The following is a 250,572-nucleotide window of genomic DNA, read 5'->3' on the forward strand; positions in this document are numbered from 1 at the left end:
TGGGAAGCTTGTTCTTCCACCATGTGCTCTAAAAGAGGCCAGGTGTTGTGCGGGTAGTACTGGGACTGACCTGGCGGTATGTAGATATTCACTAATGGGGTTGTTAGCTTAATTGCCATGTTGTTTTGGGGAGCCGTATTATTCAACAACTGCTCCCATGTCCAACCCAGATCTTCTTTGAACTACTAAACTACTCACTGCTCTTCCCTTATCTTTAATGTTTCGAGCAGGTTCAAGCCATGCTTTGTAGCCTCAGAGTAAATTCTCATTATTTGTGAGCCATGTTTCTTGGAAGGCGATGACGCCAAAATTGTGTAGAAATTCCATTAGATCCTCACCCTGCTGACAGGCCCTCCAACCGGCAATATTCCATAAAAGGAATTCAACTGGCCAACCAGCAGAAGCCTACTTATGACTGTTAAAATACACTTGCAAAGGGAAACAGTCTGGCATCAGGTCCCCCATCCGTGTCAATGGGGTCACGGTATCATCCCATTTTATCTGACCTTGCTGGCTGGCTAGTATATTGTATGTCTCCCACTTCAAGACGGATCAATTCATCCTTCAGTGGACTTAATATACTTACCTTTTATCTTATTGGATGAATAATAGATGACTTAGGAGGTTCTGGCTCATTGGGCAGCATGTCACAACCCAGCTCCCCATCATCCATGTACCACATTGCTTGCCCATTTGCACTACATAAATCAACGTAGTTTTTAAGCATGGGCGCAACATGTTCACATTTAGTTTGGTTCATACCCAAGACATTATCATGGCTCCTTTTCATTGAATTACTTATTGGAGCCCCATCTTGCCTCCCATTACCTGCAACCACAGCTAACGACAACTTCCCCCTCTCCACATCTCTACTTACTTTTCAGGACTGTATTCCGCTTAAATAATTTCTCAGTAGATCTAGCCTTTCCAAGATCTCTGCCTGTGCAAAATCTGGCAAGGCCCTGAAAGAATTCAGGGGGATTTTCTCCTCTGGGATAAATAGTCTGGCACTTTGAGACTCAGTTTGCTGTATTTCGGGCGCAGGGGCTACTTTATGCCAAATTGGACCCTGATTCCCTACTTGAGTAGAGGGTAAATTGGGCACATAGAGCCAGTTCAAATCAATAAAGTTATCAGTATTATCTATAGTTACCAACTCATTATCTTTAGATTTCCGATCTGAAACACCATGTAGAGAAGCTGGAAGTTGATTTTCAAAGAATCTTACTAAAACTAGATTGTTTACTAACAAGCCCTCTTTCGCTCTCTATATCAAGCTAACTATGCCCCAATCTCTAAATGTAACAACCACATGTGCTCATCATAATACAAATATTCTATGTGCTCAATATCATTGGGATACAAAATTCCTGGAAGAACCCAACTTACAAGCTGTAGGAGATGTAAAACACGGGACGACTGATGAAGAAAACCCCTAGGTTTGGGACAGTTCACAAACACCAGCTTTTGGGGAATCACCACCAGATGCCGGGCAATTCTTAGTCTTGAGTCTCACAGGGGCTCTAAGGGTAAGAAACAGCACCCAAATTGAGGGGAAAGACAACATCTTTCGACATTCCCCGAGTTTTACAGAGAACATCTTCCCTGGGGTCTTGCTTCAGTTCTGAATCCTGCATGCTGCTCACGTTGCTCTGAGCTGGATCAATTACATCGGTTCTCTGATGAGAGCCATCTTGGTCCTCTGATAAGAGCAATTTTAATCAACTCTGTATTCCTTTTCCTTTTTCACACCCTCCTTCAGGGATGACTTGCTGGAATCAGTTTTTGCAGCTATATCCAACAAATCAAACAACCTCTGGACAACAGCACCAAACGTTTTTCTCCTTTTTTAGCTTTTTATTCGTTTTGCTTTTCTTCTGTTTCTTATGGGCCTCTTTTTTGCACTGCTTTATTATCTGCTTTAAGATGACTGAGGATTTAATTAACGTCTCAACTGACAGGTCATTTTGGTCTCTTCTGTTATCACTTCCTTTTTCCCCTGGCCCCTCTCCTGCAGTCTGAAATGATCGGTTAGAGTTGTTAGCAGCACATTGCATTCTGCTAAAACGTTTTTAATGAGGACTAGTTCATTAACTATCATTAAAAACTGTCCTTCCATTTGGTGGTCACCTTCTTCAGTTTCTTCTGTTTGCACTGGGGCGGGGGGGTGCGCAAGTGAACAGGAGAGTTTTTAATATGTTCTCTGCTACTCTACATAGCCAAGCAATGGATACGAGAGACCACTGAGTGAAAACAGAGAAGCCTATAGTGACTTTAGGGGTCCTGCATGGTCTGTTTCTGAACTCTAATACTCTATACAGAGATCAATTTTCATAACACAAAAAAAATCAAGAGCCCAAATGTTGGTTTCCAAATGTTGGAATCTCTTGCTTGCACAAGCTGGTTTTCCAAAGGACTTTCTTGCATTTTTCAGCCCAAACCTTGATGTATCCCTCCAAAGTATCTTATGAAATCAAAACTAGTATTTATTGACCAACCCCCACCTTATTATCGACAGAGAATAACACCCCACCTCTCTGTGCCCCCTCCTTCCTCCCACATAATAGTTCTTGGTCAGAGCCCTATCACTTCCCACCTTGATTTTCTCTTTCACCAATTTTATAGTCCTTGCAATATGCAGGCAGGTTGGCTGGGCTCCTGTGCCGGAGCAAGGGCCACTTTCCACAGGGTAGAAGTTTCACCTGTGGAATTTCTGGCTGCAGAGAGCACACCCTCACAGCAATCTTGCTGGGGAACATTATTCTTTTCTCTGTTAGGGTCAGGGTTGTATCTTGCGGGGTTCTAGCCTGGTGGCAACTGGCCATCACCTCACAAATGTCAACACCAAGAAACAGCATGTGACCTGCCCCCCTTCCCTCCCTTGCAGTGTCCGGCAACGAGTCAGAGCTGACAGATTATCCAGATGACTTTGAGGACTCGGAAGAGGGGGGCCTGGAGGAAGCAGCAGGTGCCCTTGAGCATGCCATCCAGGTGGTGCAGGACGGCAAGCCCTGCCCTCCCCTCCCCTCCGGGGGGCCTGCAGCAGTGCAGAGGTGAGGCAGCCTTGTTTGGCTCCATTCCACCCCCCCCCCAACTTGGCCTCTTTCCCTACACGCCTTCCTCGTGGCCCAGAGGACTCCCTCAACCCTACTTCTTTCCCCACAGCCACACCAGCCCCCCTTCCCTGCAAGAGCCCCCAGATTGTTCACTCACTCTTCCCAGGTGGCTGCTTCTGCTTGCTTCACCCCGGCCCACCACCCCTCTGCCCCCTCCGCAGCATCAAACCCTCCAAGCGCTCGCATGCACGCGGCCTCCAGGAAGCACATACAGCACCTCTGTCGCCCCTTCAGATGGATGGCCAAAGGCAGATGCCAAGCCCCGTTCGCCCCTTCAGCAGCACACGAGCAGAACAGCCAGCCACAGATCAAGGACATTAATATTTGGAATGGTGTCGTCCACAGGCAACGAGGGCTCTTGCGGAAGTGACGGCGGCAGCTTCGCCTTCAGGGACTTGCAGTCCCCGTTTGAGCAGGGGTCGTGTTCAGACGATTCGGAGCATTTGGCCGCTTGTTACCAGCTCCTGGACCTGGACAGTAGTGAGGGGGAAGTGGGATGTAACACAAGAGCAGCTTGAGGGATCCCGCTCAGGAAATTCAGAGGCCTTGGCTAGCTCATGCTAGCACTTGCAAGTGGTCAAGGGAACGGCTGCTCGCTGCTCTGGCCAAAATCGCACCATCCATCTGTGCACAGCAAGAGCATCTCAGGGTGAAGAGGCTCCGCGGCGAAGGGGAGAGGGTTGCACGCCCATGCCTGCCTGCTGTGTAGCCTAGTGATTAAGGCTGGAACTGGGTTCAGATTCTTAGACAGCCTAGCCCCTCAACCTCCTTCCCTCTGTAAAACAGAGCTAATTACTGGGCTGTCACGAGAGGGAGGTTGTGGTGTCAATATACTAGAATTGCTAGCGATAATTATAACCTGTTACACCTCGTGGGACATCTTCTGTGCACCCCACACACATGCTTCTGGCATATCCCCCCTCCCTTTTCCACTTGCCCCTGTGCTGCCTGCCGCTGGGCAACCCAAGGCAAGAACCCAGGCCTGGACAGGCTGCGGTTGGATGGTTCACCTGCCAGCGTCGTCTAGAGGGACCCAGTACAACTGACAAGATGTAGATGAACCTGCAGGAGGGTAGGAGATTATGTGATAGGCTACTGCCTTTGGCAGAACTGGTGCTATTCACACGTCTCCTGCTGAATTTCATCTTCAATAGGAACAGCCCCAAACCATCCATTCTGGTCTGGCCTTAAAGCAGCAATGAAGCCCCCTGGGCCAAGGACCCCCTCCCCCTGCCACACTGTAATCTTTTCTAAGGGGAAAGACATCAAGTGCTTCAAGGGGGGCCCATGCCTGACCCACACACCCATCCCTTGGCCTGGAACAAGGAAAGAAAAGTCCAGAACCCAGAATGGAAAAGGCTTTATTTGTCAGAGACGGAACCCTGGGTAGGGCTTTGTGCCAACATTCCAGGGGGCTCAACCGCTGCTCTGTTTGGCTGCCAGCCTCTTGTCTCTCTCTTCAGCAATGGTGAGGCGGATTCCCTTTCCACGAGGCAGGGAGATCCAAGGCTTATTACCCTAGAGTAAGAAGAGGAGAGGTCATAACCTGAGGCCACAGTGCTGCTCCCCCAATTTCACCAAAGAGTGCCCTTGAACCCGCTCTCACTCTGGGCGAGGCCCAGCCACAGAATGCCAGCATACAAGAAAGCCACAGTTGGACTGCAATCCTATAGTTACCTGGGAGGAGATCCTACAAACTCAATAGGGCTGAGTAAACATGTGTAAGATTGCACTGCTACTTTATTATGTGGTGATTACAATGCTACAATGTAGTCAAGTCTTGTTTTTCTGTTTTATTTCTTTTAAAACTTTAATTAAAAAAAGAGAGAGAACAGCACTTTGCGGAGCTCTCCCCTTGCCAGGTAGGTAGCTGGGATTGCATCCACTTGGCATAAAGAGGTTTGTGAACTGGGCAGATTCCTGCCACAGAGCAAGTCAGAGATGGCCATTCTGCAGGGAGTGTGCCACTCAGTTTTGACAATGAATTCCTAAAGGCAGCTGTGGCAACTGCTCCCGTGGAATAGCCCAAGGGCTTCTGCCTTCTCTCCCACACTCGCATCTTTCAGGATGCTCCCTCTTACCTTGCCAATAACAAAGATGTTGGACAGCCTGGTAGCAAAGCTGTTGCCATTGGCATCCTTCACGTGGACCACATCAAAAGAGCCAGGATGTCTCTCCCGGTTGGTGATCACACCAATACGACCCAAGTTGGCCCCACCAGTCACCATGCACAAGTTGCCTGTGGTGGGGAGGGGGAAAAAAGATCAGAAACTGATCTGCACATAATTTAATCCTGCTAGCCTAAGCAAAACTCAAACCCAACCAGCATAACCACCAGCAGCTGCACGGTGCTTTGGGGGTTGCTTCAAGCACTGCCCCCCGCAGCTAGCTTCAAGCACCACCACCCTGCCCCCCAGATTTCCTCTGCTAAAGCTACTTGCTGCCCACTGCTCAACTGCCAAAGCATTCTGGTAGTCACAAAGGGCACAAGATTCTCAGTCAGGAACCCCCCCCCCCCCCCCAACAGACACTCTGAGATACCAACAACAGTCCCTGGAAAAGGTTTCTCAGGAGATACAGATAGCTTGATGACCCCCACTCTTAAAGTTGTTTAAAGCAAACCTGTGTCAAACTTGATGAAGTCTGTTATCTTGCCCGTCTCCAGGTCAATCTGTATGGTGTCGTTGACTTTGATGAGGGGATCTGGGTAGCGGATTGTCCGGGCATCGTGAGTGACCAGGTGGGGGATTCCTTTGGTACCCACGAAGATCTTCCTAACCTTGCACAGCTTGTACTGGGAAGATAAAGAGGGAGAATTGCAGACTTCACCTTGGGCAGGAGAGTTCCCCCTGCTGGGCTCCCAGCATCACTGTGCGACAAAGGGACAGCTGGAGGTCTTTCCCCACTGTCAGTGCAGGAGGGCCAACCAGGCGGCAAACCCGAGAGCCAAGTTGGGGCTGATGACACCAAATTATTTAGGGTGGTTAAAACAAAAAGGGATTGTGTGGAGTTCCAAAAGGATCTCTCCAAACTGGGAGAACGGGCATCCAAATGGCATATGCGGTTCAATGTAAGCAAGTGTGAAGTGATGCACGCTGGGGCAAAAAATCCCAACTTCAAGTATTTATTATTTATTATTATTATTGCATTTATACCCCGGCTTTTTTCCTCTTGCAAGGAACCCAAGGCGGCTTACATTATCCTCCTCCTCTCCATTTCATCCTCACAACAACAACCCTGTGAGGTGGGTTGGGCTGAGAGTCTGTGACTGGCCCAAAGTCACCCAGTGAGCTTCCATGGCCGAGTGGGGACTAGAACCTGGATCTCCCGACTCCCAGGCCAGATCTGAGCTAGCGGTGGCTAACCAAGAAAGAGATCTTAGGGTTGTGGTGGACAGCTCGATGAAAAGTAGACAAAGTGTGTGGCTGCTGTAAAAAAAAAAAAAAAAAGGCAAACTCCATGTTAGGAATAATTAAAAAGGCATTGAGACTAAAACCGCCAGTATCATACTGCCTTTATACAAATCTGTAATGCAACCATACTTAGAATACTGGGCACAGTTTGGGTCACACACTTAAAAAAAAAAAAAAGATATTGTAGAGCTGGAAAAAAGTGCAGAAAGGAGCAACTAAAATGATCAAGGGGCTGCTGGAGCATCTCCCCTATGAGGGAAGGTTACAATAGCTGGGATTATTTAGCTTGGAAAAAAGGAGGGTCAGGGGAGACATGATAGAGGTCTACAAAATTATGTATGGTGTGGAGAATGTGGATAGGGAGACATTTTTCTCCCTCTCTCAAAATACTAGAACCTGGGGTCATGCCATGAAGCTGACTGGTAGGAGATTTAAGACAGATAAAAAGGACTTCTTCACATAGTGCATAGTTGAACTACGGAATTCACTACCACAAGATGTACTAATGGCCACGACTTTGGATGGATTTAAATGGGGGTTGGATATATTCCTGGAGGAGAAGGTTATCAATGGGTACTAGTCCTGATGGCTCTGTGCTACCTCCAGTATCAGAGGCAGTATTATTATATACACCAGCTGCTGGGGAACACGGGTGGGAGGCTGCTGTTGCACTTGTGTCCTGCTTGAGAGTTCCCAGTCGACAGCTGGTTGGCCACTGTGTGCTGGACTAGATGAACCCTTGGTCTGATCCAGCATGACCCTTCTTATGTTCTAGAGCCATACACTTAGTTTTGGAAGAGGTTTAAATAAAAATGTTTCCACAACAAGTAGTTGCAATTCCAGAACCTCGAAAAAATGCTATTTTATTTATTTATTTATTTATTTATTTCTATACCGCCCAATAGCCAAAGCTCTCTGGGCGGTTCACAAAAACTAAAACCAAACTTTGGAGGAATATCAAAACCAAATTTTGGAGGAATATCAACAATCCTCAGCACAAGCCAAGACCTAAAATATCTTCTGTAGGCTCATCTCTCGAGATACAGAGCTACAGAGACAAACCAAACCTTCCCTGCTGTCGTATTATTATTTATTATTAAATTTATTAATCGCCCATCTGGCTGGTCACCCAGCCACTCTGGGCGATGTACAACATACAATAAAACAGTTTAAAACAATAAAATTCTACAATAAAAACATTTTCTAAAATACCCTAACCCACCCCAAATGCCTGCCTGAACAACGACGTTTTTAATGCACGATGGAAGCTCATTAAAGAGGGGGCATGATGGAGTTCCCTAGGGAGGGAGTTCCACAGAGTGGGGGCCACCACAGAAAAGGCCCTCTCCCTCGTCCCCACCAGTCTAGCTGTCCTGGCTGATGGGACAGAGAGAAGGCCATCCGTAGCTGATCTTGTTAAGCGGCCTGTCTTCGTTAGTGAAGAGGAGCAACCCTCACAGATTCCCTTCCCTCAGCATTCAGAATGGAGAACCAAGGGCATGGGCCCAATGCAACAAGACCAGGTTTCAGAATATAAAATTTTTGGCAGCACTGCATTCCATCTCACGACCAAGGGATCCCATAGAATCATAGAATAGTAGGGTTGGAAGGGGCCTACAAACCATTAAGTCCAACCCCCTGCTCAATGCAGGAATCCAAGTCAGAGCACCCTCGACAAATGGCTGTCCAGCCTCATCTTGGAATGCCTCCAGTGTGGGGGAGCCCACCACCTCCCTAGGTAATTGGTTCCATCGTCGTATTGCTCTAACAGTCAGGACATTTTTCCTGATGCTCAGCCGGAATCTGGCTTCCTGTCACTTGAACCCATTATTCCGTGTCCTGCATTCTGGGATGATTGAGAAGAGATGCTGGCTGTCCTCTCTGTGACAACCTTTCAAGTACTTAAAGAGCGCTATCATATCTGCCCTCAGTCTTCTCTTCTCAAGGCTAAACATGCCCAGTTCTTTCAGTCTCTCCTCACAGGGCTTTGTTTCCTGTCCCCTGATCATCTTTGTTGCCCTCCTCTGAACCCTCTCCAGCTTGTCTGCATCATTCTTAAAGTGTGGTGCCCCGAACTGGATACAGTACTCCAGGTGAGGCCTAACCAGTGCTGAGTAGAGGGGGACTAGTACTTCCCAGGATTTGGAAGCTATGCTTCTATTAATGCAGCCCATGCATGATCCCCAAGCTCTGGTGGGCCAAGGGGGTGCTTACCTTTGCCTCTTCTGGGGTGATTCGGTGAACAGCAAATCGTCCTTTGGTGTCGTATACAAGGCGGAAGTGCTCACCTGTCTTCTCAATGCTGATTACATCTGACAAGAAGAATGCACCAGTCAGAATCGGCCAGCCAAAGGCACCCTGTGAATGCTCACCCCTGGCTTCAGAGAGAGGAAGCAGGCAGCAATAATGGCTTTCACCCTGCCCACCTTCAGAATGCCAGAGGAGGATAGCATCAAATACAGCACACCTCAAAAACAGAGGGAACATTGCTTCATGCTAAACAACCCAGGGACAGAAAGTCCCACATGCAGCACAAGTGACAGGACAGCATGCACAACAACCCAGGGTTCTACAAAAGAATCTTTTAAAAAAAAACCCCTGGGTTGTTGTGATGCGCTAACCAGGTCACCGTGAACATATTCCTGAGATCAGCAGGTATCCTAACAAGATGAGGAAAGGTTCTTTTTCCTACTGGGCTGCCACTTTAGGGATCAAAATATTGTTCTCCATACTGAGTGCCCAGAAATTTGTCTTTACTCACCCATAAAGCCAGCAGGGTAGGTGATATCTGTGCGAACTTTGCCATCAATCTTGATAAACCGCTGCATGCAGATCTTCTTGACCTCATCACCGGTCAGGGCATATTTTAGCCTGTTCCTGAGGAAGATGATGAGGGGGAGGCATTCCCTCAGTTTGTGGGGACCTGTTGATGGACGGGGTGCCTAAAAACCCAAAGACCATGGGTGGTCAGGAGCAAGCCCATTATTTTCCAGCGAAGCCACCCCACAGAAGCAAGGCCTGTGTAAAGCTGGACCCTTTCACAACGATCCTGCTTAAAGAAAACAGGCAGTGGCATCTCCCTACTTGGCCCCAATCAACAAGTTTCAAGCACAGATGCAGGGTGTTTACAGATGTTTTCAAGTTTGAACTCTGCTGTCCACAATATGGCACCTGCAGGCACCATGGCATGCACCCATGCCACTTGCGAGGCTCTCTGGCCCCTAGCCCTTTCCGAGTCAGTGGCAGTTTTAAAAAAAACATTTTTACTGGGCAGCTGGGCATGCTGAGATCCCCCACTGCCTACACCACAAACTCGGAAAATGCAGCTCATCTTTGTATCTATAGATGCGTTTGTAATTGGTTGTGGTTTTATTGGAATCCTGTGTAAAAATCATGTATCTCCATGAGGATCCATGCCTTGGACCCATGTTCTTGTGCCATGGTTGCACTAAGAAGATCTGCAACTGGTACTGTGCAGGCCACATACACCAGTGTAAGCTTGAATATGATAGAGGTTTTGGAAGGACCCAATATAAAAATAATACAAGTTCAAGAATATCCATTTAGTTCTACTGGACCTGACTTTTACCCAGATGCCATGGAAAAGCACGGTGTGCATGTATCTTGGGGGTGTGCTTTCTCTTTCGCTATCCGGTGGGGAAGGAGGAAGTAGTAGGTGAGCAGCGGCGCCCACAGCACTTTCTCAACATTCTAACTATGCCCACGGACCCCAAAAGGTTGCCGACCTCCAAGTCCTCAAATGCAACTCCTTCTTCAGTATCAGCCCATGCTGGCTGCCAACCAGACACAACAAGAGTGAAGCACTCTACTCCCTCGCGTACACTGCATGCTTGCTCCAACTTCAGGCAAAGCAGCACCGTGAGCATAAGGATGCTTCGTCCTGGCCACGAACCCTTTTCGACTCTTGTCAATACAGCTGCTGCTTTAAATCCAGTTCTGTCACCCTTTGGCCAATAACGTGCCCCAACATCTTGCATGGTCAGCCCTACTCATTTCACAGACCACCAACATACATTTGGAGAACGCATCCCACATCATACACCCAGAGGGTGGAGGCAAGACACCAACTCCACAGAAGACTGATGCTGACAAAGTAGAATTCAAGGGAGCCGTTTATGAAGGAAACAAAGGTTAGACTGAAGTTGCTCCCTTAAGTGCTATACATACCAGGCAGATGCAACCTTTAAAGGAGACTGCAACCATGCCCCATGGTTTTACGAAAGAACTCAAGAGGCCAGCACTGCACCCACAGATGAAATCTTAATTGCAAACACAACTGTGCAACCCCTTGACAGAGCTCCCACTTGAAACGGGAGCGGATTTCCCCCCACATCTGCACTAGTTCCAATGAAGTTTTTACTCTGCTATCAAAAATATGAACACAATGGCTTGTAGCCCTCAAATATATGATTCAGAAGAGAGAAAGTTGTCATGCCTCAACGCCAGCTCCCAGCCAGATGGATTACTCTGACTGACTGGTTCAGAGCAGAATATGCAGGGGCTGTTGAGGGTGGGAAGCAAGTAACTGAATCACCAATCCCGGGCACCCATGAGTATCCACCAGGCTCACTGGGAACTTTCCAGAAGCGGGACACGGCACCAACCCATCAGTAATGTTCCCTTTTCAAAAGTGCTTTAAAATGCAACATGGAAGATACTTACAAAGACTCCCGTCAGTTTATCCAGCATCCAGTGCTTTGGAGCTGCCACACGCTTGAGGTGCTTCTTGGGTCCACGAGCCTAAGGAAAAGGTGCGACAGGACAAGGTAAAGCCTTATTCAAAGAAGACGGATATGTCCAATGGCAAAAACTATACTTGGCTAGATTGCCATTTTAAAAATCTCTTTGATCAATTAAAAAGGCTCCTGCATTAAATGAGGTTTAAAAAATGTATTGCTTTTAACACTTACAAAACTGTGGATGACAACCCACATTTCAGAAGATGCATTCCCCCCGCCCTCTCACACTTGGGAGGAATACCTCTTCTAAGGTAATGACAGCCACAAACCAAAGCATGCAGGCTTCCGGCTTCAAAACTATTGCAATTGCCCACTGACTGACCCCTGCAATTTAACTGCCTACGTCCAGCAGGGCGCTCCTTATGTCCTCAAATTTCCTGTCATAAGACCCTGCGAGGGGGCTGCATCCAGCTGCCTCCGGGAAGCCGCAAGCAGCGCATGAGGACAAAGCAAGGGAGCGGCGCCCGCGCTGGCGCCCCCAGCCGCCCCTATCGAGGCGCTGCCGCTGATCCTGGAGCTGGCCACGCAGCCCCAGGCCGCCGCGGCGCGCCCCCTTCCTCCTCCGCGCAGCAACGAACCGCGCAGGCGAGCTCGGCGCCGCAGAGGAGGCCCGCCTGGCTGAAGCGCCGGCCCCGGGCAGAGGGCGAAAAGCCCGGCTCGCCCCCGGCGCGTCATGCCGCCCGGCGCTCCCTCCCGCCCGGCCTCCACGTAGCCCGCGGGGCCAGGCCGCGGGCCCCGCCGGCCGCCGAGGGAGCGGGGCCCCGGCCGGCAGAGCCCCTCGCTGCCAACGCCACCATCCGGGGCGCCTCGCTTGGGGCACCCCGCGGATGGCGACGGATCCCCGGAGACGAAAGCCGAGAGCCGCGCTCACCATGGCTGCGCTCTGCCGGGAAAGGGCCGGCGCTTCCGCTCCGGGCCGGATATCCTGGCCGAGGGCCGCGCTACGGCGGCCTCGCGGGGCCAAGGCGCGGAGGCGAACAGCGCCGGCAGCCGGCCGGCGGCGCAAGCTTGCTGCGGGTCCAGGGTAGCCGCGCTGCCCCGGGAGGAAGACCGAGGGCCGCGCGGGGCCCCTGCCCCTGCCCTCGTCTCGGCTTCCGAGAGCAGCAGCGCGGGCTCACGTCCAGGAGACCTCCCCTGGCGAGGGACGGCACACGTGGATGCCCAAGGCAGGCTGGGCAGGCTGGAGGGAGGCGGCTGCCGCTGCGCGGGAGCCTCCCGCTGGGGTACGAGGCTGGCCGCGGCCGGGGCAGCAAGAACACCGCAGAGCTGCAAGAAGAGCCAGCAACGGGATCAGGGCAGAGGGAACAGCCTGCCTGCAGCACGCGAGGATCCTTGTTTGCAAAAAAATGCGGGGGGGGGGGCACCACAGGGGTGCGTGCGATTACTACGCATCCTGTGTTGCAAGTGGATAGGGAGAAACCCCTCTCCCCCATACTAGAGCTTGGAGTCATCCCATGAAACTGATTGGTGGGAGATTCAGGACAGGTGAAAGGGATCCTTCACGCAGCATGCCCCTTTTAACCCCCCCATCACTTGAAAGTGTGTGCCATTGATTCCAGCTGTGGCAATAGTTCCCCAACTCTGCTGTTCCCCAACAATTGGTATTCAGAAGCCTCTGATACTGGAGGGTAATACACAGTCATCATGACTAGAAACCACTGATAGCCTTATTCTCCTTAAAAAGTGGTACCCAGAAATGGACATAGTAGATCCAGATGAACTACAAAATACTTTCCATGATCTCAACACTATGCTTCTGTTGATGTAGCTTAAGACAGCATTAGGTTTTTTGCACCACACTGCTGGCACATGTTCAGCTTGGGATCAACACCAAGACACTTAGGGAGCAATCCTATGGCCGCTAGGATTCAGCGGCTAGACAGCCATAGGATATGTCGGTTTCTGAGAACCAACCTTGGAGCCCACGCTCCGAAGTCGGTTCCCTGAGAACCAACCTTCCTCCCGTCCTGCACTGCCTCACAGGCAGCTTGGAATGGCCCCGCGCTTGAAAGAGGAGCGTGGAGCGGTGAAAACGGCATTCCAAGGCAGGGAAGGCAGAAATGCTGGTACAACACATCCTATGTGTTGTCCAGCAGCTGCTTCCCCTGCTCTGCCTTCCCGCAGCTAGACAGCCGAAATCGGCTGTCTAGCCATAAATGCAGGGCGCCTGAAGCACGGAGGGGACAATCCCCTCCGCGCTTCTGCCCTGCATTGGATAGATGGTCGCCCCCAATTTTGGAGGCAGCTGCCTATCCCCGTGGGATTGCGCCCTCCAATGTTTTCCACTTGTCCTGCTGCTGAGCCAGATCCCTCATCCTATATTTGACAGTGTGTGTCTAAATGCAGGACCCACAGTTAGCATGTGGGCCAATACGGAAACATCCTGCTCAATGCAGTTTTTATTTATGCCTTCATACCCTACCTTTCTGTGATAAATCATACTCAAGGTATACTCATACCTCTCATACTCATCATACCTCTCTAAAAAGCAGTCTGTGGAGATGGGCATCAGTACACACCAGAATTTCTGAGGCTGGCCCTGGGTGCTTATATGCTCCTTGTAAGCCCAGAAGAAGACTTGGTCTTACCAGGGCTATGGGGACAGGCTTTGATCTTCCCATACTGACTATTTACTGCAAAATTTAAAACAAGTGTCTGGAATGGACATGTAGCTTGCTGTGGGAACTGAGGAATCCATGACCAAAAATAACATAGCTGCATCAAGAACAGCAGAGCCCTAGGAAGAGAGGAGACAGGTTGGGCGAAGCCCAAAAACGTACAGGCTAACATATAGACAGGCAGTGGGAGGCAGTCAAGGACCACACGCAGAACCAAGCAGCAAATATATCAAATACTTTATTTTCAAGGCAAACAGTTTTTAAAAGCAGCTTCCCTCCTGGTGTGGCTACAACCAATAGAAAAGGCACCTCCCCACCCCCAATCGTACAGGGCACTTCACACCTTCCATCAGTTGAGCAAGCTGTAACTATGGTCCCCCCAGGTTAAAAAAAACTTGGAAAACTAAGCACTGATGTGACACCAGGAAATGCTGCTGCCTCCCTCTTAGTTATATTGCAACAGGCCCCTCCCTCCCACCCACGGATCAGCTACTTTAGAAAAGTGGGCAAGAAACAACAGCAGCGGTGGGTCAGTCGGTGGTCACAGGGATCCAGAGGCAGCAGAGCTGGTGATTTCTCAAGAATTCCTGGGAGGTTTTCTTCCAGAATCCTCCAGCAGCAACTGACAGCTTGGTTCAGGAGAACCGGCAGGGGTGAAAACTGGAGCAGTCCTGTCCTGCTACACCACATACTTCAGGTTCCCTGTAAGCAGAGCAACTGTCACAGAGGCCTTTTTCATGTGGGAGAGGAGGATGGTTTTGTCCTCTCAGCCTCAGCTTAGTGTCTGAGCAAGAGGAACAGCAGCAGCCTCCCTCCCCAGATTGCAAGAGGGTGGAATGAGGCAACAGCTGCAAAGCAGGCTTTCTAGCAATGACATGCGTGTTACTCTGCACCCCCCAGCAGCCACAACATTTAAACGTGCTGGGGTGTGTGTGTAGAGACTCAGCACAGGATGACAAGCATACGTGTGTTTAAGTAGCACAATTTAAAAACTGCTCTGATGGGAAAACGCATGGCACCAAAAGGTTTTTTCAGCTGCATTCCTGTGGCAAGTCTAATGTGAACACCAGCCCTGTGTTTTTCCTCATCATACCTGGGGAGGAAATGGAAGTCTGGCAGGGAGGGGGCCAGAAGACTCACCTTTTACACAGTCGAGAATTTCTTGGATTCTCTGTGGCTCATTACGGTCTGGCCTGCAGCTTGGAGTGATTTCCAGGACGTAATCAGGGCCGTATTCTGTGAAGAACTGCAAAGGAAGAGGGGAAGGGCTCAGAAAAAGGAACATGGGAGAGGGGCAAGGCATATATGGGGGTCTTCGGGGAGAGGAGATGAATCCTGGCATCCTGAGTCCCCCAATCTTCCAGAGGAGTCTCTGATTTCCTGGACAAATGTCTCTCTCTCTCTCTCTCTCTGGGAAGAAACAATTCCTCTGGATGTTTCCTACTGGCGAGTCTTAGCCTCTCCCTGCCCATCATCTCTGCACCTCCCCCCATTTCCCCCTGCGCGCAGCCCTGTTTCCACCAAGCAGGATAACACCCTTGTGTTACTAGCCAAAGCAATCTCAGCATGCAGAAGGTTTCAATACAACATTGCCACCAACAAAGCACAATGCTTAAGAGGCTGTTCACTGCAAAAATGGACTTGCATTGCGCTTCGCACCTTTCATGGCCCAAGCCAACGCTGGGGCTTGAATCAGAACTGTGTCATGAGCATGCACACCCACTTTCATTCCACTGACCTGGTTCACGGGACCACTGTGGGTTGGTGGCTTGTTTATGCCCCGGTGCTGCCAGGCGCCATTTGCCTAATCAGCCACTTTGGTGCTGCTTGTGTCATCTCAACCCGGGCGGTGTGGCTTGCTGCAGGAGAAAGCAACCCTCAAATAACCCATGGGCCACTGTTGGGTTATTTCAAGATTGTTTCTCCCTCCAACAAGTCATGCCACCCCGGTCCAGATGACACGACAAGCTGTGCCTGGGCAGGTGATCAGGCAAATGGCAGCAAGCCACCATGACTTGTTTCACTCACAGTGATTATGTGAACTGACCCAGTGTCTCAATCTTCAGAGCAGACCATCTGCTGACAAGACGTTTTGCATTTTCCTTTCCACTTTGAAAATGGCAACATTGAGCTGGTATTCAAACGTGAAACGAAAACTATGTCCTGAATATACAAAACACATTTTGTTCCAAGATTTCAATGCTCAATGGAGGAATTGCATTGCAAAAACGAACAAAATACTGAATAGGCAAGTTAAATGAAAGGCCACATTTCACTTGGTCAATGATCACGCATTTTAATATTGCTTTATTGTCTCCAAAGCATTTCATGAACATTATCTTAGTAATCCTTAAAAATCATCTGGAAGGTAGCTCAGAATTATTATCCCTGTATTGCTGATTGAGGGGCTAAGGGGGACAGAAAGAGAGAGACACCCCCTCACAAATCCAGGGCTGAGGCAATATTTAAACTAGGCTTATCCATCACAGTGTTAGCCACTACACAACACCCGAAAGAAAAGACTCTGCGCTCGCTCAAAAGTAAATTTTGCCTTGGAGTTTTTGTCTTTAAAAGGTCATGTGCACATCGTGAAGGGCTCTTTGTGCAAACAGCAGCTTCCATTCCTCTCTCTTATTATTTGCAATCTGAGGAGGAGGAGGGCTGTCTTTTGAAACCCAGTGCAGCAGAGGCAGATTGTCTCAGGGCTGCGGGGAACAAGACAGTGCCACGCTGCACTGACAGTGTGTGACTGATACCAGAGCCCTCTCAACAACATGGTTCCGAATGGCCAGGCCTGGTTTTGGTTAAGTGGAATGGCTTAGCTCTTGTGCTCAAAGGCCTGTCATAGCCTTACCTCATGATCTGGAATCTCAGAGGATAATGTTCTGCCTAGAATGACCCCAGTCAAATATGTCCAGCAGCGAGCTGTGTTGGCAAGATGGTAGCCTCCTGTCTCCAGAAGCGAACAAGAGCCAAGTTTGGAGGAGGAAAGAAAGAAGAGAGAGTGATGGGTGTGAATGAAAGGAGCACATTGTGAGCATCTAAAGCCCTTTTGCATCATCCAAGCATTATCAATACACTCATTTCCACCCCTTGGGAACAAAGGCACAATAGTACTTTGCACCTGCTGTATTCTGCAGAACTAAGAAAATGACCAGTTCAATGGCACAAGAAAGCCAAACCTGCTGAAATGCAGTTATGCAACATCACCAACCAAAGAGCAAGGGTTCACAGGAGCAATATGGCCAAAACAACACTAGCAAGTGCATAATGGGGCCTGGCATCTGGTAACTCATGCAATCCTGATACGTTGGCTTGGACTTAAAAAATAATTAAATAAAGTTTTTAGCCCTTATAGTTAATGGTGAGAAACCTGAAAACATGTGCGCTCATGTCTGTCCAGAACTCACTCCATGTCATTTGGAAGTCCTGCTTTCTAGGCCCAAGAAGGTGTGTAGGGATGACCAGTGGTTATTCAGTAGTGGAGCGAAAGGCATTCAGCTTGCATATTTCAGGGCTGTTCCCTAAGTGAGGCCCCAGGGTTAAGCCTGGGGTCACATGTGCAGAAGAAGCTGGTCCTCTAGAATAGCCTTCCTCAACTCTGGGCTACAACTACCCTGGTGGCTGAGGATGATGGGTTTTGTAGTCCAACATATCTGGAGAGCACCAGGTTGGGAAAAGGCTGCTCTAAAGTCTGTGCTAAAACCCTCCCACCTCTCAAGGAATGGGCGACATTCTAGCAGGGACTTGTTCTACTCATCAAAATGAACGCGTGGAAGCTGTGTGTTCATTTGCCATTTTTCAGCCCAAAGCATCTCACAAACATGATAAAATAGTAACTGTAAGCGCGGTTTGAAAACAACCAGCTTGCTAAGAACAGCAGGATCAAAATTTCTGGGAGTCAAACAGCATCAAAAACATGTAAGAATAAAACCGCTTTGATGACCTTTCTGAAAGCTGGGAGATAAACGGCTAAAAAGCCTCACAAGGGAGGGAGTTGTAGAGCCTAACAGGGCTCTCCCCCCAGAAAATCAGAGCAGAACAGGCGGGCAGAACTATACAGGAGCAGGCGGTCCTTCATATATCTCCGCCTCAACCCGTATCAGGCTTTAAAAATCAACAACCAGCACTTTGAGCCGGCCTTGGAAACACATCAGCATCCAGTGCCAATTAAATGCCAACAGAGGGGCTTGCAGTTGAGGCTTCACCGTACCGTCGCCCTGTCTCATTCATGGAATTATAGGGGGGTCCTGACATTGTTGTCTTCCACCCATAGCCCTCCCATGGTTTTCCACCACTGCTTCCATCTTTTCTCTTACTGCAGATAATCCGTTAAGAAAGAAAAGGAGGAATAGCTACATGATGGCTGCTGACTAGTAGTGCTGGGAGCCTTCTGTCTGGAAGCAACTGGAGCCACAACAGAGCTTACAAAGGAGAACTTCCCGCTGGAGTGTGACTGATGCCTTCACAACTCCTCCACTCTTTTGCGAGTGTCTCAGCCAATCCCTCCCCCCGTCCTCGCTCACTCACCTCCTCCTAGGACGAGGGTCGGCAGCTCCCACTGCAGCACATAGCGCAGGCACTTGCCAATCCCCTCGGGGGTCATGTTGAACGAACACATGGGGTCACCGGCAATAGTGTCCGCTCCCAACTGGAGGACCACAGCATCGGGGCTGAATGCCACATAGACCTCCTTGAGCACCCTGCAGGGGACAGGGTGGTGAGAGGAAAGCCCCCCATTACCACGAGAGCAAGACAAGATGCTGTTCACAACGGAGCACCAGTTAAAAGATCACAAACGCACACCTCTTTACCCTTCTGAGCCCAGCATGGCATGCCAGTTTCCTGGCACCCTGATTGGCTCTATCTGGGAGCAGGAGAATTCTGGGCACAGCCTAGGACTCCTCTCAGGGATTGACTCATTGCACATGTGTTGCTCATGACGGGCTAGCTCTGTTCTTGGGGAGCAGAGTTCCTCTGTTCCTAAGGCTATTGAGCCAGCCTTAAATTCAAGTTCACTCAGAAACATGACAGTGGAAGCAAAAAGTGCCCTGGGAAAAGGCAAGGGGGAAGAAGAGACTGGGGAAAGGTTGCAACGTTTGGGGCTTTTTAGCTTGGAAAAAAGGCGAGTGAGGGGAGACATGACAGAGGAGTACAAAATGATGCCTGGAGTAGAGAATGTGGATAGGGAGGCATGTTTCTCCCTCTCTCATAATGCTAGAACCCAAAGGGGTCATCCCATGAAGCTGACTGGTGGGAGATCCAGGGCAGACAAAAGGAGGGGCTCCTTCACATAGCGCATAGTTAAAACTATGGAATTTGATACCCCAAGATGTAGTGATGGCCACCAACTTGGATGGCTTTAAAAGGGGATCAACAAATTCATGGAGGAGAAGGCCATCAATGGCTACTAGTTACTTTGGCTATATCCTGGAGGCGGTATGCCTCTGTATGTGGTTGCTGGGAAACACAAGCATGAGAGTTCTGTTGTGCTTGTGTCCTACTTGTGGGTTTCCCATTGAGGCATCTGTGGGAACACTGGGCTGAGCTGGAGAGGCCTTTGGTCTTTCCCAGCCCGGCTCCTCTTATGTTCTTATGAGGATGCAGCTGAGACGAGGCTGGTGAGCTGCAAAAACCTCTGCAGAAAAAAGTCTTTGTTCTGAAAGAGCTGCAGCCCAGTCCAACAGCGGGCTCCGAGCAGGGCTGCAGGACAGAGGCTTACGTCTCACAGATCTGGTAGTATCTCTCGTCCTGGATGCCATCCTGGATGGGCACGTTGACACTGTAGTGGCGTCCCTTCCCCAGCCCCACATCTGTCACGTCTCCTGTTCCTGAGCAGGATGCAAGAGAGAATGTAAGCAAACTTGCACTGAAAAGGATGCTTCATGCCTCGTGGATGCATGCAGGGCCGCTACTGGTTGCTCTGGAAGTGACCTGGGAGTTACCTTGCCTCAGGGTACCTGCCCGAAATCCCATGGAGCAAGGAGGGCTGGGCTGAGGCAGAATAGCAGCACAGGAGCCTAGAATGACACACTGAAAAGTGCTCACAGCAGCCTCTGGTCTAGATGCGTCTGAAAGTCTGGGGCTGCCAGGTCGAGTTTTTCACAGTCCTAGCGGCTGGTGCACCACATCCTGAGCACATCTGCCTAGACGAGCAGCTGAGCCCCAGCTTTGCCTGCAGAAGGTTCCAGGTTCAATTCCTGGCAGCACCTCCAGCTGAACAGATCGCAGGTGGCAGGTGAGGGGAAAAGCCTGGAGAGCACCTGCCAATCCCTGCAGCCAGCACTGAGCAACATGTCTGAGGACCAGGCACTCGTTACACGCATGAACCCAATTTGGCAAAACCAGCAGAGGCTGTTTTGGAGCTTTCCAAATATTTGTAGCACAAGGTGTGCAACATAAACCCAGGGGTGTAGCTTGGCAGGAGGAAGAAGAGATGGAATCTCAGAGAAGAAGATCCAAGAGCACAATGCATTTCAGAGATATAACTTTTGCATACATTTTAATACCAATCAGATAAATACCCATTGTTGATTTTTATTTGTAGCGTCCCTGAGGAGGAATAGCTTAGAAACATGCTGGGCTATCAAACCATGATTTTTGTGCACCTCTGGGTCTCCCTCTCTCTTCCCCCCACCTTTTTCCCCCCTTTACAGAAATCCAAAGATCAGCAGCCACACCACAGCTTTGGAAAGGACTCTGGTGAAAACTGGAGTGCTATATACAGATCCAAGGGAGAACATGGAATCAAATATGCAGATGCACAGCTTACAAATAAACAGACTCACAACTTCTATTGTCCCTTCTTGCAATCAAGAGTTGGTTGCAAGAAGGGACAGTGGAATGTACACAGAGAACGAGGAAGCTTCTATGTTCCAGCGTATTTCAGCCATGACAAGATGGAAGGCAACAGAGAACACCACGACACCTCGAGGATAGGGGTGGGCAGCTTGTGTTCCTCCAGATTCTTTGGCCTACAACTCCCGCCAGCACAGCTAATGGTGAGGGATGATGGGAGTTGTAGGCCAAAACATCTGGAGGGCCACAAACTGCTCACACCTGCTCTAGGGGTTCCTATGCTTGCTTTCTCTTGCACAGAACAGAGGTAGTCACAGAGTTGGTGGGAAAGGAGATTTTGGTTAGTGGTGGCACAAGAAACCATAGGCAGGCTTGAAGGAAGCAGAATTCAACACAGTAAACAGATCACTTGCCTGGGAAAAATCCTGGTGAAAACTTATGCAGAGACACCGTCATGACTTTGGAGGTGAAGCTAAAGGCATCTTCTACACCTGGGTGGGGCAAGACGGAGAGAGGTAGAAATGCAAGCTTCACAGCACACCTCTCTCTCTCTCTCATCAACTACTCATGTAAACCAGAATCAGGATCTGCTGGTAGATCTCTGGGTGACTTGCAGTAGGATCCTCAACAAGGATTTCTGACTCCTACTTGTTTAACAATAACAAGTCCTCTGAACAATCAGGCTGCTGAAACGAAGAAAACTTGGAAACCAGGAATGGATTTTTGTGTAAAGGGACTGTGAGCTCAGTTTTGGTACCAAAAACAAATTCCTGGGCAGAGATACACTCAGAGGTGTGCTATTCCTTAATGTCCACCCCATTTTCTAAGCCGCTATTTTGCACTTGGCTCTACCTGATAAATCTCAGGATTTTAAGGGGGGGGGGGGAGTCGATCCATCAAGCTTGAAGTCTGCCTAGCCATGGTGTGTACAATGGAAAGGAGCTAAGCAGGGACAAACACAGACCCCTGTCCATCTTTAGCCAAGACAGAGCCAGCCTCAACTCTGGCCTGAATCAGAGTGAATGAGTTTGGGGAGATCAAACTTGTGCCCCAATTTGAAAGAGCAGGAACTGGGGTGAATGTACAGCAAAGGAACAGAGGGGCTTGTCGGGGGTAGCTGCTGCCACACAACCTCCCAGAACCAGAGTTTCCATTCCAAAGCACTTGGATGACACCTCACTGCCCTTGTGCAACAACAGCTTTTGTGCTCAAGGCTCCCCTTGTGGCTGCAGCCCAGACACCCACCAGAGTCTGTGTGAGGGAACAACAGATGCCTCCCTCACTCAAGGTGGGGTGCAGTTTAATTTTAGGGGGACTGATTAACGCAACCATGACAAGACGAGGCATGGTTACCAGGGTGCCGGAAGGATCCTTACCATCCCCATGGTGGAGATCCAAGTCGATGTAGAGGACACGGTCAAACTTCCGTCGAAGCTGCAAGATACCCAGGACAGCATCGTTCAGGTAACAGAAGCCAGAAGCTTCATCTCTGCAAAGAAATATTCCTGGTGAAGTATGACATTTTGGAGGTTGCCAAATGATGCCTGCACTGTTAATGAATCCAGCCTCTCCCAGGAATGTCCTGCCCTCCACCGCTTTCGGCAGAGAGAAGGCAAATTTCATAGAGAAACATTTGGCATAAAGAAAAAGAGGAGGCACAAGGCAGGAAGTTGCCCTATGCCAGGGGTAGGGAACCCCTTTCAGCCCAAGGGCTGAACCCCACATCAGAGGAGCTCTCGGGGGCCACATTCCAGTGGTGGGCGGGGCCAGAGGCAAAGGGGCGGGGCCAGAGGCAAAGGGGCAGGGCAAAAGAGGCAGTGCCAAAATGCCACAAGCCCCAGCCTCTCTCCACTTCAAGCCCTTCCTGCCAGTCGCTCAGCCTTTGGAGAGGCTTTCAGCCCTTTACAATGGGGGAAAAATTCACAGAAGCTGGGAAACCACCAAATGATCAGTGATTAGGGAAAGGGGTGGGGTGGAAGGGGTGGGGTGGAAGGGGTGGGGTCCTTTCGGGAACCCTAGGAGGGCAGGATTTGGCCCCCGGCCTGAGGTTCCCCAGCCCTGTCTTATACAGATCAGAGGAATGAACCCGTCGCACATCAGCATATGGGGCAATAAAAGGGCTTAGAGGGCAACCCCCCCCCCCCCCCAAATCACCATTCTGGTAGCCAAGACAAACATTTTGGAGTGCAGAAATGGGTCACCTCAGCCAAAGGGCCCCCAGTCACACCTGCAGCAAGCTAGAACTGCATGCCCCCCTCCTGATGCACCCCCGTCAGCTGATTCTTGCTGTGCAACTCGGCCTCTCTACTCCTCCACTCCAACGTGAGCAGTAGCCTTCCCGGCCTCCCTGCTCACCGCAGCTGGTTCTCCTCTCCCTGCGAGCAGCCCTGACCCTATGACAGACCCCAGGCAGAGAAGCTGTGTCCTTACTTTTTTGCATGATGCCAGCCGCCGGGCCAGTTGATTGCTACCTTGCACTTGCCCTCCACCAGACACTGGGCTGCTGTGATGGTGGCCCCTCCCACGGCAGCTGCGTAGTCAAAAATCCCTTCTGTGGCTGGGCAGTCGTAACCTGAAGAGATCACAGGCAGAGGGGGGCTGTCAAGATGTGCAGAGGAGACCCGTGAGGCAAGGGGCTGCTCATGACTGGACAGGAGCCCCTCTCCACTCCCTGGCCAGGCAAGGTCTCTTAGTGCAGGGCTCCTCCAGGAAAATCCCTGGTTGCCATCTCCTCACCTAGTCCATATTCCCCAGATTCAGGATGGTCATCATCGCCATCCTCGCTGACCTTCTGGAGGTGCTGCAGGTAGGCGTCGGTATGGAAGCTCGCCATCTCCTCCATGGACGCCACTTTGGGCTTGACGACCCTAGGAAGACCAAGACACAGGGGCCGAGTCAGGCCCAGTGCTTGCAGAGTTGACAGCGCCACAGGAAGGAGAGACGCTGCCCTGGGGAGGGCGGAGTGGACAAGGCAGATCCTGGGAGGCGACTGGGGTGCGCTCCGTGACTGCTCTGAGAAGGCTGGTTGGCATCTCCTGGACCACGGAGGGCCACCTTTGGTCCTAGGGCAGCATGGCTCTGTTTTCAACCAAGGAAGCCTCCTTGCCTGTACCCCTACTTGCCAACATTTTGAGAGTCTTCTGATAAAAGCTGCCCTGAAAAAATAGAAGGTCTTAAAGAAAGTACATAAAAAGCAAAGTTATCCACACTGGTCCACAATAAATCCATAATTAGGCAATGCCTTTATTTGGACCAACCAAACTGCCACAAAAAACTGTGCAAGCTTTTGAGTTCTCCAGAACTCTTCATCAGACCAGGAAGTATAAAAGGCAGGGGATGGGGGAGAAATGGAGAAGTCCAAAGACCTGGCCAGGTGTTGTGGCTATAAAGTCTGCAGATCTGACACAGTCTCAAAACAGAGATCGCAGATGGAATGAACTAAGCCGCTGGGAGGCACAGCAGGTATCAGATTACACCTGGCACACGGAAGCGATGCTGACCCGTTTCTGCAAACCCAACAGGTCGGTCTCACTCAGCTCTGCCTCTAGCTCTGGGCGAAACATGCAGGTTCTGGGTAGGCAGAGTGCAGAAGTAAAGAGGAACACAACAGCCTTTCTGTTAGCAAAGATAGAGATTATTTTGTAAAAGGAAGTAGGTTCTCTCATCACAGAGTGGCCTACATATGACGAAATAATGAGTTGCGCCCAAGGGCTGCCTTCAGAACTCCCTCAGGAGCAAACAGAAAACTCAAGGAGGATTGAGCAAAAAAACGCAACTGGCAGAAGTATCCATGCCTTCCGAGGTCTCGGAACCACAAGGCTTGCGGCAAGCCCTGCTGATTCTGCCTACCTCATGTGATCCAGCAGCGCGTAGGCCTTGACCAAGGAATGTACCATGCTGGCCTGCAGGGGAGAGAAGCACAGACAGAGAACCTCAGCGGAATCCCATCAGCCTCAGAGTACTTCAGGGCTGGGCAACCTTTTCAGGCCAGCTGGCACATTCAGAATTTTGAGGAAATGTTATGGGTGCCAGAACAAAATGGCTGCCGGGCGTATGGCTGCTGTAGTGGGCACGGCCAGTCACAAAACACACATTTCATGGAAAGGCCGAGCTGGGGTTTGAGCCCCAAAACATAAACCCACTCCTTTGAACCCCCAGCGCTCTCATTCAGAATCACCCCAACACGTTTTCTCTCTCACCCGTCACTCCCAGCACTGAAGAGCCACACCCCTTGCCCATTTCTCTTCCGGCAGCACCTCCCAAACTCACTCTCTCTCACCCGAAGCATGCACAGAGGTGCTCCCCCAACGTCCCTTCGCCCCTCCCAGTGCTCTCTGCAGCCCAGCCCAGCACGGTCTCCCCACTGCGCTGCCGCCCTGCTGTGCTGCTGCCCGCCAGCTCTCCACTTCCTCCTCTCACGCTGCTGGGCCACCCTGGCCCTCGCCTGCTTGTGTCGCTGCCACCCGAGCCTCTGCCTTACCGGGCAGCAGCAAGGGGGTCCATCGCTTTCTTTTGGTGGGAGTGGATGGCTGAGGGCGGTGCAAACAGGAGCCCTGGCCTCCAGCCACCTGCTGTCTTCATAAGAATGCCTCTGGGTCCCTGTGGGTCCCGGGAAAAAAGTGCTTAGGAAAAAAACCACAGGTATCAGCGGGGCATTTTGTGAGGTGTCCATGGGCACAGTGGCAACCATGGGAGAGAACTTTGGCTATTGGGCAGTACAGAAATGTAATAAATAAATAAAACCGGGGCGCCATGTTGGCTGCCCCTGTAGCACTTGCTAGCTGTGCACACACACCTCTGGCAGTGCAAAGACACAATTCAGGCAGAGGCAGCCTGCTACCAACACAAAGACTAAAGGTAGTGAAAGCCTTGCCATAAACCTCCACTGGCCGTCAAAAGAGTGAACACCAAAGCATAAGAGTTCAGAGCCATCCAGGACCTGGTCCTGTGCCACGCAGAGCGAAGCTGATGCTGGTTTGAGCGCAGCAGTCCAGAGCGAGATGCACTTTACAGTCTTCAAATGAAATCGTAACTAACATATTATTCCCATTTGGGCAACAGCTCTGCAATAAATCATTCTTTAAAACAAAAAGTGGGTGGGGTGGGGGTTTACACCTTAATCTTCCAAAAAGTATATACTTAAGTTCAGAATTTAGGATAGACACTCTGTACTTTCCCCTTCACCCCCACCACATAAAGGGTTTCTTATCTTTGCAAATGGACTTATTGAGATGAAGAAACGACAAATACATTTGAGAATTTGTGAAAAGCCCACAAGTTCCCATTCCATAGATGGGGAGAGATTCAGTCTTGCTGCTAGGGAATAGCTGTGCTGCTTTTCACCCCTGTCACAAATATCGGGCTAGATGTACAATCCAGCACTGGAGAAGGAGCATACTGCTTTCAGGAAACTTAAAAGAGATGTTAAAAGGTTCACAAAACAGCAGCAGGCATTGATGGTATAGCAGGAGAACAATCTAAAGCACATGAAAAAGAACGGGGGGGCCCCCTCCCAAAACAGCACAGGTCCATGTGCGCATGTGAATGTGTGCCCTATCACTCATCCCCATTCATGTGACAGACAAGGTACCTATCCAGTACTCACATGTACTTCTGGAACCTGGCTCCAGATAGGGGCTACCCTGGCAACTAAAGTGCAGCCTCAAGGGAAGGTGTGTGGTGACCACTGCACTGTTTTCATTCTGACAGCCCTTCTAGCCTCTGGAAGTTTATAGGTGCCGTGTTTACAAACACTACAGGAACTCCCTGAAGCCATGTAAAGCTGGGCCCAAGCAACACGTCTGCATAATACAGGCTTCCCAAAATTTATGACCTTTCTTTGGGGTTGCTTCAGGCGATGCATTTTTCCCACGCGGAGGGCATCTCCGTGCAGGAGGCAGCGCAATCCAAACCCACTGCGCCTGACAAGTGCGCATGCGCGCGCGCACTGGGTCTGGGAAGCTGCTGTCATCTGTGGCTTCCCAGCGTGTGAACACACAAAGACAGACACCCACGCAGGATCCGCGCGTTAGGACTTCTGCACGGCCCCGTGGCCTTCCACGCAGCCGCACCCAAGGCGGGAAACGCGCAACGCGTGAGGCGGCCTGCCAACCGGCCTTTTCAAAGCGGGCGGCGACACTTCCCAGAGCGCTCCGTCCGCGGGGAACGCGACTGGCGCGCTGCGCCTTCGCCGCGGAGCCCGGGGGCGGAGGGGGGCCCCGCAGCAGCCGGGCCAGGCCCGAGGCCCGCCTGTGCCGGCTCGGGGCCGAGCCCGGGGCGGAGCCTCCCGCGCGAGCACGGCCGCGAGGACCAGCGCCCGCGGCGGGCCGCTGAAGCGGGCCCGGCTGCCCTGAGGGGGCGGCCCGCCGGAAGGCTGCCGCGGACTCCTCCGCCCGCGCAGCCCGCCGGCGCCTTTGCCTGTCCGCGCCGGCAGCGCCAGGCCCGCGAGGGAGGCCCGCCTGAGCGCCGCCCCGGCCCGCCCCGGCCCGGCCACGCACCCGCAGCGGCACCTTGCAGAGGGCGTCGCATCGCGCCACGTACTCGGCGCTGTGCACGTAGACCGGCGGGGGCGGCTGGGCCATCGGCGCCCGAGCGAGCCGCGCCTGCTGCGCGCCGCCCCGGCCTTCCGGCGAGCAGGGCGCCCGCCGCCGCCCGGGCGCTTCCGGGGACGGTTTCCTGCCGCGCGGCATGCCGGGAGGCGTAGTTCGATGGGCGGCCCCCGCGCTTCGTCACCCGGGGAGAGCCGGGCCACCCGCCCCTTGCAGGAAGCGGGGGCGGGGCTCAGCCCTCGGAAGGGCTTGGCTTTTAAGTGGGGCAGGGTGCCCCTGCGCACGTGCAGAGTAACTCCCGCACAATGGGCGGAAGCCACACCCAGCCGGTCTTTGCTTTTTGGCGACAGGCAGCAGCTTTGAGGAACTCCCTTGATTTGCAGCTGGAGGGGCCTTCCCCAGCCTGGCACCCTCCAGCTGTTAGACTACAGTTCCCATCGACCCCAGCCAGCCAGTAGCCCTGCTCGCTGGGGATGATGGGAGCTGAGGTCCAACACATCTGGAGGGCGCCAAGCTAGGAAAGGCTAGTTCAGATTTACCACTGTCCCCAACAGGATGTAGTCCAACACTGCTGGAGGGCAGCTCCCATCAAGGCCAATGGTCCTGCTGCCTGGGGATGATGGGACTTGCACTCCAATGCAGCTGAAGGATGCCAGGCTGTGGAAGGCAGGTTTAGAAAGGACTCAGAAAGGCAGGGGCACGTGGGGTGCGTGATTCGATTTTTCTGGAAGAGGAGAAGCAACAAGAACACAACTGTTCCCATACTCCAGCTTTATCAATCCATTCAACTCGCGAGTCCACATGGAGACGATGAAGCGCCACTGCTTGGCGTTTGGGCAGACGGGAGCAACGGCTTGCTCTGCTAGGCACCATTGCTGGCCACGTCTCCAGAGCCACGACTGCTGCTCTTCTGCCACCTCTTCTCAAGCACCGTTCATCCACCACTAACACACAGCACCCGCAATGGTAGATCACCGTTTGCTATCTGCAGAAGTAACACCCGGGGTCACAGAAAATCAGTGGTCCATCTTTACTCTCCACAAGCCTATTGAGAAGCTGTATATGACAAAAGCCAGACTAAAGTCAGCGCTGCAACCCAATGTTGCAGTGTGGAGTGATCTTGTGCAGGATTCCAGCTCCATTACCTCCCCTGCTTCCCCTTAGTTTTTCATTCCTCAGTCAGCATTCTGTGGCCACTGAGCATGTGCAGTCCTTCACTGGGCTATTTCGGATTCCCTCACCCTTAGGGTTTTTTCCTACTTCTGTAGACACTGAGGTTCCCTGAGCCTGCCAGTACCAACCTCTTGTGCATAGCTGGTTCTGTTTTGGATACATAAGGATCCACACTCAGAAAACCTATGTACCAGGTGGTCCAAAAGTAGTATACAGTTGTTTAGAATGTTGATGGGATGGGGAGAGAATGCGTGAGTAGAAGATGTGTGGGTGGAGTCAGAATGACAGTTGGGAAGAGGGAGTGGCAGGGAGTGACAGTTAAATCAGTTAAGCATAGAGAGTGAGGAGAGTGAGGCCCTTAAGTAGGTATACAGTTGTTTGTTTTTTTTACTGATATTGTGAATGATGGCCGCGAACTTGAGTCAAGAACAAAGAAAGTGGATTCTAAAGCAGTACTGGAAGACTAAAAATGCTGAGCGGGTGCACACAACGTGGCAAGAAGCATCTGACACTCCTCCACCAACACATCTGACAATTTATCATCTTAGAGATAAATCTGAAGCAAGAGGTGCAGTAGCTAATGCACCGAAATCTGGATGTCCTAGGACGTCTGACAGAGGAAAATGAGATGAGAGTCACTCTAACATTTGTGAACTGTCTGAAAAAGTCCACATGATGTGCGTCTAAGCAGCTATCCATACCTAGAATGTCCTTGCAATGCTTAATGTGTAAATTGAAACTGAAGCTATACCGTCCAAGACTGTTACATGGTCTTCTGGAGGACAACCCAATCGGTTGCAATTCTGTGAGATGATGCGTAACCAAATCTCTTAACGAACCAGACCTTGATAAGATCATCTGGTCAGATGAGGTTTCTTTCAAGTTGTCAGGCCACGTGAACAGGCATAATTGTGTGTACTGGGCAGATGAAAATCCTCATTTGACTATCACATCTCAACTGAAGCATTTATGGACATTGATGCAGACCGGAATTTGTGTCGTACTGTGTGTCACAGTGTTCTGGACAGGTTCGAGCAATGTTGCAACGTTGATGGAATACAGTTCGAGCGCTTACGAGATTAAACAGTGCTAAACAAATGTAAATGTAATGAACAGTGTAGTAAAATGCAAATAAACTATACTGTATACCTACTTTTGGGCCACTCTGTATTTATTAAGGAAGTGTGTACCTGGTCTTTCCACCAAAAATGGTGCTGAAGGCTTAGGGTTTGCCCTTAGTGCATAGAGTGATCACTACTGGAGTTCAGTGGCTTCCTAGTCTTTGTTCTCCTCCAGGCACCAGTGGTAAATAAAAACAACACCAAAGGCATAATGAAATGGAGATGTTTTATTCTAGGCTTTCAATCTTCAAAACATATTCAGTGATACAGTGTATCATTTTAAATAATTTTGTGGGGCAAACCACAATAATTTTGTGGTTTGCATTCAACATCACACACACACGTAAACCAAAAATAAAGGTCTGTTTCTAAAAGTTGCACCGCAGAAGAAAAAGAAACAAAAAGTGCAATTGACTATGTCGGTAAACTACCACAAAAGTGCATGGCAATACCCAGCCCGAATACAGTTCCATAAAATCAGCTGGAAACTCATTCCGTTGTTGCACACTAGCTCGGGACTTGGTGGGATCCCATCCCCTGCCTCCCCCACAAAAAAAAACTGGCATGAGTTAAGCAACACAAGTAGTTACCAAAGAGCAGCTCAGTGGCTTCAAACAAAAAAGGGATCCTGCTGCTAGCCAAGACTCGAGTGTGGCATCCTGTTGGCTTTCAGCAATCCAGCTTTCCCCTGGGGTGCCAAGGCTTCTCCTTTAAGGCAAGGAGCAGGACGCAAAACATTCCCAAAACTGCAACCTTGCCACTCCGCAAGTGGTTTCAAGCTACAGCATATGAAGCTTCCTTGCCTGCAGCAGGTGGACATTCAGTGGCCTCCTCCTCCTTCCCAGAAAGCCATCGTGACATTTTAAACATTGGGCAAGGACTCCCACACAGTCATGCTCCCTGCTTCCCATGCCCTTCCAAAGCAACCGGTCCTTTCCCCTGAGCCAGGAGGCCCTTCCCACCAACCCTCCTTGGAACGGGGCATCCGGGGAGTCCCTGGAGATAGGGTCTCAGAGCGGCTCGTCCACAGCCACCAGCGCCTCCTCCAAAAGCAGTCACAGAAGCCAGGCGCATGCTCCAAGCCTGGTAGCAGAGCTGCCTAGTTTCAGCCTCTTGATGGACTGAGGAAGAGAGCCTAGCAACAGCCCCCAGCAAGAAGACAGTCCAGCTCCCCCAGCGCTTCCCCCAAGAAGCACTTGCTGGCGGCGGCGTGCTGAAGAAGCCGCTGTCTTAACGAGGCCACTGCTCCTTTGGAAACTGCTTATGCCAGAGAGGTTCGCAGCCTCGTCTAGGCCAGACTGATGCCTGAACGGAGGTGGCTGAAGGCCCAGGCGCCTGGCTTGCCATGGCTCAGCCATCCGGTCTTTGCATCTGAGCAAGTGGGGAGACGTCCCCTGCAACGGGGCTGGTTCTACATTAAAAGCCAAGGTCATGTTAAAAGGCACTCAGGCTGTTACTCCTGGGGGGATTTCAGAGAAGGGGCCTGGGGGAAGACCTCTAGATCAGGCGGCGGCAGCTGCCCTGCTTTCATTAAAAGCACACAGATGCAGGCAAAACCCAGCACAATGGAGAGAAAACCCCGCCCAGTAATGAAGTCTGGAACTGCGTGCAGGAGGGTGCACCCACAAAAACAGGCACGTGGAGCAGGAGAAACCCTTGGGCCCTCTTTGCAGCTTTCCAGAACAGTGCAAATGGCACCCCGCCCCGCATGAGTCGGGGGATCCATTCCCAGGCGCCTCCACCTGAGAATTATGGCTCTTCCTCTGGGTGGGAAGGGAGTGGAGTGTGTGCGTGCAAAATTCCCGCCTGTGTGGAGACTGCTCCTTGTCCTCCCGCAATGCCTGGAAGACTCCCCCCTTTCCTGCCCATTTGCACCACAGCGCTCATTCCAGAGTGCAGTGGGCAAAACAGTTCAATCCCAAAGGGTTTGCTTAGGTGAGATGGTCCGAGTGGAGCTCCCCTGCTGACAAGGCGGCTTAAGGCTGGCCTTGTTCTGCTGAGAAACCCAGACCTGCTTACTGCATGGTGCAGCCACTGCTGGGGAGGAACTCCTGCACGTAGGTGATCACAGCTTTAGAGAGGTAGGTCATGGTGCCAAACCTGCCACTAGGGGCGCTGTCGTAGAGTAACATGCAAATGCCAGTGGCTGGGTCCCTCTCCAGCATGTTGTCATCAGCACCCAGGATTTTCTGTTTCCAGCAAAGAAAGAGAAGAGGGAGTTACTGCCAGAGTCCAGAATTTGGGGCTGATGCTTCCACTCCCACCATGCCCCCCACCAACATGTTACAACTCTGCTCTTCTACTAACAAAATCAGACTGCCCAGGTTTGCTTCATTTCTATGTTTCCTGGGGGCCGTGCAATCTGCTTTTGCAGCATCTGTACACTGAGTTCTCATTTTTGCTCTGGCCATCAATTAGGGCAAGAGGGCAAAAGATTTAAATCTGGGGAGGACTGTGCAGTTGGAACATTTCTTGATGCAGGCGCACTTCAGTCCCAGCCTCCCCACCCCAGCATCGCCTCCCCCCACTGGATCTCGCCACACCCTCGCCAAGCCAAGGGAGGCTCCCACACCTGCTCCTCATAGAACAAGTCGTTGGCAATGTGCACGATCTTCTCCACGGCAATGAGGCCGCCGACGCTGGGCACGTCCACATCCGTCAGCAGAGTCAGGACCAGGATGGCCTCCACAAAGAGCTGCCTGTACTCTGGCTGAGGGACCCTGTTGAGGACAGACTCCACATGGACCGCAAACTTGATCTCCCCTGGAGTCATCTATTACAGGAGAGGAAGGCCAATTATTCATCTGAGGTATTTATATCCTGCCCTTTTTGCCTGACAACAGGCATTCAACGTCGTTTACAATAAATGATAATTAAGACATCATAAAACATAGGATTCTTTTGTTTTAATGCACTGGTGACTTAGGAAGACTCGGCGGGGGTGGGGGATGATGCAAGAGTGTCCACCCCGCCACCCCACTCCTGGCCTTCAATGTTGTGCATAGAGGAAGAGAGGAGCATCCCAGGCAGTCCACCTGGCCTTGTGCACAACCTGGCCTCCTTCCTCCCAGAGCATCTGAAGAGTGTTTTCCATCATTGGCTTCAAGTGCCCTACCAGGGTGCCCGAGCCAGAGATACAGAGAGAGAGAGAGAGGCATGGGGTTTGGGGAAGCTGCCCCGTTTGCCCAAGGGTAGAGGCCAGAGAGAGCCCCCAACTCACAACAGAGACTGTGCAGCCCTTAAAAGAGGCCACAGAGAAACAGCTGAGCAAAAGCACCACGTTTACAAGGGCTTCTGAATGAGAGACTGTTGCACTGCTGGACCTTGCAGAAGCATCTGAGCAACACGGACAGCTCAGCATTGCAACCCAGATCAAGATCCCACGGAAGCAAAATGGATCGTAAGCATCTGCACCTTTCCAGCAGCTCACCACAGACTTGAAGGAGCTGCATGGCCACAGCTCCTGGTCCTGGTCGAGAAGTGGAGACTGGGTTCCACCAGCACCACGCGGAATGCAAGAGGGCTGGTGGCGACAATAATGCCACATGCGCGGGGGCACGCATGCGGCCTTATCCCAAAAGGGGTTCCTAAAAAGCTGCAGGAGCCTCACGCTGGCTGCTCGTCAGTGTTCCAGAGAGCAGCTCTCGGCACCTTTGGCAAGGTCAGTCCCATCCCAAGAGACCTGCAAGGGCAGCAGAGCCAAGAGCACCTCCCCAGCGTGCACCGAAGGCTATGGTCGGCCATTCCTCTGACAGCCAGCAGCAGAGCGAGAGCACCGCTCCCACACAAGGAGCACCTCGGCCGGCGGATGGCTTGGCGCCCTACAGGCGTGGCCGTCTTGGAAGAAAGGCCACCCTCCCTCACAGGGGAAGAGGACAGGCCTCAACCTTTACCTCTCTGGTTGTGGAAGAAGGAAGAAGGAAGCCTTCGACGGAGAGTCCATGGCACTGGAGAGCAAAACCAGAAAGGAGGACCGTTACCTTCAGACCGAACTTGAGGGCACAAGGACAGTGCGGTGGCCACTGCTGCATCTTCTAGCACAAGGTTTAAAATTTGCCTAAAGCTCAGGATTCACTGCCTAGGCTGACAAGGAGGAGGTCTGTGTGGCTTGGGAGCATGAATATCCCCATGTCCAGGGGGATATTGACGTTCAATATCACCTGACCTGCTCTGTCTCTCTCAAATGTTTACCGACCTATGTTAAAACCACCCACGCCCAGGAACTTTCTCACTTCCCCTCAGGATGTGCTCCCTGCTCCAGCCACTATCCTAGAGATCGTTTTTTTCATTGGTCCCAGGAAAACTGTCCTTTGTGTTGCAGCCAGTGACGTGTCTAGGCACCTTGCTCGCTCACGTGGCACAGTGCTCTGCAAGCCTCCCACGTCTGTCCTGCTTGAATGGCCACTATTATGACCGCAGTTCTAAAGTGGCAGTAAAGCCAGGCAGCCCGGCATCTGGGCGCAGAGAATGTCCAGCTCAGCTGCAAGGACCAGCCCCAGCTCCAGGGAGGCCTCGTCCGTTCTCACCTTCTGCAGGATCTTCCAGACCTTCTGGTAAAATCCCACCGGGACCCGGTTGAGGGCCCCATCCAGTCGCCGTCTCCGCTGCCACTGGCCTTGGCGCCCATCCTTGGCGACCCGGTCCTCCAGCGGGCTACGCAGAGCACCTCTCCCAGAAGCTACAGAATGCTTGGGCAACTGAGAAGAGAAGAATGCTTAGGCGGGGGCCAAGCACATGGCGGCACATCCCGGGAAGGCCAAGCGTCCATGCGCAGCCCTCCGAAGAAGGCAGAGAAGCCTACGGACACCGCACATGCTCTTTACCTGGGAAGGGTCCACGCTGCCCTCCAAGGAGTGCAAGCCAGCAGACTAGAAAACAGAAGGAAAGAGGCAGTGCCTATCAGAGCCTGCTCAACGGACCGGGTGACAGCAGAGGCAGAGAAAGCCGAGGGCCACTGGGCAGGGCTCCCAAGATGGTAGAATTAGAGCCAGTTTAGGACACGAAGCCACGGTTTGCCTTCTGCTAAAAGCAAAGCTGCGAGGAAGATTAGCAGACACTTAAAAGGCCAGTGCTGCGGGGGAGGATTGTGGAACGCGCTCAGATAACGTGGAGAAGTGGCCCTTTGAGGTGAGTGGTAGTGTGAACAATGCAGGGAAGTGTACTGGGAGAAGTCACGGGGCGCATGGGCGAGGCACATCAGCTGCCCACCTGTAGAAGGGGAACAGCAGTGGCTTCTCACAGGGCTGTCATGCAGCATTATAAGGTCTGGATTGTAAAACATGCTTGCTGAGTGTTAGAAATGCTGCCGTCTGTACAGCGCTTGGTCTGCTTCGAGGCAAGGGAGTTCTGCCCTCTTGGCCCTAGCATGAAAAGCCAAAGACCTGGCTTGCACCTGGGACCCCCACCCCCGAACAGACTCTCCTCCGACCTGCGGCTCCTACACTGGGGCCCTCTTCTTGTGGAAGCTGCAAGAGGCGAGGCCCAGCCCAGCCCCAGCCTCCTGAAGTGATGCCAGTGCCAAAGCACAGCAAGGAAGCCAAGGAGCCCCTCACATGGCAGGGTGGACAGAAAAGGGCTGGAGACCCACCGGGGGTTTCAGGCCCACTGTTCCATGCATTCCCTCCAGAGCAGGCTGGGAATCCCCATCTTCTGGCAATGAGAGTGGAGGTGAAAAAGTACCCAGGAAGGGGAGACGCTTCCTGCCACCCCTCCCTTCCCCTAGGGAACCTCGCTGCCTGAGCTAGAGGCCTGAGCGGCAGGAGGGCATGGGAAGCCTGACCCGGGGCCCCTTTCTGAGGCCCCGCCCCGCCCCTTATCCTTCCGTAGGCCCAGTTTAAGTCCTAAGAAAGGGCTCCTGTTCTCCTAATGGCTGGATAGATAGAAGAGACAAAGAAGGCACATTTGCAAAACGAGCGGCCCTTTTGACCGCTGTTGCAAAGGGACAGGAGCGCCTGGAAGGGGAATGCAAGCTCCCTGCTGCCCCAGCTCACTTGCCCGTGTGCTCATGCAGGCGTGGACACTGCCAAGGAGGGGCAGGAGAGGGGCGGAATCAGCTGATGCTTGAGGGGGGGGAGGGGGAGGGAATTTCACCTTAATCTCAGACACAGACTGCCTGCGTCTGTCCAGTTGCTGAAAGAGAAAAGAGGAGAGAGAGGAAATGAGGGCCAGCTATGGTGCAGAGGGCCCTGCCAGGGCTACAGGGGGCTTGTCAGACAACGCCTGTCATCTCGTGCTGGCGGCGATCAGGGGGAACCCAGACTGGCGCAGATGGCATGGGCTGAGCACGTGTGTGTTCCACCAGACTAATCAACCCATCCCATGACCCCTCAGAACACCTGAGATCTGGACGCTGGCTGGGCTGGGGAGACGCTGGTGCTACCCCATCCAGCCCCCAGAGTTTTCTGCCTGTACGTTGGCCATCACCCCATGCCGCCTATGCTGTTTTAGAGGGAAGCGGCTGCACTACATTACTGCCTGCTAACCCCGCGCCCTTCGAATCAGCAGCTCATGCTGTTGGCTCCCTGCCATTTGCAAAACAGCAAGTGGGGCAACACAGCTTATAGTATTACAAAAAGCCGCCCAACCCACCCACAAACAAGGAATAAAATGAGAGAGCGAGCAGGGGAGAAGGAAGTGAAGCCAAAAGTCCCCCAAACTGTGATCCCTTGGCTGCAGGAACGGTGCTGCAGAGCAGCCAGCCCCACCCCAAGGGGCAACCTTGGCAGCTGCAGTGCAGGATCAGCCCTACCTGCTTGATCTCACTCTTGAGCCTGACGATGCCGGCACGCTCTGTTTTTGTCGCCCCCACAGGACCGACTTCGCAGATGGAGACTGCTGGGGTCAGTGCTGAATCCATGGCACGCACTGCAGGGAGAGAGGCAGGCACTACCAGAACATCATCCACCATGCCTGAGAGATCCCAACCCACCTTCCTCTGCCTTGCGCTTCAAGAGGCCTTCCTTTTGAACATGCAGCAGCCCCACCCAGAGTAAGCACCAACGTCCAGGCCAAGTCTTCATTCCTGGGGTTTGGATTGGCAAAACCCAGTCTGGAGGCCCATTTCCAGAGAACAGAAGGCCAACTGCAGTTCATCGCATGGTCCCACCCAGAGCACATTCACACTTGTCAAAGTTACAACCAGATGAGAACTTCTCCAGCAACAACCCCACAAACAATTTGCAGCATCTAGCTGAAGGTGAGCTCTGAAACAGCCAGGGAAGTCTGCTCTCCACACATCTTACTTGGGGAGGTTCACAATAGGAAAAAGATTAACAGAGAGAGCATTGCAGAACATGCCTGAGCTGAACAGAGGGACATTCACTGCCTGACAGCAGAAGCTGGAATAAGGTGACCAAGCCAGGTAGGGCACTGCTGCTTAGGAGGGTAAATTGCTGGCACACAAGAAGAGCCCTGCTGGATCAGACCAAGGGTCCATCTAGTCCAGCATTCATTTCAACACACAGTGGCCAACCAACTTTTGAACAGGAAACCACAAGCAGGACAAGAGTGCAACAGCACCCCCCCACCCATGCTCCCCAGCAACTGGTGTGCATAGGCTCACTGCCTCTGGTACTGGAGGCAGCACGTAGCCATCAGGACTAGTAGCCATCGATAGCCTTCTCCAGGAATTTGTCCAACCCCCCTTTAAAGCCATCCAAATTGGTGGCCATCACCACATCCTGTGGTAGCAAATTCCATAGTTTGACTATGGACTGTGTGAAGGAGTCCTTCCTTCTATCTGTCCTGCATCTCCCACCAATCATCTTCATGGGAGGGCCCCGAGTTCTAGTATTTTGAGAGAGGGAGAAAAATGTCTCCCTATCCACATTCTCCGCACCATGCAGAATTTTGTACACCTCTATCATGTCTGCCCTTGCCCTCCTTTTTCCCAAGCTAAACAATCCCAGCTCTTGTAACCTGCCCTCATAGGGGAGATGCTTCAGCCCCTTGATCATTTTAGTTGCCCCTTTCTGCACTTTTTTCCAGCTCTACAATATCTTTTTTGAGGGGTTTGGTGACCAGAACTGGACACAGTATTCAGAGTGTGGTCGCACCACAGATTTGTATAGGGGCAGTATGATGTTGGCAGTTTTATTCTCAATCCCTTTCCTAATTATGCCTAACATGGATTTTGCCTTTTTTACAGTGGCCGCACACTGGGCTGACCATCTTCACTGAGCTGTCCACCACAACACCAAGATCTCTGGTCGGTCACTGCTAGCTCAGATCCCATCAAGCTGTACTTGAAGTTGGGATATTTTGCCCCAGCGTGCATCACTTTACACTTGCTTACACTGAACTGCATTTGCCCTCTAGATGCCCATTCTCCCAGTTCGGAGAGATCCTTTTGGAGCTCTTCACAATCCCTTTCTGTTTTAACCACTCTAAATAATTTGGTGTCATCCGCAAACTTGGCCACTTCACTGCTCACTAATTCCAGACCATTTATGAACAAGCTGAAAAGCATTGGTCCTAATACAGATCCCTGTGGAACCCTACTATTTACTTCCATCCATTGGGAGAATTTATTCCTCCACTCTGCTTTCTGTCCTTTATCCAGTTACTGATCCATCAGAGGACCTCTCCTCTTGTCCCATGACTGCCAAGTTTGCTCCAGAGTCTTTGATGAGGGACTGTGTCAAAAGCCTTTTGGAAGTCCAAGTAAACAAGTAGTAAGTAATGGCAAACATGGATGGCACAAACGGCCATCAATGGCTACTTGTCAGTCAGGAATCTGGCTGTCTGGGACTCCTCGTCCGGGTGGGCGGGCGTCACTGAAGACCCACTGCTGGGGAGGGACCGCAGGAGAGGGCTCTTGCCCTCGTGCCCTGCTGAGGGGCTCCTTGGAGGCACCAGCCTGACCACTGTCGCAAGCTGGACTGGATGGACCCTCGGCCTGCTTGAGCAGGGCCGTCTGGACGTTCTTAGGCGCGCCGAGGGGCGTTGTGGCAAAGGCCCCGTGGACTGGGCTGGCAAAGCCAAAGCCTCCCCATGCTCTGACTCGGCTTCCGTTCGTGCTGGGCCCAGAGGCAGCCCTTCCTGGCAAAACCCCTAGCGCAGCCCGGCTCACCGCTTCTCTCCACTCCAAATTCTTTGCCACTGAGGATGTGATGCAGAAGATTCTTCACATGGGATGGGCTGAGATTCATCAAACTCTCTGTAGCTTCCTCAGCTGAAGAGGAGAAAGAAGGTCACGGGCAATTCCCCGGGCCCCCTGCCCACTCACTTACAATCCGACACCACTGGAGGGACGAACCCCACAGAAGACTCCAGGGAGAGAGTCCCTCGGGCAGAGCACTCCCGGGGCCTTGTGCCTAGCACGGGCACCATGCCCTAGTGAATTGCCCCTGCGGCTCAGCACCACTCCCAACAGCTGGAGTCAATGCAGAGGGACAAGCTGCCTTCCCGGGAGCAGCAAACCTCGTGCACCGCTCCAGGGGCTGTTCGGAGCCACAACAGGCGAGAACAAGGAGGGCCATGTCAGACAGAGCCAGCTGGCGCCGCAGTGCAGAGGGGCGCTTGCCTGCAGGCCCACCTACCTGAGCAGCACAGTGACTGAGCCAGCTCTGTCGCCATCACCTGAATGATGAGCCCAATGCGCAGGCGGAACATCTCCGCAAAGAGGCCAGGCTGCGTCCGGATGTACATGGCCAGGTATACCATGATCTCCTGTGCGGAGAGGGGAACGGCTGGTCACGGATCTGGCCTCTGTGGGTTCCCAATCAGGAGGCAACACTGGCTTCAGCGCTCACCTGAGTCAGGATGGAAACGCTCATGTTCTTCTCGCTGGCTTCATCTATCAGGCAGGTGAGCTCCTCGTATGGCAGCGGTCTGTGGGGCAGCAGTGGGAGATATGAGGACGGCCATTTTGCACTATGTTCAGCCTTTGTGCCCACAAATCTGGTGCTCCAACTAAGATGGAACTGTCTGCCTCTCAGATCCAAACACAACACACAGATCCACAGCCTGCGGGGAACCCCGTAATCAGGGCGTTTTGCATTCTAGGGATGAGCAGAAGAGAGATCGGGAGCTCCTGCCCTGATATGAGGTTTGACTCCCAATTGTCTAGCAACGGCAACAACAAAGTCCCCCCCCGCCCCTGTGCCAACTTATGCTGCTGGAGCGAAGAAAGCAGAGTGTGCGTGGGGCAGCCAGGAGTGGATTGTGTGTGGGCGGTGAGAGAGCCCAGTCCTGGGCTCAGAACCCTTTAGTTCCACGTGTGTGTCTTTTGCACCAGGCTCTGGCTGGAGAATCCTAGGGTTCTCAGAGAAAGCAAAGTAGATGCCGCACGCCTACAGTCCGCCCGCCCCATCGTGGTGTATCAGTGCAGAATCCAGGACCAGGTCCTCTCCTCACAATCCTACCTTCCCCCGCTTGCCCTCTGCCCCCCAGATTCTTGCACATATAATTTTTTGAAAAAGATTTCTTGACAATCTTAATTTCACAACAAAATTACACAGAGTTTCTATACCATCCATTCTTTGCAAAGAATGTGGGTTTCCCGGGTGCTAGTCTGGACTCGTTTGTGCCACATCCACAAACACGACCTCCCCACCTCCATGCTGGTTTTGAGAGCTACATTAGGGAGAGGAGGAGGGTCTTTCTAGCTTCTGGGAGACACACAGAAGCCACCAGGATGGCCTCTGCTTGGCCCACACATGGGCCCTTCAGTCCCCTCCCCGAAAGGACATGGGAGAGGAGAAAGCACGCTCACTCCCCACCTGGGCCTCTCCACAGGCAAAGGCGACTGGCACACAGGATGACACACAGAGTGGTTCCCCATATGTGGCGTTCATCCTCTCCACAGAGCGGTTCATTCACAGATGCCCACCTGCCCCCCCAAACCAGCCCAGCTCTTGGCATGAGACGCGGGCGACGCGGGGAGCCCACACACACAGCCTCCAGATCGGCCCTGTGGGAGACTCACGCGGAGATGGTCTTCTCCCGAGGCTCTGGGGGAAGCCCCACGGTCAGCTGCTTCTGGTGCGACAGCAGGTCAGTGCAGGCCTGCCCAGGAGAGAGGATACCGTCAGGTGTGCAAGGCCGAGCCCGGGTCCCTTTGGCTAGTGCTCACTGGTTCTTCTGCTGCAGCCCTGATCACTGTCCTCACAGGAAGGGCCGGGCCATGGCTCAGGGGCGTGGCCCGCGCTTCGCATGCAGAGGATCTCAGGCTTGATCCCCAGCACCTCCAGGGAGGGCCGGAAAACCTGCCACCTGAAACCCGGAGGCGCTGATGGTGCTGGGCTGGACGGCCCAAGGGTCTGACTCAGCATAAGGCAGCTTCCTGGGTTCTTTTCACCACTCTTGCTCTGGAACCAGCCCCCAATTCAACCCCCGTCCAGGCAATTCCGAGCCCCCACGAACAACACACAGGAGGTGGCCACGTCTCAGTGGGGGAGCCTTTACCTCATCAAGGGCTTCCACCTTCTTCTTCAGGATCCCAGAGATGTAGCGGATTAAGGCCCACTGGCGCATCGCCCCAACTTTTCCGTAGAGCTCCACGAGGAGACTGCGGACGGTGGCACCTGGTTCACCATATATCTCTGTGTCCCAGTCCGGCCCCCTAAAAAGCAGAACCACCACCATGCCTGCTAGTTAGAGAAGGGGCTGCTCAGGTGCCTCCTGCTTCCGGCCTAGCTAAGATCTCTGGGCAACTGAGGGCCCCCAGGACTAGACTCCAGTTGAGCTGCCCGCTTCTCGTGTTCTCCTAGCTACCGCTTCCAGGAGGGCATCTGCCTTCTTTGACATTGGCACCACCATATTAGCCAGATAATGGAACTGACATTTGGATAATAGCCATCCTGAGCAATCCAAGATGGTGCCACCCATGAGACACATGGTGGCAGATTTGGCAGACGCTCTTGTAAACCTCGGTAGCTGGTGTGACCTTAAAAGCAGGGGAACCTATGGTCCTTCAGATGTTGTTGGACTGCAACTCCCACAATCCCTGACAGTTGGCTATACTGGCTGGTACTAATAGGAGTTGGAGTCCAACAACATCTGAGGGACCATAGGTGCCTCACACCTGCCTTAAAGAGGGGCAAGTGCACAAAAATCTCAGAACTGCAGATGTTTGGAGACTGGGTTTGCCTCTAGCAACCCCCATCCTCCATCTCAGTTTTGCTCCGAGACCTCTTGGGGGGATACAGCAGTTCCCCTGCCTTCCTCTTCTCCCTGAGGGACCAATGGCAGCCTGAATTCCAGAGCACTCAGAATTGGAAGGTGAGGCAGGGGTGCCAGCCTACTGACTGTGCCGTATTATGCAGACACCGGGAGACGTATCCGGCAAGCAGAGAAACTCCCGTGTCTCTCTGTGGACTCCCACAGAGGCTGCATCCAAAGAGCAAGAACCCCCACCCCCCACCCTCGTCTCTCCTACTTGAGATTGTAGAGCACATAGAGGTGGTTGGCCTGGTCCTGCAGAGTCTGACATTTGCGGAGCTCATCAGCCAGGGCCCGGCAGTCCACGTTGCCGTCCACATCCTTGGGGAGGTTCAACTCAGCATGGATGGTTGGCTTGTTAAGAAAAGGGGGATAGGCAGGCTTCAGCGAGGCCGCACCTGTGCCAAAGTCCCTGCGCACCTCTTCCCCAGAGCCCTACCCCACACGCCTTGTGTGGCTAAGGAGCCGCAGGGATGCAGACACAGGCCAAGGCTGCCACCTGGCTGAAGTCTGGAGAGCTTCCACGGAGAATCCACAGGCCTCAGCCAAGACCACGAGAGTTTTATGAAGCTAAGAGTTGCAAGGGCTTCCTGGCTAGAGGAGCTATCGCCCAGCCCAGCTCTCCACAGCAGACAGACAATCCTTCCACGCTGACCCACGTCCTTTTCTGCTTAGAGCAGGCACTCAGGAAGGGAGGGCACAGCCGGCAGTTCTGCTTATTAAGGCCAACTCACGTGAACAAATTCCAGAGAGTTTTGCACTGCAAGGCCTGGTGGTTACACTGTCACCTGGCAAGACCTGGCTCTCTCCAAGTATACTGCCTAGATTCCACATCATTTCAATGCTGCTACAGTCAAAGACACCTTCCCTCCCTGGCACATGGTGAAAGCACTGGGGAGACCAATATTCAGAGTTCCTTTAGAAGTGGGCAAGTTAACATGCCAGGGCATGCAGAAAGCCAGACATCCTGTACTGACTCTACCTGTTACCCCTGAACAAGGATCCCACCCCACGTGCTTTCCTATACAGAAAGCCCACCAGTATTCAGCAGTTTCTACGCCATGGGACTCCTCTACTCTGACAGCATGTCTCAGACAAGGCAGAGAGACCAGAAGTACAGTCCAGGAATCTCACCTTGGTCTCTGGCTTTTGTGCCGAGCCCAGCAAGTTAACAGACGGCTGAGAGTCCTGGAAAAGCTTGGATGGGATGTACATGTTGATATCTGCAAGACAGATGGATAACACTGGGTGCAGGAATCATGGCATGTTGAAGCTTGGCACTGCTCCGTCCTGGATTCACCGCTTGCTGGTCTGTACTGGGCCTCTGGGGCAGGAGGACTTCCAGGGATGGGCATGCAGCTGCTGCAGCATCCAAGACCCCCCTCTCTTCAGAGAGGCAGGCCTGTGGCATTCACCAAGGGGTGAGTTTTGTACCCTGTAGAGCTGCCAGGTCCAGACACAGAGGGGCATTCTGAAACATATTTAAACGCGAGAACACACAAGCCTGAAGACAGCAGGAGATGGGCAATGGTTCCCACTCACTCTCCACTTGCAGCTCTTTGGCCTTGGACATCAGAGACATGAGGTCCTGGGTGGTGTGCACCGCAGCACGGAAGCGATGGAGCCCCGCCTTCTGAGCAATGGGCGGGAGGCTGCTCTTAGGAGCCGTGCTCTGCAGAAGGTGGTCTAAGTACTGGGCCACTTCGTCGCAAATGTCGGCTGGAAGAGCAGCGGGAGAGAGAGAGAGAGCTGCATGTTACTTTGCACTCACAGGTCCCAGAGGGGAGGCCACCCCAAAGACACACAGCTTGTCTCACACACGCTTGCGCTGTCCTGGGCAACAGGCCCCGAACAGGACAGAGCAGCGGCAGGGCCTCCTCCACCCCGCCTTCAGCGCTGCACACCACTTGAAACGCGCTTTGCATGGAGGGCGTTTCCACACAGTGGGAAGGGGGCCCTGGTGCCCTGCAGAGGGTTCAGACTGCAACTCCCACCGGCCCCAGCCAGCATGGCCAATGGTCTGGGATCATGGAAGTGGTCGTCCAAAACACCCAGAGGGCGCCGGCTCCTGCTGTGCAGACTGTACGCAGCAGGGAGGTGGCGGAGCAGGAGGGAGAAACGCCATCCTCCGCTGGATGGGCAAACTGGCCGGCGCCCACAGCGGCTGGCCATGCAGACGCTTCTGTGCCTGGAACAGGAGGAGCATCTCGTTTCTGTCACAGGGCCGTAGATGTGGCTGCAGTCACTGCTTCCATCTGCTGGTGGAGGCAGAGGAAGGTGCGTGCAGGAAGCCACACAGTAGCAAGTCACCACAAGGCCCCTCACTGCTTGGCAGCACTTGCCCCCCAGTTCCCACACCAGCCACCACCCAGACCACGCTCGCGGCAGAGCGCGCTCACCTTGGTCTGAAGAAGGCTGCCAGTCCTCCAAAGTGAGGGGCACGTTGGCCATGGCCTGGAGGAGCCTTTCCATGCACGCTGGGGCCTGCATGGAGCAGCCCCTCCCAGGCGGGCCCAGCAGGCATTGCTGGTGCACGGCTCCAAGAACACCCATGCAATCTGTGGCTCGAGCAGGCACCCCGCTCAACGTCTGCACACAGCCGGCAGCCACAGGGGCATCGTGCAGCCTGGGTGAGCCACTCATACACCTCAACTCAAGGGGCGGGCTGAACACACACACACACACAGCAAACACACAAAACCCATTCCAGTGTTCTGAAGTGGCAGGAAGGGTGTGACCACAAGCCAGTTACAGAGACTGTTAATAGGATGCAGAGATGAAGAGTTAAGGAGAATGTTTAGGCGGGCAAGGAGGCGGGGGACTAGTCAGAAATGGCCAGTGACAGCTCCAGGAAAGAGACCAAGAACCCAGGATGGAGAAAGGAGAGAGGGATCTTTCCTTTTCGACTGGAGATCTAGCACATGGCTATAGAGAACATAAGGGAGACAGGATCTCTTCACTTCTTCACATAGCACATGGTTAGACTATGGAATGCACTCCCACAAGGTGTGGTGATGGCCCCAATTTGGATGGCTTTACAGGTGGATTCGACAAATTCTGGAGAAGAAGACTATCAGGGGCTACTAGTCCTGATGGCTCTGTGCTACCTCCAGTATCAGAGGCAGTGAGCCCTTGTACACCGGTTGCTGGGGAACATGGGCGGCAGGGGGCTGTTGCACTCATGTCCTGCTTGTGGGTTTCCTGTGGGCAGCTGGCTGGCCACTGTGTGAACAGAATGCTGGACTAGATGGACCCGTGGTCTGATCCAGCATCAGGACTCTTCTTACGCTCTCATTGGTGTAAGAAGAAATCCTCTTTCGAATTACATAAAACTCTTCCTCAGGCAGAATGGAAAGGGTGCTAGGGGGGAAAAAGACTTTAACCAGACAGTTGTGTTGGCCACGGAGCCCTAAGCTACGATAATCTGAAGCACATCTGTATTTGCTTGCATTTGTAAACATGGCTCACCACGTTACCAGAGGAAGTTGCTCTTTCCTATTCTGCCTAATGAAGTGTTCTGTGTAATTCACTCTTCTGCCAACAGCGGTCAGCCCTATGAGAGATGTTGCCTTATCCATCCCTGGGACAACCACGGCCACAGATATCCATCACGAGCATCTGCAGGGCAGCCAGGCGCGTTGCTCTCTGGCAGGTGGTTTGACCAAGGCCCCAGTTCAGCACATACTATCCACACACCCCGGGTGGGGGGCAGAGAGCACTCTTGGGAGCAAAGCACAAGCCTTCAGAGGTTTGCCACCAGCCTCCTGACCACGTCCCTGCCTCTCCCCTCTCTATTTTGGCCTCACAAGCTTTGTCACCTGCTCACTCCTCGGCAATGGCCTGCGGTAAGCTTTAAGCGCAGACAAGCCAAGGGTGCAAGAGCTACAGAGAGGTGGAACCTTTTTCAACTACAAAAACTATTAGCTGAACGGTGAGCAACTCATCCACCCCTGGGGAAAGATCCCCACTCCAAAAGGGGTTCGCACTGCTGCTGCTATAGGAGAGACAACTGCTTTTCTCGCTGCTCTGTTAGCTGCTAACATCACGATTTTCCCAGCTCTGCAGTTCGGTCTTGCTAACACCACCACGAACGTTAGAGAGGAGGGGGTTAATTAAGGGGTGAGCAGGAATAAGATGAGTGTTAAATGAAATGAGTGGGGCACAGATGAGGGCTGTGGCATTATGGGCTGGATTAAGGAATCCGGCATTCCTGACCACAGCATACTCCAAGTGCATGAAGGGGGGTGACCCATCTCCTTACCATCTTCTGCCAAATGAAAGCCATGCAGCCAGTCCTCAGGGTCTAACTCGCTGAAGCTGTCAAGGCTGAGCCCACAGTCATCAGCATAGAGCTTACCCTCCGGCCCAGCGTCCATGAAACTGAGGTGGGTGCGACACGAAGTGATGAGGAAGTCAGACAACCTACCCGTCTGGATCCTGCAGGAGTCAGAAGGGGCAGGGTGAGGAACCAAGAGCAGCTGGAATCCCACCCCCACCACTCTCCTCTGATTCACAAGGGCAAGAACAACCCAAGGAAGCCCAAGCAAAGGCCAGTCACCCGCATCTGGCAAACGCGTATTTCCAGAAGGCACAAAACTCCCACCCCACCCCCAGCTCTGTCCGGCCTCATTTAGCCCGTGGAGGGCTGGGTTGGGGGTTTGTCTGGCCCCCATGCCCCATGGGCGCCCTTCCCTGCATTGGAGGCTCACACTCCGGGATAAGCCCCTGCTGCTTACCTCGCCCCTCCAAAATACCCGTCCTGGAGCTTCCGCAGCGTAGCCAAGACAGCCGGATGGATGCTGGTCCCAGTTTCATCTTTTACCATGGAGAGAGAACACCACAAGAGAGGGCAACAGTTCCAGGGGGGAACATGCCCAGACAAGAGTTGCAGCTGTCACCTGCCTCCTTGGGAAGACCGAAAGCCTGACAAGAAACCTACCGAGCATCGTGTGCGAGATGGGGAAAGTGATGGTCGGGCGCCCCGTCATCCTCCAGCGGCTGCACAGATATGAAAGGTCCGTCCGCAGCATCTCCACCATCATATTGTTATCCAGAGCCAGGTAAAACTGCTGCTGGTCTACAAACTGCAGGTAAGGCAGCACAGACAGGTACGTTAGAAGAGTCCTGAAGCTGGATCAGACCAAGGGTCCATCTAGTCCAGCACTCTGTTCACACAGTGGCCAGCCAGCTGCCCACAGGAAACCCTCAAGCAGGACACAAGTGCAACGGCCCCTTCCCACCCATGTTCCCCAGCAACTGTTGTACAGTGTCTGATCCTCTGATCCTGGAGGTAGCATAGAGCATAGATTCCTTACACCCCAGGAATTTGTCGAACCCCCTTTTAAAACCATCCAAAGCAGTGGCCATCACTACATCGTGCGGTAGCAAATTCCATAGTTTAACCATGTGCTGTGTGAAAAAGTACTTCCTCTTATCCGTCCTGAAACTCCCAACCATCAGCTTCATGGGATGACCCCACTGGGTTCTAGTTTTACAAGAGAGGGAGAAAAATGTATCCGCATCCACTTTCTCCACACCATACATCATTTTGTACACCTCTATCATGTCTCCTCTTTCTCACCATTTTTTCTATGCTAAACAGTCCCAGACAGTGTACCTGTGAGAAGGCATTCCAGAAAGAGTGGGGTGGGACAGCACATAGGGGAAAAAGCCGGGGGTGGGGCAGCCAAGGAGTGATTAAGGAGGGTGGATCCATCCACCATTCTCATGCATGCATGCCTGTGCAATTGTCAGGCTAATCCAGGACACTGGCTGTGGTTTGTGAAATTGGAGCAACAGGAGGGAAAAGGTCTGATTGTGTCATACACACAGCTGATCTTACAAATGTTCTCTGTATCTCTTAAAGGCTTAACTGTTATGAAGGCTTTGTTATGCTGGCCTTGTGCAAGCTTGGTTATATGTGCAGAAGGGGAGGAACGGCTGGATTAGACCATTCCTCTGTTGTTCACCTGACCGAGCTCCAAGCCAAGGCTTTCATTTCAAAGTGCTGCAGCAGCAGCATCTTCCCTCCATGCCCTGCGCCAAGCCAGTACACCCTCAGAGGCTCCCGGATATATGTTCCCCACACAGAAGGGCCTTTTGCTGCTTCTCTCAACTTGTAGGAGCCCGTGGGAGATTGTGAACAGCCACCTGTGCTCCTGGGAATCATGACCCAAGGGCACCTCTTGCCACACCCACCTGTGGTGTGAAGGCGAAGATACTGTCCCTGATGTTGTAGAACTTGGAGGTCCCCAGGACGCCCATGTAGCGGAAGGGCCGCCCACTCAGGCGCATGTGCTTGTTACGACCTGCCGGGGACCAGAAGCAGAGAGCGGAGTGACCATCCCAATGGGGAAAGGGATGTGAAGGGACGGGTCAGAGTGGCTGCAGAAACCAACGCTTTGACTCAAGAGTCAGGCCAGAACCACTCTGCGTATTGCCCTCTCCTTGTAGAACTGGGGGTAAAGTCTAGGAGAGAGGGGGGAAACCCCAAACCCTGCCCCCCCTGCAGCATCCATAGGAGGCTGCCTTATACCGAGACAGACCCTGGGTCCATCTAGTGCAGCACTGTTGACACTGACTGGCCACAGCTGCTCTCCAGGGCTTCAGGCAGGGTTTTCCAGCCCCACCTGGAGAGGCTGCCAGGAATCGACTTGGGACCCTCTGCATGCAAAGTGGGGGCTCCACTGCTGAGCCATAGCCCTTCCTGTGACGTCCTGGCACACTCCTCAGGATGCTGGTGAAACACCCCCAGTGAAGGATCCTGGAACCAGCTGGGCTTCCCATCCATCTAACCCCAACAGATCCCATGGGGGAGGGGGCAGAGAGAGCTGCCTAGCAGGCAGCCCAGTGCTGGCCCTGTGAAAGCACATATAGCTTCCAGCCCAGAGGCCATCAACGTCTCATTAGGCCCAGCGGGGCTGCCTCCGGAAGGTCCTGATGCATCTCCTTTGGGTGGCTGCACTGAGGCCTCCCCACATCCCACCCCAGCTCACCTAGTCGGGCGTAGATGTGGCTGAGGATTCTTGCTGGCTGCACTCGGATGGGGTGGACATCCGCCACCGTCTCCACCTCAATGTCCTCCTTCTGCAAGAGGGCCTTGATGGCCTCGGTCTCAGCCAGGATGCAGACTGGCAGGGAGGAAGAGGGTGGGTCAGCAGCTGGGCGGGGCCCCCCAGGGGGCCCCCCACCCACCCCGCCTGCTCTCCACCCATCCCTTTCCAAACAGCATGGCTACTTTGCACAATCATTGGAACTGTGTCTGGGTCACTTGTATGAGGAAGAAAAGGTCCCAGGCAGGGGGGTGGGAGTCTGGGAGAAGCAGCACAGAAGACCAGAAGAATGGGAAGAACCCCACGAAGAATGCAAAGCCCGACGGGAGTGCAAGGCCCCACCAGTGATGCAGCTTGAAAGAGATGTGGGCAACTGGCAGAAGGCCTTGGCCTGAGAGTCCAAGTGAGGCAAGACAGGGAGGGAATGGAGCTCCATGCCTAATGCAAGCAAGTTCTTAAAAGCAGCATTTAGAAACTCCTCTTCTACCAAGGACACCCACAGAGCAATTACAGACTGAAAGAACTGGGCATGTTTAGCCTTGAGAAGACTGAGGGGAGACAGGATAGCGCTCTTCAAGTACTTGAAAGACTGTCACAGAGAGGAAGGCCAGGATCTCTTCTCAACCATCCCAGAGTAAAGGACACGGAATCATGGGCTCAAGTTACAGGAAGCCAGATTCCGGCTGAACATCAGGAAAAAATTTCCTGACTGCTAGAGCAATACGACTATGGAACCAGTTACCTAGGGAGGCGGTGGGCTCTCCCACACCGGAGGCATTCCAGACGAGGCTGGACAGCCACCTGTCAGGGATGCTCTGATCTGGATTCCTGCATTGAGCAGGGGGTTGGACTCAATGGCCTTGTAGGCCCCTTCCAACCCTACTGTTCTATGGTTCTATGATCCACACACCCTCGCATGAAGTGTCCATCTCTTCATGTCCACTGAGAGGTCCCAAGCTGTAAGGGAGACCCCACTGTCATGCCACGTGGGCAGCTCAGTCCCCTCCAATCCCAGCCACAGCATCTCTCAAAACACAGCAGGCCTCACTTACTCTGCACCACCACGTCAGGCTTTGGGACAGTTGAAAACCTGCGGTTCAGAGGGTCAATTTCCCCTGGAGCCAGAAATCCCTGAAAACAGAGGGTAGGGGCAAGTATAAATGTGTCTAATCCCCTTTTAGAGAGATCTACATTAATGCCCATCATGGCATCTTGTGGCCCAAATCCCACACATCAGCTCTGCACAGTGCAAAGAAAGTGCCCTGCCTTTGGTCTCTCTGGAATCACCCATCTCTCAGTTCCATTGGATGCCTCTGCTCTCGCAGAATGAACATGGGAGACTCCTGCTGGGCTTGTGCTGGCCCGCCAGGCCCGTCAGTTACCAGAGTGCCCCCTCAGCAAAGCTGATGTCTGCCAAGCTGGGCTGCTTTGGAAGAGACGGCATCATCGCACACCATGGCCTGCCTGGGTCCCACCTCAGCCGTGGGGCAACAGCCACCGAGCCCAAGGTCCTGCCCAAAGGCGAAGCTCCCCATCCACGAGCCCCCACAAGCAGAGAGCAGCCGCAGGCTGAAAGGCCCCTGCGGAGCAAGAGTTCTGACTGACTCAGGCAAGTGAACCAGAGAGCAAAGCAACTCGTAGGACAATGAAGTCAGACAGCAGAGCCTCACCTCTGCCATGAGGCAGCCCAGGATGTAAAGGGACTGGCCCCACATGAACGGCAGCTTGCCCAATGGCACCCGGTCAGCGGTGTGAGGGTGGCAGTACTCTTGGTCAACCTGGAAGGCAAGACCAAGGAAGTCAGGTGGTCTGGAGAGGCTGGGAAGGCCCAGGAAGGCAAGGAGCCCAGCGACCAGAGACAGACACAGACCAGGAGGGAATGGCTTTTCCAGCTATGTTCACGCTCAGTATCAGCCTGGCTCAGCAGCGCTAGATACACAGGGCAGGGGGAGAGAGAACTTAAAGGTAGGTTAATCTCTAGAATTTCTTCCTTAAGGTCACCGATACCCAGTCAGGAATTCTGTTTGGCTAGTTTTACTGCATTGCGGATTAACTACAGGATTACATGCTGTATTTACTTGCTTAAGGATGGCCACATCCAAACCAATAATGAAATTGTGGAAACCACAGGACTGGCCCCAGCATGAAGCAGAGGGGTTGGGGAGAAGCATGCCTCCATTTGGGGTTTCAAGCTCAGGTGCCAAATTGCCAGAGGCTGGCCCTGGGAAGCCACGTAAGGAAGCCATCCAAAATCACTTCGGTGCTTTCAAAGAACGCTTAAACCGCCAAAAGACATGTGGGCTGGTAACAGCATCTGAAAATCCCATTCTCGAATGTTGTGTGTTTAAAGATCTTCTCTGGCAATTTTTAGATATTCCCTGAATCCTTGGATTTCTTTGGAAATCATTTTGAGACCAGAAGGGAGCAAATGCAGCATCACGTCAGCCAATGACGAGAACATGGATGCGGCTGCAGGCCTGGGGCTCCACCAAGGTAGTTTAACCCAAAGTCCCATATTTTGCCTCTGTGAGGAAGCCCAGAGGCAGGAAACTGGTGCCTTCGCCCTTTTGTGCAGATCCCCCCCTTTGCCGCACTCATACTCTCCAGCCTAGCTGCCCACCTTCTCTGGAGGGACGCTGTACAGCTCCGGAACCAGCCAAACTCCGCTCCTGCCCTTGATGAGGACCCCTTCCAGGGCTTCTCGGTACTCCTGGACCTGGAGGGAGGGAGGGAGGGACGGACGGGGTGCTCAGCAAGGGCTAGCTTGCAAAATCGGGGCCCGCTCCAGCAGGTTGTTGCCTCCTCGGCATCGTTACCCTGAATCAGCAACTCCTCTCCATATGGGTAAAACATTCCAGGGTCACGCAGCCCCTGGCCCCTCACACCTTTTCCAGGTCAGTGTGTGTGCTGCAGACAACTCTGCAGGCCACTCACCTTTTCCTCTCAGAAACAGATTCGCAGATTTTTAGACAGTAGTTCACCCTGAGAGCAAGGAGTCAGGACCCTTGACACGCCTGGGGCCCTGCTCTTCTGTCTCCATTGACCTCTGCCTCCAACTTCAGCTCTGGCTGTGTGGAGCAGATCTTCCCTACCCTGGCGCTCTCCATGTGTGTGGGACTACAACTCCTATCATCCCCCAGCATTAATAGTCTTGAGGGGATGGGAGTTGTGCCCTCCAGGTGTGCTAGACTCTCAGGCCAGCGAGGGCCAGCGAAAGGCTGTCTCGGGCCATTGCTCAAGTGTCCCCAGCAGAAGGGCCAGGAGGAATGAACAACCCAGACCAGACAGCCCTCCCTGCGCAGGTGGCCATGCTATGGAAGCTGAGGCGTTCAGCCACCCCCACCCAGGACTGGGCAGGAGCTCCCAGAGGTGCCTCCTGAACCGCCTCCACCAGGCTTTCAGCTAGTGTGAGGGGCGGCAGCCGCCCCTTCCTCCCTTCCTTTCAACAATGCAGTCAGACACAGCTCCGGTCCTGCAGCCCCAATCCGGAGAGGAGAAGAGGCTGGGCAGACCAGCAGAGACCCCCCTTCTGCAGGAAGATGACAAGCCTTCCTGACACGGCTTCCCCCAGCCAGGCTCGACACAGAAGCCAGGAGAAAAGCCAGATGCTAACACATTGCAACCAAGTGCCTCCGTGACGTTCGGGAGAGTTCTTTTCTACAAGCACGTGGCAGTGGCTCGTGTGCCCGAAATGTCCGTTCTTCCCTTTCGCTGACACAGGAGGGAGGAGGCCTCTCTCCTGGAGACTGGCGTCCCTTTTGGCCATTCCCAGCGCAGACACCTCCGTGCTCCCGCTTGCTGCCACGTCCTCCCTCTCACACAGGTAGCCATGCCCTGGCTGGCCCCACCTGCTCCATGTTGCCGCTGAAGATCCCGTCAATGATGAAGTAAGTCCAGAAAAGGGGCCACTCGCACTCGATGTTCTCGAAGAGCTTCAGCTCCGCAGGCTCATAGTAGAGGCGGTTCGGGTCCTGCAGAGAGAATGCATGGTGGGTGGGGGGGCGGTCAAGGGAGCCACACCGGCAGCCTTGCCCCATCGGCAGAGGAGCAGCCCGTGGCCTTTTACAAATGTAGTCATGCATCAACAGGGAGGAAAATGCACAAAACGGACACACAAAATTCAAGGGGCGCATTGATTGACAACCACAAACAAAACCACATGAAACGAACTCCACACGTTCCCTCTCCCTCAGCTTTACCTTAAGCTTTCAGAATGACAGACCTGGAAGGGTGGCAGAGCTCCCACGCCACTCTTTTCTTTATAGAGTATTTGCAATTCCAGCACATGGCAAACTTCTCCCAAAGTGCCCTATATGAAGCCACTGCGTTCCCATGGCCTCCCTGTGCTTTTAGTATGGCAGGTAATTGTGACATAACCTAGGCATGCCAGATTTTTCTACGTGAGGAGGCAACTGGTGATAGATTTTGTCACTTTAGGGCAAGTAATATCTTTGCCTTTGCCAAAAGGTTGCCGGTCAGCTATGCTTGACTTCTAATAGTGATAATGAAGGTGCAGAGGCGTCTTGCACTGCTGCACATCACCCCCGGCCCGTGCACTTGATCATGCCAGTGCAGGAGTCCCATCTTCTACACCAAGCTGCCCAGCAAAAGCACGCCAGTTTCTGTGACCTATGGGGCATCTCAGAACAGGGCAACGCCACCTGGAAGGGTGGAAGAAAAGCCAGCCAGGTTGCGGCACCTGCTGGGATTTACCTCCTTGGGAGTTCTGTAGCCATCGCGGAGAAACCGGCAGCAACCATAGCGGCCCTGTGGAGGAAAGGAGTCACGTCAAGCGCTGCCCCCAAGGAAGCAGAGGGCACAGCTGCGAATTTGCCACCGAGGCCCCCGGAGTCGCTGCAAGGCCTGTGAAATGCATTGAGGATTCTGGTCCACAGCGCCAAGGGCACTCGCCTGCAGCTTGGTGATGATCTCCTGCTTGGTTTTCTCCACTACGGCACCATCTTCCACAGCAAAAGCCGGGTAAGAGATAACCGAGAGGAGGCTGGCATCAATCTCCTTGGAAGTCGAAGCCCTCGGCAGCATAGAATGGAGAATGGACTACCAAGAGAGAGAACGGCAACAGTCCATGAACACGATTCTATTCTATGATTCTATAACAAGCCATGTCGGCTAACAGAGGATGGCGCCTCCCTGCTTAGGCACTAAGCATCGTTGGGACTGTGGCACAGGATCAGAGCCTTCCTGTGCATCACGTGTAAGCTTGGGCAGGGTGACATGTACCAGTTTATTTACACAATAAACACTACCTAGGCTAATGGGCAGAAACAAGAACCATGAACCCCCCCTCTGTTCTCCAAGTCAAGAAGCCCCATCGGGGGACTCCCAATTTCTCAGCTGACCCCGAGATGGGAAACCACCGAGATTCGCAACCTCCCGAAGCAGAAAGCAAGGAAGGGGCTCCAGCCTCCTCACGCACAGCCCCCCTCCTTACCTGGCAGTGCTGCACTTCATCTGAGAGCACATGGATCACCGACTGGGGCCCCCCCTTGGCACCAAAGAGGTCCAGTTCATCCAAGGCTTCGAGGGCTGCCTGGAACAGGAGGGAGGGGAGAACACGCAGGTCAGCATCTCGAGGCAAGGCTCCCACACCAGCACGCCAGGCTGCTTGTCAGAAATGGTTCTTTAGAGCATCAGGTATGGTCATGGGAGGCACGTTCGACCCTTATCTCTTTTAGGCAGATTCACAGCAGAGCCATCAACAGCGGCCAGCCATGGTAGCTAAATGGAACCGCAATGTCCAGAGGCAGTGAGGCTGCAAACAATGGTGCTGGGAAGTGTTTCCCAGCGACAAGGGCTGCTGCCATGTTCACGCCCTGCTTGTGGAAATCATCTGGCTGCCCCTCGGCTGGAAGCAGGATGCTGGGCCAGAGAAGTCTTTGTGAGCCTATTTCTCCAGCCATTTGACCAGTGATAAATTGCACCATCAGCCCCATGCCATGCCGAGGGACTGCTCTTAAGGGCGCACCCTGGACTTTGCCACCCACCCAAACACTTAAATCCCTGCTGGTTTCTTTATCACTGGCTCATGACCACTCAAAACCAAGGGGTGTCGAACCTCTTTCAGCCAGCAGCTGAATTTGGAAAAGCCCTCGGGGGCCGCATTCCAGTGGTGGACAGGGCCAAGGGCAAGAGAGGCGGGGTCAGAAGTACAAAACCCCCAGCATGTTTTGGCTTAAAGCTCCTCCTGCCAGGAACTCAGCAGGAAGCAACTAAGCCTTCTTGAAGGCATTTCAACTTTTCAGAACGGGAGAAAACTGGTGCAAAGGCCAGGAGACCACCATGCAATGGGTGGTTCAGGGAAAGGGGGTGTGATCCCCTGGGGAACTCTGGAGGGCCAGACTGAGACCCCAGGACAGCTGCTTTGGGCCCAGGGGCCTCAGGCTCAGCACCTTCATCTCCAACAGACTGAAGAGCAAGGCAATGCCCTCACCTTTGCCATGCCGATGGAACTGGCGTTCAGCTCCGTGATTCCTTGGTTGGTCTTGTCGCCGCGCTCCCATATCCCAAAGTCCTGCCAAAAATGGATCAATGCGTCAGTGAAGCTGGAAGCAACAGGGTCCTTTCCCCAGCGAAGCCAGTGTCCGAAGGGCCACCCTGCAGCATCTTTTCCAAGCAGGAGAGAGAGAGCAGAGCAGCAGCACATAAGCACCGCTCACCAGCCCCTGAAGTACAGCCACCCTCGTGCTGTGCTGCTGCTTCTCCAAGCTGAAAAGTGGGGCACAGCCAGACTACATGGGCCACCATCCCGGCTATAAAAGGCCAGGACAGCCCCAGAGAAGTTGGCGGTGGGCAGCAACGGGAGGGCAAGCGGGTCATCTGGCTGCTTCACAGCTATTTGCCAGGCTAAACTATTGCATCTGCTCTGGAACCACCTGGAGACGGGGTGTCTTCACAGCGCAGTAGCAGAAGGCCGGCTGCTGCCATCAGACCGCACCTGCGGCTGCCCTGCCCTCTGCAACAGAGCTGGGAGGCTTTCCACATCCGCAGAGCATTGCCAAGCAACTCCATCGTGCAAGCAGCTTGCTGACTGAGCCAAACGGGACCCCAGCTCCTCCGTCCAAAGTACGTGTCTTTGCTTCTCAGGTTCAGCTTTTCATTTACCCCCAAATGGTGTGGAATTTAGGATTTCTGATGACCCACCCTGCAACATGGTGGAGAGGAGAGACGTGCAGCTCTGCCCCCACCCCCAGAATCACTGCTGAATGCACATGTACCCCTGACCTTCCTCACACTCCGAGTGTGTCCTTTCCAGATTTTCACAGCAAGGGATGGGGGCGGTTTCACTAGAATTTTGCTTTGGCTGAGAAAGCAAAGCTTAGACTCTCGGCACATCAAGATCTCACACCCAGCTAGATTTTTCCCTTGGCCAGGGAAAACCTGCAGGTGTGTGAATACCAGCAAGCCTGACTGCGGCTGTGAAGGAGCCATCTCTGGCAACTGGCATGCCACTGCCACCTCCCACCGTCTTCCCACTGCACCAACCCAAGCCACACACAGAAGGGAACTCACGGCAGTCTTGTAAGCAGCTTCGATGTAGAAGACAAGGTTCTGGATGAAACTGACTTCGTCCAGGCTGTGGATGATGTGGAGCCCTGAGAGGAAGGGAGTGAAGCGCATAATGCTCAGGCACACGGACAGGGACCCAGCTCCTCTTGCGCACCCTTCCTTTTTTTTTTTTTTTAATACTTTGTATTCTATTTTTTATCTTTATAAATAAAATAAACAGTACCAACAACCTAGTCATTATCTACAGTTTCCATCAATACAGTATTCTTAGGAGGCCACAGCAATAACGAAAAAGAAAAAAAAGAACAGAAGAAGGAAAAGGAAGAAAGCAAGAAAGAAAAAGAAAAAATAATAAAAGGTTACTTAAAAGGATTAAATTTAAACTGCATTACACACAAACTTCAAGTATCATTCTGCTTAAAAGTTATACTATAATATTGCCAATATTACAATTCAGTACAGCATAGATAATCAATCTGACATTTCAATATCATATCTTCAGTCTTATAGCAAGGGAGCAAGCCTACAATTCATTTCCAATAACCATATATTGCCCTTCAATTAACAAATAATAGTAAAGCTTAACAATTTAACCAGCCACGCCCTTCCAAGATGCCGCGGTGGGGAGGCTGCAGCTAAGGCAAGCTCCCGTCCCCACCTGAGGCCTCAGGGGAAGACAGCGCTCTGCTGAGCCACCTTTGATTCCAAGAGCAGGGAGCAGCCGCCTTACCTGAAGCCGTCATCTGGGCCAGCATGAGCAAGTAGAGGGAGGTGGCGTCCAGCTGCAGGTGGCCCCACTGGTCATCCCCCACCACTGTGGCACAGGTGCTGGTGTTGTACTTGGCATGCAGGCAATCCTTGGTGCTCTGGCTGTACTTGAAGGCCTCCACTTTGTCAACCTGGAAGAGCCCGCAGCAACGAGGGAGCGTGGGTGGCAACCTTTGGGGGCCCGTGGGCAGGTTTGGCATTTTGAGAAACTGTCCCAGGCACCACCACTAATGGCTGTGGGAGATAAAATGTTGGGAGGGCCTCCATTTTGGATTGTCACCTTTCTTCCCCCACCCAAGCCATGGTCTGACAGGCCATAGTCTTTCCCCCAGCTCTGTTAATGTCAATGAGCAAGTTCTCTGCCGAGGACCCTGTTGCCCCAAGGCCCTTTCATGGGGGACGGGATTTCCATCCCCCGCACAACCATTCTTCAGCAGGAACTTTGTCCCCAGCTCTACTGAAGCCAATGGTGCGATCTCGCTCCATTGACATTAGCAGATGTAGAGAAATGCTTGGTGATCGCAGCTGCACCAAACAGCCTTGGCGGGCACACTGCCGACCCCTGGTGGAGATGCCCCCGTCCAGGGCTGCCCTCAGTGGGGGTGGGAGGAGAGGGGCACGTTGCACAAGCCAGCATTGTGGCTGTGTGCAGAACCAAGGGCCCCGCTCACGCCGCTAGCTGGCTCAGCCTCCGGCGCAAGGAACGGTGCGTTCTGAGACCTTTGCTCTGGCAGGGTGATCTTTAGGGCCAAAATGGTGACAGAGCATTTGCTGTTGGACACTGCAGGGCTGCAGATTGAGGGAAAGAGGCACTGCCTCAAAGGGGTGTGGCTGAACACAGGCCACCATGGGGCAACACCTCCCACATCACTCCCTGTGAGCACCACTGGAGCAAGAGGGGCTGGGAAAGGCTCTCCTCACCTTAGTTAATGAAGTGACTTTCAGGCCACCTTTGAGGGCAGAAGCCCCTCAGGGCCGCAGGGGAATCCCAGGAGAGAGAGTGTTCCATGCCAGTCCTCTCTCACCGCAGCAGCGGATGGCGAAGCAGGCAGAGCGATCGGGGGAAGCTGACCGACAACGGCCTGTGCTTGGCCAAGCCCGGAGCCCTGGGAAGGGGAATCCCCAGTTCCATACCTGCCTCATCATGCACTGCAGGAGGCCTCGCATCAGCTTCACCACGCTCTGCAGAGAGGAAAGAGCGATGATCCCCTTGCAAACATTCCAGAGGGCAGCAGGACTCCTTGCTCAGCAAAGCCGGCCGGCCAGTGACCTTTCGCAAGGCCCCAGCGTGTAACCAGACCCGGTGCTCACGCTCTCTGTGGCATTTACTTGCTGGGGTGCAACAGCCCAGAGCAGGCAAGCCCCAGCCACCACAGGCAAAAGGGAAAATGCCCAGGTTGCTCAGCATCCTGGCCAGAGAACCAGGGTCTGTGTAGGGTTGCAAAGATGGCAAAAAACCCACACCCCAGCTTCTGTCCTGCACCCTGAACATCAGTTTGACATGCATTATCGCCGGTTAATATGTGCCCATCTCCATGCCATGACCTCCCCCACTAATACTTATTTATTAAATTTATATCCCACCTTTTCACAGCAAATAGTGCTCCATGTGGCTAGCGGCAATACAAGCCAAGCCAATAGTCCTGCATACCAAGCTGCAGTTAAAGCAAAGGAGCTGGCAAAGGGGTGGGCCAGGGGGTTTCTAGCCAGTTGGCAACCTTGGGCCCGTGGGAACCTTGCCTCCAAGCTGCTTGGTCATGGGGGCAAAATGAAGCAAGTGCTGCTCCCAGGGAGAGGATCTGATCACAGCACATATCAAGCAGCCCTGGCCTGCCTAGTGTGGATCCAATTTTACCCACCTGACCCTTGCAAATTAGCCAGAGAGATATGATTACCAGGGTCACATCAGGTCAGCCCCTGATGCAAGGAAGGAAAGAAGAAAACGCTGCAGTCCTAACCAGAGGGGGAAACACCTCTCCTTATTCCAGTGTGCTACAACTAAGGTACCAGGACAGAAAGCCAAGGATTTCATCACAAATCCATCTAGCTCTTTTGCTTTGCTCAACTGTTCCTGGGAAACTATTCAAGAACCAGACACCTCTCAAGGGCTGGTCACACACTCATTTCTTCCCTCCCTCCCCAAACCAGCAGCATGCAGTCACTGAGCACAGACTCATGCAGAGAAAGGGTGAACTAGGAAACAGACAGACATGCAGCTGCAGCAGCTCCTGTGATCAGAGTGGCCAAAAAAAGGGCTTTTGTCCTTTGAACGATGGGCTGTTTAAGTCTTTTTCAGGGAGAACCCAAGAAAACTGAGCATTCTTGGCCAGAGGTAGCTCTGCCAGTTCAAATCTCAAAACAGGCCAGAGGAACATAAGAAGAGCAGTGCTGGATCAGACCACAGGCCCTACTGAGTCCAGCATTCTTTCCACAGAGCGGCCAACCTGGCCATCACTGTATCTTGTGGCAGTGAATTCCATAGTTTAACTAAGAAATGCACAAGGAGACGTTGGAGAAGGGGAATTAATTGCACTTTTACCAACCCCTCAGCCATGAGACTTTTCCCCACAGCTAAATTGTTCTGTACATGCATGCTGCAAAGAGGGATCAAAGCAATATTCCTTCCACTTGCAGAACATCCCGAGCGCTTGCAGAAGGGCAGGACGCATGCAACTCATGCAATCCCTCTGCGGTCTGCCTGTACCTGCTCCAGTTCGTACGCCTTTGCTTTGTCCTCATCGCGGTCTGCATTCTTGCGGTAGGCCAGGCCCAAGCCCCACACTGCCAGGACACTGTAGACGTTATCTCGGACCCAGGCATCTCTGTGGTCGCAGCTGGCTGGAAGCAGCCCTGTCACTGGGTTCTGTGGAGCCCAGAAGAGAGAAAGAGGCATCGCAGCTTTTGGCTCTAGAACACTTCACAGCCAAGCAGGCAAGGTGAGAATTCCAGCTGACCACAGAGTGCCTACATTCCAGTGGTATCCGCAACCAGGGCTGGACCCACTGCAGGGGTTTTCCCACCTAAGGGATATTCCAGGCCCCTTGCCTGAATGTTCAGCTTCCATTAAAAAAAGGATGTTTCTAGCTCATTTACTTACAGAGGAAAAATGTGCAGACAGGATTCTACCCAATTGCTCAGTAAGATGTCAACCTGCTCTTGTATGGACATAAGAAGCTGCTTCGTACCGAGTCAGACCCTTGGTCCAATAAGTTTGCTCTGACTGCTCTGACCTGCTCTGACTGCCAGCAGCTCCCCAGGGATCCCGGCAGAGAAAGGTGTCCCCATCACCTGCTACTTAACTATTTCACTGGAGATGCTGCCGGGGATTGAACCTGGGACCTTCTGCATGCAAAACATCTGTTCTGCCACTGGGCTGTAGCCCTTCTTCCTTCCTCTTGTCCAATGAGTACAAAGGCGCTGGGAATATCTGGCAACTTGTGAAAAAAATACAATTAAATAACTTTCATCATACTTAGGTTTTGGATGTTCTGCTGTAGTTGCATTGCACTGCAGATCCTGCAATGAACAGGGGATTAAGCTAGAAGACCTCCAAGGTCCCTTCCGACGGTATGATTCTATGCATCACCCCATGCCACAGAGTTTCTCACAGTGGGCCTGCCCACAGCAAGGGAAGGGACCGTAGCTGAGTGGGGGAGCCCCCGCTCTGCATGCAGAAGGTCCCAGGTTTGAACCTCAGCATCTCCAAGTAGGGAGGAAGAACGCCTGCCTAAAGCCCTGGAGAACCATTGCTGCCCGTCAGTGTTGAGAATACTGGGCTAGGTAAACTAATGGTCCAACTCTGTATACAGCAGTTTCCGCTGTTCCCAAGTTAAGAGATTAGAGTCTCCTCGGTGCTATGGTACAAATGATGGTGGCTGGGGAAGCTTGGAGGGCCTCGGCCGGTGCCAGAGCAGACCACGGGGGGGGCCAAAGGAAATTAGGGCCACTGACTCCTTTCTGGTGGATGGCCTGGCGCTGGTTGCTGGGAACTTTGCGAAGAATGCTGGCTTAGGTGGGCCTCTTCTCTAATTCAGGAAGGCGCACTCAAGCAAGAGCACAGACTCGAGATCACTGAACACAGACCGTAAGAACAAGAACATGCAAAGAGCCCTGCAGGATCAGACCATGAGTCTAGTTCACACAGTGGCCAACCAGCTGTTGACCAGGAACCCACAAGCAGGACACGAGTGCAACAGTGCCCTCCCGCCCAGGTCCCCAGCAACTGGTGCACATAGGCTCACTTCCTCTGGAGGTAGCGGACCTCATTGGAGGTAGCATGCAGCCACCAGGACTAGTAGCCACTGATAGCCTCCTCCTCCAGGAATTTGTCTAACCCCCTTTTAAAGCCATCCAAATTGGCAGCCATCACTACATCTTATGGTAGCAAATTCCATCGTTCAAAGCTGTGCCTTTATGGTTAAGACAGCCTTCTTAACAGTTGAGGCACACAGCTGTAGCCTGAGACATGTGAGGGCAGCAGGCTGGGGAAGAGATCTGGAGATGAAGAATGCACGCTTGCTCTGTAAGCGAGGCAGGTCCGTGGGCCACAGAGATCCCAGTAACAAGAAGAAAAGGTAGACCAGGCAGGACTGCATCAGCCAGTCCCCGGACAAGGTGAAACAATAGTCTGGCTCCGGAGAAGGCCGCCTCCCAAGTTTGCGTGGAGATCCCCACAGAGGTCTGGAGAGCCGGGAGCGGGAGGAGTAGGTCTGCTGGCTGAGAAACCAGCATCCTTCCCAAGCCTGCAGTCAAAGCTTCAATTCTCTGGCTGCATCCATGGGGCACTCCGCTGGGAGGCACAGCAGCCTTAAGAGCAGCCGTTTTCTATGGGACTTCCCAATGCCCGCAGTGCCGATAATACAGGCCCCCGGGACACTAGGTGCGCCCAACTAGCAGCTGAAAATGCTATGCTAAAATCATGCCAGCAGCACCCTGGCCCCCTCCCATGCCCAGCTGCCAGGGTGCCCCTTCCCGAGCCAGACCCCCCTCCCTCAGCACTGTCACTCTGCAGAGGCCGATCATGACCCTTGCCGATCATGACATTTGGCCAGGAGGAGACACATGCCTCGCTCAGGACTGCCAGCAAGCCAAGCACATTGGTCATGAGGGCTGTACCGGGGCGGGGGGGAAGGGGTTGCTACCCTCCTGGCCGAAAACAGCAGCCTTGGCATTTCCTACAGAACTGCCCTGCCAGCCTCTCCTTTCTCTCGCTCTGGAGGGAGGCAGGGAAGGCCAGGACTCCACTTGGCCCGACTTCACCCCATTCATGAGATCTGGGGCACTGCCTGGCACATCTTCCTCTCAGAAAGGAAGCAAAGACTCCGCAGGCAGCAGGATGAACACACCAAGCCGCTCTTTAGGAGAGAGGCGGACATGGGGCCTTTGCCCAGTTGCACCTTGTGATCTCTCTTGCAGCAGGGCTGGCAGCCTTCTTTTGGGAGGCTGTTATATTCTTAAGAGCATGTGTATGCTGTAGCATTCTATAAAGTGAGAGAAAAGCAAGCTGCCATGTTTATATAAAGAAATCATACACACACTCATTGGTGCTTAATTGACAGGGGTATCAGTGAGAGCAGATGGCAGGACAAGATGGGTAAGGAGCTGCGAGAAATTCCCACAAAATACCTAAGTTGCTTTCTCAACATATTAAACCCTTAAGCAAGCTAATACCAATTTAAAAGTCTAAAACAATGAAGCAGTTAAAACAGTGTCCAACTATAGGGAATTTAATTAGCCCTCAAAAGCTTTGGTGAAAAGTCATGTTTTAAATAGGCACAGAAATAAAACCAACGTCTGTGCCAATCAGGCCTCCAAGGGGAGGGCATTCCACAGCCAGGGTGCCACAGCACAGAATGCTCTCTCTCAAGTCCCACTATAGCGTATGTCTCACTGGTGGACATAGAGGAGGACTCCTCCAACGGATCTCAGTCCTCGGGCAGGCATATATATGGGGAAGTGCTCCCTCAAATATAGCCACTTGGGGCGCAATCCTATCCAGATAAGTGGCCACCTCCGAACTCAGAGCAGGGCAGAAGCACGGAGGGGATCATTCGCTCCGCACTTCTCCTGCCTTGCATTTTTGGCTAGACAGCTGATTGCAGCTGTCTAGCCACGGGAGCAAGGAGTGGGGAAGGACGCCACTATACGACACATGGGACGTGTTGTACAGGCATTTCCATCCTCCCTGTGCCAGAACACTCCCAGCCACACCCCTTTTCAGCCGCTCCACACTCCTCTTGCGAGTGAGGAGGACGGGCTGTTCTGCACTGCCTCCAGGGCAGCACAGAAGCGTGGGGAGGTCGGTTCCTGGATAACACGATATCCTATGGCCGTCTAGCCACTGTCTAGCAGCCACAGGATTGCTCCCCTAGGGACTTAACTGCTTCTCCCAGAAGAAGTACATATGCTCCATATTTGGACTTTTACCCTTATTTGTTTCAACCTTTGTTCTATTAAATGTGTTGTGATGTGGGTGTGAAACTGCTACTTTTTTTCATTTGTAATTAAATCACTGCATTGAGCAGGGGGTTGGACTCGATGGTCTTATAGGCCCCTTGCAACCCTACTATTCTATGATTCATTTTATTTGTATTTTAGAATTTACTTTATGCCTTTAATTATTTTTTTCCAAGTTGCTTTAGGAGGGCTTTGCCCTAAAAGGTGACATGTAAATGCTTCAAATAAATACTTAAATAACATGCCTCCTCTAGGCTTGTAGCCAGAAATGCTGTGGTGAGGGGTCCTAAAAGTAAACTGGGAAGCCCATCGTAGGTCAGCAGCTGCATTTATTTATTATTTATTTATTTATTGCATTTATACCCCGCCTTTCTCCCTCTCGCAAGGAACTCAAGGCGGCTTACATTATCCTCCTCCTCACCGTTGTATCCTCACAACAACAACCCTGTGAGGTAGGTTGGGCTGAGAGTCTGTGACTGGCCCAAAGTCACCCAGTGAGCTTCCATGGCCAAGTGGGGACTAGAACCCGGATCTCCCGGCTCCCAGTCCGTCACTCTCACCACTACACAAGCAATACTTTATGCTAACCATGGGTTGTTGCTTTAGCCATGAGTTGTCCTGCAGACGAGCAAACCAACTGTGGCTTGTTTTCCCTATTTCTGGTTTGTTCCTTTCCTGCTGATTTGGCCAGCCTTCAGAGCAGTCTTATTTCAGGCTGCCCTTACCAGATGCCTCTGTTCAGGGTGGACAGCAGTGCAAACAAGCCAGGGATAAGCCACGATTCTGGATTCATGACAAGCCATGGTTTCAACAAGCCAGACTGTAAGCCAACAACTAACCATGGTTTCTATTTGTGGTTTGTAGCTGGTTAACAAGCCACTGCCAGAAGATCTTGGGGGGTAGATGCAGGCAGGAGGGACATGCGGGGCCTGCCTTTGGCCTGCTTCGAGCATCCCTGAGAACATAAACAGAGCCTGCCATTGCATCCCACCAAAGGCCTACCTAGTCTGACACCTTGTTTCCCTCAGTGGCGAACTAGGTGCGTCCACAAAGCCCATAAGCAGGTCCACGAGGCCTCCTCGGGCCACCCCTCCCACCAGGCAGAGTGAGGTGGCCACTCAGTCAGTGGATCTTGGGAGGAGAGGTGGAGCAACAGCAAGAAGCTGGAGGACAAAGCTGTGTGCCCCACGGCCTGCCCTGGGACCCCTAGGTTCCCCTGCTGCCCAGACGTGACGGAAAATGCTCCTGTCTGCGGTGCGGAAGTCAGATTCCACTCCCAGCCAGCCTCGCCAGCTTCTGTACACAGAATGAGGCGTACATGCCAACTTGTCGCGCTGCCTCGGGCAGCAAAGTATCCTGGGCCAGCCCTGCCTAGGGCAAGCGCCTGTGTTGCCTCTGCCCTGGAGGGGCAGCATCTGTGCTGGCGGCCATCCCGATGCCTTTGGTAGCGAAGAGGGCTTCCTTTGGCCTGTCCCGCGCGCAGCCCTTGTGTCGAGAGGCTTCCTTGGAAGAAAAGGAGGAAGGGAGCTGATGCAGCGGCGTCGGGTGGGCATTCGGGGTCTACCTCCGGCAGCACCGTTCTCTCTGTTCCTTGGTGCGCCTCTCCCCTCCAACCATGCCCTGGTACAGGCCTGGTTTCTCCTTTGGACAGTGGGGCTTTCTTTGGTGGCCCCCCCTCACCCCACCCACCATGCTGGAAAGGCCACACGGGCCTGGGTAAGAACACACCACTATCTTTGTTGTTGTGTGCAGAGAAAAAGAAAGAGGGAGCCCTGAAGCATCTAAGAGACTGTGCCAGCGTTGTGCAAAATCGGGAGTAAACGCCTAGCTGAGGGGAGCTCCCTTCGCGAGGTCGGTTGCACACAAGCCTCGGCTCTCCCAAGCTGGCGGCCCAGGCGCGGGGCTTGCAAGGCAGGGAACGAAGGCCTCAGTGCCAACTTCACAAGGGGCCAAATGCCAGGTTACGGGGGGAAAACCCCAGATGGTGCGGCGCGGCTCCCGAATCCTTTCAGGGGACGGGGCGCTTTCGAAGGGTGAAAACAGCTTGCAGAGCGAGGGCGGCTCGCTTTGCGTCGGAAAAAGCACGTCAGGACGCTCTAGCACGCGTCTGCCTTGGGACGCCGCCTGGTCCCATTCCCAGGGTTCAGCCCGGGCGGCGAGGCACGAGGTCGGCTGGGGCAGAAACGCCCCGGCGTGCAGCTGAGCGGGCGGGGCCGGCCGGCCTGCCGACCCGGGCTCGTCCCGTCCCCTCCCCGCCCGGCGACCGACGGCGCGCTCCGGCTGCTCGGGGGGCGCGCCGGGAGCCCGAGCCAGCCCCGCGGGAGCCGCGCCGGGGCCGCTTCCCGGGGCGCCGACAGCTGCCGCAGCCGGGCCCCGCCCCGCCCGCAGCGCGGCCCTCGGGGAGGCCTCGGCTGCGCCCGCGCCGCCCCGCGCACCTGGTGCCGGAGGATGGTCTGCTGCGCCAGCCGCGCGTAGCCGTCCAGCCGCACGCCGGAGTTGCTCCTGCTCCGCATCGCTCCCGCGGCGGCAGCTCCGGATCCCGCGGCGGCGGCGGCGGCGGCGGCGGCGGCCCAGTCCCCGCCCAGCTCCCGCCCAGCTGCGGCCCCGCCGCGGCTCCTGCCGGGGGAGGCGGAGGCGGAGGCGGAGGCGGGGCCGGCCGGCCGGGGGCGCCCTCGAGCGCCCCGCCGCCCACTCGCCTGCCCCTGTCGGCGGGGCGGGGCGGGGCGGGGCGGGGCGCCGGCGGAGAAGCGGCGATGGTCCGCCCGGGGCGGGGCGGGGCGGGGCGCGCGTTGCATTCCCCTCCCCCGCGGGCGGGGCCCCGGCAGCGGCGGCGCTCCTCCGCGCAGGGGCGCTTCCGCGCGGCGAGGAGCGCGGGCGGGCGGGTGGCCTGCCGGGGCCCGCGGGAGGCGGCTTCGGAGGGCCGCCTCGCGGGCTGCTCCCTCAGCCGCCGCGAGGCAGCGGAGAAGCGCCCCCGCCGGCGAGAGCGGGGAGCGGGCGCCGCTGCAAGGCCGAGGCAGGCCTGGGGCGGGTTGCGGGCGCCGCCTCTCCCGCGAAGGGGCTCCGGCGTGGGCCCAGAAGGAGCGCGGCTCCCGGGCACGGCGGGGCTTCTCCTCCCTTCCCTCGCGCCCGTGTCGTGATGGTGGCGATGACGACGACGACGATTAATTACAGTATGATGATAATTAATTACAAGCCGGGGAAGCTTCAGTACACAGGTACATTTTCAGGAGGCTGTTGGCCACGTCCGGTTTTCTTCTTCCTGAAGTACATGGGGAGAGTGTTCCAGAGGGCAGGCGCCCCTTCTGGGAAGGCCTTCTTTTGAGATTTCAGATCGGTCCCTTGAGACGTTTTCTCAGTATAAGATATGTAGGACGTAATCCCCGCTGATCTCTCGTTATACTGATGGAATGCGATTCACCCAACTCGCCCTTAACATAGGGCCACAGCTGTGGCCCTATAATATTTAGATACTGGTTTTTATTGTTGTATGCCGTATGGATGCGCGGAGCTGGATGCGTGCGCGCGCAAATGGTGACCCTGACTAGTCTTCGGCAGGCACGGTTTGCCCCCTTTTCATTGCGTTAAGGATTGTTGTTCATTATTCAGGGAGCTGTTTCTGTAAGTAGACCCCCCCATATACTAAATACACAGACACTGCTTTTTTATCTTTATATTTTAAAATAAACGTGTAACCCCTTTTGCATTTTCCTGGTGTACTAACGCATAGGAGCACACAATAAAAATGAGTTAAACTAGCAGCATCTAAAAATCAGAATAAAAACTCGATTGTGTTTGGAAATCTGAAAAAATGACATTCTTGCTGATATTAAAGGCTTTCTGGGGGTGAAAAAGAGCAAGAGCCAGTACACTTCATTGGAATTAGGGTGCGCTGTAATATCAGGCATGCCTCTAAAACCGAATATTGTTGTGTAGGGAAATAATCACCAGTGGCCATTAGAGACCTGTGTTTCAACTTGGTATTTAATAACTAAAATGCTGAGATGAAGCACCCATGATTATACTGCTGTCAGCATTCATCCTAAATGCTCGCACTGACTCATTTTATGCAATTGATACGGTGAAGCACTGGGCAGTTCAAAATTGTTCAGCTTGACTAGCAGCAGCCTACAGCAAGAAGCAAAAACCTCATTCCCTGATAGAACAAAAGAAGCCTTTTTGTGGTTTAGCCACTGCTCACACCCCAATCTAGGAATTACACATTATGGCTACAGGAAAAATACTTGTTAAATCAACATGCTAAAGTCCTCAGGACATTCTTTAGTTGGCCATGTTTGCCCTGGTCGGTACAAGGACAGCTGCTTAACATGGGAGTAAGAGAGAGAGTAACCTCGTTGGAAGAGGCAACCTCCTCCTGGCAAAACCAACTCCCAATTTACCATACTTTGGGTCGCCTAGTGCATGTAGCCACTAGACAGCAGTGCATGCACCTGGGGATCCCATGTGAGGGAGCATGTGGGAGCAAACTCCGCTGTAGTGGGAGTGAAGATGTAAGTGGCACCTCCAGAGATGCCTGTGAACTGAGGACACGGTAACTGGAGGTTGGTGCTCACACTGGGCGCCTGCAGTGCAATGCTACGCGGGGTTTGCTCTCCTCAGAGGGAAGCCCTCTGCGTTCAGGGGACGTGCCCCTGCTGGAAGTTGTGCCTGGCACAGGTGTCACTAGTGCAGGAGAGACATCAAATGCCCATGCCCCAGCTGGCAGAGGTTTCACCTAACATTAAAGAACAATTTAAGCCCCAGCCAGTTTAAAGTCTCAGGCTACAAGGGAGTTTTGAAATCAAGTGCACATTTGGGGCTCAAGTTATTTCATACGTTTTAAATACTTTATCATTTAGGCTTTCATGTAGGGCTTCTGCTGTTCTGTCTTGGTGCCCCTGTTGTGCCCTCCCCAGCAGTCCCTGCACATTGCTGGCTACAGGCCTTTCCATGGCCAGCACTTCCTGCAAAGACTGCAGATGCCACTCCATCCAGGCATAGGGGAGCAGCTGGACACGGGGTGCACGTGCGTGTGGGTGTGGGGTTCATCTTCTGTGTTTGTGGAACTGAATTAGTTCTTCTCTAAGCCAGCAGGAGAGAGAGTGGAAGGGGGAAAGGGTGAGTTAAACTATGGGCTTCACTTCCACAAGACCAGTGATGGCCACCAGTTTGAATGGCTTTAAAGGGGGATTGGACAAATTCATGGAGGAGGCTTTAAGTGGCTACTAGTCCTTGTATTGGCTATATGCTCCCTCCAGCATCAGGAGCAGTATGCCTATGTACACCAGTTGCTGGGGAACATGGACAGGAGGGTGCTGCTGCACTTGTGTCCTGCTTGGGGATTTCCTCCAGGTAGCTGGTTGGCCACTGTGGGAACAGGGTGCTGGAGCAGATGGACCTTGGTCTGATTGGGCTTCAGGGCTCTTCAGATGGTCTTCTGTGAGCAAGAGCTAGGCGGCGGCAGCTGGCAGGTGCTCCAGACACGCTGCAGCGGGTGATGGGTGCTTGCTTTCTCCCCCTGCTCCGAGTTGCTGTTGGGGGAGTCATCTCTCCAGGGCACTGGCCTAGATGGGCCCGTGCCAACTAGTCCTGGGAATCAGCACTATTTGCTTTACAGGGAACCAGTGTGGGACTCTGACCGGCCACAGGGCAGATTCAGCTTGTGGGAAATAACCCATGCATTGCTGGGCCGCTAAGGAGCTCTTTCCCCTGGGGCTCACATCTCTTTTCACAAGCTGCCCTCCTGGGGGTCACCTTCCTTTGCCACAAGACCCTCAGAGGCATTTTTCCACTAGCAGCCCAAGTCACAGCCTGGGCCCCTGGTGCATCTGACACCCAGCCGAGAGTGGGAGAACCGAGCCCTGGTCCGCCCGCAGTGATTTGGTCCTGCCCGTATGTCAAGAAGAGCCCAGAAGCAGCAGCTGCCCAGCTCAGGGGCGTAAGGAGCCCTTTTTCCACCATCCAAGCCTGGCACTCAGCTAGAGTCACCCCCTGGAGCAGCAGCAGCAGCCTGGCCAAAATCACCAGGTCAGGCTTGCCCCCTGACCCCCTCCAGACCCCTGGTGGGGCCTGAAGCAATGCCAGAGTGGAGCATCTGGGCATGGTGAAGAGACCAAGACAAGGGGTTGTGTGCGTGTGCACACGCACTGGGTGTCAGCAGCAGGGTTCTCTGGCGGCAGAAAGCACAAAGGGACCTAGGCACTGGCTCCCTTCCATCTCATCAGGGCTGGCAGTGTCCCTCAGTGCCTGGTGGGGAGAGGTGCCCAGTGCAATACATGTGAAGTCCCTGCAGCAGTGACAGAGGCATGTGCATAGCAAGACAGCGGAAGGCCTCAGGAGAGGAGAAAAAGCACAGAACGAAGGAAAGCCCCGCACGATCCCATTTGGTTTGACTCTTCATGATCTGACGTGGGGGTCTGCGCAGTGCCCATTCCTGGAAGGGAGAGAGACAGACAGCAGGGGCATGAGGGCGGACGCAGCCAGCCAGCCAGGCTGCCTTCCCCCCTCCCAGACAGACCTTCTACCCAAAGTCCGGTCAGGTTTGCCCCTTGACCCCCTGCAGTGCAGGGAAAGCGACTGTGGTTGTGCCAGCCCCCTCCCCAGGCCCTCTCTGCATTGCTCAGCGACCCCTCGGTGTTTGGGCACGAGAGAGAGGGAGAGAAGGCCTGGCCCCCTTCCCCCGCTTCTTTCAGTGGTGCCAGCTGTACTGACCTGCACGCCTGGGTGCTGCACTCCAGCCCTCGCAAGCAATGGGCTCCCAGGGGTTTGCTGCCCACCGTCCGCCAGAATGGAGTCGATGACCGCCTTCCTCTGCTCAGGAGCTGCAGCCACCTGGCAGAAATCCCCTCTGGCACAGCTGGGCTGTGGCGCTCCTGCCTGGCTAAGGCAAGGCCTCCAGCCTGGAATGCCGATGCCTGCTGGGAGGGAGGGGATGTGACAAAAGGGTCTCTGAGTTCTGGCAGCAGGCGTGAGCCTAGGTGTGCCAGGGTAGAGAAAGCCACACTACTTCATCCAGTCAGAGGCACTTTATTGTTCAATACATTCCAGAGCAGCTCTGATACTGTCCAATCCGAGGGCTGAGCCCTGGTGATCTGCCTGGCAGAGATCTGTACACCAGAAACATTGGAAGCTGCCCGAGTCAAACTCCCCCTTGGTCCATCTAGCCAGTATTGTCGCCACTGACTGGCAGCAGTGGCTCTCTGAGGTTTCAGGCAGTAGTTTTTCCTGCCCTACCTGGAGATACTGCCAGGGATCAAAGCAGGGGCCTTCTGCATGCAAAGCGGGGGCTCTGCTGCTGAGCGACAGAGAGTAACTGGTGTACAGATTTTCTCTGGCTTAGTGGTGGAGGCCATGGGCAATCAGCTGCCCTGACATCTCTGCCATCTGGGGGAAGGAGCCCCAACCAGGGAGGGTAGGCGGCATCCTGCTTTTGTGCCTTCATTCCCTGCTCCATAAAGAGAACCTTGGCCATTGGACAGTATGAAATGTAGTAAATAAAATGAACAACTAAGCAGGAGTGGGGAATGCGTGTCCTCCAAAGGTTCTTGGACTCCAGTTCCCATCATCCTTGACGATTGGCCATGCTGGCTAGGGCTGATGGGAGTTGGAGACAAACACATTGGAATGGCCGCACGTTCCCCACCCCTGCCAAAAGCCCACCCACGAGCATGCATCAGGCACTGCGCATGGGGCACAGTGCTGAGCACCAAGGCAGCTGCTCCAAGATGGATCTGGGCCTAGTTCAGGGAACCAGTGACTGGTATTGCAAAATGCCCGGCTATGAGTACCACTGGGCCTTGTGAGATGGGAACCAGTGGTGCAGCTAGCTAGTTTTTAGAACCTGGGCATAATGGTCTTATGTGAGGGTGGGGGCTTTAGATGGCCATGTGTAGCACACAACTAACATTTCTCTCCACTCCCAATTCTGTGCCTTACAACTGCTTCTAGAGTCTTGATATAGAATCACAGAATCATAGAATAGTAGGGTTGGAAGGGGCCTACAAGGCCATCGAGTCCAACCCCCTGCTCAATGTAGGAATCCAAGTCAGAGCATCCCTGACAAAATATGTTACACTGAAAAACACACAACTCTTTGCCAGGCCTGATCAATCTAATCTGTCTGTATGTCTATCTACGATACCCTGAGCATGTGGAGTTTTGCATTTTGAAGTCACGTAAAGCACAGCACCATCAAGGGTGCAGGAATGAAATGGGCTTCCTGCTGCTGCTCTGACACTAAATGCCTTCACCTGGCAGTCCCCAGGATGCCCACGCCAGCCCAGGTGCAGAGGCTGGCCTGTCTGCCACTGCCCCCATCACCTGCCCCTCTCTAGGTGGTCATTTGGGCCCCTGGACTTTGGTCCTGAGGTCCAGCCCCGGCAGCACCACTGTGGGCACCCCAGACTGCAGCCTGGCTGGCTCCAATTGCCAAAGGATGAAGCCAGCCCTGCGGCCTCCCTGGCTCCTTCTCCAGTGGGACGTTGGGCTTGCCCTGGGAGCCCCACGGGGCCACGTTCTGACAAGCCGGACTCACCTGCTGAGAACAGAGCAGCAGCAGCAGCAGCCCCCCCAGCCCCAGGGCTGCCCAGGTACCAGCGGAGAGCCCACGAGCCATGCCTCCTCCCTGCCTGCGGCGTGTCCTGCTCCCCCTGCGTCGGAGGCCTGCTGGCCACCTGGAGCCGGAGCCGGTGATCAAATATTTGAGAGACACCCGTCCCTTTTATCCAGGATCCTGCCACCCCCTGACTCCTCCCCTCCCCCTAAATCCACAGGGCTTCAGGTCAACGAGTCCACGGCCCCTGAGGCGCAACCACGCGCAGAGTGCTGCTCCCACAAGTTGCCTCTGGCTTCCTCCAAGGACACAGCCCGTGCCACAGCCACCTCTGGCAGAAGGAGGGAGGGATCCCGCCACCATGGGAGTGGTTTGGGCATGGGACACAGACAGGCAGGCAGGCGTGTCGGGAAGACACACACACTCGGCACGGTGAAGCGGAGCCCAAGCGGCGCTGGGAACACTGATGAGTGACGAGTCCAGGAAGAGGAGCCTCGCAGGTTTAAGAGGGGCCTCCTCATGGGTCTTCGAGGCTGAACTGCGGTCAAGAGCTCCGCTGCTCTGGATTGTTGTTCCAGGGCTGGTTCACACTGCCAAGACTTTGGCTGCCTCCACCCTGCCTCAGTTGTAGAAGTTTAGGATGGCGGGGGGGGGGGCGGGGGGAGACATTGTTGTCTTCCACTCACAGCCCTCCCAAGTTTTCCCACCAATAAACCTGTGTCTGAGCCGGACCGCTTTAGACTGGGGGGTGGGGGGGCTGGGAGGCATCCTCTGGTTGAATGTACCTCAATACAACAACATTCCATCTACGCATGTAGAAAACTACATTTATTTATTAATTACATTCATCTCCCACCGTTCTTCCATCGTGGAACTGAAGGTGGCTACCTGCGGTTCCAGGGGGCCTCCCCTCCAAGCACTGACCAGACCCCGGCCTGCTTAGCTTCAGCAAGGCGGCTGCCTCACGCACCTCCAGACCAGGCCCCGAATCAGGGAGAAGAGTCTTGGTGTAGCCTTCTTCCTCACATGCTAATATTCTATGTGTGGACAGTGTTTTGTATGGAGGATGTGTGCGCACCCCCACACACGCCACCCTGTGTCTGGGAACAGCCCAGGCACAGATTTACTGCCTTGTCTGCTGTTTGTGAGAACTGGCTGGGAGGATTCTTCCAGGCCAAGGGCTCTTTCACCACCAGTCAGAAGGTGCTGTGCAGCTATCCTGCCTTTCCTCCTTAATGGATTTTCTGCAGTAAGAAATACCCGGGGGGGGGGGGGGCTCCTCATCTGATGTTTGCGAGAACGAGTGAGGCTCCTGAAGCCCCCACCCACAGCAGCACACACTGCAGGGCGTTTCAGACACATCCTTCTCCTTGTCGGTCTCTGGTCATTCACCGCTCCGTGGGTTTTCCCATGGGCAGAACCTCCTGCTGTGTGAACCCGACCTTGAAGGGAGCCCAGGGCTGCTTGTGCTGGCAGGATATCGCAACACCTCTGCCGAAGGAATCCCACTCTTCGGGCCCACAGCAGCCGCTGTGTCTGTCCGGGAGTCAGATGCCAAAGAGCAGGCAGGCAGGCAGGAGCTGGGGAAGAGGGCCCCAGCGGGCTCTTCCTTCTGCCCGGCAGGACTCCTCAGGCCCACCTGAAAGGGCACCCGGCGCTGCCCTGTGGACCAAGCCAATGCTCGTTGCACCATTTCTGCTCTGAATGATTCAACGGACTTGGCTGAATGATTAACTGGTGCATTCCCCAGCGTCCAATCGACTCCGCACCTGGCTCTGCGCTCAGGTTTATTTACTCCTGCAAGCTGGCTGGAGCCCCGCCAAGTGCTCAGCTCCCACCGCCTCCTCCAAGGCAGCACAGCCTGGCAGGTGGCTGAGGAGGATCAAAGGCTCTGGAAACAGAAGAAGCCTGTCCTACCTGGATCCTCTGAAAGCCAGGCCCACCAGCTCACCTTGAGGCCCTGTCTCCATCCCCACTGCAGCCCCCCTGAGACTGCAAGCATGCTCCAAGAGGGAAGGTGGGACAGCATTTCTCCCAGAAGGATCTGGGATGGGGGGGAACATGCAGGAATGGCTGCTCCAGTCTGGGTCATGTAGTCCATTTAGTGTGAGATACACTGTAATGCCTACAGCCAAGTAATGCACCATGATGTAGGGGGGAAATCCTCAGGCAGAAAAGCCTGGCCGGTGATCAGCCCCCAGGCGATGCCTGCTGCTGCGAATTCTGACAGGTCAGGTTGCTGCATAATGGTTACCGAGGAATATGGAGGAAAGGACCTACAGGGGCTCAGAATGACTGCAGAAAGTTCCGTAATGGCAGTGGCCAAGTTCCACCCCACAGGGAAGTATGTTCCTTTCAAGCACTGTGTGACCCCAGAAGACCGGATTTTACACTCGGCTTTTCTTGCTTCGTGTGACCCTGACAGACCAAAGCCGGTTCCATGACAATCCGAGTGACACTCCGCTGTGCTTCTCATTCCGTTCTTGTGAAAATGCCCCTGCTGGTCACACCATTTGTTAAAGAAATGAGAAGGTGATGGCGGGGTGGCTGGGAAACGTTGGGAGGCTTCCCTGGAATGCGATTTTGGAGGAGGTGACGCCGCCTCCGCCGCCTCTCTCCCCCAGCCCCAGACCCCGCTACAGGGGTGGGGTGAGAGGGAAGGAAAACGAGAGAGGGAGGTTAGAGTTGTGCGCTGGAAGTCACTGCTGAGGGTGCAGGTATTGCTTTCCTGTGGCCACGGATTTACTGCTTCAAGGACAGCAGCAGGAGAGGGCCACTGCGCTTACATGCTGCTTATGGGCTTTCCAGGTTGGCATCTGGCCGGCCACTCTCCAGCTTAACTATGCCAGGATGCTGGCTGCTTATGGGCTTAATGCTATGCACTGGCCTCCACGTACACGCAGCCCGTGCATTTGTATACAGACCCAAACGTGACAAACCACAGCACTAGACGCCTCCGGCGATGTTTCTTTCCAGAAGCACCCCTGACATTTCTCACTGCTTGGTGACGTGGGGAACGCATAACGGGATTTTCAGAAGCTTCCTAGCTTTGCTTGAGGATTAGATGGGCATGAAGGAGCAACACAGCCATGGGCACACGAGGACTGCATGACCGCAACAGAGGGAGGGAGGGAGGGGGTTCCCATACAGAATGCCCCCCCACATAAGACCATGGTTCACCACCAGCTGTATCCCCTACCTGCAGAGATAGTCTGGCCTCAGTGATCCCCCAGCTGAGACACCACAATGCATGATTTAATTGTATTTATTACAATTCTATCCTGCCTTTTTTTTCTCTTGCAAGGAGCCGAAGGTGGCTTACATGGTCTTCCTCTCCCTTTTACCCTCACAACAACCCTGCAAAGTAGGTTCGGCCCAAACCCAGTGAGCTTCATGCCCAAGTGGGGACTAGAACCCAGATCTCCCAAGTCCCAGTCCAACACTCTAACCACTACACCACACTGGCTCTTCTACGTGGGGCTGCCTTTAAAGATGGTTTGGAAATAGCAGTTCCTCCAAAATAGGGCTGCTAGACTGCTTCCTGGGACTGGGCCTCATCAGCCTATTATGCCAGAGCTCCCACAACTGTACTGGCTCCCAGCCCATTTCTGGGCCCAATTCAAAGTGCTGGTCTCGACTTTTAAAGCTGCCCGTGGCCTGGGGCCAGCATGGCTGAAGAATGACCTTTCTCCTCATGTGCCTCCCCAAGCACCCATCCTCTGAATGCCTCCAGAGACACCCTTCTCCAGGCTCCCCCATCCTCTGAGGCACATCACATAGTTTCTGGGAACAGGCCTTTTCTGCGATGGCACAGGCTTTTCAACTTCTGTTGATTTGTTGTACTCAGATTATTTTGATATTTCATTTTTTGCAGCTTTTGGTTTATTTTTCTGTGCTGGTTATTTTACAGTGTTAAGATGTTATTGTGCCTGAAGGGCCGGGCAGAAATCTTCATAAAGACATATAAAACAGGTGCACACACCCCGTGCCATCATGCTCTTCCTGCAACACCAGGCAGAGCACTCGCAAGACGCTTGCCAGGCCCCAGGGATGGCTGAACTTGACCCAGCTGGGAGAGAAGGCCTGGCCCAGCCAGCCCAGAGGGCTGCCCAGGTCAGGGCTGTTGACATTCCAGCACCGCTTAGGAACTTTGCCCAGGCCACTGTCCACACCAGACATATGCTGGAACAGGAGACCTTCAACCTGCTGGCCCGCAGCAGCCAACAAGTTGCCCTTTGAAGCCAGCCAGCCTGAGAGCCAGTGCTGGGCCCCCAGGGCCTGCCCCATGCCTCCTCCCTCTTCCATGACCAGGCTGTGTGTCTCCCAGCTTCTTTTCCAGAGGATCAGACGCTGCCATAGAGACATGAGCTAAGATGAAGGGGCATCTCTCCACACCATTGCCTCTGCCCTCTGCCACCCTCACCATTCACGGAAACATCATCCGGTGGTTGCTCTTCCAAGAAAAGGGGCATTGGTCATGCAAGTGAACATTCTGGCCAACGTGGGCCACCCGTTCTCATGACAAACCTGAGTGAAGGATGCACTGCTTGAGGCCTCGTGTCCAAGGGTTCCTTCTTGCACCTTCAGACTGCCTGCCTGGCTCAAATGCTCTCTGCATCGCTCCTTCTCCCCACAGCTCTGTCCTCTGCCTCTTCCCCCTACCTGGTTTCTACACACCTCTCCTCACAGAGTTATCTCCAGCCTGTGCCAAGCAGCTCCAGGCCTCAAGGGAACTCCACCGTCACTCCCTCTCAGCAGGACAAACACAACACCAATAGCTCAAGGACAGGGCGGGGGGGGGGGGTCCTGCCGTTCAGCCTTGAGGTCCTTGATTTGCTTCAGAAACTGTAGGGGCAGGATGTGGGGTGCTGGGCTTCCCTCCCGCTCCCAGCCCTGAGTCTTTCCTTCCTCCCATCCTTCCCCAAATCAGAGGCTGACGTCCTCTTTAGCAAAAGAAACCAGATTTATTTACACATCTCATTTAAACACACCAGGTAATAAATAGAAAGATCCCCCAGCTTATTGGCAATTCATTCAGGTCTGGGAAGGCAACAGCGTGTGAAGGAAGGAAGATTGAGGCTGAAAAAGAAGTACCCAGAGACAAATGAGGAGGGGGATGATGCGGTGGCCCACCAGGAGCCATTTGCAGACATTGCCTTTAAAGTGCTTCAGATCGGAGGGGGAGGGGGATTGTGACACAGAAAAGTGCCCCCACCCCCTACCAAAAGCCCTCAGCCAACACAGGTGCCAGAAGGGGGCCTGGAGGATGGGACTGCAAAAGATCAGTCTACACAGGGACCACAACACAGCTGCCCCCCACCGCTGCCCCACACAACAGGCCAGGACGTGGAAGTGGCCATCCCTCCTGGACAGATCAGGCTGAGGGGGCCTTCGGCCAGCCCCTGATCCACCTGGACACGCAGCCCCTGACAGCACTCTAGTTCAGCTTAAAACACCCATTCTATTCTTTATTCCCAGGAACAGACTTAAAAACGTCCCAGTTCTGGGGAGCAGAGGGGCTCTTGCACCAAACATCTCCTGCCCACCCCTCTTCCCACAAAGCCATTTTTAAAAACCTTCAGCATTCCATTGGTTAACTTCTCCCAACATTGCAGGTGACAATTACAATGTGATTTTATTTGTGTAGTGAGACGGTACAAGGCAGCAAATCCAAGAGGAAGGAGAACAGAGCATGAAACAACCACTGTACAGCAGCAGTAGCAAGAATCCACCAGCTCAGACAGCCCAAAGATGGAGCAGCCTGCGCTGACCACAAGCCATGGTGCTGGTGGGAGAGAAGAGGTCCAACGGGGGCATCCCAGGAAGAGGCAGGTACTCTCTCAGCTCCTGAGTTTGCAGAAATCCTTTTTCATCCAAACAGATTAGAGGAAGTGGCCAAACTCCTGAGTCAAAGAGGAGGCATGGCCCGCCAACCCACCCACATGCAAGCAGCTGTTTCCTGCCCCCAGCCGTCATGGGGAGAAGGCACAGCTTTCCAGAAAGAAAGAAAGAAAGAAAGAAAGAAAGAAAGAGAAAGAAAGAGAAAGAAAGAAAGGGCACTATTCATTCAGGGCCTGAGACACAAGATGAGTCCCCTTGCCAGGGAGAGCCTCAGAATGAGTCCAAGGAGAGGAGGCGCAAGCAAAAGGCGCAGCAGCCCCCTCTCCATGGCAGAGCTGCCTATGCTTCCGTCAGACCCTCCCCTGCCCCCTCTCCTGCGGTTCTGGCAGGGTGAAAGCTCCCTGCCTGCCCTCTTTCTTTTAGGAACAGCAGAGGGAGGACAACTTGCCAACATGTGCCTAAAAACCCTTCCGTAGAACAGCCCAGCAGTTCTATGTCCATCATGTTGCCAGGGAGGGAGAGAATCAGGATCCAGGTGAAAAACAGCCACATCTATTAAAATCTGGACCATCACTTAGTGTGGCTGTTGGGAAAATGCAAACCAGTTCTACAGCACATGAAGATGTCATCCTCAGAAGGCTGGGGAGCAGAGTTGATGGCAGCTGGGGAGCAGAGTCGATGACGGCTGGGGTGCCCCATGATGGGGATTAGCACCTCCCTACATAAGACCCCCCCCCAATTTAGCGGCAGGTGCAGGACTTGGCAATCATGTCATCGTACACCTTGTAGAGGATGTTGCTGTTCTGTTCGATCATGAGGACACTGATAGGGCCGTATTCGTGGGGGACGCAGACAGGGCGGGGGACACTCTGGTCCACCAGCTCATTGATGAAGTTCTGAACAATGGCATGGTTGGGGGAGTTGAAGCCATAGCGCAGGACACGGGGGCAGCTGCCCTTACAGTACTGGGGCCGGTACCAGTTGGGAGCAATGATCCAGTGGTCCCAGCCCAGCTGGCGGAAGCTGACTCGGAAGGGGTGGAGGGTGCACTCATTCTGCTTGACGCGGTCTGTGCAGCTGTAGCTGGGGAGGTCCAGGGCAAGCTTGCCCACTTGCCGAGTTCTGCGGGTGTGAGCTGGCCTGCGACTGAAAGGTGCTCGCTCAGAGCTCAAGCCCCCCAGCTCAGCCTGGAGGCCTCTCCGGGTGTCATTGAGGTAGAGCAGCAAGAAGGGATCATTCAGCAATAGGGTGTCCTCCCAGCCAGGGTCCGGTGGCAAGCCCCAAAACTGCCCCAGAAAGGCACAGGCATGGCTCACACGGACCACCCAGCTCCTGTGGGCACCCCAGGCCCACAGCTGGAGATGCGCGGAGAGGTCCATCTCCACCCAGCTCTCCTGGGAAGAGGTAGTGGTGGCATTCCTCCTGTCAACGCGGGGGGGAGCCAGGCCAAGGGTGACCAGCGGTGCGGTTCTTCCCCTGGAGAGCAGCTCAGCTGAGCACAAGAACTGGCCGTGACTTGAGGACTGAGTCCGCGCATGGACCACCGTGGCCCTCACCAGGTGCTCCACCTGTGGCTTGATTTCCAGGCGGTAGTCGAGGTGCCAGACCAGCCAGGGACCTGCAGAAATAAACAGGGGGTCAGGCCCCGTTTCTGGATGAGAGAGAGGAAGAGGAGCATGACCTAGAGCGCCACTGTCAGGCTCCTGCGTCCCCATGCCCAGCCCTTTCTCTCTTCTTCTCCCCTCACCCCCCAGTTCTGCTTAACATCCAGCCTTGTGAAGAACTCTGGAGAATGTAGAAGATTGCTCACTATTGCGAGACATATTTTAGTCGATCCTAATCAAGGTGACTCTGCTGTGTTTTTTGTTGACCAACAGCACAGCTAGCTCCATTTTACACCTGGGTAAGGGGAGAGTGAGTTCCATGGCCAGAAGGGTTGATGGCAGCCACCAGCCCTGGGGCAGGGCGGGGGGGGCAGGTCAGGACCAAGAGCCCTGTAGAAAGGCAACAACGTGGAATATTCCATTTCCTACTCCCCACTGTAGACAGATTTACTTTCACTGAAAATTGGGAATGTGGTGCCTTCCAGACTGCCCAGCAATCGAGAACTGCTTTATAGTGTGGTCCGTTCAGCATGTTCATTCCCCTCCCCACACTCTGAGGTGGCCAGCGGGTTTTGTGAGTACTCCAACGTGTTTCCAAGTCACAGTTCAGCACCACCTGGGAAGTCCTCAGAAAGAAGCGTCACACCAGACATGGCACACGGGGCTGTGCATCTGCTCCCTGGCACAGACATGCAACATGGCCAAACCCACTCCACTAAGCATCAGCCTCCATTTCTTTATTTGCCTACTGTCCAATCCTATGTGTGTTTACTTGCAAGTAAAAGCCAGGGAGTTCAAGGACACTTCTTTCCCCGTAAGCATGCACATGATTATGTCTTCAGGCAGTCCACTTATTCTTGCTCTTTACAAGACCACTTTTTAAAACCATCTTGTGATGGAGAGGCAGGCTGTGGCTGCCAGACTACAAAAATCAAACTCACTGAACTAGCCAAAGTCTGAATCCCCATGGTTGCAGAACCCTAACCGTGGCCCAACTCCACCTGGAAGTATGAGGTGGGAGGGCAGGCCTACTTCTCTTTCAGCAGAGGAAATCGAGCTGCAGGCCCATATATACTGGCTGAACGACCCTTCATCTGCACTGGCCCCACTCACTCTGGAGTCCTGCTGCAGAAATCTCTTTTTCTCCACACTTGCTGCTGCAGCTAATCACCTAACAGCAACATCAATCCTTAATTGATATTGTGTGTACTAAAGCAAGAGAAAACAGCACAAGATACACAGGTCAGATTCACACATAATGCTAAGCCAGGATTTGTTTAGCCTACTTGTGGATTGTTTGAAAGTCTGAACACGCACCAAGCAACAAATCATGGTTTAGTTTTTTGGCAATAAACCCCCATTTGAAGCCATGGTTTGAAGTTGGTTTACGAAATCTGGCTTGCTTTTAATCCTGGCTTGTTTGCTGTTGTGCCTGAACCAGAATCCTGGCTTGCTCCTGTTTTTTTTTCTGTAGCCCACCCAAGCCTCTTGTCAGTCCACAGAGATGCAAGGTGAGACTGGCTGAAGGGACTGCTTCAAGAGCTGAACTGCTCTCACTTGCTTCTTTCCCAGACTCCTCACCCTCTTCGTTCTCCTTGGCAACACTCTTCTTTCTACACTCGACTCCTTCCTGAGCACAAGGCAGAGGTTGGTTTTGTTTTCCAAATGCCAAAGCATTTATTTGTCTCTGCAAAGTACAACAGAGACGCCCGTTTCACGGAAGGGAAACTTGTGGTGCTCAGAAAAATGACAAAGCTCCCCCACCCCCGCGAGAACACACAGGCAAAGCCCAAGTGCGCTACCCCGCCCCCCCCGGAACACAGGAAAATATGCATCTCACTCAGTCCCAAAGGTGATCAAGCCCGACCGCTCATTAGAAGGACAGATGCTGAAGCTCAAATATTTTGGCCACCTAATGCGAAGACAAAACTCTCTGGAAAAGACCCCGATGCTGGGAAAGACTGAAGGCAAAAGGAGAAGGGGACGGCAGAGGATGAGATGGCTAGATAGCATCACCGATGCAATGAATATGGACTTGAGCACATGCTGGGAGAGAGCGCAGGACATGCTATGGTCCATGGGGTCACGAAGAGTCGGACACGACTGAACAACAACAAATACATCTCACAATCCAGCTCTACAAAAAAATCACAACCACACAGACAGAGAACACATACACCCCAGAAAACACACACACATATAAACACACAACCCCACCCACCCACCAATACACAGGCAAAATAGGCCTTTACTGCTACTAGGGTATTTGCGATAACAGCTGGGTACTGGCAAAAGAGGGAGACAAAACAAGCCAGGACTTGGCCAAAAAACTGTGATTACTTTGCTTGTCTGCAAGACTGGCTCTGGCTTGTTCAACAAACCATAGTTAAAACCAATCTTGGCTTAGTGTTATGTGTAAACACAGCAGTCTGTCGTTGGAATGAGCTACTGTTTCAAGTGTTAAGACGCTCCTGAGTTGCACAAGACTCTTCACCCGAGGCTGCTAACCTAGGCCACAGAGAGGCTTCATCATGAACCAGCATCAAAGAGGGGCTAATGTCAGCAGTAAACTTACTCTCCCCTTCCCCCACCCCTGCTCCATTTTCCAGGAATTCCCTGTAGCAAGAGATTGGCTTGATTAGGAGAAAACACACACACACACACACACACACACACACACAGCATTATGACATCATCCTAAAGCTATGCAAGGCACTGCTTCATGCCTACAAGGAATTCTCTTCCTCCTGTGGAAACCTTAATCCAGGAGTGGAGGGCTCCAAATAGGATTCTGGAAGCCTCTCACTCGATTGCATGCTGCAGCCTCCTCCTTGACCAGATATGCCCCCTGCATTTGTCTGCTAGGCAAGCAGTGGGGGCCGCACATCATTGCCCCAGGTCTTCCGTTCTGAAGGTGGAAGAGGCCTGCAGCAGCTGCAGAAGGGGCTCCTACTACAGTTAGGGTCCCCTCCCCGCTCCCTGGAGTCACAAGGAGCTCCCTCCCTCCTGCTCTCTTCATAAGCACCGAGGAAAGCTTGCTGCTACTCTGTTAGCAAGCCCCCACCCGCCACCCCAGCAGCACAGAGCCTAATTCCCCTGAACCGCCACAGCTGTGGACTGGCAGGCAACCCCTGGAAGACGGGAAGGAGCGATGCAACCGGGGAGCGAGCGTGGCTGGGTGTGTTTCGGTCAGAGGGAGGCGGCGATCTGCAGCCAGGGCCGAGCCCATCTCGTCTCCGCCTGGAGAGGAGGTTTCCTGCCCAGCCCCCTTCTCCAACGCGCAGCAATCGCAGATACGGCTCGCCGTCGCCTCCCTCCTGGGCTGCCGGAGAAGGCGGAGGGAAACAGGACGCCCACGGGCAAGGCGCCGCAAGAGCGCCCAGGCCACAGCAGCGGAAGCGGCCCGCCTCCCCGGGGCGCCTGGAGACACGGAGCGGCGCGGCCGTGCCCGCCCGCCCGCCGCCTGGCTGGACCAGGGCGGGCGCGCCGGGCGCCTCCGAAGCGCCAGCGGAGCCAGGCGGATCCTGCAGGCGCGGGCCCTGCAACTCACCTGTCCCCGGCTGGCGCGCCTTGGCGCAGGGCTGGACCAGGCGGACCGCGCTGGTGCCGAGCTGCCGCTTCGCGCGGGGCTGGCCGTGCCGGTCAGCCGCGCGCCGGTACAAGTCCAGCATGTAGCGCAGCGGCGGCCCGCCGGCTGCCCTCCCGCGCCGGCCCTGGGGCCTGCCTCCGGGCGGGGCCTGGCTCCGGAGCACCTGGACGAGCGGCAGGGAGGGGGCTCCGGGGAGCGCGCCCGCTGCGGCGGGGGCCGCCGCGCCCTCCCCCAGCCGGAGCTGCAGCGGGAACAGCAGGGCCACGAGGAGCGCGGGGCGCCCTGGGCGGAAGGGGCTCAGGCCAGCCATGGCGGAGGGCGGGCCGGGGGCGCAGGCGGGAGCTGCGGGCCCCAGCGCCAAGGCGGGCGTCCTCTGCCCACGCAGCGAAAGGCGGGGCAGAGGGCGAGCCCAGGCCAGGCCAGGCCCCGGGCCACGCCGGCCCTCACGCCGCCGGCCTCATGCTGGGCTCTCCCAGGCAGCCGCTGCCCGGGGGTCGCGCGGGGCTGCCGCTCAGCTCACGCACGCCCTCCCGGGACCCGCCCGAAGGGGCCGGGCCGGGCCGGGCTGGGCCGGGCGGAGCCCCACGAGCCCGGCAGGGCCGGTTCACGGCCGGCTGGGCAGCCCCCTGTCCCAAGGCGGAGCCCGCGCTGGCGAGCGGCGCGCCCTCCCCTCCCGGGCCTCTGCCTGCTGGGGCGCGAAGGGAGCTGCCCCGCCCACCCCCTTTAAAGGCGGGCCTCCGCCGGAATTTAAAGAGGCAGCAGGCTGCGTCGCCTGGGGGAGGGAAGCGGGGGCGGAACGGGGGGTGGTGCGGGCTTTGCGCCTCTGCTCGGCCCGCAGCCCGGTGCCGCCGGCGCGGCCAGGCGTCGGCTCCTCCTAGCGGCAGCGGACTTTCGCCGCCAGAGGGAGCCCACGGTTCAGCAGCCGGCGCAGGAGCTGAGCTTCCCCGGGCGTTGGGCCCCTTCCCGAAACATCCAGCGAAGTGGACTCCAGCGCGTGAACCCTTCTGCCACGACACATCTGCCGGTCCGAGCACACATCATTGCAAGAGCCTTGTGGCGGTCCAGGTGCCTCGTCCTCCAGGTCCCATCATCCCTCACCATGGGCTACGCTGGCCAGGGCTGATGGGACAAAACCTCTGGAGGGCCACAAGTCCCCCCCCCCCCCCGCCATGAAGACTGAGCAATTTATTGTGGCATAATCTTCAAGGGCCGGGATTCGCTTCATCAAACACATGAAGGGTTGTCCTCACTTGGCTGCCTGGAGTAACACAGCCACCCCTCTGGAAGTTCTCGGCACCGAATGATGCCATGCCATGCATCTCTTTTCATGGTGTGGTCTTCAGATGAATTTCTACTTAGCTTACACATTTGGGGATAGGGAAGGTTGCTTTATCTTTACACCACTAATCAAAATGTCAATGTGCCTTGGAATAGAGCTCGAGAGTGTGCATGGGGGGTGGGGAGACCTTTATTTCTTGCAAGGCTATTTTTTTATATTCTTGAAACCTGAGCTGCTCTATGCTGAGTGTAATCCAATCATCTTAACCTTACTCAGCAATTTCCTTTGTCTCAGAGAGCACCCGTGCACAAAAAAAAACCGGATCTGTACACACATGACCACATCAAGTCCCAGTTGGAGTTTCTGAACCAGTTACAGGGGCCAGCCAGACCGCTTATTAGGTTGATCCCCAATGGGGCAGTTGGTTGAGGGCTTAATACAAGGTGGAGGCACCAAGTAAAGATCTTGAAAAAGGATCTGCTCCGAAGTCAGACTGAACCTGAACAGCACACCTGGCTTTGGAACAGCATCCCAAGAGATAAGTTCAGCAGGCCTGGAGAAATGGCCCTGCAATTGTTGCTGGACTGCAACTCATCAGAACAGAAGAGCCCTGCTGGGCCAGACCCAAGTCCTCTCGAATTGAGCGTTGTGTCCCATAACGGCCAACCAGATAAGAACATAGGAAAATAAGAGGAGCCCTGCTGGATCAGACCAAGGGTCCATCTGGTCCAGCATTCTGTTCATACAGTGGCCGACTAGCTGTCGACCAAGAACCCACAAGCAGGGCATGAGCGCAACAGCACCCCCCCACCCATGTTCCCCAGCAACTGGTGTACATAGGCTCACTGCCCCTGGTACTGGAGGCAGCACATAGCCATCAGGACTAGTAGCCATCGATAGCCTTCTCCTCCAGGAATTTGTCCAACCCCCTTTAAAAGCCATCCAAATTGGTGGCCATCACCACATCCTGTGGTAGCAAATTCCATAGTTTGACTATGGGCTGTGTGAAGGAGTCCTTCCTTCTATCTGTCCTGCATCTCCCACCAATCATCTTCATGGGAGGGCCCCGAGTTCTAGTATTTTGAGAGAGGGAGAAAAATGTCTCCCTATCCACATTCTCCGCACCATGCAGAATTTTGTACACCTCTATCATGTCTGCCCTTGCCCTCCTTTTTCCCAAGCTAAACAATCCCAGCTCTTGTAACCTGCCCTCATAGGGGAGATGCTTCAGCCCCTTGATCATTTTAGTTGCCCCTTTCTGCACTTTTTTCCAGCTCTACAATATCTTTTTTGAGGGGTTTGGTGACCAGAACTGGACACAGTATTCAGAGTGTGGTCACACCACAGATTTGTATAGGGGCAGTATGATGTTGGCAGTTTTATTCTCAATCCCTTTCCTAATTATGCCTAACATGGATTTTGCCTTTTTTACAGTGGCCGCACACTGGGCTGACCATCTTCACTGAGCTGTCCACCACAACACCAAGATCTCTGGTCGGTCACTGCTAGCTCAGATCCCATCAAGCTATACTTGAAGTTGGGATATTTTGCCCCAGCGTGCATCACTTTACACTTGCTTACACCGAACTGCATTTGCCCTCTAGATGCCCATTCTCCCAGTTCGGAGAGATCCTTTTGGAGCTCTTCACAATCCCTTTTTGCTTTAACCACCCTAAATAATTTGGTGTCATCTGCAAACTTGGCCACTTCACTGCTCACTCCTAACTCCAGATCATTTATGAACAGGTTGAAAAGCATTGGTCCTATGTGGGACCCCACTATTTATTCCCTCCACTGAGAGAATTTACCATTCCTACTCTCTGCTTTCTGTTCTTTAACTGGTAACTGATCCATAAGAGGACCTGTCCTCTTATTCCATGACTGCTATGTTTGCTCAGGAGTCTTTGGTGAGGGACTTTGTCAAAAGCCTTTTGGAAGTCCAGGTAAACAATGTTTACCAGATCATCCCTGTCTACACATTTATTGACACTTAATGCTGCTCGTTAACCGTGCCAGTGACCTCTTGGACTTGGTGCTACCTTTCCTAACTGGAGATATACATTTTAGCTGGGCTTCTATTATTGTAGTTTTGAGTAATCACCAAGCATTCTGAAGGGATTTAATCCTCTTGACTCACCCTTTTAACTTCCTTTTTACCAGTTCCCTCATTTTACAGTGATCCAGTATTCCATTTCTGGGCAAGATACTGGAGCGCGTGGTAGCCTCCCAACTCCAGGGATTCCTGGATGAGACAGATTATCTAGATCCATTTCAATCTGGCTTCAGACCCAATTATGGGACAGAAACAGCTTTGGTCGCTTTGATAGATGACCTATGCTGGGAACTAGACAAGGAGAGCATGTCCCTGTTGGTTCTGCTGGACCTCGCAGTGGCTTTCAGTACCATCGACCATGGTATCCTTCTGGGCTGCCTCATTGGGATGGGACTTGGAGGCACCGTTTTTGCAGTGGCTCCATTCCTTCTTGGAGGGGCGGACCCAGAAGGTAGTGCTGGGGGACTTATGTTCAACTCCCTGGCCATTGGCCTGTGGAGTTCCTCAGGAGTCTGTTTTGCCCCCCCCCCCGTGCTATTTAACATATACATGAAACCATTGGGAGAGGTTGTCCAGAGTTTTGGGGTTCACTGTCACCAGTATGCTGATGACACCCAACTCTAATTCCAAAGAAGCTGTTACAGTCATAGAATCATAGAATAGTAGGGTTGGAAGGGGCCTACAAGGCCATCGAGTCCAACCCCCTGCTCAATGCAGGAATCCAAGTCAGAGCATCCCTGACAAATGGCTGTCCAGCCTCGTCTTGAACGCCTCCAGTGTGGGAGAGCCCACCACCTCCCCAGGTAATTGGTTCCATTGTCGTATTGCTCTTACAGTCAGGAAGTTTTTCCTGATGTTCAGCCGGAATCTGGCTTCCTGTAACTTGAGCCCATTATTCCGTGTCCTGCACTCTGGGATGATCGAGAAGAGATCCTGGCCTTCTCTGTGACAACCTTTCAAGTACTTGAAGAGTGCTATCCTATCTCCCCTCAGTCTTCTCAAGGCTAATCAGGCCCAGTTCTTTCAGTTTCTCTCCATAGGGCTTTGTTTCCAGTCCCCTGATCATCTTTGTTGCCCTCCTCTGAACCCTCTCCAGTTTGTCTGCATCCTTCTTCAAGTGTCGTGCCCAGAACTGGACACAGTACTCCAGATGAGGCCTTACCAGTGCTGAGTAGAGGGGAACTAGTACTTCCCGGGATTTGGAAGCTCTGCTTCTATTAATGCAGCCCAAAAGAGCATTGGACTTTTTTGCAGCCACATCACATGGTTGGCTCATATTCAGCTTGTGATCAACAACAATTCCAAGATCCTTCTCGCTTGTAGTGTAGTGGTTGAGCCACGTATCCCCCATCTTGTCACTGTGCCTTTGGTTTCTTTTTCCTAGGTGCAGAACTTGGCATTTATCACTATTCAATGTCATTCTGTTGTTTTCTGCCCAGCGCTCCAGTCTATCCAGATCACTTTGAATTTTGTTTCTGTCTTCCAAAGTATTAGCTATCCCGCCCAAGTTTGTGTCATCTGCACATTTGATCAGCATTCCCTGCACCTCCTCCTCCAAGTCATTCATACAAATGTTGAAGAGCACTGGGCCCAGGACTGAGCCCTGCGGTACCCCACTCGTTACCTCTCCCCAGTTTGAGACGGTCCCATTGATAAGCACTCTTTGAGTCCGATTCTGTAGCCAACTGTGGATCCACCGGATCGTTGTTTCATCTAGCCCACTTTGAGCTAGTTTCCTCATCAGGATATCATGGGGCACTATGTTGAAAGCTTTGCTGAAGTCGGTGCTAAATCGGTGTCTGTCAGCAGTAATGGACTGGATGAGAGCAAATTGAAGCTTAATCCAGACAAGACAGAGGTGCTCCTGGTCAGTCGAAAGGTAGATCAGGAAATAGGGATTCAGCTTGTGCTGGATGGGGTTACATTCCCCCTGAAGACACAGGTTCACAGCTTGGGTGTACTTCTGGATTCAGCCCTGTTTCCTGGCGGTGGCCCGGAGTGCATTTGCACAGTTAAAGCTACTGTGCTAGCTGCACCCGTTCCTTGAGTTGTCTGACTTGGCCACATTGACACATGACTTATTTACATCCCATTTGGATTACTGTAACATGCTGTATGTGGGGGTGCCTCTGAAGAGTGTTCAGAAACTTCAGCTAGTTCAAAGAGCTGCTGCAGACTGTTGACTGGGGCTGGCTACAGGGAGCATTCAACTCCCCTGCTAAAACAGCTCCACTGCTCCCAGTCTGTTTCCGGGCACAATTCAAAGTGCTGGTAATGCCCTATAAAGCCCCATACAGCTTGGGTCCAGGTTATCTGAAACACTGTATTCTCCCCTATGAGCCTGCTCGTTCCCCAAGATCTTCAGGGGAGGCCCTTCTCATGATCCCGCCACCACCACAGGCTTGTCTGGTGGGAACACAGGAGAGGGTCTTCTCGGTGGCTGCCGCAAAGCTCTGGAACTCCCTTCTCAGGGAGGCAAGAGTGGCACCCTCCTTGGTAGGTTTCTGCAGGCGGGCAAAAACTTTGTTCTGGCAGGCCTTTGGGGATACATAGTCTGGACCTGTGAGAATATGATGGAGTGGTACTATTGTTTATATTATTGCTGTCTTTTTTAAATTCTGATATTTTATACAATTTTAATACTATTGATGATTTAATTATATTTTTAACTTTGTATATTTCTATTTATATGTTTTAACTGTACAAGTTTTTAATGTTGTAAAGCTGCCTTGAGTCCCAACATTGGGAAAAAGGTGGGATAATAATAGAGACATTTCCTCTTTTGGAGTCAAATGTGATGGTGTGTTGGACTTCCTGGGCAATTTTCCACTTAAATATATATTAAATCCAATAGCACTGTGATCACTGTTTCCAGTTGGTTCAACAACATTTACATCTCATCCTAGGTCCTGGGTGACACCACTTAGGAGTAAATCCAAGGTCGCCTCCCCTCTGGTCGGTTCCATGACCAGCTGTTCTAGGGCACAATCGTTTAGGGCATTGAGATTTAACCCAAACCGGATGCTTCCCAACTCCTGTCAGCTTTACCCCAGGGTTTAGTTTAAAAGCTGCTCTGCCACACTTTTTAAGTTTAGTGCCAGCAGTCTGGTTCCATTTTGGTTCAAGTGGAACCCATCCCTCTTGTACAGGCCTGGCTTGACCCAAAATGTTCCCCAGTGCCTAACGAATTTGAACCCTTCCTCCCAGCACCGCCGTCTCATCCACTCACTGAGACTCCTCAGCTTCGCCTGTCTAGCTGGCCCTGCGCGTGGAACAAGTAGCATCTCCAAGAAAGCCACCTTGGTGGCCCTGGATTTCAACCTCCTACCTAGCAACCTAAATTTGGCTTCCAGGACCTCACGATTACATTTCTCCACATCGCTGGTACCAACATGGACCACGACCACTGACTCCACCCCAGCACTATCTACTAGGCGATCTAGACAGCCGTCATATCCGCAGCAGTCGCACCAGGCAGGCAGTTCACACTATGGTCTACATGCCCAGCACAAACCCAGCTGTCCTTGTGTCTAATGATCAAATCTCCCACTACCACAAGGCCCCTCCCCCCTTGGCACATCCTCGGCATGAGAGGATATTTGTTCACCTTCCGGGGAATGGGTCCCTCCTAAGGGATCACTTCCCTATTCCTCAGACTGATGCCCTCCTTCCCTGAGACCCATGTTCTCCATGACAGCAGCGGAGCGGTCACCCTGGGAGTGGGACACAGCTAAGGGGTCCCTGAAGGCCTCATCCACCCCCCTCTCTGCCTCTCTTAGCTTCTCCAGGCCAGCAACCTGGGCCTCAAGGGAACGCACACCGAGCACACGCCTACAGCTTCCGTCCAGCAGGCAGAGAGTCGTGCATGTGGCGCTCACTGCGATAGACTGAGTAGCCCTCGCCCCCCTGCCGGCTTTCTGCCCTCATAACTGGTCTTTTATTTGGGTATGTTTTCCCTGGAAAACTGAGTGGTTTACTATGAGAAGTTGGGGAAATTATTTATAGTTAATTATTCACAGCTACTCACTCCGAGTATGGGGTAGGGAGGGAAGAGCCGACTGCCCTGACTTCCTCGCCCTGTGGCCAAACTCACAGTTTAGCGTGGAAAGCCCACCAGCAGGCCGGCGCGCAGCAGCACCCCCAGCAGCTGCAGAAAGGCGTGCTGCCTCGGATACCTGGCGGCACACAGCAGTGGGGCCACGGATAGCGTTCTCCTCCATGAAGTTGTCTACTCCCTTTTGCAGCTGTCCAAGTTGTTAGTCTCATGAGCCCAGAGTCCAGTAGCGACCAGGCTGAAGGGCCCCAGCGCCAACGGAGAAGGCCCCAGGCCAAGCACCACTGTGCAACCAGAGGCTCCGGGGCCTGGAGCAGCAACCGCGGCCCCGAGGCCTGGCTCCCGCACACTCGCCTTCTCAAGCGCCCTCACCTCAGGAGCCAGTGCAGGCCGCACCCTGGCGCATGCTCTTGGGGAGACAGCAGAGCACAAGGCTCACGGCCTCGAAGGCGTTCTGCCCTGCAGCCTGGAGAGCGCTCTGGGAGGGGGCCCCTGGACGGAAGCATGAACGCCCCTGCCTGGGCTCACAGCAGTTGCTTACCAGCACGGCATTTGGGCTCCTGCTTTGGCCCGGGATGTGGCCATGGCCATCACAACTTGCGGCAGCAAATTCCGGCATTTAATTATGTGCCATGTGGAGTATCTCCTTTTGTCTTTCCTCAACACCCCACTACTCGGTGTCATTAGGTGGCCCCATCGGGTTCTTGTCGCAGGAGAAAAACATCTCTGGATCCGCTTCCTCCGGGCCAGGCATCACCTGACGCCGCTCCGCCTCCCCCGCCTTGCCTTTTTTTCTAAACTGAAAACCCCAAGAGTTGTAACCTGCCCTCATACTGGAGTTGCTCAAGTCCCTTTTATCAGTTTGGTGACACTTTTCTGCATGCCCATCATCCCTGATCACTGGCCATGCTTGCTGGGTCTAATGGGAGTCCAAGAACATCTGGAAGGCTACAGGTTCCCCACCCTTGGGTCAAGGGATAGCTAGAGGCGGGGGGGGGTGGAATTTCTGACAATCACCATTTTCTAGCCCTGCTTGAGAAGCTGTGGGGTCTTAGTGCGCAAGCAGGCAGGTGCATGGAGGGCAGAGGGAGACACACACACACCCTTGGTGTGCTGGGAACAGGGCTCTTCCTGCTGCTGGCCCCAGTGTTTCCCTTGCTCCTGCCACATGAGATGGATTGGAGAGAGAACAAGGCAGGCATGTGTTGTTGGATCTTTGCACAGCTGCTGGCTTTTAGCTTGGTTACTACTTTGGTTTTGTTCTGTTTTAAACTTAAGGTTTTATACTATATTCTACTACATGATTGTATTTTGTGGTTTTACGTTTTGTCTTGTAAACCACCCAGGGAGGTTCAGCTAATGGGTGGTATAGAAATGAAATAAATCTCTACAGACACAGGCAAGAAAAGCGCCCTGCCTCACTCCCTTGCATCCCATTCTTTCTCAGATACCTTCTATAGTGCAGGACAGCAGAATACAGATCTCCAGGCAACCAGGCGAGGCATAACATTCCAAAATGCACTCATCCCAGAGTGCAGGACACGGAATAATGGGCTCAAGTGACAGGAAGCCAGATTCCGGCTGAACATCCGGAAAAACTTCCTGACTGTTAGAGCAATACGACAATGGAACCAATTCCTTAGGGAAGTGGTGGGCTCTCCCACACTGGAGGCGTTCAAGACGAGGCTGGACAGCCACCTGTCGGGGATGCTCTGACCTGGATTCCTGCATTGCGCAGGGGGTTGGACTCGATGGCCTTGTAGGCCCCTTCCAACCCTACTATTCTCTGATTCTATAAAAATGTTCCCCTGAAAGCAGGACTTCGCTGTCTCCATCTTGTGCTCAACATCCAACATATTCTGATCCACAAGGTATTTTTTTTTAAGGGTTAGGCAAACACTTCCCTTCCGGTGGACATCTGAGATGAGCTGCCCCTTTCCTTGGGCTGGGACTTGTTCGGCAGCATGTGCAGCACAAGGGATGATCCAGCCCTGGGGCTCCAGCCACGGGATGCTCATCTGTTTCGTAATTCAGGTGCCACCACTGAAAAGGCCCTCTCTCTTGTCCGCACCAGCCACACTTTGGTTGGAGAAGGGGACGAGGAAAGCCTAAGAAACAACACAGCTCCAGAGCCCGTCTCTGCTGTCTCCCTCTTGCCCCTTTGGCAGCACCAGTGCTTCGAGAGAAGGCCGGGCTGGGCCGCAGTGTGCTGCAGCCTGCCTACTCAGCCGCAGTGCTGCAGCTGACGCAACCCCGTCATGCCCATTTCTGCCTCTGGCGCTGGCTCTGCATTCTCTGGCGGGGAGTGTGAGTTGCCTCCCTGCACTTGGCGCCAAGATCTGAGGCGGGGGGCTGAGTGCACAAGCATGGAGCTCCCATTGCCGCAAGGGGCCCAGAGTCTGCCTCTCCAGGGGGAGGTGGCTGGATCTGGATCCAGGTCCCGGATGTCTGGCCTGTCTGCATCACCAGCAGCAAGCCTGAGTTTGGGGTGCAGGGCAGAAGAGGGCCTGAGCCAGCAGTGGCAGCCTCTTTCTGCAGGGCTCCCTCAGACTGGCTGTGTGGGGCCTGGGGCCAGGAGGAGGCAAGATGCCCAGGGAGCCACCACAGCTGCCTAGAAGCCTGAGGCTGCAGCTGGCCAAGTGCTTTGGGGCTGTCCGCGCAGGGCCTGCAGCCACCTTCCCCAACCTCCTGTCCTCCAGATGTGCTGGACTGCAATTCCCAGCCAGCATGGCCTTTGGCTTGTTAGTAGGAGAGTGGCAGTCCGAACACATCTGGAGGGCAGGAGGTTGGGGAAGGCGGGTCCGGAGAGGGGGGCTGCCAAGCCCCGTCTGCGCGTGTGCGCTTGCCTGTTGCACCTGCCATTGGCAAGGGAGGGATAATCACACAGCTCCCTCAGCAGAGCTTTGTTGTTGAGATCCAGTATATTCCGGACGTCAAAGAGCCGGATCCGGACTGGAGCAGGTTGATCTCTCCATTCAGCCTGTCTGGGCGACTTTGGGCAAGTCCTGCACAGTCCCTCTACCTCAAGTCTGTAAAGGGGGAATACGAACGACTGACTTGGTGAGGGGACCTGCGGAGGCTTTGCGCGCTGGGCCTGCTGGCTCACAGTAAGCAAGCGGAGGGTGGAGGCCTCGCCTTGGCACGCCTGGCTGGCTGCTTCTGCCTCCGGAGCCTGAAATCTGCCGGCTTGGGGGTGATGTGGTTAACGGCACCGACTGGGTGACTCACCTGCCAGGCCGTGCGCTCAGCTCGCATGGCCAAAAGCGGGCCGGCCACAGCCTGCTCGGCCACCGCCCAGCTCTGCCAATGACCCAGAAGCTTCGTGGATGCGACTCCTTGCCCCACCACGCCCAGACGCAGGGACAGCTCCGCCAGCTGGCCCCGGCTTGCTCTGCCGAGCACGCAGCCCACACCCGGAGGCTGTGAACAGGGGCCCGGGAGGAGGGAGTCACAGACACGCCCGCCACGACACAGAGGTGCTGTTGTGGCGCTTGGAGCACTCTTGGCAAAGGCGGCAGGGACAGTTGCACAACCAGGCGGGGGAGTTCGAGGCAAGGTGCGGAGTGTCCTTCCCTGAAACGAGTCCCGACAGCACAGCGGGGAGCGCAGGCCATGGCTGGCGGCCCCTGGGGGTGGGTAGGAGAGCCTGGCTGCTGGCTGGATCGGCAGCGGTTGTGTGGAAGCGGCAGTGCGAGCGCCCACAAAATCCAGGCGCCAGAGAATCCCCGGCTGCAGTTCCTTGTGGGCTTTCTTCTCTCTCTCTCTGTCTCTCTCCCTGCCTCTCGCTCCTCTTGCAAGTTTCCAGTTTTTATTATTGTGGAGAGACCTTTGCCAACATGCCAACGGCATCAGCAAAAGAAAAAAAGCCCGCCCTCTTCTGCGTGGGGGACCTTCCCGCGCACCAGTTGCTGCCTATCTGGCTCCCAGCCAAGTTTCTCTTCCAGCACAAGGAACAATCCAGGAGATTGCTTGAGCAAGCACGTCACACACACACTCTTACACATCCAAGAGTGATTTCACTTTTAAATCAGTTTTTAAAACCCTTTTTGACAGTTTTAAAGCAGGAATTAAAGGCTCTGCTATTCCAACAGGCCTTTCCTTTTTAGAACTCTCCTTCCTCTTTGTTGACTGTTTTATGCTGTGTTGTTTTTATTGTTGGATTTTTTTGTTAAATTGTTTTTAACTTTGTATGCCACCTACAGGATTTGTATACAGGCGGGTTATAAATTGCATACATAAAGAATAAATAATAATCATCCATCAATTAAAATAAACAGATTCACAGTCCAAACATCAGCTGAGAAAAACTCAGTAGCTTCAGCAAGGAGCCTTGTGGCATCTTAAAGATTAACACATTTATTATGGCAGAAGGTTTTGTGGACTACGCAGGTGACCATTTGCCAAGTGATAAGTTCCTGTAAGGTACATCTAACCATTTGGCAACCTGGCCACCTTCATTGGCCTGCTAAGTGATGAAGAGAATCTCACCCATTATTTCCCTGGTTTTCTGACCCAAGAAAGACAGGTCATGGTGGAGAGTTCTGACAAAATGTGGTCCACTGGAGATGGAAATGGCAACCCACTCCAGTACTCTTGCCAAGAAAACCCCATGGAACGTATCACAAGGCTAAAAGAGATGACACTGGAAGATGAGCCCCTCAGGTCGGAAGGTGTCCAGTATACTACTGGGGAAGAGCAGAGGGCATTTCCAAGTAGCGCCAGAAAGAGTGAAGCGGCTGGGCCAAAGCCGAAAGGACATTCAACTGTAGATGTGTCTGGTGGTGAAAAGAAAGTCCGATGCTGTAAAGAACAATATTGTTTAGGAACCTGGAATGTAAGATCAATGAATCAAGGCAAGCTGGAGGTGGTCAAACATGAGATGGCAAGATTGAACATCGACATCTTGGGAATCAGCGAACTAAAATGGACAAGCATGGGCGAATTTAATTCAGGTGACCATTATATCTACTACTGTGGGCAAAAATCCCTTAGAAGAAATGGAGTAGAATCATAGAATACTAGGGTTGGAAGGGGCCTACAAGGCCATCGAGTCCAACCCCTTGCTCAGTGCAGGAATCCAAGTCAGAGCATCCCTGACAGGTGGCTGTCCAGCCTCGTCTTGAATGCCTCCAGTGTGGGAGAGCCCACCACCTCCCTAGGGAATTGGTTCCATTGTCGTATTGCTCTAACAGTCAGGAAGTTTTTCCTGATGTTCAGCCGGAATCTGGCTTCCTGTCACTTGAGCCCTTTCTTCCGTGTCCTGCGCTCTGGGATGATCGAGAAGAGATGCTGGCCTTCTTCTCTGTGACAACCTTTCAAGTACTTGAAGAGTGCTATCCTATCTCCCCTCAGTCTTCTCTTCTCAAGGCTAAACAGCCCCAGTTCTTTCAGTCTCTCTTCTTTGTTTCCAGTCCCATGATGATCTTTGTTGCCCTCCTCTGAACCCTCTCCAGTTTGTCTGCATCCTTCTTCAAGTGTGGTGCCCAGAACTGGACACAGTACTCCAGATGAGGCCTTACCAGTGCTGAGTAGAGGGGAACTAGTACTTTCCGGGATTTGGAAGCGATGCTTCTATGAATGCAGCCCAAAAGAGCATTGGCCTTTTTTGCAGCTGCATCACATTGTTGGCTCATATTCAGCTTGTGATCGACAACAATTCCAAGATCCTTCTCGCTTGTAGTGTGGTTGAGCCACGTATCCCCCATCTTGTAACTGTGCCTTTGGTTTCTTTTTCCTAGGTGCAGAACTTGGCATTTATCCCTATTCAATGTCATTCTGTTGTTTTCTGCCCAGCACTCCAGTCTATCCAGATCACTTTGAATGTTGTTTCTGTCTTCCAAAGTATTAGCTATCCTGCCCAATTTGGTGTCATCTGCACATTTGATCAGCATTCATAGAATCATAGAATCATAGAATCATAGAATAGTAGGGTTGGAAGGGGCCTACAAGGCCATCGAGTCCAACCCCCTGCTCAATGCAGGAATCCAAGTCAGAGCATCCCTGACAAATGGCTGTCCAGCCTCGTCTTGAAGGCCTCCAGTGTGGGAGAGCCCACCACCTCCCCAGGTAATTGGTTCCATTGCCGTATTGCTCTGACACTCAGGAAGTTTTTCCTGATGTTCAGTCGGAATCTGGCTTCCTGTAACTTGAGCCCATTATTCCGTGTCCTGCACTCTGGGATAATCAAGAAGAGATCCTGGCCTTCTTCTCTGTGACAACCTTTCAAGTACTTGAAGAGCGCTATCATATCTCCCCTCAGTCTTCTCTTCTCAAGGCTAAACATGCCCAGTTCTTTCAGTCTCTCTTCATAGGGCTTTGTTTCCAGTCCCCTGATCATCTTTGTTGCCCTCCTTTGAACCCTCTCCAGCTTGTCTGCATCCTTCTTAAAGTGTGGTGCCCAGAACTGGACACAGTACTCCAGATGAGGCCTAACCAGTGCTGAGTAGAGGGGAACTAGTACTTCCCGGGATTTGGAAGCGATGCTTCTATGAATACAGCCCAAAATAGCATTTGCCTTTTTTGCAGCCACATCACATTGTTGGCTCATATTCAGCTTGTGATCCACGACAATTCCAAGATCCTTCTCGCTCGTAGTGTGGTTGAGCCACGTATCCCCCATCTTGTAACTGTGCATTTGGTTTCTTTTTCCTAGGTGCAGAACTTGGCATTTGTCCCTATTAAATGCCATTCTGTTGTTTTCTGCCCAGCACTCCAGTCTATCCAGATCACTTTGAATTTTGTTTCTGTCTTCCAAAGTATTAGCTATCCCTCCCAATTTTGTGTCATCTGCAAATTTGATCAGCATTCCCTGCACCTCCTCCTCCAAGTCATTAATAAAAATATTGAAGAGCACTGGGCCCAGGACTGAGCCCTGCGGTACCCCACTCGTTACCTCTCCCCAGCTTGAGAAGGTCCCATTGATAAGCACTCTTTGAGTCCGATTCTGTAGGCAACTGTGGATCCACATGATCGTTGTTTCATCTAGCCCACTTCGAGCTAGTTTGCTCATCAGGATATCATGGGGCACTTTGTCGAAAGCTTTGCTGAAGTCGAGGTATATGATGTCTACAGCATTCCCACGGTCTACAAGGGAGGTGACTTGATCAAAAAATGAGATCAGATTTGTCTGGCAGGACTTGTTTTTGACAAATCCATGTTGGCTTCGAGTAATCACTGCATTGTTGTCAAGGTGCTTCCAGATGGATTGCTTTATCATCTGCTCCAGAATTTTCCCAGGGATGGATGTCAGACTGACTGGTCTGTAGTTCCCAGGTTCCTCCTTTTTACCCTTTTTGAAGACAGGGACAACATTAGCCCTCCTCCAGTCATCTGGCACTTCCCCCGTCCTCCATGATTGCTCAAAGAGAATAGACAGCAGTTCTGAGAGTTCTTCTGCCAGTTCCTTTATGACTCTAGGATGCAGTTCATCTGGCCCTGGAGATTTGAACTCATTCAAAGTAACGAGGTGTTCCTTGACCATATGCCAATCGATCTCAAGCTGCAATCCTGCCCCTTCAGCCTGTACTTCGCCTTTGCAGGGGGGTCATAGACCCTCTTTTGGGAGAAGACTAAGCGAAAGTAGGCATTGAGCACCTCTGCCTTTTCTTGGTCATCTGTTATCATTTTGCCATCCTTATTTAATAGCTGAACCAACATTCTTTCCTCTGCCTTTTAATATGCACATAGCTGAAGAAAGCCTTTTTGTTGTTTTTAGCATCCCTCGCTAACCTCAGCTCGTTCTCAGCTTTAGCCTTCCTGACACCATCCCTGCAATTCTGTGCCACCTGCCTGTACTCTTCCTTTGTTACTTGGCCTTCTTTCCACTTCCTATATCTGTCCTTTTTTATTTTCAGGTCATCTCTAAGCTTTTTGTGAAGCCACACTGGCTTCTTCTGTTGTCTTCCACCTTTTCTTCTTGTTGGAATGGTTTGTAATTGTGCCTTGAGAATTTCCTTTTTTAAAAGCTCCCACCCATCTTAGAATCCTTTTCTCGTTAGAGTCGCTTGCCATGGGACCTTACTGATCATTGTTCTGGGTTTATTAAAATCAGCTTTCCTAAAATCCAGGGTACGTGTTTGACTACACGCGGCTTTTGCTTCCCTTAGAACCAAGAACTCAAGTACAACATGGTCGCTTTCCCCCAGAGTTCCTGTAACTGCTACTTTATCCACTAAGTCATCTCTGTTGGTTAGGATCAAGTCAAGGATGATCGATCCTCTAGTTCCTTCCTCTACTTTCTGTAGGAGGAAGTTATCCTCCACACAAGTCAGGAATTTTCTGGAGGGGCCATATTTTGCAGAATTTGTCTCCCAACAAATATCAGGGAAATTGAAGTCCCCCATTACTACTACATTGTGCTTCCTTGAAACATTGGCTATTTGCTTTTTGAAAGTTACATCTTCATCTTCTCCTTGATTGGGTGGCTGGTAGTAGACGCCGACCACCAGGTTCCTTTTATTCTTTGCTCCATTTATTTTGATCCAGATGCTCTCGATGGGGCTACCAAGCTCATCCTCCTGTATTTCTGTGCAGAGATATGTATTTTTCACATACAGTGCAATCCCACCTCCCTTTCTGTTCCTCCTGTTCTTTTTGAACAAGTTATATCCTTCAATTGCTGTATTCCAGTCATGAGAGTCATCCCACCATGTCTCAGTTATACCTATCAAGTCATAATTTCCCTCTTGTATTAAGAGTTCAAATTCGTTCTGTTGGTTTCCCATACTCTGGGCATTAGTATATAGACATCGAAGACCATGTGCTTCATAGTCTGGCTTTCTTCCTACATGGGTCTGAAGACTATTATTGGGCGCTATTAGAGCTGTTCTCTCCGTTGTAGCACTTATAGTCAACAAAAGGCAGTACTGGGGTACAATCTCAAAAACGACAGAATGATCTCAGTATGAATCCAAGGCAAATCATTCAACATCACAGTAATTCAAGTCTATGCCCCAACCACTGAGGCTGAAGAAGCTGAGGTTGATCGGTTCTATGAAGACCTACAACACCTTCTAGAACTAACACCAAAAAAAAAGTCCTTTTCATCATAGGGGATTGGAATGCTAAAGTAGGAAGTCAAGAAATCACCGGGATAACAGGCAAGCATGGCCTTGGTGTACAAAATGAAGCAGGACAAAGGCTAATAGAGTTCTGCCAAGAGAACACGCTGATCATCGCCAACACTCTTTTCCAACAGCACAAGAGGCGACTCTACACATGGACATCACCAGATGGTCAATATCGAAATCAGATTGATTATGTCCTTTGCAGCCAAAGATGGAGAAGCTCTATTCAGTCAGTCAAAACAAGACCTGGAGCTGAAAGTGGCTCAGATCATGAGCTGCTTCTTGCAAAATTTCGGCTTAAATTGAAGAACATAGGGAAAACCACTAAACCATTCAGGTATGACCTAAATCATATCCCTGATGAATACACAGTGGAGGTGAGGAATAGATTTAAGGGATTAGACCTGATAGACAGAGTGCCTGAGGAACTATAGACGGAGGTCCATAATATTGTTCAGGAGGCAGCAACTCAATCCCTCCCAAAGAAAAAGAAATGCAAGAAAGCAAAGTGGCTGTCTGATGAGGCTTTACAAGTAGCTGAGGAAAGAAGGGAAGCAAAAAGCAAGGGAGAAAGGGGAAGATATATCCAACTGAATGCAGAGTTCCAGAGAATAGCAAGGAGAGACAAGAAGGCCTTCTTAAATGAACAATGCAAAGAAATCGAGGAAAACAACAGAATGGGAAAGACTAGAGATCTCTTCAAGAAAATCGGAGATCTCAAGGGAACATTTTGTGCAAAGATGGGCATGATAAAGGACAAAGAAGGCAGGGACCTAACAGAAGCAGATGAGACTAAGAAGAGGTGGAAAGAATACACAGAAGAATTATACAGGAAAGATCTTAATGTCCCTGATAGCCATGATAGTGCACTCACTGAACTTGAGCCGGACATCCTTGAGAGTGAAGTCAAGTGGGCCTTAGGAAGCATTACTAACAACAAAGCTAGCGGAGATGACAGTATTCCAGCTGAGCTGTTTAAGATCCTAAAAGATGATGCTGTTAAAGTGCTGTGCTCAATATGCCAACAAATTTGGAACACTCAACAGCGGCCACAAGACTGGAAAAGGTCAGTTTACATTCCAATTCCAAAGAAGGGCAACGCCAAAGAGTGTTCAAACTACCGTACAATTGCACTCATTTCACATGCCAGCAAGGTGATGCTCAAAATCCTACAAGCTAGGTTTCAGCAGTATGTGAACCAAGAACTACCAGAAGTACAAGCGGGGTTTCGAAGAGGCAGAGGAACTAGAGATCAAATCGCCAACATTCGCTGGATCATGGAGAAAGCAAGAGAATTCCAGAAAAACGTCTATTTCTGCTTCATTGACTATGCTAAAGCCTTTGATTGTGTGGATCACAACAAACTGTGGCAAATTCTGAAAGAGATGGGAGTACCAGACCACCTTACCTGTCTCCTGAGAAACCTGTACGAGGGTCAAGCAGCAACAGTAAGAACCGGACATGGAACAACCGATTGGTTCGAAATTGGGAAAGGAGTATGACAAGGCTGAATATTGTTGCCCTGCTTATTTAATTTATATGCAGAGTACAACATGAGAAATGCCGGGTTGGATGAATCACAGGTCGGAATTAAGATTGCCGGGAGAATTATCAACAACCTCAGATATGCAGATGATACCACCCTAACGGCAGAAAGCAAAGAGGATCTAAAGAGCCTCTTGTTGAGGGTGAGAGTGGAGAGTGCAAAAGCTGGTTTGAAAGTCAACATTAAAAAAACGAAGATCATGGCATCTGGCCCCATCACTTCCTGGCATATAGAAGGGGAAGAAATGGAAGCAGTGGCAGATTTTACTTTCTTGGGCTCCAAGATCACCGCAGACGGTGACTGTAGCCATGAAATGAAAAGACGCTTGCTCCTTGGGAGGAAAGCTATGGCCAACCTAGACAGCATAGTAAGAAGCAGAGACATCACCTTGCCGACAAAGGTCCGCATAATCAAAGCTATGGTTTTCCCAGTAGCAACGTATGGCTGTGAGAGCTGGACTATAAGGAAGGCTGAGCGCCGAAGAATTGATGCTTTCAAACTGTGGTGCTGGAGAAGACTCTTACGAGTGCCCTGGACTGCAAGGAGGTCAAATCAGTCCATCCTAAAGGAAATCAACCCTGACTGCTCATTGGGAGGACAGATACTGAAGATGAAGCTCAAATATTTTGGCCACCTAATGCGAAGAGAAAACTCACTGGGAAAGACCCTGATGCTGGGAAAGACTGATGGCAAAAGAAGGGGATGGCAGAGGATGAGATGGCTGGATAGCATCACCGATGCAATGAATATGAACCTGAGCACACTCCAGGAGAGAGCGGAGGACAGGAAGGCCTGGCGTGCTATGGTCCATGGGGTCACGAAGAGTCGGACACGACTGAACAACTGAACAACAACAACAAGAAGACTTTCCACACCACTTGGCAGGATAAATAAATACACCCAACAGGCTCACCAAGGGTTGTAACATGCACACCATGATAAGCTTGCACCTAATTGGTCCCCTACATTCAACCAATGCTGCTTAGAAAACCAGGGCAGGGGGCTCAGGTAGGGACCACTCCGTCCATCTTGCTCAGCTGGGCAGCCCTCTCGTCTCCCTTCCATCTCACTGCTTCAGGCAATACGACTTTCACAGCACATTCAAGTTCAGAATGCATGTCACACTATTTTAGGAGACTAGCCATGAGAGCCTTTTGCGGCAAAGCAAGCAAAGAGTCCTGCAGCACCTTGAAGACTAATACATTGCAAGTTGAATTATCATAGGCAAAAACTACATGGAACGGGACAGTTATTGTCTGTTGTAAGAACCAAAGAGCTGTGCTGGATCAGACCAAGGGTGCACCTAGTCCAACTTTCTGTTCATACAGCAGCCCCGCAGGTGCCTGTGGGAGCCCCATAAGTAGCATATGAATGCAATGTACATGCAGAAGCACCCAGAAGGGTGTGCTACGCTTTCTCCGCCCTCTTCATGGAGCCAATGAGGTAAGCGCTTGCCAATCACAGCTCAGTAAAAAATGCAAGACATTAATCTTTCAGGCACCACAGAACTCTTGGTCTTCTTGGTTTCTTCTTTGTTTACATGGATAGCACACACCATTTCAAAGCTCAGAGCTTGTAAAAACGACATCAGTGGGCCAGAGGGCCTCTCAAAGCAGTGCAGATTTCAGAACCCCATTCTGCAATAGCAGGAACCCAGAACCTGACCAGAAATGTGTTTCAGGCACTAGGATTCAGCAGCAACTCCACATTCTAGGCCCGAGGAAGTGCTGGCACTGCAATCCAGCTCTATGGCTGACCATGAGTTCAAATCGGTCTCCTTTCTCTACTCCTGATGTCCAGGTTAATAGTTTCTGGCTGCACCACAGAAGCCAACCAAAGACAGGGGCAATCCTATGTCCAGAGCATCCCCCCCCACACACTTTCTACAGAGCTGCTGTTTCCCAGGATTGTGTTAATGATTGTCTGCTCCCTGTGCTGGAGGAATGGGGAGGGGGGTGTTCTTGGACCAATTATGCACCTTAGGCAACACTGCCACATTGGTTCACAGTGGGTGGGTGTGTGTTCTGAGAAAGCTTATTCCCCCCCCCCCAAGCTTGATTCTGGCAGTGCACATGCACCCATGGGCACTGAAGCTGGGCACAGAGTGGGTGTTTTCTCATCCCAAACCCACAAGTCAGCCTCAGACAGCTGCTCCCAGACAGCTTGTCCCATGGGACAAGGGTTATAAACCTGCCCGAGCTGCTGATTCTCGGTGTATCAGGGGGAGAAAGTCCAACTCCTTGGACCAAAGGGAATAATTCACAGGGGGGCTGGCAAAGCAGCCAGGTGGCAGGGTGGGGTACCTCAGGGCCCTGCTGCATCTGACCAAAGGTCCATCTAGACCAGCATTTTGCGACTTTGCACAGAGGCCTCCAGGACCAGAAGGCACGCAAGGAGGAGGGCTGAAGAGCATAACGGCAACAGCGCCCTCTGCTGACGCTCCACGGGGAGCAGGGATGCAGAGCTCCCCTGGGCGGAGGCTGCGCCTAGCCCTGATCCGGCCGCCACCTCCATCAGTGGGCCAAATCGCCTCTGGAAGCCAGCTAAGCCCCCCCTCATGGCAGTGAATCCCAGTTTCATCGAAGGCTAGTGATGCCATTTAATGACCACACGCGTCCCAAGAGATGGAGAATCATAGAATCATAGAATAGTAGGGTTGGAAGGGGCTTACAAGGCCATCGAGTCCAACCCCCTGCTCAATGCAGGAATCCAAGTCAGAGCATCCCTGACAGATGGCTGTCCAGCCTCATCTTGAACGCCTCCAGTGTGGGAGAGCCCACCACCTCCCAAGGGAATCGGTTCCATTGTCGTATTGCTCTAACAGTCAGGAAGTTTTTCCTGATGCTCAGCCGGAATCTGGCTTCCTGTCACTTGAGCCCATTATTCCGTGTCCTGCACTTTGGGATGATCGAGAAGAGATCCTGGCCTTCTTCTCTGTGACAACCTTTCAAGTACTTGAAGAGCGCTATCATATCTCCCCTCAGTCTTCTCTTCTCAAGGCTGAACATGCCCAGTTCTTTCAGTCTCTCTTCATAGGGCTTTGTTTCCAGTCTCCTGGTCATCTTCGTTGCCCTCCTCTGAACCCTCTCCAGTTTGTCTGCATCCTTCTTAAAGCATGGGGCCCAGAACTGGACACAGTACTCCAGGTGAGGCCTAACCAGTGCTGAGTAGAGGGGAACTAGTACTTCCCAGGATTTAGAAGCTATACTTCTATTAATGCAGCCCAAAAGAGCATTGGCCTTTTTTGCAGCCACATCACATTGTTGGCTCATATTTAGCTTGTGATCGACAACCATTCCAAGATCCTTCTCGCTTGTAGTGTTGTTGAGCCACGTATCCCCCATCTTGTAACTGTGAAGAAGCCTTCCTGCCCACCTTCTCCACACCAGCCGCTATTTCACAAGCCTCAAGCTTATTGCGTCCCACCTACTGACTGCCAGTGCCTTTTGCTAATCAAAAGGGCCCCACACATTTCAGCTTTTCCTCCTGTGGAAGTCGCTCCCCGCACCCCTGCCCCGCCCGATCCTTCAGGGCGCCCTTTCTGCACCTCATCCAGCTCTCTGCTATCGTTTTTGAGATGGGCAATCAGATCTGTAGCCAAACAGACTGGCCATCAACCCTGCAAGCTTCGACTCCTCCCCCCCCCGCAGCCTCCAAGTCCTCTGCCGCTTATTCCGCTGTCGCTCCCCGCGCCTCCCCGTCCATAGCCGCATCTCCACGCATCTGATCACAGCCCGCACAGCCCTAAAGACGACGCGAGAGCCTCACAGCCCCCCCTCTGCTCACCAGGAAGAGAGCCCCATTAGCCCCTTAGTGCAAAAAGACTGAAGGCAAAAGGAGAAGGGGACGGCAGAGGATGAGATGGCTGGATAGCATCACCGATGCAATGAATATGGACTTGAGCACGCTCCAGGAGAGAGCGCAGGACAGGAAGGCCTGGCGTGCTATGGTCCGTGGGGTCACGAAGAGTCGGACACGACTGAACAACAACAAGCAACTTCCTTCAGAGTAAACGTAAGTGGCAGACTGAAATGTAGATAGGCACAGGTGGCGAGGGCAAGGATGCGTGCGTCTCAGCTCGCCCCTGGCTCGCAGTTCTTAAGCAAGCTGGGCCCAGGCCAAGCAGCGCAGCGGCCCCCAGGTTCAGCCAGTCCTCTTAACACCCCCCCTCCCAGCTGCCTTCTCTCCTTCATAGTCAGGCGTCACTGCATTTAAAAAGGAGAACGTGGGCAAAAGAGGCTGCGTAAAGTACACCGAAAGCAGTTGCTCTTTCCCCTTTGAAAGCAGAATTGGAGCCCCCGCGGCCCGGGATTTATGGCAGTTTTCACTGGGCAGTGATTGTGCATACGGAGCCGGGCAGCGATAGCTACTCCGGAGCAATCTGAGAACGAAGGCGCATCATCTGGACACCGAGTGTTGAACCCTGGGGAAGAATCTTGTACGGGTTACCTCAAGCGGGGAGCGGGGGAAGCAACAAGGGAGGCCGTTTCACTGAACGTCGCGGGGCTTCCTTCCAGGCAACGATGCCTAGAATTGTGCCGCACGGCATCTGCGCCTGTGCAGAGTGCCTTTCACCACTACCGCCTCGGCCAGCTCCGAGCCGCCAATATTTGCTTTGCTGGAACGTAGCTGGTTCTCCCAGCAAAGCGGATATTGGCGGCTCGGAGCTGGCCGAGGCGGTAGTGGTGAAAGGCACTCTGCACAGGCGCAGATGCCGTGCGGCACATCGCTTTGCTGGAACGTAGCCGGTTCTCCCACCCCTTCATGGATCACTGCCTTGTTGTGGCGAAGGGGCTTGCGTAACTCAGTGAAGCCATAAGCTATGCCATGCAGGGCCACCCAAGACGGACAGGTCATGGCAGAGAGTTCTGACAAAATGTGGTCCACTGGAGAAGGAAATGGCAACCCACTCCAGTATTCTTGCCAAGAAAACCCCATGGAACGTATCACAAGGCTAAAAGATATGACGCCGGAAGATGAGCCCCTCAGGTCGGAAGGTGTCCAATATGCTACTGGGGAAGAGCAGAGGGTATTTCCAAGTAGCGCCAGAAAGAGTGAAGCAGCTGGGCCAAACCCGAAAGGACACTCAGCTGTGGATGTGTCTGGTGGTGAAAAGAAAATCCGATGCTGTAAAGAACAATATTGTTTAGGAACCTGGAATGTCAGATCAATGAATCAAGGTAAGCTGGAGGTGGTCAAACATGAGATGGCAAGATTGAACATCGACATCTTGGGAATCAGCGAACTAAAATGGACAGGCATGGGCGAATTTAATTCAGGTGACCATCATATCTACTATTGTGGGCAAGAATCCCTTAGAAGAAATGGAGTAGCACTCATAGTCAACAAAAGGGTGGGAAAAGCAGTACTGGGGTACAATCTTAAAAATGATAGAATGATCTCAGTATGAATCCAAGGCAAACCATTCAACATCACAGTAATTCAAGTCTATGCCCCAACCACTGAGGCCGAAGAAGCTGAGGTTGATCGGTTCTATGAAGACCTACAACACCTTCTAGAACTAACACCAAAAAAAGATGTCCTCTTCATCATAGGGGATTGGAATGCTAAAGTAGGAAGTCAAGAAATCACCGGGATAACAGGCAGGCATGGCCTTGGTGTACAAAATGAAGGACAAAAGCTAATAGAGTTTTGCCAAGAGAACATGCTGATCATAGCAAACACTCTTTTCCAACAGCACAAGAGGTGACTCTACACATGGACATCACCAGATGGTCAATATCGAAATCAGATTGATTATGTCCTTTGCAGCCAAAGATGGAGAAGCTCCATACAGTCAGTCAAAACAAGACCTGGAGCTGACTGTGGCTCAGATCATGAGCTGCTTCTTGCAAAATTTCGGCTTAAATTGAAGAACGTAGGGAAAACCACTAAACCGTTCAGGTATGACCTAAATCATATCCCTAATGAATATACAGTGGAGGTGAGGAACAGATTTCAGGGATTAGACCTGATAGACAGAGTGCCTGAGGAACTATGGACGGAGGTCCGTAACATTGTTCAGGAGGCAGCAACGAAATCCGTCCCAAAGAAAAAGAAATGCAAGAAAGCCAAGTGGCTGTCTGATGAGGCTTTACAAGTAGCTCACGAAAGAAGGGAAGCGAAAAGCAAAGGAGAAAGGGGAAGATATACCCAACTGAATGCAGAGTTCCAGAGAATAGCAAGGAGAGACAAGAAGGCCTTCTTAAATGAACAATGCAAAGAAATCGAGGAAAACAACAGAATGGGAAAGACTAGAGATCTCTTCAAGAAAATTGGAGATCTCAAGGGAACGTTTTGTGCAAAGACGGGCATGATAAAGGACAAAGAAGGCAGGGACCTAACAGAAGCAGATGAGATTAAGAAGAGGTGGCAAGAATACACAGAAGAACTATACAGGAAAGATCTGAATGTCCCTGATAGCCATGATAGTGCGGTCACTGAACTTGAGCCGGACATCCTAGAGAGTGAAGTCAAGTGGGCCTTAGGAAGCATTAGTAACAACAAAGCTAGCGGAGATGACAGTATTCCAGCCGAGCTATTTAAAATCCTAAAAGATGATGCTGTTAAAGTGCTGCATTCAATATGCCAACAAATCTGGAACACTCAACAGTGGCCACAAGACTGGAAAAGGTCAGTTTACATTCCAATTCCAAAGAAGGGCAACGCCAAAGAGTGTTCAAACTACCGCACAATTGCGCTCATTTCACATGCCAGCAAGGTGATGCTCAAAATCCTACAAGCTAGGCTTCAGCAGTATGTGAACCGAGAACTACCGGAAGTACAAGCTGGGTTTCGAAGAGGCAGAGGAACTAGAGATCAAATCGCCAACATTCGCTGCATCATGGAGAAAGCAAGAGAATTCCAGAAAAACGTCTATTTCTGCTTCATTGACTATGCTAAAGCCTTTGATTGTGTGGATCACAACAAACTGTGGCAAATTCTTAAAGTGATGGGAGTACCAGACCACCTTACCTGTCTCCTGAGAAACCTGTACGAGGGTCAAGAAGCAACAGTAAGAACCAGACATGGAACAACCAATTGGTTCAAAATTGGGAAAGGAGTACAAGGCTGCATATTGTCACCCTGCTTATTTAACTTATATGCAGAGTACATCATGAGAAATGCCGGGTTGGATGAATCAGAGGTCGGAATTAAGATTGCCGGGAGAATTATCAACAACCTCTGATATGCAGACGATACCACCCTAATGGCAGAAAGCGAAGAGGATCTCAAGAGCCTCTTGTTGAGGGTGAAAGAGGAGAGTGCAGAAGCTGGTTTGAAAGTCAACATTAAAAAAACTAAGATCATGGGGTCTGGCCCCATCACTTCCTGGCATATAGAAGGGGAAGAAATGGAAGCAGTGACAGATTTTACTTTCTTGGGCTCCAAGATCACCGCAGACGGTGACTGTAGCCATGAAATTAAAAGACGCTTGTTCCTTGGGAGGAAAGCTATGGCCAACCTAGACAGCATAGTAAGAAGCAGAGACATCACCTTGCTGACAAAGGTCCGTCTAATCAAAGCTATGGTTTTCCCAGTAGTAATGGTATGGCTGTGAGAGCTGGACTATAAGGAAGGCTGAGCGCCGAAGAATGGATGCTTTCGAACTGTGGTGCTGGAGAAGACTCTTACGAGTCCCCTGGACTGCAAGGAGGTCAAATCAGTCCATCCTAAAGGAAATCAACCCTGAGTGCTCATTGGAAGGACAGATACTGAAGCTGAAGCTCCAATATTTTGGCCACCTAATGCGAAGAGAAAACTCCCTGGAAAAGACCCTGATGCTGGGAAAGACTGAAGGCAAAAGGAGAAGGGGACGGCAGAGGATGAGATGGCTAGATAGCATCACGGATGCAATGAATATGGACTTGAGCACGCTCCAGGAGAGAGCGCAGGACAGGAAGGCCTGGCGTGCTATGGTCCATGGGGTCGCAAAGAGTCGGACACGACTGAACGACTGAACAACAACAAGCCGGTTCTCCCAAGCCACGCCTTGGTTCGCCCCTTCGCAGGACGCACCGCCAAACGCCACCCTTTCGCTTCCGATGAGGATTAACCCGGAGCCGCTGCGCGCGTCGCTCCCTTTCCCTACAGTGCGACGCTGTAGATGAAAACCACCAGGTCGGGATGGGTGGGGCCAACGCGGGCCCGATCCCTTCCTGCTCCCCAAACCCTGGAACTGCGGGGCCGGGCAGGGCTGCTGCGTGAAGTCTGGGAAAGGCTACGGACCGGAGTAGCCCTTTCGCCACTCTGCATCGGCCGGCCCGAAGGCCGCGGCCCTCACACGGACGAGGGTTCCGGCCCTCGCGTTGAGCGACAAAGCTGCTCGCTCCCGGATGCGTGGCTGAGCGGCCTAGAGGCGGACGGGCGCCGCCACGGGAAGGCCGACTTCCGAGGCCGCAGCCCGCCGTGTGGGCGCGCACGGCCAGCCCGGCTGCGCCTCTTCCCGGGCCGGGTTCGCCCGCCCCCGACACGCCCACCACGGGCGCCTCGGCCCGGCCCGGCCCGGCCCGCCCCTCCACACGCAGCCAGCCAGGCGGGCGGGCGCGCCCCGTCCCGTTGATGCCCAGCAGCCCGCGCCGCCGCCGCGGCCCGACCGGCAACTCCCTCGGGCGCCGCGGCCGCGCGTCACCGCTGGCGGGCTGCGGGATGGTGGCATGGAGCGGCCGCCGGGGCAGGCGCAGCGGCCCCAGCCCGACGCAGAGCCCGAGGCGCGGCTGGCGAGCCGGCTGCTGGTCCCCTTCCAGCACGTGCACGTGCAGCTGGCGGGCGGCGCGCCCTGGGGCTTCACCCTCAAGGGCGGGCTGGAGCACGGCGGGCCCCTCATCGTCTCCAAGGTGAGCCCCCTCCCGCCGCGGCGCTCCGTTGCAGCCGGGCCGGGCGCGGGACTTGGGCTGCGCCCTCGGCCCAGGGAGCTGCTCCGTCCGGCGCCGCGCCGCCCCGCGCCTTCCTCGGCGGAGCTGGGGCGATGGCGCGCCCCCGCTGCCTCCGAGGCTCCCGCGCCCCTCGGCCCTTTGTCTGCTTCGTCCCTTCCCGCCGCCGCCCCCGCTTCGCGCGCTCTCGAGCGGCCTTTCCGCGGCGCTTTGTTCGGCGCTGTGCGCGCCCCGCTCCAACCAGCGTCCGCCGTTTGTTAGCCTCGGGAAGTCTGTGCCTGTCCAGGAGCCAGCCGCAGGCGGCGGGTCTGGCCGGGGGGGGAGCGAGGCAGGGCGGCCTTGCCCAGGACTAGAGGCGCCTGTCCTGGGCGGCTGGGGGCGCGCGGGGCCGCGGGCACCTCTGCAGAAGCCCTTCCCCTGCCGGCAGGGCGCGCAGGGCTGGGCCAGGCAGGGCCGGCCGGGGGAGGGCGCCCTCGGCGCCAGGACCCTGTTCACAAGTCCAGCTCCTGGGCCTCTGGAGGGTCGCGGGGAGGGTCGCTGCGGAGGCGGCTCCGCTCTTCCACAATCCTTCTTCTGAACAGATTGGCAGTGGTGTGGGTAACCCAGCCATTGGGGTGGGGGGAAGGAGATAGGGTCTTGGCAGTCGCCCTTCATTACGGGCTGTACCACTCTGCTGTTTTTGCGGTAAACCTTACTCTCTAACTGCTCCTGGTGACCTGTGCCATTCCATGGGGTCTTCTGGGGTTGCTCCGGGCTTCAGTCCCACCCTCTGCTGGAGGGAGCAGGCATTCTGGGCCTGGTCCACTGAGGTGCCCTTTGGAGCAGCGTGGAGATCTGTGCCCTGTTTGTGGCCTTCCCGTGAGAGCGTAGGGCCAGCCGCTGTTGACTGCAGGACATTGGGCTAGATGGGCTGGCCCCGCAGGACTCCTGGTCCCATGAGCCAAGACACAATGTAGCTGTGGGGATGGAGCCAGCTGTGTTTGAGAGGAAGTTGGTGCAAGGGACTGAAAGTTGGCTTATGGCAGCCTCCCCCAACCTGGCGCCTTCTGGATAGCAGGAGTGCTGGGGGTTGTCGTCCATAACGTCTAGAGGGTACCAGGTTGGGGAAGGCCAGCTTCCCTCGTGTTGTTGAAATGAAAGCAGCCAGGTGTGATGCGTGGGTGATTGAGTATTGGGCTTGTCCAGCAGGAGCCCAGTGACCCGCCTGCCTGAGAAGCTGGCCTTCCCTCCCGGCCCCTTGGTGTTCTGCGGCACCGCTGGAGGCTTCTCCCTGTGGCCTCCACCTGGTGGGCTCACCTGGCTCCTGGGGGTGGGGGCAGCTCAGTAGGTGGCAGTAGCAAGGACCATCTAGGGGACGGGTCTCCTCTCAGCTCTGCTGCCCTTGTTGGAGAACTCCTGCTGGCTAAGAGACGAGGGCTCAAGGTGGCGATCCATCACCGGGCCACTCACAAAGTGCTTTGGCCCTCCTGTCTGTCTTGACCCTAGGAAATGGAAAGACCGGTGCTAGTAGCTAGCCAGTAGCTAGCCTTGGAAAGGGCCAGTGTTGATCCTGTCTAAAAATGTGGAAAACTTAGGGAGGGAAGAGGAATTTCCTGCAGACAGGGACGACCGTTCTCTCTCCACCCCCACACGTGTATCTCTTGAGAAGCCTGCATGGGGATGAAGAAGGAACCGTAAAGCTGAACCTCCACAAAAGTGGAGATGCAACAGGGGGAGTCCCATGTCGATGCCGCAACCCTACATCCTTTGCTGCTGGGCTTTGGTGGCTTTGTAGAGGGCTGACCTGCGGTGTGTTCCTTTCCTGCCTTGCTTTGGGGAGCCTCCGTCTCCCTGAACTTGGTTCCACAGGAGAGTCCTGGTGTTTTTCCTGCTAAAACTGCTTGTTTTCATGAAAGAGGCCTTCTGCTGTGCTTTGCCTTTTCCCTCTTCCCCTTCCAACTCCCTTAAAAACATTTCCTGAAGTGTTGGTTTACCCAGCTTGTGTTTGCTTTAAGCCTCCACAGAAACTCCTTCATGACCAGTGGGGAGGCCTGATAACCAGGCCTGACCATGCTGGATGGACTGGTCGTGTGCCAGGAGGCTGTTGCTTGCAGCAGTGCAAAAGTGCCAGCCAGTTTCCATAGAAGTCCTGTTGATGCATGCAAGGGAAGAGTCACTCCCAGACTCCTCCTCCACTTTGCCCTCTTCCCAAAATGCCTGAGGCCTTTCCTGCATCTCCTGGGTTCAGTGGCAGGCTGCCATCCTCCTCCACAGACTTTTCCTCTCTGAAAGTTACAGAAAGATCTGTGTAGAGTAATCCCATTTCTGTACAGTGCAAACCTGGGGGGCTTCCTTCACCAAGCACCATATTATATTTGGCTATGGCAATTCTTAGAGGGGTAACCTACCCTGTCTTGTGTGATGTAGATAAGAGCTCTCCTGCCTGCAAAACTTCCTGGCAAGCCTGCCTCAGCGGCTGAAGATCTAAAGTGGATAAAGCATTTCTGATTATTATCCGTTTTCTTACAGGCTGTTTTCCATGGAGATGGCAAAGGGGCCCAGTAGCCAAGAAGCTATGCCGTTTCTGCTGTGGGTGACCTGGGATGACTTATAGGTGTGTGTGCATGTGCACACACAACGAGGGCCCATAGCTCAGTGGACAGGGCACATGCTTTGCATGCAGGAGGCCCCAGGTTCAATCCCTGGCAGTCCTCTGGTAGGGCTGGGAAAACTCCTGCCTGAAACCCTGGAGAGCCACTGCTTCCCTCAGTGTTGCCAATACTGGGCCAGATGGACCAAGGGTCTGACTTGGTATAGGGCAGCTTCCAATGTTCATAAGGTCCTGGGTTCAGACCTTGGCATCTCAGCCTGCAGGGCTGGTGGAAAGACCCTTCTCCGCCTTAGACCTTGCAGAGGAGACAGTCCCGGGCCAGGTGGACCCAAGGACATACATAATCGTGACAGTGACCGTTTATGTTACTTAGCCCTCCTTTCATCTTTAAAATGATTTGGTTGCTTCTTTGGGTATCACACAGGGCCCTGATTGTACAATTAAAATGAAGGAGAATAAGTAAAATAACATGTGCTCATAAAGGACGAACTCAGAAGACTGGCTCTAAGGCAGCTTCCTAGTTTCAAACATTTGGGGGAGTGACTGTGACACAGCAGGCGCAGGACGTGCTTTGCATGCAGAACGTTCCAGGCTCAGCCGCCATCCGCTCCCATTAAAAGGGCCTCGAGGTGCAGGGCTGGGAAGCCCCTTCCCAGCCCAAGACCTTGGAGAGACCCGCCTGTCCACCTGGACAACCCAAGCTCACCTGAAGCTGCTCCAGCTGTTCAGATTGTCCCCGATGCCGCCGTCATCGAACAATCCACATGCACACAGGAGCAGGCCTCTCTTTTAGTGATTGTGAGTGCAGGATCAGCAGGGAGTAAGACTGAAATACATTGTTCTGGGTTTTTAAATAATTTGCTTTCCCTCAAGGAACAGCTCTCCCTCTCTTAGTGTACTTGCAGATTGCTAACCATGAGGCATCCACAAAAGCAGCTCTGAGAGAACTTGGGATGCATCTTGGGAGAGAATTGGGAACGCACTTTTCTCCTGCAGGCTGCCCCCAGTTATTGGCTGGCTTCCTCCAAGCTTTGGCTTGCTGTGTTTCTTGTCAGGGCTGTCCTGTCTCCTTGCCCCACTCTCCAAGATGTCAGTGGGAATGGGTCCACCTGAGGGGGATGAAGGGCTCGCCTGGACCCCCTGGAGTGCAGGCAAACACTGCAGCAGCGCTCCCCGGCCTCCAGATTTTTCTCCCTACCACTTACCCGCTGGGAAGCTACAGAGAGGCATCAGGGGAACCTGGAGGTGGCTACCGATGCCTTTCCCTGCCAGGAGATGCATCAGACCCAACGTGGGCCTTGGGGTGGGGGCCGCAGCCCCACCGATTCCCTCAGTCGCTTCCTGTTCAGTGTTGCTCATGTGCATTGGTGGAACATGGGCTTGGCTTGGAAAGCCGCCCCTCTGGGGGCGAAAGCTGAGCAGCCTCTGTCTCCAGCAGCTCCGTGCTTGCCACGCAGGCGGGCCTGGGGTGGGTGGCGCTGGGCCAAACTCCTCCGATTGTGCTCCCCCGTGGCTGGGTGCTGAGCAGGAATGGTCATTTGAGGGTGAATGATTAACTGCCCTTGTCCCTCTGCTGCCAGCAGTGGTGCTAGGCTCCGGGGGGAAGCAAGGCCACGCCCTGGATGGAGCGCCCTGCTTCCCCCGCGGCTGGACTAGGCCCTGCAGGAGGGAGGAGAGTTCAGGGCATGGAGGCTGGCAGGGAGCCTCCGTGGGATGCACCTGTGATTGGCCTCTCTTGTAAAGCGCATCTAGCATGCACTGTCTGTCCAGCCCTCCCTTGGAACCACTTCATTGTGTGAAGGCAAGAGGTGCCTGCATTGACTCCTGGAGAGACGGCCATATGCTCCAGCTGCAGGAATTCACTTTGAAGCCACAGCATTTAGGGCTGGAGCAGCAAGGTCCATTCTCCCCGCCTCCCCCCATGGCCATTGCATACTGAAGTAGCTGCATCAGCCAGCTCCCATGGCTGTTGTTTTTGTTTCCTGGACATTTGGAAATTGCCTGAGCACTCTTTTCTCCTGCAAGTGAGCAAAGCTTAACATGAGCAGAGTCAAAGCCCTGGGAGCAATTTTCCACCCTCGGTGTCAGCTTTGTCGCAAGTGAAATGGTGAGAAAGGGAAGCATCCCTGGCAGCTGGCTGAAGGTGTCCAGTGGCAGAGGGCTCTCCACCTCTCCAGGCAGCGGGTTCCATTGTATACATTCGCACACACACCCTTCACCCCCATACACACTCCATGCATACAGATGCAAGGTGCTCCAGGCACTGGCTCCCAGCAGAGATGGCTCCCCTCGCCTGTTCTGGGGGGCAGGTCTTCAGAGAGGCAGGGGGTCTTTGCTGGGCTGCATGGGGAGGCTTCATGGGGTGAAAACAGCCTGCTGGCTGTAGGTCCTGAGTAGCCATAACTAGGCAGGCACGGACCATGTCCGGAGAAATGAAGCACCGTGAGCCAGTCCCCAGTCTGTGTGCAGTCGCCATCTCTTCCTTGGCTTAACACAGATGTAGGCAGCCTGATGCCCTCTAGATGTCATTGGACTCCCACTCCCATCATTCCCAGCCAGCATGGGTGTTACAGTCCAGCAGCAACTGGAGGCCCCCTGCTCTGCTTAGCGCCACATCCCTGGCCCAGGGTTTGCTCTGAGAGCAACTCCTTCCTCCCGTGGGGTGTGACAGCAGGCCAGGCTGCTGAACCAGGGTGGCATCCTGGCATTGGGCCCCAAGGCCGGAGTTCTGAAAGAGCTCCGGTTCCTCCTGGTTTGCAGCAGCAGAACAAGTCCTGATCTCACGGATTGCCACGGTGTGTTTGGAAAAAGACACGGCCAGCCCCTGGCAAAGACTGGAGGAAGGCTTCCAAGAGGTCGCTCAAGCTCCCCCTTTCTCCACAGAGCTTATTGTCTGCACCCCGCAGTGTCCCAGTGCTTTTGGTTTCAGTTGCAAGGAGACTTCCACATTTTGTGCAAATGGGTTGCAAGTGCTTGGCTGATCATGTGGCTGGTGCAAATCTGAATTGTTTTCCTGTGTTTTTCACATGCCTGAGAGATGCGGTGTTGGGCTGGGCTGGTGGGGCAAGAGGCCAGGGTTTCAGGGGGGCTTGTGGTTCTCCTTGGGGTGCCAAGGGAGTCCCTCCCTGAGCTGGTGTGGCAGGCCAAGATGCCAGGGCCAGCAAGCATCTCCCTTTCCTCCCTGGCAAAGTCCGAGCGGGAACAAGGGCCTCTTTGTGCCATAATTAGCTGTCAGGCGGCACTCTCCCTTCTCTCTGCGCGCTCAGGACTAGCCCTGCCCTTTTCCTCCCCCGCTTTCTGGAAGTTGGGTCCTGTGGGCAGAACAAAATACTTGCTGCTGCTTCATTCTCCAAATGTCCTGGTGCAGCTTGGTTCTGCCCCGATTCTATTTGGGGGGAACCCTGACTGACACATGTCAGGTCCAGAGGGCAGGGTCTCCTCCACTTTCCCATCTCCTCTTTGGCTGGCTGCACCCAGAAGACCAGCTCTCCACGCTTCCTAGGAAGCCCTGTGCGTGCTTAATGTGGGCCCTGCGGGGGGTCGCCAGGCAGTTCTTCCCCCCTCCCCAGCCCACTCTGGCGTGGAGAGCAGTGGCTGCCAAGTAGCATTGTGGTCCAGAAAGTGGGGAGGGGGTGCCTCACTTCCTCCCACAGCATGGGGTCTGTGGGTTCTGTCCAGCTGCTTTTCCTGTGGGGGCCTGCATGTGTGTTCGTCTTCTGGGTTTGCAGTGAAGTGTAGCATAGCAGGAATGCAGCAGGGGAAGCTGGACAAGGCTGATAAATCCCTGAGACTATTGTTCTTTCTACGTGGAGCTTCACAGCCCCCATTATCTTAGGGATATCCTCCCCATCTGGACCTTGAATGGCCCAGGGCAGACCTCCTTCTTTGCCCTCCTCAGCAGTTCCAAACTCCGGGTTTTGTAGCCAGCATTGAATGCTGCAAACGAAATGCAGGCATGTTCGGGTCATCTCTTTTGAGCTCAGATTTCGGGGGGGGGGGGCTTGACCAAGCACCCATCGCTGCCAGTAGGGGTCTGTTGGCTGAGCGGGTCTCCATTCCTGATGCATTTGGCTTGCAACTCCTTTTCCTTTGTCTTTGCTGCCTGAAGGTCTCTCCCTGACTTGCGGTCCCGTCTGTCTGTTATGGGGAGGTTAAATATCTCTGTTGGCTCCCTGGGGGCCAGAGCTACTTTCTCTGGGTGGGAGTGTGTGAGAGTTTTGACAGCCCAGCAGTTCTGCCAACTCCTGATTACCCCGATGGGGGTGACCTGGCACTCCTTCAGGGGTGGCTTTTGTAGGAGTGGCGGCCTCTTCTGTGCCAAAGAACACAGAGACATCGGCAGCTGCCTGACCCCCCATCAGATCCCCCGGGTTCCTCTAGTTCAGTATTGCCAACACTGACTGGCAGCAGTGGCACTCCTTCCAGGGCTTCAGGCGGGGTTTTTCCCAGCCCCTACTGGAGTAACCTGGGGCTGAATCTGAGGCCTGCTGCAGGCAAAGCAGTCGCTCCACCGCTGATGCACAGCCCTCCCATGATTCATGGCTCCCCTCTGTGCTGCCCCCTGAGGCGCTTCTCTCTGGATCCTTGATTAGAGCTGTCTAGAGCAGGGAAGGCTGTGCTGTGCTTGGCTGGCACTTGACAGGGCGCCATGACCCGGCTGCCCCGAGGTGTGGTGGCGATGGCCCTCTGACGTGGATCGGGGTGTGGGACTGCCTCACGGAGGGCTCAAAATGCCCCGTCCCCCAAGTGCTCCCTTCTGATTCACGGCCCCCTTGGCATACTGCGAAGGGGAGCTCCTTGGTTCCCCTGCTCACTGGCTGTGACTCCGACAGGCCCAGTCTTCCCATCCCAGGCTTGAGCAGCTTTGCAATTGGGCAGTTCCACATCCCTTGTTTCAGGAGAGCAGAAGCCGTTTCCAAACTGATGTCCCTGGCCCTGCAATTCATTAGTGACTGAGTGATGTGCTTCCCAGACTGGCCAGGCAGGTGGGGTGTCTAGACGCGGCTCCACCTCTGCCTCCTCCTCCTGGCGTTCGGTGCCTCTGTTGCTGCTGCCTTGCCTGGGCTCAGTGCTGCGGGGTGGCTGAGCTGGCGCCTGGCCTCCTGCACCTGAGCGGTTGTCACTGGAGCACTCTGTGGGAGACCCAGGCACTGTTGTGGTGCCTCCACTCAGAGGGGCATTTTGGAGTTATGCAGCAGGCACTGGGACCTCTCGGAAACCAGTGGGAAAGTCTCCAGCCAGATGGGGACAGTGGGTGGATGGGGGGTGGAGAGAGAATCGGGCGCTTCGTGCCCCGTTCAGCATTCTGAGGATCTTGGCATTCTTCTGTCTTTTGTAAGGTGCTGGTGCTTATGACTGCGGAAAGAAGCAGGCCTGGCCCAGCACAGACTCTAACGCCATAGCTGGGCTGGGTTCAGCAAGGTGCTGCGAATTCCCTGCTCCTTGCCTCCTCCTCCAGACTGGAGAAGAAGAATAAATGATAAGAGGGCAATGGGTAGGTCCTGCATTTCAGAGGAGAGGAAGGGAGGCCTTTCTTCGCACAGCACAACTTCATTGTGGAATTTGCTGCTGCAAGACGCAGTGGCGGCCGCTTGCCTCAGAGGGGGCTAGCCGACTTCACGGAGGGTGGGTCCGTCGAGGACTGTTCACCGTGCAGGGCCACAGGGGGGGCCAGCAGTCAGAGACAGGGAGTGCCCCCAGGCGCCAGTGGGAGCAGCGCGCAGGGCTCCTGCCTCCCCACATCCTTTCTGTTGGCTTCCCGGAGGCATCCGGTTGGCCACTGCTGAAAGCCCAGTACTGGGCTAGGGAACCCTTTGCCTCAGGGCTGCGCTTGCATTCTTCCGTGGTGGATCTCTAGGCAGTGTATGCGGGCCTCCAAGGCCATCTCCCATCCAGGCCCTGACCAGCCCCGCTTCGCTTCAGCCAGGCTGCTGCTTCAGGTGCCTCAGGCCATGCCCTGGGGCCAGCCTACAGGCATTTGCTTACATGGCATAACTTTTTCCAGAGGGGCAGCAGCGGTGTGAGTCTGTTGTAACAAAAACAATGAAGAGTCTTGTGGCACCGTAAAGACTACCACATTTATTCTGGCATAAACCTTCATGGACACTGTCTGCTTGCACCAGATGCATGAGCAGAATGTATAAATGGATCACAACTGGGGTCATTTTAGCAGAACTTCTTTTTTTGGTCATGGAGGCTATGCAGCCTCCAACATTGTATTTATGTACGTGTCTGTGTGCGTGTGTTAGTGAGAGTGTCTTGCTATATGCACAGTTTTTATCTGGGAAGAAGCCCCCCAAATGACAATCTTCTCTTCTTGGGTCAACCAGAAGGTGGAAGCAGAATAGAGGAGTGAAGTGGGGGCAAGGCTGCGGGAACTGCCGCTAAGGCTCTTCCTTCATCTTGTGGTTACACGTGTGTGTGTGTGTGTGTGTGTGTGTGTTTGATCTTGGTCTGGCTGAACATGGGATTGCCTGAGTAGGTGGAGGAGACCGTTGTGTTTCTTGTGGCCCCTGCTCACCTGCTGGTTCATGCCTAACGACCTGCTCTCATGGAACACTTTGCACCCTGACTCATCTGCTGAGGCACCCCAGCAGGTGAGCTATGAGTGGGCTGTGGGTCATGCCCCAGCCTTCTGCAGCTGCATGTTGCAGGGGCCAGGATGTGTGCGTGTGGCCTGGAGCTCGGGGGTGGTGAGCAAGCCGCCTTCCAGGGCCCCTCTCTCTCAGAAGACCCTGAGAAGCTTCCAAGGGTCTCAGGAACCCTGCTGGGAACCCCCCCCCACGCTTGCCTGGCCAGGTCTTCAAAGACATGCCTGCCACAGCCTCCAACTCCAGAGCCTTGTGCAGTCCGGGCCAGCTGTTCTGCTCCTCCCCAGCAGACTCTCGTCCCCCTGGTATCTCCAGCTGGGAGCGGGCGCTCCTTGGCAGGGTGTGGTGTGGTGTGCCAGGCTCAAGGGCTGCCTCCCACATGCCGCCCTCCCCCCATCTGGATTCTATTTCCAAAAGGCAGCGGCTGTGATCCAGAGGATGCAGGTCCAGAGCAGAGGACAGAGGCAGAGCTGTTTGTTTTCTTTCTGATCCAAGCTCAGCCTCTGGCAGCACTGTGAGGGAATGTGCTGATTTTGTTCATAGTTGTGCTCTATGTGCTTGGTGTCCTAGCTGACTGGTGTGGGGAGGTCCAGGGCATGGGGGAAAGTGATGGGGGGCAGGTGGAGAAGAGGCTGGCAATGCATCCCTTTCCATCCCACCCTGCAGGGCAGCTCCAAACTTGCTGTTTTCCCCACACTCTGCAAATATGCTCTCTTAAGCTGTGCTGAAGGCTCCTCTGGCCCGTGAAGCAGAGCAGGACCCCATCACAGCTTGAGCGAGGATTCCTCCCTCCCTCCACGGCCAGCTTTTGATACATTCAGAGCAAGGTGATGGAATCCGACTCCTTGTTTTGCCCTCTCCTGCCCAAGGTGCCGGATCAGGATGATCTCAGAATATTGTAAACGTATCCAGACCTGTTTGAATTTGTAAAAGGTTCTTTGTTCCTCCTGGCATTATTGGGAGGGGGTGTTTGTATGGCTGAGACCTGCCCCAAACCTGGATCCTGCCGCCTTATCGCCTGTAGGATGTAGGTAGGGATCTCTTCCAGGGGTGGAAGAGATTTGGGACTTCTTAGTTCAGGATCTCAGCATGGCCCACAATTTGCTAACAAGGGTAAGGATGGGAATCATAGAATCATAGACTAGTAGGGTTGGAAGGGGCCTACAAGGCCATCGAGTCCAACCCCCTGCTCAGTGCAGACTGAGAAGAGAAGAGAAGGCTGAGGGGAGATATGATAGCGCTCTTCAAGTACTTGAAAGGTTGTCACAGAGAGGAAGGCCAGGTTCTCTTCTTGATCATCCCAGAGTGCAGGACACGGAATGATGGGCTCAAGTTACAGGAAGCCAGATTCTGGCTGAACATCAGGAAAAACTTCCTGACTGTTAGAGCAATACGACAATGGAACGGATTCCCTTGGGAGGTGGTGGGCTCTCCCACACTGGAGGCCTTCAAGACAAGGCTGGACAGCCATCTGTCAGGGATGCTCTGACTTGGATTCCTGCATTGAGCAGGGGGTTGGACTCAATGGCCTTGTAGGCCCCTTCCAACCCTACTATTCTATGATTCTGTGTAAAGCTGATCTCCCCTGCTACTGGAGCCTGCTTCAAAATCTGGAATGGGACTCCAGCAGCTAAGTGGGATGTTGAAGCTGATCCCACTTCCCTGCAAGGAAAACTGTTGGATATAGAGCAGAAGTGGTGTAGTTAAAGAACACTCATCAGTTCCACTCCAAATGGTTACAGTGACAGATCCCGCCTTCAGAACCCCACTGTGCCGAGCTGTATGCAATTAACAGCATTTAGATTTTTAAAAAAATCAAATTGAGGACACCACTCTCTGATTGAAAGGGTTCTTTGCTTTTCTACTAATCCGATAGTTCTAGAACAGGCTGTTTTAAAGGTGTTCTGAATCTGAATTTATTTCGAATGGCAGGCTCTCTTGCAGACATATCTGTTTAAACATATATTCCATCCTGTCCCGTAGGGTTCATGTGATTGGTCATCAGTTAAGACGTCGGCGTAACTTTTTGGTTGTTTTTCTCCGTTTTTCAAAGTTCTGTCCCGCAGATAGCGTTGCTCAAGCAGTGGAGCTGTGCGCTTTCCGCTGCAGCCTTTTGCCAAGTACTGAAGTTCCATGGCGGCTTTGGTGACACAGCAAAGAGATCGGGAGCATCAGGGGGCTGGCTCTACAGAGGAGGGTGCTCTTGTCTGTGCGTGCGTGTGGCAGGGGTGGGGTGGAATGGTTTCTGCCCATTCGAGAAGCTCCGTCCACATTTGCTCTCCCCGTGGCCGGCAGGGGTGTGACAGAGAGCTCAGATGTTAAATCCTGAATTGGCTTAGTGGCCATTGTACCTGGCAGCCAAACAGTAACCAGCCAAGGCTCCAGAAGCAAAGCTGTAGGTCCTCAGGCTAGCAGGCAATGTCTTACCTGGTTGAAGGTCTCCTGTTCTCTTCCTTGCCTTGGCAGGCCTTTTTGAGGATGGGCATCCCCAACCTTCTTCCTAAGGAGCTTCAATAGCATTTGACTTTTGTTTGGGACTTGCAGCCTGTTCTAATCCTTGAAAGATGGGTGGGTGTCTCTTCCCCCTCCTCCAATTCAGCTCTCTTGTTACCTGGAAAGGTGAGGACCGGTCCTGCCCTGGATTCTTGTCCGATCCTAGAGTGGTGTATTCTCTCCCTCTCTAGCTTTAAGACAGGGTCTTGGCTTTCTCACCTCCTCTGTAAGCCGGTCCTGGACAAGTTGTGCTTTGCTGCCTTTGGGGACGGATCTGGCCCATGGTGTGCTGCTCCAAGTATCCCTACACTGTGCTGCGCGTCTTTCTGAGTCTGCTTGGGATGGGTCGGGGGGGAGGGGGAACTATCCTGCCAACTCCTTTCCATGCTGGCCCCTGCTCTTTGGTTTGGGGTTCTCAGAAAGGGGCCCCCCGTCACCAAATTGCACTTAGCTTGTCACCACCACATGTGTATCGGGAAGGACTCAGTGGCGGCATTTCCCCTTGAAGTCCTTGCTTGCCCCAGTCATGGGGATGTCATGGCTGGATTCATGGGAACGTTAGGAGCACCCTGGAGCTCTCATTTGGGCCAGACCTTCGGGAGCCTGGGGCAGCCCGAGTGGCACAAACGCTGAGTGTTTCCAGCAGAGGAAGAGATGGTGGCTCCTCCACAGTGCCCTCGCTCTGTGCTTCATTTGTGCGGGGCGGGGGGGGGAGGAAAGGAGCGGGCTCCATGAAGGCCATCGGAGGTCCCCCCAGTCATCTGCAAGCCACAGAGCAAGACTGGAGGCTGGACCTGGAAGCACAAGGTGGCCTCCACGCAGGTTGATGTTGCCAAGAGGAGGAGCCTGGTCTTGAAGCATGACCTCTCTGGAGTGGGCCTGACCACGTGTCAAGTTGGTGGCCAAGCCATTCTCAGGCAGGAGGTGGGTGGAATTCCCACTTGTTTGGGGAGGGTTAAGTAACACCCCGCGGCCCATCGCTCACTTGCGGTCAGCCCGGGTGCAGGCTGCTGGGCGCGGCCTCCGTGCGGTAGCCATGCAAAGGCTTCGTGGGCTTCGGACCGCCCTGCTGGCATTTGGCAGCACAATGGGCCCTTGTCTTGGCCAGGCCACGGGGGGAGCGGCTGGGGGAGCGCCTTGCATCTGCTCTGCACCTCATGTGACACTGGTGGGGAAGGCCGGCTCAGCCCTGCTCTGCTTGCCGCTGCAGCCCCAGCTAGCCTTGGAGCCTCTCCTGGGCAGACTTGGCGCTGCTGGGCTCTTCAGCCTGGAGCCAGGAGGCGAAGGGCGTGTTGCGGCCTGAGGCTGGGTGAGTTCTTGGCCCTGCCGGCTCCTCAGGCCGTTCTTGGCCCTGCCTGTTTAGCCTTTCCAAGGGGTGCTGAGGTATCTGCGGAGGGGCCTTCCCTCTTTGACGTGCCCTAGGCCTGGCTGTCCCCTCGAGGCTGGCGGGGGGTTCAAAAGGACTTCTCAGAAGCAAGTGGAAGGAAGAATTCCAAGTTCAGGGCAACCCTTTTGTCCGCAGGGGGTTGAACTGTGTGTTGCCGGGGGGGCGAGGGGGGGACCTTTCCCCCTGTGAAGTGGGCTGGGATTGCTGCAGAGGCTGCTGGAGTGAGCAGTTCTGAGAAAGGAGGGCCTGTGGCTGTAGGGTGGAAAATAAAGAGAGCCCAGGACATGGCTGTGGTTGCTTCGGATATTTGTATTTTCATATAAGTCAGGATGCAAACGTGTTGAACGATTCTGCTGCAAACTGAGTTGCGGGCTAGGTGGGGACGTTGCAGCCCCCTGCCCTGTTGCCTGAGGAGGAGGCTGTGTAGAGCGTTGCAGCAAACTGGAGTGGGGCAGAGGGGCTGGGGGCTGTTGTTGTTTGCTATATTGCTACCTTGTGTTAAATGTCTGTTCTCTCAGCTGCTTCTTAATGGAAATAGGAGAATCTGTGGGGAAGCTGAGTTCTTCCTTTCTCTCTGCAAACACCTCTGTCCTCAGGTGAAGTAAGCTCCCAGCTGGAATGTGCCTCTCTGCCTTTTCTGGGGCCTCTGCAGCAATTACCACACATTTCTGGCCTAAAAAAAAGTGTCCAGAGGAAGGCAGGGTGTGTCCCTTTCATAGTAACCCCTGCCAGCGGGGCAGGCAGCTGGCTGGTTCGTTTTGTGCAGCTCTTCCTGCTTGGACAAGCGGTCCATGGTCACTGGGTGGATGGGATCCCATCTTCGATCATCCCTCAAGCCAGGGCCCATCCTGCTCTGATGCTTGTGGCTTTGTCCCCCCAGGTGGAAGATGGCGGCAAGGCAGCCTTGTCACAGAAGATGCGCTCTGGGGATGAGTTGGTGAACATCAACGGGACTCCGCTGTACGGCTCTCGGCAGGAGGCCCTCATCCTCATCAAGGGCTCCTACCGCACACTCAAGATGATCATCCGGAGGTGAGAGGCAGGAGCTAGGCCAGGGTGGAGCGGGGCTGCAGTGGCGGTCGGGGCTTTGCAAACAAATCCTGTCTGATCCAGGGGGTTCTCTTCATCCTGCACTGTCCCTTCCTCCTGTTTACATCAGAACAGTGGGCGCTGGTGGTGCAGTGATGCTCCTTTGAGGTGCTTGAGAGGCACTGGGATTGTAGCCACAGCTAGGCATGTACAAGAAATTCATTCAAGTTTGAGGAATTGTTGTTGATCACAAGCTGAATATGAACCAACAATGGGATGTGGCTGCAAAACAGGCAAATGCTCTTTTGGGCTGCATTCATAGAAGCATCGCTTCCAAATCCCGGGAAGTACTAGTTCCCCTCTACTCAGCACTGGTTAGGCCTCATCTGGAGTACTGTGTCCAGTTCTGGGCACCACACTTTAAGAAGGATGCAGACGAACTGGAGAGGGTTCAGAGGAGGGCAACAGAGATGATCAGGGGACTGGAAACAAAGCCCTACAAAGAGAGACTGAAAGAACTGGGCATTGAGAAGACTGTGGGGAGATGTGATAACACTCTTCAAGTTCCTGAAAGGTTGTCACAGAGAAGAAGGCCAGGATCTCTTCTTGACCATCCCAGAGTGCAGGACACGGAATAATGGGCTCAAGTGACAGGAAGCCAGATTCCGGCTGAACATCAGGAAAAACGTCCTGACTGTTAGAGCAACACGACAATGAAACCAATGACCTAGGGAGGTGGTGGGCTCTCCCACACTGGAGGCCTTCAAGATGAGGCTGGACAGCCATCTGTCAGGGATGCTCTGACTTGGATTCCTGCACTGAGCAGGGGGTTGGACTCGATGGCCTTGCAGGCCCCTTCCAACCCTGCTATTCTATGATTCTATGAATTGACCAAAATGCCCTCTTGCAACCCCGAACGCGAGTGTGATTCTTGGGGAAAGCTCTCATGTCCTCGAGTTTGCGATCGCATTTGCAAAATACATCCTGTTGAGGAAATGTGCACTTTGAAATGCATATTTTTCAAAAAGGACACCTTTTCATGCTTTAATTACTGGGAGAAGCGTGCATTTGGGTGTGTGGTTAAAGGAGTGTGCTTTTTCCAGTTTGAAAATGTGCCCTTTCCCTATTTCAGAACCCCCAACCATGCTCACATTGGCAAGTGAGAACAAGGTGAAATGCACATCTGCCGGGGCACCACAGCTAAAGAGGCAGGTGGGGCGGCAGGGCTCCTCCACAGAGCAGTCGTCATGCAGCTTTTCCAGGTCCTTATCAAACACCCGGGGCTCCTATAGCTGACTGCTGCTGCCGCCCTGTGGCAGGAATTGGGGCTGGCATGCCATTTTGTGGCAGGCCAAGGCCAAGCTGGGGAGAGCATGGAGGAGCATCATTTTCCTCCCACACAACTGAGTGAACTGGGATTGGTCAGAAGCAGCCTGCCTTTCACTCTCAATTCCATCCATCCTTGTCTTGTCCCCCTCCCACCCAAAGTCATACAATAACAATAATTTAGTTTAATATTTTGATGCTGCAGCCCACAACAATTCAATAAATGTGAGAAGCAAAACTGGTACAAGTGTTTCGTTTCTGGGACCAGCTGCAGTTGGCGGAAGAATGTGCAGACTTTGAGTTATGCAGAACATTTCCTCCCCAGGAAGAACAGAAGGAGGAACTAGTTTACAGCTATGGAGAGAGCAAATATTTTCCTGACTTTTCTCTATATGGACTAATGAGTAATTTGTAAATGCAGCATGGCTGGGACGAGGGAGGGAATATCCCTGCAAGGCTTCCCACCTGGAGGAAAGCACAGGGAGACGCGTAGCTAGTCTGTTCCTCCCCACTCTCCCTTGTTGTTGTTGTTCAGTCGTGTCCGACTCTTCGTGACCCCATGGACCATAGCACGCCAGGCCTTCCTGTCCTGCGCTCTCTCCCGGAGCGTGCTCAAGTTCATATTCATTGCATCCGTGATGCTATCTAGCCATCTCATCCTCTGCCGTCCCCTTCTCCTTTTGCCTTCAGTCTTTCCCAGCATCAGGGTCTTTTCCAGGGAGTTTTCTCTTCGCATTAGGTGGCCAAAATATTGGAGCTTCAGCTTCATTATCTGTCCTTCCAATGAGCACTCAGGGTTGATTTCCTTTAGGATGGACTGATTTGACCTCCTTGCAGTCCAGGGCACTCGTAAGAGTCTTCTCCAGCACCACAGTTCGAAAGCATCAATTCTTCGGCGCTCAGCCTTCCTTATAGTCCAGCTCTCACAGCCATACATTACTACTGGGAAAACCATAGCTTTGATTAGACGGACCTTTGTCGGCAAGGTGATGTCTCTGCTTCTTACTATGCTGTCTAGGTTGGCCATAGCTTTCCTCCCAAGGAGCAAGCGTCTTTTAATTTCATGGCTACAGTCACCGTCTGCGGTGATCTTAGAGCCCAAGAAAGTAAAATCTGTCACTGCTTCCATTTCTTCCCCTTCTATATGCCAGGAAGTGATGGGGCCAGATGCCATGATCTTAGTTTTTTTAATGTTGAGTTTCAAACCAGCTTTTAAACTCTCCTCTTTCACCCTCAACAAGAGGCTCTTTAGATCCTCCTTGCTGCATATACCTGGGTATGGCAAATGGTTGCCACAGGGCTTGAGTTGCTGCTCCAGCTAGCTTTGCAGTATGATGCTGTAACCCCCAGAAGGGGATGGAGGCTAGGTCCAGGTGGCCATTTGGGCCAGGGGCTGGTAAATCTAGGAGGAGCATTGATGCTCCGCTCTGTGGCCCCATGAAGTCCTGCCCAGTTTCCTTCTGGCAACTGCTGCTAGGAAGACTGAGGCTCCAATCCTTTACCCACATAGCTGAGAGTAAGCCCCATTGGACTCCATTGGTTTGACTTCTGAGTAGGCATGTATAGATTTGCACTGTTAATCCTTGTGTTCCCTGATGGGAATCCTAGGATGCCAAGCTCAGTGTGAGTCCTTGCACTGCATGCTTGTGTGGTGATGCCATAGCTATATGGAATATGTATTTATTTTTGAAGTAGCCCTCCCTCCCTTTCACTGAATTTGCATTGCTAAGGAGAGTTTCCAGCCATGAAAACCAAAGCAACACCGTAAGAGAGAGAAAGCAACAGTGTAAAAACAGAAACCGCTCAGCAGAAAAACACTCCCTAAAATGAGGGTCCACCACATAAAGACCATCTCCCTGGCCAGAACAGGAAAGTCTTAACCAATCAGAAAAAAGCAATAAGGCAGGTAGGGGGCAAAACGGCTCTCCTAGGGCTGGGCGGTCCGCAGTCTGGGTGCAGCCCCGGGTCTGGTGTGCAGAGCTGCCCCTTCTGATTGTGCCCCCGAGAGAAGGGCTGCAGGTTGGGTCCCCGTACTGGAGCAGAGTGGCAGCAGCCCAGCCCTGCTTTGCAGTTGATGGGGCCGTGCCATGTGCTGAGATGGCGATTGCACCCCCGCCCCCGATCCTTGTCTCAGGACAGGGCTGGCTGGCAAACCCTGTGTTATAGGGAAGTCCGATGCCTGCTTTTGTCAAAGGGGGAGCAGTTGCCTGCCTAGATGGCTGCAGGGATGCTCCTGGCCCTGGGCCTTGGTTGCCACCAGTCCCCCTGGCGTTGCCTCTCTCCTGCTTGACCCTCCACCCACATGCCCACTTGCCTTGGCCCCCAGTCCAGTGGCTTCCACCTCTGCAGAGCCGGCGATGATCTCACGCGGCCTGTGCGCGTCCTAGCCACTTCCTGAGCAGGGCTGAGCGGAGATGGCTGCAGCTGCTCCTGCAGGAGGAATTCTGGAGTTCCCCTGCCAGGCAAGAGCTCCCTCGGCCCTCGTGGGGTCTCCCCACCTCCAAACCCCCCTGGCAACTGGCCCCTCTGCCTCCCATGTGGAGGGTCCCCAGCCAGCAGGTGCTCTGTGCTGCCTGGGTCCACAGAGGTGTGGGATGTTTTCTTTCCCTGGCTGCCTGTGTCCCCGTGCCTTGTGGCGGGGAGGCTGCTGTTCAGAGAGCCAGGAAGCCCCATTCCCTGGGGGTCTCTCTGGTCTCTGATATTACCATGGCCTGCTCCATTATCTCCTTGGACATCGCTTCCTCACCACTTCCTGGCTGGGAGGAGATGAGGCTGGCGTCTGGCTCTGGGAGTGTCGGGGGAGCCGGAAACCCCTGGCTGCAAGGAGCCCTGCCCTGTTGTGTTGGGCTGGCTTGCAGGGTTCAGCCCCTCTCAACTGCCTCTTCCCCACAGCTCACAGCTCTGTGGGGCTGGAGCTCTGTGGGGCTCCTTGTCCTGCACACCGTGCCCACAGGTTTCCCCGCTGCCAGGTGACAGGTGAGTTTGGGGCCTTGGCCTCCTGCCCCTTGCCATGTCTCGTCCTTGGGGGGGGCATCCAGCGAACTCCTTTCTCCCCCCAGAGCTGGGTGTTGCAGGGCTGAAGGAAGGAGGAGCCCTCTGTCCTGGGCTGCGAGGTCTGGCACAGGCTTCCTTGTGCCATAGGACCCCTGGAGTGTGCAGGCTCGTGTGTGCAGCTCCTGCTGGTGCTGACTCTGGCAGGAGATTTTCAAGTGCCCTGTCTGGAGCGCCCATCGGCAGACAGGCTCTGTTCCCTTTTCAGCTGCCTTTGGTTCCTTGATGGCGTGAACCTGCAGGGTGCCAGAGGACTGGCAGGGGAGTGGTTGAATCCTGTGTCTGCCCTCCCTAGATCTGTGAATTCACTGCACTACCCCTTGTGGAGTGTGCTGGGCTGTGTCGTGCTGTGGCTGTGGCAGAGAGGGTGGGCTTGCACCTGCTCTGCTGACCAGCCCTCTGTGCCCTTCCTCCAGAGCAGGCTTGCCTGGCCGGTGTAGTGTAGCAGTTCACAGCGTGAGCTAAGAGCCGGGAAGTTCCCATCCAGATTTGCACGCCAACATGAGCTCGCTGGGTGGCCTTCGTTCAGCAACCAGCTGCTCGGTCATTGTGGTTTTGGGTTGCATGGATTGGTGACCTCATTGCCATGTGCTGAAGCCATGGCTGGGTGCTCGGGCCTTTCCACCCCCCTCCCCCAAACTCTGGTGGGAGTTTGGTCCCAGGGTTGATCCCCACCGCTTCCACTGGGGCCGGGAGAGACCCTGGCTGAAACCCCGGAGAGCTGCCGCCGCCAGCCTGTCTAGAGAGGTGATGCTGGCTTGGGTGGGGCGGCTGCCTTTGTCTCTCTGCCTTCTGCATCTCAGGCTCCCCGGGCTGTCCGAGCAGTGCTGGGGAGTGGCGGCTCTTCCTGGCCCGTCTCCTCACTCCTGTGGGAGCTGCAGGCTGGCTGCGTCGGAGGGCTGCCGCCACTGGAGGGCTGCCTGCCGGGCGGTTGCCTTCTCTTAGCTGTGCAGGGAGGGTGGCGCACGGGGGTGGAGCACCCCAAAGCTCCCAGCCTGACCCGCGAAACACGCGGCTTTTCAAAATGCGTTTGGGGGCAACCCCAAGCACATTTGGGCAGAAAAACATCCCACGACTCCCAGCGTTCCCCACCCAGCAGGCACAGGGTTGCGCCCTTCACAGCTTTGCATTTGGCTGCCACACCCGCAGAGGGTGCCATTTTCCTGTGTTTTTCATCCACGGCCAGGAGCGTTGCCTCGTATTTATTGATTGATCCTACAAGAAGTTCAGGGTGTGGTTCCTTCCCCTGCTCACTGTATCCTCACAAAGCCCCTGTGAGGTAGGCCAAGGGAACAGTGACTGGCCAAGGTCTCCCGGCAAGTTTCCAGGGTATTTGAACTAGGGCTGTGGTGAAATGCCTCCCCACCCCCAGTTCTCCACGCCCTTTGCAGGAGACAAATTGGGGTAGGGCATTTCCCCGGTGTGGGACTGGGGGCCAAAAATATTTATAGTGGTTCAGAGGAGGAGCCTGCAAAGTGATGAGAGCTTTGCACGCCTCGGCCAGCAGCAGCGGCTTTCTGCCCCCCCGCCCCGCGCCACCTTTCTGCTCTGTCTCTGTGTGTGTATTGGCGGGAGGGGGATGCAGCATGTAGCTGGTGAGCACAAGGGCTCTTCTAGCAGGGGGCTGGATGGTGGTCACCTGCCACTGTCCAGCCCCCCACCAGAAGGCCTCCGGCGCTTGCTGGCTACACACTACATTGCCCCGCACCCCACTCCAGGCACGCACGCCCAAGAAACGGGGGGAAAGCAGGCTCTGCTGCTGCACGTGGCCCTGTCCAGAGCAAAGGCACGCGCCCCATCTCCCGCTGCTGCAAATACCTTGTCCACCCTAAAAATCACCCCCCCCCCGTGTGTGCAGGGGGCAGATGCACCACTCCTCCACATATCACCAAAATGGGATGTGTTGGTAGATTGGGGACACCCCTATTTTGAACCCAGGTCTGCTCTGCCCCCTCCCCCTGGTTCTAGTCTGACACTCTGACCGCTGCATCACTCTTGCGTGATCCTGTGACCACTCCTGGAGCTGAGCTTTCTGTCCGTCCTTCCTTTCGTTCCCAACCTACCTACCTACCTGTTCAGCTGCAAAAACCATCCAGGCAAGGTGGGCGAGGATTGCTCAGCCTGCGGCTGGAGGAGAGGCCATGGGGCAGGTGCTTCGGGTCAGGCATTGGGTGTGGAAAGAGGCTGCAGGCACCTTTGAGCGGGTGGCGCAGGCTGGGTGGGGAAAGGAGCTGGGGAGAGGGCCCGGACTGGCTGTGGGGCCCAGAGCTGGCTTCATCTAGGCAGCCCCACGCTCCACCCCTCTGGGGGCAGCAAGAGGAGCCCTGCCCTATGGGGCTCCCAGGGGCACCCAAGTGCCGCCCCCCTCATCTCCTCCCCCTTCTGGCTGCCCGGCAGGAGGAACGTGCCAGTCATCAGGCCCCACTCATGGCACCTGGCCAAGCTCTCCGAGGTCCGGACTGAGGTGGCCACCATGCACCTTCCTGCTGATGCCTTCAGCCTTTCCTGGCACTCGGGATGTGACGCCAGGTGAGTACAGCTGGGGGTGGGGTTTCCCCTCCTCCCGGGAGGGCATGTCCTTGGCCCAGCCTCCAGCTTGCCCAGGCCCTCAGCCCCATGGAGCAGTGGGCTGGCTGGGTGGCAGGCACGTTGCTCTTGTGGGACTGCCCCCCAGTGGCCCGGCCAGTTGGACCCTTCCCGGCCTGTGGCATGTGGCCCACTCTGCAGTGTGTGTTGGAGGAGTGAGGGCTGCACTGCCTCTGCTCTTGTCTTTCCAAAGGCAGAAACGCTACTACCTGCCTTCCCCTGCCAGAGGGGCCAGACGGACTTGGGCCACCTGGTTTCCTACCTGCGTTTTATTTGTGTCCCTTGTGCTCTCCTGGGCTCAGGGTGGGTGGCAGAGTGTTGTTGGGCTTGGCTGGATTGGGGCAGCAATGAGTGTTGGCACCCAGTTTCCCTGCTTGACTTCTGGGGGCGCCTGCCTGGCTCTTGTCTGGGAACTCGGAAGGTGGGCTCTGCGTGGACGGGTTCTGCTGCTCTGCTCCGGCTGCCTTCCCCCCTGCCCAGCTGCCCCAAATGCATGGAGGCCCGGGCAGGGAGCTTCTCCTGGATGGCTGGCTTCTTCTTTCCCTTCGCAGAGCTCTTGCTGGCTGGGGCATAGCCGTCCCGCCCGCCGAGAGAGCTGGGCATGGGACATGGCGGTGGCGGCTTCACGGCGGGGCTCAGCCGCCTCCCCCGCCCAGCCTCTCCCCCGCCTGAGCGGCCTGTTTGGGCTGAGCTTTTGCGCGTCTCCCGTCAGGAAGGGAGGTGGCTCGGGAGCCGCTCTGGCTGCCAGCAGGGGAGGTAATGCATTCCAGATCTCCTGCCCAAGTGAAGGCGGGCGAGCTGCCAGCCCTCTCTGGGCTGGAGGGTGTGGCGTGGCAGGCAGGCGTGGGTCTGGGAGCCCCTGCCTTGCCTGAAAGGGGCTCCTCCCAACTCCAGACCATGTGGAGTGCTGGGGATTGCATCTACCCCCCCACACACACACACACTCCTGGATTTGAAATGGAGACAGCTGCCTTCTAAACAAAGGGCAGTCAAGGAAAAGGAGCCTTGAAATTAGCCCCCCCCCCCCAATCTTGTGAACAAGTGATGCTGATCCATCTTTCCCAGGAAGGGCCTGGGGCTTTGCAGTGTGTGCTCCCCCCCCCCCCCGATGAGCCACTGTGCCTGGACACTCCTGTAGGCGAGTGCGGCAAATGACGTTGTGAGGTGCTTGTGGGGGGTGCTCCCAAAGGGTGACCCTCGCAGCACTGAAGGGGGAGGTGCCGGCTGGCCCCCCTTCAGAAAGGGCATCCAATACCAAAAGTATCTCTAGCAGCCATGACTAGGCCACCTCTTGAACCTTGGTGTTCACCTGTGGAGGCTCGGGATTGCCTCCAGGTGACCAGCTGGGTTCCTGCAGCCACAGGTGGAGCAGGAGCTGAACATCTGACCCCTGAATGACAATGACTCAGCCGCTCGCATTGCTCCATGAAAGGCAGTCACAGGCCAGCCAGGAAAAGCCCAGTTCCTCGTGCTGATGCTAAGCAGAATGGGAGCGAACTCCAGGAGGGTCTGTGGCCCTTGAGCTGGCTGTGGGATCAGGGCAGTTGCCCGAGTTGCGTCACGCAACCCGTCACCACCTAGGAGGGAGACGTGTGGCGTGTCCCAGCAGGTTCCTGCTCCAGCCCCGAGGCCTGTCACCCCTGGCCTCAGTGTGGCTATGGGTTAGGGCACCGTCCCAGCTGCAACACTGCCCCACTGCTGGCAGGATCTCCTGGGGCAGGGTCTCCTGCAGGCGGGCCCTTCTGTCTTGTTTGGTCCCTGGGCAGAGCTGCCAAGAACTGCTCCCTCGTAGCAGGCATGGGCCCTCCCCTTTCCTAGATAGCGGGGACTGGTGCCTGGGGCACAGAGCAGCCACCTGCTGGGACCCCTCTTCCCATGGGCCGGAGCTCCCTCCTCCCTTGTTCCTGCCTGCTTCCCTTACCCACTGACCCCCAAAGGGAAGAAAGGAGCTGCGGAACAATCCTCATCCACCCCTGGGCCAGAGGGGAGTTTGCAGCCGGGCAGTAGTGGGCGGGAAGGGGGAGGTGGTCGGGAAACTGAGGCATGGCGGTCAAGGGGGGTGGGGTGGCAGTGCAGGTTTTGGAGGGGCGCACGGCAAGGCTAGGGGAGGGAGGGTTGCAGCGCAGCCAGGAGCTGGGTGGAGGCCGGCGTGGTGCTGCAGTGGCCTGGGTGCCTTCTGACGTGAGTGTTCCCGCTCCTTCTCCCCCAGTGACCTGCCCTTGCCGTGGACCCCCCTCTCGCGCCACTGCAGCAGCACCGACCAGAGCAGCTCCCTCGGGAGCATGGACAGTCTGGACCAGCCCAGCCAGGCATACTACGAGGGCAGTCTCTCCCCCATCGACCAGGCCATGTTCCAGAGCAAGCGCGACTCGGCCTACAGCTCCTTCTCAGCCAGCTCCAACGCCTCCGACTCTGCCCCGCGACCCGAGGAGAGCAGCTCCAGCGAATGCACGCGGCCGGGCCAGCCGCCGGACCCCCGCTACCTGCAGACAGGGAGAGAAGGCGGCGAGCCCGCCGGTGGAGTGAGCCTGCCCAGCCTCGACCCCAGGCCAGCCACTGGCGCCCCGGCAAGCCCTTTCCCCAGCTTGGCCCAAGCTGCGGCCACCCCTCCTCAGCCCCCCATCAGGCAGGACAGCCTGCGGGCCTGCAGCCCGGAGGCGCCGAGAGTGGACTCCCTGCACGCCAAGGGGCAGTGGACCTCAGACACGTCCCTGTGTGCCCGTGGCAGGGACCCCCCAGGGCCGTGCAGGCTGCCGGCCTCTGCAGACCATGCCAAGGAGTCTCTGTCCACTGACCAGTACTATCTGCTGAGCTCCCACACTGACCAGCAGCCAGCCATGGAGGGGGCAGCCCCCAGCAGTGAGTCCCTCTCGGCTGAGGACAGCGGGGCACATGCCTCGGAAGAGCCGCGCCCACGGGCAGGCAGCAAGGACCTTCAGGCCGAGCTAAGCTGCCAGGGGGCCTGGGAGGCAGGCTGGTCGGGGCCCTTGGCTCACCGGCACAGCGCCCCGGAGCACTTGCTGGCTGCCCAGCTGAAAGCACTGAATGTCGCCCCTGGCCAGGAGGGGCCCCACTGGACCGCCTCTCCGCTGCATGTGGAGCAGAACAGCCCCAGAGGTCCAGAGCCCTGGCGGAATCGGGACCACGACTTCCAGAGTGCTCCTGGCCAGGCGGAGGAGCTGGACCCTTGCCCAGCAGCTGGGGAGGGGCCCCAGAGCAGCTGTGCAGAGCTGGAGAGACCCCATAGCGCCTCGGCCGAGCTGGCGCCTTCGCTGCCCCCTTCCAGAGACGCTGGCCCTGGCCTCCGGGCCGCCCCCAGCCTAGGGTCCTTGGCGGAGGGCGGGCAGGGCCTCGGAGGGGGCCCAGCCGCCCGGAAGGGGCACCGCTCGGCCCAGGCTCGCCGGCGCAGTGACCGCTTTGCCACCAGCCTGCGGAATGAGATCCAGCGGCGGAAGGCCCAGCTGCAGACGGCCAAGGGCTCCGCCGTGCTCCTGCGTGGGGAGCAGCTGGTGCAGGAGCCCCCCCCCACCCCCTCTGCTCTGCCTGCCTCTTCCCCTCCGCCCCCCACAGGGGAGAGCAGGCCACACAGCCCAGCCCCCCTCAGAGAGGGCCCCCCTGAGCCCTGGGGCTCTGAGCTGAGCGTGTTTCGGGGGGAGAGTGCTTCACACAGCCCCAGCAGGATGGGGCCTCCAGCCCCACAGCCCGGGTGGGCAGCCTCTTTGCCGGAGCTTGGGCTGCCGCAGAGGGCCCTGCCGCCCGCGCCTGGGGGAGGGCGGGGGGGCCGCTGGCGGTGGTCGCCGGAGCACAAGCTGCAGCCGCATGATGGCAGCCCACGGGCGGTGGAGCCAGCGTCCCCCTCACAGCCCTCGGAGGACTCTGGCCTGCTGCCCTTTGCGGACAGGAGGAAGTTCTTTGAGGAGACCAGCCAGCCGCCATCCTCCAGGCACTTGCACTCCCACCGTGGCCGGCCTGGGGGGCTGCAGCCCCCACAGATGGAGGAGCCGAACGCCCTCGAGCCGCTGAGCTCCGAGCACAGAGACCGGCGCCACCACTCTGCAGACCAGGCCTGCAGGCCCCCGCCCTCGCCCCCCCCCTGCCAGGACCCCCACACAGACGGGCCTGGGATCCACAGGCTGCTGGCCCAGCACTGGGGGGACTGCAAGCGCTGGTGGCCCCCTCCCTGCTCGTGTGCCGCCCGAGAAGCCCGTGCCCACTGCTGCGGGGACAGGTGCCCCCCGTTGTGCCAGAGGAACATGCCGGTGTCCTCCAGCCACTGTGCCCGCCGCTGCCACCCTTGCCCCTGGAGCTGCTGCAGTGACTGCTGTTGCCCAGCCCAGCACCAGCTCTTGGAGGAGGGAAGCCCCTGGCAAGGGCGGATGCCGTTTCAGATGGTGAGAGACCTTCTGGGGGCGTGGTGGGCATGGAGAGCTCCTGTGTTGCTATCTGGGAGACCATGGGAAGCGCTGCCAGTCAGAGCAGATGCCCTGGCCTGGCCTAGACAGGCCACTGGGCTGGCCCTCGTGGAGAAGCTGGGGTGGTGGGGAGGCCTTTCTGCGGCTCCTGGGCCTCGGTGCTTTGGAATGGAGCCTTCCGCCGAGGGGACAAGCAGAGCTTGCGGGCTCCCCCAGGGCCCCTGGCTGGCTGGAAAGGGTAGCCCCGGGATCCCTCCAGCTGCACAGGGAGGAGAGTCCCAAAGCTGCAGCGTGAGCCAGTGTGCGCACTGCTGTGGGCTGTGACCACCAACGATCTTGCATATAGCAAATCGCTCTGACTACTGCAAGGCATGGCAGAGGGCAGCGCGTTTGCCTCGGCTCCAAGAAGGAGCAGCCAGCATTGCGGGACACACCTCCTGGGTCGGAGAGTTGCACACTGTTTCTGTTAGCGAGGGATTATGGATGAATTGTTCTGGTATTTTATGACCTGGCAGGAGGGGGCCTCGATATTTTTACACTGATGTTCCTTGAGCCATCTTTTATAAGGCAATGCCATGGATGACAATGGGGTGTTTATATTTTGTGTGTCGTTTTTGTCATGTTTTTGTTGTGAACCACTTTGAGTGTGATGTAGCGATATACAAATAATGTGGTTATTACAACACTCCACCTTTTACCCAAATGCACAAGGTGGCTTGCAAATATAGCAGTATGATAGAAAAGAGGGTATGAAACAACCTAAAATCATGATGAATTGCCAAAGGGAAGAGACACCAGCACAGCAACTTAAAACAGCAGCAGAATACATAACATCAGGCTCTTTAAAAAGCCCTCTTAAATGAAGGCCTAGAGGCAGGCAGTGAGACGGGCCAGTTGTGCTTCTCTTGGGGACCGTTTCAAATGATGGGTGCCACAGGTGAAAAGGCCCTGCCCTAGGTACCTTTCATGTGCTGGTGGGACCCAAAGGAAGGCCTCTGAAGTGAGGTGAGAGAGGGAGCTATTGCCCTTTGGCCCCAGCTAGGAGTTGCCCAGAGGCAGCTGGGTGGCTGCTGTGGGAAAGCGGGTGCTGGGCGTGGGAGGCCCACCCTGGTGTGCTTGAGCAGCTGGGCTCTTTCTATGTGTCTGTGAGCTCTGCTGCTCTTCCTGTGTCCAAAGGCGCAGCTGTCTGACTTGGGGTTCTCCTTCCCCTTTGCCCCACCCGAAATCCGTGGGAGGGCTTGGCCCCCTTGCCTCCAGCTCACCTGTTACACTGCCTACAGCACCCTGATCTTGGCAGTGGTGCAGCTGGCAATGGAGGAGATGCAGCTGTGCCAGGTGCAGACCGGGCTGCACTTTATGAGAGGTGTGGGAAGGGGCTGGTTCTAACGGTAGGCAGAAAGGCAGCAGCCTCTGGCCTGTGGGCCTCCCAGGAGGCCATGCGTTCTGGCCCCTCCCTCCTCTTCACTCTCTGCTCCTTTTGGCCAGGAGTCTCCGGTGGATGAGTGGGAGCCCCCAGCAATAATCAGGAAGAGCAGCCAGTCAGCAAGGTGAGCAGTGGGTGGGTGTGGTCAGGGGGTGGGCAGGACATGAGATGCTCGGCGGTGGTCCCTAGGGGTGGAAGGAGGAGTGTCAGGCTGGCAACGGAGGCCCCAGCCCACTGCATGCACCCCAGCACGTGTGGCGCTCCTGCACGCGACACCAGTTCTCCGCCCTCCATGCCCAGTGGCTGCGCTGCATCTGCCCTGCAGACAGCGAGAGGCTCCAGGGCCGGCCACCTGCAGAGGGAATTCTTGTGGATGGGAGGAGGAGGAGAGCATTGCTGCCCTCCTCTGTCGAGCTCTGGGCTTGCTGCAGAAAAGCTGCGCGGAGGGACATGATGCGTGCAGATGATTAGATGCCACTTGTTTGCGGTGTCGGCGGACCACTGGTGTCCAGGCACAAGCTGAGATCAAGGCCTTCATTTTGACGCCTCCTGCCGCTCATGGACAACCCCTGCAGCAGTGGGAGCTGAGTGTGTGAGCATCACAGGATCCCTGCATGGGATGCGGCACATGAACAAGCTAGGGAGGGAGCAGATCCATGCAGCCCACTTCCTGGCACCAAGGGTGTTTGCCATGGTTGTCCCAAATCAAGGAGCTGCAGAGGGCAAGGCAGCCTCTGGGCATCCCGGGTAGCTTTTTCTGGAACAATGGAGGCAGAACTCGTGTTAATACCCAGGCAATGCCTGGCTGGGCAGAAAGGCACGCTCTCCTGGACAACTGGCTGTTGAAGGTCCCACAAAGGCCACTCTGGGCCAGTGTAGTTGCCTCCTGCGTCGGACGTGCAAATGTCCGAGTTCTTCTCATCGCACTGCCAAGCCCCTCTTTGGTGCTGCTGCGGTGGGCTGGAAACGGTGCCTTTGTAGCGCAGCCGATGGGCTCGGAGGGACCCTCATGGAAAGAGGCTAAATATAACCATTAATCACTTAGCTACCCTTTGAAGAGCAGATTTCTTGTGGGAGAGAGACCAAAGCGCAGCACAAGCCAGCATCTCTCTTGGCTACAATTAATTGGCTGGCTTCTTTCACAGAGCTGGTGTTTGGTTTTAGTAGGCTGGGACCTTGCCAGAATTAATTGAGCCCAGTGGCGGAAGTTGGCAGTGTCTCCTCTCCATGGGTGGGGGCTCCATGGCGGTGTGTGCACAGCTCCTGGAGCAGGTGGCTTGGCTGGAGGGGCCTGGGGGTGTTGCTGCTGCTCTCGGACTGTGCCATCTTCAGCCTGCTCCTCCTGCTCTTCCTTCCAGCGAGCTGGTGCAGCGCAAGATGGGCTTTGCCAAGGTTGGCCCCTTCTGGACCTGCTGTGAGGACGTGGAGCCAGAGTGGCCCCCTTTCTGCCAAGCCAGGCCCACTCGCAACCTCTCTTGGGACTGCGGAAGGCCAGGGCACACTGCGGAGAGCCTGGCCTATGCGGGGGGGGCTGGTGAGCCTCGCAAGCACCCCCTGCGAGAACGGGCCTACTCGGAAAGCCGCCTCTGCATGGAGCGGGCCGGCACTTCTGGAAGAGAGAGGCGAGAAGCCCCACTGGCCAAGTTGCAGGAGACCGGGCTGGAGTCGCCGTGCACAGCCAAAAAGAAGGGCCCGCCCCCTCCACGGCCCCCTCCCCCAAACTGGGAGAAGCGCCAACCACGTCACACCCCCCACCACCAGATGCTTCTCCCCAAGACGGGGCTGCCCGCTCACCCAGGAGGCCCCTGGGCCCCTGGCCAGAGCAGCACTGAAGCGTCCCGGCAGCGGTCTCAGAGCCTGCCTCTCGAACAGCTGTGGAATGAGGCTGCCTGGCAGCAGCCCTGTGCCAGGGCCCAGGAAGAGCCTTCCCCGGCGGAGCAGGACAGCCTCCACTACTACTGCCACAGCGTGCCACGCTGCACCCCGGAGTGGCCAACTCCAGACACAAGTGAGAGGAGCGGGTCTTCCAGGCAAGTCCTGCTTTTGCATCCTGTGGCTTTGATCCCATGCAGTGGGGGGGAGGGGCAGGGAGGAAGGGACCCCTTTCTCTCTGTGCTGTGGAGCGAGTGGGAAAGATGGTGCCAGGAGAGGCTAGCTGGGCAGAATGGCAGGGATCAGGGCCAGGCCATCTGTGTTCACATGAGTCAAGAGACCTGATGGCTGAACAGGCAGGCTGGCCCTTCAAAGTGCTTCAGCTTGAACCATGCCAGGCCTCTTGCAAGGCACTGCGGTGGGTGGGAGGTAAAGTGGGGCAGGGAAGGGGGTCCTGGTGTTAACTTTCGTGGGAAAGAGCAAAAAGCTCAGGCTGAGTCACCTACCGTGGACCATTGGTGACTGTGTTTTTTTTTTTAATGGAAGGGCTGGGCTCTCCCTGGTTGTGAAAATGGGAGACTATTTTGTGTGTGTGTGTGTGTGTGTGTATGTGTGTATATATATATATATATGTATGTATGTATATTAGACGTTTCTGTCTGGCCTTTGAAAATGTATATATTTTTTCTACAAAAAAGGAAAAACCGAAACAATTAAGAAATTAAACAATAAAAAACCGTATATGCAATATCAAACAGATTGAGAACACATGAACAAAAATCTAATCTAAGAGCCAACCAGAAGAACAAAATCAATATTCCTGCTGGCAGCCTTAGTCTGTCTTTAACTGGAGCCCGGTTGGTTTTGTGCTTAAAGGCCGGCGAGTTCCCTGGAAGAGGAAGCAGCAGTGGAGAAGGAGCAGAACCACTCAGCCAGCAGGAGCCCAGAGCAGCCGCAGGCCTGCGCCCCCCATCTGCGTGAGTTGGGTTTTCTCGCTGTGCGTGCTGGCACTTTGGTCTCCCCAGCAGCTCTGCCACCTGCCACCTTCTCTCTCTCAGCCTCGGCCTCCAAGGAGCACGAGTCTGCGCAAGAGGGCGCCGAAGGAGAGAGCTGCCCCCCGAGCGTGGCCGGTGCCATGCCACCCCTCCGCCTGAACTCGGAAGAGCTGATGCGGGACGTGGTGGGGAGGGACCGCTCCCTGGCCGGTGTGCTGAGCCCCACCTTGGGACTGATGACGGCAGCCGAGGTGATGGGTGGCCTCTTCTCTCCGGGCGAGTGCCCTACATGGAAGGGGCAGGATTGGTCTCCACAGGCAGGTGGCGTGGAACTCCCCCAGAGGTAGGCACTGCTGGGTCAATGGGGTTTTACAAGCAAAGGCCACTGGCTCTGTTGGGATGTGGGAGGGGTGGGAATGTGGAGCCTCTTGGGATGGAGAATAGCAAGACCTCCAGGGATGTAGAAAGCCCCTTAGGCGGATGCGGCCCTTGGTCCCTCTAGCCCAGTGTTGTTGACAGTGACTGGCAGCAATGACTCACCAAGTTTCAGGCGGGGGTCTTCCCTTATCCTACCTGGAGATGCCAGGAATCGAACCTGGGACTTTCTGCATGCAAAGCAGGGGCTCTACTACTCAGCTATTGTTGTCCACCTAGAAATAAAGCAAGACTCTAGTCCTCATGGTTCCGAATACAGGGCTGAATTAAATAGGAAGCTGCCTTAGGCAGAGTCAGTACCCACAGGTGCTGAGGATAGAACCTGGGACCTTCCACATGCAAAGCAGGGGCTCTACCGCTGAGCCCTTCCTTGTGAGCAGCAGTACGGCCAGGCTAGGACTAAGCGGCCCCCCACCCCAGGTTCAAATCCCCATCAACCAGGAAGCTCACTGGGTGACCTTGGGCCAGTCACTTTCTCTCCACTTACTCTACCTCACAGGATTGTTGGGTGGACAAAGTGGTGCAGGAGAGCCGTGCATACCACCCTGGATAGGTGGGATCTAAATGCAAATAGATGACCTGACCACTTGTGGAGCTGTGCCACAAGCCAAAGAGATGGCGGCCGGGGGGGGGGGTGTCTTAGGACTGAGGGCTCCCGAGAGGCGTCTCAGCTGATGGGCCCCCTTTTGCTACCCGAGACTCCCTTCCGTGGGGATCCAGGTCATGTGGGTAGAATTGATTCTCATGATGCTGTCTGGATTTTTTTAATTAAAGATGTATTGGACACATAAAGTACAATACATAAAAGTTCTTAATCAATTGATGTTATCAGTTATTTCAATATGGTGTAGTGGTTAGAGTATTGGACTGGGACTGGGGCGATCCAGGTTCTAGTCCCCACTTGGCCATGACTTTGGGCCCGTCAGGCTAACCTACCTCACAGGGTTGTTGTGAGGATAAAGTGGAGAGGAGGAGGACCATGTAAATCACCTTCAGTTCCTTGCAAGAAGAAAAATGGTGAGATATTAATGTAATTAATAAATAAATAATGTCAACCATTGGAAACATTTTTACCATAAATGTTATATAAGATGGCTATAATGCAAAATATAAAACCTATAAGCCAATTGGTATCCGTTTTAAAGTATTTATGATCTCAAGAAAATTATCTCTTTAATTTACAAACAAAAAAATAAGACAAACATACACAACGTTGTCATCAGCAGATAAACTACGACAATGGCAATGACATACTGTAAGTTGTCGATAATCAGAAATCATAAAGTGGGGAAAGGTGGCCCATTATAATACCCTTTTAGAATTCTAAAGGCTTCCATTCTGCTTCAGATGTATTGACACCCAGCCTTCCTCGTCTCAGATACAGGCACAAGGGATTTTTTTCCAATTTTGCAAGATGCTGGAGTCCGATGTTCCATTCCCTTTCCTCTCCCAATAGTTTGTGTGGACTCATCTTGCTGCCAGCATCCTAGGTGAGAGAAGCATCTCTTTATCCTTTGTCCCGGTCCTCCCGTAATGCTCTCTGTCGATTTAGGCAGCAGACCCGGCCTGTGTCCCCGACCTGCGGGGGCGCCACCAGCCCTAACCCCAGCTCGGCCTACTACCACACGTCAGCAGGGAAGGCCGAGCTGCTGAACAAGATGAAGATGCTGCCGGAGTCAGCTGCTGCCAGTTCGGAGGAGGAGGAGCTCGGCCACGACCTGGCCCGGAAGAAGGTGAGGGCTGGCCTGCTGCCTCCACCTGGGCCACCACCGCCACAGTCTCCTAGAGCTTGAGCCATTGTGGGGCAGGGGAGAGGAGTTGGTAGCTGACTGGCCCCAGCTCTTGGGCTTGGGTTCAACCCCAACGTCTGGTGACATCTTCAGAGCTGGTCTGGAAAGTCCCCAGCAGAATCCCCAGCCAGGCCAGCACCTGGTCAGCCTGTTCGTCATCAGGACGGTTTGTACTCTTAAAAAACCCACCACCACCTGCAGTTCTGCACAAATGCAACCCAAACTCTTGTGCCATCAAACACTGGAACTTGCAAACGAATGCAGTGTGACTAGGCTTACATTCATTAGTTGGTATAATTTGCTTTTGCCAGCCATAGGGAAAGGCAAAAGGTATGAAGGGGACTGAAACTCCACCTGGACACCTGGGATTCCTGCTTGTCCTCCTCTCTCCCCAGGGTCCTGGGACTTCACCAAGCTTTGCTGTGAGGGCTAGAATCATGCTCTTCATTTAAACAAACAAATAAAATGTGAATGCCGAGATCCCCAGGATGCTGAGTTCTTTCCCCATTGCAGGAACTCCACAACCCTGGTCACAGTTGCCCATGATTGGCAGACTGCTGCCCTTTCCCTGTCTCTTTCTTTATGTTGCCCTGCTGGGTAAGTGAACGAGCAGGAGCAGAGTGATGGATTAAAACCTCTCGGGTACCTTTATGTTCCTTGGTGTTGCTAATGTACTTTTGCTCCCTCTTAGCTATTTGCAACTTCTGCTCTCTTCTGTGCCTGGTAAAAAAAAATTGGCACCTTGCTGGGGTGTGAGACACCCACTTCTGTTCTGCTTGGGGTCCCAAAAGGGTCTGTATAATTCTGAAGACCAAGGCATTGCTGTGTGCATGAGGGAAGGAGGGTGGGTGGGTGGGTGGGTGGCTGGATGGATGTTGCTTTGTGCTATGCCAATGTGTTTGTTTTGAAATCAAGTCTTTGCCAAACTGGGAACAGCCCAAAAAGAAACTCAATGAGAGAGGAAACAAGTTAGAATTCCCTGCTCTAATTTCATCACTGGTTTTTCTGACTTTGGCATTTAAAACATTAACATTACCTAGTGTAGTTTCCCATTGGTGGACATTTCTTGGGCTCTTTTGGCAACCTTCAGACCTGCTGTGAGGTTCCATCTCAGCCTGAAGAAAGATGAGCCTTGTGGATACTCAGAAGCTTAAGAACATAAGAAGAGCTGTGCAGGATCAGACCAAAGGCCTGTCCAGTCCAGCATTCTGTTCGCACAGTGGCCAACCAGCTGCCTGTGGGAAGTCCATAAGTAGGACATGAGTACAACAGCGCCCTCCTGCTCATGTTCCCCGCATACAGCCATTGATAGCCTTCTCCTCCTCCATGAAGTTGTCTAAAACCTTCTAGAGCCATCCAAATTGGTGGCCATCACTACATCTTGGGGTAGCACATTGCCTGGTTGCTCAAATTTCCCACCAGCCAGCTGGTCCAATGTTAAAAGAGACTCCTGGCCTGCTGTAGGAGTAAGGACCTGCCTGTGCTCCACACCCAAATCCATTTCAAACTACTCTTGCTTGTCATGGCTTCTCCCAGAAAATCCTGGGGAATGTAGTTTGGCTGAGAAGACTGTTAAAAAGCCCAAGTTCAGTTACTGAGTCACAGATCGTTGGGTGGCTCAGTTGGGAGGGAACAGGTGGTTGATGCAAATCCGAAACGAGGCCGAGGCGCCCCACACCCTTGAGCCGTCGCTAACGGGGCCCTGGCGGTGACCTTCCCGCTGTGCAGGTGCAGCTGATCGAGAGCATCAGCCGGAAGCTGGCGGTGCTGCAGGAGGCGCAGCGGGGCCTGCGAGAGGACATGAACGCCAACGTGGCGCTGGGCAAAGAAGTGGAGAGCCACGTCGAGCGGGTTTGCAAGCCCCACGAATTCGAGAAGTTCCGCCTCTTCATCGGAGACCTGGACAAAGTGGTCAACCTGCTGCTCTCTCTCTCGGGCAGGCTGGCCCGGGTGGAGAATGCCCTTGGGGGCCTGGACTCGGATGCCCCGGAGGAGGAGAAGGTGCGGAGTGGCTGGGGGAGGGGCATGTTCCAAAAGGGAGGTGGAGAGGCCAGGATGGAGAGGTGGTTGTTCACAGATGGGGTGTTTTGTGGGCTGTCCCTTTGCCCACACTTCTGAAGCCATAACGGTGGCTCTTGCTAAGGCTGCCATGACTGGTAGGCAGTGGCGGGGCAGTAAATATGGACGTGCAGTGCGCATCATGACAGTCCCCACAGCCACGCCCCCAAGGAGAGGCCAAACATGCAGGCTGCTCTGTTGATCCATATCAGCAAGCCAGTTCCGGCCGTTCTTGTCCCCACAGAAGCAGGTCTTTTGTGAAGCGAATGGGCTGTAGCTGCCCAGTCAGTAGCAGGCTGCCTGAAATACTGTTGGGGACAGCTCACAACGAAACATGGTTGCCGGGAGGACCCCACTCCTCCCCCCAGCTATGGTGAGGAGTGCAGCTAAGCTCAGCGTTTAATACTTTCACCTGTTGTGTAAAGGGCTGCAGATCTGCGCTTTCTGTCATGCAGAACGCGCGGGCCAAGCCACATGGTACGTTCTTCGTGCTTTGAAATGGGCTGCTTGAACGGCCCACTTTGTTTTCAAGAAAAAGCCGTGGCGTCTCCAGTCAGGGACTTGCTTGCAGTCCTGATCAGGGGGCTGCGCCCGTTCCTGCCAACAGCCTCTCCACTCCTCACTGCTCTTGGTCCCTGAAGGCGCTCTGTACTGCAGACAGCACCTTCGGGGGCAAACAGTAACGGGGCGGAGATTTCGGCAGGAAACTGGTGCGTGGCCCAGTCAGGGTCACAAGCACGCTCCTGATCAGGGCCCGCGGCTTTTCCAGCCATGGCTTTCTTTCAGAGTAAAAGCAGCCAGAGTAGAAGTTCAAGCAAGGCCCTTTTAAAGCGTGAATGACGGAGTTTGCCCCGGTCACCTTGGGGATGCTGGTTTGGTTTTGTTTTTTAAAAAGCGCGTGGAAACCGATTTAAGAATGGTTCGCCAGTGCTTTTGAGGCGGGGGCAGGGTGTAGGACTCCCCCAGCTGCTGGTGTGGGGCTAGGCTCATTCTGTGATGTGCAGCCCCCAGTTACAGGAGGGGCAGTCCCCTCCCCTCCTGCGCTGGCCCTTCTTGGGTAGTGTTGTTAGAAGGCTGGAGGGCGAGCGGCTCATGATTTGGCTCAGCTTGGGGAGAGGCAGGCAGGCAGGCAGGATGTGGGGGCTGGAGGTCTCATTAGGGGTCCCCCCTCCCGTTCCTCACCCGATGGGAGCGCTGTGCATGTGCCTTGGAATTTGGTCTGCAGCAGCTCCTTGGACGCCCCTGCTCTTGCGGGCGGGCCGTGTGCAGTCTGTGCCGTGCGCCAAGCCGTGACCTGCCTCCCCCTCTCTCCCCTCCCCTCCCCTCCCCTCCCCTCCCCTCCCCAAAGCTGGCCCTCCTGGAAAAGAAGCGGCAGCTGACGGTGCAGCTGGGGGACGCCAAGGAGCTGCAGGAGCACGTGGCCCAGCGGGAGCGCGTCGTCTTCGCCAGCGTGTCGCGCCGCCTGCCCAGCGAGCAGCTGCAGGACTACCAGCACTTCGTGCGCATGAAGTCGGCCCTGGCCATCCAGCAGCGGCAGCTGGACGACAAGCTCAAGCTGGGCGAGGAGCAGCTGCGCTGCCTGCGGGACAGCCTGCGCCGGGCGCCCGTGGAGCGCTAGTGGGCCCGCCCGGTGGCCGCAGGACAGCTTTTGCCAGGAGGCCTGGCCCGCCCTCCACATGCCGAAGCGGGCTGCGGGGGCTCCCTGGGGTTCGCAAGCCAGCTTCTCACTCTTCGGCCCTCGGGTGACAAGCGACCTTTGCCAAAGACTGCCGTGCCAGCCCGCTGCGCCCCGTCCTCCACCATGGCTGGGGAGGATGGGCTCACCAAAGTGCCCTTTGTCCGGAAGATGGTGCCCGCAGCTGGGGCCGGTCTGTGTCGGCTGCTGAGGAGGAGTGTGATGGGATTCCTGGAGCCTCGCTGGAATGGTGATGCAAGAGAAACTTCCTCCCCCGCCTCGCCTCCTTGCTCTAGAGGACTGGCTGAGCTAAGAGAACTTGCTGTCTTCTCCCCTCGTGGCCGGCCAGCCAGCAGAGGACTAAGGACAAGCACCCCGGCCCCTCTGAGCAGTGGCGTGATCCACAGGCGCTGTGGCTGACTTTGCAGCCTGGCCGTGGCAGCCCCTCCTCTGCTTGTGCACTTGGCACACCCTTGGGGCATCCCTTTCCTCCTGCTCTAGATTTATTTATTTTCCTCCCTTAGCTTAATAGTTTGTTTTCAACTTAAGTGAGCAAAGTGGTGTTGGGTGGTGGGACTTGTTGCCCTGGGCAGCAAAGGCGGCGCTTCAGGGGGCTGTGCCGGGCTGCCCAGCTGGTCCTCCACTTACCACGCACATAGCAACCGTGGAGGAGGCAGTGCCCTTTTCGTGCCTGCTGGGGGAGGCTCCTCTGTTCCCACAAAGGATGTGTTGGGGAGCGGCTCCAGATGCAAAAGCTGTGCGTGTGCCTCTTGCCCTGGCTCCTCTTCTGCCCATTCCATGGAGGCCTCTCTCAATGCCTTCATCTAAAGTAGCCCTTCCACGCTGAGGAACAGGAAAGCACTCTCCAACTTGTCCCATCAGAGTCGTTATCTGGGTAGTGCTTGAGGCTGCTCCAACCGTTAGTCATTTCCCACACTTCCGTGCAGGGGAAAAGTTTCAGGACTGTGCGCAGATCCTCCTCATGTGGCGATGGCGCACGTCTTGCTCTCTGATGGCCTGTGCGCCAGCCGGGAAGCTGCAGCCACAGTCCCCGAGGCGCTCTGACAAGAGCATTTTGCAGATCAGCTGCAGCGCCTTTGAGCCAGCATGGGCGCCTGCAGCCCCAGCAGCAAAACCCTTTTCCATCATGCAGCTGAGGGGTATCTGGGAAGGTTCCCACCACTGGCTCGGAGTGGGGCCTGTACCGTTCCCACAGAAATAGAGGGTGTGTGTGTGTGGGGGGGGTCCCGCTGTGCTCCAGAAAGTGCAGCCTGGCACGGGTCTCCACTGCAGGCACCAGTCAGGTGGGCTTCGCCTCCTTGTGGGGGGGGGGGCTGCTCTAGGCAAAATGATGGCTTTATCTAAGGGACATCAGGAGAGGGCACCCCGTGCATGCTTGGATGTAAACCCCATTTGCTGCCCCCTTTCTCCCCAGCCCTCATCCCATTGCTGCCTCCTCTCTGGCTTCTGCTTGCAAACTGGGCTGCTGCATTTAGGAGACCTTCCCTTCCTGCTTCCACGCCTGCATAGGCTTGCACAGACTGGGGCTGATCTCTCCCAGCAGTGAAGTGCCTCTATTGGGGGGCTGCTGGGGGCTTGCTGGGGGCTGGAGGAGTTGATGGCCTCTCCCGCTTTCTCCTCTTCTCTCTCTCTCCTCCCCACCCCCCAGCATATGTGGCCAGAGGAATGTGCTGGGATCCTGCCACAGATATTCCGGCCCCAACATCCTCTTCCTCTCCATTGTGTTTGGAACAATGCTGGAAGCCCGGGCTCCCTTGTTTAACCCCCTCTGCACTGTGCTGCCTGGAGCCACTTTCTGACCACAAATTCCCCTGCGAAAGGCTGGGAATTGGCTGCTGGAGGAAGGAGGGGTGTCTCCCAGCTGGCACAGTGGGGCGGGCCGTGGCTTGGCAGGATGGTCTGCCTCGTGCCCAGGGTCTGGCTGCTGTGGGGGACTGGAGGCAGTGGGGAGAGGAGCCATCAACTCTTGAGCCCCCACAGGGAGCCCTTCCAACCCTCCTCCCCACTGAGCTAGTTGCACCCCTGCCTGGGGGCTGCACTCTCAGCCCAGCCTCTGCTGCCCAGGGGGTGTGGGAAATGAGCCTCCTTGGTGTGTGTGGGGAAAATCGGCCTGTTGTGCTTGCAAGGGGTCTCCCCCTCTCCTTTGCTCTTCGTGGCAGAAATCGTCTGGGCTCCTGGCTAGCAGTTGAGAAGAAGCCGGACTTGAGTCCTCCCCCATTGCTACACTTACTGCATGAGGAGACACCCATCTTTGCTCCCTGCCCCCATCCAGCCCACCGGCTGGTGTTCCCTAGCATGGCAGTAGGTGTCCTTAACTAGGTGCTTCACCTTGCCCCCGCGCAGGGAGCTTTGTGTTACCTTTGCCAGGCAAGCCTCGGAAATGTCTAGCCAGACTTATCTGGTCCCGAGGCAGAAGGGGCATCTGCATGAAAACATGCAGCCCCCCAAACTTCCTTTCAGGGACCATCAAGGCAGGAAGTGCTCTCTCATCCCCCCACCCCTGCAGCAATGGGATGGTGGATTCTGGAACAGCTTCCAGCCCTAACTCGAAACATTCCTGGAATCTGCACTTGAATGAGCATAGAATCCGGTGGGAGCAGCTCTATTGTTTTCCAGCCGCAGGCATTCCAGGACCCCCCCCCCCTGCAATCGACACCCATGCTGTGCTCTGCGCAGCCTTCCTTAGGCAGAGAAACATGAGTGTGCTTTGCCATCCCTGCCGCCACCCCTGCACTCCCACTCCGGCCTGGTACCACCATCCCTGGTTTTCAGGGGGGGTCACAGCTTGTGGTTGTATGTTTTGCAAAGAGATGTGATGCCGCTGCCCTCAGCCCTGCAGGGAAAGTTGGATTCCGCATGATCTTTGAGTGAATTCAATGTCTGCCACATTGTAACATTTTGGGACAGTGCTTGGACATACTTGCTCTTGAAAATCGAACTTGGCCAATGTGTGCCGCTTTGCAGTTTGCTCTTGGCTTCCTGTGGGCAACGGCCTTAAACTGCTGTCTCTGAGGCTGGAAGCTGCTGGGGGCCAGGTTGCCCCTGTCTGAGCTGTGTCACCCCCATCCTTTGGGAGTCATCCATGGACCTCGTTGGGAGCTGCAGTCCCTTGCCACACAGCCCTCTTTCTGCTCTTCCAAAGCGACGGTCAGATCAGGAGCCAGCCCTGTTTGCCTTTTGGGGAATACGTGGCTGCATGGGCCTGCATCTGACCTTCCTCCACAGACAGGGCCTGAGGTGTGTCCTCTGCTAGGCAGGAGCTTCCTCTGACCTCCCAAACACCACTACCTCTCCCGAAAGCCCCCCTCCCAGCAGTAGTTGTTTGAGACAGTGCTTGCATGGGAGCCCTGCTCTCGACCAAAGCCCTAAGAAGGAAAACTCTTGGGATTGTGTATGTGCTGCATCAGTTTTGTGCCTGTTCCTTGGCTGTGTGCCCCCTACCCTGGGGATACAGAATACAAAATGGGTAAGGACAGATCTTCCTGTCTCTGGAGCCAGTTTCTGATGGGGTTGGAACATGCAGATGTTCACATGACACAGGTCTGTTCATCAGGCAGGAATGAGAAACTGATTGATGAAGAGTTCTGTGTAACTTGGAAATCTGCATACTTCAAATCCATCTCCCCCTGCCTGCCTTGTTCCACTTTTTTTTAATGGCACCACCAAGAAGAGATGGATTGCACCTCCCTGCATTTTCAAGTACAGGCCCGGTAAGCTTCTGCCTCCCCCTGCCCATCTTGCCATTCTAGGCTTGGCTGAGCATCCAGCCCTGGCCCAAGCCAGCCCCTCCTCTGTGCAAGTGGAGCCGAAGTGCCAACTCTCTACGTTGCTATGTTATTAAGTGCATGTATTGCCGGGTGTCATTTTGTGCTTCCTACACACTAAAGAAATCTATGGTTGCTGTCCGGCGTTTCCACAGCAAGATCTTTTCAGCTGTGTTTCTGAAGGTGTTGACTTCTGTTTTGGGACCGCCTCTGTCAGCTTGTGCCTTGGATGTGGGTGCAGTTGGGGGGTGGAAAGGGCCAGAATCACATGTTGCATTAAATGGTGCTAATGGTAACCAGCTTCTCCGGCTCCTGTGTGGTCGTTCATGCTGGAGAGTAAGAGCCAGAAGCCTGCAGCCACCCCTTTCAGCCTTCCGTGGCTCCTCGGCCAGGCCGGCTGTTCTGAGGCGCAGGCCGCGGTCTCGACTGCCACAGGAGGCAAAGCTGCCACGAGTGTGGGGGGCGGGGGGCTCTCCAGACGCAGCAGCGTCGTCGCCCTGCTTGCTTTCCAGGGGAAAGGCTCTGGCAGGCTCGCTGGCCGTCTCCGCGCCTCAGGAAGAGGCTGCCGGCAGGGGGCCCTGCAGTACAGCCAGCCAGGCCCCTGCCTCCGACGGCTGTTCGAGGGAGCCGGCTGGACTCACAAGACCGCGTCGCCCTCGGCATGGCGATGGCGGTTGCTGCATGATGAGCTGCTCCCTTGGAGCCTTCCGTGCGATGACTCATGGGGACAAACGTGTTCTGAAGGCAGAGCGCTCCCACGTGGCCCTGTCTGGTCTTGCAGTCCTGAGGGTGGAGGAGGAGGCTGTGGCATGAGTGGCCCACTTCACACATTTTTGACAAGCAGCTGACATAGTTGGCTGGGCCTGGGCTGTGGGGGGGGTGTCTCCCCCTGCCAATTGACCCACCACAGGAGCCCCCACCCAGTTTTACAGTCCCAAGGATGGGGGGTGGAGACAGTGGGGCCATTAAACTTTGTAGTCATGGGAAGGAATACTAATTGGCAAATGAGTGCATCTAATTTGTGTTTAATAATTCCAATTGCATAACTATTGGTATGGATGAACTTTACCACAGGGGCTTCTGTACCTTTAGGGGCTGTGTGGAAAAGGAAATCTCAAGAGGCGCCTTTTGTCACATTGCAAATACTGCTTCTCGGCACCCTGGAGACTTGCTGGTAGTTCCTCCTCCCCGCAACCACGGAAGAATGGGAACCCTGTTGAATGTCTGGCATCTGCACAACCTGGATGTGCATTCATGACTGCTAACACAAGGAGATAGCGAAATAGGGAGCTTCACGGTCCAGTTTTACACAACTGGGTCTGACATTCCACATTGCCAAAGGAAGGGAGACCTTGGAACATGCTCAGCCACTGAATCCAGGGCAAAACATACTCTTACCCTCTTGGATGGATTTTGGGGTTAGAGGAGAGAGCCTGTATGCTTCCAAGGAGATTCCCTTGCTTATTGTTGCAAGCCACCCAGGGCTTGGTAGGCGTGATAAAAAAAACTTTTAAGTGCAACAGTGTTTTTCACCTGTGACCCTAAGCAGACCTTTGAGCTTCTGGTTCTTTGTGTGCTGTAAACCTTGATAATTCGGGGCAGTGGAAGAGTGAATTTCAAAATCCAGCAGCCTTACGCCCAGGAAGAGGCGCTGCTTGTGAGCTTCATCCCCAGGAGTGCCCGCTGCGCACCTCCCTTAACTGCAGCCATGTTTGGGAGCTGGGCTGTCCGTGGAAGGAAGCAAACCACCCTCAAGTGCAACAGGACTACTCAGTAGGGTGGGGCTGGGTTTTCAAACATCCACCACGGCCCCACACCGGTGGGCCCTGCAGGGGCTTCCTAGCAAAGCAGCCCTCCATGAACAATAAACCCAGCAGGAGCAGCGCTTGACAAGCTCCCGCTCCCCCCCCCACTCTGCTGAAAGTGGAGTAGGTCTCGCGGGATGCGCCACCTCAGCAATGTTCACGGGTGCCAAGCGGTGCCACTGTCCCCCCAGCACACACTGTCCAGGGAGGATAGTGTTCCTGGACACTGGAATGCTTAAAATAAGGCCCCCATCCCATAGCCATCCACCTGCACCACAGGTTGCAAACCAACTGTTGTTGGCTGGGAGCAGCTTTAACTCCTTGCTGCCTGCCTCTAGTTTCCCTCTGCCCAGGGCTGCTACTGATGGTTGGTGACTGACAGGCTACCCCTGGGGTGGCCTGTTGGCTATGATTGTCAGCATTCCTGACCATTGGCCTGATGGGAGTTGAAGTCCAAAACATCTGGAGGGCACCAGGTTGGGATAGCTTGATGTGAAGCAATGGCCTGAGTTCCTACGATGACTTAAAAAGAGGTTAAAATCTAGCTAAATCACATCAGGGGCTAGAAAATTAATCTCAAAAAGGCATAAAGGGACTCTCCAAGCTGAACCCCACAAACTGGCACAGCACACCTGGAGCAATACTCCAAATCTCTTGACTGGAGGAGATGACACGGAAGCCCAGGTAAGAGTTTCTCACAAATAGATAATACCACAAGGTGTTGTGCATGGGGAGGTGGGAGGTAAATCACATGTCATGGTATCCCTATCCTTTGGACCATAGGAGGAGATGGTGGTGAAGGTAAGAGAGATGAATAATACTCTGGAGAAAAGTAGCTGTTTGCAATCTCCAGGACAGCAAAGTGAATCTTGAGCAACCATTTCTTATGATCAAAATCCATGCATCTTTTATTGTAACGACATAATCCTGGCCTGGAGAAGGATATAGCTGCCCACCTGTGAGAAACTCTCAGATGGCAAAAAAGTTTGTGTTGTTGAAAAGCCCCATCACAAGCAACAAGCCACCACAGCAAGGCGCTTAGTCCAGGTTTTAGGAGTCAAGTGTTGGGGGGGATATTAAAGGGGCTGCAGATGATCAATTATGTGTTTTATTTTACTTTTACCACCAATGAGGACCCACCACTTCCATTTTCTGCCTCAGGCACCAAAGTCTCTGCCCCTTTGATTTCAATGGGGTTTTTACCTAGTATACTGTCTAAATTTATATCGAGCTTGTTAATATAAAAACTGTCTTTGTTGTTGTTCAGTCGTTCAGTCGTGTCCGACTCTTCGTGACCCCATGGACCATAGCACGCCAGGCCTTCCTATCCTGTGCTCTCTCCCGGAGCATGCTCAAGTCCATATTCATTGCATCCGTGATGCTATCTAGCCATCTCATCCTCTGCCGTCCCCTTCTCCTTTTGCCTTCAATCTTTCCCAGCATCAGGGTCTTTTCCAGTGACTTTTCTCTTCGCATTAGGTGGCCAAAATATTTGAGCTTCAGCTTCAGTATCTGTCCTTCCAATGAGTGGTCAGGGTTGATTTCCTTTAGGATGGACTGATTTGACCTCCTTGCAGTCCAGGGGACTCGTAAGAGTCTTCTCCAGCACCACAGTTCGAAAGCATCAATTCTTCGGCGCTCAGCCTTCCTTATAGTCCAGCTCTCACAGCCATACCATTACTACTGGGAAAACCATAGCTTTGATTAGACGGACCTTTGTTGGCAAGGTGATGTCTCTGCTTCTTACTATGCTGTCTAGGTTTGCCATAGCTTTCCTCCCAAGGAGCAAGCGTCTTTTAATTTCATGGCTACAGTCACCGTCTGCGGTGATCTTGGAGCCCAAGAAAGTAAAATCTGTCACTGCTTCCATTTCTTCCCCTTCTATATGCCAGGAAGTGATGGGGCCAGATGCCATGATCTTCGTTTTTTTAATGTTGACTTTCAAACCAGCTTCTGCATTCTCCTCTTTCACCCTCAACAAGAGGCTCTTGAGATCCTCTTCGCTTTCTGCCATTAGGGTGGTATCGTCTGCATATCGGAGGTTGTTGATAATTCTCCCAGCAATCTTAATTCCGACCTCTGATTCATCCAACCCGGCATTTCTCATGATGTACTCTGCATATAAGTTAAATAAGCAGGGTGACAATATGCAGCCTTGTCGTACTCCTTTCCCAAGTTTGAACCACTCGGTTGTTCCATGTCTGGTTCTTACTGTTGCTTCTTGACCCTCGTACAGGTTTCTCAGGAGACAGGTAAGGTGGTCTGGTACTCCCATCACTTTAAGAATTTGCCACAGTTTGTTGTGATCCACACAATCAAAGGCTTTAGCGTAGTCAATGAAGCAGAAATAGACGTTTTTCTGGAATTCTCTTGCTTTCTCCATGATCCAGCGAATGTTGGCGATTTGATCTCTAGTTCCTCTGCCTCTTGGAAACCCCGCTTGTACTTCCGGTAGTTCTCGGTTCGCATACTGCTGAAGCCTAGCTTGTAGGATTTTGAGCATAACCTTGCTGGCATGTGAAATGAGCGCAATTGTGCGGTAGTTTGAACACTCTTTGGCGTTGCCCTTCTTTGGAATTGGAATGTAAACTGACCTTTTCCAGTCTTGCGGCCATTGTTGAGTGATCCAAATTTGTTGGCATATTGAATGCAGCACTTTAACAGCATCATCTTTTAGGATTTTGAATAGCTCAGCTGGAATACTGTCATCTCCACTAGCTTTGTTGTTAGTAATGCTTCCTAAGGCCCACTTGACTTCACTTTCTAGGATGTCCGGCTCAAGTTCAGTGACCGCACTATCATGGCTATCAGGGACATTAAGATCTTTCCTGTATAGTTCTTCTGTGTATTCTTTCCACCTCTTCTTAATCTCATCTGCTTCTGTTAGGTCCCTGCCTTCTTTGTCCTTGATCATGCCCGTCTTTGCACAAAATGTTCCCTTGATATCTCCGATTTTCTTGAAAAGATCTCTAGTCTTTCCCATTCTGTTGTTTTCCTCGATTTCTTTGCATTGTTCATTTAAGAAGCCCTTCTTGTCTCTCCTTGCTATTCTCTGGAACTCTGCATTCATTTGGATATATCTTCCCCTTTCTCCCTTGCTTTTCGCTTCCCTTCTTTCCTCAGTTACTTGTAAAGCCTCATCAGACAGCCACTTGGCTTTCTTGCATTTCTTTTTCTTTGGGATGGATTGAGTTGCTGCCTCCTGAACAATGTTACGGACCTCTGTCCATAGTTCCTCAGGCACTCTGTCTATCAGGTCTAATCCCTGAAATCTATTCCTCACCTCCACTGTGTATTCATAAGGGATATGATTTAGGTCATACCTGAATGGTTTAGTTGTTTTCCCTACGTTCTTCAATTTAAGCCGAAATTTTGCAACAAGAAGCTCATGATCTGAGCCACAGTCAGCTCCGGGTCTTGTTTAGCTTCTGTCTAGCTTCTCTCTACTTCTGTTTTCTGCCTACCAAGGAACTTGTTGTGTTTTGCCCAAGGATGGAGATGGTTTGGGATAACTGCTGGATTTTATATTTTTAGAAATGGGGGATCAACCATTATTCATTTGTTTCTTGTTCTCAGTAGCCCTTGGGAGGGTCCCGGGTACATATATGGTTTTAGATTGCACATCTCAGCAACATCTGAAAATCAGAAGTGGCCTTATATGGAGTGAGACCTTCAGTCCATCAAGCCCAGTATTGTAGACGCTGATTGGCAGCAATGTCTCTCCAGGCGTTCAGTCAGGAGTTTTTCCACCTCTACCTGAAGATGCCGGGGATTGAATCTCTGACCTTCTGCATACAAAGCAGGGACTCTACCCCTGAGCTGTGGCCCTTCCTTTCAGTGACAGAGCCTAACCTGAATGTTTACAGCATCCTGCTGCTTTCAGTCTTAAGGCTATAACCAAACACAAACTCCCTGGCCTTAATATTGGCCCCCCTTTTCCTCCCCCACCCCTGCCTTTTTGAGTGTGTGCTTTATCATCTTGCCTGATGAAGCGATGTGGAGATCTCAAATGCTTGCATAGTATTTTGTGACCTTTGAGTTGGCCCAATAAAGGTATTACAGTGATCTGCATTTTGCAAATGTTCTAATGGGGTTCCAGGTTGTGTAACTGGATCAGGGTGCACAGTAGGGTAATACCTTTATTAGGCCAACTCACGAGTGCCAAAGATGTGCAAGCTTTTGAGATCTCCACATCTCTTCATCAGACAAAATGTTACAAAAAACAGCAGGGGTGAGGGGAGGCTAACTTTATGTTGAAATCACAGTAAGAGTCTTAAGATGGAATGTAGGAGGAGGCTGCAGATTTTTACAGCAGGCACCACCTGGTGAAGTGATGGTTTCAGGTTGCACCTGGGACTGCCCCTAAGAGTGCCAGGATGAAGAAACAAACAATGGTTCGATCCTCTATTCCTGAAAATATACAATCCAAGTGTTACTCAAAGCTATTTCCATCCTTAGATGAAACACACAAGTTCCTTGATAGGTGGAAAACAGAAGCAGAGAGAAACTAGTCAGTTTTTATATTAACAAAGCTAGATCTATTTTTAGATGGTATACTAGGTTAAACCCCCTTCATAGATCACTGCCTTGTTGTGGCGAAGGGGCTTGCGTAACTCAGTGAAGCCATAAGCTATGCCGTGCAGGGCCACCCAAGACGGACAGGTCATGGCAGAGAGTTCTGACAAAATGTGGTCCACTGGAGAAGGAAATGGCAACCCACTCCAGTATTTTTGCCAAGAAAACCCCATGGAACGTATCACAAGGCTAAAAGATATGACGCCGTAAGATGAGCCCCTCAGGTCGGAAGGTGTCCAATATACTACTGGGGAAGAGCAGAGGGTATTTCCAAGTAGCGCCAGAAAGAGTGAAGCGGCTGGGCCAAACCCGAAAGGACACTCAGCTGTGGATGCGTCTGGTGGTGAAAAGAAAATCCGATGTTGTAAAGAACAATATTGTTTGGGAACCTGGAATGTCGGATCAATGAATCAAGGTAAGCTGGAGGTGGTCAAACATGAGATGGCAAGATTGAACATCGACATCTTGGGAATCAGCGAACTAAAATGGACAAGCGTGGGCGAATTTAAGTCAGGTGACCATTATATCTACTACTGTGGGCAAGAATCCCTCAGAAGAAATGGAGTAGCACTCATAGTCAACAGAACTGTGGGAAAAGCAGTACTGGGGTACAATCTCAAAAATGATAGAATGATCTCAGTATGAATCCAAGGCAAACCATTCAACATCACAGTAATTCAAGTCTATGCCCCAACCACTGATGCTGAAGAAGCTGAGGTTGATCGGTTCTATGAAGACCTACAACACCTTCTAGAACTAACACCAAAAAAAGATGTCCACTTCATCATAGGGGATTGGAATGCCAAAGTAGGAAGTCAAGAAATCACTGGGATAACAGGCAAGCATGGCCTTGGTGTACAAAATGAAGCAGGACAAAGGCTAATAGAGTTCTGCCAAGAGAGCACACTGATCATCGCAAACACTCTTTTCCAACAGCACAAGAGGCGACTCTACACATGGACATCACCAGATGGTCAATATCGAAATCAGATTGATTATGTCCTTTGCAGCCAAAGATGGAGAAGCTCTATACAGTCAGTCAAAACAAGACCTGGAGCTGACTGTGGCTCAGATCATGAGCTGCTTCTTGCAAAATTTCGGCTTAAATTGAAGAACGTAGGGAAAACCACTAAACCACTCAGGTATGACCTAAATCATATCCCTTATGAATATACAGTGGAGGTGAGGAATAGATTTACGGGATTAGACCTGATAGACAGAGTGCCTGAGGAACTATGGATGGAGGTCTGTCACATTGTTCAGAAGGCAGCAACTCAATCCATCCCAAAGAAAAAGAAATGCAAGAAAGCCAAGTGGCTGTCTGATGAGGCTTTACAAGTAGCTGAGGAAAGAAGGGAAGTGAAAAGCAAGGGAGAAAGGGGAAGATATATCCAACTGAATGCAGAGTTCCAGAGAATAGCAAGGAGAGACAAGAAGGCCTTCTTAAATGAACAATGCAAAGAAATTGAGGAAAACAATAGAATGGGAAAGACTAGAGATCTCTTCAAGAAAATCGGAGATCTCAAGGGAACGTTTTGTGCAAAGACGGGCATGATAAAGGGCAAAGAAGGCAGGGACCTAACAGAAGCAGACAAGATTAAGAAGAGGTGGCAAGAATACACAGAAGAACTATACAGGACAGATCTTAATGTCCCTGATAGCCAGGAGAGTGTGGTCACTGAACTTGAGCCAGACATCCTAGAGAGTGAAGTCAAGTGGGCCTTAGGAAGCATTAGTAACAACAAAGCTAGCGGAGATGACAGTATTCCAGCTGAGCTATTTAAGATCCTAAAAGATGATGCTGTTAATGTTGCACTCAATATGCCAACAAAAGATGATGGCTGCACTCAATATGCCAACAAATTTGGAACCCTCAACAGTGGCCACAAGACTGGAAAAGGTCAGTTTACATTCCAATTCCAAAGAAGGGCAATGCCAAAGAGTGTTCAAACTACCGTACTATTGTGCTCATTTCACATGCCAGCAAGGTTATGCTCAAAATCCTACAACCTAGGCTTCAGCAGCATGCGAACCGAGAACTACCAGAAGTACAAGCAGGGTTTCGAAGAGGCAGAGGAAGAAATAGAGATCAAATCACCAACATTTGCTGGATCATGGAGAAAGCAAGAGAATTCCAGAATAATGTCTATTTCTGCTTCATTGACTACGCGAAAGCCTTTGATTGTGTGGATCACAACAAACTGTGGCAAATTCTGAAAGAGATGGAAGTACTAGACCACCTTACCTGTCTCCTGAGAAACCTGTATGAGGGACAAGAAGCAACAGTAAGAACCGGACATGGAATAACTGATTGGTTCAAAATTGGGAAAGGAGTACGACAAGGCTGCATATTGTTGCCCTGCTTATTTAATTTATATGCAGAGTACATCATGAGAAACGCTGGGTTGGATGAATCACAGGTCGGAATTAAGATTGCTGGGAGAATTATCAACAACCTCAGATACGCAGACGATACCACCCTAATGGCAGAAAGCGAAGAGGATCTAAAGAGCCTCTTGTTGAGGGTGAAAGTGGAGAGTGCAAAAGCTGGCTTGAAACTCAACATTAAAAAAACGAAGATCATGGCATCTTGCCCCATCACTTCCTGGCATATGGAAGGGGAAGAAATGGAAGCAGTGACAGATTTTATTTTCTTGGGCTCCAAGATCACACCGCAGATGGTGACTGTAGCCATGAAATTAAAAGACGCTTGCTCCTTGGGAGGAAAGCTATGGCAAACCTAGACAGCATAGTAAGAAGCAGAGACATCACCTTGCTGACAAAGATTTGTATAGCCACAGCTATGGTTTTCCCAGTAGCAACGTATGGCTGTGAGAGCTGGACTATAAGGAAGGCTGAGCACCGAATAATTGATGCTTTCGAACTGTGGTGCTGGAGAAGACTCTTATGAGTCCCCTGGACTGCAAGGAGGTCACAGTCCCCTGTTTCCCGCCTCCCAGCTGAGCAGAGCAAGCTGCTGCAGCTGGTCCAGGGACTACAGAAGCAGGCAAGCTCCCAGAGAGCGAGCGAACAGAGTGAGCGGACAGGGGGAGCAAACAGGAGTTGGCCAGGGGAGTTTGGCAGGGGAGGTTAAGGGGGAGGCCCCTAACATTTTTTTTTATTTTTTTTATTTTTTTTTGTAACTAACTTTTTTCCTTTTATTTGTCTTGTAACACACACTTTCACACCAGTGGGACTCTGCTTTTAACCTCTACTGAGTAGAGGAGCAGGCACAGGCTAGTCTAGAACAATCACAGAGCTAGACACAAAAAGGGAAAAGAGGCTATGGAAGGACAAGACTCTCCAGTGGTGGTGACCTGCAAGGTGTGTGCCATGTTTGTTTTCTTGCCTGAGAACAACAAGGCCTACAACTGCAACAAGTGCAAGTTGATCACGCTGCTGGAGGAAAAAGTAAGTGGACTGGAGCGGCGACTGTCGACCCTCCGGGGAATAAGAGAACACGAAGAGTTCTTGGACAGAATGGGGGAACTGCAGCAGCAAAGGGAAGACCAAAAGCTTGAAGAGCAACAGCAAGATGAGGCAGTGGGAAATGCTGAGGTGAAGAAAAATGGAGTAGAGGATACTCCTTGGAAAAGGGTGACAGGAGAAGAAGAACTAGACGCCACTCTGCACCCGTGGAAGCAGTGGAGCTGTGGAACTGATTCCAGGTACTTGTGGATGAGACTGGAGGACAGCCTGCAGAGGAAGAATCACAGGGGAACCTGCATGAGAGTGAGCAAGAGGCTGAAGGTCAGTCAAACAGAGGCGATGAAACCCAGGCCTACAAGAAGAAGAAGAGAAGAGTGGTAGTAGTGGGAGACTCCTTGCTGTGTGGGATCGAGACCCAAGTATGTCGCGAAGACCCGTGGACTCGTCAGGTATGTTGTCTCCCGGGAGGACAGATTAGAGACGTGACTGAAAGGTTGCCTGCACTCATAAAGCCCACTGACAGGTATCCCTTCCTTCTCATCCATGTGGGAACAAATGATACCGCCAAGCGGATCTACGAAGAGATCATGTCAGACTTTGAAGCTTTGGGAATGAAACTCAAGAACTTTGGGGCCCAGATAGTTTTCTCATCCATCCTTCCAGTAGTTAGAAGAGGGATAGAAAGGGAACAAAAAATACTCCGGGTGAATGACTGGCTACGAAGGTGGTGCCGACGAGAGAGATTTGGATTCTGGGACCAGAGGCTATACTTCCAGAGTATACTATACTATACAGAGGCTAGACTATGAAGCACATGGTCTTCGATGTCTATATACTAATGCCCAGAGTATGGGAAACAAACAGAACGAACTTGAACTCTTAATACAGGAGGGAAATTATGACCTGATAGGTATAACTGAGACTTGGTGGGATGACTTTCATGACTGGAATACAGCAATGGAAGGATATAACTTGTTCAAAAAGAACAGGAGGAACAGAAAGGGAGGTGGGGTTGCACTGTATGTGAAAAATACATATCTCTGCACAGAAATACAGGAGGAGGAGCTTGGAAGCCCCATCGAGAGCATCTGGGTTGAAATAAATGGAGCAAAGAATAAAAGGAACCTGGTGGTCGGAGTCTACTACCGGCCACCCAATCAAGGAGAAGACAAGGATGAAACTTTTGAAAAGCAAATAGCCAATGTTTTAAGGAAGCATGATGTAGTAGTAATGGGGGACTTCAATTTCCCCGATATTTGTTGGGAGACAAATTCTGCAAAACATGGCCCCTCCAGGAAATTCCTGACTTGTGTGTCAGATAACTTCCTCCTACAGAAAGTAGAGGAAGGAACTAGAGGATCGGCTATCCTTGACTTGATCCTAACCAACAGAGATGACTTAGTGGATAAAGTAGCAGTTACAGGAACTCTGGGGGAAAGCGACCATGTTGTACTTGAGTTCTTGGTTCTAAGGGAAGCAAAAGCCAAGGGTAGTCAAACGCGTACCCTGTATTTTAGGAAAGCTGATTTTCATAAACTCAGAACAATGATCAGTAAGGTCCCATGGCAAGTGACGCTAACGAGAAAAGGAGTCCAAGATGGGTGGGAGCTTTTAAAAAAGGAAATTCTCAAGGCACAATCACAAACCATTCCAACAAGAAGAAAAGGTGGAAGACAACAGAAGAAGCCAATGTGGCTTCACAAAAAGCTTAGGGATGACCTGAACACAAAAAAGGACACATATAGGAAGTGGAAAGAAGGCCAAGTAACAAAGGAAGAGTACAGGCAGGTAGCACAGAATTGCAGGGATGGCGTCAGGAAGGCTAAAGCTGAGAATGAGCTGAGGTTAGCAAGGGATGCTAAAAACAACAAAAAGGCTTTCTTCAGCTGCGTGCATAGTAAAAGGCAGAGGAAAGAAATGTTGGTTCAGCTATTAAATAAGGATGGCAAAACGATAACAGATGACAAAGAAAAGGCAGAGGTGCTCAATTCCTACTTTGGCTCATTCTTCTCCCAAAAGAGGGTCTATGAGCCCCCTGGCAAAGGTGAAGTGCAGGCTGAAGGGGCAGGATTGCAGCTTGAGATCGATAGACATATGGTCAAGGAACATCTAATTACTTGGAATGAGTTCAAATCTCCAGGGCCAGATGAACTGCATCCTAGAGTAATAAAGGAACTGGCAGAAGAACTCTCAGAACCGCTGTCTATTCTCTTTGAGCAATCATGGAGGATGGGGGAAGTGCCAGATGACTAGAGGAGGGCTAATGTTGTCCCTATCTTCAAAAGGGGTAAAAAGGAGGAACCTGGGAACTACAGACCAGTCAGTCTGACATCAGTCCCTGGGAAAATTCTGGAGCAGATGATAAAGGAATCTATCTGGAAGCACCTTGACAACAATGCAGTGATTACTCGAAGCCAACATGGATTTGCCAAGAACAAGTCCTGCCAGACAAATCTGATCTCATTTTTTGATCAAGTAACCTCCCTTGTAGACCGTGGGAATGCTGTAGACATCATATAGCTCGACTTCAGCAAAGCTTTCAACAAAGTGCCCCATGATCTCCTGATGAGCAAACTAGCTCAAAGTGGGCTAGATGAAACAATGATACGGTGGATCCACAGTTGGCTACAGAATCGGACTCAAAGAGTGCTTCTCAATGGGACCTTCTCCAACTGGGGAGAGGTAACGAGTGGGGTACCGCAGGGCTCAGTCTGGGCCCAGTGCTCTTCAACATTTGTATGAATGACTTGGAGGAGGAGGTGCAGGGAACGCTGATCAAATTTGCAGATGACACAATATTGGGCGGGACACCTAATACTTTGGAAGACAGAAACAAAATTCAAAGTGATCTGGATAGACTGGAGCGCTGGGCAGAAAACAACAGAATGACATCGAATAGGGATAAATGCCAAGTTCTGCACCTAGGAAAAAGAAACCAAAGGCACAGTTACAAGATGGGGGATACGTGGCTCAACCACACTACAAGCGAGAAGGATCTTGGAATGGTTGTCCATCACAAGCTGAATATGAGCCAACAATGTGATGTGGCTGCAAAAAAGGCAAATGCCATTTTGGGCTGCATTCATAGAAGCATAGCTTCCAAATCCCGGGAAGTACTAGTTCCCCTCTACTCTGCACTGGTTAGGCCTCATCTGGAGTACTGTGTCCAGTTCTGGGCACCACACTTGAAGAAGGATGCAGACAAACTGGAGAGGGTTCAGAGGAGGGCAACAAAGATGATCAGGGGACTGGAAACAAAGCCCTATGAAGAGAGACTGAAAGAACGGGGCCTGTTTAGCCTTGAGAAGAGAAGACTGAGGGGAGACATAGCACTGTTCAAGTACTTGAAAGGTTGTCCCAGAGAGGAAGGCCAGGATCTCTTCTTGATCATCCCAGAGTGCAGGACACAGAATAATGGGCTCAAGTTACAGGAACCCCGATTCCGGCTGAACATCAGGAAAAACTTCCTGACTGTTACAGCAATAGGACAATGGAACCAATTACCTGGGGAGGTGGTGGGCTCTCCCACACTGGAGGTGTTCAAGGGGAGGCTGGACACCCATCTGTCAGGGATGCTCTGACTTGGATTCCTGCACTGAGCAGGGGGTTGGACTCGATGGCCTTGTAGGCCCCTTCCAACCCTACTATTCTATGATTCTATGACATCAGTCCATCCTAAAGGAAATCAACGCTGACTGCTCATTGGAAGGACAGATAGTGAAGCTGGAGCTCAAATATTTTGGCCACCTAATGCGAAGAGAAAACTCCCTGGAAAAGACCCTGATGCTGGGAAAGACTGAAGGCAAAAGGAGAAGGGGACGGCAGAGGATGAGATGGCTAGATGGCATCATGGATGCAATGAATATGAACTTGAGCACACTCCGGGAGAGAGCGGAGGACAGGAAGGCCTGGCGTGCTATCGTCCGTGGGGTCACGAAGAGTCGGACATGACTGAACGACTGGACAACAACTAGGTTAAACAAACAAAGGCAAACTGGCAAAAATTGGATGATTTACCTAGTCCTTTCAGGGAATGAATCCTCAGAGAGTAAAGTCCCAGTTTCAGCTGGTATAAAAAAAACCCCTCCTCCAGTGTAGGATCCTGCTGTTGAATAGCTAAGTTTGGTATTCTCTACGTTCCACAAAAGAAACATTCCAAAGCCCGTATTAAGGTAATGCCTTTATTCAGCCAACTCAAAGGTCACTAGAAATTGTGCAAACTTCCAAGATTTCCGGATCTCTTGCTCAGACAAGAGGGCCCCCTTGGCTGGCTGCATTGCCTCTGCATTTGACAGAGCTGCTGGTTCAGCCAGTTAATAATCCTCACAACTTCTGCTCAGCCCAGCCAAAAATGTTAACCGGGTGACAGGGAGGTTTTCCCCAGGGCAGACACAGGGCTTTTCAAGCTCCCTACCCAGAGCGAAGTGGGACTGGAGCCTCCACACTTCTGCCGCCTGTGGCTTTGCCAGGGCTCCAGTCCGGCCCTTGGCCCTGTGTGCACTCACCGATGGGAGGAAGGTCAGCATGGGTTGAACCTGAGGCACCTACCTAAGGTCGCCATCCCAACCTCAGCCTGCTTTTTAAATCCAGAATAACTCCCCTTGCTGCGTCTGATCTCAGCATCCTTAATGCGGACCAAGCCTTCGAAGTCGGCGTGAAACCGGCGTGTCTCTCCCGACCCCGTTGCTCTAGTCGCGCAAAAGGGGCGGGGGAGCAGAGATGTGACTGGCCGGTCCTCTAATGAACGAGGGCGATGGACGGGGGTCATCTTCTCCCACCCCGACACCGCGCCCTGCTGGTTGCTGATGCCGAGTGTAGACCCAGGAGGAGGAGGGGGGAGCTATCCAGGACGCGTTAATCCGGATTAAAGCGACCCCAGGGCCAAGGAAGGCTGCTCCTGGTCCTTCCCGCGCAGTTGATTGACTGGTTCAGCCGGGGGCGGGCGGGCGGGCGGGGAGGGGAACGAAAGGGGGCTGAGCGCGGGGGGAGGCGTCACTGCAGCGCCGGCAGGCGGGAGAGGGCGCGCTCCGGCTGCGCGGCGCCGGAGGGAGGCGAGCGAGCCCCGCGTGCGGCGGCCCCGGGGCTGCTGCGGGCGGGAGCGCTGCCTCCGCGCGGAGCGGCGCCGGGCGGACGGCGAGGCGGGCGCGCGCTCCCCGCGGCGCTGCGGGAGACGGAGACGCGGCGGAAGGCGAGGCGGCTCGCCTCAGCGCCGGCCCGCCAGCCGCGAGGTAGGTCGCCGGGGCGTCCCGAGGGCCAGCAGCGGGGCCGCCCTCCCGCCCGCGCGCCGGCCCGGTGCGGCTCCCGCGGGCCGCCGCTCCGCCCCCCCCCCGACAACCACCTGTTCGCCTGAGCAGCGAGGAAGCGGGGGGAGCCGCGTGCCGCGGTCTCTCCATAGAAACCTGCAGCAGCAGCCTCCCCCCGCCCCCGCAGATGCAAGGGGGCGGATGGGGACGAGAGCGGGCGAGCCCCCGGGTGGGAGGGACGGAAGCCGCCCGGCTCGGCCCGGCTCGGCCCGGCCCGGCTCGGCTCGGCGGTTACGGCGTGGGGGCGGAAAAGAGGAGCCCGCGCTCCGGGCGGCGCAGCGAGGCCCGCTCCTCCGCGTGGGCTGCCCCCCAGGTCGTGTGCCTTTTCCCTCGGGGAGGCGGGGGCGCGTCTCAAGGCCGCCCCCGCGCTTTCCCTCCGCGCGCAGGCGAGCCGCCGCCGCCGCCCCGCTTCGACGGCCGCCCTTGCCCGCCGGCTGAAGATGGCCGAGAAGCTGGCGCCCCCGCGGGAGCTGTTTCTGCGCAAGGGCCGCGAGTCGGTCTCCTCCCTCGACGTGGACCGGCTGGCCCCGGGCGAGGCGGCCGGCGAGGAGTCCTCGGACAGCGACGGCGAGCAGGAGGGCGGCTCCCACAAGCTCATCCGCAAAGTGTCCACCTCGGGCCAGATGAGGACTAAGGTGAGGGAGCAAGAGACGGGCGGACTGGGCCCTGGCCTTCCGGGCGGAGCCCTCCTCGGCCGCCGCTTGTGGGGAGGGGGCGCGCGGCTGGGCCGAGACTGCGTTCTGCCTGGGGGGATCCACCAGGGGCTGGACCCGCTGGCGGGCGGGGCCCCCAGAGCTGGTCCGGAAAACACCATCGCCCCGTCCTGGGAACCCGAGTTTCCGGGTGCTGCCCTGGCTGCCTGGCTCGGGGCGTAAAGGTGGTGGCCTTACATTTGTCCCTAGAGGTCTTGCTGCTGCCCAGGTGATGTGGGATTTGCTCTGTGGCCCTCTCTCTGGCAGCCACCCCTACAGACCCTGGCAGGTGCAGCCATGTGCCCCAGTAGGAGCTCAAGCCCTACACTGTGCCCATTGGGGACGATGCATATGTCGCCCTGAGCGCTCCCTGGAAGGGGTGTTGATAAGCTTTAGATAAGACTGAGTGGTGGTGATGGTGGTGGTGGGGTTGTCCTTGTTCCCAGGGTGCCCCAACTGGCCTTGTTAGGGGGGTGCTTGGCTTGATTCCAGTGGCCCTGCAACATAACCAGAGCCAGTCATGGTTGGAGGCAGGATAGTGGGCTAAGAGGCCCTTTGGTGGGCTTGGTCAGGTTGGCCTCTTGCTCTCTTGATGTGTTGAGCAGTGGTGCTGGGCCTTGACTCCCTGTCTCCCTACTGTTGCACCCTGCTTGGCTGTAAGATGTTTTGACTGTGCTTGGCAAAGGATTTGTTGCTATTCTGTAGCAGAGTCTCCCCTTCAGCAAGGACCTGGAACTTAGAGCTCAGCCCCCAAACGTTAATCTCTGCAAAGAGATGCTCAGTAGTCTTACAGGCCCTCTCCAACCCTGCTATTCTACAGTTCCAAGGAAGGACAGGCCCTGGAGGCTTTGTTGTTTCATGCTTTCTCGGCTATATTAACTTCTCGTCCTCCTCTACAAAGATTTTGAGTCACTTAAGTAAAATCAGCCATAAAATGTCTAGTAGTGTGCCTTGACTGGAAATAGCTCAAGATTTCACTCCTCCGATTTTATTGCTGCTGATCTAAAAAGCAAAAGCCTGTTCTGGTGAGTCCTTGGCCATCTGGGCTGGATCTGAGAGCTGGTTTTGACACAACGTGTTTCCTTCATAGAGGAACACGTGTGAATTGCATAAGTTGTGTTGGAGAGCTAAATCCAGGCGGGATTGTATAGGAATGATCCATGGGCAGAAGCTTCAGGTTCTGATCTGCTCCTGCTTGTGATCTGCCATATAGAATCCATATGGATACTGTGTTCCAAAGCAACACCTTTTGATAGTATTCCACCTGGAGTTTTCTCTTGAAAGCACAACTGCACAGGTGAGGGTTCAGTGGTCCTTGCTAAAAGAGGAAGACTGCAAGAGCCGTGTAAATCCTGGTGAAAGACGCAGGCAGCAGAGATATGACAGAGAGGAAAGCAGTCAGGCAGAGATGTTTTATTGTTTCTTGGAGACAATAGGGGGGGAAATAAATTCTGAGTCATTACAAAAATTAGCTGATGAGCGTTCTCTGAAATCCATCTCCAGATGATGGTTTGTAGCAACCTTGAGACAGGAGGGGTGATTGACAAATGATTCGATGTTTATGTGTGCAGAGGCGGCATCTGCAGATTCGCTCACTGGGTTGGCAATGAGTCCCACCCTCCAGGGCTCACGCTGGTCCCCAGCTGGGAGAGCGTCTCATCCTGGGCGTGATGGTGTGCCCTCTTTGTGTCCCTGGAGCGATGGCTGCAGCTGCTGAGGGTCTGAGGGTGCTGGCCTGGGCTGGATGGCCAGAGAGTGTCTGTGTGCAGATAGCAAGCGGGCTGTGCTGCTGCAGATGGACAAAGGAGAATTAAAAACTGGGCACTGCTCAGGCATGCTGCAGAGGAGTGGCACGGGACGAGCAATAGTACAAGATGCCGGGAAAGCTGGCCAAGAAAGAAGCACAGGGAACCGGAACATGCTGAGCTCTTCTTTTAATTTCCTAATGGCATTTTCAGGCTTGTCATTTTTGTGATCACGTTAGTAGCCTGCCAGAGCCACTTCCTTGAACAGGAAGAAGCAGGCTTGCTCCAGACTGCTGACAGGATACTTCTGGACCAGGGCTGGCTTCAGAGATTTTGCTGCCTGAGGTGAAGGACAAGACAGCACCTGCCCAGCCCAATTCCATGTACAGAAGCCAACCAGACCTCAGCTCTGGCCTGGATGGGATAGCATCCTCCATGCACCTGATGGCAGCAGGCTAACTTAGAGGGTGGAGAGCCAGCCATGTGGCACACACAACGGCATTCTTCAAGAGCTTGCCACCCCCAGCAGCTGCCACCTGAGGCAGCTGCCTCACTCTGCCTAATGGCAGAGCTGGCCCTGTTTGGGGTCTTGGGAGTAAGGGTGGCCACCTTTTTGCTCCCTAAGGAGCAAGGCTGTGAAGGGTCATTGGAGGGCTGCTTTGCTTCAGAATCAAAACCCAGATGAGCAGAAAAACCAGCTCAGATGGTCTTTCTTTTTGCCCCCAGACTATTTTACTCTCCTGTTTTTGTTTTTGTTTCAGTTTTTTTTCTCCCTGAATAACATCTTATTTTTCCAGTAAGGGAAGGGTTAAATCATACATTTAGCAGGAGAAGCAAATTCCAGCAGGTTCCAAACTGGGCACTCAAGGGAGGTTCCAGGCTGCTGCGTCTTCAGCGCTCCTCTTCCCCTGCCCCCTTTTAAGGGAAGTTGCTGTCCCTCTTGTTTGTGGATATAGCAAGGAAAGTGTGCTGGAAGTTTCCTGCCCAATTGGTTGCTTATTATGAAGTTAGTCCTTGAGCATTCTGGCCAATGAGTGCAAATCCACAGGGATAATTGACAAGGACCAATAACACAGAAAAACGGCTAAATTCCATTACACGTGTTTGGGTTCTTGCATCTAGACTTCAGTCGTTCTGCACTGATACCCTTTGCCCAGGCACCACAGAATGGCTCCATGACACTGAGGTTTAAAAAGCTTTGCACAGGGCCACCGGGACACGTCAGAGCAGAATCCATCCAAGTCGCGTGGCTGCCCTGTGGGGAAGTCTACGCAGATGTCATCCACAGGAAAGACCCTGCTGTGTGAGCGCCCCGGCTACAAAGGGTTTGGCAAAAACCTCTTTTCCAAAGCTTGCTGGGTGTGTGATGGACCTTCAGAACCGTAGTCCAGGTTCAGCATAGATCTGTGTGTGTGTGTGTGTGTGTGTGTGTGTGTGTGTGTGGTCAACAAATAATCATGATGTGTCAGGAGAGGGGATTGAAGACCCTTCCCCCTGCACAGCCTGCATTTACAACCATGGCCTAAACCAGGGGTGGGCAACTTGTGGCCCTCCATTTGTTTTGACCTACAACTCCTATCAGCCCTAGCCAGCATAGCCAATGGTGAGGGATGATGAGAATAGTAGGCCAAAACATCTGGAGGGCCACAAGTTGCCCATCTCTGGCCTAAACCCTGCAGGGTTTCAGAAGGACCCTCATTTTTGCCTTGGCAAAACGGCTAGAAAAATGGGCAAGTCATGAGAGCAGAGCAGAGCAGCTCCTGGGTGCAAGAGTCTTGGGAGCCTCTTGAGCTGCCCCCCTCTTGAGCCCCTTGCATTTAACATTTGCCTCCTGCAGCAGTGACTACTGGGATGGCATCTGCCTTGGGAGTGGGAGGTGCACCTCCTCCCTGTGAATTTGGGGCAGGGGTCTTTGCCCAGAAGAGGATTGGGGTGTCCTGGTCCAGGTGCCTGGATGCCAAGGGGACGGGTGCCTGGTTCAGCAAGTCATTAGGAACATTGTACTCTGGTGCTGTCTGTTTCCACCCCTGGCCATTGTGCTCAGAAGGACATCACTGGTCATGGCAGGTTGTGATGCTTCTTGGGTCAAGGGTGCCTGCTGATGGTCTGGGGCTGTGGATCCCATGGGCCTGTTGAGGCATGCTGGGTGGAACCAAGCATGACTGTGCAAAAGCTGCTGGAAGGATAGCAGAGCCATTCTCTTGTCAGCCATTTCAGTGGTCATGGTTTTGTGCTGTCAGGCCCAGCCTGAAGCAAGGACTTGGACACAAGGGGATTTGGATGGGTTGTGTGATATTTGGGGTGGGTGGGCAACTGTGTCTTATTACTCATTATTATATCCTTCCCCAACCTGGCACCCTCCAGATGGGTTGGATTACAGCTTCCATCATCCCCAGCCAGCATATGATCTCGCTGTATCTTGCATAAGAACATAGGAAGTGCCCTGTTAGATCAGGCCAAGATCCTGATCCTGACAGTGACAGTGACAGGGGAGTAGATGGTGATGATGGTGGCTGGCATTTAAGTATCTTGCCATACTACTCAAAATAACCTTGTAAGGTGTGTGTGCATGTGCATTGTCCCTGGGAAGCCTATAAGCTGGGCATGAAGGCAGCACCACCCCTCTTCGGTTCCAGCACCTGATATTTAGAGGTATAGTGCATCTGAATACAGAGCCTGTATTCCACTCTCATCACTGATAGTAATTGATAGAACCTGCCCTCCTAGAATCCTAGAACCATAGGATAGTCGGGTTGGAAGGGGCCTACAAGACCATCAAGTCCGACCCCCTGCTCAATGCAGGAATCCAAGTCAGAGCATCCCCGACAGGTGGCTATCCAGCCTCATCCTGAATGCCTTCAGTGTGGGAGAGCCCCCCACCTCCCTAGGGAATGGGTTCCTCCCTCTGTGAATTTAAGAACATAGAAGAGCTGGGCAGGATCAGACCAAGGTCCATCTAGTCCAGCATTCTGCTCCCACAGTGGCCAGCTAGATGCCTGTGGAAAACCCACAAGTAGGATGTGATTACAATAGCATCCTCCTGCTCATGGCTTGTTGTTTGGTTAATCACTGGCTTGTTTAGCACCTAAACATCCCAGCAGTTGGGGTTCAGATGACACACTAAGCAGCCTACAATGGAACTGCTCATTGCTTGTTGTTTAAAAGCAGAAGTGGCAGGTGTCTGGGAGGCAGCAAGCCCCCCTCTCCTGCTCAGGCGTGACAGCGCATGGGTTGTTGTGTTGTGCGAATTGGCCCACTGTCTCCTGGGTTTGCAACCAATGATACAGAACATCTTGCTCCCAATGAAGCATCTTTATTCTTTACTCAGAATATGTTGGGACTGGTAAAAACATTTCCAGTGCCCTTGGAGGCATCCTTTCCTGTCGATTTGTGCCACTCACTCTGTTTTGAGATTATGAGGCACCATGTTGGTAGCTCAATTGCAGCTGCGGCTGGCAAAGGCTTGGCTTTCTCACCAGCAAATGCTCCGCCGTTGGCCAGAACCATGGCTCGGGCTCCATCAGTTGCAGACCATTGGCAGGGCGCTTTCACCATGTCTTACAAGTCCACAATAAGTAGTACTTCCCTGACCTGAAAAGACCCAGCAGAGCCAAGGTGTGTATCGGGGGTGCCAGTGCCTTTGATGGGGCATGGCACGTAGTTCGGGAAGTGCTGCTCCCTTTCTCCACCCCTTCTGTGTTACTGTCCCTCCTTGGCCAACAGATACAGTTTCTGGCTGGCCAGTGTTTTCATTACCAGGATGACTGAGGGTGCTACCTGTGGTGTTGACAGCATGACCTGGCATCCTGCACCTGGCGTTACTGCACTAGCTCCCCATAGGAGACCACCGTTATGAGCAGAGAGCACTGCTGTGGTGAAAATTGTTTGTAGGCTATGTACACCAGTTGTTGGTGAACATGAGTAGGAGGGCGCTGTTGCACTTGTGTCCTGCTTGTGGGTTTCCCACAGGCACCTGGTTGACCACGGTGTGAACAGCATGCTGGACGAGATGGACCTTGGTCTGATCCAGCTGGGCTCTTCTGATGTTCTTATATCTGCATTCTTTAGCCAATTTCTCATTACACCATCCACCAAAAGGCTGACCCCAGACTTCTAGTTCATACTGTTAAAAACCTACTATATTCCCAATTTAGTAATCTTTTTCTAAACCAGGCTTCCCCAACCTGGTGCCTCCCAGATGTGTTGGCCTGCAAGTGGGATTGCCAGTGGCTGTGCTGGTAGGGAATGATGGGACTTGCAGTCTAACACACCTGGAGGACACTCAGTTGGGGAAGGCTGTTCTAAACCCAGAAGCCCCACAGCTGGCACCTTTCCTTGTGGAGGAGATGCTGCCTCTGGCTCTTTTTGGCATCTGTTCCAGCTGTGTTTTTTGTTGTTGTAATGGGGCAATCTCAACTGGACATGGTATTCCAACTGTGACTGCACCCTTGATGATGATGATGATTATTATTATTATTAAATTTATTAATCGCCCATCTGGCTGGTCACCCAGCCACTCTGGGCGATGTACAACACACCATAAAACAATTTAAAACAATAAAATTCTACCATAAATTTTTTTTAAAAATACCCTAACCCACCCCAAATGCCTGCCTGAACAACCATGTTTTTAATGCACGACGGAAGCTCATTAAAGAGGGGGCATGATGGAGTTCCCTAGGGAGGGAGTTCCACAGAGTGGGGGCCACCACAGAAAAGGCCCTCTCCCTCGTCCCCACCAGTCTAGCTGTCCTGGCTGATGGGACAGAGAGAAGGCCATCCGAGGCTGATCTTGTTAAGCGGCCTGTCTGGTGCTGCTGGAGGCGCTCCTTAAGATAGGCTGGGCCGGAACCATATAGGGTTTTAAAGGTCAAAACCAACACCTTGAATTTGGCCCGGAAAACAACTGGTAACCAGTGCAACTCCTTCAGCACTGGAGTGATGTGATCTCGCTGGCGGCTGCCTTTAATCAGGCGAGCCGCCGTGTTCTGTACCAGCTGCAGATTCCGAACCGTCTTCAAGGGTAACCCCACGTAGAGCGCATTACAGTAGTCTAAACGAGAGGAGACCAGGGCATGTACTACCGATGGGAGCAGATGGTCGGGAAGGAAGGGGTGCAGCCGCCGTATCAGATGGAGTTGATACAGCGCTGTCCGGCTCACAGCTGACACCTGAGCCTCCATGGACAGCTGGGAGTCCAAAATGACCCCCAGGCTGCAGACCTGGTCTTTCAAGGGTAGCCGTACCCCATTCAACACCAGGTCAACATCCTCCAGCCTCCTCTTGTCTCCCACCAAAAGTACCTCGGTCTTGTCAGGGTTCAACTTCAGCTTAATCCTCCCCATCCAGCCACTCACCGTCTCCAGACATTTGGACAGGGATTCTACAGCCAACCTTGGTGAAGATTTGAATGAGAGGTAGAGCTGCGTGTCATCCGCATATTGATGACACTGCACCCCAAACCTCCTGATGATAGCCCTCAGCGGCTTCACATAGATGTTAAATAGCATCGGGGAGAGGATGGAACCCTGTGGCACCCCACAAGTAAGTGGCCACGGGTCCGAAACCTCCTCTCCCACTGCTACCCTCTGGTACCTGCCGGAGAGGAAGGACCGGAACCACCGCAATACAGTGTCTCCAATGCCCAACTCCTCCAGGCAGTCCAGGAGGATACCGTGGTCAACGGTATCAAAAGCCGCTGAGAGGTCGAGGAGAACAAGGAAGGAGCATTCACCCCTATCCATAGCCCTCCTCATATCATCTACCAAGGCGACCAAGGCCGTTTCTGTCCCATGCCCAGGCCTGAAGCCCGACTGAAATGGGTCTAGATAGTCAGTTTCTTCCAAGTGTGCCTTCAACTGCACCGCCACCACCCGCTCAATCACCTTGCCCCAAAATGGCAGATTTGAGACTGGGCGAAAGTTGTTCAGAACTTGAGGATCCAAGGAGGGCTTCTTTAAGAGCGGTCTTATCACTGCCTCCTTGAGGGCTGATGGCATCACTCCCTCCTCAAGGGAGGCGTTCACCACCGCCTTGATCCCCTCACCCAGTCTCTCTCTGCAGCTCATAATGAGCCAAGATGGGCAAGGATCAAGTAAGCAGGTGGTCGGCCGTACCGATGAAAGCACCTTGTCCACTTCATCAGGAGGAAGAAGCTGGAACCGATCCCACAAAACCGGTTTGCCACAGGCCGCCTCTTGCTCACTAACTGTATCCACAGCGTGCAGAGTAACACACCTAATCTGATCAATTTTATCTGCAAAGTGCCTTGCCAAGGCCTCACAAGAGGCCTTAGAATGCTCCAGTGGTTCCGGAGCCACAGGACCGACCAGGCTCCGGACCACTTGGAACAGCCTCCTGGGACAGCACTCTGCAGACGCGATGGAGACAGCATAATATTCCTTTTTGATTGAGATAAAAGTGTCATGGCACCAACTGCTTTATTTTCAGTTCTTTTTTTTAATCCAAGATCACTTTTTTGTGTGCTGTTGTTATTGTTATTACTATTATTATCATTACTATAAGGCTACTAAGTAAGATTTTTGGTTGGTTAAACTGTTAAGCTTTATTATTACTATTATATTCTAACTGAAGGGCAATATATGGTTGCTGGGAATGAATGGTAGGCCTGCTTCCTTGCTCTAAGACTGATGATATGATATTGGAATGTAAGGTTGATTATCAAATTGTAATATTGCTAATGTTATAGGTATAGTTTCTAAATTAGAATGGGATCTGAAGCCCTGTGTATTGGAGTTTAAATTTAACCCTTTAAAACAGAAGTGGATTTTTTTTTCTTTTTCCTTTCTTCCCCCCCCCCCTTTCTTCTTCTTTTCAGTATTGTGTCCTCCTAAGAATATTGTACTGTTAGGAAATTGTAGTTATTGATCAGGTTGTTGGTATTGTTTATTTCATTTATAAAGACAAAAATAAATAAAAAGTATTCTCAAGATCACTTTTGTGAATAGTCACAGCCAATTGGTTCCTAATAGCATTTATGAATATATAGAATTAAGATTTCTTGCCCCAGTGAGCATTGCTGTACCCACTGCTGTTTTGTTACCCATTCACCCAGTTTGGTGAGCCCCTTTGGGGGGTTTTCAGTCTGCTTTGGGCTTCACCATCTGGAATACTCTGGTACTATCTACAAACTTGACCACCTCACTGCTCACTCCAGACTGCAGATAACTAATGATCAACTTAAATAACAGTGGTTCCAAATGCAGACCCTCAGGAGACTCCTCTGCTCACTTGCTTCCACTGAGAAAACTGCCATTTCCCCCCCTCTCCTCACTTCTCTTTTCTTTAACCAATTTCTGACCTCTGAGTCTACCTGAGGGCATTTCATGAGGGACTTGGTCAACAAGCATGTATTTACTGGTTTATGTAGCTAAGAGTGATCAGCAGACATTATACAGTTGGACTTCTGAAATGCTTTTGATGTTCTCAAAGAGTTTTAAAAGGGTTGTGAGGCAAAACTTCCCTTTCTGGAAGCCATGCTGACTCTTCCTCAGCAAGACCTGTTTTAGCTTTAACAATAATTTGCCCTAATTTACCTGGGATAGGCCTGTAATTTCCTGGCTTCCCCCAAAATTCTTTTTAAAATGGATGTTACTTTGCCATCCTCCAGTCCTCTGACAAGGAGGTTGATTTCACATTTCCATTCTTCTAAGGGTTTGGGTAAAAGCCATCTGGCCCTGTTGACCCGTAATTTGCCATTAGCTCTAAAACTTCCTCCTTTGCCCTCAATATTTGGCATAGACCATCCTGTGCCTTCCCACAAACAATATTCCAGATACGGATCTCTCCTCAACATCTTCCACCACAATGGCTGATGCAAAAAATTCAAAGCGCTCTGTCTCTGTCCTCCTGCAGTGTAAAAACAGCATTGTCTGTTCCAGCCTTAACTGGTCTTTTAGAATAATGTTCTTATACATGACTTTTGAGATGCTTTATGATTGCCCATATTGAACTAGTGAAAAGGATCAAAATTGTAGACATGCATAACATTTTTATTGGTTTGAGGACAACTAACTGATGGAAAGGTATAGAATCCATCCTGTTTTCCTTGGGGGAGACAGACGCTCATTCCGTCAGGCCTTCCAGGGTTTCTTCCTCAGGCTTCTTAGAGCCAGGACACCAGTTGCATGGCATTCATCTGGCTACTGCCTGGTCTAGGCAGTTCTTTTTTTAAAGTGTGTCTGTGTGTGAATGAATGACTTAAAAGTAGTTTTTGAAGAGTGGTTATTATGTATGATGATATCTGCTCCTTTGAAGGCCCCTAAAGGGCAGAAGGGAGCTAGCAGGGGTGTTGCTCTCTTTCGCAGGACAGCCCTCCAGCTCTCTGGGCTGGCCGGCCGGCTGGCCTCTTTGGGGGCGTCTGCAGCAGCAGTGCAGGATCAGAGCTGGAGGGGCCCTCTTGGGGCTCTGGGTTCAGCAGCAGCACATCCTTCAGAGTGTTGCTCGTGATGAGTCACCACTGCAGTCTCAAAAAGCAGCAAAAGAGAGAAGCGTTGTTGCTGGAACTCCCATCTTCCTGGGCTGCCACACATTGAACCATTTTGCTTGTGCTCTGGAGATGTCGGGGTTAACTCCGCTGCCGTGTGTGTGTGTGTGTGGGGGGGGGACAGTGCAGGTGGGTGGTGAGAGTGAGTCCCCTGTGCCTGTCCTCAGCTCTGCACCTAAGCCAGGTGAGCCAAGGAGATCCTCTCCTGCTGGCCCTGAGCACCTCCTCTGTTGCACTTTTGCTCACAGAGATGCAGTTGCGGCCAAAGCAAGGTTTGGAAGCCCTGCTCCTGTGGCACAAGGAGGAGCGTTCAGCCTCGCCCAAGCAGCGCAGAGTGCGTTCCTGGCTTGGGCCAGGGATTCCACCTCTGTGGCTGCTCCCAGCACCCTGGAGAGCGCTCCTGCAGCAGAGCGAGGCCCCTGCAGCCAGCCAGACTGTGGAAGCAGAGTAGGAGAACATGCGAGGAGCCCCCCTTCCCAGCTCCGTGTCCTGTTTTCTCCTGGCTGTTCCAGTAGATCAGAGCCATGCTGTGGGCTTGCCACACCTGTGTGAAATTAGGCTAGCCAGAGAGAGCAACTTGCTGGTGGGGTCTCTCTATGTGCGCGCGCGTGTGTGTGTGTGTGTGAGTGAGAGAGAGAGAGAGCGCAAGAGAGAGAGAGAGCAGGACCCAGGGAGCTTTGACTGAGCTGGGATTGTAACCCATGTTTCTTACATCCCAATGCAGCTCTCTGGCACCCGGGTTGCATTCTGTCGCTTACTCTGTGCAGAGGCAGGCTGATCATGGGCAGATCACAAATGCCTCTTCAAGATCAGTGTAGGCAAACTTGGCCTTTGTTTTAATTGTGAACTGCCAGAGAGCCTCGGCTATTGGGCAGGATAAAATGTAATAAATAAATAAATGAAAATGATACCAGCACTTCGCAGGCATGGCCTCACTCATCCTCACTACAGCCCTGTAAGGTTAGCCAATGGGGCATACCTGTACTAGAGGCTGAGAGGGCAAGGTGGACGACAGCTTGCTTGAGGCCACTCAGTGGGCTTGAGCTTGAACTGGACTTGAACAGCGGGATCCCCTACACAGGCTTTCAACCTCTCGGTGTCAGGGGAGGGGAACCTCAGGCACGGGAGCCAAATCTGGCCCTCCGGTGGTCCCAATCCCTGACTTTTCTGTGGCCCCCCCACCTCCTCACTCTAAAAGGCTGGAATGCCTCTCTGAAGGCCTCGTTCCTGGCAGGAAGAGCTCCCAGCTACAGTCTGCTGGTACTTGTTGTATTTTGGCCACACCTGTTCTTGCCCTTTTTAGCGTTTGATGTTGTCCTCGTGGATGAACGGCTGCATGGCTGCATCTCAAGTTGTAGTGGAGCAGCAGAAGAGGGGGAGCTGAGGAAGGGCAGTCCTCCGGGGGGGACAGGTGTGCTGCACAGGGGGGGAACAGGGCACGTGAAAGCAGGGCACAGGTGGGGGGAGGCTGGACTCTTTCCAGTCTGAGCTGTTGCCTGGGGAATGAGTGGTGGGCTAATAATAGGCAGCAATAGCACAACCTGGCAACTACCCGTTTCCTGTGCTTAATGAGTTTGGGCCTTCAAGGAGGCATCCTGCCCTCACTCCGGAGGGGAGGCCTCCCAGCCCCAGGGGCTGGCTTTGCAATGGAAAGTGGTGACCCAGTTAGAGGTGTCTCAGTTGGGAGTGGTGGGGGAGGGTGGTGCAGGGACAAGGGGAGGAGGGACTCTAATGAGGAATCCAAACGGAAAAGGATTCTGGAGCCAAATGCCTCCTCTCTCCACCCGCCCCCCTTCCTTATTTCAGCCAAGAAGTTCCCTGCCTTGCCACTCCCTCCAAGTACAGCCTGAAGACCAACTCCTCCCTTGGGGGCTCACCCAGTCTCTGAGACCAGCACATGGGTCCTCCTGATGTTACCTGCCATGTGTCAGTGGCGTTCACTGTGCCCAGAGAATTTTTCAAGGTTTTGGCTTCTGGGATTGGGATGTTGAGTGAATCTTGGGCTCCATTTCTTGAGGCAGCACAATCTTTGTGTCTTCTGCTGGCTGCAGCAAAAAAGGTGCAGCAGTCTGGACCCTTGAAACGTTAGCTGCCGACAAAGGAATGAGCGGAAGTATCAAGCATTTTGTGAATGCCCGTTTGCCAAGTATGACGATTTATGAACTTGGATCTACAATGCTGGAGCCTGATGCTATGGAGGTGTCGCCTCCACTGCTTCCCCATTCCTTTGTCCAAGGCAGGCGCAGGCATCTGAGATCCAGACCCCCCCCCCACAGTGCCCTGTTGTTTTGTGGTCACACACAGCACAACTTGCTGCTGCTGCTTGGAGGGGTGTGTGGGAGAGGAGGCCCTTGTGCATCGGATGCAAATGAACACCTCCTCCTTGCTCCCTGCTCTGAACCTCAGCAGCACGGGGCGGAGTGTGTCCTCCTGCCAAGTCCAAAGCGCGCCCACCTCATTCAGCTTCCTGGCGGGGAGGTGGGCTGGGGCTGCCTCGCAGGCAGGGGAACCAAGGAAGTAGGAGCAGAGCCTGGGAAACTGCACCGGGATCTGGATCTTGCCACACCCAAACCCGCAGCAAAGTTTGGCTATGGCAAGATTTGAGCCCTGCCGCCAGACCGAGGGGAGGCTTCCCTCTCACGCCTGTGGTGTGCAACAATGAAGCGTGAAGAGGCAGCCCCCCTCCTCTTCCTCCTCCAGATTTTACATCCCCTGAGCAGCTGCAATTAGCAGCAGCAGCCAAGGGCCTTGTTGTAATAGGCTTCATTGTACTGGTGAAAGGCTTGTAGGAAGCAGTTGATTATGCAGATGGAAGGAGCGAGCAAGGCTGGCGATAAATAAGGCTTACCAGGCATTTGGCTGCTTTGTGACAGGCCAGGGATGATGAACCACAGCATGTGGGTTTCTCCTGCTGCTTTCAAAAATCAGCTCTGTATTGTCATTTGAATAGGGGAGGGCGAGGAGGTGCCAGTCCCTTCCTCTCGCTCCCCCCCCCCGCCTCGGTTCATTGCATTTCTGGAGTGCTTTATCCCATGGACACTGTCTGACTACTTGGTGGAGTGTCCTGATGCCCAGCAAGGGAGTGGTGGGATAAAGAGGCTACCAGAAATCTTTGCTTCTGAGCTGCAAACTGGGAACAGAGCCAGGCCAGTGCATTTAGCTCGAAGTGTTTGTGAGTTTGCATAGCTCAGCCAGTTTAAGCCCACAATGGCCAGGATGGTTTCCCAAACTCCGTTTGCAGTTCATGGCTTTGATCTTAGGGGAGGCAGGATAATTTAGGCCTGCCAGTGATTCCATCCCAGTTTTATCTGCCCTTCAATGGTGGCAGGATGATTATGCTTGTTGTCTTATTATGCATCCTATTGCGTGTGGCTAATTTTGGTCATTGCGGGGGGGGGGGGGTGTTGGTATGACTTGTTGGTCCTGCTTTTTGTACACCACCCTGGTATCCATAAGCATAAAGGGTGGCTTAGAATTATTTAAGTTAATAAATAAATGCACATGTTTAAATAATCTGTCTGTACAGACCCTTATCCTCTTTGCTAAGGGCAATGGGGAAGTTGGGCCGCCTGTGATTCCTCTTGCACTCTCGCATTTAGCAAAGTGCTTGCTGCTTCCTCTCGCTGGCAGGAGCCCCGAGGGGATGGGCTGCCCCTACCATGTGCCGGTACAGAGGAGTGTAGATGTTGCCTGGTGAGGGGTGAAGCCATAAGCGTGAGTGGTGAGCGCCTTCCTGACTTCAAGAGAGAGTTCATAAGATGTGTCCATCTTGTGATTTACTTGTCCTGGTGCCTCAGTTGTGGCCCCTGGCATTAGGAGAGGCAGTTCTCCCCCATCCCAAGGCGTCCTTCACGATGAAAGACAGGCTGTTGTGTGGTGGCAAAGGGTGGGGGTGGCCACCCATTGCCGCTCCTCAGGGGTCACTCAGGCAGATGGCTTTGCTCAGGTCCAGGTTCTGACAAGGAAGGGATGTTTCCTTCCAGCCAGAGGGGCTGGTGCCCCTGAGCTTTGCTTGCCCACCTGCTGCTTCCATCGCTGTTGTTTGGCCTTCCATTCCCAGTCCTAGTTGGGGATGGGGAGTGATGGGGGGGACCTGGTGCATCAGGATGTTGCCATGGGATTAGCATTCACCATCTGAGGCCATCTCAATGATGCATGCATTTTTGACTGGTAATCCTCCGCGGATTGGCTGAGAGCTCCTGATGTCACCGCTGCATAGCAAACACTTGGAACAGGATCATTCCTGGTTTCTCTCTCCCTGCTCCCTTCCTTGCCAAAATCTATAGAACAAAACCCATCTTGCAGCGGGAGGGGTGTCAGCTTGGGAAGCAGGAGGTGCAGAATCTCATGCCAAGCTCTCGCCTAAGAATCAGCGGCAGCAGATGAACTAATGAGAGACTGCCATGCCCAGAACATGCAGCCCTCTCGGATTCGGGCATACAGGTCCTTGGGACCAGCTGAGCAGCCTCAAAAGGGAGATTATCTCCATTCAAGGAAGCCCTTGGAGCAAAAGGCTCAGTGCTTAGCAGGAAAGTGGGAATAGCCTCTTTTTCTGCAGCCACCCCGAAGAAACAGGCCCTTTTGACTTGTTGCATGCTAAAGAAAAGGGATTCAGAATAAGGTGGCAAACAAGGCAGGAGAATAAACAGTTTCCCTGGCGGTCTGGTGGGCTGCCCCAACAAAACGCTTTGACATGTGCATTTCGTCACAGCCCTTAAAGCCTGCCTTTCATACCTGAAGGTCCTAAATGAATCATTTTTCTGGCCTTGCTCCCAGAAAGCTAACCAGAACATTTACATGAGAATTCCAAAATGTAGCATAGTAACCCAGTTTTGAGATCCAGGGAGGCCGTGCAGGACAGGTGCAGTTGGCAGAAGCAGATACAGAACGGGCCGGGGAGGCACATGCAGTGTGTGTCAGCAGCCGCCATGCAGGGAGAAGGTAGCACTGGGGCCTGAAGGAATGGTCAGAGTGGCTTGCACTCCTCAGATCCTGCCCAGGCCCACTTCTGAGCTGAGAAATCAGATAAGGTAGCAACCTCTTAGGCTGCATGTGGCCTACGCAGGATTATTAGCATGATTGTTTATTTATATATTGCCATCAGTGTGCTTTGGGCTTTACAGTGCACAAGAGGATGGATCATTGCCCTGAGGAGCTTGCAGTCTACGATTCAGCACAGGGCAAACAACAGAGGAAGGGGAGAAAAGGGTTTAAACAGGGAAGGGAGAATATGTTATTTCTGTTACATGTGCTTAGGTTTAGTTATGGACCTGGGAGCTCAGCTAGGGGTTGTTCCAAAGGCTTCACGGAGAAGGTGGGTCTTGTGGGAGGGCTCTGGAGAAAGGCAGAGATGTGAAGGGATCTGTTTTACTAGCATCTTTCAGATGTGTGCTGGTAAAGACTTTGTCCCCCTCCCCCCTCCCGGTCCTACTGCTGCACAGGCTCTCTGAAATCAGAGAATGGCCCTATATAGCTCCAAATCTCTGAACTTACGACCTCCCCAGTCCCAGTATGGTGGTAGCACTACTAGGCCAGCCCGAGGGGCTATTTTTAGCTGTTCCTCCCTGATAAAGATCACACCCTTCTACCTCTCTTTGTTGCTGAAAGTGTTATGAATGACTCAGCCGTTGTGGCTTGCTTGTGATCGGTAAGCGAGAGCTTCCTTCTTGGGTTTGCATGCTGTTCTACTTCAGAGATGGAGGGAGCTTGCGGTGGGTGGTGGCCATTGCTGCTGGTGACTCGCATCGCTTGGACAACCTTCAGAGCAAGGCCTGGCACAGCTGAACTTGGGTTCAAGCACACATGATGTTTGGCTGCATGAGGACCTTTGTCCAAAACCCCCAAAGCATCTGCCATTTGAGGCAGAAGTTTGTATGCACAACTGTGTGTTCATCTCTTCCTCTGTGGGCTGTTCTGCTAATCAGAACAGGCACCTTTCAACTGCTTTTTGCTGGGAGGGGAGGAATGCAGGTACTAGCATCTTTTCCCCTGCCAGGCCCAAAACGCAGCTCAAAAGGGGCTGTGCTGATAAGCAAAACAGCCCACAGGAAAAGAGATGAACACACATACCCCTTCCCCTACATGAATTTTCACCCCAAATTGCAACTTCCTGCAGCTGCTTTGGCTAAAAAATAAATTAAAAAACATTCACCTGGTTGTCACGGGTGGTTTGACATTCATGCTAGCAAGGAAGGTGTGCAGACACCCTCCTTTTGTTCCCCCATTTTGCAACGATCATTTCAGACGCCACACAGCAGCACACACGCGGGGTGCCCCTCCTATGAGGGGCTCTGTGCCACACTTCTTCAAACAAAGTCCTGGCACCCTGGTTATCCTCCCACCCCCACCCCCTTTTGCATCTTTGGCAATTGCGAAACATGTCAGTGAGCCATAGAGCCCCACTTGGCCCTTTTCCCACTGGACGGCTGTCGTGCCGTCCTGTGCCTGAAATGTAGGGAGCCTCACGCTGTTGCTTCCTTGGCTTGGGAACAGCGGAAGCTGCCTTATCCTGAGTCAGACCCTTGGCCCATCTAGCCCAGTATTGCCAACACTGGCTGGCAGCAGCAGCAGCTCTCCAGGGTTTCAGGCAGGAATATTTCCAGCCTTATCTGGAGATGCTGCCAAGGACTGAACCTGGGACTCTCTGCATGCTACACAGGGGCTCGACCACTGACGGTCCCTCTGCGCAAAGCTGCATTGCTTGGGGGTGCAGCTATGCCACCGACTGAGCACCTCTTTCCTAAGGCGAGACATCCCTGTAGATAAAACAGGCACATCTTGTTTCAGAATACTGTAGCACTAACCTCTGTAGAAGAGACATCACATTTGTGGGGCTTTACTTAATTTTGCAATGCCGGTCTGATGATGGCCCGAGAGATGGAGGGGAGGAGAGACACATGGGGAGGGAGCGGAAGTCACAGAGCAGAACTGGAAATTGCACCCACATTTCCTGAATCGCAACAAAGACAGCCACAGTGTTTTTTGGGGGGTGGGGCTGCTGTTGAAGCGCCTTCCCTCCATTCAGTCCAAACATGCATTTTCCTCTGCCTGGTAGAGGTCTGGACAACTATCTTCCCAGCACTCAAAAAGTTCTGAAAAAGAGCAGTTTTTCACTTAAAAACAAAAACAAAACTTCCCTTTTATTAAAAAAAACACCAATAAGGCAATGGATGGGTTAAGAGAAGGACTCCCTACGCCTTTTTTTCAAGTGGGCAGCCCACCTGAAGCATGGGGGGGGGGGCAAGAGCAGCACTGAGCCAGCAGCTGATTTGCTGGTATGCATGCCAGTTGCCAGTCCTCGCCTCGGCTGGTGTCGCCCAGGGCGAGGGACGCAAACTGAGCTCTTGTCTTTGTGTGACCTCTGTCTTGGCTGTCAGTCAGCCTTCTCTCAAGTGGTGGATAAACCTCTGCCTCAGTTTCTAGTCTGTACTACCAAACCTTCGGAGAAGGGGGGTTCTGAAACACATACAAAACAGCTAGTTAAACTTGGATCCAAAGAGCTAGGACCCAGCACCACGACTTAGTTAACCTCTCCCTGCCTGTGCCAAATGAAAAAACTGGGGGTTTGTTCTTAAGCAGCAGCAGGGTGAGCCTTTCTAGCACAGGCAGGGTGGAAACGGGGGTGGGGTGGGTGAGTGTGATGCCATGCAAATGCCAGTGTGCCTTGCCTATGGGCTGGTGGTTGACTGAGTCAGTCCCTCAGTCCATCTAGGCCAGTATTGTTGACACTGACTGGCAGCAGCAGCTCTCGCCAGTTTCAGGCAGGAGTTTTCCCCACCCTACCTGGAGATGCTGCCAGGGACTGAACCTGGGACCTCTTGCATAATATCTGGGTCCGTCATTTCCAGTCAGAGAAAGAGCAGCCCTACGGGGGCAGGAAGGAGGCGTGGGCTCTGGCTCCTGCCACACCTTGCCCTGCCCCAGCCACGTGGAGCAGCCAGAGAGCCTGTTTTCTCCACCACCTTTGCTCACGCTAATTATGTGCCAGAACTGACACTCCGAGGGGGAAGGAAAGAAGGGAGGGAGGGAGGGAGTGGGGCCACAGCCTGGGTGAGAGGAGCTTGGCCAGCTCTCACCAGCAGCAGCAGCAGCAGGAAAGGCAGATCCCCAGAGCCTGGCCTGGAGCAAACCCCTAGCTTGCAGGTGCTGCTGTGCTGGGCAAGCCAAGGGCGGCTCCAGCCATGATGTGGCAGCAAGTGGGCATTTGCCACCTGACAGACAGGTGACACGCTGCCATGACTCCTGTTTCTGGGGCGCCTATGCTGTAAGACAGCCTTCCTCAACCTGGCACTCTCCAGATGTTTGGGACCATAACCCCCAGTCCAAAACATCTGGAGAGCACCAGTTTGGGGGAGACTGCCATAGGACAACAGTCTCCAGATGTTCAGAGGGCATTTTGCAGATTCTATACATGATGTTTTGTTGTTCTGTTGATTTTGAGTTTAAACGTGCACGTAATGGTGTGAAGGGCTGTCCTGAGCTGCCAGCCTCTGAGCTCTGTGTGCTGTTGAAGGTGACTGTTCCTTGCCAGCTGGTGCGGCCTCGCAAAGCGCCGGGGGAGGTGCTCTGTACAGGGAGCCTTTGCACCGGTAGGCCTGAGCCAAGCAAACGCGCAGCACACGCGGCAACTGCACTTGCCTCCTGCCAGGCCTACTCTGGGCAGGAGGGCTCGTGCGCCCCATCGTGGTGGGGCCAACCCAGGCCTTCTTTGGCCTACAGTCCTCATGTTTTACATGAGGAAGGTGGCTTTGCGCGGTGGCTGCGAGGAGAGGATCACCACGTTGCACACTGTGTGCGCACCAGACGCACCCCCAGGCCATGGCAGCGCAGCCCTTCCTGTTGGGGATCGTGGTGGGCGGCTGCCCAGAGGGCTACCGCCAAGCCGCGTCTCCTGCACCCCTTGCTGGCCCTCTGCACGCGAGCCTCCCGTTGGCTGGTGCTGCCCGGACACCCGCCCCCTTGAGTAAGAATGGCCACTGTCTTTCAGACACCCAGTCATGCTCCTGCTGTCAGGCCTCTTCCCATGCCAGGTTTGTAAGTCCAGGTGGCAGAAGAGAGACTGGAGAGCAACAACCCCTTGTGTCAAAGCCAGGCTGCTTCACTTACTGGCGCAACCTAAAAATACACTCTGCAGAGGCGCTGAGAGATTCGTGAGAGCCCACCTGTGTATGGGCGATGCAAGGAGGCCGGGAGGAGTGGCTGCCCGCCCTCCCTCTTCCTGCTTTTCCCTAAAGGTGTCTGGCCTGATGCCTTAGATGCTCTATGCCTGCTTCTGCAGGTCTGTCCACACACAGGTGGGCAACTGTGGCCCCAGCATACAGGTATATAGCAGCACAGGAAGCTGAGTCAAAGACCACAACCAGCCCAGTGTTGTCGACATTCTGACCGGCCGCAATGGCTCTCCAGAGTCTCGGGCAGGACACTTTCCATCCTTAACTGGAGATGCTGCCGGGTCTTGAGTCTGGGCCTTCCTGCAGGCAAAGCAGGGGCACTGCCACTGAGCTGCAGCCTCAAAGAGGCCGATTTGTGTGCATTCCCAGTTCCCTCTTCTCTTTATTCTTTGAGTAATGCTCGCAGCATTGTCGAGCTAAGGGATCTTTTATGGGGCATCAAGGGCCAGGCTAGTATCAAATGCTAGGCAGGATTGTCGAGCTAAGGGATCTTTTAAGGGGCATCAAGGGCCAGGCTAGTATCAAATGCTAGGCAGGAGACGAGAACGAGCCGCTCCCCAAATGCAGGTAGACAAGCACGCAGTGTCCCCTGTACGATGCCTTGAGCCTTTCGTTTGAGAAAGGCATCTAATGAGTGCAATTAATCATTGTCCTCATCAGCCACTGAGGCCTTTGAAGGGAGGCCGGGCACCTTGTGGAGGCACGCTCTTCCCCAGCCTCCCTGACTGCCGGTCTGTCTCTTTGCGCAAGGTAGGCTAGGTGTTGTCCTTGTGCTTGGGGCTGCCTAGGCTAGGCTAGCCAGAGCAGCCAGAGGCCGGCAGAGAAGCCAGAGGCAGGTGGCGGGGAGGGAGAGCCCCAGCCATCCACACTGTCGATGATGGCGCATGGCCTGCCTGGGTCCTGTTCAAGAGTGACAGGCTGGCTTCCCCAGCCTGGTGCCCTCCGGACGTGCTGGGCTACCATTTCCAGCATCCCCCAGCCAGCCAGCTGGACTACTGCCCTACAGCTGGGAGTTGTAGTCTGACACATCTGGAGGGCACCAGGTTGGGGAAGACTGGTGAACAGGATCCAGGGCATTTCAGGGGAGGTCCATTTGAATTTTAGTCTGCCTGTCTTCTCTCTGTCAGAGGCAGGGCCAGGGCCAGGTTGAGGGAGCTCTGGGTAAGGTGCCTCCCCCGCCCCATGCAAGTGCCATGTCGGCAGCCCCCTGCGCACCCCCCCAGCAAGGTTACTGGGCAACAGAGCCAAGGGGCGGTGCGGAAAGGGGCGGCAGCTCTCCCCCCCCCCCGTGCTGGTTGCTGCACCCTCAGCCATCTTTATTTCCCTGCAATGTCTCTGGCCCTGATGGGGCCCAGGGGGATTTGGGCAGCGAGCGTGGCTGTGGCTGCAGTTGCTCCGCGCAGTGCTTCTCCTTTCACTCTGGGCCCTAGACATACCCCCCCCAAAGGCGTGTGGGCGTCAGCCATGGTGGGCCTTCTGGGCCCCTGGCACTTGGCCAACCAGGCCTGGTCAGTAGCTCTCTGCCAGCCTCGCACTGGGAATAATGCTTTTTGTTCCAAGTCCCTGGGTGAGGCTCCACCTCCAGCTCTCTGGCCTGGAAATCCTCCCTCATATTCAGCATCGCCAGGTGTGGAGGGTGGTCCAGACGAGCTGGAGAGAAGGCCTGATCTCTGTTGATACAAAATAGATCCATCCAGGAGTTTCCCATGGCCAGGATGATAATGTGGATTACGGTGTCTCCGTACATTACAGCAGGGGCGCAGAGCCACAGGCCTGCAGGCCAAATCCAGCTCTCCTGGGCTCCCAATCCGCCACTCCGGGGTTCCCTGGAAGGGCACACCCCTTCCTCTGGCCCCACACCTTCTCCTTCGACCACCAATCATTTGGCGGTTTCCCAGCTTTTGTGCAGTTTTTTCCCCCTTCTAAAAGGGTGGAGTGCTTCTCCTAAAGCAGGAAGAGCTCTAAGCTACATTATCTTGTTCTTTTTGGCTCCACCTCGTTGCCTTTGGCCCTGCCCACCCCTGGAATGTGGCCCCTGGGAGCTTCTCCAAAATGGCATTTGGCCCTTGGGCTAGAAGAGGTCCCTTAGCCTTGCATTGCAGTCTGTTGGTCCAAAGAAGCACTTCCTCAGCAGTGCATAGTTAACATATGGAACTCCCTGCTACTAGATGTGGCTGTGGTGATGGTGGCTGGATTAGAGGTTCTCTTTTACAAGAGGGTGAGAGAGATTTATGGAGGAGAAAAAGTCAACAGAGCCCCCTCCATGTTCAGAGATATTATGGCTGATTTCTAGTTGCTGCAGTGGAGGGGAGAGGTAAATAGCGAGGGAGGGCTGTGGCACTCAGACCCCGCTTGGGTTTTCCGGAGGCATCTGGCTGGCCACTGTTGGAAGCAAAGTGCTGGACTTAGATGGGCCCAGCCTGGTCTGACCCAGCAGGGCTCTTCCAGTGTTCTGTTCTTAAGGGATTCCCAGCGGGGTGCCATCAGCCGTTTGCAGGCTTCTCTGAAGTCCGTAATGTGACACACCACAAATTGGCATGTCTGGTCCTATGAAGTGATCTGTCCATCAGCAGTGTTCTCAAGAACGAGAGGATGCCGCGACGACCAACAAAATCCCACATTGCTACCATCTGTGTGCGTCCTTTTGCTGTGCAGCAAATGCAGCACTCTGAATTAATTCTGGTTAAATATGTATTTATCATCTGTTGGTATTTGACACGATTATCATCCTCATTTAATTGGGGAAGACAGCTCAAATGGCATTGTGATTTGCCTCTTATTTACATACCAATCAAATGTTGCAGGCAGGCAGCAAGGAGGCGCAGAGTTCAAGGGGCAGCTCCTGTTGGGCAAACAAGCAGTGATCCTTTGCAGACCCGGCAGCAGCGAGCTGAGCAGATGGGAGCAGGGCAACCTGCTAGTGTGCCTGGCGGAAGCACAACCCCTTGGCCCTGGGCAGGGGCAGGAGCCGAGCCGTGTGGCTCCCGTCTCTGAAACTCACAGGGGGACCTTCCCATTCCTGAGGGGCGGTGAGTGAAGATAACGGCGACTGTGCTCTTCCGGAAGGAGGACGGGACTCGAGGGGGTGGGGGTGGAACTGCGCATGATGTGCACCTGTGTCTTCTACCTTGTGTGAGGGGTGTGTAGGTAAAACAACTGGAGAAGGGAGAGGTTTTCATTGGAAAAATGGGACAAGGGCAACCATTAAAGAAGTCCCACCCCTCCACCCAGTGCTGGACTTGCGTGTGTGTGTGGGAGTTAAAAAAGAATTCCAGAACAATTGAATTAGCATTTATTTATGTAGCATGTTGGGCTATGATTCTACACACACTTACCTGGGAGTAAATCCCATTGAATTCAATGAGGCTTCCTTCTGAGGAGACATGTACAGGACTGTACTGTCAGAGTGCTGAAAGTGCTTTGCAGATATTATCTCACTAATCTTCAAAACAGCCCTGTAAGGTAGATCACTGGTGTTATTTCCATACTGCAGCCAGGGGTGGGAGAGCTTGCAGAAAGCCACCGTCAAGTTCAAGACAGAGGTGAGATGTGAACCAGGGGCTGTCTGGCTCCCACTCAGTCTCTTAGCCAGCTCTGAAAGCCCGTTCCCGTGGATGGAGAGCAGGGTCACTTCCAGCTCGCGTTCATATCTCAAGCAGTGCTTCTGCCCAATGGCTTCCTGGTCATGGGCGCCTTGTGGGTTTAGCAGATCCTCCCTCTGGGCTGGAGGATCTCCCAGGTTCCTTCCAGCTTTTGAAGGATCAGGTTTTTCTGGTTAATGCTGCTGGCAGGTTTTTATCACTCTGCAATTGCCTCTTCAATAAAAGCTCACCTTTGTCCCCCTTCAGCCATGTCTAAAGGCCTAGCCGGCTAGGAGTGTGCGTAGCAATCCAAGGGCAGCGTGGCGGAAGAGGGAAGGAGCGCTGGCTCGCTAGCAGTACCTTGGCGCCTGTGGCTAGTTTCTGCTGCTGGGAGTCCCCCGGGGGTGATGGCAGGCTGGGGACAGGGCACCGAGGCTGTCGGGGAGGTTTGGGTAGAGTGGCGGGGGCATGCAGAGAAATGTCTCCCTCTGTGCAGGCAACCAGCTGTATGTTTGTGAAGAGAAGGTGAGCAAAGAGCCCGAGGGCAACAAGCTCCGGCTGCCTGCAGAGGATGCGTGCTCCACGTTCTTTTTTTAATTTATACACACATCTGGATTCCTCATCCCCTAAAAGCTTAGATTGCTTTTGTAGTCGTTGGGGGGCAGGGAGAGGGGTTACAGTAAATTCTTCCTCTTTTTCCCCAGTACAAGCTACCCCAGCCTTCTCCAACTTTTACCCTCCAGATGTTTCAGACTACAACTCCCATCTGCCCCAACCAGCATGGCCAGTGGTCAGGAATGCTGGGAGTTGTGGTCCAAAACATCTGGAGGGCACCAGGTTGTGGAAGGCTGAGCTAGCTTTATACATAAGACGTTTCATAAAGGCTTTAGAAATATTCCAGGCAATAGCAAGATCCTCAACCTGTCTTTAAAAAATAATAATAATAATAGGTATTTATCCTTCAAACTATTTACTGCCTGCTTATTGAGCAAGTAGTTGTTACATTTCCAGCTATTTCTAAACTAATTTTGGCTTGTGTCATATGCAACAGCTTTTACTAGTATATGTTCTGCAAAAGTAGCAGTACCTAACTTTGCATTAGAAATCAATCTTTTTCATTATTATTGATCACAAACAGGAGGGGTTGGATCCAGGAACTGCTTTCCATGGACAGAAAGGCCCTGCTCATGGAAGGTGCCTCTTCCTGATTTCTGGGGATCCCCGTTTCCCCTCCCCCTGCATCACAGCTCACCCCAGCAGGGTTCCCCAACCCTCTGTAGCATTTTCAGGGGGCTGCTGAAGTCCCAGTTGCATGTGCTAAATCTGTATCTGACCCAATACGTGAATAAGCACTCTGCCCCTAAAAATGGGATAGGATATGTGCTCCGCTATAAGGGATGAATGTAATACAATCCAGCCCTTAGCGCACAGACTGAGAAAACTCTGCCTGTGGGTTAGGTGAGGTTGGAGGGCACTTGGCTAGAAGGTTCAGCAGTAAAGGGACTGGGGCTTTTCTGGTCTTCTCTGCAGAAGAGTGTGAAAGAGGGGCTCCTCCTGAAGCAGACCAGCTCCTTCCAGAGGTGGAAGAGGAGGTACTTCAAGCTGCGAGGGCGGACGCTCTACTATGCCAAGGACTCCAAGGTAAGGGCTGCCTTTAGTACAGAAAGGGACCTGGAAGGCAGCCAGGCTGAGCCTGGGAGAAGGGCTCCTGTGTCTTCAGGAGATAATTTTGGTAGGTGCTGTATGAAGGCTGTAGTGAAGCTGCTCCTGCTAAAATTCTACTATTTTTGCAACTCTCAGAGGCAACAAAGGTATTAAATTTGGACACCCAGATTTACAGGGCATCAGGCCAAGGAGAGAGACAGGGAACTCAAAATGTGCCATCTCCTGTGGGTGCTGCAGTCACCAGCACATTAAAAAAAAAACCTCTTAAAAATATGCAGAAATCTGCTACAAAAAACTTGGCTCCTGCAGTTAGCAAGGCATTTAAGTTGGCTGGAGTCCACCATTTTCTTGATCTGTGTAACATTCTGCTTCAGAGCAGAAATGTTGAGACGTTAATGTATGAAAGGGCCTGGTTGAGCAGAAGAGGGGGCAGAGGCCTGCCAAGGGGTGGTTGGCTCAAACGTCAAGCAGACCAGGACGTGGCTCCGGCGTGCCATGCTTTGCCTTCTCCCCTCCTCCCTCCAGTCGCTGATCTTTGATGAAGTGGACTTGTCAGATGCAAGTGTAGCAGAAACCAGCACCAAGAACATTAACAACAGCTTCACGGTAGGTAAAGAATTGGCGCCTGGAATTGGCCACCTGGAATTGGCAGGTTTCCCGGTGGGGACGTCTAAGGCCTCCTAAAGATGGACTGTAGTCCCACAAAGTCTCTCTTTGCTTTCTTCATCCTGATAAGCCAGTTCTGGATGAAGGAGGCAAATTTGGGGAGGAACGTAGCTCAGTAGCAGAGCACCTGTTTTGTGTGCAGAAGTTCCCTGGTTCAATCTCTGCCATCCCCAGTTAAACAGTGTCTTGGGTAGCAGGTGATGGAGAAGGTATCCCATCACCTGCCTAAGACCCCAGAGAACTCTTCCTGGTCAACGTAGACAATCCTGGGTTGGATAGCCAAAGTCTGACCTGGAAGAAGGCAGCTTCCTGTGAAGATACCATTTTGCTTGAAGTGGAGGAAGTGGACAGAGAGGAGTTTTTCTCCATTTCTCATAATGCTTGCACTCCAGGGTCACCCAGTGAAATTGATTGGCGGGATATTCAGCCCAGACTGCTCCTCTTCACACTACGCATAATTCATTTGTGGAGCTTACTGCCACAGAAGAGGGAGATAACCGATAGCGCAGAGGCCTTTAAAAGCCATCAGTCCAATTTGTGGAGGAGGTGATGACATCAGTGCCCGTTGCTCAAGTTGGCTGGGTGGAACATCCAGATTCAGATGCAGGCTTACCCCTGAAAGTCATTGGATGGGGTGGCTGGTTGGTGGACACCATGCCTTGTTCGTGGGCTTCCAGGAGACATCTGGTTGACCAGTGTGGGAAATGGATTCTGGGCTAGATGGACCTTGGGTCTGATCCAGCTGCACGGCTCTTCTGCTCATCTTATTCTTCTCTCAGGTGATCACACCATTCCGAAAACTCATCCTGTGTGCAGAGAACCGGAAGGAGATGGAGGACTGGATCGGTGCCCTGAAGTCTGTCCAGAAATGGGAAATCAATGAGGTGGCAGAATGAGTGGTGCCCACTTCGGTGGTGGGTGGTGGTAGCGGTGCAGCCCTTGGCCTCGAGAGAGAGATGCGGAAGGGCTGGGCTGGGCTGGGCTGGGCTGGGGGAGAGACGGTGTCTTCAGAGGGCAGGGGGCCCAGCATTTCCACTCGCCGTTCTTACTCCCAGAACCACTGCTGGACATTCCACTGCTGTGCCACTAATATCAGTGCAGCTTTCCATGCTGTCAGCTGGGGATCAGGATGTGGAAGCCTCGAAGCCAGATCTAGCCCCTGGCTGGCAGCAGCTACAGCCCCTTCTCCCAGTTGCCAGTCCAGGGCAGCAGCGTGTGGAGGAGGAGGCTGCTGTGGCAGCAGGCCGAGCTGGCAGCCCAGTCTGGGGGACAGGCCGCCTTGAACTGGTCCTTCCGCAGACCTCGTTGCTGGCTACCAGGGCCAAAGCAGCCCCTCTAGTTGAGAGGGGAGGACCCTTCCACCAGAAAGGAAAGGCGTTCCCCTCTCGGCCTTTGTCCTGCCAAAGGAGAGAGGCCCTTGCCGCTCGGGGAGTCCTGAATCTGCCTGTGCCGTCACCGGCCTTGTCAACTCCCCCCTCTTTTCTGTGATGTTTCAGGCCTCACAGTTCAACATGGAGCACTTCTCTGGCATGCACAACTGGTACGCTTGCTCCCATGCCCGGCCCACCTTCTGCAACGTCTGCCGGGAAGCCCTCTCTGGAGTGACATCTCATGGCCTCTCCTGTGAAGGTACCTGGCTCCTGCCTGTCAACACTTTCTCCCCTGGGTAGACAAGTGGGAAATGGATTGAAGACGTGAGCCGAGGTGCAGGCTGCGGGGCAGTGGGATGGTGAATCTTTTGGCCTGGTTCTCTCATCCCCCCATGTGGCTTCTGTTCTTGCCTCCGGCATCGGTGGAAAGGCCACTCATGTGGAAAGCCAAGCCCCTTGCTTGCCAGCGGCGGTTCTCTGATCCTTGGGGAGCCTTTGCTAGTGCAGGATCGCACCTCGCCACCAGGAGCTGAGAGCAGGTCATCCCTCTTACCCAGCAGAGCTGCGTTTCTCACTCTCTTGTGTTCTCCTCCTCCCGTCTCGCGGACTCCTGCATGCCGTTTTTTGCCCCACCCAGTTTGCAAGTTCAAAGCCCACAAGCGCTGTGCTGTAAGAGCCACCAACAACTGCAAGTGGACCACGCTGGCCTCCATAGGAAATGACATCGCTGAAGACGAAGATGGGGTAATTCACCAGCCCCCCTCCTCGGAGGCACGTGCGCAGCTGCCAGAGTCTGGGTGCCCTGGCACAGCAGACCCCGCTGCGGGGGCCACGCTTGAGTCTGATGCTAGCAGCAGGGCAGTGTGGCCCTCCTGGGGCACCCCGCCACACCGCTCCGAGGCCTCCTGCGAAGGAGCGGCCAGGCCTGCAGGCACGCAAGCCCTGCTGCCCCCTGAGCGCTACCCTCTCTTCGCAGGTGGCCATGCCCCACCAGTGGCTGGAGGGCAACCTGCCCGTCAGCGCCCGCTGTGCCGTGTGCGACAAGACGTGTGGGAGCGTGCGGAGGCTGCAGGACTGGCGCTGCCTTTGGTGCAAGGCGATTGTAAGAGCCGCTCTTCCGCTCCCCTGCTCTCTTTTCTCCAGTGCTCCCACCTGCGGCCCTGACGGGATCATGGCTCCGGCCCTGCTTGTGGGGAAGGTGCTGGAATCTCCACCGCCTCCCGTGCCAGCAGGAAGGGCACTCTGGTGGATAGTGGCTTCCTTGGAGCATGCAGGGGAGAGTCTGGGCCTGGGTGCGGCACCAGCAGCTCACCCAGGAAGAGCATCTGCTCCCGTTCCAAGACCTGCGGAAGAGAAGGGGGCCATCTCGCACCCCCAGGCCCTGCACTGAGAGGGAAGGACGGCAGAGGCTGCAATGCGGCTGGGTGGGGGAGCAAGGGACAGGAGGGCCCAGGAGGAAACGGAGGGCAGTGGGTGTGCTCTGCTTTCCGGAGATAAATGTTCCCCTGCATTGCCTGAGCCTGCTACATGTTGACACAGCCTTTCCCAACCTGGTACACTCCAGGTCTGTTGGACAACAACTCCCATCACCCTCAGCCAACACACCTGGGAGACATCTGGTTGGGGAAGACTGCATAAAGAACACTTGGGTCCTCCTTTAGTGCACTTCAGTTCATTGGTAAGCAGGCCTCAAAGGAGATGGGAGGCCACAAAGTAGGAAAGCCAGCTTCTGTTGGCCTAACTCCAGTTGGCATGGGGGTAAGCAAGCTTGCCTGGATGTCTCCTCCTCCAGAAGGGAGAATGGTAGAATCTCAGGGCCACATAGGAAAAGGGAGGAGGGGGACTGAAGCGTTTGGCTGTTGGGGGACATTTGTGGAGCATTGACAGTGGCTGGTTGTTTGCCAAGGGACATTACGACGGGCTGAAAACCTTTCCCTTGCTTTGTGCATTTGCTGTTCTGCCTGGTGAAGAGGCCTGTGCAGCTGTGAAGTCTGCACACTCCAGCCAAAACTTGTCCAGGAGAAGACAGTGTTTGTGTCTGCTTTGTGTCTCATAGTATATCATAGACAGGCCATGGGAGATGTTTGCCATGCCAGCAGCCCAACAATCTCTAGGCCCAAATATGGGGCTGCCTCCAGTCCCAGGATCTGCCACCCCCCATGTGATTTGTGCCACCAGCTCCCTAGCAGGGCTGTTGTCTGTGCTGTGGGTGGGCCCAAGCAGGCCCTGTCCTTTCCTGTCCCTCCGCTTCTGGGAGCAGCAGCCTTTGTAACCTCTTCTGTCTCTCCTCTCGCGGTCAGGTCCACAGCTCCTGCAAGGAGCAGCTGGGCAAGAAGTGCCCCCTGGGGCAGTACAAGGTCTCCATCATCCCCCCCATCGCCCTCAACAGCATTGACTCAGACGGTAAGGAGTGAGGGCTGGGAAAGGTGGCCAGGGGCCTCATTCAGCGCTTAGCAGTCTCTTTTTTTTTGGGGGGGGTGTCTTCTGTGATTGTCTGCACCTCCAGTTTTCAAAAAAACTCTATGAAGGCTCTAAGCCAACATTCCCCAACCTGGTGCCCTCCACATGTGTTGGACTACAACTCCTAGCATCCCCCAGCCTGGCTTCCGTGCCTCTTTGGACCAGAGGTGCAGCCCCGCTCAGCCGCTCTGCTGTCTGTCCCTCTGAGGAGTCCTGATTGCACAGCCGTGATGGGAATGCTCGCCGTTTGCCTGGGCACTCTGTATTCTGGGGCTTCCATCGGCTCGCACAGAAAGCTCTGGCAGTGGACGGAGTCAGATCAGGCCTCGGCTGCCCAGTTTCAGCTGCGATGTCACTCAGCACGCCATCTAACTGGCACAGTCCCAGCCTCCCTGGGCAGCTTTTCCCGGGGGGAGGGGCTGAGAAGGAGCCCTTCCCCAGCCCCCTCATGGCCAAGGGGCTCCAGTGCCCTTGCAGCACAGGCTGGGCTGGGGCTCTGGAACCACTTGCCAAGCACAGCAGAGTCCATCTGGCCCTGCCGATAGAGGCATGTTCTCCTGGGCCTCTTGGCTTCTTTGATGTCTTTGCTGCTTCCGGAGCCCTCTGTGTGCACTGCGGGGCGGGGGGATGATACGGGACAGTGGGGGCTTGCCCTAAGAGGCCACGACAGGTGCTGCCTGCAGCAGGGATGAGTTTTGCTTTGAATCACAAAGCCTGACGATCGATTTGAAAAGAGAGCTTGTGGAGTGCGGGGAGGAAACGATGCGGTGGTTATGTCGGGGGGGGGGGAGCTCAAGGAGCTGAGAAGATCTGAGCTGCTGGTGTGGGGGGGCGGGGGGGGGCCTCCTCTGTGGGATGTTTGGTTCTGCCCCCAGCAGTGCAGAACCTGCCAGCTGGCTTTGGTCCGAGCTGAGCTGGGCATTCGGGGGGCTGGCAGAGACGCTCGGCCAGCTCTCGACCCACCATGATGGTGCCCGTCTTGGCTTCGCATTTTGCTCCTGGCCCGATCTCTTCAAAGCGCCTGCTGACCGCAGCCCGCTGAGCCTGGCCTGGCTGTCTTGCCACTCATGCTCTGGAGAGGATCCCCACGTCTCAGGGCAGCTTCCAAGCAGCCTGGCTGCTGCAAGCTTGTTCCTGGCTAGACCTGGGCTGCTGCTGCTCTTCACCTGCCTGAACTGGCCACCCCATTGCACCTCTCAGGACTGTGCATGCCAGAGAATTGTGCCCCTCTCAGTGTGGGTAGGGGCATCTTGGCAATGCCAGGGGAGGAAAAGAGGGCGAAGAGGGAGACGTGATCAGGGTGTACCAAATGACTCATTGCATGGAGAAAGTGGACAGGGAGAGCATCCTTCCCTTCTCTCTAGCACCCAGTGGGGCCACCCAGTGAAGCTGATGGGTGGGAGCTTCAGCCCAGACAGAAGAAAGCCCTCCTCCAGGACGCAGAGTCACAGCCAGTGTACTTGTATGTGGCATTTCTCACAATGCATTGTGCTCAGAGTGGTTCACAAAACAAATGTAATCACCATAATTATATTACAGTTCCTCTAAGACATATCAAAATGTTTTTGATAAAACATTCCAAGAGGCCAGATAACAATATCCAATAACAATAACAACATAGAATCATATTAGACAATTTGCTAAACAGTTCATGTTAAGAAACTTAACAATAAGATACTTCATCAACATCAGAGCCAAGAAAGGAAAGGAAAAACGCAAGGCACTTCAAGCAGCCCACCCTCAAACCACAGAAAGGGAGCCTCCTCCCACCAGGGTCCCCATCCTGAGCAAAGAAAGGAGCCCCTCATCCTCCTCTGGGCAACTTGCTCCGCTCTGTACAGTTATGGACTTCTCTGCTGTAGGAGGTAGTGATGGCCACTGGCGTAGATGGCTTCCCAGCAGCCACTAGCCATGATGGCCTTATGGAACCTCTTTGTACAGAGGCAGTCTATCCAAGAGCTGGATAATGGGGACAAACAACATTCCCTGTTTGTGGGCTCCCTGGAGGCATCTGCTGGCCACTGTGGAGGAACGTGCTGTTGGGCAGGAGGGACCTTGGCTTTGATCCACCAGCGCTTGGTGTACGTGTCTGAGCCCTCCTACCGACTGCTAGAGGAATGGTGGTTTCCAGCCCCGCTGCTCTTGCAGGAACCTCTTTTTCCCTCTGCTGCTCCAGGGTTCTGGAAGGCCACCTGCCCGTCCTCCTGCTCCAGCCCCCTCCTGGCCTTTGTCAACTCTAAGAGTGGGGACAACCAGGGGGTGAAATTCCTGCGCAAGTTCAAGCAGTTCCTCAACCCAGCACAAGTCTTCGACCTGATGAACGGAGGGCCGCACCTGGGGTGAGCCTCCCTTCAGGTCTCCTTGCTCCCCTCGCATGTTCATCACCCTGGGAGCAGAGAGGAGCTGTAGCTCAGTGGTAGAGCCCCTGCTTGCATGGATAAGGCCCCAGGTTCAGTCCCCAGTAGTATCTCCAGGTAGAGGTGGAAGAACCCCTGCCTGAAATCCTGGAGAGCCACTGCTGCCAGTCAGTGTAGGCAATACTGGGCTAGATGGACCCAGGGTCTGACTCAGTATAAGGCTGCTTCTTAAGTTCCTTGGGGAGAGGCCGTAGCTCAGCAGTGGAGCATCTGCTTTGTGTGGAGGAGGCCTGAGGTTCAACCCTCAGCAGCATCTCCAAGTAGGGCTTGGAAAGATGCCTGCTTGAAACCTTGGATTGATGCTGCTGTCTGCCAGTGTTGGCAGTACTGGGCTAGATGGACCCAGGTTAGGTTCAGTGTAAGGCAGCTGCTGATGTTCCATCGGCACTGCAGGTCACTGTCCCCCTTCCTGGCCACTGTTGTCCAGAGAACTCCTTCCACGTGCCTCTCAGATGCCAGTTCCTTGAGCTGGACCCCGGAGTGGGCCGTCTTCGAGGCTGGATGCAGTGGATCTGCCTTAGCGGGGGGGCTCCCACCAGAGGGCCTCCTCTCACAGCTTCAGATCTGCAGGACATCTGTGTGCCGAGAGCACTCCACGTGCCACACCCATGCCCTGTGCCGTGATGATGCACAACCGGAAGTAGCGTCCAAGCAGCAGCCCTCCGCAGATGCTCCTGTCTCTCCTGCCCAGCCTGCCCTTTGTCTTCCCACCAGGCTGCGGCTCTTCCAGAAGTTCTCCACTTTTCGGATCTTGGTGTGCGGGGGCGATGGCAGTGTGGGGTGGGTACTCTCCGAAATTGACTCGCTGGGCTTGCACAAGCAGGTGGGTATCAGCCCTTTCTGTTCCTCTCCCCTCCCCAAGCGTATTCTTTGCCCCTTTTCGGGCTGGAATTGGGTGGTGGCAGCCCCACACGCCGCCCTGGCCAGCAGTACAAGGGTGAGAAGGTCCCGAAGGCCAGAATGGGGAACCCTGAATTCCATGCTCAGGGGGGAATCCATCATGTGATTTGAGCAGGTTGTAAGGTTGAGTGAAACTTTGCCTCCATTTTCAGACTGTTCTCCCTTCTCTCTCTCTCTCTCTCTCTCTCTCTCATACCCTCTGGCACACACTCAGGAAGTAGGGAAGAGGAATAAAGAATCCATGCATGACACCAGGTTGCCATAACAACAGAGTCCGCTTCATCACAGTCCATGAAGGCTTATGCCATGATAAATTTGTTAGCCTTTAAGGTGCCGCAAGGCTCTGTTGTTTTTGCAGCAGCAGACTTGGTCGCCGTAATCTCCTGGTCCTTTGGTTCCCAAGGAGTCTGTGCTGCTTTTGTGCAGCACTGAGACCCGGAGTGTGGTGGTGGCGGTGGGTTGGGGTGGTGGCGGAAGAGTGGGGGCAAGGCTAGGGCAATGGTGTGGCCATGAGTACGGTACAAGGATGGGGAGGCTGCATTTCATGGATCTCGATGGAGTGTGGCAGTTTCCACCGAGCTCTAGCTGTGCCCAACGTGCTGACCGCCCCCTCTTGTTCCTGGCAGTGCCAGCTTGGGGTCCTGCCACTGGGGACTGGGAATGACCTCGCCCGGGTGCTGGGCTGGGGCAGCCTCTGCGACGATGACACGCAGTTGCTGCAGGTCCTGGAGAAGCTGGAGCGAGCCACCACCAAAATGCTGGACAGGTGAGTGCCATGCTGAAGCTGCCGCCAGGCCTGGCCAGGTCAAGAACGGACCTCGTGCTGGTGGCTGGGAGGCGCCTCCAGCCGCCTGCTCCCATGCTGACAAGTCTGAGAAGCTGCACAGCCCCCTCGTAGGTGACGGGGAGACAGTCCACCTCCGGGGATTTCATCTCCCCCTTTCCTACACGGAGGCCAGAGCTTTGCAGGGGGGGTGCAAGAGCCCCGTTTCAGCTCTGCAGGCCTGAAAGGCCTCAGTGGAGGACTTGCACCTGCCTCGGAGCTGCTGGGCACCCTTCCCCAGGGGCCGGGGCAGGCTGGCCATGCGGTGTGGCGTCCTCATCCCTGTGCACGTTCGGGCAGCGTCCGTGTCTGAGTGGTGTGTCCCCTTGACATCTTGTCTTCCCCTGCAGGTGGAGTGTTCTGACCTATGAGGCCCCCAAGCAGTCTCCGCCAGCCATAAAAGAAGAGGAGAACGAGGATTCCAGCCTACAGGTGAGGATGACGTTCGGTCACCCACAAGGCCAACTCTGAGCAGCAGAGGAACGTGGAAGGTGCCAAGGGTGCAGGGAATGTGTCTGCTGCTCTGGTTTTCTTCCTTTGGCGGAGCGGGGAGCAGCACAGCGCGTGCACTGGGCCTGTGGCCTGCTGCTCGGATGCCGTCACTGTACCTTTGTCACCTCTCTGTAGGCTCAGATTTCCCACTATGCTGACTCGGTGGCCTTCCATTTGGCAAAGATCCTGGAGTCCGACAAGCACTCAGTGGTGATTTCCTCAGCAAAGTAAGGGGCTCTGGCTATATCTTTGTGCATTGGTGCGTGCATAAAAATACCCTTGGTGAAGGAACTCAACAGCATCCTTAGGTGCAGGGGAGAACATTCCAGCACGTGGGCTGTCAGTGTGGCATGACAGGCAAACTACCGGCCTCGGCTCTGGGAGACCTGGATTTGAGCCTCACTGTGCCATGGACTTGTCATTATTTATTCATTTCATTTCTATACCGCCCAATAGCCAAAGCTGTCTGGGTGGTTCACAAACTCTGGGCAGTTGTCCTGTGGGCAGATCCTGACTGTAAGAACTTCCTGACTGTAAGAGCAATACGACAATGGAACCAATTCCCTAGGGAGGCGGTGGGCTCTCCCACACTGGAGGCCTTCAAGACGAGGCTGGACAGCCATCTGTCAGGGATGCTCTGACTTGGATTCCTGCATTGAGCAGGGGGTTGGACTCGATGGCCTTGTAGGCCCCTTCCAACCCTGCTATTCTATGATTCTGTGATTGCTCAGCCTCGGTGTCTCATCTCTAAAATGGGCATATTAGTGACTTAGTTCAGACCCTGGAAAGGTTGTTCAAGCGTCTTGTAGATGCAGGTGTGAGTAGGTTGCAGTTAGCTCCGCAGCCTTTTGCAAGTAGCTGATATATGGGCAGCTTTGGAAGACGGACAGCCGCAGCCTACTGTGTTCTCGGCCTTGTTGCAGAACTCCTTGATGGCCCGTCCATTCTCCTCCCTGTTGGAACAGATGGGACTTCATCTGCTTTTCACTTCTGGGCTATCTCACAGATTAAGATTATTCCACCCCCCGACTAAGGGGTGGAATGTAAATTGTATGTTTAAGATCCCATTGTGGGCAGTTTCCAACAATTAAAACTATATGCAGAAAGAGATAAAAATTAATACATGATAGAATATTTGCACTAGAAATAAGTGTGATATAGATGTTGTTGACGTTAAAAAATGTAAAGAAAGACTAGATATAGATATATGACATGACAGGGAGCGGGTGGAGAGCGTTGTGAATGTGCGTGTTGGTGGCTGCCAGCTCCCTTTTTAAGCCTGGGACATCAGGATGGATGGAAACGTTGGTGCTTCTGTGGCTCTTGTGGTGGCGTGTGGCTGGGCTCCAATCTCTCGCAGCTGGAGGGGCTTTCCAGGCCTGCACGTTGCACGTGTTTGTGGAAAGAACGAGGGGGTGGTTTCAGTGGGCTGTGGAGGGATGGGTCAGAAGATGCTCCTTCAACTTCCCTCCCTCTCAGGTTCCTGTGCGGGACGGTGAATGACTTTGTGGCTGACGTTGGCAAAGCCTACGAGCGGACAGCCGACAACAAGCAGGAGGCTGACACCATGGCTCGGAAGGCGAGTGGGAGCACAGCTCCGCTGATGGTGCGGCCAGCGTTCCGGGCCGACGGCAGGGCTGCAGAGGGGGCGATGGTTCCCTTCTGGGCACAAGAGTAGAGTCTCTGATGCTCTCGAGCTGCAGCATGTGGGGCCAGGGTGGCCTCTCGAGGAGGGCGCTTGTGACCCCTTATTTGTTCCTAACCTCAAAGGCCATGGATTGCTGGAATAAGGTCTCTCCGGCATGCCCCAGCCTCGCTCGCGCCCTCACGCTGGCCCTCCCTCCCTTCCTCCCTCCCTTCCTCCCTCTCTCCTCCCAGTGCGCCATGCTGAACGAGAAACTGGACTCGCTGGTTCGTGAGCTCAGTGCCGAGTCGCAGGCCATTGTGGTCCCTGAAGGCTCCTCTCTGGCCGCCTTGCCCAGCCCCGACGCCCCGGAGGGCAGACAAGAGGGACCTTCCCACCCCAACTCAGTGCCCCGGATCTTCAAGTCCAAGGAGCAGCTCATGCTGAGAGCCAACAGCCTGAAGAAGGCTCTGCGGCAGATCATTGAGCAGGCCGAGAAAGGTGACCAGCCAGGCTCCCGCAGGACCCTTGGCAGCTGCCCTCTGTGGGGCCAGGGCCTGGGTCCCTCTAGCCCAATGCTGTCGACACTGACTGGCTGCCGTGGCCCTCAGGGCTCCAGGCAGGAGTTTTCCCAGCCCTGCCTGGAGATGCTGCCTGGGGTTGACTGGGGACCTTCTGTGCGCAACGTGGGGGCTCTGCCGCTGAGCCAGGGGCCCTGCCCCCACCCCCGGCCTGGAAGTAATAGCCTGGAGAAGCCCGCAGTTGAGAGTGCTGGTGGAGGCCCTGCTGTTGGACGTTGGGCGGAGGTGACCTGGGAGGGGGCCTCCTCTGCTGTGGCACCGGATTCTGAGTGGCTTGCCTGGTGCCTGCCTTGCTGAGCCACATGTATCACACCAAGCCCACCGGATTTGGCCAGGCTGTTAATGCTACTTCTGGGGTTTTAGTCGGCTGTTGGTTTTAACTGTTGCCTTCAAGTTTTTATTGTAGGCATCAGTAGTTTCAGTCTCGATTTTTTTTAAAAAAAGTTTTATCTATGGATGGTGTCAGCTACCCTGAAGTCCACTGCAATTGCAAGGCAGAGTATACACTTTGCAAAAATAAATCCCTTGCCTGTTCGCTGCCTCCTTCCATACAGCTGTGGATGAGCAGAACAAACAGACCCAGGCCTACCGGAGTCTGTCTCTGGCCAGCAAGAAGGACAGCAACGAGGACTTTAACAAGGAGACGGAAAAGCTTAGTAAGGCTGCCGCTAGCGTGGCTCTGGGGGTCAGGGGAGAGGAGGGGAAAGTGCCAGAGAGGCCTCCGGGGCTGATGGGGGAGGAGTGGGCAGCCACAGAGCAGGCAGGCAGGCTTTGGGGCGATGTCTCCGTGGGAGGGAAGCCTCCCTGGGGGGTCTTGGTGACTGTCAGTGTCGGCCACCAGTGCAATACCAGATGCGGCGGTCTTGTCATCCCGTCCCCCCGTTGCCGATCCACAGTGGAACAGCCGGGGGGACACGCTCTGGGCATCACTTTTAGCAAAGTTTTGGGTTTCCAGGGTCTCCTCCAGCATCACCTGAAGTCAGCCCCTTGCCGACATGTCCTTTGGCCCAGTATCTTCCTTGGGTCCTTTTCTGCCCCGGGACCTGAGGACCAAGTAGGCGCTGCTGTCGCAGTCACACTGTGGCATCAGTTTGACAGCCCCAGGAATGGCCTAGTGAGGCGCCTACTTCCTCTGGATCAGAGCTGATCTGCTGCCAGCCAGTGCCTGGATGGGCCCGTATCTGGGTGCTCCGTTCGAACACTTTGGAGAAATGGCAGGATGACAACATGGTGCTTTCAGAGATGTGGATGACGGCTTTGCTGTGCAAATGGGGGCCCCTTCCCTGGTTACCTCTCCTCAGCTACTGTGGCAGAGTGTGGCTGGTGCCCGTGTGGCTTGTGGGGAGCGGGACCTGCAGCTGGGTGTCTCGAGACTTGACAGCTATCCGGCTTCCCCCCCTAGAGTCCCGTCGGGACACGGTCATCTCCACCACGTCCTCCATCATCCTGGACAGATCCGAGAGCTTCAGCACAGTCCACTTTACAGAGGACCCAGGAGCCGTGTGAGTCTGCACAGTGCCTTGGCCTCTCTGGGTGTGACCTGCCTCTGCCATGGCCACTTGGAAAAGGGGGGAGGGGGCGATGCACTTCACGGGGCTGGGGCGGGAGGTGGCGCAAGAGTGGTGAAGTTCTTTCACACGCCAGAGGAGCCATACAAATGGTAGATTAAAAGGAACTCTATGAACATGCTTATAGGACTTCTTATTAATAATCATTAATTAATTATTGATGATTGGTGATTAATATTATTAATCTTTTTTAAGCAAATATCTGTCCTGCCTTTCCATCTCATAGTTGCCCAAGGCAGCAAACAATGTAAATCTAAAAGAACAGTGAATGCAAATAAAAATGAACACATTAAAACGGATGCTCACACAATTAAATCAAGGCTAAAACACAGACAGGAAGGCAGATAAAACTTAGGTAAGACCAATCAGTTAAATAAATGCTTACTAGAATGTGTAGGTCTTAAGAAGGAGGTGAAAAACTCACCAAGAAGGGGCCAGAATGGATCTCCTGGAGCAGGACATTATTAGTAGTAATTTTAGGGAGTGAAGTTGCCCAGCCAAAGGAATCCTGTTTTATCCCATTCTGTTTGGTTTGCCTCTTAAACTGCTCCACATGGGTCACAATCAGCTTGCGATGTTTGCACAAGTTGGAGAACCCCTTGGAGCATGTGGGAGGCAGAGCAGGCCTGGGACACTTCAGCTCTGCACCTCATGTGGTCAGGAGCGCATGACTGGCCAGTCTCCCTTCTGGCTGGACTCTTGTAACAGATGGTCCTCAGCTGGGGTAGGAGGCCTTCAATGGTTTTCGCCCAGTTCTAGCAACCTTGAAGTGCCTGGCGTGTTCCATTGCCATCCTGCAATGGGATGGGTACACATGGATATGGAAACCAGTCAGCGCTGCAGGTAATTTTAGCGTGCCTTTGGAGACCTAGAAATGGCACCACCCGCAACCAATCAGATGTGGGCATGACTCTACTGTCATCCAGCCAAAAGCACTCTTCCGCCATACCCTGCCCCTGGAACTGGTGTTCAAAAGCCATTTGCTAGCTTTTTGTGGTGCTTGGAGGGTGTTTGAGATAACAAGACAGGCATTTTGTATTCTGACAGCATTTTGCTGGTTCTGCTTCATTGGTTGCTTCTGAACGATTTCCTTTCCCTCCATCTGCTGGTTTCAGACAATTCTCCGAAAGATGCGTCATGAACAATTATTTTGGCATCGGCCTGGATGCGAAGATCTCTCTGGAATTCAACAACAAGAGGGATGAACATCCCAAAAAATGCAGGTATGTGACAAATTCCTCACCACCTGCACAAAAACGGAGGACCAAGGCTTGTGGCACAGAGGTGCACTGCACACTGCTAGTTCATGAGGCTGCTCGTCCTGGCTTCCATCGAGGCCAGAAGCACCAGCTGGCACACACCTTGGCAGTGATGGCAGCAGGAAAAACAGAAATGCCACTTAAAAGCCATTTGGTGTGATCTCCCATCCTCCCACGTTCACACACAACATAATCACATTCGCAAACTGATTAAGAAACTTCTTCCCCTTTGCAACCATTTCCTCTGCAGCACTGCAAAATTTCCACTGACCCAGAATGTCGGTGGTTTTTGCAGTACGTCTGGCCCAAGGACTCCTGTTCTCTTCTTGTGGCACCGGCTCCGGATGGAGTGGGTTATGCTCGCTGTTGATGTGCACTGCAGATGGAGGCCCCTGCCTTCGGGCATGGGCATGGGTGGAGTCTCCAGTCAGAATGGGCAAGTGGGACAAGGTCTCGTGTTCCCTGACCGGTGGGGAGGAACTACTGTGGCAACCTTCCAGCACGCAAATGTGTCAGGGCACAACAAGCAGAGAAGGTGGAGCTGCTCACACTTTCCCCGCTCATCTTCAGATGCAAAATCTTGGTGCAGAGCCTGTGCTTTCACAGCAAGGGTGTCGAGGCCAAGGTCTGCACTCCATTTCGGAGACGCTCTCAGAGGCTGCGTTCCAGCGGGGGGTGGAGCCAAAGGCAAAAATGCAAAAAATACTGGCATGTTTTAGCTTAACACTCTGCCAGTAACTCAGCCTTGGGAGAGGCATTTCAACCTTTTAGCATGGGGGGAGGAACTGCACAGATGCTGGGCCAGGGGGGCAGGGGCCACCTTGGGAAACCTGGAGGGCCAGACTGGGACCTCAGGTGAGTAGGATGCAGCCTCTGGGGCTGAGCTGACCCACTGCTGCTTCAGAGTTGGCCTGGTCCAACGGAGCCTTGTGCGTTCTGACGCTCCAGCACACAGCTAGGGATGGATGCGGCAGTTCCGCCTCTCCGCAATGCCCTTCATTTAAGGGCTCTGCAAGTGCTCATTAAGTGAGCCTCCCAAGGGTGCCCTCAGGGAGCCAGGGAGTCCTGCTCCAGTGCCTGATCAGGCCACCCAGGGCCATCGCAGCAGGAGCTGTGCCTGGATAGCAATCTGGAACAAGCGCGCACCAGAAACGGAGCTGTAGGCTCCACGAGTCTTTGGGAGCTCTGGGAGAGAGCCTAATCGTGCTACTTAATTATCCTTAATTGCATGCCATCGAAAGGCTCTAATAAGGCATGAAGGAGACGGCTGATTGTTTTGGTCTCAAGGAGAGGCGATTATCCGGCTGCTCCACGGTGGGAGGGTGCAAAACCGTGGTTGGGACGAAGAAGGGCCGGCCAGGAGTAGGTTGCGTCCAACAGACTGGTCCTCAGTCTGGTCCGTTCTGCAGAATAATATCCAGGAAGGACCACACAGGCTAATGGTGCACACGCTGCGCATGGCCTGTGCACCTTGGATGTGGTTGGAAACAGGTGCTGCGTTGCTCTGGGAGGAAGAGGAGCTGTGAGTGTCTCTCCCTCTGTCCTCTTTGCAGCAGCCGCACAAAGAACATGATGTGGTATGGAGTTCTGGGAACGAAGGAGCTGCTCCAGAGGACCTACAAGAACCTGGAGCAACGGGTCCAGCTTGAGGTAGCTGCTAGCAAAAGCCTTTGGGCAGAGGGAATGAGGGATGAGTCACAAGCACCGGATCTCTCTTGATCTAAAGCAGTGCAGCTCCATTGCCCAAGCGTACAAATTTCTTTCTTTCTTAAAAGTAAGCTAGCAGGATAAGAGACAAGGAGCCTCTGCATGATTTGGGGAATCTCTGAGAGTGCCTGGGCCACCAGAGGTGGCCTCGGCAGTGTGGCGCTTGGGTCAGTCCTCGCTCTCTCTGCCTCTCAAAAAGTTGTGTGCTGTGCCACGAGAATATGTCAGGCGTGAGTGTGTCTACCCTTGCAGCCAAGGCCTTTGTGGTGCCAGCTTGGGGGCTCTGGGAGGGAGATGCCCTGGCTGCGGGTGCCCTAAGCTCCCTCTCTTGCTTCCTTCCAGTGTGATGGGGTGCCCATTTCCTTGCCCAGCCTGCAGGGCATTGCTGTGCTCAACATTCCGAGCTACGCAGGAGGCATCAACTTTTGGGGAGGCACCAAGGAGGATAATGTGAGTTTGCCTGGGGCTTCCTTTGGCCCGAGTCACTGCACCCTCTCTTTTTTTCTTGCTCCTTCTGCTGCTGCTTAAGGGCAATGGGACTCCCTTTTCTTATGCACCACACCTCCCTTTCATTTGTCTGGTGGGGGCAGGGGAGGATTGGAACCCCATGAGTGGGCTTTGGCCCTGTCTCTTCTGACTTCCTTAGTGGGACTGTTAAAGCATTTTAGTATTTTAGCTTCCTAGTCTTTTAGCTTTGGTGTTTTAAATCTGAATTTCAAATATATGCATTGCTGCTAGGTTTTATTCTGCTTGCATTGTTATATTGTGGTTTTAAGCTTTTATATTTTATATTGTTTTATCCTGCACTTTTGGGGTTTAATTTTCGTGAACCGCCCAGAGAGCTTCGGCTATTGGATGGTATAGAAGTGAAATGGATGGATGGATGGATGGATGGATGGGTGGGTGGGTGGGTGGGTGGGTGGGTGGATGGGGGAAATCTCTCAACACAGAGGGAGAACTCACATACGCACGACTTAGGGAAGCCCTTCCAGATCTCCGCTTGAGACATGTGTAAGTCTGTGCCTTTTCCCTTCCAGAATTTTGGGGCTCCCTCATTTGATGACAAGAAGCTCGAGGTGGTTGCCGTCTTTGGCAGCATCCAGATGGCGGTGTCACGGGTCATCAATTTGCAGCATCACCGTATCGCCCAGGTAAGGGCAGGGCCCAAATTTTGCCTGCCTGGCTTGAGCCTCCCAAAATCTGTCCATGAGATGGGGACCCGTTTCAACTCAGATGGGCTGAAGCTAAGGAAGGGTTGAGTTCTGTTTGTTTCTGGATGTCTTTCATCACCCCATTGGGTCTGCCCACCAGTGCCGGATGGTAAAGATCACGATTCGGGGAGATGAAGGAGTCCCGGTGCAGGTGGATGGGGAAGCCTGGATCCAGCCCCCAGGCATGATCAAAATCCAGCACAAGAACCGCGCTCAGATGCTGACAAGAGACCGGGTGAGACCCACGACCTGCTAACCTGGGGGTTTCTTCCATAGCATGAAAGCCTGTTTTCAGCTGAGTTGTTTATGGAGGATTGCTAGCATTAGCATGTTTGCAGACTGGCAGCAGCCCCCGGTAGCAGGGGTGGGGGGTTACAAACAGAACCATCATGGCCTCTTTGGCTGCCATCGGCTCAGCTGCTCTGAGGTCAGTGTGCAAAGAGTGAATGGGGGAAGAGAGGCTCCACAAGCAACTTAGGAAAATTGAGCTGGGCATCATAGGCTTTCAGATGGTGCGAATCAATGTTGGTGCGAATCAGTGGACTGGTGCTCTCCTGTGAGCCTCTCACCAATCTTCTGTGCTGTGCCCCAGAAGAGCCCTGGGGGAGGAGTGGGCTCTCTCCTGTGTTCATGCCTTCAGTTTCTTGGAGGTGAGTATTGCTGGAGGTGCAGAGGTGAGCCCCCTGGCTGTTGCTGTGCCTGCTCCTGGGGGAGACAGTCACAGCCACCATGTGTCCTTGCAGGCTTTTGAGAGCACCCTGAAATCGTGGGAGGACAAGCAGAAGGGGGAAGGCTACCGAGCCACATCCCGCCCCCGCCTCAGCTCCCAGCAGTCCATGGAGTACTTGACGGACGAAGAGTACAGCCAGATGCAGCAGCTGGCCCAAGCCACGGAAACCCTCATTGGCAGGTGCCAACGGTGCCCCCCCCCCCGTGGAGGGGCTTGAGAGGCCACCAAGGCTGCCTGCGGAAGCGCCCCAGCAGGGCTCCCGGGCCCCCTGCGCCGCAGCCCTGCTCAGGTGCCTGGCCAGCAGTGCCCCCTCGTGGCAGCTGGGGGGAAAGCAGGCCAGGGGACGCTCCCCGTGGCAAGGCACGAGCCAGCAGGCGCCAACGGACGGGACGTCCGGTTTCTGTTCATCTGTGGTCTTGCTGGGCACGGAGGGGCAGTGTTGCAGCGGAGCCTTCTGCCCTGCAGCCATCGGGGATGGCTCAGTGGAGAAGTCGCTTGTTCAGCAGAGGGGCAAAGTGGCCAGCTGCCAGAAAGCTCACTGCACTGCGGCAGTCAGGTTGCAGGGGACTTGACGGGCCCGTCCGCTGCTCCACTGCAGGATCCGTGAGGCTGCCAAGACACACAGAGCCATCGAACAGGAGCTGGCACACGCCGTGAACGGCAGCTCCCTGGCGCTGAGCGAGGCCCTGCCTGGCAAGAGCAGCAGTGGCGGCCTGGAGGTGAGAGGCGGCGCCGTCTTGGGACGGCTTCCAGGGTCGGGGTTCAGGGATGGCTGATGGAGCGGAACCTCGGGGCGTCCATGTTGTGAGGAAGCATCTCTGTGCTCCTTCGCTGTTGGATGATGTCCTGGGCAGTGGGAGCTCAGCCAGGAGGATCTCTGCAGGGGTGGCAGGCATTCCTTATCATGCACCGGTGGCCCTGAGTGGGTAGCTTTCGGGGAGCTGGCGTGCTGCAGGCTGTGCATGCCCAGGGAGCTGCCTTCTGCTGGCAGCAGCAGCTCTCTGGGGTTTCAAGCAGGACTTTTCCCTTCCCTACCTGGAGATGCTGCCAGGGATTGAACTTGGGACCTTTGGCACGCAGAGTGGGGCTTGGCCAATGAGCTACAGCCCTCCTTACAGACTCTGCTCAGTGGGGCACCGATGGGGCCTGGTGGGCTCACCACTGTCATGCTTCAGCCAAGCGCATCAGGCCACGAACACAACTAGCCAGGGCCTCTGCTGTACCTTGCCGGGGAAGGGTGCCTGCGCTGAGCAAGCTGTCTTTCAGGGCAGCTGGTCCGCTCGTATGACCGAGGAACCTGGAATGTTTAGAGCAGCCTGTGCTGGACTACAGCTGCCAGCGTCCCTAGCCAGCATGCCCAGTGCCATGCTGGCTGCTGATGGGAGCTGTGGCCCAGACATCTGAAGGGCAGCTGGCTGAGGAAGCCTGCTTCAGGAACAGCCCCCTGGCCTCCAGCCCGGGAGTCACGCGAGTTCCAGCAGCACGCCCTCCCCCTCCAGCACATAAGACCATCAGACGCTGCCATAGCCTGAGTCCGATCCCCGCTTGGCCCACCTAGCCCAGTGCCGGCAGCGCTGGCGCAGCGGCAGCTCTCCCACCAGGGTTCAGGCAGGATTCCTGCCTAGCCCTCCCTGGAGGCGCTGCCGGGGCGCATCCTCCTCTTGCTGCTACAGTCCCATTCCGCGAGGGCCGTGTCGTGATCCGGGAGGCCGGAGTGGGAGTGGGAGTGGAGGCCCTGCTACCCCATGAGCGCCGCTGGCCGGCAGCCTCTCCTCCTGCAGTCTCTTGCTGGTTCCAGCCACTGCTTAGGCAAGCTTTGTGCCATTGTTGCTAACAGCTTGTTTTCTCTTGGCTTCTCCCCCCTCTGGGTGTGTCTCTCTCGCCTGCCCGATCTCTTCAGTTTCTGAGCAGGAGCACAGCTGTGGAAGTGTCAGTTAGCGTGAAGGCCCTTTACACCGAAACCCGAGCTTTTTTGGAAGGCAAATTGGTGAGTGCAGGGCCAGGCTGGCACCGGTTCCCCTTCCGGCAGATGAAGGGCGGCTCAGGTGGCCCTTCCCCTCTCCTTCCGCTCCGCTGGGCAAGGCCAGTCTGTTCCCAGGCAGGAGCCGTGGTGGGATGGAGGGTGACTTGGCTTCCTCTGCTTTTCCCACGGAAGCCACGGGCTGCAGTAACGTGAGGGAGGGGCTTGCGGCGGAGGGTTAGGCTCCTCTGGAGGACACGTGTCAGGGAGGGGAGCAGAGCTTTAGTTTACCAGGCCCCATCTGTGCTCCGTCGGGACTTGAGAACCTGATGGCTCTCCCAATAGGTTGGGGGTGGGCAACCTTTTTGAAGTCAGGGGCCACATAGCAGCCATGGGTGGGGTCAGAGCCAAAAGTGGATGAGGGCATCCCTTTTCTCACTCTCTCTTTGCCAGCCCTTCCTCATCCATCCATCCATCCATCCATCCATCCATCCATCCAGCTATTCTTTCTCTCATGCATCCCCCCCCACGCGCGCACACCATCCATCACACACATGCACACACCCATTCATCCATCTTCCATTAGTTCCTTCTTCCATTCATTCCTTTTGTTGCTCTTGAAACACACAAGCAGCTGTTTCCGCATCCCTACCCCTGGCCCCCTTCTGCTGCTCCACGCACTTCTGTGTCTCTCTCAGGCAGAGTGAGAATGGGGCAGTCAGGTGCACACACAGAGGCCTGGCCAGAAGAGTGCCGGGGGGAGTGCCAAGAAGACCCTTTGACCTGGTGTGCACGTCACAGTGGCAAACCGTGGTTAATTCATAGAATCATAGAATAGTAGGGTTGGAAGGGGCCTACAAGGCCATCGAGTCCAACCCCCTGCTAATAGCAGGAATCCAAGTCAGAGCATCCCTGACAAATGGCTGTCCAGCCTCGTCTTAAAGGCCTCCAGTGTGGGAGAGCCCACCACCTCCCCAGGTAATTGGTTCCATTGCCGTATTGCTCTGACACTCAGGAAGTTTTTCCTGATGTTCAGCCGGAATCTGGCTTCCTGTAACTTGAGCCCATTATTCCGTGTCCTGCACTCTGGGATGATCAAGAAGAGATCCTGGCCTTCTTCTCTGTGACAACCTTTCAAGTACTTGAAGAATTAACCCATGATTTGCGGGGATGGGTGGGGTGTGCAAGATGTTCCTTGTTTCAATAAACAACCTATGAACACCCCATTTATAGGTTGTTAGTGTGATGTCAGAACCCAGACACTCTGGGTTCTTCATGGGTTAAACAACCCAGAGTTAAGCCAAGAATGGGGCATTTGTATGTTGTTTAAGGAAACTAGAAGTGGCTTGCATGCTCCATGCATCCCTGCAAATCCTGGGTTAATTAACCCAAGACTTGCCACTGTTACGTGCGAACAGGCCCTCTATCTGGCCCACTCTGTGGTGAGCAGGAAGACAGGCGATTCCGACCCTCTGGGCATGGCTGTGTTTTGTGGTGGGGGAAAATTGGAGGCAGCAGCGGGCATATGGGGAGAGCTTTTGGGGGCAGAGCAAGCATTGGCAGGGCACACAGGAGAACCCTGCAAGGGGTCGCACATGTCCTGTGGGCTGCACACCTGTGCCATAGATAGATGTCAGCCCGCTTCCTTTTCTCTTTCCTCTCACTGAGCTTCAGCATCATCAAAACTCTACAGGCCACCAGTGGTCTTCAGAGTGAGCACATGATCCACATGAGCTGCCCACCTGGGCAGCCGACAGCTGTGCCCCCACAGTGCCAGAATGCCCAGGTTTTGCAACATGGGAAGCTGCCTTCCGCTGGCTGCCCATGATGGGCCTTGGGCCGAAAGAGCCCCCCCCCCCCCGCCCACCGCTGCCTGATCCCTTAAGCGAGGGTGGAACCCGGGGCTTCTGCGAGCAAAGCAGTCGCCCCAGCCTGCCTTTTCGGCCGGGAGCAGCTCATTTTGCACGCACTCCCGGTCGGAGATGGGGAGCGTCCCTTCCCCGCGCCTGCCAGGCTCTGCCCACCGTGGTGCAGGCCTGGGCAAAGCACCCTTGCCCTTAGACATGGCGCCCGGCATCGTTTGGCCGCGAGTCCTGCACAGGAAGGCCCAGCTGTGTGCCGGGCCAAGTCCTGGGTCCTTCTGGCTCAGCAGGGCCTGCCCTGGCTGGCAGCAGTGGCTCTCCGGGGCTTTGGGAGCGGTCTTTGCCCACCCGACCCGGGGCTGCCGCCGGGGACGGAGCCTGGGAGCTTCTGCGTGCCAGGCAGGGGCTCCGCCACTGAGCCACGGCCCTTCCTCAGGACAGGGGGCTCCCCGGACTCCCCAAAGCCGCCACAGACCTCCTTTGCAACCACTCAGCCCGGACCCCAGGCCTTCGGGGGGATTTCTAATCCATCTCTCTGACAGCAGTTGGACTCCCCGCAGCAAGAGGAAGGTCTTCAGCACGCCCTGTGCGCTGTCAGCCGAGAACTGCAGAAGCTCTCCGATATCCACTGGATGGCGCCAGTCATCAACTCTGCTGAGGAGGTGGGCGCCCCGTGGAGGCAGGACCCTGCTCCCAAGCAGACGGGCGGGGAGAGATGCCGAGCCAGGGAGGGGGCTGCATTTCTCCCCACTGACGAGGGTTTCATTGGGAAAGTCACGAGAGGTGGTGAAATGTCGCCCTGCTTTCAAAGGAGGAAGGCGGGGGAGCCGGGTTTAAGGGCTGAAGGGAATGGAATAACAGGCCAGATGGCTTCGTCAACTCTGGGAAGTTTGCAGAGTCAGACGGAGGAGAGGGGCAAACTATACCTGCCCATCGCTGCTTTTATGTGGGATGACACAGGAACCTCGGAAGCTGCCTCAGACTGAGTCACAGCCCTGGCCCATCTAGCCCAGTATTGCTGACACTGACTGGCAGCAGCAGCTCTCTGGGTTTTCAGGCAGGATTTCTTCCAGCCCTTCCTGGAGATGCTGGGAATCAAACCTGGGGCCTTCTGCATGCCAAGCAGGGGCTGTACCACTGAGCTAGGGGCCCAGCCCTAGAAGGAAGGAGCCAAGCCTGTCAGAGGCAGGCAGCGAGCAAAGAATGGCTGAGGCTTCCTCCAGCTGCCCAGTTCTCCAAGCTGTCTGGCTCCTTCGCCACAGGGCATGAGCCAGGAGACCTCCGGGAGCAGCAACAAGGGCAGCCTGAAGTTGCGGATCAACCTTGCTAAGCCCAGGAAGGAGAAGGAGAAGCTCCAGAAGCAGAGGTCCAGCGGTGTCACCCCAGGTACGGGTTGCCCCAGGGCAGCCCTGCTGGCCCCGCCTTGCACAGGGAGGCCTCTGAGTGGGCTGGGAGCATCTGCGGCTTCTCTGCATGATAATAAAGGGGGGGGGAGCCCCAGATTGAAACGGCCTTCTGGACCATCAGTCACAGCAATTAGGGCACGGCTGCTCATTATCTCTCTGATCCCCACAGCCACTTGCCAAGGGCAGCTTCCTCTCTCACAAGGAAGTTGGGGAAAGGGGAGGCAGGGCCAGCTGAGGCGCCCAGCAGGCCAGAAGTGGCCCACGGGCTTCAGGTTCAACACCTATGCTGAAAACAGTAGGCAGCTTGGGTAACTCACGAATAGGGCAAATGCAAACTTCTGCCCATAAGAAGGAAGAGCCAAGACCCGCAAGTGCAGGCGGTGGTGCAGCTACAGATGGGCCACCCTTCTCCCTGCGCTCGCCGAGGCTGCACAGCACCACCTGGCGGCAGTGCCCCAGGCTCTGTGGCAGCAGACGCTGTGGCCATGGCTGTCGGGCCACGTGCAGCTGCAGCCTCTGCAGGGTTGCAAGGGAATGTGGGGCACCTCTGGGCCTTCCAGCTGATGCAGGGCACCTGCGGGGAAAATCGGTCCCCGAGCGAACACTTGTGTTGCGTTGCGTTGCGCCGCGCCGCGCCGTGAGGCCCTCGTGGATGGCAGGCAGCAGCGTGGTGCTGGGGGGGACAGGGCCAACCTCATCCCGCCAGGAAGCCCTAGATCAGCCTTCCCTAACCTGGTGCCCGCTGGATGTTTTGGCCTTCAACTTCCATCAGCCCAGCCAGCACGACGGTTGGTCAGGAATGCTGGGGTTGTAGGCCGAGACATCTGGAAGGCTGCCTCAGTCTCTCTGAGGACCCGGCCCTCTTCTAGTGTGCTTCATGGGAAGTGATTCCCCATGGCTAGAGGGCAGGAACAGGAAGTGCTGCTGCTCCCTCGTGGGGGGGAGTTTGTGTTCAGGGAACCCCCCATCTCGCTGCTGTCTGGGCATCCAGGTCCTGGCAGTGAAGGGCAGTGGGGAGGCTGCTGGCCTGGCTTCCTTGGCCAAGCAACGTGGGATGCCTGCACGTACCTCTGGGGCCCTGGGTGCCCGCCCTGCCGCCCCTCCCCGCCCTGCCTGCACTCCCCAGCCTGGCCACCCCTGCTGGCTACAGCTCTTCGCGCCCGCCGCCCGCATGGCTTCTGCTTGGTGCTGCTGCTTGTCCTCCCGGCCCTGAATTGACCGTCTCTTGATTGTTCCCTTTTTGCCAGTGGACAACTGGGGCCCTGAGGAAGTGGCGGCTTGGCTGGAGGCGCTTGATTTAGGGGAATACAAAGAGATTTTTATGCGCCACGACATCCAGGGCTCTGAGCTGATCTTGCTGGAGAGAAGAGACTTGAAGGTACTCACCTGGCTCCTGCTCCCTGGCCAGTCCGGCCCAGGCTCCCTGCTCAAAGGGGGGAAAGCGTGGCTGCCGGTTGCATGAAGGGGAGGGGCGTTTGCATGGTGCATGGCGTTGCCAAGCCATGCTGCTTGCGCAGGCGCTGTCTCTCGTGTGCCTACTCTGCTTTTTCCCTGCCGTGCAAGGGGGAGGAATTGGGAACCTGCATCATTGGGGCCGAACCCCTTTGCTTTGCCCCTCCTTGCCTGGCTTCCCTCACATCAGAGGGTCCTGCCGGCTGGCTTTCTTGCACCCACCGCTGCCATTCCTTCCCCTGGGTCAGTGCTCCTGTCGGAGTTCAGTGATACAAGAGCACCACCTGCTGACAGAGAAATAACCACGCAGTGTCCTCCAGCCCTTTAGTGGCACCCATTTCCCTCTAGTGCACTTTGGGCTAAGCCATGCAGGATGCAAGGTCAACGTGGACATGGAGACGTGTCTGTACCAGGACTATAACTGCTGAGCTGCCAGGAAAACACAGCTGGGCCTGTCGAAAGGTGGCCCTCTGCGGTTGTCCCCTGACTACCTTCTCCTCTCGCCTTCTCCCCTTGCAGGACCTTGGGATATCAAAAGTGGGCCATCTGAAGAGGATTCTCCAGGGCATTAAAGACACCACCAGCCAGCCCTAGGAAAGTTCCTCTCGACCCAAAGGGAAAACTGCATCTGGCATGCAAGACCCCTTTCTCTCGACCACCACAACCCATTGCCACTGGCAGCTCATTGCACCTGATTAGACTGCTGGGCATGGCCTGAACCAGGGCGCCCTGGGAATTTAATGCAAGGACAGTTTCCCATGCATCCCATGCCAAGAGTTTACATTTCCATGCCTGCCAAAGATTGTAGCTTCGCTGTTTTTGCCCCTCACCCTCCGGTCTCCTCCTCCATCTCTTTGTGGCAGTTCCTGTGCTTTGGGTTCATGTATGTGAATTTGGGCTTCACTTCAGGCAGTTCATTTCCACTCATCCCTGGGAAGACTCATCAGTGTCTGGTGTGGCCTCCTGCAATGGCTCATTTGTGTCATGCAATACCGTTCCCTTTGGGCCTGGATGGTTTCACTAGCCTGGGGGCAGTAGAAGAGGGGAGATGCCATTTCATGGAGGGAGACTGTGGTTACTTGAGGTCAAGTGGGGGCCAAGGCAAGACATGTTTTGCCACTCTTAGGACCACTTGACCCAAGTCCTTGGCTGCTCTGTTTTAATTTATTTATTTTTGAAGTTTTAATACATGGAGCTGTAGAGAAAAAGGTGAAAGCCTGTGGCCGGTTTCTGTGGAAACCAGCAGCAGTGTAGGGTACAGCTTCACGGGGTGGCTGGGAAACCCATGAGAGACGGTTGTGCCTTTAACAGCTGCATAGCACCTTCAGCTGTAACAGGCTTTTCCCGGTGTAGCCCGTTCGGCGGCTGTTAAGGGAACAGGCGTTTGCATGTGGGGAGAGGGTGCAAACGCGCAGGAAGGACAGTAGCACCCTTTGCCCTTGGGGGCTGCTCTGCACCCAGGGTGGCCTGCACTCTTTCCTCCCTGGCCTCTGAAGATTTGTGCCCATCTATTTGGTTGGGCACAAAGTGGGCAAACGGAGTGACATCTTGCACTTTTTTTTAATAAAAGTATTTTTCAGAAGCGATTGAGCCTGAATAATGAAAGCACTTGCCTGCAGCCATATCAATGATCCGAAATACTTCAGGATCTTTTTCTCCCCCTTTCCCTGTCCGAAATAGGTAAGATGTCGCTTTTCATGAGACTGACTTTGAGCCACTGTAAACGTGAACTTTCCGATCCTTCATCAGGCAGAAGGATTCCGTAACACGCAAAAGGGTCCATTAACTAACACAAAGTATTCCATCCGAAAACCACCCGTCCTAATTTTCTTTATTATGCTTTGGTGCTACCATGGCAACAGACGTCTACATAGTGGGATGAGGAGCTATTGCCATTGGAAAGCAGTGACTGTGCTGGAGCCCCTCCGCAGCAGAGGCGCCTTTGGGCAGGCTGGGTTTTGTGTCCTCCATCCTGAAGGCGCTGCCACGGCCGGCCTCTCCCCCTCCTCCTCCTCCACCCTGTTCCTGGATGACCCGCCCACAGGCCTCCTTGCCTAGAGGACCTTGTGCTCTGCCCTCTCTCGGGCAGGGCAGGAGAGCAGGGGAAGAAGGGCTTTCTTCTCTCTCCTCCTTCCCGAGGTGCGTACGGGGACGGCGCCTTTGCCACAATCCATCCATCCATCTTTTCTCCCTGCCTGTTGTAGAGCTTGCTGAGAATGTAAATAGTTTGGAAAGAAAGAGGAGATATTTATTTAAAGATGTAATATATATAAACACACACACACACACATATATATAAGAAGCTTAATTTATTTTTCTCCTGTGTTGCGCGAGTGCACTTTGAAATCCCCACGTGGGCCGGGAGGCCAGCTTGGCCCCCGCCGCGAGGCTGCAGAGACTGGCTCTGTGGAAGCCTCTGCCCTTCTGGCTCTTGTGAAATGCAGGTGCCTTTGGCTGGCTTGTGGTTGGCTTTGCTTCAGGGGTGGGAAGCCACGGGCTTTGTGACCACGTCACCAGCGCCACATGAGAAACACAGGTGGGCCAGGAACACCTGCTGAAGGCGTCGTCTTGCGCCAGCTGATGTTTCAACTGGGACCGGCTCCCTTGAGGACGGCGAAGGGCAGAGGGCTGCTTCTGACGACCGCTTGCTGGTGTTGCGCGTTTTCCACCTGCCTGGCCAGAGCGGCTGCCGGTGGGAATCACCCCGCTGCACTTGTCCCTTCTGCAACAGCTGGCGTTGGGCTCCCTCGCTCCCCCTGAAATTCCGCTCCAGGCGTACTGATGGCAGGAGCAGAGCATTTTCGAGAAGCATGGGGGGAAAGCAGCACATGACCGAGTCCTGGAGCAGCCGCAGCCTCAGGGCCTAGAGCTCCCTGTCCTGCCCCTCCTCTCCTGCTCAGTGCCTACGAGCAAGGCCACCAAAGGGACTGGGCTCCCTGGACCGTTCATGGGCCCAAGTGGCGTTTGGCTTCGTGCTGATCCCACCTTACATCCCTCCAGGCTCCCCATTCCGGAACACCAGCTGCCAGCGGAAGAGAAGCTGTTGCTGTAGCCAAGCACAACTCGGACAGCAGCAAAGTGGAGCAAATAACCTTCCACCCTGTGCATGCAGACGAGTGCACACAGGACAAGGGTGCACTCCATGCTCTGTACTGTGCGTACCGTTAGGGGAGGAGAGTGTGTGTGGCCATCGTGATCTGTCTCCCTGTGTTTACCAGTGATTGATTTATATTGTGAACGTAAGGGGGAAACTGGTGTGGGAGGGGGGAAGGGTGTATATAGTCTGCCCCACTCCCCTGCCCCTCTCCATGGAAAACTAGGTGTCTGGTTCAGACAGCACCCTTCATGAAGCAGGCTTGCTCAGGAGTTGGTGCCAGGGGCTAACAGCCAAAGAGGCAGCAATAGCAAGGGCTAGGTCCCCTTTGTACCCCCCGAGCAGGCCTGGAGTTCACAAAGCGGAGCTGCAAAGTCATGCCCTTAAAACGGATGAGCAGCAGCATCTTCCCTGGAGGTCAGGGGAGGACCCCTGAAGAGGAGCAAACATCTAGCCCTCATGGAAGCGATGCGTGGGGAGCCCTTGTTGGCCAAGGGCCAGGGTCATGGGGAGCGTCTGCCCCACTGCAGCATTTGTCTGGCCTTGCTGCTTTGGCCTCTGACCTGGCTAGCCATCCCATTTCACGCCCCCCCCACCATGGGGTGGGGGGTATGCTTTTCCCTTTAATTTAAAAAGCCAGATACAACGAAGCAGGGCAGAGGCTAAAATGAGCTTATGGCGCTTCTTTTGGAGACTCATTCTTTTGGAGACTCATTGATCTGCTCCTGTTTATTTACGACCTCTTTCCCGCCACTGTCAGCCTATTGGAAGCCTAAAGGCAGCAGTTAAGGGCTGTAGCCCCCCCCCGCCCCCGCTTTTCTATCACACCCCTTGCAATAGGGAGGGCTATGGACACAAATATCTACGCCTTCTTCAAGAAGTATGGCTGCCCCACCTTCTGCAAGAGGTTCTGCTGTCTTTAACAGCTGCATGACAGCCAGGAGTGACTAGGCACTAACTTCCATCTGATCAAGAGCTTTACCTGTTGGATAGCTGCTAATCTGGGGAAAAAGCAGCACTTCTGCCCCTGCAGATGGGCACACCTCCCCCATGAGACACCAGCTGAGCAGATCCCAGCGGTGGGAGGGAAAAGAGCCATTCAACTAACTCAGCCACTTGAGGTGGGGAGGAGTGGGAGAGGGGGCTGTTGTGACTGAGGAATGCTTCGAGGCAAAAGAATCTGAATTTAATCCCAGAATTCAGACACCATGTTTACAAAATAAACCTGGAAATGGATTTGATCTTTGAACCGTTCTCTGCCTTCTTTTCTACGCAATGCTCCGTCTTGCCTCCCCGAGGACCGGTGGCAAAGCCATAAGGGCTCCTGGCCGGAGATAAATGGCAGCCAGCTGCTGCGCCGGAAGGGAGCGTGGGTCCCAACGGCTGTTCTCCTACTGCCCAGCCAGGCTCAGCAGAGAAGTGCCCCCAGCCCTGCTGGGGCAGGGGGCAAGCTCAAAAGCCAGGCCAGCGGGGCCAGGTCGCCTGAGCAGGCAGGCAAGGCCAGTTGGTACAGCCCCATGGGGGGGGGGGGCAGGGCAAGTGGGAGAAGGCGAGGCAGCCAGGGGGAGTGGCAGGCAGAATCAGCGCCGCCCCGCTCCCTGGAACGCTGTCTGCTCTGACCAAGGGTGGCTTCCCCATGGCCGCCTGGCGCCTAGCATCCTCCAGAGGGCAAACTGGTGGCCTCCTGCATGCAAGCCAGGTGTCTGCTTGCCCTCCTCCAAGGGCCCTGGCGAGATGGAGCAGAGTGGGAGTCGGGGGTTCCACAGCCCAGCTCCTTCCTGCACCCAGGTAAGGCCACAATGACCACAAGGGGAGTACTTTTAAATTCTTTTATTGAAAGCTTTCTTTTCTTTGTCCATGCCATTCCCTCCCTACAACACTATAGTTGCTTTTACTTTTTTCTCCCACCCCCCTCCCTCTCTACCACCCACAACTAAAAAAGAAAGAGGGGGTAGACACAGGCCTCCCCGCTAAGCGGCATCTCTATTTACAGGGTATTTACAGTCCGGCTCCTCCGCCGCGTCTGGGCCGGGGGCTGCCTGCCGAGGCCCGGTGCCCTGCCCAGCCGGAGCTAGCTTCGCAGAGCTTCCTCAAGCTCCAGCATGTCCATGGGTGCCATCTTGGCCACTTCAAAGAAGACCCTGCAAGCAAGGCGGAGACACGGGGAGGGAGCTGTCATGCGTCAGCACACCACAGATGGGCTCCGGGCAGTGGGGGAGAAGGGGTGCCCAAAGAGGAGGAGGGTCAGGGCCCATTTCCTCCACAAGCACCTGCTACGTTTGGTTTGTTCTCAAGCTCTTCAGTTCACACAATTAAATCATATTAGAGCCATAAGGAAAATCAACAACCGTTCTAACATTCAAGTGTTGCCCTTAACAATTTTGTCTTTACAGAGCAAGAGCCTGCAGCTTAAAGATATTAGCTTCTGACAGGTTTCTACAAATCGGCCTCTTCCACGCACGCCACCCCCCAAACCCAACCATTCCCCTGCACCGGGGAGGGGGAAACCTCCACGGGACCTGCTGCAAACCCTCTTGCCACGATACCACTGAGCAGGGGGGTGTTTGAGCAAACCCCTGGCGGCCCAAGGGGAGAGAGACACCCTACCGGTGTGCGTATTTGCTGCGCACGGCCTTGAGCCGGTCGTCGTGATGGTAGGTCAGCAGGAAGTTGAGCCTCTTCACCAGAGGGGGAAGCTCCTGGGCTTCATAGCCGCTGTAATATTCTAGTGTGGGATTCTGCAATGGAGAAGGGACAAAGTGGCCCCACCTTGTCCTGCCAGGAATGGCATGATGGCCCACAGGCAGAGGTTCCCGAGCCCCTGCCCCACTCGATCCTGCCCCCTTCCGCTGCACTAACACCCTGGCCAGATTCCTGGTGCCAAGAGGAGGGTGCCTTGGTGGGGTTTCCCTACTCTGCTCGAAAAGGGGCTCCAACGCCAGCCACTCACCCAGGCACCGAGCTTCTTCATCTTCAGCGCCAGGAGGAGGCAGCTGGCCGCCAGCCGGGAGGCGCTCTCCTGCACAAAGTCGTACTCCTGCAGAGTCAGCTCACAGATGAAACGGGCCAGTGTCAGAGTCTCCATGGTGGCATGCGCACACTGCGGCGGGAAGGGGCAGGAAGACCTCCTGAGCAGGGGCCCCAGGCAGCACTCACAAGAAGAAAGGAACATTGCGCCAGGCCCACCTTTGGGCCAGTTACAAGTCTGCCCATGAAGCCATTCCACAGTACAGGATTTGGACAACATGCTAAGCTGCGGCTGCGGTTAACCTAAAACGGAGGTGGAAGCGTCCCCTCTCCGCCTTGCGGCTGTGCCAGAGGAGGAGCGCATGAGCCCCAGGCTCCCATGGGCTCCATTCCTGTCGTGATAAACCAGGGTTTATTGTGCTCTCCAAACACAGCCAACGAGGACTCACCAGGAATGGGCAGCTGCACTCTCCACCCTGCCTCAGCCCATATGCCCAGGGGGATGTGTGACACACAGCTCAGAATCCCAAGAAGCCTAGCTTTTATTGCGAGGCGAACATCCTCACGTTGCTAGCACTCAAGGCTTCAGAGCCAGGGCAGCACCTGGCCTCAGCGCCAAGCACAAAGTGTGCTTGTTTTGCCTCCTCCTATTCTGCTACTCAGAGGAAGGAGCAATCGCGCACTGACCTGCGGAGAAAACAATCTAGCCTTGTCTCCACCCCGCCGTCTTGTCTCCCCGCACCATGGAGCGTAGAATCTGGCACCCAGGGAAGCCCCAGGAGAAGGCAGGAGGGGTCGGCACCTGTCCGGGCCCAAGTGGCCACCCTCAAATGCAGGAGCAGGATGGAGAAGGCTCAAATGATTCCACCCTACCCACCCACCCTCCTGCCCCAGGACACCCTGCCCCTGCTGTTCACCTTGGCAAACCGACGGAGGAAGCGGTATGCAATGGGGATGTTGATGTCGAAGTGGAGCGTTTGCAAGATGCTCACTTCCATGGACAGCAGCTCCTCTCGCTTGTAGGCGTCGTCACAGATGTACAGGAAGTCATCGACACAGGGAGGGCAGCGCTCCTGAGAGACAGGGAGGCAAAGGCGAGGCTACTGGCTACCTCTTTGGGTCAATGACGTGGGCCCACAAGGAGCGTGGCCTGGCCGAGGCTGACCCCGGAAGGTGCCAACCTACCCAAAGGGGCTGATGCGAGGAAAGCCCCTGTCCTCGGGCATGCAGACCCAGGGGCCGGGAGTGTGGCAGCGCTCGGAGGCCCAGCCCACAGTCTGACCCAACAGGCAGAATTGTGCCAACCTCCGTTTTCCTTTTTGAAAGGGGTCTGGCGTTTGGCGATGGGGACAGAGGGAATTTGGCCTAGAGAGGCCTGGAAGCCTGAAGGTGCTGGCATGGGGGTTCAGAGCACGAGGCAGAGAGGCGACCTGTGCCGTGCCTCTGAAGAGCCCCCCGTGCTGAAACACAGAACCTCTTTCTCCACAGCAGGGGGAAAATGGCGCTCGAGGGCTGGCTGTGCAAGAGTCACTCGGCCCTACCTGCCCAAAGAACTGGACAGGGACTCGGGGAGGGCCCGTGTAACAGGGCGTGCCCAGGCCCCTGAGGTGGTGGAGGAAGCCACAGCAGGCAACCCAGCTTGGTAGCCACAGGCCTGGCAGTGCTGGCCAGGGGAGGGGTGCGGCCAGGGGAGGGGTGCGGCCAGGGGAGGGGTGCGGCCAGGGGAGGGGTGCGGCCCTGGTGCTCCCCCCATTGGCTTCAAGTCCCTCTTGGCCAGCCCCCCATCTGGTTCCGGGCCCAAGCACCCCTGCCTGCACTCACCTCAAACTTGGAAGCAATGAGGATGGCTGTGGAGCCAATGAGCTGCAGCTTGTCCCGCATGCTGGTCACCTTCACCAGGTAGTGATCCATCAGCTTGACCGCCAAGTAAAGCGTCTCATGGGTGAGCTCGAAGTTCTCCTGCAGGAGCCCAGGAGGCAAGAGCAGAGTCAGACCCTTGGCCCCTCCAGCCCAAGCTTGCCTGCTCCAAAGGGCAGCGCCTCGTGAGGGTCACGGGTGGGATGGGTCTTTCCCAGCCTTGCTGCCAAGGTCCCATGCACTGGAGGGGCCAGTTCAAGGCGCTGAGCCTGGGAGCTTCTGGGCGGGCCCTGCTCCAGGCAGCCGTCCCGTAAGAGAGGAGCCGTGGCCAAGGAAGGCTGCTTCCTCTTGTGGGCTCTCAGCATGTTCTGCCAGGAGCAGGATTTGGATTTTCGCCTTCCATCTCCCTTTGTAGCACTCCAGCCCATCCCGTGCTGTGCTGACGGTTTCCTCCACATTTCTTCCTACCATTCCCATTCAATGTGATAGAAAAGAAATAGCTTCCAAAAAGAAATTCAAAGGAGAAGAAAACTTTGGAGAAATTCTCATGGGTTGGGTTCAGGGTTCTTGTGCTTGCCTTACTCAGGAGGTGACCGAGGAGTGTGCACAAGTGCCCTGCCTTTCACTGTACAATCATCTCTCCAGCAGCCTGCAGCCTCCTTGGCTTCCCAGTCATGAGGTAATTCTTCCCATAGGGCCTTTTCAGATCAGGAAGTGCAGGCAGCCTGGGAGGCTGCAGAGCAATGGAGAGATGTGTAATAGAAAGATAACAAACATGCAGCACCCTTGGCTGCCTTGCAGTGATCAGGTAAACTCAAAACATCACAAAAATAAATTATAGAACACCCTGAGAGTGAGGCAGAACAATGGAGGCCTCTTTCATGGGAGAAGAACACTTTCAAGAAACTGGAGGACAAATTCTGGCACAGCACCAGCTCCAACCCTTCTCTGGTGCTGGACACAACACTCCCCTCCCCCCACCCCCACTACATAGTTCTCAGGGAAGTAGCAGTACTGAGGCATCTGCAGTACAGCCAGAACGTGTCCACAATCACCTCTCCGAAATTTAAGGTTTGGAAGACCCTGGGGAAAGTGCTGCACACTGGAGAATGACAACTAGAACCAAGCCAAGGCTTTTTCAAGGGAAGGGAAGACATGGCCTCGCCCCTTGCTGGCCATGAGACTGAGGACTTCCCCTCAGCAAGTACTACACCATGGCTAATTCCTTTGCTGCCACCATCCTGCCGTGTGATCTACAACTTTCTTCCCTCTGCCCCAAGTGGAAGGACTGCATGTTTCAGCACGTGGCTGGCTGGCTGGCTGGAACTCCCTTCTCACCACAGGTATGAACAGGCACTCACCTGCACCTCCACCATCCAGTCAACCAGGATGGCCCGCATGTCTGTGGTTATGTCTGGCTGATGCTGCATGTAGTCCGGGAGCAAGAATCTCTCCTGCGAAAGGAGGGAGCCAGTGAGAATGGTGCCACAAGGCACACTCCACACACACACACACACACACACACACACACACACCTAGCAGTCCCCCAAAGCCTCTCCAGGGAAGAGCAATTCGCAGAGAACCACCCCACTCTGGGGCTAACCAGGAGGGCCGCACAGTCTGCACCAGAATCATGGTGCTGGAAGGTGGGCTGAAGCCCGCTCTCTTCTGGAAGCAGGACCATCTCCGTTCTCATTTCCCATGATCCCAAACTAGTCCAGAGGTTTGGAGAGAAACCTTAGCGATCTGGAGCAGGCTCCCGCAAGCACCAGACCTCCAGATGAACTGGATGACAACTCCCAGTCAGTTATTCTGCCCCATTCATTCCAGATCACTGAATTCAGAATAAAAATTCATTATGCATTTAGAATCCATGGATCTAATCCAGAGCTCTAGATCCCCTGGCTGGTGGCAGCTTGAGCACTGGAGTAAGGGAACCACCCCAAAGCCAGCACCCATCTCCAGCAGCTACCTCACGTTCCTGCATGTAGGTGAAGATATCCTTGGCGTACTCGGCACTGGCGTGAGGGTCCTCCAGTTGGCCCTTGTCTATGTCTTCAACTGGTGGCACCTGCACAAAGGATCACTGTTGCTGGTAAAAGAGTAATCACTGAGGCCGGAGGGCTGAGCATATGAGGCTCCTTAGATTCCATGGACTGCAAGTGGAGTGAAATGAAATTAAGCTGAGAGCTGGGGCCGAAACACAGTTTGTTCCAGTCAAGGCCTGTTTCAAAGAGACGTGCGGAAGAGTTGGAAGCTTGACTTACTGTTAGGTGCTCTCAGCTAGCCTCCCGCAACCTGGCACTCTCCAAATGTATTGGACTACAACTCCCATAATCCACAGCCATCATAGGGATTATGGGAGATGTAGTCCAACACATCTGGTAGGCACCAGGTTGCAGGAGGCTGCTCTTCATACTCGTGAACTAAAAGGCTTGTCTTAAGGGAGAGCCTCTGTTGTGTTAGTCCCCTGACCCAAGAAATGCCAAAGATTGGAGCAGAACCCTCTGGACGCGCACAGAAGACCTGCCACTGAGCCATGACCTTCTCCAGCGCTCCCCATCAGTGTCCATGGCAGGGCAGATTTGACAAACCCCCACCAGCAGGAACTCCGTTTGACTTTGCAGGCAGGGACATTGCCCGTGGGTGCACATTGCGGATTTGGGACGCCTGCCGGGTGGTAGGAACAAGTGGGGCACCCAGGGAGCCCCAGAGGGCCTGGACCCTGCACAGCCGCTGCCAGGGCCCACGAGCCCGGCCCGGCGCTCACAGCCAGCCCTCCGGCGGATTCTCAGCACTGCAGGCTGAACCAGAAGCAGAACAAGACTGCAGAGGACCAAGTGCACGGCCGGGCCTTCCCAAGGGGAGAAAGCCAGGTGCCGAGGGGAGAAAGCCAGGTGCCACGAGCCCACACGCCGCCTCCCCCCAGCTCCAAGGTTGCCAAGAGGAACACGGCCAGCCTTCCAGGAGGAGGCTTCCGCGATGCCCCCCCCCCTTATTCCTTCATCTCCACCGTCCACATGGGCAGCAAGGGGAGCAGCTCCTCCGTACCAGCACCGCCGGTTCCACTGGCGTCAGCGACGGATCATCCTTCTCCGGCAGGCCCTTGCTGGCGCTGCGGTCAGACTCGGCTGGCACATCCTCAGAGAGAACCTTATTCAGGGACCTGAAAGAGGCAGGTGCAGGTTAGAGATAGAGCTGGGAAAGAGGCAGGCCAGCTGCCAGCTAGACATGCCAGCCCAAGGCCCTCCGCTCGCTCCTCAGGCCTTGGCAGGCTCTGGACCTCAGCTTGCCACGAGAGACAGACAGATGCACCCCGGCTGAGTGTAAGTCTGGCCAAAACATGGCCCCAGCTCCGGGAGAGTGGGGCTGGGGCCATTGCAGACACCCCTGGAAACGCAATGAGGATATCTGTGCTTTGTCCTCCACTTCCACTCTGGTTTCTATGATGTCGCAAGAAACAGCTAAGTTGAAGCCAGTTTTACCTCCAACTGCAATGAGGGCTAGAAACATTCTAAAATAAAAATACTGAAACCCCCTTTGTGCTACCAGATTCGGACCCAACTAAGGGCCATAGGTCACAATTCAGAGAGTGTTTATCGACACACTGGCTCCTAAGTCATACTGTGCAATTAGTGAGAGGTGTCTCCAGGTTTACTCTTATGGCAGGGGTAATAACAGAACTGCAGCTTTGATGAAATGCCTTTTATCATCTTATTATGAGCCTTTAACTGCTGCTTTCCAGTCTCCAGGCAGCAAACTGCAGCCTAGACCCTTCTGGATAGGACAATGGCCCCAGTTGAGAAGACACAGGCAGGGCGGAGGTGTTGGGGGTGAAAAATCCCAGCCTATTCCAGGGCCTGGTCTGAAGGCACATGAGGCAGCCACCTTGCTGAAGCTAAGCAGGCCTGGGTCTGATCAGTGCTTGGAGGGGAGAGCCCCTGGGAACCACAGGTAGCCACCTTGAGTTCCACAATGGGAGAAAGGTGGGAGATAAATGTAATAAAATAAACAAACAAACAAACCTTTATAGACAGCTCTGATGGCACATGGATTTGGGTGCCTCCAGGTGTGCCAGCAAATGCAGACCAGTCTGCACTGGGACTCTAAAGCTTTCACCTTACTCTCTGGATTGAGCGCCTACGTATTCCCTTTGCAGCTAGCTCAGGCCTGTCAAGACACCTTGTAGATCAGTGGCAGGGGCCTGGGGATGAATTTCACGCGGCCTGTGGCTGGCTCACTCTGACGGGCCTGCCCCTCCAATTCTTCTGCCAGGGCTACGTGGAGCGGGCCAGTGAGGACTCCTTCGTGGGGCGTCCGTCCTTGGGTGGGGCAGTGGCAGTGGCAGGAGAGCAGAGCATTTCAAAGGTATTCTTGCTTGGGCAGGTGGCTGTCTGGTTTCTTAGCAGCAGCAGCAGCTTAGCACCATCCAGGCTGGTGCTGGCATGGGGGAGGACAGCAAAGGGGGCGGTGGACAAAGAGAAAAGGCAATTGGTGGCTCAACTCCCGATTGCCTTTTCCTGTGGGTTGCTGGTCCTTGGTATAAAAGGATTCCCCACCCACCACGGATGACCAGAAAGCTCTCGCGCCATCAGCTCCCTCTAATAGAGTTGGAGGTCAAGCGTCCCCTCCACAGCTGGCACACGCAGCCACCAATCCAAGTGGTGCAGACACTTCTCCTTGGGCAGTCACCTGGAAAGCCACCAGGGCTCACAGTTCTGCAGCATATCTGGCCAGGGCCTGCACAGCCCCAGCTCCAGCCCACTTGCCTCTCTTGCATGAGTGTATTCAAGCTGCGAGGACAAGAGGGCAGGCAGTGGCCTGAGGGGGGAGGCGGGGCACCGCCAGCCCAGCTGTGCTCACTCCGGCCCTCACTTTTTCAGGTTGACCTCGTTGTTCTTGGCAATGCTCAGCACAGGCAATCCCTTTGGTGCCTTCTTGGAAACCAGCTTTGCCGGCTCCTTCCTTCCTCCGAAGTGCCGCGTCTTGTGAGCCTGCAAGGGAGAGACCAGCAGGCTGTGATCATGTCTGCCTATGCAGAGGAGGGAGGCTTCTGGTTTTAGAAAAGGCAGAGAGGCACCCCACGCTTCCTTGCTGGCCCCGGACGGACCCTGGGAAAAGAGCCAGCCTCGAGATGCAAGCAAGTCTGAGGCGGCATAAAGAGCAGATCCCCACTCCCACCTTGGCCCATACACCCAAAGCCAATGACTCAGTTGGAACACGAAGAACTTGGGCCCTGCTCCCCCATCCAGCACAAAACACAGAACAAGGGTCCATACTTACATTGGTGATATCACCAAAGGCAGAGCGCTTCTTGGGTGCCCCCTGGGGCGAGGAGGGGGACCGCTTTGTCTGAGAGCTCTCCTCCTAGGACAAAAGGGAGAGAAGCCAGTCAGCACAGGACAGCACTCCTGTCCCAGGCCACATTCAGCACAGGCCAGTGCCTGAATTGTGCACGCCCCCCACCCCTGCACCATACACCTGGAGGCTGGTCCTTACAAGGACAGAAGACAGAACCCTGCGAGAGCAGATATAAGCACATGAGACGAGCCCTTCAGGACTGGACCAAAGTCCAATGGTGCAGTCTGTGGAGCAACCATACTTGGGATATTGTGCACAGTTCTGGTCGTCAGATTTCAAAAAGCCAAGGATATTGTAGGGCCAGAAAAGGTGTAGAACAGGGCAACCAGAATGATCATGGGGCTGGAGCAACTCCTGTGAGGAAAGGTTGCAACATCTGGGACTTTTTAACTTGGAAAAAAGGTTGAGTAAGAGGGGATATGATAGAGGGGTATAAAATTATGCACAGCATAGAGAAAGTAGAGAGATAATTTTTCTCCCTCTCTCACGGTACTAGAACCCCAACAGCATCATTGAATCATAGAATAGTAGGGTTGGAAGGGGCCTATAAGACCATTGAGTCCAACCCCCATCGGTCGCCCCATGAAGCTGATTGGTGGGAGATTCAGGACAGATCAAAGGAAGGACTGCTTCACACAGCGCACAGCTAAACAAAATTATCTACCACAGGGTGTAGCAATGGCCAGCAGTTTGATCGGCTCTGGAAGAGGATGAGACAAATTCATCAAAGGTGACTCCACGAGGCACCATGGCTCTGGATACTAGTTGCTGGGGAATAGGAGTGGGGGTGGGGGCTGTTGTGCTCGTGTGCTGCTTATGGGCTTCCCTTTGGGGCCTCTGGGTGGTCACTGTGGGGAACAGGATGCTGGATGTGATGGGCCTTTGGTCTGATCCAGCAGCAAGGCTGTACTTGTGGCCATTTAGTCTGGCGTCCAGGCACCGTCAAGCCATTGCCTCCAGAAAGCCACAGCCTAGGCTTAAAGGCAACAGCACCTTGCCCCTGCTTGCTTGCAGTGGGTAATTAGCAGCACACTGCCTGAGAACGTGGAAGCTCTCCCCAGCTGTCATGAGCAGTAGCCATGTGCAGATCCACCCAGCACCATGGATTTGTCTAATCTCTTCCTGAGGTTGCCACTGACACAATGTTGCCTCCTGACAGCTCTGCTCCTGGTCAGTTGCCCAACTCTGATCCCCAGGCCTCAGCACCAGCTATCAACACCATCTGCCTTAGCCCCAAGCAACCAGCTGTTACCCAGCTTTCCTGCAAGGCAGAGCAGCAACCTGTCCACACCGGTAGGTGAGGGGTGGGGTACTGAGCACCCACAGATTCTCAGCACATGATGCAATGTGGAGCAGTGGGGGAGGGGCAGCTCCCACTACCCTAACTCACCTTCTCAGCTTGAGCATTGTCCACAGCGACTGCTCTGCCTGGCCAGGGCTGCTTTGTGCCCACGCTCTTGGAATTGCGTGGGGGCGGCATCCCTCCAGCTTTCGGCTTCCCCAAGCAAGTCTGGAGAAGGAGGGAGATGGAAACGTTACCTTCTCAGAGACCACCCAGGCCCCAGCAGATACTCTGCCCTGGGAGCAGCTTTGACTGGGAGACCTGTGCCAGCTCCCCTACATTGTCACCTCAGCAGTGTGCTACATTAAACAGGCAGGCAGACCCAGGTGCGGCTAAGAAGCCCAGCACAAGAGGGCAGGTGCAAGGGGGAACAGGGCACAGATCCCACACCCAAGCCCTGGGTAGCAAAGAAGGACTCCAACAGTCAAACAGCGCCAGGTTTGTCCAACTCTTGCGGAAAAAGCTAAGGCCGCTTCACCAGGTGGATGTCTGCTTGGCTTGCAGAGGACCTGCCTTGCCGGGGGAAAGAACATGAAATCCGGCGGTGACAGCAGCAGGACACCCCGAAGCAGGAGGCAGCCAGGGGCGACGCGGAGCCTCAACCTCTCGCAGCGCAGCCCTACGCACGCCCACTCGCGCGCAGCCTCGTGGAGTCTCCGGAGCATGTGCGGGGCGGGGCCGCTGTTGCGGCCTTCATTCCAGCCGGGACTGGGGCGGGGCGCTTTCTCCCGGGGCGAAGGGAGGCACCGATCCACGAGCTCAGTCCGCTCCGGGAGGGGAAACCGCGCCGGGGCAGCCGGCGGAGGCCGGGCCCCGCGGCGGGGGAAGGCACGCAGCCCTCGGGCAGGGAGAGCTCGCCGCGGGAGCCCTGGCGCTGGCCCGGGGGGCGCGATCCGGAGCCCCGGCCGGCCTGTTGCAGCCGGGCGACCCCGGGCCCCGCAGCCGGGCAAGAGGCAGCGCTCGGCGGCCCCCTCCAAGAGACGCGGGAGAGGCGGCGGGTCGTGGCGCAGCCCACCTGGCCCGGCGCGGCTCCGGCTCCGCTGCTGCTGCTCCGGCGGCGGCGCTTCCTCCGCGGCACAAAGTGCGAATTTGAAAATTGCTACATTGGCAGAGGGCGGCCATCGATTGGTTCCCCGGGAGCCAATCCGGGAGCCGGGATGAATACGGTTGCTAAAGGCGGGGCCTAAATATTTTTTTACTTAAAAAAACGGCTCTCGGAGCCAATGGGGAGCGGGCGAGCGCGGCTCCGCCTTAAAGAGGCGGGGCCGAGTGGCTGCGGAGAGCGGGTGGGCGCGGCCTTAGCCACTTCTGATTGGCTGAAGGGCGGCAGGAACGAACTTCTCCTTAAAGGGACAGCACGCGTGTGACTGACAGCGCAAGCCTCGGGCGTGGCTACTCAGGAGTAAGTCCCATTGAGTGGATGGGGCTTCCTTCCTCGGAGATCCAGCCGCGCAGCGGGGTTCTTTGAAGTACAGCCCTTCGTATTCAGCGGGGCGCTTACTGCCGTGTGTCTGTAGCTCCTTCTAGGGGGATCCTTTTAGGAGTAGATCCCAGTCCTCTAAGCGGGATCGCGCCCTTTGCCTTCCTGTGCGGGGAGAGCCCCTGCCAAGAAACTCCGGCACTCTGCTGGTTCACACGGGACCCAATTCCTAACCCCCTTTGTGCCTGAAATGGCACCATCCCCACGTGCGGGTCGTAATGGGCGGATGAGTCATTTTTCGTGCGTGCGATCTGCTGCCTTGGACACGCCAAAGGCAAAACCCCACGATTTTGTAGTGTAGTCCGAGATTCGCTGCAGCTCCCTGCAACATCACGTGTGGAAAACAAGTAGCCCGGTTGTTGGTCCAGCAGGGCTCTTAGCGGCCTTGCGTGGTGCTGCCGGATGCGTGTCCACGCAGCACACATCACTCTTTACAGGGGCCACATCCAAGGGTCGACCAAGGCACACGCCCGGACATGAGGGGCCGTTTTCTGCTGGTACTACCAGCCCATGTCTGAGTGTGTCCTTGCGTGTCAAGCGGCGTTAGGGACGGGAAAGCAACACCTTGCAAGGCGACTCACAAGCTTTCTGCAATAAAGACCTGCGAGAACAGGCGTTTAGGTTTCGAGGGACGGGCCCCCTCTGCGGCTCTGGCAAGCGGGAGAAGGCCATTCTGAAAGGCCCGCGATTCAGGCCAAAGCCGGCGCTGTCGCCTGCGTCCCGTGAGGCCCGAAAGCTTGCCCTTCCAGGACCGTCGGACCCTAGGCTGCCCCCCAAAGGCACCGCCTCGCTTGCTTCGGGATTTCCTTCCCCCAGGGGGCGCCATGGTCTGCGGCTCGGCAGAAGGCTGCGCCTGTCGCGCTCCGGAGCGTAGTTCAGGCTGCGGCCGTCGTGCCGCGGAAGCCCCGCCGCGGTGAGCACCGAGTACAGCAGGCCCGTCTCGGGGTGCTCGGGCAGTTCGGGGCGGGCGGGCGGGCGCATCACTGCGTTTTGCCTGCAGATTTCCGGGGTGGCCAGTCAGTGTCAGCGGTGCTGGACTGAAACAGGCCGATGGTCTCACTCGGGACGAGACCGATTCTGGCCTTGTTGTTGCTCAGTCGTTCAGTCGTGTCCGACTTCGTGGCCCCTCGGACCGCAGCACGCCAGGCCCTCCTGCCCCGCGCCCCCCCCGGCGTGCGCTCTAGTCCACGTTCATGGCATCCGTGATGCCATCCAGCCATCTCATCCTCTGCCGCCCCCTTCTCCTTTGGCCTTCAGTCTTTCCCAGCATCAGGGTCTTTTCCAGGGAGTTTTCTCTTCGCATTAGGAGGCCAAAACATTTGAGCTTCAGCATCTGTCCTCCCAATGAGCACTCAGGGTTGATTTCCTTTAGGATGGACTGATGTGACCTCCTTGCAGTCCAGGGCACTCGTAAGAGTCTTCTCCAGCACCACAGTGCGAAAGCATCAATTCTTCGGCGCTCAGCCTTCCTTATAGTCCAGCTCTCGCAGCCATACGTTGCTACTGGGAAAACCATAGCTTTGATTATGCGGACCTTTGTCGGCAAGGTGATGTCTCTGCTTCTGACTATGCTGTCTAGATTTGCCATAGCTTTCCTCCCAAGGAGCAAGCGTCTTTTAATTTCATGGCTGCAGTCACCGTCTGCGGTGATCTTGGAGCCCAAGAAAATAAAACCCGTCACTGCTTCCATTTCTTCCCCTTCCATATGCCAGCAAGTGATGGGGCCAGACCCCATGATCTTAGTTTTTTTAACGTTGCGTTTCAAACCAGCTTTTGCACTCTCCACTTTCACCCTCAACAAGAGGCTCTTTAGATCCTCTTTGCTTTCTGCCATTAGGGTGGTATCGTCTGCATATCTGAGGTTGTTGAGAATTCTCCCGGCAGTCTTAATTCCAACCTGTGATTCACCCAACCCGGCGTTTCTCATGATGTACTCTGCATATAAGTTAAATAAGCAGGGTGACAATATGCAGCCTTGTCGTACTCCTTTCCCAATTTTGAACCACTCGGTTGTTCCATGTCCGGTTCTTACTGTTGCTTCTTGACCCTTGTACAGGTTTCTCAAGGAGACAGGTAAGGTGGTCTGGTACTCCCATCTCTTTCAGAATTTGCCACAGTTTGTTGTGATCCACACAATCAAAGGCTTTCGCGTAGTCAATGAAGCAGAAATAGACGTTTTTCTGGAATTCTCTTGCTTTCTCCATGATCCAGCGAATGTTGGCGATTTGATCTCTAGTTCCTCTGCCTCTTCAGAACCCAGCTTGTACTTCCGGTAGTTCTCGGTTCGCATGCTGCTGAAACCTAGGTTGTAGGATTTTGAGCATAACCTTGCTGGCATGTGAAATGCGCGCAATTGTGTGGTAGTTTGAACACTCTTTGGCGTTGCCCTTCTTTGGAATTGGAATGTAAACTGACCTTGTCCAGTCTTGTGGCCACTGTTGTGTGTTCCAAATTTGTTGGCATATTGAGTGCAGCACTTTAACAGCATCATCTTTTAGGATTTTAAATAGCTCAGCTGGAATACTGTCCTCTCCACTAGCTTTATTGTTAGTAATGCTTCCTAAGGCCCACTTGACTTCACTCTCTAGGATGTCCAGCTCAAGTTCAGTGACCGCACTATCATGGCTATCAGGGACATTCTTCTGTGTAGTTCTTCTGTGTATTCTTTCCACCTCTTCTTAATCTCATCTGCTTCTGCTAGGTCCCTGCCTTCTTTGTCCTTTATCATGCCCATCTTTGCACAAAACGTTCCCTTGAGATCTCCGATTTTCTTGAAGAGATCTCTAGTCTTTCCCATTCTATTGTTTTCCTCGATTTCTTTGCATTGTTCATTTAAGAAGGCCTTCTTGTCTCTCCTTGCTATTCTCTGGAACTCTGCATTCAGTTGGGTATATCTTCCCCTTTCTCCCTTGCTTTTCGCTTCCCTTCTTTCGTGAGCTACTTGTAAAGCCTCATCAGACAGCCACTTTGCTTTCTTGCATTTCTTTTTCTTTGGGATGGATTTCGTTGCTGCCTCCTGAACAATGGTACGGACCTCCGTCCATAGTTCCTCAGGCACTCTGTCTATCAGGTCTAATCCCTGAAATCTATTCCTCACCTCCACTGTATATTCATAAGGGATATGATTTAGGTCATACCTGAATGGTTTAGTGGTTTTCCCTACATTCTTCAATTTAAGCTGAAATTTTGCAAGAAGCAGCTCATGATCTGAGCCACAGTCAGCTCCAGGTCTTGTTTTGACTGATTGTATGGAGCTTCTCCATCTTTGGCTGCAAAGGACATAATCAATCTAATTTCGATATTGACCATCTGGTGATGTCCATGTGTAGAGTCGCCTCCTGTGCTGTTGGAAAAGAGTGTTTGCTATGATCAGCGTGTTCTCTTGGCAAAACTCTATCAGCCTTTGTCCTGCTTCATTTTGTACACCAAGGCCATACTTGCCTGTTATCCCGGTGATTTCTTGACTTCCTACTTTAGCATTCCAATCCCCTATGATGAACAGCACATCTTTTTTTGGTGTTAGTTCTAGAAGGTGTTGTAGGTCTTCATAGAACCGATCAACCTCAGCTTCTTCGGCCTCAGTGGTTGGGGCATAGACTTGAATTACTGTGATGTTGGTTTGCCTTGGGTTCGTACTGAGATCATTCTATCGTTTTTGAGATTGTACCCCAGTACTGCTTTTCCCACCCTTTTGTTGACTATGAGTGCTACTCCATTTCTTCTAAGGGATTCTTGCCCACAGTAGTAGATATGATGGTCACCTGAATTAAATTCGCCCATGCCTGTCCATTTTAGTTCGCTGATTCCCAAGATGTCAATGTTCAATCTTGCCATCTCATGTTTGACCACCTCCAGCTAACCTTGATTCATTGATCTGACATTCCAGGTTCCTAAACAATATTGTTCTTTACAGCATCGGACTTTCTTTTCACCACCAGACACATCCACAGCTGAGTGTCCTTTCGGCTTTGGCCCAGCTGCTTCACTCTTTCTGGCGCTACTTGGAAATGCCCTCTGCTCTTCCCCAGTAGTATATTGGACACCTTCCGACCTGAGGGGCTCATCTTCCAGTGTCATCTCTTTTAGCCTTGTGATACGTTCCATGGGGTTTTCTTGGCAAGAGTACTGGAGTGGGTTGCCATTTCCTTCTCCAGTGGACCACATTTTGTCAGAACTCTCCGCCATGACCCGTCCATCTTGGGTGGCCCTGCATGGCGTAGCTTATGGCTTCACTGAGTTACGCAAGCCCCTTCGCCACAGCAAGGCAGTGATCCATGAAGGGGATCCATGAAGTCTACTTTTTCCATAATTGTGGCGCCGTTTTGTTTTTTTTTTTAATTTTTCAGCCACCCTGAAAAGGGATGTATTAAAAGGTGGGATAAAAATAAATACACAGCTTTTTAAAGATTTACAAAACAGGTGAAAAGCTCATTGCTGCCCTTCAGCCCTTCAATTTTACAGCGAAGTTTATTCCAAACAATGACATCGCGCTTCCTTTATTAACATTCCTTTGAGCTGTAAGCAGTGTTATCGTTTCTGGTAAAGTAAGATGTTTCATTTTGTATCCGTACAATTGGCCTTTCTTCCACGGGTTTGATAGGGACAGGGTGTGTTAGGTCATAATGACATTCTGTTCCTCTGATTTATTGATTCATGTTTGAACTGGCCTCATGCAGACAGGGGGAAGATTGCCCTTTGTTTGGGGCTCTCCCCCTTCTCTAGTAATGCAAATGTTTTCAAACTTAATCCTTGAATCAGGGAAAATGGCACGTTTGGGTATCAAGGATGATCTGCAGGCAAAGCATAGGAGTAATTGCATTTGGGGGCTGGAGGAAGGGAAAATAAGATCAAGCTTTGTACTCATTTTGAGCAAGCCAACACTCAGGATGTGAAGACAAGGTCCATGCGTGGATATAACCCACCCAAGGCTGGCCGGATAGGGCCCTTGTTCAGGGGAAGCTGCCTTATATCAAGTTAGGCCATTAATGCACTTGGCTCAGTGCTGTGCACAGTGACTGGCAGCAGCTCTCCAGAGATTCAGACAGGTGGCTCACCTTAGTTTCTCCCTTCTTCAAACCTGAGCTGTTGTTCAAGAATGAAATAGAGTTTTCATGTCACTCTCATCAGTGTCAGCTCAGACAAATTTCCCATTGAACTGGACATAAGAAAACAGTTCAGTTCACTCTTAAGGAGCATGTTTTTTGTTCAAAATGCAAATTTCAGTTTCAAATTTCAGTCCAGATCAAGTGAGAGGTTGAGGCTGTTAATACAAGAACAATTTCCACAACCACACCAATGCTGCAGTGCAGACTTATTTGTATTTGCAGCCACTGAACTCCATGCTATGGCCAGTGTTGCAGTTACATTTTTGTTCTAACAGGGCTTTTGGAACACGACCCTATAGACAGCCATCTGTATAAGTACAGGACAGATTCGCTGGCAATGCTGTTTTTATTCTTCTAGCTTTATTATTGTTTGTATTTTATTCATGTGCTGCTGATGAGGCTTTACAAGTAGCTGAGGAAAGAAGAGAAGCGAAGAGCAAGGGAGAAAGGGGAAGATATATCCAACTGAATGCAGAGTTCCAGGGAATAGCAAGGAGAGACAAGAAGGCCTTCTTAAATGAACAATGCAAAGAAATTGAGGAAAACAACAGAATGGGAAAGACTAGAGATCTCTTCAAGAAAATCGGAGATCTCAAGGGAATGTTTTGTGCAAAGACAGGCATGATAAAGGACAAAGAAGGCAGGGACCTAGCAGAAGCAGATGAGATTAAGAAGAGGTGGAAAGAATACACAGAAGAACTATACAGGAAAGATCTTAATGTCCCTGATAGCCATGATAGTGCGGTCACTGAACTTGAGCCGGACATCCTCAAGAGTGAAGTCAAGTGGGCCTTAGGAAGCATTACTAACAACAAAGCTAGCGGAGATGACAGTATTCCAGCTGAGCTATTTAAAATCCTAGAAGATGATGCTGTTAAAGTGCTGCACTCAATATGCCAACAAATTTGGAACACTCAACAGTGGCCACAAGACTGGACAAGGTCAGTTTACATTCCAATTCCAAAGAAGGGCAACGCCAAAGAGTGTTCAAACTACCGTACAATTGCGCTCATTTCACATGCCAGCAAGGTTATGCTCAAAATCCTACAAGCTAAGCTTCAGCAGTATGCGAACCGAGAACTACCGGAAGTACAAGCTGGGTTTTGAAGAGGCAGAGGAACCAGAGATCAAATCGCCAACTTTTGCTGGATCATGGAGAAAGCAAGAGAATTCCAGAAAAACGTCTATTTCTGCTTCATTGACTATGCTAAAGCCTTTGATTGTGTGGATCACAACAAACTGTGGCAAATTCTGAAAGAGATGGGAGTACCAGACCACCTTACCTGTCTCCTGAGAAACCTGTACGAGGGTCAAGAAGCAACAGTAAGAACCAGACATGGAACAACCAATTGGTTCAAAATTGGGAAAGGAGTACGACAAGGCTGCATATTGTCGCCTTGCTTATTTAACTTATATGCAGAGTACATCACGAGAAATGCCAGGTTGGATGAATCACAGGTTAGAATTAAGATTGCTGGGAGAATTATCAACAACCTCAGATATGCAGATGATACCACCCTAATGACAGAAAGCGAAGAGGATCTAAAGAGCCTCTTGTTGAGGGTGAAAGTGGAGAGTGCAAAAGCTGGTTTGAAACTCAACATTAAAAAAACGAAGATCATGGCATCTGGCCCCATCACTTGCTGGCATATGGAAGGGGAAGAAATGGAAGCAGTGACAGATTTTATTTTCTTGGGCTCCAAGATCACCGCAGACGGTGACTGTAGCCATGACATTAAAAGACGCTTGCTCCTTGGGAGGAAAGCTATGGCAAACCTAGACAGCATAGTAAGAAGCAGAGACATCACCTTGCCGACAAAGGTCCGCATAATCAAAGCTATGGTTTTCCCAGTAGCAACGTATGGCTGTGAGAGCTGGACTATAAGGAAGGCTGAGTGCCGAAGAATTGATGCTTTCGAACTGTGGTGCTGGAGAAGACTCTTACGAGTGCCCTGGACTGCAAGGAGGTCACATCAGTCCATCCTAAAGGAAATCAACCCTGAGTGCTCATTGGAAGGACAGATACTGAAGCTGAAGCTCCAATATTTTGGCCACCTAATGCGAAGAGAAAACTCCCTGGAAAAGACCCTGATGCTGGGAAAGACTGAAGGCAAAAGGAGAAGGGGACGGCAGAGGATGAGATGGCTAGATAGCATCACGGATGCAATGAATATGGACTTGAGCATGCTCCGGGAGAGAGCGCAGGACAGGAAGGCCTGGCGTGCTATGGTCCATGGGGTCACGAAGAGTCGGACATGACTGAACGACTGAACAACAAAGCCATCTTGGATATGTTTGCACTGGAAGGTCAGGTATAAATACCATAAATGAATGAATGAATGAATGAATGAATGAATGAATGAATGAATGAATGTCAAAACTCATTAATTTTAGTGGAGCGGAGTTGTAGCATTGCACACATTACAGTAAAGACACCTGAATTAATGTAATATCAACTCTGCAAAACCACATCGCTGGATGCCTGGCAAGACCCGCCCCTCCGCAAGGGGCTGTTGTTGATTCCCCAGAGCCCCCAGTCCTCTTCCTCTTCACTGTGGCTGCCTGTTCCCCTGCCTCTGCACACACGGAGCAGAGACAAGAACAAAGAGGGGGGGGAGCAGCGCCCCTGGCCTGGCCCTCTCCCTCTGGGCAGCTGTGCAGACAGCAGTGGTGACAGCAGCAAGGAGGGGGGCAACACGGGGAGAAGGGGCTACTCAGGGCATCTTGCCCAAGGGCCCCTGGAATTCCGGAGCCGAACCTGCTGAGCATTATGCAGGATTTACGTTTGCATCATTTCGTTCATACATGTTATGCATACCTGTAAACAAAATATCTTTTCCTTCAGGTGCTTTGTTGCCATCGGGTTGTATGCCAACGTCATGTTTAGACAGTTGTCAGAAAGGGCAACTTTTACTGAGGAAGAATATCTGTGACCAGGCGTCAGATGAATCATCAGAAATTCCCAGCATGATGATTGAAGGGCTTTTACTGTCACATCAGTGAGTTCTGCACGTCTTTCTGCTGCTGCAGACTAAAATGGCTGTGGCTGTGGACCTCACTGCTCTGCAAGCCATTCTGAACATGGTGCTGGGAGGGAGCGATGCTGCATTCAAGGAATGCTGCGGCCTTCGATATGAGCCAGGGCCGAGGAGGGAGGGGAGCAGAGAATTCTGCGCACACACGCACGCACGTTCTCTGCCCTTCCTCAAGGAGCCTAGAGTGGCACCTCTGGGAGCGATCCTGTTTTCTCTTCACAAAACTCATAATACCCCTGAGAGTCCAGTGAGGCTGAGACAGGGTGAGTGGCCCAAAGTCATCCAGGGAGCATCCTGGCTCTGTGGGGCTTTGAACCCGGGTCTCCCCCATCCATGCCTGACCTGCTATCCATTGCACCATACTGGCTCTCAAACAAGTCATCAACAGGGGGATGAGGAAGTGGGATGGAGAGCAGCCAAGGTCAAATGGACTAACCAGATCAGAAGACAGGAGCATAAGAAGAGCCCTAAAGCTGGATCAGACCAAAGGCCTCTCTTGTCTGGCATCCTGTTCTCACAGTGGCCAACCAGAGGCCTCAATGGGAAGCCCCCAAGCAGGACAAGTGTAACAGCACCCTCCCACCCATGTTCCCCAGCAACTGGCATACAGAGGCATATTGCCTCTGATACTGCAGGTAGCATCCTTCTGTCATGGCTAGTAGCCATTGGTGGCCTTGACCTCCTCCAGGAATTTGTCCAACCCCCTTTTAAAGCCATCCAACTTGGTGGCCATCGCTACGTCTTGTGGAAGTGGATCCTGTAGTTAGACTCTGTGCTGTGCCTCCTTTTATCTGTCCTGAATCTCCCACCAATCAGCTTCATGGGATCTCACAAGGAATCCAAGAGACTGCTGTGGGGAAGGGGGAGCAAGATTTTGAGGGGTGCCAGGGAAGCCCCTTGGATGCTGAGAGTTGCACCCCAGGAACTCTGCCACTGCAGCAGAGGGCACTGGGACACAACGCTCGCTCCCTGCACCAACCAGAAGGGGCAGCCAAGAGCGAGCCGAGAAGGCAGCTGGTGGGTGCTGCCCAGGAGGGCTCTCTGGGGCTGCAGGGGAGAGTGGCAGGGCAGGGGCTGAGCAAGGCACTCCGAGTGGCAGCTGCGGCCGCAGCTGCCAGAAGAGCTGGCCCAGCAGCATTGCAGAGAGGAAGCCAGCAGGCCAGGCTGGCCAACCACAACAGCGCCTGCAATCCAGAACTGGGCCGGCCTGTCACGTGCCTGGTGCCTGACTGTGCCTGGCTTCTTTTCTTAGCTTTGCTGTGGGTTGCAGAGCAAAAGGCCTTACTCAGGACAGGCGTGGTTCCCTTTTCTTGGCTGCTCCTGCAGAGGCCAAGGCACAGATGTTCTCCCCTCCCTCTCCCCAATGCAGCCTTCCCCAACTGAGTGCCCTCCAGATGTTTCAACTACAACTCCCAGTGTTTTTGGCCACCATGGACCATGCTGTCTTGGGCTGATGGGAGTTGAAGTCCCAAACGTCTAGAGGGCACCAGGTTGGTGGAGGCTGCTCTGCCTCACCTGTAGCCTCCCTTTCCTCCCAAGGGCCTTCACAAGAGTCCTGAACTGAAGACAGGCTGAGTGCCAGCGGCAGCTGACCCAACATGGCCACAGATCTTGATGGCCAAGGACAGATTTGAATTCAAGGCTCAGGGCCTTGTACAAGAGGGGTGACCGAGCTGTGGCCCTCCAGATGTTTTGGCCAACAACTCCCATCAGCCCTAGTCGGCATAGCTAACGCTGAGCAAGGGATGATGGGAGTTGTATGCTAAAACATCTGGAAGGCCACAAGTTGCCCACCCTCATTGTGCCATAGGGGGTCTCTGACACCATGTGACCCTTCATGCCCTGGAGAGGGGCTCTCATGTCCAGCCAACCTTCTCTAACAGCGTCTGCTTGCTTGGCAAGAGGAGCTCTTTGATCTTGACAAGCTTCTGCAGATGAGATTCCATGGATGCCAGTCAAAGGGAACGGCCAACTCATGCAGTCTTTTCCAAACTGGCATGTCCTCATCCTACTGAGGTCCACAGACCTGAGGAGAAGCAGAGGGGGAAGATGCAAGGCCACACCCCTTGCACGTCCATCTCTGCAGAACATGTGAGCTCACGGAGCAACATAGAACAGACCCCAGATTCTTGTGATGCCCCTTAATTTCAATGTTTTGATTTGGCGACAGTCCTGGGGAGCAGTGCTCAGCAGCGATGCCTCCTGGGGGGCGGGAGGGCCTGCTCAGCTCTTCTGCTCTTGGCTCTGGAATGGGTTTGAGCGAAGACACAGCTGGCTGGAGCTTATTTGGCTGCATGCAGATACTACAGGGATGGGCGCAGCTGGAAATGCAGTGAGGCGAAGAGTGTGAAAGGGAGTGATGGAGACAAAAGCCCAACAGCAGAAAGCAAATCCGCAGCAAAGATTCCCAGGGACTCACTTCCTGGGCGCAGCAGCTGTCCCAGTGCTTAATGCACTTTCTGGACTGCACCACTTTAAGGTTCCCCCTTCCCCCTGCACAAACATCACTGATACGTTCTCCAGACAGAGGTTGCTTGGGCCCTTGGGGAAATCATTCCTCTCTTTACTTTGCAATGTTGTCCTTACCAGCAGTTACATCCAGCCAAGAATGGCATTCCTGAGGCAGTGTGCAACACAGGCAGCCTCCCAAGATGGGGTGGCTGGGTCATATTTGGGTGGGAGACGAGGCCTTGGGGCAGCAGCGATGACTGCAGAAAGCCTGGCCCAGCCTTGGCCTTGGCAGGATGGGGAGAAGACAAAGCATCCTTTGTCAGGGGTCTGGATTGAGAGCTGGACCCTTGCCCTCCATTCTGGGCCTGTTTGTCACTGGTGGCCTTCAGCAGAGCCACTTTCAAAGGCCCAGAACCGAATGGCAGATGAGCTCCCCTTGCTTGGGGGCTGGAGTATGGGTGGCTGATGTGATCGTCCCTCTGCACCTGAAAGGCCTGAAAAGAATGGGGGTGTGGGGCGTGGCTGCCTGCCCTGGATCCATCTGCACCTCTCAGAAAAGCAGAATATGAGCTCATGAGTCCAAGTGAGGCTTGTACCTCCCAGAGCGCAGGAAACAGCCAAACATCTGGCTTGAATTATACTCCTCGCGTTCCAGGCAACTCTACGCAAGGCTTTCTCCCTGGCCTCTGTGACAACACCACATGCCCATCCACGCACTTCATGGACCTCCCAAAGCTGGAGGCCCCTTTGCGCCCCTTCCTAAGTTCCCCAGCCCCTTTCCCCACAGCTGTGCAGCCCAATAACCACTTCCCTGCCCCCTGTCATTGACTCATCCACACATCTCTACTTCCAGTTCACCCACCCAGTCCTGGGGCCATGGGATTCTTTGCCTGGGATCCCTTCCATCTGTCTCTCTGCAGCCCCCAGCCTGCCTTCAGCACATGCTGAATCTGAACACCAGAAGCCGCCTCCAGCTGAGGCACCAGCACTAGGAAGAGAGGCCCTTTTTATCTGCCATTGCAGCACCGTGCTTTCCAAAACAGCCATCTGATGGTCACGTTTGCCCTGAGCTTGCTCGTTCTCCATCTCCGATTTTCCTGATTATTAAAGCACCTCTTGAAAGAAGGTACAATCTGAATGTCTAGAGTAAAGAGGCAATGTTGTGTTTGCAGTACAGACAGGTTCCTCTTTCACCAGAGCAGAAACCCGCCCCTGACTTGCCAGGCCTCCTCTATTAACACCCTGCTCTTCCGACCACGACTTGGAGCATCAGCCATGGAAGGCATCTTGCTCGGTGTGGTTGCACACAGGCATGGCAAGCCCCCCTGCAACTGATGCTATAAAAGCAGCGAGAAAAGCTTGATTAGATAGCTCAGGAGGTTATGAGGTTGGAGTCCAAAGGCTCTTCCAGCCACCTGCACAAATTTGCTTTGAGTGACACTAGCCATTGATTTGAGACAGTGGCCGCATTGCAGTGGGAAGCAATAGCTCCAATGTGGAAAGGACCAGTTCTGAAGAAGCCCAGGGATCTGTTTCTGTAGAGCAGGGTATAGCGTGACCCTCCAAATGTTATAGGACTGCAACATCTGGAGGGCCACACTCTACCCACCTCTGCTCCAGGGTTTTGTCTGGCCAGGATTCCAGGTTCAAAGCCAACAGCAATGCAATGCCCCTCCTTGAGAAGTGACAAAGCGTCGGCCAGAGATATTCTGTGCATGGTTAAAATAATATAAAATAAGCATGTAAGAGCCATGCTGGATCAGACCAAGCATCCATCTAGACCAACATTCTGTTCACACAGAGGCCAACCAGCTGTTGACGGGAAACACACAAGCAGGACATGAGTGCAACAGCATGCTCCCCCCCATGTTCCCCAGCAACTGGTGTACATAGGCATACCGCATCTCATATTGGAGGTAGCATATAGCTAGTACAAGGACCTGTAGCCACTGAAAGCCTTCTCTCCCTTAATTTGTCCAACCCCCTTTTAAAGCCATCCAAATTGGTGGCCATCACCATATCTTGTGGTAGCGAAGTCCATAGTTTGTTTGTTTGTTTATTTATTTCATTTCTATACCGCCCAATAGCCGAAGCTCTCTGGGCGGTTCACAAAAATTAAAACCAAACAACACACAATAAAACAATTTAAAATATGTAGAACATTAAAACCACAATATAACAATACAACCACAATAAAACCTAGCAGCAGTGCAGGAGTTTAAAATACAGATTTTATTTATTTATTTATTTATTAAATTTTATTTATTTATTAAATTTATTAATCGCCCATCTGACTGGTCACCCAGCCACTCCGGGCGATGTACAACCCACCATAAAACAATTTAAAACAATAAAATTTTACCATAATTTTTTTTTTAAAAAATACCCTAACCCACCCCAAATGCCTGCCTGAACAACCACGTTTTTAATGCACGACGGAAGCTCATTAAAGAGGGGGCATGACGGAGTTCCCTAGGGAGGAAGTTCCACAGACTGGGGGCCACCACAGAGAAGGCCCTCTCCCTCGTCCCCACCAGTCTAGCTGTCCTGGCTGATGGGACAGAGAGAAGGCCATCCGAGGCTGATCTTGTTAAGCGGCCTGTCTGGTGTTGCTGGAGGCGCTCCTTAAGATAGGCTGGGCCGGAACCATATAGGGTTTTAAAGGTCAAAACCAACACCTTGAATTTGGCCCGGAAAACAACTGGTAACCAGTGCAACTCCTTCAGCACTGGAGTGATGTGATCTCGCCGGCGGCTGCCTTTAATCAGGCGAGCCGCTGCGTTCTGTACCAGCTGCAGCTTCCGAACCGTCTTCAAGGGTAACCCCACGTAGAGCGCATTACAGTAGTCTAAACGAGAGGAGACCAGGGCATGTACTACCGATGGGAGCAGATGGTCGGGAAGGAAGGGGCGCAGCCGCCGTATCAGATGGAGTTGATACAGCGCTGTCCGGCTCACAGCTGACACCTGAGCCTCCATGGACAGCTGGGAGTCCAAAATGACCCCCAGGCTGCGGACCAGGTCTTTCAAGGGTAGCCGTACCCCAATCAACACCAGGTCAACATCCCCCAGCCTCCTCTTGTCTCCCACCAAAAGTACCTCAGTCTTGTCAGGGTTGAGCTTCAGCTTATTCCTCCCCATCCAGCCACTCACCGTCTCCAGACATTTGGACAGGGATTCTACGGCCAACCTTGGTGAAGATTTGAATGAGAGGTAGAGCTGCGTGTCATCCGCATATTGATGACACTGCACCCCAAACCTCCTGATGATAGCCCCCAGTGGCTTCACATAGATGTTAAATAGCATCGGGGAGAGGATGGAACCCTGTGGCACCCCACAAGTAAGTGGCCACGGGTCCGAAACCTCCTCTCCCAGTGCTACCCTCTGGTACCTGCCGGAGAGGAAGGACCGGAACCACCGCAATACAGTGTCTCCAATGCCCAACCCCTCCAGGCGGTCCAGGAGGATACCATGGTCAACGGTATCAAAAGCCGCTGAGAGGTCGAGGAGCAAAGATAAAAAGATAAAAGCCGCTGAGAGGTCGAGGAGCAAAGATTTAAAACAGCAAAGATAAAAATTTTGAAAGCTAAAATGCTAAAATGCCTGGGAAAATAAAAAGGTCTTCACCTGGCACCGAAAGGAATACAATGTAGGCGCCAGGCGAACCTCACTAGGGAGCTCATTCCAGAGCCGGGGTGCCACAACAGAAAAAGCCCTCCTCCTAGTAGCCACCCGCCCCACTTCCTTTGGCAGGGGCTCATGGAGAAGGGCCGCTGATGATGATCTTAAGGTCCAGGAAGGCACATATGGGAGGAGGCGATCCTTCAGGTAACCTGGCCCCAAGCCGTTAAGGGCTTTGAATGTTAACACCAGCACTTTGAATCGGGCCCGGAAATGGACCGGCAGCCAGTGCAGCTGGAAAAGTACTGGCGTAATATGAGCTCGCAGGCCAGTCCCTGTTAACAGTCTTGCTGCCCTATTTTGGACCAGCTGAAGTTTCCGGACCATTTTCAAAGGCAGCCCCACATATAACGCATTGCAGTAATCCAAACGAGAAGTTATCAGAGCATGGATAACTGTAGCTAGGCTATCTCTGTCCAGATAAGGGCGTAGTTGGTATACCAGCCTAAGCTGATAAAAAGTGCTCCGTGCCACTGAGTTCACCTGTGCCTCAAGTGACAGTTCTGGATCCAAGAGCACCCCCAAACTACGAACCTGATCCTTTAGGGGGAGTGCAACCCCCTCCAGAACAGGTTGAATATCACCTAGCCGGGCAGATGAACCACCCACTAACAGTACCTCCGTCTTGTCTGGATTGAGTTTCAGTTTATTAGCCCTCATCCAGTCCATTACCGTGCCCAGGCACTGATTCAGAACAGTCACTGCCTCACCTGGTTTTGATGAGAAAGAGAGGTAGAGCTGGGTGTCATCCGCATATTGATGGCACCTCAGCCCACACCTCCGGATAACCTCCCCCAGCAGTTTCATGTAGATGTTAAACAGCATGGGGGATAAAACAGAGCCCTGTGGAACCCCATGGCACAATTGCCATGGCACAGAGCAATAATCCCCCAGCACCACCTTCTGGAATCGGCCATCCAAGTAGGAGCGGAACCACTGTAGTGCAGTGCCTCCAACTCCCAACCCAGACAACCTATCCAGAAGGATACCATGGTCGATGGTATCGAAAGCCGCTGAGAGGTCCAGGAGAATCAACAGGGTCGCACTCCCCCTGTCCCTCTCCCGGCAGAGGTCATCCCACAGGGCGACCAAGGCAGTTTCCGCCCCAAAACCAGGCCTGAAGCCCGATTGAAATGGATCTAGATAATCCGTTTCATTCAAGAGTGCCTGGAGCTGTCCTACAATGACCCGCTCAAGCACCTTGCCCAGGAAGGGGATGTTGGCCACTGGCCTATAATTGTTAACATCCTCTGGGTCCAGGTTAGGCTTTTTCAGGAGTGGTCTAATTACCGCCTCTTTTAAAGCGGCAGGCACCACTCCCTCTCTCAAGGAGGAATTTACAACCTCCTGGACCCAGCCAGACAACCCCTCCTTGTTTGATTTAATAAGCCATGAAGGGCAAGGGTCAAGCACACAAGTGGTCGATCGGACTTAGCCAAGCACCTTGTCCGCATCCTCAGGCCTCAGTAACTGAAACTCATCCAATAAAACTGGACCAGACGGTGCTCTGAACGCCTCTGCCAATGGAACTGCATTAATGGTGGTGTCCAATTCATGACGAATCTGAGCGACTTTATCCTCAAAGTGCTGTGCAAACTTGTCACAGCATGCTAAAGAGGGTTCCACCGTCTCTCTCCCTGGCCCAGAATGTAACAGGCTGCAAACCACTCAGAAGAGCTCCGCTGGACGACACTGAGAAGATGCAGTGCTGGTGGAAAAGAACTGTCTCTTTGCCACCCTCACCGCCACAGAGTAGGCTCGATAGTGGGCTCTTACCTGTGTTCGGTCAGACTCAGCACAAGTTTTCCTCCAACTGCGTTCTAGCCGTCTCCCCTCTTGCTTCATTGCCCTCAGCTCAGGTGTATACCAAGGAGCTGGCCGGGCTGTGCTCAGAGGGAGAGGGCACTTGGGCGCGATCGTGTCAACCGCCCAAGTCATCTCTGCATTCCACAGAGCGACCTGGGCTTCGACAGGAGCACCAGCCATACCAGCAGGAAAATCCCCCAGAGCCCTCTGGAATCCATCGGAATCCATTAATCTCCGGGGGCGGACCATTTTAATAGGTCTTCCACCCATGCAGAGGGGAAAGGCCGCCAGGAGTCTAAACCTCAGCAGGAAGTGATCTGACCATGACAAAGGGACAGATGTTAATTCCTCCACTTTCAGATCACCATCCTCCTGCCCAGTTGAGAAAACCAGATCAAGCGTGTGTCCTTTTATATGCGTTGGGCCGATTACATGTTGGGACAGCCCCATGGTTGTCATGGCGGCCATGAAGTCCTGAGCCGCCCTGGATACAGCGGCCTCGGCATGGAAGTTGAGATCCCCCAGGACCATCATCCTGGGGGTCCTCAACACCAAGTCTGAGACCACCTCCGTCAGCTCAGGCAGGGAGTCTGATGGGCAACGGGGTGGGCAGTACACCAACAGAATCCCTAATCTGTCCCAGGTACCCAACACAAGGTACAAACACTCAAGATCTGCACTTGAATGAGCAGGAAGCCTAGAGAGGGAGATTGAATTCCTATAGACCATGGCAACCCCCCCTCCCCGGCCCTCAAGTCGGTGTTGGTGCTGCACCAAGTACCCAGGAGGGCACAGCTGGGAGAGAGTGACCCCTCCCAGTTCCCCCACCCAGGTCTCAGTAATACATGCCAGGTCAGCCCCCTCATCCACAATCAGATCATGGATGAGGGAGATTTTATTTTGGGCCGACCTGGCATTCAGCAGCAGCACCACCAGACCTGAGGGCAGACTGGTAAGGCTGCCAGGAACCATCAGGTTGGGGGAAGAACCAGAAGAGGGGACAGCTGTAAGGTGTCAAGCCCCTCTTCTAGTTTGACTCTGCACTGCGTGAAGGAGTCCTTCCTTTGCTCTGTCCTGAATCTCCCACCAGTCAGCTGCATGGGAGGACCCCGCTGGGTTCTAGCATTGTGAGAGGAGAAAAATGTCTCCCTCTCCACTTTCTCCACACCATGCAGCATTTTGCGTCATGTCTCCCTTCACTCACCTTTTCTCCAAGCTAAACAGCCCCAGACATTGTAACCTTCTCTCAGTGGGGAGATGCTCTGCCCCTCAATCATTTTAGTTGCCCTTTTCTGCACTTTCCCCAACTCTACAATGCCCTTCTTTTAGGTGGAGAGAATGGCTTACTGGCAGGCACAGGGCCTTGGGAGGGCAGTGCCCGGGATTCCATTGCACTGTGTGTGTGGCGAGTGCGGGCGGGGCTGCACAAGCTCATAGCTCAATTCCCCCACTGCAAACTGGGGTTGCAGTGAGCCACAATGCGCTGACCTTTGGCTTCAGTCTGCTCACAGTAAACTGTCTTGCTACGGCCCAGTCAGTACAATGGGGTCATGATATCAAAACCTCCTCCTGTACTTGCAGATCCCAATCCACTTGCAGACCCCCTCCCACTTGCACTCTCCTCCATTCTTGCCTCTGCTTGATCCGCTTCCCTGGGACTGCTTTCAAATGGAGGGCTCCTAGCGTTACTAATCAGAAGGCCTTGTGCAGCTATTCCATCATTTATCCTTAAGGGATTTTCTGCAGCAAGAAAAAAGACAGAAGAAACAGTGGGGGCACATGGGTGGGCTATGAAAAGACTCTGGACACCCTGTAAAAATTCCATGAATGAAGCAGGGTGATGGCATAATAAAAACCTCATCCGAAAGCACCCTCTGATGATGCCTCTGGGAGATCTGGCTCCAGAGCCACCACAAGCCTGCATTGTTCTTACAAGCAATGTACCACCTGCCATTGGCTCAGCTGCTCTGATGTCACAGAGGGCCAGGAGCTCCCAGGGCTCACACTAGAGGCATTCAGATAGGTATGCAGTAGTTCCATGTGATGCACCAGAGACCTGCAGCTTGGAGCAGCTACCTCTGCAAGGCTCTGCCCACCCAAGCTGGCCCTCTGGGGCAGGAAGGGCGCTAAAAGGACTTCTGCAAGTTGACCTTTGCCTGAGCAACAAGTCCTTCCTGAGCTCTGGTGAACCCCTTTATTTACTTTGTTTAGTCTTCAGTCCTGAGTTCTGGCTTCATCTTTCAGTCCCAACTTCCGTCATGACTCTGACTCTGTTTTCTGGATCACTCCTTAATCCCGATTCCTGCTTTGCCATCGGCTCGGATTACTGCCTTGTTCCTGGACTTTGCCCCCCTGAGTGATTTCAGGGCCTGTTGGGGGACAGGCACATGTTACTTCCTGCAACCCAAGCCAGCCCCACCAGTGGGGAACTGGCACCAGGGCTTCCCAGAGAACGCGGTTTGTAGTGCCCGGGACTGCTGAATCTCATTGTGTTCTTAGGGCTGCCCATTAACTGCACTCTGGGGGGATACCAGAAAGGCCCCTGTCCATCTCAGGATTTCTTTTGTGGATGTTCCCAAGAGAAGAGAGAAATACTGATTGGGAAGTGTTGGGGGGCCAAGACAATCCTGCCTCTACAAGGTTGATTGTCAAATTCTGTGGTTCCAGGAAACAAACAAGACTCTGAACAGGATGGCTGCCAGCAAGCACAGGCAGTTTGTGTGGGTGGAAACTTCAGTTGCATTCAGCCCGTCTGCCTCAGAAGCCCTCACCTCTGTTACACTGGTGTGAATTTGCAGGATGAGAAGTGCGAGTTCAGGCAAGCTTGGGTGAACACAAAGGGTGCTAAACCCAGGCAAAATCTGGCTTCCCTGCTAAAGAGCAACATGGAATTTACTGAGGGAGTTATAGCCATGCATTCCAGCTACACACCAGAGATCAGTCACAGCGAGAAATAGGATGCTTGACGGGCCTTTCCCAGCGACGATCAAGATGGTGCTTCTTCTGTCCTTATATCAATTCCAGTGATGCAAGAGCAAATACGCTTCTCTTTTTTACAGCTTTCCTCTGAAAATGTGCTGCATGCTGATGAAACCAGCCTTTTTACCGGAAAAAAACCCTGCACTCCAGATGTTTGGCTCTCAGCCAGGGGCTCCTAGCAAGTCCTGCTTTGCTTAGATCAGCAGAACTGCCTGCAATTGCGTTACAAAGCAGAGAGGAGCATAACTGTGCATGAGCCGCTTCAACACGACATTGGCCACAACTCTGAAGGGGGCACAGCCACATAACTTGTGTGTGTGTGTGTGTGTGTCCTGTGGGCATTGTAGGGGAGGGGGCCATTCTTGAAATAGTGTTGTCAGCATCCTGCTCACTTGCCATGGGCTTCACAGTGTTGTTTTACTCATCATGAAATAGGCAACACAAATTGTCACAGCTAGATGGTGGTGTCAGAGTGTGTTCGTGCAGGTGAGTTACATGGAACTTTTCAGCAGCTTTAGGAGAAAAGTAGCTAAAGGGCCAAACTACACATTAAATTGTCTTTTAAAAAAACATAGTGTACTTAGGACCAGTTATGCCTCTTTCTTAACAAAAAGCTTCTCTCTCTCTCTCTCAACCTGGATCAGGAACACATTGCATGAAAAGGAGGCAAGAACACAATTTTTTCACCAAAAATCCCTCCCACTTGCTTTTTGCCCCTGAAGGTTTTATTTGCTGCAGTAAATCTCAGGAACCAAACACTGATGTTTCAAGTCAATTCAGAGTTCTCCTCACAAAGCTTTTAGACTTGAAATGCAAAGTGGATAGGGGCCAGCAAGGGTTGAAAGACTGTTGTCTTGGTCATTATTACAAAAGTTGCTTCAAATAGCCAACAACAACAGTGAACATTTGAATGCAAAATACTGTGCTCACTTTGCCTTTTTTATGCTGGAGTGGAAAGTTTCCATTCAAAGGCCGGTTTTCATTTTCCTCACTCT

At 53.9% G+C, this 250,572-nt stretch overlaps 8 protein-coding genes across 23 annotated transcripts; 2 read left to right on the top strand and 6 right to left on the bottom strand.

Annotated features, from left to right (window-relative positions):
* Positions 1–4,461: 4,461 nt before the first annotated feature.
* On the bottom strand, positions 4,462–13,798 carry LOC146338296 (small ribosomal subunit protein eS4). Its single transcript, XM_084813382.1, has 9 exons — positions 13,749–13,798; positions 12,408–12,555; positions 12,161–12,322; positions 11,213–11,290; positions 9,291–9,471; positions 8,744–8,841; positions 5,739–5,910; positions 5,198–5,355; positions 4,462–4,634 (listed from the first exon to the last, which is right to left on the bottom strand). The coding sequence occupies exons 1-9, from the start codon at positions 13,796–13,798 to the stop codon at positions 4,533–4,535; spliced, it is 1,149 nt and encodes a 382-aa protein (XP_084669508.1). The 3' UTR covers positions 4,462–4,532.
* A 331-nt stretch (positions 13,799–14,129) lies between these two features.
* HDAC8 (histone deacetylase 8) lies at positions 14,130–27,358 on the bottom strand. 10 transcript variants are annotated; one of them, XR_014784777.1, is made up of 11 exons: positions 27,215–27,358; positions 24,555–24,607; positions 23,442–23,572; positions 23,136–23,277; positions 22,082–22,194; positions 21,119–21,196; positions 19,630–19,738; positions 18,438–18,610; positions 16,762–16,860; positions 15,048–15,153; positions 14,130–14,609 (listed from the first exon to the last, which is right to left on the bottom strand). XR_014784777.1 is itself a non-coding variant. In XM_084813396.1 (11 exons), exons 2-11 carry the CDS (start codon positions 24,599–24,601, stop codon positions 14,587–14,589), a joined length of 1,017 nt encoding a protein of 338 aa, XP_084669522.1. In that variant the 5' UTR covers positions 24,602–24,607; positions 27,246–27,358; the 3' UTR covers positions 14,130–14,586. The 10 variants fall into 10 exon arrangements, 5 of the variants coding, with proteins under 5 accessions (XP_084669522.1, XP_084669521.1, XP_084669519.1 ...); XR_014784776.1 differs by having other exon boundaries at positions 27,203–27,358; XR_014784773.1 differs by having other exon boundaries at positions 23,442–23,860; positions 27,203–27,358.
* A 2,396-nt stretch (positions 27,359–29,754) lies between these two features.
* Positions 29,755–66,297, bottom strand: PHKA1 (phosphorylase kinase regulatory subunit alpha 1). 4 transcript variants are annotated; one of them, XM_084813399.1, is made up of 33 exons: positions 65,948–66,296; positions 59,761–59,919; positions 58,191–58,238; positions 57,019–57,187; positions 56,292–56,374; positions 55,213–55,293; positions 54,214–54,312; positions 53,673–53,819; positions 53,475–53,528; positions 52,610–52,732; positions 51,382–51,477; positions 50,432–50,539; positions 49,814–49,892; positions 48,705–48,839; positions 47,908–48,017; positions 46,649–46,793; positions 46,446–46,524; positions 45,971–46,146; positions 43,252–43,428; positions 42,844–42,932; positions 41,927–42,063; positions 40,954–41,110; positions 40,475–40,554; positions 39,300–39,378; positions 39,087–39,216; positions 38,618–38,719; positions 36,296–36,411; positions 35,638–35,676; positions 34,371–34,415; positions 34,074–34,244; positions 33,441–33,494; positions 32,120–32,320; positions 29,761–31,736 (listed from the first exon to the last, which is right to left on the bottom strand). In XM_084813399.1, the coding sequence occupies exons 1-33, from the start codon at positions 66,023–66,025 to the stop codon at positions 31,563–31,565; spliced, it is 3,720 nt and encodes a 1,239-aa protein (XP_084669525.1). In that variant the 5' UTR covers positions 66,026–66,296; the 3' UTR covers positions 29,761–31,562. The 4 variants fall into 4 exon arrangements, with proteins under 4 accessions (XP_084669526.1, XP_084669525.1, XP_084669528.1 ...); XM_084813400.1 differs by lacking the exon at positions 35,638–35,676 and having other exon boundaries at positions 29,755–31,736; XM_084813402.1 differs by lacking the exon at positions 59,761–59,919 and having other exon boundaries at positions 65,948–66,297.
* An 892-nt stretch (positions 66,298–67,189) lies between these two features.
* Positions 67,190–72,202, bottom strand: LOC146338299 (liver-expressed antimicrobial peptide 2-like). Of its 2 annotated transcripts, none has more exons than XM_084813405.1 (3): positions 72,043–72,202; positions 70,221–70,423; positions 67,190–69,942 (listed from the first exon to the last, which is right to left on the bottom strand). In XM_084813405.1, the coding sequence occupies exons 1-3, from the start codon at positions 72,121–72,123 to the stop codon at positions 69,906–69,908; spliced, it is 321 nt and encodes a 106-aa protein (XP_084669531.1). In that variant the 5' UTR covers positions 72,124–72,202; the 3' UTR covers positions 67,190–69,905. The 2 variants fall into 2 exon arrangements, with proteins under 2 accessions (XP_084669531.1, XP_084669530.1); XM_084813404.1 differs by having other exon boundaries at positions 70,221–70,426.
* Positions 72,203–77,013: 4,811 nt separating this feature from the next.
* Positions 77,014–83,633, bottom strand: BMP15 (bone morphogenetic protein 15). Its single transcript, XM_084813403.1, has 2 exons — positions 83,056–83,633; positions 77,014–79,519 (listed from the first exon to the last, which is right to left on the bottom strand). The coding sequence occupies exons 1-2, from the start codon at positions 83,402–83,404 to the stop codon at positions 78,642–78,644; spliced, it is 1,227 nt and encodes a 408-aa protein (XP_084669529.1). The 5' UTR covers positions 83,405–83,633; the 3' UTR covers positions 77,014–78,641.
* A 25,907-nt stretch (positions 83,634–109,540) lies between these two features.
* On the top strand, positions 109,541–148,441 carry SHROOM4 (shroom family member 4). Of its 2 annotated transcripts, XM_084813407.1 has the most exons (11): positions 109,541–109,928; positions 123,905–124,056; positions 130,828–130,959; positions 133,226–135,407; positions 136,914–136,975; positions 138,210–138,881; positions 139,600–139,700; positions 139,782–140,061; positions 141,706–141,886; positions 143,672–143,944; positions 145,350–148,441. In XM_084813407.1, the coding sequence occupies exons 1-11, from the start codon at positions 109,749–109,751 to the stop codon at positions 145,617–145,619; spliced, it is 4,485 nt and encodes a 1,494-aa protein (XP_084669533.1). In that variant the 5' UTR covers positions 109,541–109,748; the 3' UTR covers positions 145,620–148,441. The 2 variants fall into 2 exon arrangements, with proteins under 2 accessions (XP_084669533.1, XP_084669532.1); XM_084813406.1 differs by having other exon boundaries at positions 139,600–140,061.
* A 15,848-nt stretch (positions 148,442–164,289) lies between these two features.
* On the top strand, positions 164,290–218,754 carry LOC146338302 (diacylglycerol kinase delta-like). The gene is made up of 29 exons (XM_084813408.1): positions 164,290–165,208; positions 189,798–189,908; positions 190,458–190,538; positions 191,378–191,482; positions 192,095–192,227; positions 192,606–192,712; positions 192,945–193,070; positions 194,269–194,371; positions 196,605–196,767; positions 197,560–197,668; positions 198,372–198,511; positions 198,919–199,000; positions 199,196–199,287; positions 200,540–200,639; positions 200,939–201,185; positions 201,820–201,921; positions 202,668–202,767; positions 203,949–204,056; positions 205,646–205,742; positions 206,142–206,249; positions 206,837–206,950; positions 207,111–207,245; positions 207,754–207,920; positions 208,339–208,459; positions 209,641–209,727; positions 212,105–212,224; positions 212,825–212,948; positions 214,216–214,346; positions 214,940–218,754. The coding sequence occupies exons 1-29, from the start codon at positions 165,014–165,016 to the stop codon at positions 215,012–215,014; spliced, it is 3,483 nt and encodes a 1,160-aa protein (XP_084669534.1). The 5' UTR covers positions 164,290–165,013; the 3' UTR covers positions 215,015–218,754.
* A 576-nt stretch (positions 218,755–219,330) lies between these two features.
* On the bottom strand, positions 219,331–230,119 carry CCNB3 (cyclin B3). 2 transcript variants are annotated; one of them, XM_084813295.1, is made up of 12 exons: positions 230,057–230,119; positions 229,090–229,209; positions 227,622–227,705; positions 227,214–227,332; positions 225,390–225,504; positions 224,311–224,409; positions 223,700–223,792; positions 222,303–222,440; positions 221,399–221,554; positions 220,465–220,614; positions 220,122–220,252; positions 219,331–219,655 (listed from the first exon to the last, which is right to left on the bottom strand). In XM_084813295.1, exons 2-12 carry the CDS (start codon positions 229,177–229,179, stop codon positions 219,586–219,588), a joined length of 1,245 nt encoding a protein of 414 aa, XP_084669421.1. In that variant the 5' UTR covers positions 229,180–229,209; positions 230,057–230,119; the 3' UTR covers positions 219,331–219,585. The 2 variants fall into 2 exon arrangements, with proteins under 2 accessions (XP_084669421.1, XP_084669423.1); XM_084813297.1 differs by having other exon boundaries at positions 219,337–219,655; positions 220,465–220,551.
* Between the last annotated feature and the right edge of the window lie 20,453 nt (positions 230,120–250,572).

The sequence above is a fragment of the Heloderma suspectum genome, chromosome 9, assembly GCF_057233095.1.
Source record: "Heloderma suspectum isolate Gila_16-S chromosome 9, 16-S_ref, whole genome shotgun sequence".
Lineage (NCBI taxonomy): Eukaryota > Metazoa > Chordata > Lepidosauria > Squamata > Helodermatidae > Heloderma > Heloderma suspectum.

Coding starts and splice junctions, on each gene's coding strand:
- LOC146338296 (XM_084813382.1), bottom strand. CDS start 13,798: ATGCCCATCTCCACAGACTGCTTTTTAGAGAGGTATGATGAGTATGAG. Junction 12,556..13,748: donor AGGTATGATGAGTATGAGAG/GTATGAGTATAC, acceptor CTCTTCTTGCAG/CTCTGCGGTGTTCTTGCTGC. Junction 4,635..5,197: donor ACATCTTTGTTATTGGCAAG/GTAAGAGGGAGC, acceptor TTCTTACTCTAG/GGTAATAAGCCTTGGATCTC.
- SHROOM4 (XM_084813406.1), top strand. CDS start 109,749: ATGGAGCGGCCGCCGGGGCAGGCGCAGCGGCCCCAGCCCGACGCAGAG. Junction 135,408..136,913: donor GGCGGATGCCGTTTCAGATG/GTGAGAGACCTT, acceptor CCTTTTGGCCAG/GAGTCTCCGGTGGATGAGTG. Junction 136,976..138,209: donor AAGAGCAGCCAGTCAGCAAG/GTGAGCAGTGGG, acceptor TCTTCCTTCCAG/CGAGCTGGTGCAGCGCAAGA.
- HDAC8 (XM_084813392.1), bottom strand. CDS start 27,286: ATGGCCCAGCCGCCCCCGCCGGTCTACGTGCACAGCGCCGAGTACGTG. Junction 21,197..22,081: donor GGATCTCCACCATGGGGATG/GTAAGGATCCTT, acceptor TGCCCCACCCAG/GTGTAGAAGATGCCTTTAGC. Junction 15,154..16,761: donor CTGAGATTCCAGATCATGAG/GTAAGGCTATGA, acceptor CTTCCTTTGCAG/TTCTTCACAGAATACGGCCC.
- LOC146338302 (XM_084813408.1), top strand. CDS start 165,014: ATGGCCGAGAAGCTGGCGCCCCCGCGGGAGCTGTTTCTGCGCAAGGGC. Junction 190,539..191,377: donor ACATTAACAACAGCTTCACG/GTAGGTAAAGAA, acceptor TTCTTCTCTCAG/GTGATCACACCATTCCGAAA. Junction 201,186..201,819: donor CATTGAGCAGGCCGAGAAAG/GTGACCAGCCAG, acceptor CCTTCCATACAG/CTGTGGATGAGCAGAACAAA.
- CCNB3 (XM_084813295.1), bottom strand. CDS start 229,179: ATGCCGCCCCCACGCAATTCCAAGAGCGTGGGCACAAAGCAGCCCTGG. Junction 221,555..222,302: donor TCATTGCTTCCAAGTTTGAG/GTGAGTGCAGGC, acceptor CCTGTCTCTCAG/GAGCGCTGCCCTCCCTGTGT. Junction 219,656..220,121: donor CGCAGCAAATACGCACACCG/GTAGGGTGTCTC, acceptor CCTTGCTTGCAG/GGTCTTCTTTGAAGTGGCCA.
- PHKA1 (XM_084813399.1), bottom strand. CDS start 66,025: ATGCGGAGCAGGAGCAACTCCGGCGTGCGGCTGGACGGCTACGCGCGG. Junction 53,529..53,672: donor AGATCATCACCAAGCTGCAG/GCGAGTGCCCTT, acceptor TTTCCTCCACAG/GGCCGCTATGGTTGCTGCCG. Junction 36,412..38,617: donor ATTTGGAGTGGAGAGAAGCG/GTGAGCCGGGCT, acceptor CTCTCCCTGCAG/TGCGTGCCATGGATTCAGCA.
- BMP15 (XM_084813403.1), bottom strand. CDS start 83,404: ATGGCTGGCCTGAGCCCCTTCCGCCCAGGGCGCCCCGCGCTCCTCGTG. Junction 79,520..83,055: donor GGCGCGCCAGCCGGGGACAG/GTGAGTTGCAGG, acceptor TTATTTCTGCAG/GTCCCTGGCTGGTCTGGCAC.
- LOC146338299 (XM_084813404.1), bottom strand. CDS start 72,123: ATGGCTCGTGGGCTCTCCGCTGGTACCTGGGCAGCCCTGGGGCTGGGG. Junction 70,427..72,042: donor TGCTGCTCTGTTCTCAGCAG/GTGAGTCCGGCT, acceptor CCTCCCTCCCAG/CAGGCATCGGCATTCCAGGC. Junction 69,943..70,220: donor TGCAGCACCCAGGCGTGCAG/GTCAGTACAGCT, acceptor TCTCCCTTCCAG/GAATGGGCACTGCGCAGACC.